General features: G+C 46.8%; 10 protein-coding genes and 2 non-coding genes across 20 annotated transcripts; 6 read left to right on the top strand and 6 right to left on the bottom strand.

Moving 5' to 3' along the window:
* Positions 1-54,338: 54,338 nt before the first annotated feature.
* LOC149358389 (tRNA-uridine aminocarboxypropyltransferase 1) lies at positions 54,339-77,536 on the bottom strand. The gene is made up of 6 exons (XM_089570460.1): positions 77,082-77,536; positions 76,270-76,407; positions 74,562-74,713; positions 61,069-61,115; positions 57,693-57,898; positions 54,339-54,555 (listed from the first exon to the last, which is right to left on the bottom strand). Exons 1-6 carry the CDS (start codon positions 77,343-77,345, stop codon positions 54,535-54,537), a joined length of 828 nt encoding a protein of 275 aa, XP_089426586.1. The 5' UTR covers positions 77,346-77,536; the 3' UTR covers positions 54,339-54,534.
* A 264-nt stretch (positions 77,537-77,800) lies between these two features.
* On the top strand, positions 77,801-95,017 carry CCT1 (chaperonin containing TCP1 subunit 1). Its single transcript, XM_089570458.1, has 12 exons — positions 77,801-77,984; positions 78,673-78,758; positions 78,937-79,065; positions 81,758-81,855; positions 82,916-83,026; positions 84,508-84,689; positions 85,176-85,302; positions 88,793-88,968; positions 92,244-92,367; positions 92,983-93,175; positions 93,671-93,834; positions 94,622-95,017. Exons 1-12 carry the CDS (start codon positions 77,915-77,917, stop codon positions 94,809-94,811), a joined length of 1,650 nt encoding a protein of 549 aa, XP_089426584.1. The 5' UTR covers positions 77,801-77,914; the 3' UTR covers positions 94,812-95,017.
* A 19,842-nt stretch (positions 95,018-114,859) lies between these two features.
* Positions 114,860-119,028, top strand: LOC149358387 (uncharacterized). The gene has a single exon (XM_089568829.1). It carries the CDS (start codon positions 115,140-115,142, stop codon positions 118,521-118,523), a length of 3,384 nt encoding a protein of 1,127 aa, XP_089424955.1. The 5' UTR covers positions 114,860-115,139; the 3' UTR covers positions 118,524-119,028.
* A 2,292-nt stretch (positions 119,029-121,320) lies between these two features.
* LOC149358386 (uncharacterized) lies at positions 121,321-125,165 on the top strand. The gene has a single exon (XM_089568828.1). It carries the CDS (start codon positions 121,321-121,323, stop codon positions 124,912-124,914), a length of 3,594 nt encoding a protein of 1,197 aa, XP_089424954.1. The 3' UTR covers positions 124,915-125,165.
* A 1,270-nt stretch (positions 125,166-126,435) lies between these two features.
* On the bottom strand, positions 126,436-206,507 carry LOC149358383 (uncharacterized). Of its 5 annotated transcripts, none has more exons than XM_089570454.1 (4): positions 206,428-206,507; positions 147,347-147,542; positions 128,507-128,746; positions 126,436-127,023 (listed from the first exon to the last, which is right to left on the bottom strand). In XM_089570454.1, exons 2-4 carry the CDS (start codon positions 147,465-147,467, stop codon positions 126,794-126,796), a joined length of 591 nt encoding a protein of 196 aa, XP_089426580.1. In that variant the 5' UTR covers positions 147,468-147,542; positions 206,428-206,507; the 3' UTR covers positions 126,436-126,793. The 5 variants fall into 5 exon arrangements, with proteins under 5 accessions (XP_089426580.1, XP_089426582.1, XP_089426579.1 ...); XM_089570456.1 differs by lacking the exon at positions 206,428-206,507 and adding an exon at positions 173,238-173,401; XM_089570453.1 differs by lacking the exon at positions 206,428-206,507 and adding an exon at positions 172,630-172,922.
* On the bottom strand, positions 155,323-155,394 carry TRNAE-CUC (transfer RNA glutamic acid (anticodon CUC)). Its single transcript has one exon. It is a non-coding gene; the product is annotated as a tRNA-Glu (tRNA).
* Positions 198,811-198,882, top strand: TRNAA-CGC (transfer RNA alanine (anticodon CGC)). Its single transcript has one exon. It is a non-coding gene; the product is annotated as a tRNA-Ala (tRNA).
* On the top strand, positions 203,189-230,642 carry fwd (phosphatidylinositol 4-kinase beta fwd). Of its 3 annotated transcripts, none has more exons than XM_089570447.1 (16): positions 203,189-203,300; positions 208,424-208,922; positions 212,618-212,759; positions 213,152-213,269; positions 213,900-214,034; positions 214,213-214,298; positions 217,148-217,317; positions 218,414-218,504; positions 219,182-219,324; positions 220,341-220,553; positions 221,767-221,817; positions 223,563-223,721; positions 225,714-225,896; positions 226,262-226,527; positions 227,463-227,595; positions 229,771-230,642. In XM_089570447.1, exons 2-16 carry the CDS (start codon positions 208,437-208,439, stop codon positions 230,077-230,079), a joined length of 2,685 nt encoding a protein of 894 aa, XP_089426573.1. In that variant the 5' UTR covers positions 203,189-203,300; positions 208,424-208,436; the 3' UTR covers positions 230,080-230,642. The 3 variants fall into 3 exon arrangements, with proteins under 3 accessions (XP_089426573.1, XP_089426571.1, XP_089426574.1); XM_089570445.1 differs by lacking the exon at positions 203,189-203,300 and adding an exon at positions 205,101-205,354; XM_089570448.1 differs by lacking the exons at positions 203,189-203,300; positions 221,767-221,817 and adding an exon at positions 205,102-205,354.
* A 3,980-nt stretch (positions 230,643-234,622) lies between these two features.
* Positions 234,623-258,780, bottom strand: LOC149358380 (F-box only protein 9). The gene is made up of 13 exons (XM_089570452.1): positions 258,639-258,780; positions 254,590-254,718; positions 253,016-253,073; positions 252,859-252,939; positions 252,756-252,783; positions 251,961-252,072; positions 251,606-251,707; positions 251,456-251,517; positions 249,979-250,064; positions 249,070-249,186; positions 247,605-247,831; positions 247,233-247,309; positions 234,623-235,035 (listed from the first exon to the last, which is right to left on the bottom strand). The coding sequence occupies exons 1-13, from the start codon at positions 258,639-258,641 to the stop codon at positions 234,927-234,929; spliced, it is 1,191 nt and encodes a 396-aa protein (XP_089426578.1). The 5' UTR covers positions 258,642-258,780; the 3' UTR covers positions 234,623-234,926.
* LOC149358381 (uncharacterized) lies at positions 241,993-244,404 on the bottom strand. Its single transcript, XM_089570449.1, has one exon. It carries the CDS (start codon positions 244,339-244,341, stop codon positions 242,569-242,571), a length of 1,773 nt encoding a protein of 590 aa, XP_089426575.1. The 5' UTR covers positions 244,342-244,404; the 3' UTR covers positions 241,993-242,568.
* Positions 258,781-258,788: 8 nt separating the features above from the next.
* On the top strand, positions 258,789-266,556 carry Nthl1 (Nth-like DNA glycosylase 1). Of its 2 annotated transcripts, none has more exons than XM_089570451.1 (4): positions 258,789-258,854; positions 261,035-261,205; positions 261,956-262,221; positions 265,749-266,556. In XM_089570451.1, the coding sequence occupies exons 1-4, from the start codon at positions 258,810-258,812 to the stop codon at positions 265,894-265,896; spliced, it is 630 nt and encodes a 209-aa protein (XP_089426577.1). In that variant the 5' UTR covers positions 258,789-258,809; the 3' UTR covers positions 265,897-266,556. The 2 variants fall into 2 exon arrangements, with proteins under 2 accessions (XP_089426577.1, XP_089426576.1); XM_089570450.1 differs by having other exon boundaries at positions 258,789-260,197.
* Positions 266,557-269,702: 3,146 nt separating this feature from the next.
* LOC149358378 (ecdysone 20-monooxygenase-like) lies at positions 269,703-283,826 on the bottom strand. 2 transcript variants are annotated; one of them, XM_089570443.1, is made up of 10 exons: positions 283,659-283,826; positions 283,107-283,323; positions 281,773-282,010; positions 278,552-278,745; positions 277,040-277,241; positions 276,799-276,964; positions 276,554-276,693; positions 275,033-275,111; positions 272,604-272,804; positions 269,703-272,170 (listed from the first exon to the last, which is right to left on the bottom strand). In XM_089570443.1, the coding sequence occupies exons 2-10, from the start codon at positions 283,300-283,302 to the stop codon at positions 272,060-272,062; spliced, it is 1,527 nt and encodes a 508-aa protein (XP_089426569.1). In that variant the 5' UTR covers positions 283,303-283,323; positions 283,659-283,826; the 3' UTR covers positions 269,703-272,059. The 2 variants fall into 2 exon arrangements, with proteins under 2 accessions (XP_089426569.1, XP_089426570.1); XM_089570444.1 differs by lacking the exon at positions 283,659-283,826 and having other exon boundaries at positions 283,107-283,642.
* Positions 283,827-286,232: the final 2,406 nt, after the last annotated feature.

Raw genomic sequence — 286,232 nt, 5'->3', positions numbered from 1 at the left:
AAATTGCACGAGCTAGCTTGTGCATATACGAGCTAGCTTGTGCACGAGCTAGCCTATATATCGTCGTAGGCGCTGTGAACCCAACGAGTCTTAGCTATACACTTTTATTCGGGTTCGTCATAGTCTCTAGATTGTAAATTGAGCTTAAGTGGAACAGTTTTAAAATGTTCCACTTAAATAAATGAAGGTGCGTTTCCTCACGTTTTCTCCCGGCTTAAGAAAAGACCCACATACGCAGAGTTTTTGCGCAGTTTTTGAAGATGAACTGAATAAATTAAAGTGTGTTCCAGATGCGAAACCAATTAAGTACAGTATGCAAAACCACGTTTCAGACAAATTTAGACAGATATATGCAGAACGCTGTTCTACAAGCATATATCTAAAACAGCCTTACACCTATATCCTGAAAGTTTATTATCTTGAACTGCATTCTATCAGTCTTCGAGTCACTCGAAGTGGGCTCAGAGCCATCTTCCGCGAATGTGTATTCTGCCGAGCCGCGTCTCTGAGCTAGTCACCGACTAAGCGTCTCGAATTATGAAAGGTACTCCTTCTATTTTAATAGTACTTTTTGGACGGGTACTGTTCCTGTTCGTTCTATATGACCATGGTGTAATGTATGAAGGCCAATAAAACATGGTGCTTGGCTAGTTGGTTAATCATACTTGGTAGGAAGACAGCGCAAAAACTACAACCACGGAGGAGGACAAGACACAAAAGAACGCTTAAGCGTAAAAGAAGCGTTCTTTTGTGTCCTGTCCTCCCCTGTGGTTGTCGTTTTTTGCGCTGCCTTCCTGTCATGTATGAAGGGCTCTGCATGCTGTCAGAACGACATGGGCTCGTCAGGCACTTTTTGAGCTTTCCGATATGCCTCCTAAACCAATATTTTACGAAATTAGCTAAAATGAAGAACGAAGTAGTAGACGATTGCGAAACTGTCAGCAAACCGAGAGCTAAATGCTAGAAGACGGAAAGCAATGTTCTAGCTGTCTGCTAAAACACGGCTGGATTGGAAAAAATTTTTGTGCTTAACGCGGTACACAGCTGCACTGGTTGGAATACTCGGTCAGCAGTAGGATACAGAGAAATTTTTCCAAATGTTTTTGGAAGTCGAATCAGTTGCCTTGTAAAGCGCTGCCTTTCGTCTTTCGTGCTCTTCTGCATTACTCCCCACTTCGTGCTTCTGTATGTTATTGTCCAATGCCAAGGGCAGCCTTGAACCAATTCACAGAGTCCTTTCCGAGAAATGTGCCCGTGAATTAGTAGTCGAGGAAAGGTGCTGAACAGTGAACTAACCAATTTTCGACTTCAATTTCATAAACAAATACACCGTGATAATTTAGTGTTTACGAGCCGATTAGCTGGTGGATTTACAGCCGAGGGAAAGCGCAGGTGTTTTCAGTCTCCAATCCCCTAAGCGCTGAAAGCGAAATACGGATGTCATTTTGGTTCATGTACGATGTTCACTTCATCTGCAGCCCTGTTTTAGACAGTAAGTTTCGATGTTTTTAGCTGATAAAACCAACTGACAAATTTTGGAGCAAAGCTTCTCACATCTCCGTTGTTCTGTGTTGGGATGTTCTCAGATATTTACATTCGGTGCTTTCTACTACATGTTGTTGTTGTTTATTGTATGCAGGCTTCAAAAGTTGCAGTAGTGTATTTCTCGTGACGCGTTGTGGTACCTAAATATTGACTGCTCTATTTGTGAAAAATGAGCTGCCGTTTTTGTTTCAAGTGTATTACATAAATTATAGAAAAAACGCTTGAAACACAAGATTTGTTAGCACTTTTCGCAAAATCATTGGTATTTTTGTTATGATCAAAATATCGAAAATGGGCGTGTCTTCTTCGTACTTCTGTTTTAACAACACAAGATCTTCAATTACTGCACACCCTAAAAAAAAAAAAAGACTTTTCACTACTCGTTCGAACAGCTGAGGGGATATTCTCGGCCTGTTGAATAACTTGCGGTAAAAAAAAAATCATAGTTATTAAGCAGATTAATCGGGCAACCTGATAATCTATCCACCCTTACAGCACACATACCTGATTAATTATAGTGACATGCATTACGGAAGCAAGTCTGCTTAAGATATAAAAAGTGTTTGACAAATGTCTTTTTTTTTTAACTCTGGGCGGCACGCAAACGTTGAAAGGAACAGCCTGGGGCTTTATCAAAACGATTACGTTCATGGCATGAGTTTCTTGACGCGACAAAATTTTCCAGGGTTTCTATGTCAGGTAAAACTTTAGGTAGGAAGTAGTCTTTAGCATTTTAATGGCTGTTAAATATGTTTCAGAAACCGTGTGCGTGTTAATTGGGGACAGTTTGGCTGACCGTTAAAATTTCTTTAATTGTTGGCAGCCCTCTAATGGAATTATTTTACCAGGCATCATGCAAGTTAGAGGTTACAGTCAGTTTGGAACAAATTCCTTCATTAGACGGTCAAGACTAGCTGCAACTGAATACCATTTACACTAAGCCTACCGATCACACAAGTTTGTTAAAAAGTTTCGCTAAATTCCGCGCTGCTCGCTGTGTATTGCTGGGAAATTGGATGTCTTCTAATCTCGAGTGACTTTCTATATATACTGTTGCGAAAGAGCGCTACTAATGAATGGTCATTAATAACAGCGAGCAGAAGGAGGCAGAGGACGGCTTACTCCCCTTTTGCTTCCATATAGGGGTATTTGTGTTTAGGGTGTATCGATAAAGGCCAGCTTTCATGTCCCCAGTGTCTCTGAAAGATTCCCTGAATTCCGCTGTAAAAACTTGGGAGGAAAAATGGGAACGAACAGAACATACCCGATATTAATTACAAAGGTCTAGAGTTCAAAATACCCGGGTTAGTTCAACGTTTCAATTCGTTATAACACATGGAGGTAATATGCTATAAGGTATTGAGAGTAAAACAGTGCTCCTAAAATTCGCAACCCGAAGGCTTTCTAACAACGTAGTTATTTGCAACGTGGGACGTTCGCAGTCACGAACGTTCTAAGTGAGATTTGCTTCCACGGGGGCAGTTGCGTGCGCAGAGCATTTGTGAATAATGGCACACAGTGAGCCATTCTTGTTTACTATTCTTCGTATATTAGAAAAAATATCTACGGATATTTGTGTCGTTGCGCTGATGAACCTGCGCCGCCACCTTTTTCAGACCCTGAGGCAGAATGGTAGGTTGAAGAGTAAGAGTGATAAGGACAGTACTTTCTTGGAGGGTGCTTGCTATTGCGGCGGTTCAGCGCCACGAAAGTCTGATTTCCAGCCTTTTCAGCCTTTAATGTCGCGAAAGAGGTTGTAGGCTCCACGAACTGCGCTCTGGAAAGTCATCTATCTCGCAGCAAGACAAATTCATTCAAAGCCGTTCTCCCGTTCTCGCGAGCATCGTAGCAAGTTCTTACGAGCTTTCGCCCAGAACCCCAAACCCATCGGCCTCGGAGGAAAGCTCAGATTTGCCCCTGAGCATACCTATACTTTCTCTGGCTCTCTCACCTGTATACTTCGTTATGGTGCATCCTCTCTTTGTTGCCTGTATGAAAGCCTGTTCCTTTCTCTCTATCCAGCCCAACATGGAAGTGGCACGTGCAGCGCCCTGCAAGACACGGGTGCTGCCGATGTGGGAAGCGGTCATGTAACGGCCGCTTCAAGTGATCGATTCGTTTCCTCGCCAGCGGGCCTTCTTCGTAAAAGCCTTTTCGGGTCGACGCCGGAGCGGCGGAACACTCTCCGATGTTTGTCGACACTTTTGCCTTCCCTCACACTCTTTCTGACACGTGTGCGTATCACCCGCGGCCGCACGGTCTTTGATCGTGTTTATTCTGCCGCTGTTTTTTTTTTTTTCCCCTTCTTGTGGGTGCTTCTGGGATCGAGATGGTTGGTGCGGCACACAAAAGCGGACTTATACAGGACCCGAGCGGACTCCTGAGGTTCAGGCAAGCAGGAACAGGAAAGCACTAGAAGACTGCTTCTCGCGACCTTTCCTTCGCGGTGGTATACGCTTGCCAGTATCGGGGCTATTCGCAGAATTGCAGCTTTGTACAACGCTCGCTTCCTTTATACAGCGCAGCTGTTAATGGCTCGTTTGCCGGTTGAAGAGGTTGGTGGTGTAGCAGATCACGTGCACACTCACAGAACACGTGAGCTCGGAACGATCACGCAGCTAACATAACGCTTCTGATGGGTTCTCAAAATGATGACGCCTTTACTCGTGTGACCTCTACGGTGCCTCTGAGTGGTTCTCAGAATTCGCTATAAACAGATTAATCCACGAACCTGATCGATCGCGGAGGACATCAGAAACGGCGGATGTTTGCAAAAAGCATGTACTGGTCCGAAACCTTTTTGTAAATGTGACCTCAAGCCGGATCTGCACCTTATAGTTGAGGTCGCACCTTTTTGAAACAGGCGTATATCCATACGACAACTCAGTCGCAGCACGGCGCCCATTCGAGTCCTTTGGACTTTTCTCTTCTTTTTTCTTTTTTCTTCTTTTTCCCTATCTTTTCCTTCTTTCTTTTCAGGAAATGGTCGAGTGGCATGGTTCCTCTGAATCTAAAAAAAGAAAAAAAAAGACAATCAAACCCGAAACAAGCTTTCCTGTCGTCGGATCAGAGCGACAGAAGTGGTCGCCTACGCGCGAGCCCATACACTCTCCTCTCGAACCTGTCCAAGCCTGTGTGTTAGATAAACCTTCTCTGTATTGAAGCTCGCCTTGCTGTTATTTCGATACTTGTCCTTCGTAAACTCAGTTTAGAATTCTTTTTCCAGTGCTCGCTTGCACGCCGAAGCCCTGCGTGACGCTGTCACCTCGAGGAACTGCGCCTGCCAAAGTTCAAATCGAGCGCTTCCTGCATCTGAAAGAGTTTTTTGAACCACTTCCAAGTTCTCTCTCTGCAGTCCAGGCGACGCACATTCGTTTGCCTCAGGCTTCACGTTTTTTTTTCTTCTCTCGTTTACGTCTCCAGTGTGATGTTGCGACGGTGTAATCCTGTTTGCCCTGTCACAGTCCTTTCTGTTGTTTTTTTCGCTGCTTTCGTATTCCCATTTTGCACTGCAAATAAACCCCAAAAAGACCGTTCCTAAAACATATTTTCTTGCGTAGGCGCATTCGAAGAACAAGCGAGTCTCTTTTGCTGCTGGAAGACAGGCGTTAAAGACTTGTACCACGTTAATCCGTTAAGCCTTTCAGACGGAGTTGAATTCGTTAGAAGCAAAATTAATCCGAGATTTTGCGATAATGAAAGCAGGCGTGAGTCAGTAATACGCAAAATACAAATTCCCTCCCCCCTCCTCTCCCAGGACGTGGCAGTGTTTACTTGCGTTTTCAAGACTGTCATCCGTGCTTTCAGACGAAACTTCATGTGTCGCATCGAGCCCAAGAATAAATCATCAGAAGAAGCCTTGTGAGTCGCTGGAAATACTGGCACAACAACAAGATACGTACAATTCCAGTAATGACCAGAAAGCCAGGACGCGCCCAAAAGTTGCCGCGTGAACGAAAACAGCCAAACACATACAAGCAAGCGTGCGCTTTGAAAAGTTCATTCTTGTTTCGTTGGTGACGCCAAACAAAAACTAAAATGAAAATGAAAACCGTGGAGTGACATAGACCGGACAGCAGCTGGCTATGTCGGAAACTCGGTTATCAGTTCCCGTATGAAAGTGACAACACGAAACACAAATATACAAAAATGTACACAAATATACCTGAGCCGTGCATCAGCACTTCCCAGACACGAATATTTTCCATCGCATCTGTGAATCGCTGCTTTGCCAGTTGAGCGGCGTCGGTGGCGGGACGCACAGCTTACTTTCAGATCCCGTGACAGCTCGACAGTGTGGATTATTTGAACTACGAGCACCCTCACTGAAGATGAAGTACATGAAATACAGAATATTTACATCGTGGCAAGTTATAAATCAAAGTTACTAGTGTAAGGCACATAATACACATGGTCCAGCTCTGTGTAAGCGGTCCCAATCCCTAAGTCCCTATCTGGGGACTCTATAGCTCTTCCAGTAATGCCCAGTTCCTTTTCGATCGTTGTCAATCCGACTCCGATCACATCACATATTGCAATAGAAACGGTATTTCCAGTGGAGACGAAGAACATCATTTGTTGTCGACAGCAGCCAGGAACAACAACGTGTGCCCGTAAAGTGACGTCCAGGATACCTTGAAAGAAAATGGCAAAGGGTGTACTGCAAATCAATTTGCTTTTAGAGCTGCTCTTCACTCGTTTGCAATGAACACTATCAAGAACCACATCTTAAGAAAAATTGTTTCAAGAAGCGCGTGACCTACAAAACATCAGAAATAAGAAAGCGGCCGAAAGTGTCCTGATCATCTCATCTCCTCCTGCTTTCTTGTGTGGCAATAAGCTTCCCCAGCAAAACAGTGCGGCAACCACTGACACTGCAAGAATGCGCCGTGCGTGTATAAAATAATATTTACCAGCAGAATTACTTCACATCATGAAGCCTATATAATCAACCCCTCACTTGCATCCCTTGATTGTGAACAAGGCCCCCATGGCGGAGACGAAACGTTTTTTTATTATTATTTTACCAAGATCGTTCGGCGCTCGGTACTTTCCAGCCAGGAACATCCCCGACCAGACGGGTTTCCATCAAACCCTGGATTTCAAGGAATGTTTTTACTTTTTTTTTCAGAACTTTACAAATTGTGAACCTAACACCTATATCGCGCCAATCGAAGGCAGTACACTGGGTCATCAACGCGCAGGAACTGCTTGACGTTTATCGCAACACAGAGATTTAAACAGCTGAAATAAGATCCACGCCCTTCAACACTACGTCTGCTCCAAGGCGTTCAAACAGCTTATGACAACGCTATATGATCGAAGCACTTTAAGGAAAGCAGGGAGCCGAGAGGGCTTTTCACTCGTCGTGCTTCCACACGTTAGGCCTAACATGCCCGGTACTATTTCCAGACACTATACCGGTACGTTAGGCCTAATGTACAAAGCGGAGTGCCTACGCTTCGGTGAGAAAGACCGGAAACTCCTTCGTAAACATGTACACATTAACGTGTCATGCTCTGAGCGAAAATAGAAACAGTGGTAAGTCTATAAGCGACGGGTCGATGAGAACAGAGGGGGAGGAGGGATTAAGTAGGATAAATCACTAAAATGTCCCGCGCAAACGGTTTTTTTTTTGTTTGCCTGTCGCTTTGCTGTCGGCAGGGAAGTGGATGACACTGAAATTTAATGTAAGATTAATTTAGCAACTGCCAAAAAACGCGCACTCACCAACAGAAGCAGAACTGCTGAACCGTGGATTACATAGGGTTGGTTTATTATGAGAACAAGTACAATGTTCATAATTACGCGTCGCTCTTTGTGCAGATTAACAAAAGAATGATGGTGGGAGTGCGTCATTCTGAGAACGATGAGCTCGCAAAACGTGGCAACAAACAGTATAGAAGGTGCTTCATGTAAGACTTTACACAGTTTTTAAAAATAGCCTTTTTGAGTTGGAAGAGCGCTTTTTTGTTGCGAAAGCAACACTACGCGAGTCGCCGAGCCATTTCACGTAGCTGACGAAAGATCATAGTGCGCATGCGCGAGGAGCAGTGACGTCACATGGCGCGCAGCTGGCGCGCAGCCGCCGTCGCTGCGCGGGTGACTCAGAGGTGCCGACGCCGCGCTCGCCAGTTCCGCATGCGCAGTAGCGGCGCATAGCTAGCGTGCCGGGGCCGCCACCGCTGCCGCGCGCTCTCCATCGCCTCTCTCTCTCCTCGTTGTTTCGCAATCCTCCAGGTTTAACCAGAGCTAAACCACTGCCAGTTTTTCGGCATAGCATTGCCAGCGGTCTAGTGCGTCAGAACACAGCGAAGACGTGCTATCTAGCACGCTGGTTAATTTATATTCGATAGTTAACTTTTTAACTATTACTGTTAGGCTCCTTAATTATTGAGAGGCGTGTAGCCGAACGTTAGTAACACCCATGTCATTTTAGAATATCGCAAACGCGGTCACCCTTGCGGCTGTGATCCAACAAATTTTGGCTATTTCGAAGAGTTACGTGAACTGGAGAGGTTGCTTCGCCTGCAAGCTTTCGCGTGTATTCTGGCGTGATGTTGCCAAAATTTGTTGGACCACCGCGCCAAGGGTAAGCGCGTTTTCTAAATTCTGAAGACTGATATGGATATTACGGCGGGTTACACGCCTCTCAGTAATTAAGTAGCCGAACAGAAATGGTTAAAAAGTTAACTATTCATTGTATCCTGCTAGTCAGCAGGTCCGCGCTGTATTCGGATGTACTACACCGCTGACAATGCTGTGCCAGAAAAAGCACTCTTCTATTTCAAAAAGCCTATCTTTAAAAATTATGTGAAGTCTTATTATAAACACGTTGCATATGTAGGCGTTGTGCTTTGTCAGCGCATGCTACCTGGTTGCTGGGGCTTCTTGTGTTGGGGAGATCTTCAGAATACATAGCAGCATTCATGTTCATACATAGCAGCATTCATACATAGCAGCATTCATTTGATCTATGTATTGTTTTTTTTCACTGTCCCACCCCCTCTGTAATGCGAAAGCCCTGAGGGTAAAATAAATGAAATGAAATGAAAATGAAGTGCCACTTATTATCCACGACGTGCATTTTCCCCCAGCTATTTCTTTTCCTTCCGGTTATTGCTTCTGCGCGCGATAAAGGCAGCTGTGATAGCGTTGTGCGTCAATAGAAACAACGTAATTGTTTGGGCCCATCACGTGACCGGATTTGGCTTGTGAAGTAATTCGGCTTTGCTTTTTCGACAATATTTCTCTCCTTTGTGCATAATTACTTGCAAAACGTGATTCTTAAGAATATTATTGATTGCTTGATTGATTGATTGATTGATTGATTGATTGATTGATTGATTGATTGATTGATTGATTGATTGATTGATTGATTGATTGATTGATTGATTGATTGATTGAAACGAGTTTTATCAACCGCCTGTTGTTCCCCCAATGCACCGCTGACCGGGAAAAGCTTGGATTAAACTGAATTGAATGAAATGCTTATTATTTTCAATGGAATACAGGAAATGGGCCTCGGACGAAAAGCTACGAGGGTAGCTTGAGAGGAGCCCGAGGCCCAGTAGGGCAAGTTAAGAAAAGAAAAAAAAAAAGCAAAAGCGGCGGACTCTGTAGCGGTTATGACGAAGATATAATGCCATCTGGTATTGTGCAATGCAGTTCTTTTTATATTTCCTTAACTGAAAAAAAAAACCTTAATTGCCATGACAAACATTGGGACTGCCAAGTCCAGGGAACCTGGAATCTTGGTTCTAGCCGGTAAAATTGCTGATACGTACTTTTAATTCACTACAACTCTTAAGCCAGCCTGCTTCAAAGGCTGTAATGACAATGAACAGTGTATCAGTTGATATATTGCTTTTTTTGGGGGGGGGGGGGGGGGGGGGGGGCTCATATGACCTAAACACTTCGATCGCGTCAAAGCCATCGTTCGGTTGATGAAACCGAAACGGCAACAAGAATAAATTCAAATATATTATTTAGCGGGCGTAGTAGAATACCACGTGGTGAACCATGCATTATAATTTCTAGCGCGTCATTTTTAAGAAGACATGCAACTAAATTTAGGTGTCTATGATCCTTTAATAGCACGTTCCAAAACGCTTCAAGGTGCAACAGCTTCGCGCCAGCTGCCTCAAACATACGTCGTTGCTTTTCAATGGGCGCAAAGGGAACTTCATCTATGTGAGCACAAGCTATATACGCTGAAGTGGAAGAATGTCTCGTGCAAGAGCTGTCGGCATAGCCATAGATCCGTGTATCGACCCCCTTGAACACAATTCTGCACAGGCGCCTATAAAACCAATCGCAAGCCCGAAATCGAAGTGTCGTAATCCTTTATCGGCCTAACGTGGCTGAAAACCGTGTCAAAGGCTCGCACATTTTCAAAATTTCCGCAACAGATTGTACTGTAGCGAGTTTGCTTTGTTCGTCAGAGCGAGTTGCGTGCAATATCCTCCCTTCTTGCGCAAGGCATGTATTTGGAATAAAATTCATTTTCCGGCAACGCACTTATTTTTGCCTCGGTTCATAGTTTGTCCGTTTGTGCCTCCACCGCATAAAAGCTCGCCGGGAACACACGCGCTTTTTTCAAAGTGAACCGCGCGTAGAGCAGCAAAGTTATCGAGTCGCTTCTTTTGCTACACGTTTTTCCCTGATGCAAATATTTGTAGGTAGGCAGGAAGCCATACACAAAAAGCACGTGTTTCCTGTGAACGCAGTGGCATGTACAAATCAATGGGTTGTTGCAATCACCGGCGGAATGTCAGCCATTCGTTGCTTTCCTAGTAGGCTCCGCTGGGCTTTTCCGTTTTCGCCCCTTCTCCACAGAAATCCATTCTGCAAAGTTTTTTTCTCGGCGTGCCTTGCAGAGCGCGTTGCTGACACACGCGAAACGTTTCAAAATAACGATCAATGTGAAAGGCGGATGTACAAAATGCAGGCGCTTTCATGGATAAGTATTTATGAATGATGCTTCAAGCTGGGGTTCATCATCAACGAATATAAAATATGTGGAGTGGAAGAAGTGACGCAAGTATTTCTGGCTCCGCCTTTAAAAAAACCGCAATCTCGAAACATTTTTTGTTTGTTTGTTTTCAAAATAAGCAGGAGTTGTACTGATTTACCTGTAGACCTGCCGCGGGATTTGAGCGGCTATGGTGTTAGGCCAATGAGCCCAAGGTCGCGAGATCGAATGCCTGCCGCGGAGGCCGCATTTCTTTGGAAGCGGAGGGCAATAAAAAACACCCATAATGCTGTGCGATGTCGATGGTCGTTAAAAAACTCCAGATGGTCGAAATTAATGCGCTGCCCTCCACCACAGCGTCTCTGACACCAGCCTACGTAACGCTTTGGGACGTAAAACTACGCATACCATGCCACATACCGTATGATGTGCTTGTACTGCGCGATTTCAGTACACGTTAAAGAACCCCAGATGGCCGAAGCTATCCGGAGCCCTCCACTACGGCGTCCCTCATAGCCTGAGTCGCTTTGGGACGTTACACTCCATAAACCATTCACAACAATAATGAACTCCTAAACCACCTTGATAGCTGCACCCACACCCACATAAAGTTCCCGCTTAAATCAACGAGAAGAACGGCATTAGCTGCGTTAATCTCAGTTGAATGCCGTTTTGGACGTCTCTTCGACAGAGGCTGACCAAGCACTCTCTACGAATCTTTCCCACATTGCTATACTTGTCCATGTCGTCCACTCGTTCTACATGCTTTCAGAAGTTGCGTCGAAAACGATTGTTGCAGGGCAGCTACAGAGGAAGCCGGTAAGAGAAGCCGAAAGCCGGAACCATTGTCCATTTTCGCTTCGCATTTGACTTCGAAGTAGGCCCCTGTAAGCTCTTCCAAGTCCTTGACGCTCGTATCCCGGAGGGGCCATGTACTTGACATAGCACACGCATCTGTTCAAAAGAGGAAAAAAAAACTCGAAGCATTAAATATAGGCTGGAAATACAAAAAGTATCGAACGCGGGTGCCCAGGAGCAACATACTGCTGCGTCATGAATAAATCATGGAAACTCCCATCCGCCATTCAGTGACTTAGTAGAGGGCCTCTTCCCTCATGGGCGGAGTGGTCAGTGCTCGTAGGCGCTCGACGAAGACGCGGATTGCCGCAGTCGACTGCGTAAGTTTTAGTGCCAGAGTGGGTTACTGCGTGGGTGCGTGCGGTATACGTGTGTGTGTGCGCTAACACACACATATAATAGCAAGGCTCTCAGCTTGTTAGTTATTTAGTTCGTCCAGCATTGTTATCAAGACGCCCATCCTTACCTACTTTCCGCTTGCCTCTGTGACCCTATTTTCCATTGACGTAAATTTCCTCAGACCGCTGAGTGCATATACGTATCTTAACTTCTCGGCGAACGCCTTCTGTGGTCGTGACGTTTTAGGAAATCCTCGCGGGGAAGTGCCCTCTGCATGCACGAAGAGCAGCTATTTAAGGCGCCACAGAGCACTCTTAAAACGGGCTCACCAATATGGCGGCCACTGAAGTGCCTCCTAAGGCAGGTGCGTTTAAGTAGCGAGTATAATGAGTCAATACGAAAGCGCAGGATGCTCTGCAGTGCTCGCCCCCTCCATATTCTTCCTGACTGCAGCGGCAGACATTTTGGTAACGCCTTTTGTCCGCCTACCGCTCTGATGTGGACCAAATGCATGGCATACTAATCTAGCAGAATCGATCTTTTCACATCACGTGATTCTAAATGACACCATGATGGACACACAGCATTTTAGCAGTGTTTGTGAGATTCGAAGGTAAGAAAATATTCGTTTTTAGGAAGATCTGAACTCTTGTTGAAGCAGTGGCTCCAGCTCAACGTGATCACTTTTTTTTGGGAACAAAAAAAAAAACTTTGCACTGAATCTTCCTTATGAAGCTGAACTGCCTGAATCTCTGGCAAATAGAAAGCAAAGTTTATATGCCGACTGCTTTAAAAACTGGCAATACTGACGAGAAATATTTGTACTTATTAGGCGGCTGTCAACGATTCTGATTCTGTTTTAGTTAACTATTTCTATAAAATGCATCATATTTGAAAAAAAATTAGAAACAAATTCAGGTTCAAATTACGTGAAACACTCTGTATATAATGTTTCAATGCTTATAGGCTCCGGTGTTGACCGTACATCGGTGAATTAATTTCAAGTAAAAATGGTAGCTAATTTATTACATTTGGACAAGGAGGCTCGCTTTTGATAATATACATTAGATGCCTAATGCTTGCGCTTCACATGCGTCGTATGCATTGATAAACAAAAAAAGCCACAAGTATAACGACAGCAGTAATAGAAGCACCCTAGTACTGAAACATGTGTGAAGTGCAGAAAGTATAGCCGTGCAGGTCTCCTAGTTCAACAGAAAGCCGAGCCGCCGCGCCACCCTCACTGCGCTCAAAAGAATCCCTTGCAAGCACACCCTCTCTTACTCATTTAATAAAATGACACCAGTTAGTCTTGGGCATTAAGTGAGTTCCGAAATATCTAATAAGGCATATCTAGAAGGTTTGCCTCTAGAAAAAGTCGTATTCAAGCATCGTTAATCTACGTTTTCGGTCAAACAAGAGCCAAGCCAAGCACAACGTTCAACCATTCCCGCATTATATAAACGATCGTAGTGCCAATTTTCCCCCTATAGGTATTTGCATGAAGCTCTATGTAAACGGCGCATTCCCCTGTGCGCTGTGTTTTCTAAATGCCCCGTTGGGGCCGCGACCCTCGTAACTACTTGACCAGCACTACACAAGAACTTCTTCCGCTCCCACCGTACCATAATCCTGATGCTTATAAGACACCTGCGGAGCCGTCAAGACTTATCCGAAAGCTTTTAGCCGGGTAATCCGACATAACATTTTCCCGCATTGCACTCTCCTTAAGGAGCCCATTGTATGCATCGGCAAAGCCTTTCCACCCACCATTATGGCCAGCGTTGGAAGCGCGCCTTTCATGAGCGAGTGGTTGGTTCGGCACAAACGTTTTTCTCTTACGATTCGTTTTCCAGCTTTCTTACCTTTGCACCACCAGAGACAAGACGCGCGTTTGCGCGTAAACCGGGGGCGGCTGCGGACACGTGGAGAAACCCCGGACGCAAAGGAAAGACAAATATTGACCGTTCTTCCGTCCGGCACCCCGCAAATGCGGTTCAAGAAAGCACCCCCCCCCCCCCCTTTCTCTCTCTCTCTTCCACAACACCCTCCTTCTCGAGAGCGACTGACGTGCGCCACGGGCGGCCACAGTTCAAGTACACTCCGGAAATCCTGGTACGAGCTCCGAATGCGAGCAGTTCCTCTGGCGAGCCGTCCCTACATCTCCGGTGCAGGATATACCCAACCCAGACTCGAGGGTCACTTGGTTGGGGTAAACACAGCGGCGCGAACTTGATTTCGTTTCAGAGAGATTCGAAACAAGAGTTTCACATTCCGGCCAGCCGGTTTTCTTTGCTTAAAACATTACAAAAAGAAATTTGTTTTTCGGCGCTGCGCACACGAGCGAAGCTTCCTGGTGCGTCGTGCGTTGCTGGACTGATAATAACAAAGACATTGAAAGTTTCTATTTAAAGCGCTACAATCGCAGGTCGAAAATTTCCTGGCACACCTCAACTCAGTCGAACCTCCTATTAAGTTCACAATAGAACGAGAAGTGAACAACACATTGACATTCCTGGACGTCTTCATAAGACGAAAAGGGGCAGAACCCACACCGGCCGCTACCTAAATTTGAATTCCAACCACCCTACTAGCCACAAGGAATCCGTCGTCTCCTCTCTTCTGAGAAGATCATAGTCAATCTGCTCCTCCGAAGCAGAGAAAAAAAGCAGAAGAGGCCATCGTTTTCGCGCGACCTACAGAAGAATGGCTACACACGTGGCTTCATTCAACGCGTTGATCGCCGTCAGGCTCGGAGGACAGGGGAAACAGCCAACAATGAAACAACGAAACGCGCGCGCGTGGTGCTTCCATAGGTGAGGGGAACCAGCGAGGCACTTGCACGCCTTCTGGGAAAATATGGAATCTACGTTGCTCCCAAACCTGTTTCGACAATAAGCCGCTTCTTACCACGACCGAAAGATCGCGTCCCCAGAGAAAAACAACCGGGAGTCGTTTAAAAAATCCGATGCTCCAAGTTCCCGGCTCCAATGTCGGCGGAACAAAAAACCTCCACCAAAGAATAAGGCAACGCAAAAATTACATCCGGCTAATGAATTCGGAATCCAACCCCCTCGCCGAACACTGCGAGCGCGCCGACCATCGAATAGCCTTTGAGGAGGTGAGCGTCTTGGACGTGGAGCCAAACTTGTTCAAGAGGGGACATGTGGAGTCATGGCACATCCGGCTCACAAAGGCGGCTACGAACAGGACTCCAAGAACGCTCCCCTCCGCGTACGTTAGTGGACTGCGCCACGTGCTAACAAAGGGTGAGCGAAGGCAGCACCCCGCTGCTGCTGGCACACTTTAGTCACCCATGAGGAAGGGACCGAGTTGGTCACGAAACGTTGGGCAAAATTAAAATATCGGAAGGCGACAGTTTTTTTCTCTCAACTATCTCAAGAACACAACCAGACGGACTTCCGTCGAAGATGTTTTCATTCCATCTCACTGCATGCGTGGGCTAAAATTGACAAATCACTCTGAAGAAATTAATTCATATCGGTCGCATATTAATTTATTTCTTCAATTACTCTAGTGTCCAGAGCGGGCATAACGTAGGAGGGAGGGGTGGTGGTGGTAAAAAAAATTTATTTAGAGTTAGTTACAACCGTCCATGGTGGGCCCGAAGTCCTCAGTCTAGGACCCCGATGGGTGACGGGATCCGGTTCGCCCGCTCGATCAGTGGTCGCTGGTAGCACGGGTCTGAGCCGGACAGGGCAGCCTCCCAGGAGGAGAATAACCGGCTGTATTATGGTAGAGAGAGGGTGTGGTAGATGGTCCTTGGCGATCACAAAATGAACAAGGGAGGGGAAAACCTCAGGTTGCTTGAGCCAACGTTCCGACAAGAGGACGAAGACAAGTCCTCTTGTCGAAACGTTGGCTCAAGCAACCAAATGAATGCAGTTATCACCCCGTCTCGCCTCTTTCTCTATCGCTATCGATCAGACCCTTCCTGTCCCAACTGCCCCTGTATCTATGCGGACCAGGCCCATTGCCTCTTCTATTGCCCGGCTGCTCAACAGTCGGGTTCCTACCCCCCCCCCCCCCCCCCCCCCCCCCCGTGTTCTTTATCCATCACCACCTGGCTCGACTGGCTTGGCGCTGAAGGGGAGGAAGAACAGCGACTTCTGGTCGCCCAGGCGGTCGACATGCTCGGCCTGTAAATTTTGGCCGAATAAAGGTCTTCTACTACTACTACTATTACCTCCCCAATGAAAAAACAGCTGTATAATAGTCTAGTACATTCACGCCTCCACCACTGATTATCTTTTTGGGGAACACAAAATTAATATCGATTGTTTGATAAGTTTACAAAAGCGCATAATACGCTTAATTGAAAATGCACCTTGTAGAAGCCATTCTACTGCGCATTTCAAGAACAGAGTTTTAAAAATAGAAAACCTTATAAACAAAAAACATCCATTGCTGTCTTCCAAGAAATAAAGATTAATGAAAGTTCCTTTCTTTACGAAAGATTTACTTTAAGAAAGATTACGAATACAATATACGCTACTCAACTCATGACAAGGACAAGGTAAGAAGAAGCTACAGTACAAGAAAGCAATCATTTATTATAGTAGATGTTTTAAATCACAATCTTCCTATCACCTCTATTGTAAATGAACCATCGTCCATAGAAATATTTAAAAATTAATGAACGTGTACTTGTTTTCACTTCAAAAAATACCGCTTTACTTGCCTGTAATATGCTTTTTACCCTCTTATCGCGTTCTACTTTCATTTACTGAGTGATATGCATCGCTTTTTCCCTCTATTTCAGCGCACGTTGATCTATGCACATTTCTTCTGACACTGTGTGCTTTTGTGTTGTGTGTTTTGAGAAAGGGTACTGACACTTGTCAGGCATCCCGTGCCTTTTTGTCAGCCTCTTTCTACCTTGCCTGTCTGAATAAGCATTCATTCATTCATTCATTCATTCATTCATTCATTCATTCATTCATTCATTCATTCATTCATTCATTCATTCATAAATTTTGCGAGAGTGCTTTACTACGACACTGAACCTTTTTCCATGACTGCCTAGCCTGCGATTAACTTGTCCAATATATTTAGGGGCCTTCGTTTTCGGACAAAACACGATGTTATCCGATTATGGTATCTCAAACAGAATTCTTCAAATTCGGGTTAAACCCAACTTCTACCTAAAAATCAGCCTTCTAGAGAACGCAGCTTTCCAGTGCACAAAATTAGATACAGCGCACGGAAATTAGCAGCTATCTTGAGTTTAATCCAGAGCAACTTAAGTTAACTTACAATATGAAACCTCTTCTAATACGAAGAAACACGCGACATTATTGAAGTTACAAAAAACGAAAGCCAGGACGACGCTCCAGCCCGAGCAACTCGAAGGCGTCGACGCCCCTAACTGTTATCAGTGTTAATGCGCGCAGCCTCGTAAACAAAGTTGAACAGCGAGAGGCAATCTTGATTGCTCTAAACCCCGATATTGTTTGCATCACGGAAACGTGGCTGCACGCAGATATCAAGAGCCATAAAATTGCTCCTCCTGGCTACACCATGGTTCGTAAAGATAGAATACCTAGAGGGAGGGGGGGGGAGTGGCTGTGCTTCTGAGGCAAGGCATATGCTATTCACTAATTCCAGACGTTCCATGCGTACAAGCAGTCTGGTGTAAGATTCAACTAAGTTAGAGCTCTGCCTACGTTAGCGCTGTGTACAGACCCCCAAACGCAGAGGCTACCTTTCTTGAGCCGCTTCTCCAGTATATGCTGAGGTGCATGCTCGGAAGCGCTTTAATAATAACGGCAGGTAATTTCAACCTTCCAGACGCAAATTGGAACTCGTTAAGCCCGTCCACGTTAATGAACAATCTTCTAGTAAACTTTTTATTCGCTCTGAATCTAAGACAGGTTGTTTCCAAGGCTACTCGTGTGCAGGGTACTTCAAACTCCATTCTGGATCTTATTTTCTTAAGCGATCATGTTCTGAAGGAAAAGGTTAGCGTGAATATTTTTGATGGTTTATCTGACCATAATATCCTTGCGTGCACACTACCGTTTCCAGGACGGTTTCGCCAGAGTGATTCTACAAAGCGTGTATATGCCTTTAACAAAGCTGACGATGCAGCTATCATGACATACCTTGCACACGAGTACCTCGACTTTCACAACCTACAGAAGGCTCCGCAGACATCGATGAAATATGGCTGCAGTTGAAAAATTATGTAATGTACTGTATGATGTTGTTTGTCCCACTAATTAAAAATATTACAAGAAAGCATAATCCATGTATAACTCGCGAAGTAATTCACCTAAAACGTAGAATTAAAAGGCTGAGAAAATCCAACAAATCAAGCCCGGTCTCGGACTACTGCCAGAACGTTAATTCAATGAACAAATAACTCAAGGAAAAGACAAAAGAAGCAAAGCAGCACTTTTGTAAAACAACTCTGTAACTTTATCAAAGAATCACCCCACAAATTCTGCCGCTATATTAATGACAAAGAAAAGCCTCCAAACCCTTTAACTTCTTACGAAGAAAAAAAAAACAGGCTGTTGCGTTTAACGTGTTTTTCCAATCCGTGTTTACACCAGACAATGGTATCACGCATTCTCTTAGGCAAGAAAAAAGATAGCAATATTGTGTGCTGGATGCCCCAGTCGTAACTGAAGGAGGAGTACTATCACTGTTGCTAAACCTAGATGATAAAAAGTGCAGCGATCCGGACAAAATTCCAAATGTCTTCATGAAACCTTATGCCAAACCCATGAGTAAGTACCTATGCCTTGTGTACAATAAGTCCATATGCGAGCGCTGCCTCCCAGCCGGATGGAAAGTTGCAAAAATAATGCCAGTTCGTAAATCAGGTGATAAGACTTGCCAGTCAAATCACAGGTCTATTTCCCTTACGTGCACTTCCTGCAAAGTTTTAGAACACATTATCCTGAAATCAATAACAGAGTTCGTTGAATCAAATAACATTCTCTATCCCCAACAACATGGCTTCAGGCATGGTCTGTCTACTGTTCAGGCGTGATTGTCTACTTCGCAAAAGCAATTAACGACCAAATGCAAACACCTGTAATCTTCTAAGATTTCTCAAAGGCTTTTGACCGGGTCTGCCGCGCCAAAATGCTACAGAAACTAAGTCATATATTAGGTGGTGGGTCAGTAGTCCAATGGATCGCGAATTATTTAACCGGTCGTCGCCAGTTCGTGCAACTCGGCGACCAGACTTCAGATACTGTCCCGGTCCTTTCCGGTGTACCACAGGGCTCTGTTCTAGCCCCAATTCCATTCCTTCTCTTCATAAACGATACTGCAGACCAGGTAGAAGCGAAACTGAGGTTGTTCGCAGATGATTTCGTACTCTATAGAGAAATAAAAAGCCGAGCAGATCAAATAAGCTAAATAATGGTTTTGGTAAGATAGCAGAATGGTGTTCGAAGTGGCAAATGGCTCTTAACTTAGACAAAACTGTTTCAATGGCTATAACGAAAAGGAAATTCAAACTTAACTTCCCTTACGGCTATAGCACTACACTCAAGGCAGTTACCGAGTACAAATACTTGGGTATCATTATATCAGTAAATCTAGGGCGGACAGGTCACATAGATCACGTAACAAACAAAGCGATGCGTAAGCTCATGTTTCTGAAACGAGCCCTGCGGTATTATGCGAAAGAAGCCAAGCTTTTGGCGTATACTACTATCATACGCCCAATAGTAGAATAAGCAAACGTCGCCTGTTTTCCGTATACGCAAGATAACATAACTACGATTGAGGCTGTCCAGCGAAAAAGTGTGCGCTTTATCTGCAACAGACATAGGCGCGCTGATTCTCCGACTCAGAGGCTGAGACTGGGCTTGATACGCTAGCTAGTCGTGCGACGCTCCACCGCCTGAAGTTTCTGCACATGATTTTGCATAACAAACTTAAAGTTGATTCTGCTGAATACATTACCTTGAACACTCCCAGAGAAACGCGTCACATAATATGAACTCACCATACAAGAATACTTCTGCGCTAATAATACCTTTATGTTCTCTTTTTGTTTTTTTCACGAGCTGTGCGGGAGTGGAACTCCCTTGATGATTCAGTGATTGTACAGCCAACTACTGAGAAATTTTTGGCGCTAGCTGACAAAAGTGTATTGTCAGGGAACAAACTGTGATTTTTGTTTACTTTTTCTAACATTTTGGGGGTTTTTCCATATCAACAGCGCAATCATAGCGCGGGAAACAACACAGGACAAAGACGAGACGGGACAAGCGCGTGTCCCGTCTCGTCTTTGTCCTGTGTTGTTTCCTGCGCTATGATTACACTGTTGCAATGAATTACCAACCTGCCCAAGCCTATTCTGTTTTCCACATATTTGTATTTCCATGTATTTATTTTAAAAAGAGTGTTTGGCAACCGTTTGGGCGATAGGAAAACTTCGACCTTACTTGTACGGCCGACCTCTCGACGTCGTTAAAGACCACCATTCATTGTGTTGGCTGTCCACCCTGAAGGATCGCAATGGGCACCTCGCTCGGTGGGCCTTACGCCTTCAAGAGTATGACATTGGTGTGGTATATCGCTCTGGCCGAAAGCATCACGACACCGACGCTTTGTCACGCTCACCTCTGACCACTGAACCTGCTTGCCCTCCCCGCGTCCACTGCGCTTCCTTGTCGATGGCCAGCATGGCCACCGAGCAGCTCAAGGACCCATGGATCGGTTCTATTTTCAACTTGCTTTCGAACCCTTCCGTCACCTCGGTCCCACGAGCACTGCGCTGTCAAGCTGCCCACTTCAAGATTCGCGATGGGCTCTTGTACCCCCGCAATTATACCTCTGACGGCCGCAAATGGCTCCTTGTGATCCCGGGACACTTGCGTTCCGAAGTGTGCGCCGCCTTTCACAATGAACCAGCAGCCACTCACGCCGGTGCTTTCAAAACTTATAAACGCCTTCGCCTCCGTTGTTACTCGCGCGGTATGTACAGGGTCGTCCACTCTAGCGCGGCCACGCTGCGCCGTGTTCGTACTTAGAGTGGACGACCCTGTACACCTACGTCCGCAAATTCGTCCGTTCTTCCTCAGACTGTCAACGCCGCAAGCCCAGTCACCACCATCCGACCGGCCCCATGCAGCCTCTACCATTCCCATCCAGGCCTTTCGACCGGGTTGGCATTGACCTGTACGGACCGCTTCCCTACACGGCTGCAGGCAACCGCTGGATCGTTGTCGCTGTCGATCATCTGACACGGTACGCCTAAAACCGCTGCCCTTCCCTCTGCCACGGCGCGGGATGTTGAGCCTTTCTCCTGCACCGCTTCATACTTCGCCACGGAGCGCCACGTGAACTTTTGAGCGACCGTGGACGTGTCTTTCTGTCCGAAGTCATTTCATCTCTTCTACAGCAATGCAACGTTACCCATCGCACCACGACGGCTTACCACCCAAAGACTAACGGGCTGACTGAACGCTTTAATCGTACGTTAGGTGACATGCTGTCAATGCACATGGCTGCGGACCATCCCAACTGGGACACCGTGCTACGCTTTCTCACTTACGCATACAACACTGTCATTCAGAGTACTACTGGCTTTTCGCCATTTTTCCTCCTCTACAGGCGTGAACCTTCGTCCCCACTTGACACCATTCTTCCTTACCGGCCCGTTTCCACAACAGTTTCCGCAGCCTCTCGCCACGCTGAAGAGTGCCGGCAGCTCGCTCGGGCGTTCACATCCGCCGACCAGGGGCGCCAGAAATACCGCTTCGACAGCACGCATGACGATGACAGTTTTCCACCCCAATCCCTTGTTTGGCTCCGTGTTTCTCCTGCCCCACCTGGCCTCTCTTCCAAGCTGCTTCCGAAGTACCATGGGCCCTACCGCGTCCTGGAGCGTACTTCCCCGGTTACCTACGTCATCGAGCCTGTGACGCCTTCGCCAGATCGCCGACGACGTGGGCGCGAGACCGTCCATGTGTCTCGCCTGAAGCCACATTACGACCCCTGCGTCTTGACATCTATCGCAGGATGGATCTCCCCGGTGGGCTGACTGTAAAGAAGAAGACGATCAGCGCCCGCAGTGGGAGCGCCAACGCCCAGCGCGAGACGAAAGCGCTGACTGTTCGAGCCATGGACGTGCGATTTTGCTGCTCCGCCTGGTCGTCCTGGTCAAGCACCTTTTGCCATTAAAGGCAGTTATAATTTTTACTTCTCGTGAACATTTGTGAAGTGAAAAGGTGATGATTATTCATGCGTTATCTTCGTATTGCCTTATTCCAATGCCTCTTCCCATTGTCCCCATAATTTTCACTGTCCTTTTTGCATGCTTGAAATAGTGTTTATGCCTGGTGTACTGCTTGTCTGCGTCCAAAACCCACTCCTGTAAAAATTCCTAAAAATTGCAAGTATTAATTAATTAATTATTTAATACTTCTTCTTTGGGACGCCGCTTAATTTGAAGCCCAGTTAAAAAGGCTTGCTGATGAAAAAGGAGGCCGAAACACTAAAGTATACTGACCAACTATCTAACTGGAATCATTGTACCAAGCGCTACTAACCCTAACAGCGTCCTGTTTGAACGCTCTTCTGTGTCTAAAATGATCTCTGTGGTGTTGAGTGAATGTTGTCGCAGTGTGCAAACAAAGGCTTGCAGGTCTTGAATGGACGCAGAGGTTCTCCGCGGGGGATGGTAATGTACGCGACGAAATATTTGTAATTGAGCAGACAAAATAGCGCATTTTCTGTCCAGCACTGAAAAGAGTTCTTATAGCAAATTGTCTTCTAATACAAAAATGACCAGACAGAACCCGAATTGTGGAAAATTTTGATGAATAACCGCATTTGCACGTCAAGCTCAAAAAATAATGTCCAGTTTTTGCCCCTTGACTTCTGAAAAAATTTAAATCTAGAAGCGGAGGGCCTTAGTTTTCTAGACAAATTTTCTATTGCTGGGTCTCACAATGAGGCTGTTCCTATATCGCCTGCTCCTATAGAGGGTGATTTTTTTTACTTTTTCAGGTTCCTATTTTAAACATTGCGAGAAAAAGGTCGATGCGGGCTGTCAGACCGGGTTCTACAGCAACGCGAATATTATGTACCTTAATTAAGCAATTAATTAACTAAAATTAACGAATAAACTTTTTTGTTTTTGATTTCAGAGGCAAAAGTACGTGCTGTTCGGTTAGTTGGTCCATAATAAATTCGAATGGCGCAAGGGAACGCGCTCTTCCCATCTTTCTGTGTTAGTTCCCTTGCGCCATCCGTATTTATTAGGGAACAAGGTTATATTGCAGAAGTGATGGCCTTTAACATCGAGGGTGAGCTGCGTTTATTAAATTTTCTTAATCTGCAAAGTGTTTCGAAATATCAAACGTAAAAATGCGTACTTAAAAGTTTCTTGCGTTGGCTTCTCCTCCTTGCATATTTATAAAATCGCCTCTCTCGAACTTCTTATGCATCAAATGCAGGCGCTGTTGGTGTATATTTAAGGATGTACAAAAAGGTAACTTGATTTAGACGATGGTATCACACGCAGCGATGCCATTTTATAATTAGGCAATGTGGAAAAGCCAACCCAACAAACTTTCAAATGCTTATTTTTGAAGTTCGATATTTCGAACCACATTGCCAATTAAGAAAATTAACAACAGGGCTCACCTTCAATGTTGACGGCCATTAATTTCGCAATATAACCTTGCCTCCTAAAATCAAAAACAAAGTTCATTTGGTAATTTATGTTAATTACCGTCTAATTGTTAATCTATATCATGTACATAGTGCCCGCCTTGCTACACAGTCCAGCTCAGCAGACCACACCAACGAATTTCTCACAATTTTTTTTAAAATAAGGATGTTTAAACGTTAAAAAAAATCTTGTATGTATTCCTTGAGGACCCATGCGGTCCTCAAAGATTACGTAGAGTATGGGCATTGCTCGTCCTGTTCAATAATTTGTACCTGCCTCTTCTACGGTATTACCGTTACGCTGTGCAGCGTGCAATTATATTTGGCCCGTGATGTGCTTCTGATGTCACGGCTCGCGTCGCTCGCAGTGCGCACGAAATGTTCTAAGTACTGTTTTGCAAAACCTTAAAAACTACTGAATGGCCGGGGCATTCTAATCTTCTATTTCGCCAACTCGCATATCACAAAAGCAATAAAAACAAGTGGAAACACGAAGACAGTGCTTCTCTGGAAACCTTGGCTGTGTGGATGCAGCCGCTAAGCAAGCATCAAATTTCACCGGGTGAATAGCTCCTTCAGTGCTGCCTCAGACGGTGATCTGGAGAACGCTGGTCTTCGCTCATGTGTGTAGAACAGATGATTCTTGTTTCAGTCCTCAGGCGCCGCCACCTTTGGTCGGAGGTCATGTTAAGGTAGGTTAGGAGGAAATTAAAGGCGCGCAACGATTTCCTTCTCAGTGGACACTTGACCCGTGCCATCAGAAAAGGGATGAAGTGGTTGAAAAGGGAGTAGACGGCGGGAGGGAGGGGGGATTGCGGCCTTAATGCACAGCTAATGTATAAGCATCACGAAATACTTTAGAGCGCAGTCACACCACACCTCGCAAGCACTTCTCAAGGGCTTTCAGAACGGCCGCGCCGGCCGGCCTAAATGAAGATGCCCTAGAGAGAAGCCCTTGTTCAACTGACCAGCACGACATTCAGGATGACAAATTGACAATGCGCTTAAGCCCTCTTCTTAATCCTTCAGCTTTACCCATGTGTCTTGCAGGGCCGCTATAGGGGATACTCAAAATTCCGCAAGTGCGCTTTCTCGCATAACAATTTAGCCTAAAACAAGAAGGCTGACCATACGTTTCCAGCTGAAATAAAGAAATAAAGAGTAGGTTTTTGTTTGATTCTTCCAAAATACGTTTCTTACATTCTATCCACACCTTTAGTACCTGTCCTGTAGCCAACGTAGTTTCTTTATAGCGAAGTCGGCCATCTTGTTTTTGGCAACACATTTATGTGGAAAAGCGCACTTGCGGAATTTTGAATATCCCCTATTAAGCGTGAAATGTTTTTATCTTCAATTCCCGGCAATTTCAAGGGAGCATAATCGGAAAACAGCGGCGAATCTGAGGCCGGATATGAAGCCGCACATGACACCAATCCTGAGGTTGAAGCCCTCGGAAACGTTCCGAAACATTCCGTTTGAGTATCACTGCTTTTAGGTTCAAGACCAATCTGCCGATGTTTCGAAATTTCATCGCATTTTTAAGATTTAACAATACCAGGGCCGTGCCCCAGAACATGGCATACCGAGACAGCGTTTAATCAACTGGTGAAAAACTAACCACTGCCGCATACGTAGCATGAAATTTATGTGTGGCGAATACGCGCAAAAAAAAAAATAATAATCCGGTGAATTTCTGAACTGTAGCACACGCTGCAGTGGTAAGGAAAACAAACGTAAAATAAAACCCCAATCGGCAGCGAAACACATACGGGCAAGAAACTAAAAGTATCTGCAAGAAACTAAAAGGCAGTAATGTTTCAATACAGAACGATTATTCACGAAACACACTTAGGAAGCGTAAATTACTGTGGGACAGCGCAAAAACAGAAAGGGATGAAGGAAAAAAAGTTACCTTGATAAATGACAAGCTGCGAATCGAAAAAATGCTTTACACCTGGGATGACAGCGATAACAGCAGAGTTCAACTCGCTGATAAAAACAGTTATCAAAGCAGAGACTGACATTCACAACCTCGTGTTAAGGAATTTCGCTTACTTAATATCAATGCACGTAGTATTGTAAATAAATCGGAGGCTTTGGAGGCTATCTTGTTGATTCACAATCCACACGCCGTAGTTATAACTGAGACTTGGCTGAGAGATGATATTGATGATGAAACTGTTTTCCCCCGCTCTTATCAAGTTTTTCGCCGTGATAGAGCAACACGTGGAGGGGGAGTAGCGGTCCTGGTGAATCAAAACACAGAGGCACACTCGTTGCAGCAAATAGCTAACCATGAAAGTGTGACTTTAAAACTGTCGTACGGGGGTAGATCGTTTGTGCTTTTTGCTGTATACAGACCACCTGATTCACCACCTCAATATTTATGTGATCTGGCCGATCACATGTCTAAATTTCGCCGTGATAAAATATACCTTGTCGGTGATTTTAATCTCCCAAATATTGACTGGAATAGTCCCTTCCCAGTACAATCAATGACATAAATGCTTCATACATGTGTGATATTATGCTGACTCATAATTTGCAACAGGGAGTTAAGCACCCAACGCGCATACACGGTAAAGCTGCATCTATTCTCGACCTCGTCTTTCTCAGCCAAGAAACAGAACGTTTTACTGTTTCAGTTGAAACTGGGTTATCTGATCACTGCATGGTGGTTTTTACTTGTCCCATTCAACAAAATGTCGACAGTGAACCTGCAAAAATTATTTCCGTGAAAAACTTCTCCAGAGCTAATGATGAAAGTGTGTTAGACTACTTCAGCTTACACCTTGACATGTTTCGAGGAACTAATGTTGATGAACTCTGGAATAAATTTAAAGAAATCTCTACGTACTGCATTGATAACTACATTCCTAATAGAACAAAGAAAACGTGTAAAAAAACTCCTTGGATCACGCGAGAAATAATACATTTGAAAAGAAAAATCAAACGTCTGAAGCGTGGGGGTGCCTGTCGAAATATAGTTAAAATACATCAGGCTAACTTCACAAGCGCTTTGCGCCAGGCTAAACAAAATTACTTTCAGCATAGCCTGCCAAATTTTCTTCGTGACTCACCACATAAGTTCTGGAAATTTTTATCGAAAAAGAAAAAAGCAATTACGCGCATTTCATGTCAAGGTGTGCAGCTTGCTGATAAATCGCAAATCTCTGAGGCATTCAATAAGTATTTTCAGAGTGTGTTTTCCCATCATAGTTTATTTGTTCAACCCAGTACCATGTCTCCCAACTCGACCCCCGACATTGTTTCTTCATCTGGCGTATTCTCCATGCTACTTAACCTCAAACCTAAAGCGTCCGCTGGACCTGACGGGATACCAATATTTTTTTGCGCCGTTATGCAGAAGCCATCACAGAGTTCCTGGTTGTTATTTTCCGCAAATCATTTGAAACAGGAAACATTCCTTCCGACTGGAGGAAAGCGCGGATTGTGCCCGTGCTGAAAAAGGGTGATCCTGCCTTGATTGCTAATTATCGTCCCATATCAATAACTTCCACATGTTGCAAACTTGCTGAGCATATCATAGCTAACTACATTACTACATTTCTAAACGATAACAAGGTACTTACCTCCCATCAGCACGGGTTTCGAAAAGGCTTTTCCACTGTCACTCAGCTAACTTCTGTCATTCATGCTTTTGCAAGTGTACTAAATAGCGCTGGTCAAATGGATGTTATATTTTTAGACTTCAGCAAAGCCTTTGATGTTATTTCTCATGCCAAACTAATTTACAAACTTGAACTTATTGGTCTCCCTAATTTCATAATTCGTTGGATTTCCTCATACCTTTCTCACCGCACACAATTTGTTTGTATTGATGATTGCTATTCAAACCACCTGCCGTTCACTTCAGGTGTCCCACAGGGAAGCGTCCTCGGACCTCTCCTCTTTTTGATATATATCAATGACATTATTAACGTTATAACTACCCCTGTTCAAATTAGATTATTTGCAGATGACTGCGTTTTATTTCACCAAATTACTTGCTAAGATGATCAAGTTTTACTAAACTCCAATCTTCAGAACATACATACATACATGGTGTAATAAATGGGACATGAAGCTAAATTTAGAGAAAACAGTATACATGACGATAACTAACAAAAAGGCTTCCTTCTCATTTCCTTACAATATTTCATCTCACCTTCTGACCGAAGTCAGCGAGTACAAGTATCTAGGAGTTACAATAACGAAAAACCTTAGCTGGAATAAACATGTATCAAACGTATGCTCCTCAGCCTTTCGTAAACTCTGCTTTCTTAGACATAAACTAAAACTTGCCCCACCTGAACTTAAAAAATTAACCTACTTTTCGATATTAAGACCATCACTAGAATATGCGTGCACCGTCTGGGATCCCTACACTAAACGTAACATCGAGGCCCTTGAAATGATTCAACGCAAAGCCGTCCGTTTTATTTTTTCGAAGTATCGTGTAACTGACTCACCAACGACCCTCATGCGAACTCACGGTATTGAAACATTACAGCTGCGGCGGAAAATTCAAAGACTGAAACTACTTTTCTTACTAAAAAACCATAAACTGTCTATGAATGCTGACCCCTTCCTCAAACCTAACACTACGCGCCAAACACGAAATCATCATACACAATCATTAACCCCTTACAGTGCTAGGATTAACGCCTTTAAATACTCATTTTTTCCACGCACCATTGAGGAGTGGAACAGGTGTCCGCCAGATCTCTTAACCAGAGCTGCTTCTTTTGACTCTATGTTTTCTTCACTGCATTTAATTTGAGAGCCATTTATTTCTACGTTTACTTTTTGTATTTTGCATCTGAGCCTTGTATTTATTGCTGTATTTTGTGTTACAACTTGTATTTAACATTTTTCAATTTTGCTAAACCTGTTCTTTTTTTCATATATTATGTATTCGCCCCTCCTGCTTGGGCCTACTGTAGGCCTGCAGTATGTTCTAAATAAATAAACAAATAAATAAATAAATAACGTCAAATATGTCCACGCATAAATTAATGAACCATTTCACAATGAAATAATACTCAAATATAGAGAAGTACGTTCAGCAAGTTTAACCTTCCATTCCTGAAGAAACAAACACGGCAAGAAATAAGTGCACAACAAAGTTCCAGTGAACAAAAATAAGCAAACCAGAGCGACATTCCAATCGCAATCCTATACCAGTCTATTCCACAAGCCCTTAAAGGAAATAAGTTCTGCACCTGCACCGCAACCCTTTGCGAAATCACGAGAAGCCACCCGAGTCGAATGTCATTTTCTTTCTCTTTTTTTGTGTGTAAGACAATAGTTCGCCAATTAAAAAGTTACTTTAGCAGCCTCTCTTTGCCAGCCTCCTAGTCGTTTCCACTTGCCGCATTATATTACATCTTCCACAGTCCCACATATATCTCGTCTATAAAGCTTACCGCTTTTAATGATCGAAGCTCCGCTGACGTACTGCGTACGACCTTTAACGTTAAGATATCTTGTCAGAGCTGCGCATATAAAGTACGCGAATGCGCATTCGGATGTCGTTCGACCTCGTGACCAGACGATTGGCGACCAACCTGGCGTAAATAAACGCCTTTATTTGTACCAAGCTCGGTGCCAACTGCATGCCACTTTCCACGTATAATAGCGTTCTTGACGCGCTCACCAAAGAGCGCAGAGTGCCGTGGAGGTGGGGGGGGGGGGGGCAATGAGCAACTCAATCTTGCCAGTTCCCAGGGAGGATTGCGCAGGGCGGGGAAGCTTAGTAGGAGGCTTAGTGCGTCAGCGGGTGCGGTGTATGTGCGTGAGGGAGAGAGAGAAAAAAAAGAGAAAGAAAGAAGAAGATGAAAGGCAGGGAGGTTTACCAGAGCATGGCAACCCGTGAACGGAGGATAGAAAAAAATGAGCGAGAAAAGAAGGCGGCCGTGCGGAAGCAAGCCGAGTCCTTGTGTTTACTTTCCTCCATGGTGTGGGCGTCCGTGCATATCCTGAACGGAAGTCCGGCAAAGAGGAAGCCCTGCACCGTTTTTCTTCTCTCCTTCTCATTTTGAGCCGTTGTAAGGGGCGTCTCCGTCTGTGTTTTCACAAAGTTTAGGACTCGAACACATAGCTTCCCGGAAGTAAGAGAGCGACGGCGGAAGGAAGAAATTGCGTCGGTGAAGAAGAATCAGATGCTTCTATATTCCAGGGATTTCATAGGCGAGTGGCCTCTTTGTAACATTGAAGCGAGAAATCTAAGTAGTCTGGCTTTTGGCCTGACGGATGGCAAAACAAAAAAGAAGAGTTTTCCCACCATCGCTACGTAAACTACTGTTTTCTTTGTCTTTCCTGCAGGAAGGGGCCCTGCGCTACACTGACAGTGTAGAGGTTGTTTCACTCCGAAACCAAACCTTGACCACTTGGGAGGTGACAAAGGCGAGACCACTTTTTGAATTATACGAGACACCAGCCTGACTAACAGGGTTTCTTTTTTTAGGGCTCCCCACATAGCCATGTCATTTTTTTTATTATTAAATTCCGCGGAACCTAAATGCAAGCACGGTAGGCTTACAAGTTAGTCAAATCACAAAGAAGCAACAGCGCATAAAGGCACTAATAGCAGTGCTTAGCGAGATCTTACGGGACAGTGGTATATTTATCTGGTTGCAATCTATCATTGTGCGTGGAAGAAGTGAAAACTTATAAGTGTCTGTCTTAGTGAACATAGCAGTTAGAGAACGGATGGTGATATCGAGTTTGTTTGGTGGTCAACTGCTTAACATACACTCTTGAGTACGAGCCTCATTTATTATCTAAAAGAACAGAAAGTAATTCTGAACTAAAGTCAAAAAACGAAATTCACAACTAAAGTTCAAGTCGTTCATTTTTATTCATTTCCATTCAAGTGGGGGGGGGGGGGGGGGGGGGGGGGGCAGGAATCAGTTTCTGCTTGTTGATTTAAGACAAGACTAACCACTTTTCGCTGTATGGTTTCAAATACTTTTATCTGTATTGTTTCGAATTCCTTGTGCTGGAATTAACATACAGGTCCCACACTATGCACCCTTGTTCTAGTGTAGGTCTAATTAACGAAGAGTAGTAAAGGAGCTTAATGCTAGAAGGAACCTTTCTAACTTTAGGTTTTAAGCAGCACAGTTTCGACGAAGCAGTGCAAAGCAAACACATATGCTACGTGTGTCTTCGACACGGCACGAGAAATGCTTGTTCAAATAGTGTTGTAAAAGCGCTACCCGCTGTTCTTATTCCTGTTCGTCATTGTGAGCAGGATCGCAGTTGATGCATGGTATCTTGTTAACGATACCAGAAAACTTAGAGCTAGGCACAGCATCGTTGGCGTACGCGATTCGCGCGTCATTATCTTGTCCGACTTGTCGAGCCAGCAGTAATCCGACCGGGCCTTTCTAGGCTTTCCTCGGGAGTACGGCGCGCACATATATATGTAGAGTACTTCTCTATGCCAAAAGGCCCGCTGTTGTAATGAAATAAAAGTGCGAACCTGCCGTTATGCCAGCCGGTTACGCAAAATCGGCTCGTATACCGCTCGCTGGAAGGACACGAAGCGGCCGGGATCGTAACGAGTGCTGACGCTGCTCAGGACGAGCGCGGGCCCGTAACGAATGCAGCTCACGGCGGCTCCAGCGGTCGACGAATGCGGACGCGAGAGGGCGCTGGCATGGAGCATGTGCTGGAACGGCGACGTCAGGAGCGAACAAATTGCCGCGTAACGGGAGACAAGTGACCGGCGGAACTGTATGAAGGCGCTTCGCGGGGCTTGCGAGCGGAGGCTAAACAAGAGCAGCGGGCAGTGCCCAGTTAAGACGTTTCGCCGCTGAAGGGCCAGTATTGCGTGACGAGACGTGACAAAAATCCGCGCTCACGCGCAAGTCTGGATCCATCACGTAATCGGTATTACGCGAAACGGAATGGCTAGCGGTTACGTCTGGTTAGAGGGATGCGCCTAGTTTTTCTATGTTAGCAGTTACGACTGGCGCTCGTCTGGGTCTACCACGTAATCGGTATTACGCGAAACAGTCGCGACGGAACGGCTAGCGGTTACGTCTCGTTAGAGGGGTGCGCCTATGTTAGCAGTTACGACTGACCGTTCAATGGAGTGAGTAAACTAATCTATTATAGAGTACAGAAACAAGCCTCGCTGTAACTATATTGTAGTAATGTAATTTAATACACTCAATGAGCCTTTTGGGCATCAAAGCAACGCCTTGGGTCTCACGGAAGTGCCCTAGTGAAGCACCTCCGGGTAATTTTGACCACTTGAAGCACTTTAACGGCTTTAACGTGTACCCGTGTATTCTGTGCTCGCGCTAGATTTCGAAAGTTAACTCGAGGAATGATGATGATGATACATTATTGTTGCTGATGATGATAACGATGATGGCGGTGCTGGTGGTGTCCACGACAACCACTATATGAATCATAATTTTAAAAAAAGTATTAACATGGGGCCCTTTTTTAGCATTATTATATCATTTCCCCTCCATTGAAATACGTCCACAACGGCCGGGATAGAAGCCACGAACTGATCAACAGCCGAGCATCACGAACACCGAGTCACTGTGGCTGGTCATTTTGACTAAAAGGATTTGTTTAGAGGCGCGGAGACGCAGCAGAGAAAAAGAAAAGGATGTTGTCATTATGATGAGAATAAATCAGGAGATGCCCAGCAGGCCTGTCTGCATCACTAGACCGGCAGCGACTTATCGACAGTCAGAACAGTAATCGTCTAATAACGAGTATACAGTGGTGTAGACCAGTTTACTATTCTCAGTGGCTCGGGTACTGGTTGAAGCATCTCTACAGCGCCGAGTGATTACCTGATGGTGCTCAAACATTTTTTGGTGTCTATGATTTTGACGCCTTGTCCACAAGACGTTTCTGTCGGTAACTAGGAGTGGGTAAGCCCCCTGAAATTTTATATTCAACGTGGGTGTCCTTCAGCAATGGTTGCACCCACAATACTGAGAGTGCGTCTAGTAAACTGGTGTGTCGAGGGAAGTATACATATTAGCCGCAGCGCTGAAGATTTGTCGTTACTATTACCTTAATCACCAGGTTACATTGTCCACAAATGAACAATCGGTACACCACAATCGCCACGCCCTATAACCATCAAATGCGCCCAATAAAATCGCAGCCATCAAAACGTCAAAAAGAACTCACCAAGATCGGCTGTCAAGAGTCAAAGTTCAGCCAGCTTTCTTCAATGTGCAGCAGTTGTTTTACACGGTCGTGTTGAAAGCTAGTATGTCATTGCCGTGCGGTTTTTTTTTTTTTCTTCTCACGGTCGATTTCCTTTCCGCTAGGAAACAAGATGCCAAAATATAGGAGCATTGAAAACAGCGCAATTGCCGACTCTTCAACCTTTCTTCTTCTCTTATTGCACTGGAATATTTTTTTTTTCCTCTAATGGAGCGAACGACGCATTTTCGTGAACGTACAAGATTTAGAGATTGGAGTAGGCGTGAAAGCGAAGCTAAAGAGAGCAAATTTGGAGAGTGTCGTCGAGCCTCAGAAATAACCACAACAGCACTTCAGAAACCTTCGGTCTGTGTATCAAAAGCTAGTAGAAAAATGAGTGCGTGATATGTGAGCACGAACTTAAACGCCTGACCAAAAAAAAAAGTTTGGAACTTATCTTCAATTTCGGTTTCTAAGATTTGACCATTAGCCACCACTACATGACAAAAAATGCATAGACGAGATCACTAGTGTCATCGACTGCAAGGAAACCTTCGATTAGGAATCAAAAAAGGAAACGACACATGTCCGAAAAAAAGCAAACTTATAACGTGTAATGTAAGTGACAAAGAACGAACACCCGTTGTGTGTATACTGTTATAAAGGGTTTAACGTCCCAAAGCGACTCAAGCTACGAGGGACGCCGTAGTGGGACTCTCCGGATAATTTCTACCACCTAAAATTCTTAAAGTCCCTTGACATCGCACAGCCCACGGGCCTCTAGAATGTCACCTCCATCCAACCGGCGTCTTTCGGGACAACAGCCGAGCAGCGTAACCTCTTAGTCACTGCGGCGGCAATTGTGTGTATACATACTGAAAATAAGAATACGGCAGACGAGATACGTTACAGCATGTTAAGCATAATATTTCTTTTAAAAAAATCTACACAGACGCTCAAGACTGCTAGGAATGAGAAGTCATGTTGTGGACTCACGACGTAGACGTTTGGTTGTGGTTTGCGAACTGAGTTTATTTCAAGCAATGAGTATTTTCGTTTTTTCGAGATATGACACCACCCGGAGCGCTGTAAGACGAACGCTTGTATCACGGTTTTGATGCGAAAGATTGAGAAGGCATAAAATTAAAGGTGTATATGTCGTCGGTTCGAATCCCTTTAGCAAGCTAGCCTCAAACTTTACAAGCACATGCAATCTATGTGCAACGAGAAATATTGTGACACCACCAGGAACGCTGTACGACAAACGGTTGCATCACAATTCTGGTACGAATGCAGGGAAAACTGGCGCAATATGGTTGCCGACCAGTGGCGAGTGTGTGTGTGTGCAGCCGTATGACGCCACCTGATTTTTCTTACCATCGTTGGGATTTTCTGTACCATAGCGAGCACCCGTACACACACGCCGCCGGCTTTTCTCGCAATGGTACTAGTAATGCTTTCGCATTAAAATATAGCACACACCACAGAATGAACAAGCAGCATTAGGTTCTACTCAGAAAACACCGGAATATAACAAAGCATTCACACTTCATGCAACAAAGATAGGTAATCTCCAGAGTCTGTGTTCGCTCTCAATAACATTCCCCTAAAAGAGACATTGAGGACAAGTTGAAGTTAGCCTGAGTCGATAGAGTACCGCGTTCTAATCAGGACGAGACTCTTACCGAAAGCGGTGCTTTGATAAGCTAGAAAAGAACGAAAAACAAAATACAGGTGTCGCAACAATCGGTCGATTCCGCATGTAAATGCACGCGTCAACACGATTTTTAAGCGGATCCCAAGTTCTACGCTACACCGCCATTCATTTAAAGACGGCGTCAACCTTTCCTTTTCGGTAAGGACGTCATAAGTTTGAATCGACTATAATCGGATACAACTTAAGTCTGCGGTGAAGTTCAGTCCACATTCAGGACCGCCGCACAGAATTCCTCCCCAACAAAAAAAGTAGTCTGTTGTTAAAACTTGTTCTGTTACCTAAACAAGAAGATAATCACAAGAACAAAATTATGAGCTCTAGAATTTTTATACCTGGCTTGTTTAATAAATTCAAACATTAAAAAGCTAATTTTCTTTACTGACGTGATTGGCTAGCGGAGTAATACAGGACTTCTCGGACCACCGTGGCCCACTGCTAACAACGGCTGTGTTTTTCATTTAAGTTGTATCCTATTATAGCAGGAAAAATTTTAAACCCAATTGTCTCTGTGATAAATGTGTTTTGCTCCCGTACAAATGTGAACATAGCCGAAAGTGTCGGCGAATACATTTTTACTGACGCCAATATTTGGAAGGAGGTTGTCTCAGTGCTTCTTTAATAATGAACGAACTTTACCAGAGGAAGCAAGTCTTTAAAGAGAGCAGGCACAACGAAAGAATGGCGAGTTGGCATCAGAGTAGAGTCGGGAGAACCGATGACGCAGGCCATTCTATTTTGGTCGCCCACTGCGTTGGTGTCACGGGACGCTGCCGTGAGACGGTGAGTTAGAAGGCGTCGTGGGCTGGCTGGCAGCGACAACACACATGCATGTTCTTGTTTTTATTTTGTTCTGGTATTTGCTCTTCGCCGCCTATGTGGGGCATCCACACATCCCACTAAGTGCGAGCGCAATCAACCTAACGTGTTGTCCATGATTACGAAGCTACACACATCATTGTCTTCTTCCATTAACGGCAGTCTTCTTCCCTTGCACATTGCACCGGTTCTCCTAGTGAACCTTCGCGTAAGATCCTACCTTCTTAAGGGCCGTCCTAAGGGCCGTCCAAACAACAACACTGCTAACGATTGTGGCCATGCACATTGCATGACAGTCCGTCAACGCACCTATTTTCCGAAAACGATTACGCTGTGACAGGGTTCGTATATGCTGACACGCTTCACGTTGATATGCGCCTGGCTCCCCTCTGCAGACCCGAATAGTCTCCTTCCGCCTACAGAGAGCAGGAAACTGGGGGAATTGGCTGAGATTCATCCTTCGCTACAGGCTTCTGTATAGATTATTTACGGCGTCCGCTGCCCACGCCCGGACTCTAAGGCTACCATAACGGCTTCTGAGAGTATCCCGCGGTCTTCGTAGCCTTGTATTAGTACGTCCGTTCTATTTAGGACTTCTCAGCGCTGAACAGAACTATGGTGGACTTCTTGCACACCATGAACTGGTGGGCGAGTTCGTTTGACATATCTAGTGAAGCAGCGCAACGGCACAAGGCCAAGGGAAGAAGAGGACGAACATAGCGCTGAACTGACAACAAAAGTTTATTCCGGATGCAATCAGCATATATATACTTCAGCACCTTCGAAAAAACAACAAAAGAAAGAGAGAGGAGCGGAAGGTTTCATCCCAGTCACTATGCGCATGCAGCTGTATCGCGTGTACATCGGATGTACATGTTAATAATGCGGCCCGCCACATAGGTATTCACTGTCGTGATTGTTCCTGTTTTCCGAAATTCAAAAACAGCCATGTAGTTACCAAACACAAGGATAAACTTACTAGAGAGATTATCGAGGCATCTGAAATCATGAAGCTGGGTGAGAATTGTATCAGCACCCCTTCCGTAGCCATTTCGTTGAAAGAGCACAACTATCTGATGTCAGATGACCGATGTACACGCGATACAGCTGCATGCGCATAGTGACTGGGATGAAACCTTCCGCTCCTCTCTCTTTCTTTTGTTGTTTTTTCGAAGGTGCTGAAGTATATATATGCTGATTGCATCCGGAATAAACTTTTGTTGTCAGTTCAGCGCTGTGTTTGTCCTCTTCTTCCCTTGGCCTTGTGCCGTTGCGCTGCTTCACTAGATATCCTTGCACACACGTGCCACACGAGGATTACGTTTGCATCACTTGCTGCCGAACCGGACGTTCGTTCCCGTCCTTGTGCTCAGTGGCAGCACCAGTCTCAAGCCGTCAGGAGATATTGTCGGCGAGTGGCAATGGCCATGAAGAGTCCATCTTGCGCGCTTGAGTCGCCAAACCACCAGCTTCGCGGATCCCTCTTAGTGGGGACGGTATTCGTACAGCACGCGATGAGTGGCCAGAGTTCAATTTGGCCAACTATTGACAGCCTAGTGGCGCTAAACGAGCCCAGGAAATCTGAACAAGTGCTTCTAGTTTGTGCGGCTGCCACCACGCGCTGCGTGGCGCTACGCATCAAAAATTACAGCCGGGATTTTGAATGTTTTGTACACTTCACTGATTTCCTGTGGCCGTCAGAACACTTAGACGCGAATGTAGGAAGCATTTTATAAGTCAGATTCTGCTCTGCGTCGAAAATTGGAGCTATCAACATTTTCGCGCATCATTTAATGGGAGTTCTCTCGCAACTCATATGAAAATATTCCTATTCTATTATGCGGTGTTCGCGATTGACGGCCGAAAGATGGCGCCAGTTGGTGAGGTCCAGGAAAGCTGGGCATCCAAGCCATGCATTCTGCTGCCAGTCGAAAGCGTTAAGGTTCCTGCAGTGTCCCCATATGTGTGGTGCTCTACATCACGGTGCATTACGTTGTTCCGAAACATGAATCGCAGTACGGTCATCGCCAACGCTTGTTCAGAGCTTATGTACTTTTCGCGGGCTATAAATTAGCACTCGGAATACACTGAAGAGTCTTTTCACGTATGCCTCTATTCCGCGACCGCCTCTTTCCCTACAATGGCTCATTGTCCTAAGCCTTTTTTGGGCTATCCTAGACCTGAGCCGGCCTCTGCTGTCTTAAAGCCAGCCACGCAACCTCCCTTTTGTGCCGCTCCAGAAATTCTTCCACATCCGAGGACACACAGAAGATAGCTGGTGTATAAGTGAGGCCGCGGGGGACTGTCGTCGTCTTCCAGAAAGTCTACCCTGACTTCGTGCCCATTGTAAGAGCACTCTGACAACTAATAACACTATGGCGGGACTAATAAAAGACTAACTAATAACACATTGTTAGGAGTTGCTTGAATATAAGGTTTCCTTTCGTGCAGCCCTGAATAACCTTCCACCAGCGTTCAGTCCTTAACCAGCGTTCAGTCTCACCCCAAGTGCTTCGCCGAGTAAAATATACTGATAGCTTCGCCATGAATAATGCATGCACTTTCTGGTACTGGAATGATAACCCCGCCGCGATGAGCTTGATTTCCGCATAAATGAGGTCAGGTGGAGTGAACCCTTGTCCGTTGAGTAGTCCGCGTTTCTTGTAGCCTTTCTGGGGAATCTGCTAAAATGAATAAGCCGGCGGCAGGTAAAATTAGTGAATAAATCCCACGCGTATACGTAAAGGACGGAACGTTCTCGGCGTTCTTCTGCGTTTGCTCCAAGTAGTCGATGAGAAAACCGAAACCGGATACTTCGAGCCTGTAAGTCACTGCCTCCTTCTTCATTCTATATGAAATAGAGGTTCACGCAGAGGATACCCTAATGAAACGTTCCATACGAGTCGCTCGTATGGAACTATGGGAATATGGAGTCCATATAATGTGGAAGAATACATGGACATCTATACGTTTCTGTATGGAGTCCATAAGCTTTCTATAAAAATTTCATACAACTTCTAAAACGCATGACGTCAAATGGAGTCGGTAAATTTCCATACGCATTTTCCATAAAGTCCATACCGACTCCGTACACTCCATACTGACTCCATATAATCCATGTGGAAATATACGGAATTATGGCTCTCACCTTATGAAAACTTTCAGTAGGGTAGCTTTTCAGAGAACCCCCCCCCCCCCCCCCCGCCCCCCCCGCCGACACAATGATGTCGATGACAGTGCCGTTATTCCGTTTTGTATCACGTCGCCGCCATTTCAGTTAAGCGGAGGGCCATAGTCAAAGTCCACAAGAAGAGCACCAAGGTTGCCAATCGGCAGGAAGGCGGGTGGCCCAACAACTCTGCCTAAAACCTAACATGCCAGGGCTGGAACGCATGAGCCGCCAGTTCACTCGCATCGGCACTTGCGGAGTGTCAAGAGTTTCACTCTCAGGTCTACAGAGGCCTCCGCTGAGAGAGCCATTGGAAAAGCTCGCTTAGTCTTTGATCTCGACCAACACTCGGGAAACTGGATAAAATGAAAAACGAGCAAGTTGCGCAGGTTTCAGCATACTTCAGGAAGCTGTCGGAAGTGCGTCGATGGATCGGGAAGATGTGAAGCTTTCTAAAGTTTTACCTGAGCACTCATCAATCAAGAAGGCGTCAGCCTTAGTAAGAAAGGCTCGAGGATAAAACTATTAGTTGTTCCAGCGGTTCTTTCAAGAGCTCTCTCTCATGCAGCGCTCGCGTTTTCTCTGCTTGAAAAGAAAGTTAAAACACGTATATGTAGGCCACAGTGACGCGTCAGTTCTTCGTCGAGAGCGCTGCTTAAATAAGCAGAAAAGACGGCAACCAACAACACAAGAAAGTTGAAGGACTTTCGCCATGGTGACAAGGAGTCGGCTCTTTAATATTAGCTAGGAAATAAAAATACATTCACGTTCCAGAACAAAGGGCGGGAAGCACTGAAGCGAAGGGAGCAATAACGATGCGAAAAAATCGACTGTGTCTTGAAGCTTACTTCGCTACCTTTCTCTTTATTCTTCCCCTTATGTCACTTTCGAAACCCGAGCTCGGGTTTATACGAGTTCCTTTGAAGCACCGCCGCACGCTACAGTCAAACTCTGCTCTCCCGGGGTTCGGATCTGACTCCAGGGAGCCGTGCAGTGCGTCCATACATATCTACGTGACAGGACATGGAGAGCCGCGAACCTTGTGTAGCGCGCTCTTAATTATTCATTACGTAGAGATATGCGCCACAGAGCGGCGCAGCCAACGAGGCGGCCGGGTGGGCAGATGCTGCCCCCTCGGGAAGCGTTATCAATATATACGTATATGCTCGCGGCTCCGTCGTTCACTCACAAATACTCAAGTGCGCGCGAGGGCGCGACAAAGAATGGAAACGGTTCGAGCTTCTCTCCGGCAAAGAGCCGTTGGCATGGAAACCCTCGACCCGTGGGGAAAATGAGCCGAGAACGTGCGCTGGCCGGGGCAGCGGTGCGCGCGGAGCGTGTGACTGAAGGCGCCTTTGCCGCGTGTTTCTAGGAGTCTCCTACGCTGCGCGCCATAGCTACTAGCGAAACTCATTCATATGCGAAAGACAAATTTCTGTCTCGGTCTTTAGTTCGTGCTGTCTGTCCACTTGCGTAGGCACTCCGCTGCGCTTGAGTTGGAGAGAAAAAAAAAGAGGAGGCGTGTACTTCACTACTTATACACTCGCCGCGGTGCATGAGGAAGCTCGATTAAACTTTCCCCTTCTGCGGGAGCTGTTGTCATTTGCATGTTCAAGTAGAGCACGGAAATGGAGCGTTTCTTGTGCCCCCCGCAAAGAGGTATCCGCTTGCGACACTTGTGTATAGGGAACTCTAGAGACGAGCTTAGACATCCGGGGTCTTCTTCATTTTTTTTCCTCTACTCCATCATATTTTTCCCGTTCATTTAGGGAACGCTTGCGCGATTAAAGTGAACTAGACGCCATTCCAGATTACCCTTTGTAAGCACTTATTTTTTCTTTATCTCCTCCAACCTTTCTTTCTTTCTTTCTTTCTTTCTTTCTTTCTTTCTTTCTTTCTTTCTTTCTTTCTTTCTTTCTTTCTTTCTTTCTTTCTTTCTTTCTTCCTTTCTTTCTTTCTTTCTTTCGTTCTTTCTTTCTTTCTTCATTCCTTCCTTCCTTTCTTTCTTCCTTTCTTTCTTTCCTTCTTCCTTCCTTCCTTCCTTCCTTCCTTCCTTGCTTCCTTTCTTTCTTTCCTTCTTTCTTTCTTCCTTTCTTTCTTTCTCCTCCAAGCATGTTTTCTGACTTTGCTCACATTTTTTTTCGCTTCGTTATGGACGCGTACTCCGTACGAAGTTGACGGTAGCATATTTGTGTACTGTGGTTCTTGCCGAAGTCAGGCAATAAATAAAAAAAAAAAAGACGGTAGCATATATGTCAGAAAACGTAAAGTTAAATGGGTCCACGGAATAGCTTGCGACCTTTGCTATTTCGTTCTTCTTCTCTTCGACCGGCCTCGTAGCCAGTTCTTATTGAGAAAAATGCGCATATGCGGGACGTACTAATAGTGAGACCTGTAAGCTCTAATTGTGCCCCTGCTTTCTTTGTTTTGTTGTTTTTTTTTCTAACGCGATCTCGCACCAACTAGGCCAACTGTTACTTATCGCACAGAGCTAATTCTTTTTCATACATGCAGTGTTCTACATTAACTGACCTCTACTGAGACGCGCAGGTAACTGTGTACCAGTCACTACTTTGAATACGTGCCATCACACCGTGTACTTGAACGATCACAACACCAAAGAATATAAACAAACGCTTTTAATTCGGGTAGCTTCCACCGGGTGTCACATGGCACTGAACATCTCATATTACCGCGGGAACTTCGAATGTTCTAAACAGGTCAGTGTGGGAGCAGGAACCATTTTACAAGTCATATTTCGCAGCGCGTCGGGAGAGTAGGCCATCGCTAAAAATAAGTTCGAGCGTATCTCATTGCACTCTGTACTTTTATAACAATAATAACAAGTGAAAATATTTCCACTGATTAGCCCGCGGTTTTTACTACTGGCGATCAACAGATGGCGTAGATGCGTAGATCGTGTTCCCGTGCACAATCCTTCGCGCAGCGCCCAGTTTAGCCCGTGTAAGATTTCACACCACAGGCCAGGTTCTCGCATGGTTGGCCGTCCCATCCAGCTAGCTTCGGCTCGCGCGACTGGCGCTCGAGTCGGGACGCCGTCGCACCGGCCATTCGCGAGAACCGAAGCCAAATTGTTGGGAAAGCCATCCAGTCGAGAATCCGGCCTTATTTGGTGGTATTTAGTGGACGACCACTGCCGCGCATTCCGCAAATGCCCTGGCCTGCTTGTTGCAGCAAGCGCTCTTCGATTTTTTTTTTTTTTTCATTCGTAATGCGAGGACACAGTTTAGCGAGCTTGGACGGCGCTGAAAACATCATAAGTTTCCAACGCCTGTATGTCACCTGAAGGTTGTGGGATGCCTAATTCACATACGGCATCACAGCTGTTTTCACTCTATTCTCAGTCCTTCAGTCGTGCTTTACCTGCCGGATTATATTATTTTAATGGCGATGGGCAGCTTGGCGAAAGAGCGCCTTGGCGCTGGGTGTTTTTGGCCTACACTAGGCGGGATAAAAGACCCATGTTCCAAATATTCCCCCTAAAGAAAGGGAGCGAGTGCCAGTTCAAGGAAACGTTGGTACTTAGTGGCATACACGTGAGTACCTGGCGGCAACGGCGCATCCAACCCTCACCTACCTCAAGCGAGGTTCATGTTCAAGCCACTTATCGCTGCAGTAGTTAGTCATTTATCTTTTGCAGTGAGGTTTCACCAACTGCCGGCGGCACGACAGGGGAAATCGGCAAAAACAAGAATGCACGTCTGGTTATTAGCGGTTTTTTTTTTTTGCATTTTTTGTGGACACGGCCTCAGGAAAGCAGACCGTAGACAGAGAGCGACAACCCTCCGTTTACAATTCTAACTGCGCTGATTCGTAAAACAACTGATCCTCGTCAACTCTGACTCGAGCGAGAGACTGTTCATCTACAACAGGCACTTACGGATCGGGAAAATACAAGCAGAAAGTTAAGGCTTCATCATGGGCTTAGGTTTGGTTTAGTTTACCAAACCTAAGCAAATGATGGGCTTAGGATTGATGTAATCTAAGACTGATATGGTGGCGAGAAACACGTTTCCAAGGTGCACACTAGAAAGCGAGAAAGTGCATATTATTCTTTACATTGGGCACTTGTATCACATCATTCCAGGTCGACCAACCTTAACAGGTTTCCCTTCAAGGTGGTGGTTTACTACTGATGGCATTCAAAAGAAAGCAGTCGGAAACGACTATCGGTTCTACCCCCCCCCCCCCCCCTCCCCTACCCCAAAAAAAAATCATTTTTTTTCTTTACTGCTCTTTCAGGCAATATACTGGTGCGAAGCTTTCCAATGTCTGTTTATGTTCGAAGACGGTGGCATGTGGTTTGAGCGCTTCCTTTCTGACTCGAGACTTATCTGGAATGATTGCCGTTAGGTAGTTCAAAGTTTTTTTAATCAATTCAATCCGCGCCTTGTCTCCACAGTTCTTCCTTATCTTTAAGTCGGGCGTGATTCCGTTCTTCTACGACCGCCTAGCACGCTTGTTGCTGTCGCTGCCGCCGATTTGCTCAGTTCTTTGTAGGCCCAAGTAGGCCTAATAAATAGCTTCTTATTGAAGCCATTCACTGCCTCCCTAGCTACTTGAGTGCTGTCACCACTGCGTCACATTACAGTTATTGCCCGCGACGCAAGGCGAAAAGAGGCTATTGACTTCCTGACAGACTCCTGATCTGCAAATATCGCGGCTGGCTGACTGCGTCTAGGTCTACAAATATCTCCTGACTGGCAATCTCCTGACCTTCTTACTGAATTTTAGTCTGCACAGACAGTGATCTACAAATAACAGAAAACAAGAAAGTTTTGCAAAACATCTAAGTGTGTGCCGCAGCGCCCCCTTCAAGCAAGAAGTGCGGACGACTTCAGTGCCCCCTGTGAGAGCTTCAGAGAACACACACGGGGGCGCTGACTGCGGGGAGAATACTAACGAGCCAAACTTTTACCGGATCAAGTGTTAAGTAACGCGTCGACAGTGCTTGACACACTTGCGGGCCAAAGAACAAGACGGTATAGGACTTGGAGAAACTCGTGAGGCGACGTTTTGAACAGGCAGTTTGTCTTGCGCGAAGGGGAAGGAGGAGCAATTCGACAACACAAACCCGGCGAACGAATCGGCTAAAGTTTTCAGCATTCCACTCGCGGCAAACACACCCTGAAAGCTCTGTCACTGGGACAGCAGCGTCCGACTACGTTTAGGGCAAACAAATCGATTCCACCCCTCGCATCGGACTCGCTGGGATTAAATCTTTCACTCCGTGTTACTCAAAGCGGGTGAAGAAAAAAAAAACAGGAAAAGACATCTACGCAGCGCGAGCCTGCTGAGATCACACGTTGTACGTGAGGAGAAGACGGGAGGTTTCCGATTCGGAAACGACAAACCAGTTCGCGGTCGCCTTGTCCGAATAGCGGCTGTTTTGAGAAGGTGCGGCGTGAGAGAAAAGGTTGTCAGAAGGAGTGAGTAGTGAATACAACATAAATGAAAAGGAAGTGCTCCCACGCGCGTCACATACAACGCCTCCACGCGAAGGAGGCTGTCACTTATCTCCAAATAGCCTTTCCTACTTCGCAAAAAAAAAAAAAAAAGCCTCCGTGATGTGTGCCGGAGAACTTGTCGTGAATCCACACACACCAACAATGGGAGAGATGAGGCTACGCTCCGACCTCGGGCGGAGCGCGGATGCTGCAACGCGGTGAATTTGATTTCCGTCGACAGAATTCTGGCCGCGTACGCCCTCCTGTCTTCTATGCTGAACCTTCCCAGATCTCGGGTGTACTGAGAGCGAGCTTGTCTCCTAAGCCTATTTAATGGCTGAGGTAAGGGCAATTACATTTTACAGCCAGTTCAGTGGGATCATCGTCGAGAATGACGGCGATAAACAATCACTCGTCGAACTTTTAAGCGCTCCGTTTTTCAAATTGCTTCATTTTAAGCCCTCTATGTTTGTGAACTCAAGTAGAAAGCCACCAGCTGAGTTTCTGTCATCTTTGTGGTCACATGATGACTGATTAACTTTGGGTGTTGCTGAGTACGGTTCCCAAGTGAACAGCGTATACGCCCCTCTTTTGATTCCCATTTAATCCTCTTATTTACATTTAATTTCCCCTAGGTTAACCTACCCTAACGTGACAGCCTAAACCAACAAGCATTGAACGCATTGTGTTACGTTTAATATCAAGTTTGTCCCGAAAGGGGGGGGGGGGGGGTGCTAACGGCGTTCGAATAAGAGCCGATTGGGGAGTCCTTACACCAGCAAGCATTGAGCCGATTGGGAAGTCCTTCGTCCAGTGCACAGCTGCATCGGAAGTTCCGTCGATTTCTAAAACCTAGAAATCGACGAGCTTAAAGGGGTCTAATGTGTGAAACTTGCAGGTAAAGCACGCGAAGTCCTTTCGGGTTAACATTGGAAATGGTGATGTAATCGCCGATCGAAATCGAGACGGTTGTAAAGCTTCTCCGCAGCACACAGTTCCAAGTAAGGAACGCATCATGACGTCATCGAAGGTATCAGTATTTTTCCAACGCATAAACGCTTGCTTTCAAGGAGAAAACCAACACCAACAAAAGCGAAGGCGAAGGCCTCCGAGCGTTGTTTGGCAGCATCCAACTAGGCACGCAAGGGTGTAGATGGCGACAGAGCAAATTTGACATCTTACCTTCCATGACGTCACACCGAGCTTCTCCGCACTCCTATGTTGTTGTGAGGAGAAGCATAAAATTCAATAATATATTACGTCACAATTTTAAGTTCTAGCGCAAAAACACTTGGCATGCTTTACTTGCAGCCTATATACCGGGTATTTCAAAAAACACTTTCAAAATTTTTTTTCGAATAGGCTTTTGGGGGTAAAAATATGGCTTTCGCGGCATAGTGTTACCAGTGTCGGCGGACACCAGAAAACGGATGAGTCGTACAAAATAGTAAGATGGCTAACTAATTTTTAATAATTAACTTTTTATTAGAGTTAGGCGCCCAGTTGCAATCAGACATTTGTAGCCGGTCGTTAGTATAGCCATATCAGTTTTCAGAATTTTGAAAACGCTATTATCCTTGGCGCTATGGCTCGACAAAATTTCGCTGCATCGTACGAAAAATGCATGCGCCATCGAAAGCATGCAGGCAAAGAAACCCCTCCAGTGCACATAACTAGTCGAGAAAGCCAAATTTTCTCGAGCCACAGCGCCAGGGATAATCGCGTTTTCGAAATCTAAAAACTGATATGGCTATTACAGACGACCGGCTACAAATACCTAATTGCAACTAGGCGCCTAATACTAACCGTTAAAAAGTCAGTTATTAAAAATTACTTAACCAGCTTACTATTTAATAGGACTCACCGGTTTTCTGGTGTCCGCCAACATTGGTAATGCTACGCCGCAAAAGCCATATTTTTACCCCAAAAACCTATTTATGAAATTTTTTCAAAGTGTCCTCTGAAACACCCTGTAGATTTGTATCCTTGAATCGCACGAAATTCTCACAAAGTGGCTTACTTGCCCTTTAACTGAGCTTCACTGTAATCCGACGACACAACTGGTGCTCTGCCAAAGGCATAGCGCGGCTTAAAATGAGATCAATCAACTATGGAGAAGTAGACGGCGGGAGCCGGAGTTGACGCGACGCCAGAACCTTCGCGTGGCCTGTTAGAGCTGAGAGGAGTAAGTGGCTACGCCGCACTCGCGCTACAGCTGCAGTATTGCTATTGACGAATACAGATAAAAAAGGAAGTGGCAAGATTCCCCCGAAAGAAGGTCCTCGATCTAATTTCGTCCAGCGATTTTTATGACGTCACGGTTAATCCGTGGTTACTTCCCTGTCAGTTTAGCGCGATAGGCAATTTTCCTCAATAGCATGAAAATCGCTTGACGCCATTGGCGGCAGGGCCTCGCTTGAGGGGCATCTGCAGCTTTGCGCTTGAGTTTGTCCGACTATAGATTTCTACCTGACGAAAGTTCTCTCGCCCGCCGCCGATCTCAACAGTGTGAAAGTAATTGCCGCCGAGGAGACAGAGAGAGGGAAAAATTTATTTCCACCCGGTATTATGCGTCGAGGATGTCCTTGGCCAGAGTCACCAAAGCCAACTAATCTGTCAGCTGGTCCAAGGTTAGCTAAGCCCATCACATTGGGAGAGAAGGGTATGGAAAATGCGGGGACTGAATGGCAACGGAGCAGTAGAAACAGGAATGTTCAAAATTAGCACAGGGTTCGGGATAATTGGCACATGCGGGGGAGTGTCGGATACGGTAGAGATTATTGGTTCATTGATGTTTAACGTTCCAAAGCGACTCAGGCTATGAGGGACGCCGTAGTGAAGGGCTCCGGAAATTTCGACCACCTGGGGTTCTTTAACGTGCACTGACATCGCACAGTAGACGGGCCTCGAGAATTTCGCCTCCATCGAAATTCGGCCGCCGCGGCCGGGATCGAGCCCGCGACTTTCGGGTCAGCAGCCGAGTGCCATAACCGCTGAGCAACCGCGGCGGGGTGGCAGAGATTAGAACGGGCAAGAGTAAGGAGTGTATTTAGGCGTACGCGTCGATCGATGCGTAGCAGCGTAGTGGTGAGAGACTTGTTCGGAACACGAAGTGTACGAAGAGTTTCTCTATTGTTGTCACAGTGAAAATTTATTTATAGTTTTGTAGTAGAGAGTAGCGTCTCATAGGGCGAATAAGGCCAGGGTATCCCAGGCGCCCGGTGTTAAGTCCGCGGGCGAAGCGATGCACCACCTCATCGAACGAGATTGCAGCGTGACCAGCGTGATTCTCTATTTCAGTGAGACAGAGTGGGAAGTACTTTTGGTCAGAGCTTCTCGTAGGATGTCCCGTAATTGTGCAGGAATCCGTCCCTTATGAACTGCGTGTACAGCCTGTATGGAATCGGTGTATATGGTATACCCTGAAGGGTTAGGAGGTGCTATGAAGAGGTTCCGAATACTGGTGATTATCGGCACCCTCTAACAAAAGTCCCTGCCGAGAACAAACACAGTAAGAAAACAAAAAAAATTGCTGAGGCTCAGCTTGGCTAAGCCTGGGAAATGCGAAGCATATTAGTGGCTAGGCTTGGTAATACATGGCTTTCCTTGGTTGAATACTTGGTCATTTTAATACAACCACTAGAAGCCTTCGTCGTGGGGGAAGACGACGGCATGGCTACAGCGGAACGCCGACTAACCCCGAGACGCGCGTTGGGTGAGCGCCTGGATTGCCACGGAAGCCGCGTCTGCCTGCCTGGTGGAACGAGCGTTTCACCTACACCGAGTGTGAACGCGCGTTCGAAATGCGCGGGAATGCGCGGGTGTGACGGCTAGGGGTCCCACGGCGACGGCGCGAGGTGGAGGCCGGCTCTCTCATCCGATGTCACGTGGTGTGACGTCACGGTGTCACGTGGCGTGACGGCTAGGGGTCCAACGGCGACGGCGCGAGGTGGAGGCCGGCTCTCTCATCCGATGTCACGTGGTGTGACGTCACGGTGTCATGTGGGGGTCCCACGGCGACGGCGTGAGTGGTAGCTCTAGCAATATGCTTCGCATAAAAGTCGCAAAGTATCGTCTGTCTTTACTGTACGTATACGGTTAGCACAGCATAGCGAGCCGGTGTTTGCAATAGCTGCTCTGCGCTAATTAAGCAAGTAAGCAAAGCAGAACAGCAGAGGGTGCAGTAAACTGGCTCTCGACGGAAATTTATGCGCTAATCAGCGAAGCTTAGAACTACCTTTTGGATTTGTCGCCAACATCCAAGTCCGATCGAATTTTCGAACACATAGATGTAACTTTCGAAATTAATAGGATCGAACACGATTTATGAATGCATGATGAGGAAGTTAGAGCGCAAAAAAACAAAGACAAAGTGGAGACGTGAACGGGACAAGCGCTTGTCCCGTTCACGTCTCCACTTTGTCTTTGTTTTTTTGCGCTCTAACGTCCTCATCATGAACTACCAACGGGCCCAAATTACTACTCTGCTGAATTATGAATGCATAAGGCTCGATTATTCGCATATTCTTACTAATTAAGGATGTTTAAATGTTTTCGTAACACAAACAATTCATTTATTTTCTTTGTACGTAATGAGTAATTGATGTTCACTGACTACGTCAAAACTTCGTGGTTGACGTGTGAAGCCCATTTTTCTTGATTCCGAGCTGTTCCCTCTTCCACATGGCTCCAGAGGGGAACTACGCGGTATACGAACAGAAATAGAAAGTAAAAACAATTTTCATCGCAATCCTGATTGCGCAATAGGTTTATTATGGTAGAATCCCGTTGCTATTAACCCTAAAAACCTTCACTGTTATTTATTCCCATGCGTGAAACTTGCAAATGATCTATGCGTGAAACCTTCGAGCCTCGAAAATAAATGCCGTCATTCTTGGCCAGCGCTCAATGAAGTCGTCATTTTCAAATATATAGCGTCCTTTATCAGAGTCTGTCTTATTTGCGCAACGCCTAAGGTTGACCGGCAGCCCACGGTAGTCTTAAATGAAAGCCGCAGGGCCCCACTAATTTCCATGCATATGAGGTCGGTTCAACCACAGTTCGTTCTCTTTCGCATTCCTAAATGCGTTTCAGATGTGTGCTTTCTCCGTTTCTGGACACAGAACACTAGGCGGAGGCGACTGAGGAAGCTGTTAAAATACCTCCTTTGCGGATAAAAGTGGTCGCGCTTACGTTTGAAAGGACGGTTGCATTTGCATGAAGGAAGATAAGGCAGCCAGTATATGAAATACAGCGCCACAAAGCGGGGAGACCGGGAAACTAGCAAAACAAAGGTGTGCTGGAATTCACGGTGGATTGTCAGTTCGTCCAGCTTTCTATTACTTTGAAACTTGAGGCAGGTGGCTGAGAAAGTGAGAAATGAATGGGAGTGCGAACAGCATCGTACATGTACAAATATCTGACTCACTTTTTTTCGACTTCAGGGAATGTGGATCAGTGAGGTGTCAAGTTTTCTTTGCAGATGCTCTCGTTGTTTTTTGTTTTTTTCGAGGCTGCAATGAGCTCCACAAGGCATTGAAAATAACAAGCAGTCGTTCACATTATCTGCTCACTTTTGGAAATACAGTCCACCCCGGGAGCTATCAGCTATGACAGGGGAATCCGAGTCGTGGCAGGCTGAGCCTAGAGAGGCCTGTTTCAAGCAGCACTGTGTGCTTCAGCGCTACGAAAAAGGTGCCCCATATGCTTGAAGGAAGCAATTTCTCCCTCATTTTATGCCCCATGCGCAGTCATCGTCATAAGACTACCCACCTCTACCGTGGCCGGAGCGGGAGCTTTGCTCTCGGCACCGAGAGAGGAGGCACGTCCTTCTCGCCCCGTGCTCTTGCTTACGAGGTCTCGCGAGACCAACAGCGACGTGCCCTTTATCCCAGTGCAGCAACCTCGGTAAGCCTCGCCATCACTCCCGTTTCCCCACTAACAACGCCGTAGTGGGCTCCAACTAATGACGAAGACTACATATACCTACAATAACTTAAGGCGAAACCTTTAATGCCTCATCGTCGTCGACAGAAGGTTGTCGACAGAACGTTGTCAGCAGGTGTCACGCTTTTCGTTTGGTCGAAATGGTTATGACGTCAGAGTGCGCGGATTCGCAGTGATTAGGTCACCCGCGGATGCCTGACGCCCCCTTTTGGAGCTGACAACTAATAAAATAGCTGCCGTCCGCTCCGACAGGGGGCGTAAGGCGTCCATGGGTGACCACATTACATACCTCCTTATTGCGAACAGAGCTATGGATACAACCGAACTGATCGAAGCAGAGAGAGAGTCGTGCTAAAGAAGCAGTCAAAGTCGGCAGTCAAAGTGTTTTCGCTTTTCTCTAGTAAATTCATGGAGTCATAGAGCACCATTCAGTGCAGGGAGTCACAATCTCACGGCTGTTATCCACAGCACAGTTAAAAGAAGTATTCACATGGCTGAAGCGGAAGCAGGTATCTATAGGATACATTAGCTAATGGAGAACACCTTGATAGGCGCCGACTGGCTGTTTCCACTGTCATGTGCAGTAACTCTGGAGAGAAATATCCGCCCATGATTTAGAACCCAATCCTGTTAACTACAATTGTATAGATGAAAAATAACACGAATACAACTAAAGCAATGTTCAGCACTCTGGGACATGAGCGAAAGTTTACGATAAGCAGTGAGGTATTGGAAGCTGCCAGCGAGTTCCTGATTGACAAAAAGCGAATGAAACACGGTGCACCAGAAATAGAAAGGTACAGCACAGTGTACGAGAATTCATTCAAGGAAGTACATCCATCTTCGCGAAATAGGGAACGAATACCCGGAACACGAGAAAGAAATGACGTATATACGGGTGAAGTGCACTTGGCAGAGGCTGCCGAGTTATAAACAGTGGCTCACCGATACCCCTTGAAAAGATAGTACATAACAGTTGTGTCCTATTACTACTCATATGCAATATGGCTCGAACCCATAGGCAAACTAAAAGGTTTGAAGCTACATTCATGACCGCGCCGTGAGCTGTCAAAACGACAACGATAGTGATAAAGTCAAGCGACAGGAAGATGCAGCAGCATTTATGAAATTCAAACTAAATTTAATGAAATCCTAGGTGAAAGTCGACTAGAGTCAAGGGGGCGGCATTCGGACGGCGAGGTGAGGTTATGAAGTTCGCGATGATTTGGTGGACGCAGCTGTCACAGGGCAGCTGCAACAGCTGCATTAGGGGAATTTTCTCTTATCCAGAGAATTATATGGATAAAATTTAGTAGAACGGGAATTTTCATAGCTTTCAAGGAATTTTAAGTAGAGATATTTTCCCGTGTTTTCTTATTAGGCGGACGCGCCAGGATGGAGCACGAAAGCTTTGGGAAGGGCTGCAGATCAGAGAAGCCTTTCCGGCCTCCTCCCATAGCTGTGATTTCAAGTAGTTTCCCTATTTTCGTATATATGGCTTAAAGCCTCCGATACATCTGTTCATGGTACACGCTAAAGGTTCGTTATTTTGTTATTTTTATTTAACCTCATCCACAATCTGTTCCTGTCCCGCTCATTCCTTCGACTACGAGCAACGAGGTAGTGTTCCGATGAGCCCGCATCTTTTGAAAAGTAGTGTATACGGTACTTCTAAACTGGAGTATAGAGATACAACGCCATACTCAGCCTTCAAGATCGACGAGACCCCACCTGACACTTAAAGAGCAGGGAAACAACGTAGTGGCCATTGCGCCATTATACGACATTGACGCATGAGTGCGAAGAACTGCAGAAAGTTTACTTTAAAGGTGCGTTCCCCGCGTAAGCACGTGTAGTAAGCTTCCTCAGAGCAGGAAAGTGCGTAGCGGCGGCAAAGCCTCAGGCCGAGACCGTTCTGTTTTCCAGTCGTGACGGGGTGAAAGTTCGAGCTCACCAACCTCCCACCTGTGTTTCCGCAGAAAAGCATGATGAGCACGAAAGGCTCACGCCGCTCAAGTTTGCTTATGTAAAGAAGGTGTAGTTGGGGCAACGTTGCTTGGAGCAATATTATCTTTTGGCTGGTTCAGTTCGGACGCCTCCTTTGAAGCGATGCTCATTCAGGCGTGCGGCTCTCTGGAGGAGTGGCAAAGTGGTCGAAAGCGGTGGCGATGATGGCGTAGCGATAAGGCCGCATACCCTTTGCAGCGGCAGACCGCAATGTCTTCTCAAAATAGCACCACCCCTAGATGCCAGAGTTCACCGGCCAAAGGTAGCTAGTGTGTAGATCTATGAATAAATTGATTGATTGATTGATTGATTGATTGATTGATTGATTGATTGATTGATTGATTGATTGATTGATTGATTGATTGATTGATTGATTGATTGATTGATTGATTGATTGATTGATTGATTGATTGATTGATTGCAAGACCATGCGTTGGTAACAGAAAAGGCCAATAAGTGCGTGAGAGTCCAGCACTCAGCCAGTTCTCAGCGCAATACCCTGTCCAGTCGCAAGAGCTCCGATTTACTAAGTGCATTCCGACGAGACTAGATTTGCATGGCGTGCGCGCAGCCGCATCAACTCTGTGGTGGCGCTGCAGTAGCTTGGCGCGCTTGCTCTGCCTTGAATATTATGAATCGCAAACACTCACCGCAGGAGGAGTCCCATCAAAATAAAGAGTAAACGACCAGTGGCAGAAAATGGAGGCAAATACCGCCAGCGGATCGAAGTCGCGAGGGTTGGTTTCTGTGCATGTAGTAACCATAAAATTATGTAGCTTTTCGACTTCGTTATGTGCGAGGGATATACATGCATATATGGACTTTATTTCGGTTATTTTCACTTATTTATTCAAAGTAACCTCGAAGTCCTCGCGGGAAGGCATTACGTGAGGTCAAGAAGGGGGGGGGGGGGGGGAACATAACACAAAAATGGAATAAAATGCACGTTTTCTGAAATGAGAAGCACTAATAAAATGACAGCAAAAGGTGTATCCAGAGGTTTTTTTTCGTAACAAAGACACCAAAAAGGCGAAAGCTGCCTGGAGGCGTCGCTTAACATTGACGGGCGCATTATAAGAATCACACAGGCATGTGTAGAGCACACACTTCTATTCCCGGCTGCGTACCTGGACTACTAAAAAGAGTATTTAGAGTGATTTTCGTGTTCCCAAAACTGTTGGCGCCACCTGTACGTGACGAAAAGTGCTTCGAACGAAGAACGAAAAAAAAAAAATTGAAGGGACACTTCAGCTCCACCTGAAGGGTATGACGCGATAGCATATGGGTTAACCCCCTTGTATGCAGAATTGGTCCTTCTCTACATTCATAGATCCTCGGGAGCCATCATACCACTCCTGGGGGAAGAGGCGCAGCGGTTAAGTGATGCGCTACTTACATGCCGTGGCAGGTGCTCCCAGCGGTGGGCCTTGTGCGACCCAGGTTGCTCTTCGCCGCAAGGTGAATGCCGAGGTCACGTGACCTTGGTGGCCGCATTCAAAGCCACGTGACCTAGATGGCCCGCCTACCTCCTAGGTTGCTCCTCTGGGGATTTTTCGTCGATTTTTCGTTCACGGTCAACGACGCGGGATTTTCTGCGGCACGAGCTGCTTAATGCTTAAGCTCCTTAAGCACGAGCTCCTTAGAGAAGAGCCACATCGTATACACATCATCCACATCATCACGTCATTAATTCTGCAAACGCGGAAAGGTGTGTGTGTGTGTTGTTCGGTTCCCTCGAGAATACAGTCCTTAGCCCCTCGCAGTTCCCTTCAGGACATTGTATACCCGTGCGGAAAACAGTGAAGTAGAAAGGATTCGCGCCTTTTAAAATTCCTCCAGGGCTCGGATCTGAACTCCAGATGGTGACAGCAGGAGTTGACTATTGACTGTTGTAGGTGACTGTGTTTAGAGGTATGTAGATCAGTCAGGCCTCGGGTATGTGCCTTGCTTGTGGACCTTATGTAGCATCTAAGGCTAACCCCACCAGTAGCTTGCAGCAACCTCGACCTCTCCATATCACATAAATTCTTACAGTCGTCTCTCTGCTGCATATGACGTTTTTTTTTTACATTTATTTACAGTTCCTGCAGCACCGTGAAGGCGTAATTGCACGGAAGATAGATAAATACAAAAGCAGAACATAAATTAATTATTAAGAAGCTGCGTTGAGCAGACGACAGGCCTTACGAAATATGCGAGGATACTTCTGCAGCTGTGCGACTACGAAGCCGTCTCGCGTACAACGCGCTGGACCACAGCCAGTCACGCCTGACTCTGCGGCGCGAGCAAATGCGGCAGCTCCCGTCAGAGGGCTAATTTCGACAATAAGCTCCTCCTGTGGGTTACGTAACCGTCTGGGAACTCAATAATCAATCTGTTCATACTCCTTCAACCCTAAGCTGAACTTAACCTCAGTGAAGGCATCTGGTCAAGCCGGCTACGCTGCCCGCCGAACGCTAGAGCCCTTTCGAGTTAATCAAGTTACACCACGGCTTTTCGCATATACACATTAGTTTCAATTTTTCTGTTCGCTTTGCATCTACCTTGTTCCTTGCGGCAATGGTATTCGCTGACAATGAAAAAAAGTCCGAAGCAGCAGGCACGCTCAAACACTCAACAATGAGGAAACAAGAAACACGAGACTGCAGGCAAAGAGCAGGAAGTTCGGTTTATTGCCACGCTGCCTTCCCCCGGTGGTTCTTTCCCTCACCCACTTATCCGACCCCGCAATCTCATCAACAACTGTGGCTGCTTCTCCGCTACTGCCAGTAAAGGCGTCTTCAACCAAGTTCATCTCACTGCATGTCTTCGCCTCACCGGAGATCACCTGTGCTCGCCTTCACTCCGACACCGCAAAATCCTGGAAAAATATCAGAGAGGCATAAAAATTCAAAACAACTCATAAAAAAGCGACAGCTAGCCTGAAGCCATTTTCCTTACTATAACAACGGCACCGTTAAAACGCAGTGAGCTGCGCCCTTCGGTTCTGTCTGCCCTTCGCTAGGCTCAAGCAAGAGGTCTTTAATCATACCAGTTACAACACACCCCGTAGTCTCAAGGTTTCAAGACATGGTGCAAAACGTGGAAAACTACAAGCTGTCGCATCCCCTGCAGGCGATCGATAAAGCTAAAAGATGCACAACTGACTTAAATATAGCGATGATCCCTGTATTGCTTCTTCCTCGTAAGGGGGCGCAGGCATCAGACAACGCCTCCAGACAGCGGCCACATGACATGGCGAAGTCTTCGAGCGGGAATTTCGCAACTGGTATGACTGAAGAGCTTTCGGTATCCTCTAGAGAATTCTTTTCTCTTTCGGACTGTTGTTTCGTTGTTGTCTTTTTGTATTTCCACTCTAGCCCCGCCCACCTATACCATTGTGTTCATGGAATGAGTTGAGAGGCAAGTGCAGAGCTCCGTCAGCTTCCTGACTCGGCAGCCAATCATCGCAGCGGGCCCCGACATCTCGCCCCTCGTCGTCATGGCGAACGGCTCATCTTCGTACACAGCGTACACACATCGCGGGTTGCTATCTTTTCATACACCTTCCCCCGTTTTCCCAACGGCGGACAGTTTTCGCGGAAAAGGCCTCTTCAGAGACTGCGCCGAGAGGACACTGCCCGCTTCATTATACGCGGCTTTTCAGCGTCTCGGGAAAATTCCGCGTGCCTCCGTCGTTATCGCTTTCGCCGCTTCGCTGTCAGCGCTTTCATTTTTATTTCGTCCTCTCTCTCTCTATCTCCCTTTCCGTTTGTTTTCGTCCTGCGCAAGCGTTAAATGCTGGAAGCCTGCGGCGTAACATTTCTTTAATTCGTTCGTTCGCAATTTCATTCATTTGCCTTTGTCCGTAAATATTTGTTTATTCATCGATCCACTTAATTATTTTCTTATTAATTAATCAAAATGAATGGATATTTGTTTGTTTATAAGGTTTAATATTCCGAAGTGACTCAGGCTATGAGGGACGCCGCAGTGGAAGGCTCCGGATGATTTCGACCCCCTGGGATTCTTAACGTGCACTGACATCGCGCAGTATGCGGGCCTCTGCCAATTCGCCTCCATCAAAATACGACCGCCGCGGCCGGGGTCGAACCTCCGGCTTTCGGGTCAGCAGCCGAGCACCATAACCACTGAGCCACCGCGGCGGCTAGGTCAAGGAAGAGGCAAGAACGCATTCCACACGCACTGTAAGCTTATTGCGCATGTGATATGTGTTCCCCTACCTACATGCTGTCCTTTTTGCGATGTAGATACAAACCATAATAATCAACCAACTAGACGAAAAAGTTTTACTGTGTATCTCAATTTTCGCATCCCTGCCTAACAATCGGCTCCTCTTTATACTTTTGCCCTTCCTCTACTGTTTGCCAGTTCAATGCATAAGGTAGGAATGGGGACTAGTTGCTTGTTCAGCGCTAAACTCGATGCAAGACGAAAAAACACGTGAAGGAAGCATCGCGCTTTTTTGTAATCGTTCCTACGTTGTTTTTTGTTTGTTTGTTTTCGTCTTGTAACCAGCTTAGCGCGATTCCTTCTACTAATTATAGTTGGCTGTAAACAGAAGTTGCGCAGGCAGTGATGTGACGTTTCTTAACACTGCGTTCTGGCCAATTCTTCCCAGCATGAGACTGATGAGAGGCAGTGGTTCGCCGACAGCGGCTGACAGATTGGTGCGCCTCCGATAGTTGTCATCGGGTACAGGAATCCCTAAATTCGGATTTTTGTAGTGTGTGCAGCGAAATTACTAGTACTTACAGGACCTTATTAGAAATTTCTCGGTGAATGTCGAAAAATATAATTTTTAAATATGCAACGAAATGAACCAAGTTCTCCTCTAGACAAACTAACTTTTCGCCTCGCTCGTTCACTCACTAACTCTATCCGTTGCTCACTCACTCAGTCACCAACGACCTCTATCTCTCGCTAACTCCATCACTTACAGCTCGCTCGCTCGCAGCCAGCTAGGAAGTGAGTGAGTGGGCAACGGATAGAAACAGTTAATGAGTGAGCGAGGCGAAAAGTTTGTTCGTCGTGAAAAGGAGTGAGTGAGTGAGTGAGTGAGTGAGTGAGTGAGTGAGTGAGTGAGTGAGTGAGTGAGTGAGTGAGTGAGTGAGTGAGTGAGTGAGTGATGAGTGAGTGAGTGAGTGAATGAGTGAGTGAGTGAGTGATGAGTGAGTGAGTGAGTGAGTGAGAGTGAGCGAGAGTGAGTGAGTGAGTGAGAGTGAGCGAGAGTGAGTGACTGAGTGAGTGAGTGAGTGATGAGTGAGTGAGCGAGAGTGAGCGAGAGTGAGTGAGTGAATGAGTGAGTGAGTGATGAGTGAGTGAGTGAGTGAGTGAGAGTGAGCGAGAGTGAGTGAGTGAGTGAGAGTGAGCGAGAGTGAGTGAGTGAGTGATGAGTGAGTGAGAGTGAGCGAGAGTGAGTGAGTGAGTGAGTGAGTGAGTGATGAGTGAGTGAGTGAGTGATGAGTGAGTGAGTGAGTGAGTGAATGAGTGAGTGAGTGAGTGATGAGTGAGTGAGTGAGTGAGCGAGAGTGAGCGAGAGTGAGTGAGTGAAAGAGAGAGAGTGAGTGAGTGTGAGTGAGTGAGTGAGTGAGTGATTGAGTGAGTGAGTGAGGAAGGAAGGAAGGAAGGAAGGAAGGAAGGAAGGAAGGAAGGAAGGAAGGAAGGAAGGAAGGAAGGAAGGAAGGAAGTGTGAGCGAGTCAGTCTGAGTGCATGAGAGTAACAGTGAGTTATTCAGGGAGGGAGTGTCAGTGAGTTTAAGTGAGCAAGAGTGACCGAGTGAGTGTGAGTGAGGAAGGGAGTGTGAGTGAGGGAGGAAGATAGAGAGGGGGAGTGAGCGAGAGTGTGAGTTACTGAGAGTAAGTGAGAACGAGCGGGCAAGTGCATGAGAGAGCAAGCGAGCTCGTCCTCCGCCCCCGAAAACCCGCCGCAATGCCGGAACACCCAAAAAGACAACACAGAGCTTCCGCGGTGGCGTAGAGCGGCAGAGGACGCACCCCTCTGTAGCGCGACCTGATCTTAGCGTGGAAGAATCGGAAGAAGAAGAGCAGGTCGTCCACGTGTCCCGCGCAGCCCTGCAGCTCGAGCAGCCTGGTGACGGCCATGTGGACGGCCTCGGCAGTGGCCAGCCAGCTGGAAGGCTTGCCCCGCTGGGGACGCCAGAAGGCCGACCGGCCGCCCTCCAGCACAGCGCACGGGAGCCCTGCGAAGAACGCGTCCTTCCGGTCAGCACGCTGCGTGGATAGAGCCGTCTGAAAGGGGCAGTCTCATATGAGCCGCACAATGTTCCGGCGTTTCTGGTCTTCCCGACAGTCTGCCAGCTGTTGCCGAGGCGTGTAGCAGCACAGAACGTCAACCCTGCCAAGGAAGCTTTTTTAATGTTTCTCTTCCTTCGGTCTGATCCAGACTTGTGTATGATCACCCGTTTCAATGGGATTAGGCCCGACCGTAATCATCACATGTCTTCTGAGCTATATGCGATATGTACGACCACATTTGAGCAAGGTTTCGGATCCGTACATCCTTTGTTAAAAGTGAACAGTCCAAGGGTTTTGCTTGTAAGCCATGTAAGAGGTCCTCTCAGCCTCTCACTTTCGAGAGATTTGGAAAGCTGTCGACGCATAATTTATTTCAATTATTTAGGAATGCCACAGTCCTGCGTAGCAAGACACTGCTGGAATGAGTGCATGAAGCAACAGCTTACAGCAGTCAGTGCGAGTAATAAAAAAAACATACATGACTCGGCAACTGACTCACAAATTCAGCATGCGGTATAACACGCCTAATGACCGGTCAGGTGTATTCCATTGTTTTATGCTTTGGGGAAGGAAAGAAGATTTCTAAGAATAATGACACTGTGGAGGAACTAAGTTTTGTGGGATACTCCGCTGCGTGCGTGGAGGAGTATTAATGAACTGAATTGGTGCTTGTATGGCTATCGTGCCGTGGACAATCCTATGCAAAATAATTATGCAACCGCGCATGCAGCTCTCAGCAAGAGGAAGGAGTGATAAAATGCCAGTATGTCAGAGATGAGAACATGCGGCCATAACGCTGGTGAATAAACTGACCGCTTTTTTTAAACAGACAATCTCTCTCTCTCTCTCTCTCTATATATATATATATATATATATATATATATATATATATATATATATATACACACACACACACGGTGGGAGGAGTCGACCAACGCATGGAGTGCCTTTCGCGTGGCGTCTTTGCTTTCGCTTTTATTTGTTTTTTTTTAGATTTCCGTGACAAAATAGATCTAGTCAGAGACTACGTAGCTGCAAATTATGCCTACGGAAATAAAAATACACGTGGACTCTTTGCTTTCGCCGATCACTACGTATCACTCCGCCGATGGCAGAGCGGCAAGCCGCCACGGGACTGGCTGAAAGGTTGGTCGACTCCTCCCACAGTATGCGGGAAATACAAAAAAACTTCCCACAAACTCGGGGTCATAACAGTGACGTCTCGACTCATCGCACGCTGCACTGCGCAGAGGTCGCTGCCAACGACCAGCAAAGCGTAACAGTGACACTTCATGCCGACCTTCCGCGATGCCTCGAACACGGCATACGGTGCTAAAAGGGTACGCAGGCTACGCCTTTGTGCGCCTCTGCAATCTTCCATCGCGCCAGCAGTTCGCGAATCTGGGAGCCTAAGTACTCCAATACATACAGTTGCACTGCCTATAGGCAGGTGCGCCTTCCCTGAAGCTCAAAGACAAACAAGCCCAACGTGCCACGCGCACAAGGTGCCGCAAACACACGCCGCGAACCTCCTTCCTTCCAATTTCTTATCTTTTTTTATAGTTCGAGGTACGCAGCACGACGTCACATACAGACTGCAGCCACAACGCCGCTGCTATACTTGAACCCCGCCGAGGAGCGCCGTAACGCCGCGACTGTCGTTCCTGCGTCCTCCGAAAGGAAAGCAGAGACTCTCTCGTCACCATCGCGGCCAGCCACCACGGCATTCACCGTCACCGCGGAAATCTCGGCACGACCGCGAAGACACAATGGGGCGTGCCGTAACCGATCGGAGAGCGCACGTGTGCTCCTAATAATTGCCTCGCCCGACGATTACGCGGCGACACGCGCCACCGCTGACGAAAAAGGGAGCTGCGATTTGAGGAAGGGAAAGGAGGGTGAAAGGGAAGCGCGTGTGGCTCCCGTCGAGCGCGGCAGCGGCCCCAGCCAGAGACGTCATTACCTCAACCTGTGCTCTGATAGCTTTCGTATGGCGTGTGACATACGGCGATCCGGAGCAAGTTTTCTCGCTGCGCGAAACCGAAGGAAGCGTTTCAGTGGGCGATTCAGATTCAGATCCGGGGTTTTGATTAGACAGCGACGTTGTGGTCCCTAGACTCCCTAGATGTCTTGCTCCTTCGAAGCTTCGGAGAGCTGCTCCGGATCGCCGAGTGGGATACGCCATTACTGGTCGGGAAGTCTGCCAGCAGCGGTGACTCGGTGGTCACGGTCGTTCGTTCGACTGTTATGGGCGCGGGGTCGCGGGATCGAATCCCGACAGCAGAACGGCCACATTTTCACGGAGGCGGAATGCATTAGCTGCACGTCCACGAGCTGTTACGATAACTCAGTGCACGTGAAAGAAGCCCAGGGGGGTCGAAATTAATCCAGAGCGTATCTCCACTACCGCGAGTCTCTGCCTGTTTTCACTCTCTCTCTCTCTATCTCCTTCACCCTTTCCCTGGCGGCGCGGTTCGGGTGTCTGCGCATTTGCATGTTTCATCTTCTTGCAGGAAGCCTCTCCTAATGTTCAGACAAGCCACGGAAGCACTGGCTTCGGTACAGAGGCCGAAGACAGCCATGCTGCCACCTGCCCAATGGCAGGGCCTTTGCACTTGGACAGGTATTGCTGAGCTAACGGTGTTACAAAGGAAGAGTTCTTTTAAAGAAGTTACCTCCCTCATACCCTCCACTAGTATTGACAAGGAATCTGAGACCCACCGCGCCAGAATGTAGGGACGGCACGAACCCCAAGCAGGCAACTCTTTTTTTAGTCTTCTTGGCAGTGGTGGTCTTCTACTTTAGAAGTGCCGGCGCTTCGTTTCACTGTGAGCTGCTTGACGTCAGATACCATCGAGCACACTGGCGGTGCATGGGGATTGCTTGTCTCGGGTCTGTGTCATAAGTTGAGCAACAAAAAAAAAACACTTTTAAAAGGTATTTCTCCCCTTTATATAAAACAATGTGTAAAGCAGGCCGTCAGCCGCTTTCTCCCTCTCCCTCTTCATGTCCCTCTCCACCTGTGCTCGAATCCCCTGAGATCGCCCTCCGATGGAGCCAGACTTTAATTAAGCGCGGACGAACAATCAGAAAGTGTATGAAAAGCCCGCGTTACCTTGCATCTTGGCGTCCAGGTATATCCTCTTGGTCTGCTTCCACGTGCTTCGGGGCAGCGATGAGGGAGACGGTACCCAGCAGAGGTGTGGGGAAGGCGGCGACGAGGAAGAAGACAAAAACAAGCAAACAAAAGATAACTTGAAGGACGCCGCCCGTAGAGCCGCAATGAAGCAAGCAAATTACGACGACGACAAGATAATGCGGCCCGGTTGAATGAGCTTTTCAATTTCCCGGGAAGGCTATAGCCGGCAACATAACACGAGCGACAGAAAAGGCAGGCGTAAGCAAAAGCTGCGGGACGCTCCCGATGACGCAACTGAACGACCTCTATGTAATGCACGTCCTGCGCAAGCACTTGACCAACAAAGCACCACCATTTTGTGGCTTTTTTTATCTCGGTCTTTCGGCGTGTACGCAGGGTGATCTTTTTTTTTTTTTAATCACTGCAGATTTATTTTAAACAAAGAAAAAGGAGGCTGACAACTATGGTGGGCGCAGCCTTCGTTATGGTTCGGCGGACGTAAGATAACAGTCACGGTTAACGGATTACATGACCACTGCAAGAATTGTTAATTTAACGTTTTTAGTTATTCTGTCACTGCCGTCTGAACAGGAGAGGAGAACTCCGTCAAGCGGATAGCCGCTTTTTTTCTCCCCTCCTCCGTCAAATTGTATTTGATTTGGTGGAAATAAAGCATTATTATTATTATTATTATTATTATTAATTAGTGACCCTCCATGTTGGAATGGCAGTCCGCCGCCGCGGTGGCTCAGTGGGTGGCTATGGCGCTCGGCTGCTGACCCAAAAGAAGAGGGCTCGAATCCGACCGCGGCGGTCTCATTTCGATGGAGGCCAAATGCTACAGACCCGTGTACTTTGCGATGTCAGTGCACGTTAAAGGACCCCAGGTGGTCGAAATTATTCGGAGCCCTTCATTACGACGTCCCTCATGGCCCGAGTCGCTTTGGGACGTTAAACTCCGTAAACAATGTAATCGCAGTCTCGAAGTCTGTTTTATTTATTATTCATTTAGAACATACTGCAACCTCGGAAGACCAAGCAAGTTGCAAATCGGTTACAAATCTGATTTGCGCAACTTGCGATAATGCAACCGACCCTCGGTGTCTTCACTGATCAGTTCCCCGCATGCGTTTTGCCACACGATCCCGATACTGGACGCCCGAAGAGTACAGAAGATACAGCCTTTGTCAAAACTACACATGACGTCGGGTTTGTCTCTGTGATATCATGACAGTAAGCACAAAAAACTCGCCAACCGCTAGGCTGCTGCCACAGCGTAGCGCCAGCGCCCACAGAGATAGCTTCGGACACGTGTACAGTGTTAGGCGCTGCCAGCGTTCCGACGCCCGCCCGCCACCCCCCCCCCCCCCCCTTCCGCCCAACAGTCGCAAACATGCCTATGGACAAATGACCAGTTTCCGGCGGTTTTCCCGACCCCGCGGGCCTGCCTAGCGCGTTCGGGTGTTATGAAGAACAGGTTTCGGCAACACGTGTGGACCACCAGCTGGTCGGAGAACATCACATGCTGACCTACCGCAGCCTACACTACTTCGAAGGGCATCCGCCTCTCCCTCAGGCTCGGCACGTGACGGGGGGCGTGTCCATAAGTGCGGAGGTGAGAGATTGTGCACAAAAGTGAACGTGACAGGCCACTCCCTCCTCGGAGAGACCTTCCTCTATCTAGGGACTTTGGGGAATGAGAGCCCTATAAAACTCGGCACCGGGTGTGGCCGAGTCCCGTTCGCTCTTGACGTTGTACAAAATGTGAATAAACCAGTCGTCTTCTTACGCCCATCACACAAGTCCTTCACTGGACGGCACTCCTGTCCTGGTTGGAACGGGCGTTGACTTGACCGAGGTTCCGTCAAGCTGCGACCCCGAAGCCCAGAGCGTCTGCCGTTACCGCGCTTGCAGCGGCCGCCAGGTGCCCGCACCGGACCAAACCTGGCCCGTCGGCGCCGTCTGTGCATGAGCATTGGCGGCTGGCGGCCTCGGTAGGTGGTGACGGTACAGGTTATGTTGAAACTCTTTAACATTGCCACACTACTAACCACTCTACAGCGCCGCCGTCACACGTCCGAAATGTGTTAACTGGCATTTGGCAGCGAGCTATGGAAAGAAAAATGATAGGTGTAACGTTAAGAGATCGGAAGAGGGCGGAGTGGGTATGAGAACCTAGTTGAAATCAAGAGGAAGAAGTGGGCTTGGGCAGGGCATGTAATGCGAAGATAACCGATGGTCCTTAAGGGTAACGGAGTGGATTCCAAGAGAAGGCAAGCGTAGCAGGGGACGGCAGAAAGTTAGGTGGGCGGATGAGATTAAGAAATTTGCGGGAATATGGTGGCCGCGGCTGGCGAAGGACAGGGTTAATTGGAGAGACATGGGAGAGGTCTTTGCCCTGCAGCGGGCGTAGTCAGGCTGATTATGATGATGATGGCATTTGGCAAGCTTGGCGGTTTCGTCTTCTTCCTCCCGAACTCCCTGCTGCTTTGCTCGTCCCAGCGCGTCTCATTAAACCTTCCCTGTCTACGTCAACCTAAAATGAGCCGCCGCGGTGACTCAGTGATGGTACTCGGCTGCTGACCCGAAAGACGCGGGTTCGATCCCGGCCGCGGCGGCCGGATTTCGATGGAGGCGAAATTCTAGAGGCCCGTGTACTGAGCGATGTCAGCGCACGTAAAGAACCCCAGGTGGTCGAAATTTCCGGAACCCTCCACTACGGCGCCCCTCATAGCCTTAGTCGCTTTGGGACGTTAAACCCCATAAACCAAACCAAGCTCGAGTCGCAGTGCCGGGGGTAGCGCACGCGCTTATTATCATATTTTTTTACAACCTCGCGAAGCTTTCCAGTCTATCGTCGGCCGCCTATTTTTAACAGACAAAGCAGTCAGCAACGCGTAAGGGAAGCGCAGCGTTATAAGCCGGCTTCTTGTAATCATTCCTTTCGTCGACAGGAGTTAGATAACGCCGCTTTGTCGGCTTTATAGCTGCCGTTCGCTGCAGTTCCAGAAAAGAACACCCGTAACGACGCGGCATAACCATCCCTGCCGAGAGGCAACCGATCCGTCGCATGGACTGCGACCATCGCGCGAGTATGACCGGGATCTTGCGGCGGGCATGCGAGATTTCACGAGATTTATCACGATATTTTTTAGTCGCCGTGAAACATGACGTGCACATGACGTAACGCAGACTCCGTGATTTCTGACGGCCAGCAGTGCGGCCTGGCAGCAGCCGAAAAGAAAGCTACCGCCGGCAGCACGTTGAAGGCACCGTCGCTTCGTTTACGTTTGCACCGGCGTTTTGCCAGCGTTACGATGGATCCCGTTATCGAAGTCGTCAACGTAGTTCTAGCAAATAGACACCTTTAGCATACCGTGTACCTTGTTACCGCTAGCGGAATACCGGGAGCCAGCCTACTGCCGGAGAGCAGGCACTGATTGGTCCCGATGCTGCAGGCGCGCGCGTAGCTACCGGATACGTGGCGCCATCTGGCGACGTCAAAGAGACTTGCGCATGCATTGGCTGCGCCTCAGTGCTTCGTGGCTTCTAGTGTTTCTAGAACCATTGGTTCTAGCAACACTGTTTTGTCCTATGACGTCATCACGCTTGTACATGCGAGTTTGGCCTGTGGCGGCGATACCTGTATTTTGGTTCTTGCTCTTTTCTACGTTACAAGAGCTTTGTTGTCAGTATGAGTGGCGTTTTTGTAATCAGGAGCTGGTATTCTGTCGATACAAGCCAGCTTCAATTTCTCCTCAGTGCCCCTTTAACTCGGGAACTAAAAACGATAGAAGAAAAGCAATGGTTGCTTCAGATAGAGGAGGAAAAAATGAACCTGCAAGCCGAGTTTAGTGACTGTAGAGTAATCAGTTAATTATAGACAAAAATGTCGAAATCGCGCCGAAATAGCGCAGACATCGATATAGCCACGAGAACGGCGTGACTTCACAGCCACCGGAAGTCATCACGGCATAATGAATATTGTCACAAATGGTCGGAAAAACGTTGGATTTGTGTCAGATTAGATGAAAAAATGTGTAATTAAGCGTAATTAACATGTGCTTGTCCCTGTTTGCGCCGCCTCTGTTTCTGACGCCACCGTTCTCTTCACGCCTTCCCCCATCCTTGCTTCTCGCCGACGCCTCTCTGTTCCCTTCGCCGTCATCGACATTCAACACGGTACTGCCGCCATCCTCGTCTCTAACACCTCCTTCTCTGCCCTCTCCCTGCTCCGTGGCGAGTGCCTTGGTCATTTTGAAACCGCTACCTTGGTCACTTCCTTGGACACCGATGTGACCTCCTCCAGTCCCGACATCGCTGCCCTCACCCCACGTAGCCCTACTCCCGATCACCCACTGCCTTCGGACATTTTCGAACGCTCTATAGGGAACCCAAGCTCAAGTTTGGGAGCGCGACGCCAGCGCCGCAGCGGCGAGCAGCGGAAACTCGGGGCGGCGCCGTAGCAGACGCCCTGCTAGCTTTGTGTGCACGTGCGACGGGAGAGTCGCGCGAGGCGCAATCTTCGCGCTGACAGATGCGGTCTCGGCGAAGCAAAAAGGAGGTAGTACGAAGGCCGTAATGTAAAAACCAAAGCGTATGTACACGGTGATCCACTCTTACCGCGAACACGCGAGTATGCGGCCGCGCTCTTCGGAGAGCCAGTGAGTCTGTCCCTACCATGCACGAAAAAAGTGACAGACGACGCGCAGGCAAGTCGCTCGCTGCTCGATTTTCCAGCCTTGCGACTGGGAGTCGCAAGCCGCTGAACTAATCGGCGAGACAGTGGAGCTTTTGGCAATGACGCCGTCCGCGGACAGTAGAGCTTTCGGCAACGACGTCGCCCGCGGCCACGCCGGGCGACGAGCTGCGCTGCTCCCTCGCTGCCGTAGTCGTCGCTAAGCCTAATCATTTCGCACCGATGCTGTAGCTGAGGGCACTTCGGAACTGGCCAGCGCTGTAATAAAGGTGCTACTCGCGTCACCGTTTTACTATGTTCACCGTCACATAATAAAACAAAGACGTGACCGATTTCCGTGATGCCTTTAACTGCGGAGCCAGGTGACAACAGGCGAGCAGCACTGGGCATCAGCAAAGCGGCTTTGGAAAAGAAATATGCTTGTATCGCAGTTATCGCTTCTACCAGCAGCTCGGTATTGGCCAACGATCCTCAAAAATGATTCATTTTTGACGTTGCTCTACTCCAGGGTTTGGTATGAACGCGAACAAACAATATTAGCGTATTTTTCTGACGGCGGCGGCAGGCAAACAGGTCGGTAGGCCGGCCCTAAAAAGCGCGCCGCTGTCGCTGTCATCACGACGCTTATACGACTGCGGTGCACATCAATACCGTCACGACATCCTCCTGGTCACCGTAGTGCATTGAGAATCGCACCGAGCGCGAGTGCAGGAGACGCAGTCAAAGCAGACGAAATTCTCGAAAGCGCGCAAGCAATGTTATTCCGGAGAGTTTTCGTTTCAAGCAAGAAGGCGACCCGCAGGTCGCACTTGCAAGTGTGAACAATGGTGGTCAAATGTTTAGGGGGTTCCCCCAAGGTGGAGTAGAATGTTGACGAACTGTTGCCTGGTCGCATGTCCTTTCGACTCGCACGTAAGTGGATCGCCCTGCGCATCGCATGCAACAACTGACAACTACGATCAACAAGTGTCTCGCTTTATTTCTCACAGCTGATAGTACTTCGCATATTTCGAGCATATAATTATACCGTGGACTTACCTCTAGTTACATGTCATACAGTACGACGTTAATACTCACTCGAGAAACGCATTTTACAGTCAAATGGGCCTCCTCATCGTCGACCGTCTGCTCCACACAGTAGACGCGACTAATCAGTTTCCCCCTTTAATTAAGTTTGCATTGCAGTACTGCGCGTCAGTCTGAACGATCTTATTGTGGCTCATGCAGGCGACACATCGCGACAGCGCGGGCGCGCGCACGTGCAAGGAAGCGCGCGTGCAAAGAAGCGTGGTGAAAGCAGCGCGAGCAGCGAGCAGCGCCCCAGTTTTTACTTTTCTCCCATAGATGGCGCTGCACATCAGGCGCAGCAGCGCCACCCGGCGATGCTTTGGGAGCCTATTGACCCCGCCCTCGACACAGCTCAACACGCGCAGCTTCTTGCCCTGCTCAACCAGTTTCGCTCCTCGTTTGACCACCAGTCCTCTTCTTTGGGCCGTGCAACCAATGTCGAGCACCACATTGAAACCGGTACCCATGCTCCTCTCCGCCAGCGCCCCTACCGTGTGTCACTTCCCGAGCGTCGCCCGTGAAAGGCTCGTGCTGGAGAACTGCCGCTTGTGTGCCGGTCTCTCGCCTCGCTGGTTCCTAAACGACTTGCGCCCGGGTCTTCGTTGCCGGCGCTTCAACGTGCCAATAAACCACTCTTCAAACACTTAAAATTCCCGAAAGAAGCAAAATTTGGGTATCGATTTAGCCACGGGAACGGTGTGGCGTCACATCCACCAGAAGTCGTCACGGCATAGTGTCCTCGGCTTTCGCCTCTCAACACTTTAGTTGCCAAAGTGTCCTCGCAATTTTTCTCTTTTTCATCCGAAGCTGTTTCCGCAAAGAAAACTCACTTGCAGTGTTCTTTAGCAAAACATTCCACCGCGTGAGAGAGGGAAAAGTTAAAGCAACAGGCAAGAACTTCCTATAAGCCGCACCTAGAACTCCACGACTTTTATCTTTATTTCGTCTTTGAAAAGCGATCCTTTTTTTTCTTTTCTGGGCACGAGATGGCCCTACCATTCTGTCCAAATGTGAAGACCGCTACTTCGTGAAGACCGCTCTACACACTTAAAAAAAAAATGTTTGAAAAAATACCGCACGGTAATATACGGAACGGAACCCGTGAACGCCGCGAACGTCAACTCACGAATAACCTTTACGTGTATAAATATTCCACTGCATGTCGTGAATCGAGTGCTGCAGTCAATGAAGGAAAGATTTAGCGTATACGTGTTGCAGAGTAAGGCATTTCGAGCACTATGACTACTGTTGCGAAATCAAGCAGCCAATCACAAGTAGTAGGGTGGTGTGCACTGGTTTGGCGAAAGCTAAAAATTAGTAAGGAGCTTACATAAAAGAGCGTGCACTGACCTTTTTTTTTTTCCTCAATATTCCGGCTAGAACACAAATGTGTGACCGCCCGCTACAAATGGTTATGCCACAGTATCATCATCATCAACATAACCACCACCGCCACCACCACCTACCCTCCGATGAAGATAAGCTCCAACACTGGGATTGCAACAACTAAATAATTAAAAAGATCATTTTTTTGTTAATCATTCGGTAGCCGTCATCGTTATCTTCTTGTATAACGACTACCCAGCAAAACAGACTCCCGGTGAAAGCATCCATTCACGCACCTTCGAGATCAGCGTCCAACGGGATACACCCCCACGGCCCAGCTAGATCACAGTGACGTACATACGTCATGGAATGCGGCATGCAATGCGTATGCTTAATAATGCGGCGAATGTTTTTGACATACTCATCAATTCTGGACAAAAGCATTTTTGACCGGTAAATCGTTTATGAACACAATTTTTTTCATATAATGTAAGATTTCACTACAACAATCAATATAGCCGCAGATCCCCCAAGGGCGGTCTTGTATTTTTTTTCTATTAACGTTTTTTGCTATCTTCAAGAGCGTTTCCCATTGGTTTTCTATGGTAGTCTTAACTGTTCGATGCGAACGATGGAGACACTTTAAAAGAAAGATTTTGCTACATATAACAAGAATGGACCGTTAACTTTAATATTTTCATACCAGTATCTTGCAATTTTCCAACTTTCAAAATTTCGATTAGAAAATGTTGGACGTGATGTTTTGACGTCATTGGTCTTTGTAGAGAGCGATTATTCTCGCGAGACTGCGTCTAACTTTTAATACGCATCAGCCCTGAGAAGAAGGAGGAACGCATGAAAATTTGTCACTCGCGCATATCTACCACACCGCTACGCGCTAGAAAGCCAGCAGTACAACAGCATTGCTTAAAGTGCACTGATTCGTGCTAACTTGGTTTCAAAAAGAAGTTTGATACTACTATATGTCGTTTGATACTACTTGTTTAACATAGCGGCTTTAGAAGTAATTCAGGTTATAGATGGCTGCACACAGGAACAAATTCAGTGAACAGAGCCAAGAAAAATGCAGTAAACGCTTAAATTCTTGCTCCTGCAGTAGAAAAATTGTCCGGACTACAGTGCGCGTCCATCGCGGAACAGGTTATATCCGGTAAACGACAGCACGACAGCCCAATACCTATACCCGCAAAACAAGCGGGAAGCATTCTAGAAAAAAAAAGCAAGAGTGCGCTTCGAATAGCGAATCGAATGCCTCCACGCTCACTGTTCGCGCTTAAAAAAAATTCCGCGACTTGCTCCGGAGAGTGCCAAAAACAAAACAAAAATGTTGGTGTCACGTTCTCTTTTCGCGCCAAGAAATTTACACGGGAGGGAGGACGCACCCACCAAAACACACAGGAAATGAGTAATACTTTGCGTGGATAACCACCGAACCGATCTAGTTCAAGCCTGCTGCACTGAAATCAAATTCAAATTCAATTTTTTTTTCAGGGGGGGGGGGGGGGGGGAATGGAGCAGTGTATCTGTCTCACGTACCTCGGTGGACATCTGAACCGCGCCGTAAGGGAAGGGATAAAGGAGGGAATGAGAGAAGAAAGGAAGGAAGAGTGACGTAGTGGAGGGCTCCGGAATAATTTCGACCACCTGGGGTTCTTTAACGTGCACTGACATCACACAGCACACGGGCGCCTTTTGCGTTTCGCCTCCATCAAAACGCGGCCGCCGCAGCCGGGTTCGAACCCGGGAACTCCAGCTCAGTAGCCGAGCGCAACTTCAGATTTAGTGAATGTTAGCAGATTTTTAAAGCGAAAGCTTTACTTGCACTTTCGGCCTTTGCCGTGGAGCGGCGGTGCCACCATTGACCTTTAGTTGACCTCTGTGTGACGTCATGTGTGACATCACGCCGAAGAGAAGGGCGACCGACTCGCGCCGTCGCAAGCCGCGGCGGTGCCACCACCGGCGCCTAACTCCTGCGCTCTCCGCTAGGAGTGCAACAGGTGCTTTGTGACGTCACGCCGAAGAGAAGGGCGACCGACTCGCGCCGTCGCAAGCCGCGGCGGTGCCACCACCGGCGCCTAACTCCTGCGCTCTCCGCTAGGAGCGCGATTGTGGCGTTACGCTGAAGAGATTAGGCTCGACTCACGTCGATAGAAAGCAGTAGCTGTGCCAACCACCAGCGGCTTGACATTGCTTCGCGACCTCGCGCCGTCCGTGTGCGACGGCGGTGCACATGAACAGCGGCCTGACTGGACTGGATTGGATTAGAATAGATTACATTGGAGTGGATTGCATTGGATTCGATTGCATTCTACCCGCGGTATTTTAGTGGAGCGGGCGAGGTTACTTTCAACCTCAATCTACTTTCTGTATAACAGATGCATCGCCACAAGTCTAACCACAAGCACCACCACCAGCTACACTACCAGCTGAACCATGGCGTAGGTACGAATATTGCTTTCGAAATTACCGGGCTTAACCAAGCTAAGCCACAGCGAATTTTTTTTAGCTGTTCACGTTCTCGAAAAGATTTTTTATTTGGGTCTTAATGTTCCATAGAGCACTGTCGGCTATCGTTGTCACCTCCTGACTCGAAAGAAACTAATATATATGGAAGTTTTTTTATGACTATAATTAATATTTCGACACGTTTCAAACCCGCTGTCACCACTGAGGTCCGCCGTACTGGCCGTACATACATGCAAAAGTACAGTGAAAGAAAGTTCAGCCAGTCAAGTGGAGTCATGTGTGGACTGGTGTCGCCATCTGCTGGAGAACGAAGGGAATCGCATAGACTAGCTGCAGTCTTCTTCATTCTGTTTTCCGGTAGATGACGGAAGCTAACCGCCATGCCCACTGGCTTACTAATAGCACAAGCGTCGTGGAGAAAACCAAATATCGGATGTTTCGGAGAACGTTTTCAAAAAATCCTAAAAACAGAGAATTTGAAACAGCAACAAAATGTTTCAGGAACGAGGTGCCAGCGGACGTCAGTTACTGCGAAAATCATCAGAATTAAATAGATAATTTACTAAACTTCATAACCAACTTTTTAATGAACGCTGCCTGGTGGGTAGCGCCAACAGGAAGTTCGACGCCACGGACAAGACGATAAGTCACCATAAGCAACGAAGAAAAAGAACTCTGCAGCGCATGGCCATGTGGTGCTTTTTCCCGCACAAAACCGAAACTGCGCGCGTGAGGTGCGCAGGATGCGAACGCAGCGTCCGTTTGATGACGTGTTGCAATGAATACGGCGTCAAATTCGAACTGCCTGCTTCACTCTACCATGGTTTGCACTTTATTTTATTTTTTATTTTATTTGTAACATTCTTTCAGACACAGGCGGTCTAGGATGACAGAGCAAAAGGCAGATGTTCTCTGCCTGACGAGGGCCCTGTCACCCTTACAGTGCATAGAAAAGTACAAAGGATTACAGCATTATACAAGTGCTAATGTAACAACATTAAAATAAATAACATCCAATAAAAAGTTTAGTTGGTTATCAAAACATGTATGCTTAAAGCTTTGAGTTGGACAGTATGTAGGTTCGGGAGGCATTTTTGAAGGTTTTGAGTGCTCTACATTGCTGTGATATGTCAAGAAAAGGTGGGTGTGTATTCATAAAATTAGGGATTAAATACGACATTGTTTGTGTACCATAGCTTATTCTTATGGCGGGTAATCCTTCCTTTGCCTTCCGCCCTCTCAAAAATAATGAACCCTGGAAGCAGAAGAAGCAGAATTCGTCAGTTTCAGCCGGCTTCGGTTTTGTGTACAAAAAAGCGCCGAGCCCTCGCGCTGCAGAACACTTCATTTCGAAAGTTGATATGGCATCGTCTTTTCCGTAGCCCCGTTTACATGAATACGACAGTGGCGCATCTGCCCACTGCACGCGGCAGAGGGTCCAGCTGCCCTATCCTTATTGCAGTCAGTTTTGTTATCCAGCTGATGGGGTATTGTATAGACACCACAGGAAGGACGAGGGGCGCCTCCAAACTTGTTTCCATTCATCGCGGAAGTCGACATGCCTCTCTCGATCTACCCTTGCCTGATGGATTAGCATGACGCTCTCTCCTGGCGCATTTTCACTGTTTACATAAGTGCGATACGCCAGGAAGTTGATACGATGCGCTGCTATCGCAGTAATGTAAACGCGGCTCATGGCTTCGAACTTCTCCTTGGCCCTAACCCTCCTGATTGCACTAAATCAAAGGTTAATTAGTTGTTTTAAATCAGGGACCAAATTCCTGAACGATCACAATCTAAAAACTGTCACAAAACGATCACAAAGCCCCGCTCGTATTGGTCGGCACTGACCGACCAATACCAAGAGGAGCAATAGGAGCGGGACTAATGGATCTGTTTATGACAGGTTTGTGATTTGATCGTTCCGTGATTCGGCCCCAGCTCTCTAATTATGTGCAATTTTATAGTAACTGACACCCGCCGCTGGAAAGATATTCTTTCTATTTCGAACTCCATATTTTAAGGAATTTTTTCGCATCTACCCTGAAACGCCTGGTATATATGTAAGGCCCTTCTTTTCCGGATTTTATTTTTTCCCCATTTCGCGGGGTAAAAATCAGGCGATATTTTCGAGCTCATTCGGGTGAAATTCGGGTGAAAATTGGATTATTCAGAAAAAATTTAGATAGTTCAGGTTTCTTCAGTTCCTTTTTTTTTTTTTTTTAGCAGTAAAAGACAATTTAGTGTAAGCACTAATTTTTGCGCGGGACACAAAATTTACTTTTTTTTTTTGCTCAATACTTCATGAACAACATGGAAATGAGAGGTTGTGCAGAAAAAACTTCACCAAATTAGATTTTCTCTCACCTATTATAATTATTTCATAGCATAAACTCTCATTTTCCTAGGCAGCACTGTGCGTGCATGCAAGACATGCCTGCCTGCCTTGTACACAGCTAAAACAGTCATTAAAGATACCACAGGCTACTTTAAATGGGCGAGAGCCCTGCAGCAAGAAGTCGTTAGCTTGGACAGCACTTGATACATGATGCCGAATAAATGCCTCGTCAGTACCCATGCTCTGGCCTCCTGCTTCTGAAAGTTACTTTTAGAACATACCCTTAAGTAACATCACGAATAACAAGTGTTCAAAGAGGTGCAAGATCACTAGTTGAACAAACACCCCCCCCCCCCCCAGAATGAGCACAGGATATCAGCTAATTTTCGTGCAGTGTCTTCAGCTTTGTCCAGGAAAACATACATTCTCTACGCAATTTCATATATATGTATATCTCAACGAGCTCTTCATTCCATTGCCCTTCTGTGTTCTTAAGAAGGGGAATTTCTGTGCAGAAATCAGATTTGACCCAATTTTTAAGAAATGGGTTCAGCGTGCAAGAACCTGGTATATCGGGTTTTACTTGAAAACAAAGGGCTCTACATATATGTAACAGACAGTAAGACCAAAACTGTTGAATCCAATACTATCTTGGATGCTTTATAGCTTACTAACTGCATATTATGCCCCAAGTTCAGTTATTAATTACATTTAAGTGATTGATTAATTAATTAACAGATCGTATTGAAAACCTGGCCTGCTCTGTAGCACGGCAAACGACAAACTTGTATTTGTGCCATTCTAATAATGCTGACATGTTTGCACACATAAGCTTGAGCCCATTCGTTTATTCTGAAAGTTGTATGTCAGGTTTTCTCTACAGTTCATAACGTGCTTGTCTATTGGTGTAGAATGTTGTAAACAAAAACTCCACATTCACCTGGTGGTAAATAAGACTATGATCTACTTGCACCTCCACCATGTTGACTGGGAAGTAAGTGCATTCAACAATGACATCTGTGGATATGCAATCCCATCTATAGTGTGTTTCACATGGGCCTGGAAGCAAGGACTTGCATGCATTCGGGTATAGCACATCTACTACAGCCACTTTTTCGCACCCCAAAAGAGAGTGATTTAAGCCTGGAGGTCCTTTATGCCTCACCTAGAGCACATGCTTGGAAGTTAAATGTGGCTATAGACTGAAATACAAGAGAAGTGCTCAAACAGGATAGCAACAGTATAGTAGTTCCTAGACATACTCCAAGGCAGCACTCCATTGTAGAGAAGCTATGAAAATTAATACAGAATATTACATCTTGTCATAGTAAAGAACTACAGCCTTGTTGCTGGAAACTACTGCCATCACAAAAGTGACCGCCCCATAAACAACACACACTGACAACTCTCGTGGCCTCAATCAATTTCCGCCATGTGAAAACAAGCATGCTACATATCATGCATGTCAACCTGCTTCAAGAAACATTTTTCTGCTCCTGACGAGAAGAAAATGACATATTAGAGTAAAGAGCATATGGTCCACAAAAATACCTGTCAATAAATATTAATGTCTTCCATGGAATCCTGATGTGTTCCTTGCCACAAATAACGCAAGATGACACAGCACTGGCCAGCGCATTTTGGTTTTCCTCCCAGAGTCTCTCAAGGGGTTGGGCATTTTCTCCAGGAAACAGCAGTAACACCTAGCAAAATAACAATTACATGAAAAGGTAACATATGCCTAACTACAAGCAAGGATTACATAAATTCTCCCCTTTGCAAAAAAGAAATGCCTTCAGTCGGCAATTGTTCTTAAAAACTAGGATTCTCGCTGAAGTTGCCCTTTTTGTTCAGAATAAACTGAAAAAAGTGGGACTGCACACAAACAGCAAGCATAGTGTAGCACTTTCTTTCTGAAACATAATGTATCAAATCATCATGACGAGCTTAGCCGAGTTTACTCAGAGAGATGCAGCTGAGCAGCACTTCACTTGTAGGCTTGTTCCTAAACTAAAACCACAAATGGTGCTTTGATTTTTAGCTTTTCTCTGGTCCAAACATGACCTGGTCAGGAGAAAGCAAGGTTCTACTGACAAAATAATTGCAATTAGCCTCTATCTGAGTGCAGCTGCTGACAGGAAAAGCTGCCAGTTATATCAAAACATCAGTTGTGTGTGGAGGCAGCAAGACCTTATACAGAAAGGATTTCTCAACAAAGATATGAAAAAGCCATGCAGCCATTTTTAACAAATGAGGCCAGGTGAATTAGACATTTTATTTCTGACATTTTTTACCAGTGCTAAAGATGGGAAATAGAAACACAAACTAGACAGAACAAATTTTGGATTTTACAAACCTAAACACAGAAAAGCACTAGGAGGAAAAAATGAGTTTTAGCCAGCATAACTTTTGTTTGAAAACTTATATTTGCTAAACTAGGTCTTTACTAAAGCTTCAGACAGCACTATACATAGATACAGGCACTGGCAGTTCGGGGAACTTTGCAAAACCACTGCAGAACATAGCAGCACATATTGACCTTCGACATCACGTGTAGTGGAGAGATACAGATTAATATTCCAAATGTGCTGCATACACGAAAACAGCAATAACTATGCAAGCACCAGTTCTATCACATTTTCCCTAACAATTCGAATGCCTCATTTGGAGGCCATGCAGGTGCAATGAGTGGCAGATATTTCCCTCACTATCATACTTTCTATCATTTGGTAATTTTTGTAGTAAAATTACTAGATGTCCAGCATTCATCCTGTCCATGCAGAGTTTCCAAGCCCTATCTCTAGCATTAGTAAAATACCTTAACACTCTGTACACCTTTCCTGCATGGCAATTTCACGGCAGTTTTCAAAATGTATTTTTACCAAATTGTTCAAAACAGCTAACTCGCGATAACTCAAATTCACAGAGCACCAAAAATTTTTTCACACTGTACAGAGTCCAAATTAATGTAAACCTTCTTGACAAAGTTAATGTTGATAAGAATGAAGCCCCAGTTCAAAAAGGCAGGCAGTTTGAATTAAGCGAGTTTTAATTATTCAGAGTCCACTGTAGAAGTCCGTAACCTTGGGAGACTCCCCAAGACACATAAGAAAGCAAGACACAAGCTTGTTGAAATTTCTGCATAACTTCAAAGCTGTCAAGCAAAACAGAGTTTCACCTGGCTGAGCAAACACAACACATCTGGAAATTACCAATTGAGCAGACACAAGATATAAACAATAAAAAGAAGAATGCTCACATCAGCAGGGTTGAACGCTGGGATGTCTGGAAATGTGTAAATCCTCACATGTTCGGGGGCAAGGACAGGCAAGTGAGCTGCAGTGCTCTTGCCATCAACTTCACCGGCATGTTTTACAATGGCAATCTGTACAGGTAACTGAAATAGAAAATAAAAGACACATATATTAATAGTTTGGAGTACAAGCTGCTGATCTCCAATCACATAATAAACGTAGAAAGCGGCAATAATACATCAGAGTTCGGGTCAAGTACAGTGAACACATATGTAAAAGTGTGGTTAATGAACGATACGATGTACAGATCAGAAAATATTGTTTGAAAGCTGCTGTGAAATATAGCACAGGGTACGGAATTTACAGTTCCATTCCAGTACACTGGCTCTTGTTCATGTTGCCATAGCTTCTTCGAATAGGCTGTCTGTGGTCCTGACATGGCTGGTACGCTACCCAATTATTCTGAGATCTTTCTTTTTGAGTGAGTACAGCAGGTTTCCCCAGTCACAGAATATACAGTGGTTCCATAGACATAACACGTACGCAATTTGAAACAAAAGATACCACTCCAAGACTAATTGCTTCAGTTTTATATATATTGGGTGGGTTCTGTTGTCCATTCATAAGTTTAAATTGCATTGACATATGTATATATAGTTCGCGCACTCACACTAGGCGAAAAACCTTTGATAGTTATTCTAGAATAGCATTTGAGATCTCGTATAGGGTGACAAAATCCAGTTATATTAGCGCTTCTTCTGAATTTGTAATCTCGTATTGTGTGACAAAATCTAGTTATCTTAACGTTTGTTTTTACCTGCAAACGTGGAAGTTTGTCGCGAATGCTGTCAACTGCGGTAAGGCACGTGTAGCAAAAGTACATGCGCGACCTGTGACACTCGGGGCAGACGCCGCGCTCGTTTATTTCTTCAAGAAACTCTGCCGACGATATCTTCAGATGGATGAACGGGTCTTCATTCCCGCGCTCGAACAGACAGCTTCGTGATATGAGCGGTCGCCACTCCTTAGTGGTGTTTTTCCCTTTAGGGAACTTTGCTTTTGAAAAGTTCGCGCTATCCATTCGACAAACGACAGAAATAGCTATATCTTCGCAATCTGTTTCTTAGAGATTTCTGTGCTATGCGCTAATTCGCGGGTTGTTCCGATTACTTTCGCGAAGTGTCAGAAAGTCGCTGCCAGACATGACCCCACCACAACCATCTCCACATGCTTAACACGCTCTTCTGTCCGTCACCGTGATCACCATAGGGATTTGGATTTAAAAGTGGTTACTAATGGCTGCAACGCTTGCTGTCGACCGTTTGCTTGTGCCAGGTACTTTGCTTTAAACTTTACGCTTTATTTCAACTGCAACATATAAATTTTATGCGAATGTTATTAACAAAAGAATCTTGGGTCATTTTAAGGTTTCTTTGCCTTAAAATTTGATAGTAAGTGGTACGGTACTTTTGCACTGCCGCCTAGCGTCAAACTTGAAAGTTCGAGAAAAGCCTAAAGCAACTAAAGTCAGCTGAAGTCAAGCCTAACGTTGGGTGTGCTGTGGTGTGAGGCAACGTTTTGTGTGAGGCGTCTTTGTACTGAGATTCTCCCGACAGTTAGGATTCTTCCTAACAAAACTGTTAGTTAACAATGTCTATTGGCACAGGGCTTGCGGTGTCAGGGAAGCGGTCGTCCGGTGCATCGGTGCGAACTCAAAATGGTACGCTTTCAGTTTTCTTCAACAGTCAAACTCGTGTGCATGTGCGCTAGTCATCACGTGTGTGGTCGAGAAATTTGTATGAAAACATTTCTTAATGCCTAGTAAACAACGTTTGTGACAAACTATTACAGAACCTATGATGATCTACATGTGGTACGTTCTATTTTAAACTTTGAAATTCTTCCTTAGTGTGCCGAACTTGCCGGTGCGCCCAAACTGCCATATATGGCCGCTTCGTGCCCCTACCTTGTACCCATCGAGAGCACATGTGTCATAAACCGAGGTTTTTGCTTTCCAGCGTCTGATTTGGAGCCGCTTGCGTAGCGTATGCATTTAAATGATGTAAATAAACTTTGTTCTCTTGTTTGCGGTTCGTTTTGGGACACTTTTCTTGTTGGGCCGTTTCAGAACGCTTTGGGAGCAATCGTACCATGCCCCTCATGTCAGAAATCCACTTTTTGCTGCGTGTGGAGAGAGCTTGGACTTAATATTCGGGCATCTATAAATAAAGAGCGCGTTCTGTAAGCGGAACTCGTGAGCAGTCTGCGCCGCTTGTTAAACGAAAGCAATCTTAAATGTTACGAACGCCTGACGGCAATGTGCTTGTTTACCATTGCCTCCATCATAAGTTCTGGGTTTCCGTTTTTCTAGCGTTACCTTGTGACTTTTTTTTTTTTTCTTGCAACAGTGATGGCAGCATGCTCCATTGCAAACATCGTGAAGAGCTCCTTGGGCCCTGTAGGCCTCGATAAGATGCTGGTTGACGACATCGGTGTAAGTCACTCTTTGAAGGTTCTATTGGTTTCAGTACAAATGTCTGGAATCCTTGCCCTAGTCTATATTTCTGAAACGTCGTACTTGCGGTTGATTTGAACTCATTTGTTACATTAGTTCATTTAAAATCTCAGCGTGCATTGGTCCTCTGTCATCGTTCTTTCTTTTTTTAATTCAGGATGTGACCATCACCAATGATGGAGCAACTATACTGAAGCTTCTGGAAGTTGAGCACCCTGCTGCCAAGGTTCTGGTCGAGCTTGCTGACTTGCAGGACCAGGAAGTTGGTGACGGAACTACATCTGTGGTACGGCCACCCTATGAACTTAGGAAATGCTACTCACTTCCTAGGTCGTGCGATGGCTCGTACTTGTGTTCTACAGGCTAGTCAGATTACAGAAAAAATTTGATTGTTGCATTCCAAGGCTAAACTCCAGTAATGAGGCAGACAAACACTATAGGACTACAGGCACCTAATTTTAGTTGCATGTTTTCTTCTTTCAAATGATTCATTAAACATTAGATTACATGGGTCACCGCATAATATTCGACAACGACCACTAAATAACTTATAATTGAATTAGTTATTGATGCTCTTTCGATTTCAGTTTTATGAACTGAAAAATGGCAGTGACGTGTAGTTGGAGTTCAGGTCGCGTGAGGCTATAAAAAATTGCAGTATAATTGCTGATACTTAAATCACTATAACACTTAAACATCTACACGTCACAGCCATCGTTCAATTAATCGATCTGAAACAGCATTAAAAAAATTAAATTATAAATTGCTTAGCGGTCGTAGGTGAATACCATGGAGTGGTCCATGTATACTAGTGTCTAATGCATAGTTTGAAAGAAGAGCACACAAGCAAAAATTTGATGTCTATACTCCTCTAAGTGGAGATTTCCCAATTTAAATTCCACCACTTCCAGTGGTAGCATCGAAGCTAACGAAAAAGCTGAAAAATAAACTGGGGACAGCACAGTGTGCTGTGGAAAGGAAAATGACTAAGGAAAGCTTGAGATACAGGAAAGAAGGATGGATTGGAGAACAAATTCGAGTTGATGGTAGCCTTCCAGAAACCTAGAGGGATATGTGGGCCTTGGTGGGCCATGTAGTGTGGTGAACAGATGGCTGGTGACCTGTTAGGGTGGCAGTGTGGACTCCAAGAGGAAAACCTAGCCACAGGCAGCTGAAAGCCGAGTGGATAGATGGGGTTACAAAGTTTGTTACCATGGCTAGCTCCATGTAGGGATAAAAAGAGGGCAATGGAGGAGTGCTTCCTCTGCACTAGATGCAATCCTGCTGACGCTTATGCTTATTACTACTTGGAGTCACTAACGTGCTCTGGAATTTAAGTAGGTGAGCCTTTTCATATTTGTGTTCACTGAAATGAGGCAGCTATAACTAAGAATTGAACCCTCGGTCTTAAGCATATTGGCAGAATGCCATAGCTTCAGAACTTCTGTTAGTATCTTCGATGTTGCTAAAAGTGCAGTGTGGTGACCCTTGATAACTCAAAATGGGAGTGAAATTTTGTTCAAATAACCTGAGTCCATAGCAATTAAAGATGGAAGAGAGCCTTTTGTATTATGAGTACAAATTAATGCGAGGTAGGCATTTCAAAACTTTGAGCTGTGGTAAAAAAATCTGACTTTTTACCTCCGCAAAACGAATAATTGATAGCTTTAACTTCCCCCGTCTGCTTCCTGCCCTATGAGTGCACCAACTGCACATTGTCAACACCACCCACTTTTGAGCTTACATGTATGGTTGATAAGTGCCACTGTTTGGAGCCCCCGCAGGGGCACCTTGTGTAACGAGGTGTTAGTGCTTGGCGCCACCACGGTCCCTTAGCCCCCATACCGAAGCTGTCATCCGTACCGTGGCGATAGGTTGATAGGTGGAGGGAAGAAACCATGAACGGTGGCGGTCGAGGAAGTGGTCAGTCCTCGGCCGATGGGCTCCTCGTGTGTCTACCAAGCGGGGTGTCCCAGGACCTTCTTCTGTATGTAAGGGTGAATCAGAGGCGACAGAATATTAGGAACCCTTAGTCTGTACATGACGTATGGATAAATCTGCAAAAAATCTGATCGGCCCCCGAAAAGGGGTCGCACTGATGTGAAAAAATTGATGCCACAGAAACCAGAAACATTTCCGAAGTTTTTCATGGTTCACTCAAATACAGATGAACCTGTAGCCAACTTGTCTACAGGCTACATCTATACACTTAATATAACGTCATCTAACCTTGTGTTTGGCGCATGATAGCCACAGTTGCTTATGCGCCATAAAACCCCATATAACTAACTAACTGTTTGGAGCCATTGTAACTTTGTTTCTGAACTGATGCAGGAGGGGTTGGAAACTTTGTTTCCATGCACTGTCGTACATGTCTAGCAAGTAGGTAGCCATTTTATAGCATACCGCTGTCACTGTGGCCAGCAAAATGCCGCATTAATGCATGCAAAAAGCCACAGAACGAAATACCAGCTGCCATTAAGCATCAAGAACTGCAGCTGAGAGTAAAATGAGGAATCTGTGATAAGGAGACAACTTTCTGTGTCTATACAGTGATAATTACAAGCATGAAACGAAGGGCTCCCTACTTGCTCACTTGATTTATGAGCGCATGAGAATTGCTCACCGAAAAGCCACATACACTCGTAACTTCGACTACCCAGTTGCGTAGAGTTGTTCTCTAGCATATCTCGTCACCGCTTTTGTTGATACAACTCACCCTGACAAGCAGGATTCCTGAGAGATGATGAGCACTGACGACGAACAGAATGGCCTGAACTGCAAAGTGGAACTTTAGACAAAGGGGAGAAAATTCTTGCTTACTTCAGTTCTTGCAGTATTGCCAACACTTTCTACTTAAAACTCTGCTTTCTTGGAAAGGGTCATGCTTTCATGAATAGTCAGGACACACAAATGCTCTGTTTGGTTGGATGCTAAATTGTCGCAAATTGTTACTATTCCATGTCTTGCTCCACCAGGTTTTGATTGCTGCAGAGCTGCTGAAGAACGCAGATGAACTTGTCAAGTGCAAAATCCACCCAACGTCCATCATTAGTGGCTATCGTCTGGCTTGCAAGTGAGTAGCTTGGTTGGGCATGTGCGATTTTGGGCAAATTCAAAGATAACCATTGTTTCTCCTCATTTGTGGCTTACCAGCAATGCCTACGTGCCAGTATTTCGGGCGCGCCTATGAAACGTAACTTCTGATAAGGTGCACAGATTTACGAGATCTTGTTATGTTTGACTTGAAGGGAGAGTATTTTATATGTTAAGGGGGGACCCTAGTCTTGAAAAGAAAATTTTATTAATCTAGATATAGTAATGAAATTTTCAGGCCACATGTATTTTTGTGTGCTGATTTTAGATATGTCATTTAATTTCGTGTTAAACAATTCCTTCAGCACTTGAGCAATTTTTATGCAAGTATTTTGGGAAAAGTTTTGAAGAAAATTTGCTGCAGGAAACTCGCTGAAGTGCATGCCATTGGGTTCTCTTGACACCAAGGAATGCAATAAGGGCAAATGTGTCTTCCTGCCTATCGTAGAATTTGAGTTATAGGGTACTGAAGCTGCCACTTCAGAGACGGGAATGCACGCTTTTCTTCTCATTTTTGAAGCGACAACTTCAAAACTCTATAACTCAAGTGCTATGATAGCCAGGATGATAATTTTACCCTTATTGCATTCCTTGGTGTCAAGAGAACCCAATGGCATGCATTTCAGCAAGTTTCCTGCAGCAAATTTTCTGCAAAACTTTCCCAAAATACTTGCAAAAAATTGCACAAGTGCTCAAGGAATTGTTTTACATGAAATTAAATGACATATCTAGAATCAGCGCACAAAAGTACATGTGGCCTGAAAATTTCATAATTGTGACTTCATTAATAAAATTTTTTTTTTCAAGACCAGGGTCCCCCCTTAATAGAGCTGTATGTATCTTGAGCTACTTATAGCTCCATGCATGAAAAAGGACATAAACTATGTGTACTTCCAAATGACTTATTTGGTGTGATACTTAGTTTAGTGTGAATGGTTAGCCAAGATGAGCTGCAGCTTGGATGGGCTGGTAATAGGGTGTGATTTTCAGTGGGGCATGTGCTGTTTGACGAGAGTGCTGTGCCCTGTTTGCTCTACCAGGGAGGCATGCCGGTACATCCAGGAGCACCTCACTACCTCGGTTGAAGAATTGGGCCACGAAAGCGTCGTGAACGCAGCCAAGACTGCCATGTCTTCGAAGCTGATCGGACCGTATCCTTGGCTTCCATGCGCATTGCAGTCGCTCTTTGAGGGGCAGATTTTAGTCCTCTTGGTGTAGTTGTGTATTGTGATTTAGGATTGGGCCCCTTATTTCATGCAATAAGAACTGGATGGCTTCTTATGGGCACGTGCACTGCATTTTTGCATGGTGTTTGTGAGGAAGGTTATTGATGGCCTCACATGTGCTTGCAGTTGTCCCCAATGATTACAAGAGTAGTGGCCTGAACCTCAACCGTGAGGAAAAAAACCATGCTACACCAATGAGGGGACTGTCTGCATGCACCGCACATGAAAAACAGCTATATTTTGTGGGTTTTCTTTCAGTTCTTTCGGTCCAAAAACCGTCGGGTTTAAAATTTAATGCAGTGCATCGAAATGAAGCCAATCAAGCATACTTTTTAATAATATTGTATTGTTTTGTCCTGCTCATTGACGGTAAGAACTTCATTAAAGTGTTTCATGTCGCATTGCAAAATTTTATCTTTTGTACGAAGTTTTTGGAAAAAAATTTGAACAGGAGTTGTAATGATATGCTATCTAAAATGAAAAGAATTTTAAAGAAGTTCTGGAATTTATAAAATGTCTGCCTATCTGGTAGCAAGTACTTCTGGAAGAATCAAAGCTCTAGCTTATACAGTTTTCCGACTAGAAAACAAAAATTTAGACCTTATAATTTGGCATGCCTTTGGGGAAAACAGTTGGGTGATGCAGTGCAGGAGGTATGATCAAATCTTGCCTGAATGATGGGGAATCCCTACAGTTGAAACAAACAACATTGGTAATGTTAATGCCCTTTTGAAAATGGCTGCTGAGTCTAGCAAAGCGGGCCCAAGTAATAAATAACCGAGGCGCAACGCCATTGATGTAATCGGCTGGTTCCTGAGGTCTTTGCTGTCTGAACTAAATTCAGAACCTAGGTCATTCACAAAATCAACTGTAAAGGCAGCTGATTTATGAAATTCTTCACATTTCAAGGCACGTGCCACGCTGGCGGAGGCGGCCATTCTCGGCTTCTATGCTCCACTGTTTTCACAAGTGGTTCAGAAATCGCCCCTACACTGAGAAAAGACTAACTAAAGAGAAAATTAAACTGTAGTATTCTAGCTTCAAGGCAGCCAGTACAGCGTGTTAAAGAATGGCCTGACAGTGTTTGAAATTTTTATTCGCATCCATCGTTAGCGAGCTGATGACAATCATTGGGCGCGGTAGGGGAACAGTTAAAGGCTTGTGTCATCACTAAGGGTTGTCATTCAGAAAAGCAGTGTTATAAGATGAGGACACTAGCATAAGTTGTACAGAGATAAAAATTTTTGGTGCCCATTTTTTCTTGAGGGTTCTGCATTTTTCTTACTGTTTTTAAACTCCTCTAGCTTATTGTCTTGCTAGACGCTTTCTGTCTCCTAATGTTAAGGGTGGCCATCTTGTTTTCCTGTTGTCGCGGGAACCTGGTCATCCTTGACGACAAGACCTAGAGATTCTGACTTCTTTGCAAGCATGGTTGTAGATGCAGCCAATGCCATCAAGGTGTCTGATGGCAAGGGTGGGTTCCGCTACCCGATCAGGGCAGTCAACGTGCTCAAGGCGCATGGACGTAGTGCTCGGGAGAGCATGCTTGTCCACGGGTATGCCCTGAACTGCACCGTCGCATCCCAAGGTACGCACATTGGCATGCCAGTTTTGGTTGTTTGCAACATTCGGGATAGTCTTATAGGTGCACAGTTATTTGTGCGAAAGCATTACTAGGCAATGTCGGCGGCTTTCTGCCATCAAAACACGACGTCATAATCGACAAAGAGGAGCAATTAGAGGCAGCGAGGAGGCATCAATGCTTTCGCATTAGTCCAATGCGGTTTCCGCAGTGCCCACTAACATTTTTTATGGAAAGGAGCAGCCACAGCCTGGTTGTAGGTTACAGTGTGAAAAAATGCAGACAAGCAAGAAAAGAATACCAAGAGCAATCTGTTGTCATTTAACAGTAAAGTCTGACCGACTTACCTTACTTTTCTGTCTTGTTGGCCCTGTGATTGAAGTTTAACACTGGTGTACTGGAATAAACATACTGGACTAGCTGGTTGCCTCCATTGTCGTGAAGAGAGGACCATCATGGTGTGTGTGTGTGCCACTGTTTGCTGGTGTGCAGCCATGACCAAGAAGGTGACCGGTGCCAAGATTGCCTGCCTGGACTTCAACCTGCAGAAGGCCAAGATGCACATGGGGGTCCAGGTGCTGGTCACAGACCCCGAGAAGCTCGAGGCCATCCGCCAAAGGTGGTGCAGTATTTCCTGTGCATGCTTGGTTGAAGCTTGTACACTGCTGAAAAGGCCCGCAAAGCTTAAAACAAAAAATGAAAAATCACTGTTCAGTAAACGCTCATTAATTTGGCCTGCATTAATTTGAAAATGTGGATAATTCAAACTGCCGGAGTGATCCCGCCCAGTGCACGTGTAAGTTGGTGACATCATAAGCTGACTGATTTGGACGCTATGGGTCTCGCATCGGTTAATTCATTTCAGCTTCCGAAGGGAGGCCTTGTTTAGGTATGACTAATGCAGCAAGCGATTGTCTAAAAAGCCCTACTTAAACCTGAATTCCATGGTGCAGTCACTTACGCCTCTGATGTGTGTGTAGCGGCAGGCGTGACATTGCTGTCTCTAAGAACAGTCGCACCGCATCGCCTCAGTTTTGTTTTTCTGAGCTTCATGCCAGCCCACATCAGCCATCTAGCCGAACCCATCTGCATGCCGTTGGGTGCTGATTGGTGCATCTCGCTGATCTGTTTTATCCCTATTTTTTTCTCGCTGCTTCAGTGCCGCTGAGTATTCCGTCGGCGTGGTTCTTCCATCCTTCCATTCAGCTTAAGGGGGGACACTGGTCTTGAAAAGAAAATTTTATTAATTTAGTCATAGTTATGAAATTTTTAGGGCACATGTATTTTTGTGCGCTGATTTTAGATATGTCATTTAATTTCATGTAAAACAATTCCTTGAGCACTTATGCACTTTTTATGCAAGTATTTTGCGGAGAGTTTTGAAGAAAATTTGCTGCAGAAACTTGCTGAAATGTATGCCGTTGGGTTCTCTTGACACCAAGGAATTCAATAAGGGTAAAATTATCATCCTGGCTCTCATAGAACTTGAGTAATAGGGTACTGAAGCTGCCACTTCAGAAACAGGAATACACACTTTCCTTCTCATTTCTGAAGCGACAACTTCAAAACTCTATAACTTAAGTTCTATGATAGGCAGGAAGACAATTTCACCCTTATTGTATTCCTTGGTGTCAAGAGAACCCAATGGCATGCATTTCAGCCAGTTTCCCGCAGCAAATTTTCTCCAAAACTCTCCGCAAAGTACTATCATAAAAAGGGCATAAGTGCTCAAGGAATTGTTTTACATGAAATTAAATGACATATTTAGAATCGGCACACAAAAATACATATTCCCTGAAGATTTCGTAACTATGACTTCATTAATAAAAATTTTTTTTTCAATACCAGTGTCCCCCCTTAAGCTTTGCGCTAAAAATATTCATTTCTGTTTGCATTTCAAAAGTATGCAACCATTGCCCAGTCTTTCACAAAATAAATTTACCATGGTGCAAGTGGTTCTGGTTAGTTTCTTGGGGTCATTTGATAATTTGAAAATTTTTGGTCCCTTGAAGTTCAAATTGACCAGTGTTTACTGTACCGCACGTTGTGCCAGTCACATACATTAACCAAGACGCTCATTGGCCGGGCTGCCCTTCTGTCTTTGAAAAGGCTATTGTCATCACAGTCTTGTTTAATATAATGGTGACCAAAATATTCCACTCGAAGTTCCAAAATTTTATCCGATTTTCACTTCACTGCACACCGTTATACACAGAGCCGGGTCCAATTACTAGGTGCAAATTTTTTTTTTTTCCCCGCTTTTCATTATGGTTTACGATTGCGGACGACTCGCTTTAATTTTTCTTGAGAACCAAGGTGTCCATATTAATGAGGCACAACTTTTGGCCAATTTGTATCTGTTAGTCTATTTGGGAAGATTGCTGCTTGGGTATGTTTTTTTTTTTTTCTTCCTGTAAAGCTGTGCCTGCCGTTGTGTGCATGTCAAAGGTGCGCAGGTTACATTGGACCCTACAATAGGTGGGATTTTTACAGTCATTTGTCGTGCTTGTGGGCGACACCTCAACTCAGCCTCCGTTCAAGAGCCTCATACAAAATTCCGAGCTTTCCTGCATATCATGGTTAGCCAAAACGAGGTGGCAGAGCTTTCGCTAGAATAGTTGTGAAGGCGACAGAATGAGTGCTGTGGGTGTGGGCGCTAAGTATAGAACACATTAAGGAAGGATCAAACAAAAAGGTCATGCACTTTCACTTTGTGGTTTTTCATAGCAGGTTGTCAGTCGTCTCCTTCAAATCCCGTGAGATATGTGGGAAAGGCCACTCGTAGAATTTGGCACAAGGTCCAGTCCAAGCCTATCAGCACCTGAGTTAACTAGCCCACGCTATAAGCTACGGTAAAGAAAGCGGAGAGCACACCTTTGTACTGTTTTCTTGCTAGTTTAACCCTTTGAAGGTTTTTGCCGTATATGTACGGCGGCGGTTTTCTGTCCCGCAAGGTCTTTGCCGTACGGGTACGGTTTCGATCTTCCGTTTGAAATTTTGCGCCAAAAGAACAATGCGTGCTCACTGGGGGGTGCTGCCACCTATTAGGACTTACAAGAAGTGTTTGAATTTTGTGCTGCCATCTTACGGAGATAAGCAGAACTTATGTCTAGCTTTAGCGCGGCGGCACAGACTGCGGCAACACCCCTTTTGTAGTTTTGGTTTCGCCGCGTGATCGCAACGGAGTCGCGCGAAATTTGAGTTTTCTTTTTGTCAGCACTATCTTGCAGGGGCTGCCGAAGTTGATTTCTATCTTTATTGGCGCTGCTCTTAGCTTGCTTATCACCGTTGCTCGCGAGGTATTCTCGCCTTCTGTGGCAACGCGCCTACGCGGTTTCGATTCCGCCGCGGGATCGCAACGGAGTCGCGCGAAACGTGTTTTCTCTTTGTGGGCACTGTTTTGCAGAGGCGGCGAAAGTTGATTTCTATCTTTATTGGTGCTGCTCTTAGCTTGCTTATCACCGTTGCTATTCTATTCTATTGAACATTTTCCAGTTGTGAGTGATGCTGTCACCAAAGTACTGTTCCTAATTTTTTTTTACTATTTATTCTCGATTATATACATTTTGTAGATTCAAGATCCGCAATAAAGTAATTTGACCACCTGGGAAAGTTTTCTTCAAAATAATTCGACCCTCAAAGGGTTAAACTGGACCTTTGGATAATTTGCGCAGAAATTGTAATTTTGCCATATTCGGGTTTATGAAAGTCAGCGCGGTATTTGAGTGCTGCCGTTTATTTGGATATTTTCTAATATTAGAAAATTCTCGAGTATAAATATCTCGAGACATATTTGATTCGTATTCGAAATTTCATATATCCGCACACCCGACATTTTTTTTCTTTACTCACTCGCAAAGTCAACCCTTGTGTTATAAACGTGGTCTCGTAACATTTGTGTAAATATGGTATATGCTGGTGTACTTCAGTCCTGTTTCTTTGCATGGCCACGTTATGCCTGCTTCGTTTTCATTTTCCATCATTTGCACAAGCTTCTAGCAACCTCCTCTTTATCTGCCCGTCTTGTGAGTGTATGCTGACGGGGAGCGAGTGCTACATATCTGCTGAGTGGTATTTTGACGGGGCACTACCGTGACCATGTTTTACAGAGAAATGGACATCACCAAGGAGCGCATCTCCAAGATCTTGGCCGCTGGTGCCAACGTGATCCTGGTCACCGGTGGCATTGATGATCTCTGCCTGAAGTACTTCGTGGAGGCTGGTGCCATGGCCGTGCGCCGTTGCAAGAAGCAGGATCTTCGTCGCATTGCAAAAGCCACTGGAGGTACAGTAGTCGACCGAGTCCAACAGTTCGGACTAGTGCGATATTTCGGACTTCGCAGAGGAACTGTTGCGCACCTCATGGGAACATGTACATTTTCACGACCAATATTTCAGGCATTGTGGGGTCTAAATGTTTGAATTTTTGGACTAAAATAGACGCCAACAATATTGTGGTGATCGTTTCTCAACCGAAAAATCATGATTTCGGCCTAATACAGACGCGAGCGAGCATCGCTGTCGCAACCAACCCGTTCCCCGCCACCATGAAAGGCACCATCTTAGATTTAAACTGGATCGGTTCAAACCGGCTCGGCGGGCGCAATTGGATAGGCTTGGCTATTTGTTCTCCATCATTGCCATTCGAGATAGCCAGATGCTGTCCATTGCCATCGAGATGGCCTACAAAGAGCGCGCGATCGCATTGAAAACGGGACAGTGGGACAGCTGCAGTGACCGCCGGCTTGGACGACACTCCCCGCGGTGCGGGGCAGCAAACGCAGTAGAGGGGGGGAGGGGTGACTGCATTCAGAAGCGCTTGCTTCCGCTCGCGTCTTCCCGTGGGTTACCCATCGGTTACATCTCGGTCTTCGCGAGCGTCATTGCCCTATGCAAATTGACTGTTCCTGCTTTGCGCAGCGAGTGCATTCCTTCGCGGCATGAATGTGGCCGCATCACACTAACTGGTATCATGATGTGATAGGGTGCGGACATGGAGAAAGCATGGCTATGACTCAGATCGTCTAATATTATCGCTTGTAGGCGGAACATGTGGTGCGGCGATTTTCGCGATTTTGAAAGCCGGTTTTTCGCAGAAAAGTTTATTTTTTTAAGAGAGGACACTGGTCCTTGAGACCAAAAAATCGATTTTCAAAAATGGCATTTGGGGAATCTACAGCTATTATTTTCCAACTGTACCAATTTTTTCCTTCGAGAAATCAACATTTTGACCATAATATTAAGTTCAGATCATCATGTGGGCTGAATTTATACAGCAGCAGACAATTGAATGGCACGAAAATTTTGGACATCTGGCTGTCTTAGTATGTCAATATCTAGGACAGATAGAGATGTTATATTGCTTGCTAACGGAAGCTGAAAACACAGTGTGTGCAATAATTGAAGCAGATTTGTTCAATCGCACTTCAAAAATTTATAATTTCGCAAAGTTTATTGCTGCATTACATTCGCACCTTGAGCATTGATATTCCAAGTGCTGTAAAATTACTAATGAGGGCAAAATGGATAAATGGTTTTGATTATTGGACTCTTTACTCACCATACTAAGTAGCCATGGATTAAAAATGATTTTTTATTGAGCAGTTCTTTGCACCGAGGTACTAGTGAATGACTAATTAAAATTAATTATCTGGTGAACCAATAATTAAGGTAATTTTATGTTGAAATCAGTATAAAAAACTGAGCAAGGTGGTCCCCCCCTTAAGTTCACAGATTTTTCAGACTGTTCGGTTATTCAGGCCATTTTTCGGGCCCCGTCGATTCCGAAAAATCGGACGACTGTGGTATGATGTTGAGACACTTTTGCAGGTCACAAGTAGACAATGCTTGATGGTGTGGTGGTAACGGAAGCAAGTTTGCAGCTCTTATCCTGGCTGCTCTCTCTGGCCTAACCCACTCCAGGGGTGTTAGAGTACAGTCAAACATCAATGTATTGAACATGGGTACTTTTGAGTTATTGACTCGCCATATGCCTGAGTAGCGGTTGTTGAAGGGAGGCAGCAGTGAAGAGGGAGGGCACATGAAGTGGTTGCAAGGGCTGTTACAAATCGTTACTCTTTGCTGCCCTCAGTTGCGCTTACCTTCCCTTAAAATCCGCTCTGTTACACTTGGCTTGCACAACCCTGAGTTCCTGGGAATGTTCTTCTGAGTTCCCCGAGCACATAAACCCGTGCATGCCTGAACCCCTGCCTTTCCTTTACAAACTTTGTTTTGGGACTAATGACACTGTAATTGTTCAGTGCAGCCAGTCATCGTTAACTTCCCCAGAATACCCCTTTATTGGGAGCCCCTTTAAGTGGTCAGGCATCTGTTTTTCACCACATCCGCCACTGCGTGCACATCAGATGTGCACGGAACTGTGCAGCATGCAATTCAGGTTTGGTGGGACTGTTTTGACCATCGCCTGCTGTGCCGAGGGCCTCATTTGAATCAACCAGTGCTTGACCCTGAAGGGTCAAAATTAGCGTCCATTGTCATATACTTACACGGCCATTGGTCAGGACTGCATTGGCAGTTAAAACTATGCAGATTTCCGAATTAACAGGTCGAATTGATGAGCTTTGCTGTACAAATGCGGCTTCATATGCAGACGATACAGGCAAGCACGTGATCAGTGCTGGAGAACTCCATTTTGATGGTGCTCTTTGTATTTTTTTCTTTGGCTGGGCACTGAAAGAAAATAGGAGACACTGCGCCAACAAACACATGGCTGTGGCTACCAGTCACAATTACCTCAACTGCTACTGCGTTTTGCACACCACGTGATCGCAGGCCTTGCAGCCGCATTGCCTTCTGCACCTGTCACTGCTCTGGCAGCAAATACTTGCTATGGCATGCAGCGGAACATTGGCTTCGCAAGCCAAGTGCATCTCACCTTGTGCTGGTGGCTTGTTGTTCTCTCTTCGTTGTTTTGCGTCTCTGGTAAATTAGCAGCACGTTGGTTGTCTCTGTGGGTTGATTTGTGTCTGCGAGGTGGGATGTGAGCCAAGTGCTGAGAGTTCGAAGTAACCATTGTGGGTACCTGCATGTTAGGATTATTGGGAGTTTTCTCCCCTTGAAAATGCACAGGGCTGTGTGGGACCCGGGGCGTCAGTTCAAATTAATGCGTTTCCTCTGTATTTAGATACAGGGTGTCCCAGCAAACTTGGACAAAGATTTATAAAAAAAAAACTAAGCGTTCTTCAAAACTGAAATCACATGGTTATTGTTAGGGTTTATTGTTAGGGCCTGAACGTTTCAAGGTATATTTAAAAAGTTAATTTATTTATCTCGAATAATTATTCCAATACGAGGAGCGAAAAAAAATGGTGCTGTGACTTTTGATAAACCCTAACAATATACACGTGATTTCAGTCCTGAAGAACGGTTAGTTTTTTTGTAAATCTTGGTCCAAGTTAGCTGGGACACCCTGTATATTAGCCTCAGTGTTTGTTCATACCTCTCTCCTGGAGCTTCTGAGTTAGGGCTGTTCCACCCTTTCTTTTTTTTCTTTATTGTCTGGCCGCATCTGTTCTGAAATTGTGGGTGTCCTCTTTGCAGCTCAGCTGCTGGTCAGCTTGGCCAACATGGAAGGTGAGGAGTCCTTTGATGCCACCATGCTGGGAGAAGCCGAGGAAGTGGCCCAGGAGAGGATTTGCGATGACGAGCTGATTCTGATCAAGAAGTGAGTGTCGGGTCACTAGCCTTGATTACACTCGGGGACAACTGTTTTCTGCCAATGCAGCAGAGGCTCGGCAGGAAAGTAAGAGAGATGGTCTTTTGGGGGTCGATCCCCTTCCCCATGGCACGTGGACAAAAGCCAGTCTCTCTCTTTCCTGCCTTGCCTCTGCTGCATTGCTAAAAAAGTTGTCCCCGCGCATAGTGGCACTGTTTATAGTGCGTGCAGGGATTCACACCTGCCATAGATTGCTGACATTTTCATTGTCGACTTCTGCGATTAGACTGGGTCTTTTTGTTTCACTTTCTGCACTGTTTGCTTTCTTTTATTTGCAAAAGCTTTGTGTGTCTTGGACAGTGTTAGAGCGTAAAGCGCCTTGAACTACAAATGGGTAATGCCCTTGTCTGCTATGAATGTGTGTTATTCGTTGTCCCTCAATAACTCTGCCACATGATTTTTTAAATTTTTTCCTGGATGTTGCAGTGGTTTGCAGCGAGTGTTCTGGGCTGTTCCAGTGTAGAAACATGCTTACAGCACTGTTTTCTCTTCTTTTTTTGGAGCAGTGGTTGCTTCACTTGTAGATAATGTTTTGGCTTGGTTGTGCTTTCCCTCTGTGGCCAGGCCAAAGGCGCAGACTGCGGCATCCATCATCTTGCGTGGTGCCAACGACTTCTTTGTGGACGAAGTGGAGCGCTCCATCCACGATGCTCTGTGTGTTGTCCGTCGGGTGCTGGAGTCCAAGACAATGGTGCCGGGAGGAGGCGCCGTCGAAGCTGCGCTGTCCATCTATCTCGAGAACTTCGCCACTTCCCTGGTGAGCCGTGGCATTCTGCTCCACGTGTTATTTTAAGCATGAAATCCTTGTGACATCAGTCAACCACACTTGAGGGGTCAAACCTGCTTAGGCCCAGGCCTCTGCATTTGCACCTGTTCCCAGTGATTACAAGAGTAGTGGCCTGAACCTCACTGTGAGGAAAACTCTTCTTGCTACACCAATGAGGGAGCAAGTCGCAGATGCACCCTCTTCAGCTAGAAGGTGCGACAGTGCTTTGTTATTGCAGTGATTTGTATTCGTGGCAGTCACGCTGGAGTAAACAGTGCACTGTTGTACATCGCAGTAAAAAAACTCTCATTTGAGAATGATATGCACGTGGGCCTAGGTCATGGGTGGCAAATTTTGTGGGAAGACAGCAGGTTAGCCCTGGGGATGGTGGGCATGTCTCCCCTCGTTGAGAGGGGAGCACTGTGAGCCCTGTGCGATGTGCGATGTTGATTAATCGCAATGCTGTTGTGTTCTGTCCTCTGGCAGAGTTCTCGTGAGCAGCTGGCCATAGCGGAGTATGCCCGCTCGCTGCTAGTCATCCCCAAGACCCTGGCTGTGAATGCCGCCAAGGATGCCACCGACCTGGTCTCCAAACTCCGGGCGTACCACAACAGCTCTCAGACCAAGCAGGACCACGCACAGCTCAAGTGGTGAGGGGGCTTAGATTGCCGTCTTTCTTTCATTTGTGCCATTTTTTTGGGAGGAATGGAGACTAAAGGGTGGACTATATTGTTTCATAGACACAACTGAGACCTGAAGCTGTGCTATGCAGAGTACAACTCCGCAAGCTTTCGCAGCTCTTATAAGCTTTAAAACTGAACTGAAATTCATTTGTGATGTTAGCCCTGTTCATTTAAACCTAGTGTCAAGGTGCTGCGTTCTGTGTAGAGGGTGAGTTGTCAACACTGCCCACCCACTCTTGCATCACATCCTTCCTTGTGACATGAGCAAGGAAGTTGGGAGGGGGTTGAGGGGGAGACGCATTAATGCTCTCATTGAGAGTGGACACCTCTGAAGATGTTGCGAATGAAGAAATGAGGGAGCTGAAAGACTGGATAGAGAAGTACGTTCGCACAACGAACACATTTTTTTTGCCCCCCAAAATAATGGTGCTGATTTGAGGGGTTCATTTATTGAGCAAAAATTTTCTCAAATTTTAATGACTTATTGTAGCAGCATTCATTGTAGTACGAATGCGTTCATTATGTGAATAAATAAGGTAAACTCAGTGTAGGAAAAGCAAGCAATAGCTGGTGCTTTTAACTTTTTTTTAACTTTCATGTCTGTCACCAGATGGCAGCAGCAGGTGTTTGCAGTGTGACATGCAGGCTTGTTCTGAAATGAAGACAGTAGCATCTTGAGTGGTTTGCTTAATCCTTTCCTTTTTGTATGAAATGTTGAGGTGGGTAGCCAAAGCAAAGCATTCATCTCTTACAGGGTTGGCTTGGACTTGTATGAGGGAACGGTGCGTGACAACCAGAAGGCTGGTGTCCTTGAGCCCACGGTGTCCAAAATCAAGTCCCTCAAGTTTGCCACTGAGGCAGCCATCACCATTCTTCGAATTGATGACCTCATCAAGCTTGAGCCTGCCCCTTCGAGCCGTGACGACGGAGATGAGTGCATGTAAAGGTGCATGATCTTGCACGTCCTTCACCCAGTGCACTTCCAGCGTGCACCATCAGTGGCAAGCTGTAGATACCACCACACGAAGGCTCGGAACATCTTACAGGCATTGCTTGCTTGGCTTGTGATCCAAATAAGTTAAGACACCCTCACTGGCCACTGCTGATCAAGCAGCATGGCCAAAGCGAATAAAAGCTTTTCTTTTCTTTACACAGTCTCCAGTGTGCGTTTCATCTGCGGGACTTGGCAGAAGTGCAGTTCAATCTGTTTAATGCAGGGGCTCTCAAACTCAGCTTCATGTGGGAACATTGGGTTCCTTGGTGTACTTTTTGGGTTTCCTAGGTACCTGAGTACATGCATACCTTAACATCCACCCTTCCCTTGTCCACTTTAATTTAGGGCCAAGTTGAACCTGGGTATAAGGAAATCAATGAAAATTTGCAACTGAGTTTCGTTACGTCTAGTTTCATGTGAAAATTTAAGACTGCAGAACGATGCCCAAAATAAAAATAAATGGGAATTAAAAAGATCAGCAAACATTCACAGTAACTTGTCGTTACTCGAAGCCGTAAATGTGGAGACATATTTCGCGATCACATTGTTAACATGAGTGCGACAGCAGGTGCTACTGTCTCTGCCACGGATAGTACAATGAAAGTATAATGCCGCTGTGCGTGCAGTGAGGAGTCCAAAGCACCCACCTTTTTTCGCGTGCTGATCTCCAGTTTTAGTGCAACTTGTTGTTGCGCTACAAAAGCATAAGCTGTAGTGACTACTGCGTTTGCCACAGAGATGTGCCGGTTGCATGGGAGCATGACATGTTATGTAAAATTACCCATGGCAGTTCGTGTTTTATCATGAAATTCTCGTGTTTCGGCTAATTTTCAAGTAACTCAGCTTTATATGAAGAATCAGTGTGGCAAGTTCGTTATATCAAGGTCGACCACCGCAACGGCTTTGTTACAAGGAGTTTGCAAATACACACGCTTCAGTGGGGGTGGCATAATTGAGAAACTTCATGATATCGAGGAATTCGCTACAAGGAGGTTCGTTGCATCTGGATTTAATCATACTGGAAATGCCTATTCGCAAGTGTAGATGCTGCCACCATCATGTGGCCAAGGGCAGACGTGATCAAGGGGTTGGTGACTGCCGGCAGCAGGAGACAGCGAGCTGAGTGGGTGTCCGTGCGTATGGGGCATGGCCTTTTAAACGACGCCATTTGTGCTTTGATTTGATGGAGAAAAATTATCAAAGTAAGCGGATGTGTAGTGGGGTGCAGTGCGCAAATAGAGCTATCGGCATTTGAAATAGCCTCCACTTGTTTCCCAGTGACCATCATTTGAAGACGGAACGGATAGTAAAGCTCTGGATTGAAAGGCCATGACATGGGAAATGGTCTGCAGCTGCATTCCGTCAGTGATGCGAACAAATGCAAACGTTTCTTGTGCAAACAAATTTTTGTCATAGGTATGCATTGTGAATCGTTGCACACGGTGTACAAATAAACCTATATGAAATGTGTACATGTGGAAATGATCCAGTTCAGTACGTCGGCGCTGTTATATCTTGCTGCGCTCTAAATATGGCCACTGTGGTTGGATTGGACACTGAAGCGATTTTTTTTCCTTGAGACCTATGCCGTAATTTTACTCATTTTTAAATAAAATACACAAGCGACGTTTACAACGCTCTCGCCATATGTCTGGACATTGCTAGAATATAATTTGAAGTCCCAGAGATAAATCTAAACAGGCGTGGGTGCCACCTACGCCTATGCGTAACATGTACAGCTCTCCTTAGTGTGCATACGCATACAGTCAAGCCCACTTATAACAATATTCAAGTGCCATGGAAATACCATTGTTGTATCCAATAATTGTTATAACAGGGTTGTGCTGAAAAAAAGAAAAGGTGACAAACTTCACCGCATTTATTGGCAGTAAATACCTGGAGGGGTTTGATTGTTCTAATGCCTGTAAAAGCTCGTTAATTTGAACTTCAGGGAATTGGAACAATGTTCACCGATGACCAAAGCACCGCCATCACTGCGCCACTGGGAGCTTCGTGCACCTCCACGTCGCAGGAATCAAGCCGTCTTTCCAGAAGATATTCTTATGGGAAATTCAAGAAGCATGCAGAACTAAGGGTGCGGTGACAGCTGACAAGAGAAAAACCGCGCTGGCTGCATGCACGCGCACTGCACCGACTGATTGGGGGTACGCACAATGCGCGTAGCCAATGCAGCAGCTCTCCTGACGCGATGACGCCTGCCTCTTTTGCTTTCGTGGCGTTGCTGCGCCACCTTAGTCCATTGGTCGGGCCCCCACATGAGCGCTTTTGTGTTGTAAGCATGGTTTTGCTGGTGTGGTTGTAGCATTTCCTTCTTTTTTTTTTCTATTATGGTTGACACTCAATTACCAGATTTAATTGTTATAACCAATAATGTGCCTTGACAGCATTGCTATAAGCAGTTTATTTTACTATAGAACACGTGGCAAAGCTGATGGTGCCATGATTGACCATTGTTATATCCAATATATTGTTATAACCTGTATTGTTATAAGTGGGCTTGACTGTATATTGTTCGAACCTGAAATGGCAGAACAGCAATCTGTGTTTTGTACAAACAGTTTACGTTCTCTGTAATAGCTCACAGTCACTTGGAGAGCACTTCATTTTTTCTTCACGCAACTGACAGCATGCGCCTTCGTCCCCTGTGACCACCAGGAAAATAAAGCTCAAAACAGGGCCGCATAACTTGAGAGGGCGGTTGGAAGTATAAATAAATGAGTTTATGCGGCTTCACCTTTACATGGAAAGTTTGCAGGCAAAGGCCTTGTACGGTTACAGACGTAGCCATGCAGCTTTATATGCCACAGCACATCAAGTGCCCAGCATTCAGCACTTCATTACCTTCGATGAGGCACCTAATGCATTTTTCGCATATTCCGGCATGTCCTGATATATCCACAAACGTTAGTACTTGCGTGAACTGCAAAGGGATTAGGCATGGACACCTTGCCTCGAAATACACAACTGAGAAAAAGCATACACGCTTCCAATCATGAACACTTTGCAACCCTTAAGGTAGCCATATTGAATAGCCGGCATGCCGCCTATAAGTTGAGGTACTTGTGAATTCCCGGCTGTTTCACTGTAGAGCCAGTCATTCTTTGGATTGGAGCCATTTTACGCATCTGCATGCTTTTTTTTTCTTTCCACCCGTGCTGGGCAGAAAGGGGCAAATATCATAACACATAGTCTGTCAGCACCTTTTGAAAGCCATTAGGGTTCGCTGTGGCTAAAAAGATAACCTCTGGTTTAATGTATGCCATGTGACAGTTTAATACAAAGAGCAACATGAAACTGTGATTGCGTGTCTGTCATCAGCATGATGGATAATGAACCCCTTTGTTTGCAGCAAGCTGTCTCTGCATTAGTCGTTTTTTTTTGCTTTTTGCAGTGTGATGCCAGTGTTCCTCATTCAGGAATGAAAAAGAATTGCAGTTTGTATGTCAGAGACATACTTTGTACAAATAGTTAAGCCGTTTGGCTCGTGCTCTTCAAAGCTGACTATATAAATTTTCTGCTTTTAATGGCATTGATGTGGCAACATGGGATTTAGTAGCAATGACTTGCCTACATCTGCATGAAGCATAGTACAGAATTGGCACTTTGCTCGCACGCTTAGCATGTTGGCCAAGCTACTTATTAAAGTAGAGGTACAATACTGCAATAAATAGTATTTAAAAGAATGACTAAGATCAGGATTCCTGAAAAAAAAAAATATTCAGGGCTTCAGTCTGCCGAGACTACACTTTCTTCCTTTCCTGTAGCTGCTGTATGGTCCTAAATTGCTCTTTAGGCTGCTTCTCTTATTTCTGTCAGTGTAGGCCACTCCGCAAGTTTGTAATTGGGCTGACTTCTTACTTCATTACAAATTAAAATGCCACCACCGCTTAGCTTTGCAGTGCGAGATAAAAGTGTATTTAGAACAGTTCACTTCGTCAGCTAAGAAATTAATAGCTAGGCGTGTTGGCATTGCGATCATGCCTGCGTTATGACCATCTGCATGGTGTACAAGGTCATGCCTCGGGCTCTTGACAGCCCTGTAATGCCTGTTGGGGAAAGCCTCAATAGTCTAGGAAATGATAACTTTGAAAAAAGGTGTTCACGGGCACCTTGGTACCAGGTTTGAACGTTGCTTGTGTTGAGGGCCTGAACCCATAAGCCCACTAGAATGATTACTGCTATTTTAAGTGAGCGCGCGTCATGGAGGAAGGAAAACTCGGGAGAGGCCCTCGCTATCCGATCTGCATGCCAGAAAGTGTGCCGGAAGTCACGCGTTTTCGCAAGGACTACTTGGAGTCTTTGGCCACCAGTGCAGCCAATAGTAACGCTGGGCGCAGTGGCGTCTTCTGCTACATTGTCAGCTGCGCATGTGCAAGCGCGCTGAAACGGCAGCCAAGTAGTGGTGGGGAGGCGCTGGGGGGAGTTTGCTTCAAAAAATGTGACATAACCGCCTTTCCTGAGTTCTTTTCTTCCTCCTTGGCACGCATTATTCATCGGTACGCCTGACACATGCTGAGAAAAGAGCACGTGGCATCTGCACTGTGTGGTTTCGCTTTCGATCATGTGCGGCCCAAAAGTTCCTTTTGCTGCAGCAGCGTCAGGAATGGCATTTTCAAAATTTAAAAACTGATTTGGGTATTACTGTTATTCCAAGCCTCTCAATAAATAAAGAACCTAACAGCATTAGTTCAGTTGGTATTTCTGGCCACACTGCTCACAATGCTATGCTGAAAAAGAGCGTTCTTCTAACTCAAAAAGACTATTAAAAAGTGCTGACAGTCTAAGGTGAAGCACCCTGTATGCTCCAAGCGAGGTAAGAAGACTGAAACCTGGTAATTGAGCGCTTTACACGAAGCACACAGTCAGGGATGCACCGAAATATGCCATAAAGATGTTGTTTGCCACTGATGGCAGTCCTCTAAACAGTCTTGTGGTGACGAATGAAAGTTTCTGATGAAAAAGTAAAAATCGGTTTTTGAACAAATTTTCTGTGCACAAATATGGCTTGACAAAATCGGAATCGTGCTCGAGTTGAAACCGTACAAAAGGCACTCTTGAGATGGAAGAAAGGACATACACGACTACATTGTGCGAGGATGTGGAGGTCATGACAAGGCACGATGCCTGTCAAGCTGTCGGTGCACTAGCGACTCACATTGTGAGCGAATTCAGGGATTGAGGGAGTAAAAATACGGAGGAGACTCATTTCAGTGGAAGTAATATGGTTATTTCACGAGGTGCACAAAGAGGACACTGTCAGTTCAAGGCGCCTTCAGGACAGACTTCTGACAAAAAAAAAATGTATGTGTGAATAATGGTGACGATGAACTATAAAAGCGCAAAGAGTGTTTTCACCAAAGAGCGACATGGCGCAAGGTGTTTAGGTTTACTCAAGGGGATGAGAGATCTATCTTCCAAGCATGCCGAGCGCCAGGCCAGGGGAAAGCTCGCTTGTACACATTCGATAACTGATGGATACCCGGCTGGTGGCAGGACGGACTTCAAACTCACACTCTGTGCGTTTGAACTTAGTGTAGATGAAGCTAACCTGGTTAACTGTTTCTAGATCATAGTTCTGAATCAAATGCGGATGTCGCAAGATTAATGCCATGTGTCTTCTTTCTTATGTCGTTCTGCATTCTTGAGTAATTCCAAAACTACAAGTGATTAATTTTGTCGGACCTACGTTTTTTTCTTCTAACGAAGTGCACTAAGTGTTTTGACGAAGTCAGTTTGCTTTAATTAAAGATGGAATCCACATGGAAAGATGGCACCAGGGCTCAAATGTGTCAAAGATCTTTTGGCCACATGTTCTTCTGAACAGTATATATAGTCAAGCACCCACAGCACTCCTCAAGCCACCAAGATCCTCAGGTGTCCATAAATACACCACTACAATGCTCAAAAGCAGACCTTTGGCCTGAGCACTCGACCAACCCTGTACATCGCAAAAGGAGTGGATGGGAAAAGCGTGACATTGACGAAGGGGAGGTTGGAGGATTGGTGGCGGAAATCAAGGGAGGCGTGAATTTCGAGGGGAAAAGGATAGACAGATTAGATATTGTATGAGCGAAAGGGAAAAGAAAATTAAATTAACAATGGGGGAAATATAGGCTAGGTGGCGAAAGCTACCGCCCGGTACAAAGGGTAAAGCCATTATCATCCATCCATCCATCCTTGAGACGTTTGAACGAGGATGGAATATTATTCAGAGATCTATCCTGCATCTTTTCCAGACCTATAGCCTGGCCTGTTTTGTGCCTGTTCAGCGCTATCAAAAACTTACAATGTACCGTACTTGCCAAAGATAACCAGGCTCCATGGTTTGGTCCTCAGTCGAATAGTCAGCACCTCTGTCACCCCTCAAGCTCTGAATTTCTGTAGGTAAGAAGTACCCTACAGGAGAACCCTTATCCTCACCTTCCAAGATCTTTTGATCTTCCGGAAAACCATAAGGGCTCTACTACACGAGTGAGAAGCAGACAATGCAAGTTACTTTTGCCAAAGACAGTACATGCAACTGTCACGGCATAGCTAATGACTAAATTACATCTTGAAATAGGCAGAGGCGCACAGTGGTGTTTCCTATGCAACTAGTGCCATTTTAATCAGAATTAAAAATTTTTAATGTCTCTCGAGAGAAATTTTTGTCTGCATTGTGGCTTTTCGATCACCCTGCAAGAGCTTCGAAAGACCGTTAAGTTAGACACAGACTTCGCAGACCTTTGAGAGTGCCGCTCTTTCAGGGTTTAAAAGACAGCTTTGAGAAACCAATATTATTTTCTATATTATGTTATGTATAATATTAACCTGCACAGTCTGCCCAGGTAAAGTGCTTTCCAACATCAGCAGGACTCAAAGGTGCACTGAAGAGGATTCTGAACATGTCTTTTTGCCGCGGGAACTCGATCCACACGTTCCTAGCATTCTTAGAAACAGTGACTTATTGCCCTGTGTGGCCGATTTCCCCAATTAAAACGAATTAACGTCCGGCTCCCGCCTTTTTTTTTTTTTAATTCTGCCTCGTACGGTGGGCGGAGTCGACCAACGCGTGGAGGCTTTGCTTTCGCTTTATTTTGTTTTTTAGGTTTCCATGAATAAATAGTTTCATTCGCAGATAATATAGCCGCAAAATAAGCCCGAAGAAATAAAAATACGCGCGGTCTATTTGCTACTACGGACTACTACGTATTACTCCGCCGATGGCAGAGCGGCAAGCCGCCACGGGACTGGGTGAAAGGCGCTCCACGCGTTGGTCGACTCCGGCCACCGTACGAGGCAGAATTCAAAAAAAAAAAGGCGGGAGCCGGACGTTAATTCGATTTAATTGGGGAAATCGGCCACACAGGGCAGTAAATCGCAGTTTCTAAGAAAGCTCGGAACGTGTAGATCGAGTTCCCGCGGCAGAAAGACAAGTTCAGATTCCTCTTCAGTGCACCTTTAAAGATCGCAGTTTTCTTTCATTTTGATTGCATAATTGATTCAGTCCTCTTGTTAGTCGCGGCACTTCATTGCATGATCCACCATTGAAACGTTGTGAGAAAATACACTTTTTTTAACCACTCAGTCCGACTGAGTCCGGTCTGTGCCTTCAGCATATTCAGAATCGTTTGGTCCCGTTGGTTACAGGCAAAGGTAAAGGTTGTGCTGTTGCCGTACAATTTTTGTTGTTTGCTTCCAGAAATACAGGGTGTTTACCTAAGACTTTACACAATTATTAGAAATTAACTTTTTCAAGTAGAAGAGCGCTTTTTTTCAGCACAGCATTTTCGGCGGCGCACTATTAGAACACAGCTAAGACAGGCTAACTAGCAGTCTGGTTAACTAATATTGAATAGTTATCTTGTTAACTCTTACTATTAGGCCCCTTAATCACTGAGAGGCGTGTAGCCCCACCATATGTCAAATCCATATCAGTTTTTAGAATTTCCAAAACGCGGTTACCCTCGGCGCTGTGGTTCAACAAATTTGGCTACGTCGCGCCAGAACTCGTACATCCGCTTTCGAGAAGCTTGCATGCAAAGCAACCTCTCCAGTCCACGTAACTCGTCGAAATAGCCAAAATTTGTAGGGTAACTGCGTCTTCGAAATTGTAAAAACTGATATGTATATTACTTACGGTGGGCTAGACGCCTCTCCATAGTCAAGGAGCCTAACAGTAATACTTAAAAGTTATCTATTCAGTATTAATCTGAGTTTATCTGAGTTTTGCAGGTTCACCCAGCGCCTCCCCCCCCCCCCCCCCCCCCCCCGTCGCAGCCCCTTCAAAGCCTTTTGTTCATTGCATACCCCCCGGATATAGGTTGTTGCACTATTGCAGCCTAGCGAATGATGATTCACCTCCCTCCCCTTCCTGACACGCATCCCCTCCTACACCACTTTCCTTCCCCACCCCCGGGGCCTTCCTCCTCGGAGCGAAGGCCCTATATAATCCCTGCCGATGATGAACGCTTTGCCCAGACGAAGACAAGTCCCCTTGTCGAAACGTTGGCTCTAGCAAACTGAGGTTTTCCCCTCCCTTGTTCATTTTGTGATCGCCAAGGACCATCTACCGCACCCTCTCTCTACCATGCTATTCAGTATTAGTTAGCAGCCTTCTATAGTTAGCAGTCTCAGCTGTATTCCGTGCTATTACAGAGCTGACAGTGTTGTGCCAAAAAACGCGCTCTTTCAAAAAGCCTATTTTTAGAAAATCTTGTAAAGTCTTAGGTGAAACGCCCTGTATATAACAGCTGCACTGACTGCACGATTTCGTTTTTTTCAAAGGGCGTAGGAGAACGAGTGGCGGCGTGATTTGAGATTACCTTTTTCATTTGTCATTTCTTTCTGTTCGACATTTTCTTTAATACTCTTAATTCCCCTAAAAGGCAAAGAACTAACGGCGAAAGGTGTACTCTCCCCCACACATCAACCTCCAGGTTGGGGGGAGGCCCGCACCTTGTCCCACGTACATTTCTAAATACACGTTGGTCACATGACCACAGTTGAGTGGTCAGCATTCTCGCTGGCCATCCAACGATCAGGAATGACGCCGCAGAGGTTCACGACAAACACTGCGATGACGCGACGGTCAACTACGCCGTCAAGTCTGCTAAGCCTTTCTGGGGCAGCCATCGTTCTGTGAATTGCTCAGTCGCATACGGACCGCTAAAAATGTAGCTGCTGAGAAACGCCAACTGGATCGAGCTTGGATGAATAGATGGAATATAGGAGCGTCCTTTTTGAAACTGTGGCGGTAGTTTTCATCATGCTCGGCTTTTTATTCTTTATTTTTGCTGAACCGTGCTGTAAATTATTATTAAAATTCGCCGTTTTCTTTCAATACGTTTTCCTACATTTCTAACCTTATGTCACTTCTCTGCTTTTGAGCCACCAATCTTCCAATCGCTTTTGCTAACTTCCACCGTAGATTTATCGACATGGCCATTGTTATCTCTAAACCCTGGGGCCTCAGGAAGAGTCACTGTGCCTGCATCGACATTCGGATGGATACCATCACTTATGAGTAGGAGGTGTTCAATTGTTTCTACAGATTTACCGCACACAGCACATGTGTCGTCGTCTTCGTTAAATTTATTTTGTAGCTGCGCGTTCTATGACACCCTGACCTAGCTTCAAAGAGTAGGGCACTGCCTCTTGAGTTATCATAGAACAATTCCTTCCTGATCTGCCTTTTCCAGTATCGATATAGTTCTACACTACGCTTCTTTTCCATTGAATTAATCTAGTTTTTAACTTCAGCGTTTTTAACCTGTCATTTAATGCTCTTTCTTTCTCCGTCCTCGTGTCCGGCATACTGTTAGTTTAGTTCTTTTCCGCCTCTGTGAGTCAACGCTCTTTCTGTATAAGGATTTTAAATACCTTAGCTGCCCACCTGTTATCGTCCAATTTCCTCCGGCGTTCTTCATATAATATTTTACTCTGAGTTTCCCGTGCTTCGAACGATGCCCAGCCCATATCCTCCTGTACAGCCTCGCTTGTAGTTTTGCCGTGGGCACCTATAAATGCTAATCTTCCAACAGCTCTCTGATTTACTTCTAATCTCGACTGAACTTCTGCCCTTAAACACAGAACCGCATTCCCGAAAGTAAGCCCCGGCAGCATTATTCCTTTCCAAATACCTCTCAGTACTTCATATTTGTTGTACCCCCATAATGTTCTATGCATGCTTCATTATCCCGGCATCTCTTCTCCATTTTGCCCTAAAGAGACTGTTCAGGCTTTTCCGTGTATATCGGCCCTTCGTTTACCCATACCCCAAGATATTTGTATTCGGCCACTCTTGGTATTTCATGGCCTTGTATTGTAAACAACTGATCAGTTGTATCGTTGAAAATCATCACACCTGACTTAGTTGCGCTAAAACGGACACCTAGAGCGCCTTGCCCTGGGGCAAAGTCAGCGCCAGGGTCAGCGCCATCGCTGTGCAAGGGACAAAGACGAGGAAGAGGCTTCTTCGGGTCGGAGCCTGGTGCGAGTGGCGAGCCGATGGCTGAGAGTGGCCCGGTGACGGCCGCGCCCTGCCGTTATGGGGCTTGACTGCACCTAGGGCCCGTCGCGTCTTCCGCTAAGGGGCTGGGCCGTGGTGCGGCGGCGACCGGATCTAAGCGGCCGCGCGCACACCACCCGGCCCCACCATGGGCCCCAAGAAGGGCAAGAAGGGCAGCAAGGACAAGGAGGACAAGCCCAAGGGAAAGGGCGGCAAGAAAGGCAAGAAGGACAAAGCGCCTCCCGAGCCCACAGGCAAGAAATCGAACAAGAAAGGCCAAGATGAGCTGCCACCCGAGGCTATGCCGCCGGAGGCAATGCTACTACCACCGCCGCCGCCACCACCACCGCCACCGCCGGCGCCCGAACCACCCGGCAGTGCGGAACAGAAGAAGCAGACGGAGGCGCTTAAGAGCCTCATGGAACGAAAGTTGGACGTGTGGAACAAAATCCTCGTCTCACCCAGGGACGAAGACCGAAAAGAAGGCCTCAAGAATTACAAGACTATGGCCGAAGAAGAGCTGCGCATCATCGCCCGCAACATCTCAAAGACGAAGCTGCAAGAGCTGATCGACCAGAAAGTGAACTACTTCGTGCAGATCGGTGTGTCCGACGCGGAAGACGCAAAGTTGGCCGGCCTGCAGGGATTCAAGCAGATCTCGGAAGAAGAGCGTATTCTGGCCGCTATGGAGGCGCCAGATCTAGCTCGGAGGGTCTTCGCCGACGTCAAAATGGGAGAGCTGCCTCCGGTATCTCTTCAGGGAGCGCCGTCAGCGATGTCGCCGGGATCCTTAACGCCGGAGTCACCCGGTACGTTTTCGCCAGTTGGACAAGCCCCTGGTGCCCAACAATATGGAATGCAGGCCGCCTTCATGCGCGCCATGCACGGCCAACCCGGAATGCAAGGTCAGCCTGGAGCGTTCCCTAGGGAAGGCGTGCGGCGTACGTCGGGATCTGTCACCTCCATCACACGGGACATGGGTGTGCTGAACAGAATGGCGGACGAACTTAACAGGGCCAGCATGATGGCAAAAGCCGGTCAACCACAAGGAGGCATGCGGTCTCCTGGCATGCAATCTCCTGGCATGCAACCTCAGCAGTCCTTCCCACGTCAACAACCGCCTCCCCTGCCCTTGCCACCTCAGGGCCTGCGGCAACAGCTTGCACGAGACCAAAGTCAGTTGATGGATGACGCTTGGGATATGCAGCGCCGCCTGCCCAAGCGCAGACTGCCTACCGCCGGAACGGCAGAGGTGCACAACAAAAGCAGGCTTGTGAGCGAATTTGTCGAAAAGTTGGCCGCAGAGATCGCTTCCAAGCGGATATCGAAGAATGAAGCCAGGAGCCAGCTCAAGGACGTTGTAGAACTCGAGAACGAGCTGGCTGAAACTCTCGTGTCGGCAACGAGTGTCAAACCGGACATGACCGAGGAAAAACTGGCTGCCATTGCGCAGATGTACCAGGATATCTCTCAGACAGTCGTCGCTAACCCAGACATGAATCGCGACGAAGCGCTGAACAAATTGAAAACGGTAGCTGCTATGGAGCACGAGTTGACTCAGGCGCTTGTGTCTGATGAAGAAATTGCAAACAGACCGTTCCGAACCACAACGGCAGAACAAAGCGCTTTCAAGCTACAGCAGTTGAAGCTGAATCTCGCTGACGAGCTTCAGCAAAATATGGCTGTGTCTCAGCCAGATGCTGATAAAATCCAGCAAAGTATCAAGAAGCTCTATGAACTAGAGGTCATGCTCATGGACAAACTTTTCAATGCCAAAAGTGGCAAAGGTCGTGACCGTGGCCGCGACAGGGAACGAGATTTCGACCGCGCCGACATCGACGAGCCTAAACGTGTCTACCTGAAGAAGTCAAAGAAGCCGTCCACGGTCGTCGAAATATCTTTTTCAGACACTGACGACGAAACTGGAGTGACTCCTGTGATACGCCTCGTGGACAGCTCGCCAGCCCTCGGCGGTGGTGGAGAACAGAAGGGTCACTCCTGCCCCGTCCATGGTGATCGTGCGAAGCCTTGCCCCGCGCATGGGCGGAAGGACAAGGAGGACAAAGCAGACAGGGGCGACAGAGGCAAGGTATGCCCCGTTCACTCGGATCCGCGCGGGAAACCGAAGATAACCTGGAGCATGCATCCGCTTGCGCCCGAGAGTGTTGATCTTTCTGATCAAGACATGCAGCTGTTGACTGGCAACGGGAGGCCTCGCCGCGGCAGGCTTGGCAGCAAAGACGAGGGCAAGGGTTTCGGTGACAAGTTCCGCGACTTTCGTCCTAAAACCCAGGACAGGGACTTCAGCGTCTTGGCGAGGACCCGGCCGCCCCCACCCTTCATGGCTCGTCCACCGCTAGCACCAGGGGCCTTTCCTCCACCGCCGCCGCCTGCATATCCTCCGTATCCCGGCCCACAGATGGACCCTCAGTCTATGGCTGCGGCCATGTATCCGCAGTACCCACAGTACCCGCCTTTCACGCATCCTTCTCATCCGCCACACCAGCCGCCGCCAATGTCACCGTACATGTACCCGCCGCCGCCTCAGGAGGACGCGCAGATAGAAGCCGACCTAGATCGGCCCCCTGCAGAGCCACGGATTATTGTCCCTACCAGGTACAAGAATGCGCTTCCCGAAGAACCTGGCGACATTCCGGACGAAGAAATGATGACCGTGCTGGGTGACAATGCATTCTACAGCAAGGAAACGTGGGAAACAAAGCCGTGCATGCCGCCGAATTACATGAATCAGTACCAGGCGTACCCGGTGATGGACGCCCCCGACAGAGAGTACGCTCTTCCGAAGTACAGACCACAGCCCAACGTTGATGTGGGCGTTGACGCCTCCTCAATGTACCCCACAGCCGTCACGGATACCGAGTTCGACCAAGAAAACGGTCGCGTCCTCGGCTTGGAGACAGGAATTCAAATCACAATCCCGTCAAAGCAAGCTAACGTTGCGACAGCAGTGGTTCCCGCTCCTGTGGCCGTTGAAGCACAGCAGGCAGTTGCAACCGTCACTGTGCCTGTTGTAGCCACGCCTGTTGCCGCCGCGCCAATAGTCACTGCGCCTGTTGCCGCAGCGCAGCAAATCCAGGCTACAACGACGACAATTTCTGCAACGGAAACCCCTTCTGTGGCGCCGCCCCCGCGCCGCCGCAGGTCTCGGAGGCCTCCAAGGTCCTCATCAAGGGAGAGATTTCGAAGGCGTCGTCGCTTCAGTGACTTGGATGAAGGCGACGATGACTCGGACTTCGTGCGGCCAAGGCGTCGCACACGGTCTCGGATGCGCTCTCGCTCTCGAACTCGAAGCAGGCCTCCACCGCGTGGTCGCCGGTTTCGTGATGATTTCAATGATGACTCTGACAGACCTGCCCCCAGAAGACGAAGGCAGAGGAGCAGGGTGACTCGACGGAATCGGGCTTCACGCACTGAAACAGCGGCTGAAGAAGTGCCCGGCATTCCTTTCTGGGACTGGATCTGCAAAAGCATCTGCAACCTGCTACCGTTTTCCAGGGATGGTAAAGGCAACAAAGTCAAACGAGGCGCTAACATACAGCGGCTTGTGGATGACGTGATGGCGACATCTCAAGAAGTGGTCCAAGCCAAGAGGAAGTTGCAGAGCAACAATGGCAGTGCGGAGGCGTCAGTGAGAAGCATGGGCGACTTAGAGAGCAAGTTGTGGAAGCTCATTGATCTGGAAGTGGACCTTGTGAATGAGCTAGCCCGCTACCGTTGGTCTGGCGACGTCCAAGATCCAAAAGCAGAGATGAAGCTTAACAGCGCAGAAGAAAAAATTTGGAGAGTCATCGGAGTTCAAACCAGGCTTGCACAAGACTTGGGGGACTGGAGAAAGACGTCTACAAGGTCTTTTCACAACTCTGGTATGGAAGCTCAGCAATGGCGCATGCCTTACGGAGGGGGTCCAGGGCAGTACGGAAATTTCGGCCCTCAAGGAAATTATGGTCCACCTGACAACATGAACCGTCCCGGAAGCTTCGGAAACCCTAGTATGTATCCCGGCCCTAGTAGTCGTGGAAGTATGGGCAATCAAGAAGGTTTTGCTAATCCCGGCACTCAGACGCCTGACAAAGGAGACAGTGAGGAGGCGTCCGAGTCTCCATCACCGTCGCCGTCGCCTCAATCAAAACCAAAGCGAAAAGCTTCGAAGAAATCCAAACGTTCCGGGCGCTCGTCTCGGCGTAAGAAGAAAGGTAAGCGTCAGTCGCCCGGATTACCAAGTCGCAGGTCCTCTAAGAACCGTAGCAAGTCACGCGGGCCATCTTCAAGCACTTCAAATACCAACACTTCGAACTTCACTACGGAGCCGACCTCGACTGAGAACTCGTCATCCAGCAACGCATCGACCAGCGCCGGGAGCGATCAGGACTCCGTGACCATCACGAATACCATCATCATTTCGAGCGAAATTGACGAAGAAGGTGACCCGGGGGCTAAGCCGTCGGCCGTCTCCTGGAAGTCTCCGAGCAAGGAATTCCTCTCTAGCATCGAGCGCTCGCACACTACGCCCGTCGAGTGGGAGACCAAGAAGAAGGGAAAGTACATTTACGTGAGGGCCAAGCCTTCAGGTGGCTCGCCGGTGCGCGAGACCAGACGCAGCGCCTCGTACGGGGGCCAGCGTTCAAGGAGACCGTCCGCTGGGCGCAGGGACAGCTTGGAGAGGTACGACCGGGGAGGTGGCAGAGACTACGCAGAAGACTCCAGGGGTCGCCGCTACTGTGACAAAGGCAGGACGTCACGCGGCAGACGCGGTTCACGCTCGCCTGATCGTTACACGAGAGGCGAGCGCGGGCCGGGATACGACATCACGGTGCACAGAGGACGTCGACGCCCCGACGATGACCCCTTGCTCTCTCTATCGGTGAAGACGTCGGACGGCACGGACAACACGTACAACCGGTGGGGCCCTCGCGGCGGTTACGGCGGCGAAGACCGAGGTGGGACGCCGAGGCGGCGCCGAAGGCGGTTCCGTTCTGTAGGGCCTGAACGCAGCCGCACAAGCTATCAGTCGAGAAGCCAGTGGTCTCTTTGAAGCCCTCAAGAAGGCTATTTCTTGGAACTGCTGCTCTTGTGTGCAAGGTGGACCATTCGCTCCTGGCCCACGTGCTACTTGCTCGTGTGAAGCATTTATTCTGAAAGCAATTTCGAGTCGAAATTAAATATTTATCTAGATGATCTGCAATCATGCGCGTGCGTACTCTGTATTCATAGTGTCAGCTTGCAACACTACCACAGAGTACTGACCAGCGTCAGAGTAGTAGAGTGTCGATCACACTTGCCTGAAGCGCTCGAGCAGTTTGCTGCTGTGCAAATTAAGTGAAATCATAGCTGGGGGTGAGGCGCTGGTGCATGTGCGGTTCACATGTCTATTAGGCTGGTCTCGAGCGCAAGTGTTATCAGTGAAAGTAGAATTCCGCGTTATTTCCGCCGCGCGACACCACTCGAACGCCCTCGACAAGTGTGATCGACTGTACACTAAACGCACAACTTATACAGTCCTTTCTTGAACTGAGGACACGTAAAGCACAGCCCTGGCTGTGACTCAATGTGCTTGTACATCTGAGGATTCGGGGTCACCGCTTAGTATCGCCGTGCGAGGAAGACATCCACGTCGACTATGGAACGCATTTTTTTAATGACCACCTTCATTTTTTTTCCAATGCTTTCTTATTAGAAAATGCAGATCCCTTACGTTTCTTTCATATATAGCAATGAGGGGAGCACATTCGCATATCAAAATGCGTGAGCCTACCGCGTACTGATTACTGTACTACGCCATGCAGAGCGAAGCCCTATAGCTTTCAAGAAGCTTTAGCGCTCGTTTTCAGCGAAAAATCCAGCGTTGTCCCGCCGATGTCCGCTATGAGGCGAAATTACGCGAAACTCCGCTACCGACTGGACCACATAGGTATGCTGACCGCTGGGATCAGCCTACCTGAAAGGGGTGATGTGGATGTGTTGAAGCAATTAGCGCTGGCTTAATTTAAGCTTAGAGATGTGCTGATGATCGAAGTGGACTGAGGGTGTAATAACTGATGAAATATTAATCAGAATAGTTGAGTCGGAGAAAGTAAATTGGCGGGTGTGTTTGAACTTGTAGTTTAGTGAAGCGCTAATTAATAAATGTAGTGAACTAAAGCAGTAATAATTTTTGAATAATTAAGAAAATCAGCGAGAAGTGTGTGCCCATAAAACATCGAGTTTAGTGATGTGCTGATTATTGGAGCGGAAGGTAGAGGCGTGCTGATCAGTGAGATAGTAATTAGAGTAATTAAATGGACTTAACAGTACATTGGTGTCACGCGACTGTGTGGGTGACGTTTCCTTGTAATGCCCTGGAAGGTCCGTGACATCGCGCGTGCAGTATCACGAGAATAAGTTTCGCCGGCGCACCATGCTACCTGCACTGGAAAGTTCCATGACGTCACGCGTGATGCCAGCCAGTTGCGCGGTAGATGTCGTGACGTGTTCGTGGCGTGTAGGTGGTGGTGGTGACAACTTTTTAATCAACTAAAGGAGAGTTTGCAGGCCAAAAATGGCCCCTTACATAGGTGGAGTCCTTAGTCCGGGACCCCGCTGAACGAGGCCGCTGCTCGCGCCCGTTGGACTAGAGCCCTTTGAGACTCCAGCCCCGAGCAGTTGAGCAGGGCTGCTTCCCATGCCTCTCGGGAAGGGGAAGGATTGGGGTGTACGCAGTGGCGGTCCCAGCGTTTGGTTCTAGGGGGGGCGGACTGACTTCCGTGTAAAGAAAAAAAAATAGAAAAAAAAAACGAATTTTTATTTACATTCTATTTGTAGAACAATTTTTGTGCACTTTGTTGTTGAAAAATCAATGGCGAACGATAAGATGTTATACCATAACTCATGCTTTGAAGGCTAACGGTTACGTGAACAATGTTCATATGTAATTCATATCTATTTATGATTTATGTATGAATACTGCTCAGCGGCTCTATGGAATCCTCACCAAGCATACTTAATTAACACCTTAGAAGCCATTCAAAACCGAGCAGCCCGTTTTATATCTTCAAATTACAATAGACACAACAGTATCACCAGGATTAAATCTGCACTTAACATCCAGCCACTACAACTCCGACGAAAAATCGCACGACTCTGCCTCTTTCATAATTTATACTACAATTTTCCTGATCTTCGTGACACATTATCACTAGCTCCCATCAGAACATCGCGCCGCCTGTTTAACCTCCTCAGCATTCAACGTATACATGGATCGACCTTGGCATTTAATAAATCTTTTCTTCCAACTGCAATAGAAAATTGGAACCTGCTACCCGACTACATTGCTAACGAGCGCGACGCTACTGAATTTCGACAGGCATTAATTAATCACTGTACTGAATAAAAGATATTGTCCATTTGTCTCAAACTTCACCCAGTTACACTTATTCTTTTTCTTGTTGTTGTTGTTGCCGCCTAATTCAGCCTTTCGCCCTTCATTATTGACCAACGTTATATTGTGATGTATCGTTTTCCATTTTATTGTATTGCATTATGTTTTGCTGTATTAACGTATTATTCTCAGTTGCATTTGCTTTGCCCCCCCCCCCCCCTTATGTAATGCCTCAACAGAGGCCTTTAAGGGTAAAATAAATTATGATGATGATGACGTAACCATTAACTTATATAATTCATATATATTTCGATTTAGGAAATATTCTAGCGACCTGCGTACTGTGCGATGGCAGTGCACGTTAAAGAACTCCAGCTGATCGAAATTGCCGGAGCCCTTCGTTACGGCATCTCTCATAGTCTTAGTCGCTTTGAGATGTTAAGCCCCTATAAAGCTCAAAAGTATCTTCTGGCGGGCTAGTTGGTCTGAATCGTTCATATTTAAAACTGCGCGAACAAAACAAGGACCGAGCAAGGACACAGTAACACACGCAAGAGCACACAACTGCGCTTGTGTGTGTTACTGTGTTCTTGCTCGGTCCTTGTTTTGTTCGCGCAGTTTTAAATATGAACCCTATAAAGCACACAAACAAACAGATATATTTATCTCACAATATTTCAAATTCAATGATAGTGCCAGTCATGAAGCGCAATAGTAACTGTGAGGTCACGGCAGGACCACGATACCTCGACAGTCACGTACGAATTGAACTCGTATAACTACCAACCTGTTATATAACTAATACTGTTGTAAGAGAGTATTAGCTTGCATGACTTACTATAGCAGTAGGAAACTGGTGTGAAAAATCTCAAATGTCTTTAAATATTGTTAAATGTAAGGTCATATGCGTTTCCATAGACGCTCCAACTTAATACCACATAGCTACTTTATCTGCAGTTCTCGTTTACATGCTACTAAAGCATACAAATATCTTGGATTGCACCTGTCTGACGATCTTCATCATGCCATTAGATTTGTTCATACCGATTATTCATCCTACATAAGTGTAACCGATCTTAAGAACCGATCCAGCTTGACATTATTAAAGCACCGTCGAAAACTAGCCAGTTTAGCCCTTTTTCAACGTTTCTACTATTCATTCTCGTTAAGCTCCATGTTAAGCTTCCCTGTTTTCAGCTCGTCACAAAAACAGACAACAGTTGTCATACCCTTGCCCCAAAACACAAACATATGCGCAGTCTTTCTTCATCCGAATAGTAAAAGATTGGAACGGCCTTCCCAATGCCGCTGTAATAAAAGAAGAAACGCTTGCATTCAAAGATAAGCTTAAATCTTTAGACACATTTTAGGTTTTCGTGTACCTTTCCCCTCTAACGCTGACCTATTGCACTTTGTCTTACTATGCGGTTTTTACTGTTTTGTAATCCGTTATTGAATTCTTACCCACCGTTCAGCGCTTCTTCCTGTTTTTTATTCATGTCTTGTTTTTTTCTTTTGTATTCGAAAGCATTGGAGCGTTGTGCATTTTGATTTTCTGAGCTATTTGCCTGTTTCATTTGTATTTTGAACCTTGTTGTTGGCATTGTACAGAATATGTTCGTTTTTTGTTAATATTTCTGTAAACCCCACCTCTCATGTAATGCCCCTTGTCTGGGGTCATTGAGGTACTAAAATAAATAAATCAATAAATCTGTAGAACGTAGAATTGAGTGAAATAAGGCAGCTAACACGGTGAACGTACACAGTAGGGGACTACTTGGTGCTTAGTTAGTTAGTTTAGTTTAGGGGGTTTAACGTCCCAAAGCGACTGAGAGACGCCGTAGTGGAGGGCTCCGGAAATTTCGACCACCTGGGGTTCTTTAACGTGCACTGACATCGCACAGTACACGGGCCTCGAATTTCTCCTGCATCACAGAAGAAAAAGCTTCACTTTTCGCCCAACGAGAGCCCGAAAACGAACATTCGGGAAAGTGTGCAAAGGCTTTTGGAAGGGGCGACCGCCACTGGGAGTACGGTCACTTCGGTTTGCATCTTCCTCTATGCAAGCCATACGCACGTGCATAGGGCCAGTCTCGTATTCCTCTCTTTCTTCTGTTAGCTTTCGCAGCACCGGCAGCATCGACAACAACAGGAAGCGCCGCTGGCTGCTCTTCCGTCCCCGCTTGGCGAGCCGCCGCCAGCGTGCGGTCCTGCTCGAGGACCCATCGCCGTCCTGGCGTCGACCACGCCCTCAGTCGAAGCCCGGGCGCGCGTACCAAATCTGACCGTGAGCGCAGTTCCTGCCGAATGTCTGGCCTCGCCGTGACCGGGGCCGAACCACAGAGGCGAGCATGAGCTTCGTCCACAGCGCAGCTCCGCCGTAAAAGAGAAGCATGCCGCCCAGGCCTCCGCCCCGGGCCCGGGGTCCACCGCCTCGCGGTGCCTCGCCCCGGGGCCCGCCGCCGCGGGGCGCCAGCCCCGGTCGGGGCACACCGGGTCGGGCGTCACCCGGAAGGGGTGCCGCAACCCCGCCAGCCGGCGAGACTCCCCCAGCACCCCCGCCCCCACCGCCGCCGCCACCGGAGCCGCCCGTGAGCGAGCAGAAGAAGATGTTCCAGGACCTGATGGCCAAGAAGCTGACCGAGTGGGACCACATGATGGATGCGACGAAGCACGACGAGCGAACCCAGAGTTTCGACCTATTCCGCAAGCTAAGCGACGATGAGGTTGACCTCGCCAACCGGACGATCTCCAAGAACAGGCTGAAGGAATTCATCGACCTCAAGATCCAGTACTTCGACCAGCTGGCCACCGACACGAATCAGAAGAACAGGGTAGAGAACTTGAAAAAATTCCAGCAGGTCTGCGAAAGCGAGATGGCACTAGCAAAAGCTGTCGGACCCAAGCACGTGCTGATAGAAGAGCATGAAGCGGAGTCCGCACTTGCAAAGAAAAAGAAGGAAGATGAGATGGAGGAAGAAAAGAAGAAAAAGGAGAAAGCTGAGGAAGAAAAAAAGCCGGCTAAAGAAGCACCAAAGGAGCCTGACACCCAAGCTCAAGGCATGCACGGAATGATGCCTGGTATGATGCCGGGCACTGCGCAGGGAATGATGCCCGGAATGATGTCCGGAATGATGCCCGGAATGATGCCCGGAACGATGCCCGGAACGATGCCTGGAATGATGCCGGGAATGATGCCAGGAATGATGCCAGGCACAAGGCCAGGAATGCCTCGTATGATGCCGGGAATGGGGCCCAGCGGTATGCACCCGGCCATGGCGCAGGAACAAATGCGAGCTATGCTGAGTCGTATGGCGCAACCCGCCATGCCTCAGGCACAGATGAGGGCGATGATGAGCGGGATGACGCCAGGGGAACAAGCGGCATCTATGAACAGGATGTTCACCATGCAACAACGTTACGATGCACCGACGGGTGCGCAAATGATTGGCATGCAGAACACCATGGCTCAAGCGCAATACCCCCAAATGCCTCCCATGGGAACTGAGCAAGATCATCTCACAATGGAGGACTTCGCGGCGCTTTCGATGGCTGACGGCAGCGCACAGTTCAGCAACACAGCTGGACAATTCCCGAGCGCCGGACCTTCCATCCCGTCCAGGCCATCAGCGACGGACTTAAAAGTGGAGAAGGAAGAGAAGACGAAGAGTTCTGAAGCGTCGAAAGCGCCTCCGGTGTCCGACATTGACCAGAAGCTAAAGTTACTCACTCAACTTGAATCGGCTAGGGGTGTTCTGCAGAACCATCCGACTGGTTCGAGCACGAGTATGGCCGAAGAAGTCAGGAATCGGCTGCGCAAGATTAACCGCTTGCAGATGAAAGTCATCGACGAGATACTGGGAAGCAAGGCCGACTTGACCTCAGACATTGTGTCGGACCTTCGGCCTGAGAGACCTGAACGGGAAAAGCTTGATTTCCGAAAAGAGGCCGACGTCGATGTGAAGGAAAGAAGACAGAAGAAAGGCAAATCGTTTAAGGAGCCGAAGAAAATTATAGTGGAGCTACCCGAGTACAGCGAGGCCAACACGCACGTTGTGACCGCTTCGATATCTCGCGTCGACGGTCCGCGCCAGGGGATGTGCACGGGGGCGACCGATCTATGCCCCATTCCGGAAGAGTCGCGTCCCGAAGTCCTTTGGGAGAGGCCAATGTCGGATACGAGGGCGTCTGACATTATGCGCCCCATGGGTCCTCCCGAAGAAGACTACGACTACATGGATTACGGACCGCCAGATATGGGGCGTCCTCATATCCACTACGAGCAGCATTTGGATGTGTACCGTGATAACGTCCCGCACTATCATGAAGACATGATGCAGCAGCCACCACCACCACCTGCTGCTGCTGCACCTGCACCTCCTCAGGACGCCTACTATCCGCAGCCTGCATTTTCCGCGCCGACTTACTCAGTCCTACAGTCACAGTGCTTCACGCAGCCACCCTGCTTGCCTCTGGAGTTCGATATCATCGCTACGGGCAACTTCAGCTTTACTCGCGATGTAAACGACGTGGGCGTCGAGGCGGATGACGCGCTTCTAGATGAGCCGTACGACGACGACGATGATGGCGACGACATGTTGGCACTGCCGCCACCTCCCCGCAGAAAACCCAAGATGGTCTCGCAAACAACCATCATAGTGAATAAACCGGAAAAGGCAGTGAACACCGAAATTGTCCTGCCAGTGGAAGAAGAGGTGCAGGAGCAGCCGCAGGAAGTGCAGGTGCAGCAGGCGCAGCCGCAGGTACAGGTGCAAGCGCAACGAGTTTCCGTCCAGCAAGGAGAATCTCCGACAGTGCAAACGGGTGCAGTACAAATGACAGCGGCGCCGGCACAATCAGCACCGCCGCCACCTCCGGCGCCATTGGCGATGCCGTTGCCGTCGGCTCAGGTTCAGGTGCAATCAGTGGAAGTGAAGCAGAGCTCTTCGAGCGACACCCGGTTCGCCAAAAGCTGTGAGGAGAGCCTGCAGAGGATCGCGGACTCCGTCGACGACATCCTTCATTCACTCAGCTCCCTGTCGTCGGATTACGCCCAGGGAGGAGGACGTCGCCGCGATCGCTACCCTGACGAGTTCGACGACGAGGATGACTACTACGACGATGAGGACGACTTCTCGGACTCTGACGACCCTCCACCTCGCCGTCAGGAAGGACGGTCGAGGCAGTCCAGGAGGCGACGCAGCAGCCCTGGGAACAAACAGGGTGCATCGCTTTGGGGCTGGCTGTGTCAAAGCGTCCGCAGCATGAGGGACAATTCGCCGTCCATGGGGAACCCCAACAGCGGCCAGATCGTCATGGTGGCGAATCGGATCCGGGAGCTCGTGCAGAGGGTCATCCAGGCGTCCAACGAGGTCATCGCTGCTCGCACGGCGATACAGCAGGGTGGGATGCAGGGCCAGATCGCAATGCAAAACGTGTTTTCGGCTGAGAGCAAGCTGTGGGAATTGATAAACCTAGAAAATCAGCTGGCAAATGAGCTGGCCCAGTACCGGATGCTCGACACCACCGCGGATAAGGCATACTTCGACAGCCTCACGCAAGCGGAAGATAAAATCAGGCGTCTCATTCAGGTCGAGACTCAGCTCGCGAACGAAATTGGAGCTTGGCGCCAGCTGTCGCAACAGGTCCCTCAATCGACGAGCTACACGCGCACGACTATGTACAAAGTGCCTAGAAACGCTTACAGCACTTCCACCTCCGCTACTCCTACGGGACTTCTGTCACCCTCTTCAAGTTCCACGGGCTACACGTCGTGAACTGGTCGCAGCTGTGGTTCTCTCACGGTCATTTTCTTCAGTGTGGCAGCACCGCGCGTGATTTCCCACCACGAGAAGGAACTCGGGCCAGTGAATCGCTCCATAGTGAAGAAACTAAATGATAAATCTTGCAATCATGGGTTTCAGTGTCCCTCCGTGTAGGACCGCCTGCCCACGAGCGATTGCAGCGGCACATAATTTCTCATTTTTGTTTCGCCTATCTGGAGGTGACCTAAATTGTGCACCGCATACTGTATACATGAAAGATCAATGACTCTTCTAATGCTGCACTCCTTCCTCGGTAATTTGATGCAGAACTTATGGAGGTCTTCGCGAGTGGCTATAAATTGTTCCTGATCGTAGCACGGTGGCAAAACAATGTTTTCCAGAATGTGCAAATGTTACGTATGCTTGGTCCCACACATATGCAATGACAAGATAGTTTTCTTACTGATGGCGGCAATGGGATGCTTAGCTCTTCTTTACTAAACAGGAACACGAAGGCGCCAAGCTACCATATGCGTTTAGGTTACTTACTGGCTTTTGCTGGCGCCGCCCAGTTATAGGCACCGAAGCCGAACGTCACATGGAGAGTGCGATCCAGAGATGGAGGAAAGCGCGAAAAGAACGCTAGGCGTAATTCGTGAGGGAAGGAGCGCAAGAGCACTGCAGAAGGCGCGTTCAAGGACGCGAGCGTCAGCACGATAATAAAGTCTGCTGCTTATGCTGAGTGAAATCTGCACATGGCGCACCGAGCGAAGCGTGTTTGCTCACTAGAAGTTGAGTTTAAGCGCAGATGTGCCGGAAGGGCCAGCGGCAGTGTCGTGAGAAGCGGACATATGGAAGACTTTGCAACATGAGCACCAAATTCGGCCGCTTGTTGTAAAGCATGCGTGAAGAATCGGGTCGTATAGTTCAGCAAAATATGCTCTCGCACATGGCCTCGCCCGCGATATCTCTTACCGGCCCCAGTGATTCCATGGTCAAGCCCATCGCGACGGTGGACGAGGGGTCATCGAGAAGACCGTCGAGGTATACACGTATACAGGCGTATGCAATCGCACCTAACTATACTTACTCGGTTGTATCGGTCCCTCACGATCCGAGAAACTCGCGTATGCCGCACAATTCAATTCCAATGACTCCTAAACCCCCCAAGCTATACCCATTGTGGGGTTTACTGGCACGGTTCGGGCCCTGCACTCAGGGCCAACGCCACTCCGCTAGCTCGACCACACCTGTGGCCGCGAAGAACAACACCTCCGAGGAATAAGCCCGCAGGCGAGAGCTTTAATTGGGATCTCCCAATGGTTTTCCTCGGTCGCGCGCAGGCAGCAGCGGCAGGCAACAGGCACAGGACACAGGCACAGGAGACAGGCACAGAGCAGTTCGGGTCACCTGGGCCGCCGCTGGTCTCGCGTCCGCTCTCTCTCAGGGCTCGCTGTCAACTCTCCATCAGACTGTGCCCGTGCGCGCGGCCCGCGCGGCCGCCGAAACCGAGAGGGCTGGGTAAGGAGGGCTGCCCACGTGACGACGCGTAGTCGCGGGCGCCTCCCCTCCGCTCCATGTCGGGAGCCGCCAGAGGAAGAGCCGTGGTAGGCCACGAGAGAGAGAAGGGTGCATCCGGCGGGCGAGGGGCAACATGAATCCCCTCACCATGCAAACTTATGCAGCACCTCCAGAGCACTAACTGCCCTCCTTCCTACGGCGACATGGAACGCTGTCTCTTCTCTTGTCCCGTCGCTCTCACCTCCTCCCACTATTCCCATTCTCCTCCCCCGACCGGGTCATAGGTTATGGTTGGCGGACTCCAACCATGACCTACAGTGGTCGGTCTCGCCGTCGATATCCTAGGCGTCTAGATTAAGACAGCCAATGAAAGTGTTTTTCTCATCCTCAGTGCTGGGATCGGGATCCTATTAGTTGTTCTGTCTGCAATTAAATACCTGGTTCGCCCTCATATATCAACCACGACCTCTACACCATAGCACATACCCACGCAGAAGTATCGCTCAGGGCGCCAGTAGAATATAATCGCTATCATGTTGCTGTTGTTGACTCAAAAACGAGGGCACAACCCACGATGGGTCCTCCAGGGTTTTGCCAGGGTTTGCTGCAGATCCAAACAGGAAAAAAACTGATCCAGGTTTATCTCAAGCGGCTCTTAAATATAAATAGAGGAATCTGAGAAAAAAATCAAATTTTGAGAGATCTTGAGAAAATTAGAATGAAAATCGAGGAAACAGAGCGGTGTGAGCCGAATAACTAAATTTAAAAGCAATAATCAGAAACAAAATAATTTTGAGAGCGCTATACCATGTTTTCTGCAATCGACATCACGACGTTTACTTTTTCAGCTCCCATGTCTATGCTCTGCTGAGCGCCTAGAACTCATCGGCTGCACAGGGCATGACTGATATATGCGCTTTGAGAAAAGCTGCCTGCAAAAAGTTCTAGCTTGGCGCCATTACTGCGTAGTTTACGAAAACAACTGTCGCCTAGATATGTGCGGCTACTTGGATGTTTTAGGTCTGTCTACGCAGCCGAGGCTTTTGTCTGGAATGAAGACCGCATGGGTGCTTCGCGGCGGCGCCATGGCAACAGCCATCAGTGGCGAAGAGAAAAAGCACTGTGGGCCGCGCGGCAGAGGGCGCTTGCGACGCCCGCGCAGCGCCTCCGGCCGTTGTGGCCTCAAGCTTGATGGAATAAGGATTCGCGGCGCCTGCTGGCGCCCGTGGCCGGCCGTGTGTTTACGCGGCAGCGCATGGACCGCGGAAGAAGCCGCTGAGCGGCCGCCATGTCCAAGAAGGGGGCGGGCCGCTCGGCGCCGGCCTTGCCACCCGGCAGGGGGGGCCGGGGAGGCGCCCCGGGTCGGGCTAGTCCCGGCCGCGGTGGGGCCTCCCCCGGCCGAGGAGGTCCTGGAGGGCCCCCACCACCGCCGCCCGCCGAGACACCGCTGGTCGAAATCTCACCGCCGACCGAGAAGGACATCGAGCGCAAGAAGCTCCGAGACATCATGGACCGCAAGGTACTCGTGTGGGACCGGATGATGGGCACCGACAAAGAGGATGACCGCAGACTCGGCATGGAGACGTTCAAGCGGCTCAGCGAGGACGAGATCGCGCTCGCCACCAAGAACCTATCCAAGGACAAGCTGAAGGAGTTCATCGACCTCAAGATACACTACTTCGACCAGCTGGCCAACGCGAGAAACCATGATAAGCGCGTCGAGGGACTGAGGCGCTTCAAGAGGGTGGGTGACGACGAGTTCAGCCTGGCCAAGATGATGGGGCCTGGGGACAGCCTCGAGGACATGGCCAAGATCCGCGACGAGCTCGACAAAAAGGAAGAGGCCAAGAAGGCTGAGGAAAAGAAGAAGAAAGATCTGCTCGACAAGATCAAGAAGCAGCAGCAGGACTTCGATCAGCGCCTTCCCAAGGTTAGCGTCAGCATGACCGACCCCACCTTGACGCCCCAGATGCTAGCCAAGCAACAGCTTATGCACCTCGCCGAAATCGAAAAGGCTGCCACAGAGAATGTTGCACAGGTGGCCTACGGCATGCCTCATCCTGACGTACTCGCACAGCAGCAGCATCTATTGGCTGCAGCAGCACAAATGCCTCAGATGATGCCGCCCTATTCGCCGATGTCTCCTTTCCCACCCATGATGCCGCCCATGTCACCCATGTCACCCATGCCACCGATGTCTCCGCCCATGTCGCCAATGCCGCCCATGATGCCCGGTGGATTCTACGGAGCAATGCCGTCCGAGCTTCCCGGTGCGCAGACCCCCCATAGCGCCTTTGGCACTGTTGCAATGGATTTGGACAACAAGATGCGTTTGCTTTCTCAACTCGAGGCAACTCGAACAGCGCTCCAGTCCCAACCCGTGGGCTCACGTTCTAGCATGGCGGATGAGATCAAGGCCAACTTGCGCAAGCTAAACCGCCTCAAGATGAGGCTGATCGACGAGATCCTTGGCGAAGGTGGCATGCCGCCGGGAGGCTTCGGGGAAGTTAGAACATTTGAACACGTGAGGAAGCATCCCGAGGGCGAAAAATCGAAAAAAGACCGTAAGATCATTGTGGAGTTCGTGGGTCCCGGTGGAAAAATATCAGAGCTTGATTTAGGGAAGGAGGTTGAGAAAATTGACAAAAAAGGCGGGGAGAAGAAGAAGACAATCGTTCTGGAGCAAGAATTTACCGGCGCAATGCAGTCGCCGTCTCTAACGAACACCACGACTTGTCCAGTGCACACCTGTCCGGCATACCAACAGTGCCTTGCCTACGGCTGCATGGCGTCAGCACCTGTGGGTTCCGTGTCGCAAACTGTGTGCCCAAACGAACAGCTTACCTACTCTCATCCCCAGCTAAACTACGCTTACCCTCCGCTGGATGTAAAGCCTGAAGTTATTTGGGAGAGGAAAGAGACTAAAACGTACGCCGACAAGTCGACCTTGATGGACCCGCCGGAGGCGTTAAGATACATGGACGCAGCCGTTATGTCCGACGACCAAACTGTTGTGAAGGAGGAGTATAACCACTACACGTGCGAAGAACCGGTGTTCGAGCCCACTCGAAATTCACCAGGGCTTTCTCCGCCCCCTGGATATCAGCTGATGAAACCAAACTACGTGCCCGTAGTGCCTGTATCTATGCTTCAACAAGGACTTTTGGACACTCGCGTCAGACCGCAACATGAAATTGGCATTTCCGCCATACCAATGGAAGACGACCCGGAGTATGCGCCCGCGTTCGGCCACCGCTCGTGCCCACCCGTTATATCAAAGACCACTATCGTCGTCAACAGAGCAGCAGACGAAGCAGCCTCGTCGCTTCCTGCCTCTCCAGCACCCGCTACGACTGTGGCCGTGGCAGCACCTAGCCCCGCGACCGTGGCAGCTAGTCCGGTGGCGATGGCAGCTAGTCCGGTGGCTGTTGCAGCTAGTCCGATGGCTATGGCACCCAGTCCGATACAAGTGGCGCAGAGTCCAGTACAGATGGGAGCAACTGCAATGCACATGGCCGCCAGCCCTATGCCAATGGTCTCAGCTGGTGCACCAACGCCAGTCATGATCCGTCGATCCCGCTCTTCCTCTTCCGGGCGTAGTGACGTTAACAAGAGGGTCCTCCATGCCAGCATGGAACGTCTGGCCAAGTCTATCGATGACATGTACACCACGCTCAGCTCTCCGACGAGAAGCAGGGCGAGGCGGCGGTCGAGGTCGTTCGACGATGACGACGACGATTCTGACGACTACATGACGATGACAACTCCACGGCGTCGGCGCAGGCGGCGTGTCTCCAGACGCAGAATGCCTAGGGACTATCCGGACCAATGGCGGGACGACGACTTTGACGAAGATGACGAAGAAATGGACGAGCCGACATTCAGAACGAGAAGGCGGGGCAGCTGGGGCGGCCGGCACAGGAGGAGCAGGTCGAGGGCATCGGATCAGGATGAGCTGCCTTCGCTCTGGGGCTGGCTCTGCCGGAGCCTCTGCAACCTTACAGAGGGCGCCGACCAGCGAATGCGCAACGAAGCCCGTGACATTCGAGTGCTGCAGATGGGCAACCGGATTCGCACCCTCATCCAGAATGTCATTCGGGTATCCAGAGAAGTCATAGAGGCCCGTAGGGCCATTCAACAAAGCGGCCTCAAAGGGGACGACTACACGAGGAACATCTTCACTGCCGAGAGCAAGCTGTGGGAGCTGATTGACTTGGAGGCACAGTTGGCCAACGAGTTGGCGCTCTATCGGCAGTCCGACCTCGCCACGGACGACCAATACTTTCAGGGCCTAGCCAACGCCGAAGACAAGATACGAAGGCTAATCGGCGTTGAGACCCAGCTGGCGCGCGAAATCGGCAACTGGCGCAAGTCATCTGGCAAGAAGCTCGGCTCGCCTTCCAAGACAACCATATACACGGCGCTGTCGCGGCTGCCGTCCCTGCCGTCCATGCTTGGCCGCTCGTCAGGCACGCGCACGAGCTCGTTCTTCTCGTCGTCACCCAGTGCGACGACGTCGGCGGCAGGCACGACAACGACAGCTTCGACATCGGGCTCGGCGACGCCTTCAGGGACCGCGACGCCAACGAGCGCGGCGTCAGGAGCGGCCGGCAGTGCTACTACGACCGCCAGCTCATCCAGCACCGCCGGCAGCAAAAAGTCTGCAAAGTCTAAGGGCTCGAAAAAGAAAAAGAAGAAGAAGGCGAAATCGAAGAAGAAAAAGAAGTCCAAGGGCAGCTCCAAGAAGAAGAAGAAGAGGAAGAGGCGGTCCAAGAAGTCCAGCAAGAAGAAGAAGAAAAGGCGCAGACGCAAGAGCAAGTCCAAATCCAGCAAGAGCAAAAAGCGCAGGAAGAAACGTAGGCGGAAGAAGAAAAAGAAGTGAGCGAGGTTCGGGGTGTCTCGTGGGTGTTCATCATCGTAACGCGGCTGATTCGATCAAGGACGCGCCGCCAGTCGGCGCCTCTGTGAGCTTGTGCCGTGTAAACTTCTGCCGTGCAATGGAAACGCCTTTGGACACGCTGGCAACCGGTATAATGTGCGCTGTGTCCAGGATGGCGTATCTTCGAGTTGAGCACATGGCATCATCTTTCGAGTCTCGGCGTCCCTTGGCCAGATGTCCCCAAAAGGCGACCTGTCTTCGTTCCCCACGTGCAAGTTCCGGCGCGGTACAAATTGATCAGTTTATAATTAGAATGAAATACAGACGTAGCAGTTGTCACCTTCCCTCTTGAGCTTCTTGATTCTGTTCATCATCGCAAACAATTGGCCTCTATAGTTGCGAGGACTGGGTCCACTCACGGAGGGTCGTAGCAGGCTTGGCGTTAATTGATACCTTCATTGTAGCACGGCAAGTTAGCGAAAACTTGAGCGATGCTGCACCTATATTTGTCGGATGGTTAGTTGATGGTTGGCAAAACCCTCAGGGCTCCAAGGCACGCAGTTTCGAAGATCTCCCGATTAATTTCGACCACCTAGGGCTCTTTAGCGGCAACCGCAATCACGTACTTGGGCGTTTTGGCGTTTCGTCTCAATCCACCGTCCATCTTTTATATCCGTGATTTAAGAACGTGTAGTCGGGGACAAAAGTCTCTGGACCACGTGTTCCTGAAACGAAGCCGATACCTCTATTAACAACAGGCGGCTGGAGACCACACTTTTGGACGTGAAAGAGCAAAATTTTGACTTTCACCTCGACAAGTGTGGTTTCCAGCCGACGGCTAATAGCAAAGGTATCGGCTTCGTTAGAGGAACATGTGGTCTAGAGACTTTTGTTCCCGACTGTACGTACAGTAGATTTTGGCAACATGCCAGTCCTCGAGTCCTTGAGAAAGGCAATGACAATCTGCTAAATGCAGTTTTAACTTTTTAATGAAGGCAGCAGGGGTACCTTACAAGTAAGTTTGCAATTCGAAGCGAATTATGCGGCAATAGTTTTTCAAAGTGAATCTAAAGTTTCTGAATTACAGCCAATGTTTTTAGGTTGTCAGTATGACACGAAATAATGACAGCGCGATACTCGACACGTAGTCCAGGCAGTCAGCTTTACTACGGATGGTGACAAGTGTAGGGGAGCAACAGACTCTCTACGACTAAGTTTTAAAAGTTGGATGAGAAATGATACGTCGTAGGTCCCCGATGGATCAAAGAGCAAGGAATATACACTATATTTTTTAAATATTTTATGAGAATGACATCATCTGAGCGCGACTTTGACTAATTTCTCAAACTTTAAAATAATTAGAAATTATTAGAAGCTTCTGAATGCATAATGCGACACCCGAACGCAACGTGACTGCAGTCACGTTGCAGCAGTTAAAAAAAATGTTCAGACCACTTTCTTGAACCAAGTACGACTTCTCGTACGCGGACAAATATTTGGCGATGGAATACAAAACACCACATCTGCTTGCATGCTCAGCAATTTTATTTATATCCGTGAAGAAAGTATTTCCCAACAATTTCCTGTAGCATCCACTTTCACAACCTGAGCCGTGTCAAGTATATTCCCGGTCTAAAAACGATGTGGTGCGAGTTGTGTTTGTGTGTTCGTACGAAGTAAAAAAACATGCTGCCAGTGATATAAGGCCTAAATGTATACGTTATGCTTTCAATGTCGAATGATGGCCGAAATGTGTTTGCCTATTAACTTTCGCTAAAACGTGCGGGCGCTTGTGTCCCGGCGCCCAGCGGACGTCAGCCACAGACGAGAGCCATCGTGTGTTCCTTCAGCGACGTGCCCATTGCGGCGTCGAGTCGACGCCTTAGGGCGGTCCGCAGGCGTCCTTGTGGTTGGTCAGTGCCGCCCCGTACCACTCCAGCTCTCCGATGAGCTTGGCCATGCGCTCGGAGAAGCCGCTGTCGGTCGCGCTCCCATCTTCCGAGAGCAGGTCCTGGATCTTGGCGTTGAGGCTGATGAAGGGAACCGTAACCATGCCCAGCTCGCCCAGGAAGCTGCGGAGCTGCATTGCGGCGGCGAGCCCGGCTCCGACACCTGCGCACGGAAGAGGCCCGGATGTTGTCTCCAGTACGGTGCACACTCGTTAACAATACATAGCGTTAACGAAGAAATGATTGCAAACATTGAAGGTTAATTAGTGTGACAAATTGAAACTTGAGGCTAAAGAAAAGGTCGGAGGCTTACGAAAAGGCTCAAAATCAAATTGAGGAGAGCGCTGCGAACTGTGGAAAGAAAATTGACGGGCCATCATATGATGTGATTCGACAAATCTGCGGTAGCAGGACCATTGGTATTACAGTTCGCTTTCACGATGACCATCTCCGCATTGCGTCTTTGAATTTGATTTCGCTGACGCCTTTTCCATCCGCTGCTGCTTGGGCTTCTGGAAGATGGAGGCTTCTGGAGGATGGAGATGGGTGAAAGGGGAGGAGGCTCTTGGAGGGTACAGGTGGCGGTGGGGGTAGATCTTCTGCAGGGTTGGGTTCTGTGAACCTGGGTGAACGGGTGGTGAGTCTCTGATACAAAGACATTGACATTTTCGCCTAATAAGGGCTATACTGCTAACGCAGTAAAATAATAGGTGTGTATGTCGACGAGCAATGTGAAGAAGTGTACGTACTCAGTCTGCAATAGAGGAGGAAGTAGACTTGGCGCATTAGGATAACAAAGTATTAGAGAAGTAAACGTAGAAGATGCCGGCAGAAAGTAAGGTGTGCAGATGAGATCAGGCAATTGGCGCTAATTGGAGATCCATGGGAAGTGACTTAGACATGCTGCGGTCGGTGCTGGGGCTGGGGCGAGGATAAAGGCGAATAGCAGCTAGCATCTATCCCCAGCGCAAGGCTTCAGGGGAGATTTACTCCGGCATTGGTCATGTGTGCGGAAGACGGGTGCACTTCTTGGCATGCGACAATTTAGGACGTTCTGTTCGCGCGATTTCTGGACGCTCCCTTCAGGCGTGAACTTTACTGCTTCCGCATCCAGCTGCCGAACAAATTCACCTCGCGCGCTACTGTCTGCCGTTTTCTAAGGTCCAGGGCCGCAATTGACACCTGCAGAGTTCCATGATTGGTCACCAAACGAGCGCTGACTGATCACAACTGCCAGCAGGAAACGTATGGAGACTAATCACGAAACGCAGTGCGTAAAAAAAGTTTCATGATATTTTCTCATGACCAGCTCGATCGGTCAACGGGACTTATGAGTCGCTAGGCAATTTGAACATAGCGCTATCCTCTACGAGGTCAGTTCATGCGGGCATACAGCTACGCCTGCATAGTGCGCTCACACCAGCGCATCAAGGCAATCTGAGCATGCGCACTTGGGGCCTCGCATGAAGCGGGGGCTTCATGGTAACAGCGGCCTTCGTGCCATCGGTTAGAACCGCATGGCCTGACAAAATCGTTGTTGCTACATTAACACGCCCCGAACTTGGTTCGCACAGAAGGGAATACCACAGCAAGGATGTGGAGAGGACGTATGAGGGAGCACGATCGCCACCCATGCATATACGCACCGATGGTGTACGAGACGATGGCGCACGGCTTGTGGCGGTACGAGTCCGGGGGGAACTGGTCCATGGCGCTCCCGAGAGCGGGTGCGATGCATCGGTTGTACTCGGGGCACAGCACCACGTAGCCCTGTGCCGCCTTGACCCGCTCGTGCAGCTGCGTCAGCCACGCGGGAGGCGTCTCGTCCGGACCGTGGAAGTGCAGCGGCTTGCGCACCGCCAGCAGGTTGGGCTCGTCCTCGGGGTCTGCGACAGTTGCAGGAAGACGCCGTGTCGCGCTTGGCTATTGGCAACAACGCCTGAGAGGCGCACGCACGTAGAAACAAATAGTGTGGAAAAGCGCAGCGCTTACTGTAACCAGTGAACCTTTAACTTACAGCAAAGAACATACATATGTGCAGCTAAATGCATTAAAAGGAGCGCTTCTTTCCAGGTACTGTTTTGCTGTCCGAGAGCATCGCGCTTGCGTGACAGCTAGGTAAATACGACCGTCCTTCACTAATATCCGTTGTCATTATTTCAAGTGCCTCATTCTCATTTCCATCCCCTATTTGCCATCCCTCAGTGCAGGGCAGCCAACGGGAACACTCTTCACGCTCTTCTAGCATGGTATATTGGTATATGCATGGTATGGTATGGTATGGTATGGTATGGTATGGTATGGTATGGTATGGTATGGTATGGTATGGTATGGTATGGTATGGTATGGTATGGTACAATATGGTAATGTTATGATATCGCATGGCATTGCATGACATGACATGACATTGCACTGTATGGTATGGTATGGTATGGTATGGTATGGTATGGTATGGTATGGTATGGTATGGTATGGTATGGTATGGTATGGTATGGTATGGTATGGTATGGTATGGTATGTTACGTGGGGATGAACATTCCAAAGCGCCGCTCGTTGGCTATGAAGGACGCCGTAGTGTAGGACTCCTAATTAATTTCGACCACCTCGGGTTTTTCAACGTGCACCGACATCGCATAGCATGCAGGCATTTTGCATATCACCTATATCGAACTGCGCTCGTCGTGGCCGGCGTTCGATCCTGCGACTTTGGGTGCTCACCAGGCGAACTTCATAGCCACTATAAGTCACCACGGCTGGTGGAAACCTTCTTCTTACCCTCCCAGCCTTCCTTCTCTCTCGATCCAGAACCAATCATATTTTACTTATGCGTGGAACATGAGACACGGCGTGCAAGCTTTCCCCGCCACTAGACAGCTCTACTCGGGGCGACTGCAGGGAAAGGCGTGGAGGACGGCACCTCATTGAGTAGCCGCGCTCCTCAACCTTGCTGTTCAGACCGAAGAGGAGTGCGCTGAGAATAAGTCGGACCTCTTTACAGATCTGAGTGCTCCTGCGGTCACCGCGGTCATCGTGGAACGTGAGGAATAAATTCCCCAACATCGTTCAACGCGGCGATATGGGCAGAAAACATACGCTGTATACACATACCGGGACGTGCACAGTGTGTTCATATCGGCACATACGCTGTAATTTTTTTTTTTAAGTGTGGTGGAATTGCAAGATAATTACCAGCGCCGGAATTCCATCACTGCCGGTGGTAATTAACCATATCTAAAAGCGATGTGTGCCTGGGAAAGAAGATATTGCAAGCTTCCATTTGAATGTAAGCTTTTTTCATTTAATGTCATCATCATCATCATCATCAGCCTGACTACGCCCACTGCAGGGCAAAGGCCTCTCCCATGTCTCCCCAATTAGCCTTGTCCCTCGCCAACTGCGGCCACCATATCCCCGCAAACTTGAATGTAAGCTCTTTCAGTTTTATCGTTTAATCACAGAATTGCAGCCCGGTAAACAAAGCTTATCGAACACCGCTCGTACTAAGTGGGAACGCTGCAACTTCCTTTCTAGGGTTGTTTCACGAGGAAACCGCGGCTAAACGCCCCGTCCGTCCGCCCCCGTATTATCAGCGAGCGGCCGGCCTTGTGCCACATCTATACGACAGGCTCGCGCTTCCGCTAAGGAGTCCTTCTCGACGCTTACTTAGCCCTCGATAGAACAACACGCACTCCAGACAAGGTCCCGCGCTATTCTTCGAGTCTTGGAGTGCCACCGATTTCTTCTCTTATACGCCGCTCGCATCTCCACGAATGAGCCCCTAGGTTTCTTTACAGACCGGTAACTGAAAACTTGAAAATCATACTTGCATGGTCTTGTAAAAAGCTGCATAAACCTAACCACAGCGAAATCCATTTCCTCGCGTCTGTTCAAAACGCACATGCGCTCAAGTGTTATGTACATCATTTTTTTTTTTTCAAGCCGGGAGCGGAGGACTATCAAGGAAGTCAACATGCGTATAGGTTGTGGGTTCGGGTCCCACCGGCGGCATATGGTTGTTTTTTCTTCTGCTTTCTGTAAAATTAGCTCCTGTCCGGAATTATTATCCAATTAATTTTCTCCACTAATCCGTACCAAAACGACAAAAAAGGAAATTAAGATTCCTTTATGATTTCCTTGATTCAGTGACTAGTGGCTTCTTTCGCGTGTATATCTTAACGATCCCCTCATCTCTCTATCCTCGTCTGCTCCCTGAGGGCCACGAGGCGCGCCACAGCGGGTTACAAAAAAAAAAAAATGCGTTTTTCGACAGTCCTTAATTATTACCAAAGTTAATTCTACATTGGCATCTTTAGAAACGCGCCGTACTAAAGCACGCGATAAATACTGATACATGGGATATACCTCGCTTTCACGCTAATCATAAACTAAAGCTGCTATCTTATAACGTACACCCTCTGTAAAAAGTACGCGGCCCAAGGGGTTTGCTTGTGAGGCCTGCTGTGTACCTAGTTCTGCATCCTCAGCGACCGTAATCTCTAGAAAGAGGGATGGCTTCACTTCCTCAATCCTCCCAAGCTTTAGACTGCTAGATGTGTGTGCTAGGGAGCCCCGCTAGACAGCTTAGAAGCAAACCATTTGGCTGTATACTTTTGACGGGGCTGTACCTCAAGTTCTAAACACACATGAACATTCTATGGGTAATAGCAAAACATAGCTACTAAAATATTTGGCTGAAATATAATTTTCTGTCTTCGCCCATCAGCTAGCCGTCCTGGCAATATAGCTTGTAGTTGTCAGAGCGACCGCCTGGACAGATGGCGGTCCTGGATTCAGTCCCCGAGCCAGGAAGGATTTTTATTCAAATGTGAAGCTCTCAAATATGTATGGCTTTCCTTTCTAGCAGCAAGACTGCGCTTGGGTAGGTGTTAATGAGTAATTACTGCCTTATTATAAAATAACTCTGTTCATTGCCGCAACCATTGGCCTCAATCTACTGTACGTTTTCCCTAAACGCATTTGTTGACATTGTACTTTTATACTTTTAATTCAAACTTTTGTAATGACCCCTTCCGAGAGCTGACCGTACCATAAATAAACGAACAAACAATGACGCTGATCGCTCATCGCTACGCCACTTCTTCACTTTATTCCTTCCTTTCTGTAACCGTCAGTATGCTGCGCTGGGCGATGGAGGACAGGCGCCGGAAAGCGCAGTTTAGTCACTGCAGTGACTACAGCATACAGTACGTCACACGCGGTATCAGAAGCAGGTCAACGGAAGTTGATTAATTCTTCCTGGGTTAGTGCACTACGAACCAGCTCGGCGCGAACAGGAATGTTTTATCGCGCGCTGATCGGTCGAGAGCCAACCATGAGCGGCCGGCGCATCTGCGGACGCTGAGTAGGTCGTTGATATTTGGCCCTATACAATAAACGCGGTACAGTGATCTGCATCGAGGGCGGGGAACGCTACCCGCGACATAAACAAGCCTATCTCAAGCGAGGCGATCATTTACCGTCGTGTGAACCCCTTCGTCACGTTGTGCTGGGCCGCAATTCCCGCGAAAAATTAAAAAAAAAAACTGCCACCTGGTGATTCCCGATTATACACAGGACAATATTTACATAACTATAGATGCCCCTCCTGTCACGCACTGCATATAGAGCCCCTGGCTGCACACTGTTATCACCTCCACTTCACCTATCAAAAAACCTATCATGGCGTTTTAAGTATCAGACCAACTAGCCTGACAACTCTTGGTAATGTTTACCTCTACTGCACTATTTCTCTGCCATACACAGTATTTAAGAGTAGTTGTACTGGTATTAGTAGTATCTTTAGTTCTAATATTTCATGTACACGTTCACGGCGTTCAAAGCCAAGTGTGACTTCAGGACTAACCCGGCAAAGCCGGGGAGACTACAACCCAGCAAAATAAGTTTATATCGATAGACACTGAGGCATACCACCAATATATGGTGGTGATCATGTATTTTTACGGCGCAAGGACATTTTTGGCCACAAACCGCCATGGCGCAAGGTGTTTTCGCACTGCTCTAGGTGGGGTCAGACACATTTCGTACAGAAGAGCAAGTTGCTGGGCTAGTTGGTACTGTTGCATCTGTGTACGTCCTTCCTTGTTTCTTGTGTCCCGTTTTTTGCGCTGCTCCACCAAGATGCATTTCGTAAGCACTTCACCCCAGTTAAGTCGAGCACCAAGCCAGGGGAAAGCTTGTACCATTTGCATCACCGGTAGGTACCCGGCGGCACTGCAGGGATCGAACCCCGTACCTCCCTCGTGCTCAAACCACAACAGTAATATACAACTCAAGAACGAAGCGGCTTTTCCCTTTCAAAGGACCGCCTTCAAGCCAGTGGTGTCGGCCGATTATCACAAACCTGCTAGCTTGACAATGCAAGGAGTGACAGATGAAAAGGGATAGTCCCTTCCCTCTATGGTCGGGGATAGTCCCTTCATTGTCATACTAGCAGGGTCATGAGAATCGGCCGACGCCATTGGCTGGAAGGGAGGGGGGTCCTCTGACGGGGAAAAGCCCCTTGCTTCTTGAGTTGTATCCGACTACAGGCCAGTACAGCTGCGGTACCAATATATGGATTGGTTTCATTAATAGTTGCGCAGAATAATAACAATATTCTCATGTGCTGAAGCCGAGAGTGCGGCTCTAAAGCGAACCAGAGCAGCGCTTGGGCGTTTCGACAACTCGGGGCTCTGCATAACATTGCGCAGTAGACTCATTACGCGGGAGCTCTTGCATTTTGCCGCCACCGATACGCGGCCGCTGCAGCCGCCCGGTGCTGGTAGCACAGTGTGCGTAATTACCCACTGGTTCCCCGAGACGGGCAAAGCAAGAGGCACAAACGTCGACAGCCGCGTAAACAACGAGAAAGAAAGCGAAACGCCCAGCGAACACGATTTCAGCCCGGCGCGTCCTTCGGTGGTCGTATATGGAAGCAGCGCAGAGGCGTGGACGTGAAAAGAGGACACAAGTAGGGCGCTGACTTACGACTGATTTCACTGAGGCTTTTTCACTGCTTTATACAGGGTGTTTCGCCCTAGACTTCTCGCAATTTTTTAAAAAAGGTTTGTTGAGTTAGAAGAGCGTCTTTTTAGGCATAGCATTGCCAGCGGAGTAGTACATCATAATTAGAGGCCGGATTTTTAGGCACTAGAAAGCAAGTTTTAGGCGCCATAAATAGGCGGCTAAAATTGCATTTTAGGCACCTAACGGAGAAAAATAGGCACTATAAACTTTATCAAAAGTGCACACAGTTCCGAACTTCAGCGCGCAGTATCTGCCGTAAAATAAAACAAAAACACAGCAAGAATGAACACCTTGACAGGAGACTATGTATTTATAAATTGATAGAAACATTGTCAATTCAAAGCATCTCACAAATGAGTTCAGTCTTCGCTCACACAAGAATTGAACTTATTTATTGTAGGCATACACGATGCTTCAACATTAATAAATATGTTGTCATTTGTGTAAACAGTGTTTTATAGTTTGTGGCTTCACGTGTCTGGAGCCACGCGACTATCAAATGGTGCTTGCCATTAGAAGGGCCTGGAAACCATAAATACGACATGCTAGAAAATGTTACACACAGTGCTGTTTGATGCGGAATATGCCGAAAAGAATCATAGTTCTGCATTGGCCTACGTACATCCATGAAGATCCATGGTAAAATAAACATCATCCATTTAGAAGTCACTGTTAAAGCTATGGAAGCAGTAGCAGACAAGCGCCATCTCCAGGTTGATGGACTCAAATTTATGCCTCTGATGCCGGAAGAGTGGCCTTCATGCAAGCATTAAATAAACATTTTTTAAGTCATTCACTTTATGGTTTGAGTGCACGAATGCGTTTTCGTATGCACGCACGACTGCCAGCTGTCTAGTGTGGCCTGCTCCAACAAGATTACCGCCAAATGCCATTTGATGAAGATGGCATGCGGCTGGGGCACAAGGAACGAAAATAAGGCAGGTTACCCAGGTGGAAATTTTAATCAGTTAAACTGTTTCCAGCAGGTTTATGGAACATTTTACAGTTGGTTTCAATTGGAACCAACTGGGAATTATTTGGACGAACCTATAACTTACTCCGTATACTTTCCGAAATGTAGTGCCATCTGGTCAACTACCACTTTAACAGCCAAAGTCATCAACAAGCTGCCACGATAAAATGGAAGAAATTAGGAAAAATGTTGCCACGTGTGTGTTCTACTCAAAACCGAAATGGATTCGAAAGCAAAAAGAATCTGAAAGCAAAACCACAGCGTATTTCAGGCCCCTTTTCTGTAAAATAGGGCATTTTTAGGCACCGACATCGGAAATATAGGCATTTATAGGCACTGACACTCAAAATAGGCATTTATAGGCACTATAAAAAGAGTATTAAACATATTGTCAACACCTAATTCATGCTCATATGTAAAAATGGTGCGCCTACGAAGCGTTGGAAAAAATAGGCATTTGCCTAAAATCCGGTCTCTAATCATAATACAGCTAAAACGTGCCAACTGGCTGGCTGGTTAACTAATATTCAGTATAGTTAACTTTTGAACTATTACTTTTAAGCTCCTTACTTATTAATAAGGTGTGTAGCCCATCGTAAGAAATATCTATATCAGTTTTCACAGTTTCTAAAACGCGGAAACCTCGGCGCTGTGGCCCAACAAATGTTGGCTACATCGCGGCAAAATAAATGTGCTTTCGAGAAGCTTGCAGGCAAAGCAACCTCTCCACTGCACCTAACTCGCCGAAACAGCCAAAATGTGTTGGACGACAGCGCCGAGAGTAACCGCGTTTTCGAAATTCTAAAAACTGGTATGAATACTAAAGACGGTGACATACACGCTTCTCAATAGTTAAGGAGCCTAACTGTAATAGTTAAAAAGCTAACTTTTCCATGTTAGTAAAGAGCCTGCTAGTTAGCACATCTTAGCTGTATTCCTATGTACTATACCGCTGACAACGCAATGCCGAAGAAAACGTTCTTCTAACTGAGAAATCCCATTTTTAAAGATTGTGTAGCGTATAAACTGTGGCAAGCAACCTCATGTAAAGACACGCAAAAATGACAAAGAAATGGTGACATATGAACGATTGTGCGCACTTTTTTTTATCGATCTTTTAGAAAAGTTCCTTCTCGGTCAGTTCCGTCCGGAAAGTGTGCAATAAACACTGTACAGTGAATTCCAACCACAATCGGGTCACCAACGGACAACCCGATGAACTCTTAGAGTTAATAGTTAAACGTTATTTGGCATGGTCACGTTAATTTGCACGAATCGCACATGTGGCGTATAGGATGTACATATGATTGAATCGAGTTACTGGGGTGTACGTGCTCTTCGAAACTACACTGGCTGTGAGAGAACGGCGTTCTACGTACACTCTCAGAAAAAAACCGGCCCAGGGGGGAGTAAAGACAACCTTAGTCCTAAAAAGGGCTCTTTAGTCCCTAAATTTGCACACGACACACTCCTTGCCAAAAATGCGCGCCGTGCGCAAACTCAACGGACTAACTGCCGAGAAAGAGACTAACGGGAGGCGAATCGCAGCACAGCAGCACGCGAAAATTGCGCGAGAAGACTCCGACTGCAATAGTACTCGATTTTTGAAGCGCATGGATGTCGTCTAAGGCCAGTGAGGGCACTGCCGCTGCCTGTGACGAGGCGGATACCGTTTTCCGTGAGAAATAGGCTTCGTGCCACCGAAACGGCTGGCAGCTGTGCAAGTGCATAAACAATTACTACGAACTTCAATACGTGACAAATGTGAGTTGTAAAAGTTAGGGTTGAGCAAGTACACGTAGTTTCATACCGTTGCCGTTGTTTACGAGCTTATGTGATGCTGTGTAAGTATCGGCGACACTTAGCAGTCAATTCCCTGTCACCGCTCTCCGCCGGTAACAAAAAACGAAGTGAACCATCGCCTTCTACCTTTGTTTTCAAGAGGCTCTAATGTGCAGCTGCCAATTGCAAGGAAGAAGACCACCTTATACGCAAAAAAAGAAAGAAAAAGAAAACCACTGTTGTGGTTGTGAAGTACCGGCCGTAATGTATACACAGTTCAGCACTTCTTTTTTGGCCAAAACGTGATTTAGACCGTTGTGCGTGCGCATTAAGCTTACCGCAGGTTTTTTCAAAAGCATATGACACCAAAACCACCACACTGTGATAACAATTTGAGCGGTACAGACAGACCGTGTGTGTGTTTCGCATACAAGGCTTTTATTTTCTACCGTGGACTGTCCTCGGTGGTGGCGTAGTCATATCCGCGCTCGGCTCATAATCCAAAGGTTGTCGGTTCGAATCCTGGTGTTTTCATGTATGTTTATTTCTGTTTCCTTTATCGTTGTTATATGTGTGAAGTTCTGTCGGAAACTATCCCGCTATAAATTACGCTGGAAATCACGCGTCGTTTGCATTTTTTCATTAAATGTCTGCTCCCGGGGACTAACGGTTGCACCCTTTGGAAGGGGTGCAACAGTTACACCCTTTGCAGTTAGTCCCGAAAAGGATGATTACCAGTGGCAGGTCAGTTAGTCCCTAAAAAGACTAACCTCTCGCCCCCTATTCGCCCCTTTTTTCTAAGAGTGTAGAGCCGTCCCAGGTAACTCCGCACACTCTGCGTGAGTTTCCTTAACTTCGACCGAAATCTCTATACCGCTTTTTGTTTCCAGTCGCGCGAGCAAGTGCGGCGGATGCAGCGGCCATCAACCCTGCGATCTTGTGCTCACATGAAGTTGGCAGCGTCTTAAACATAGATTGTGCAGAATTGCAGTCAGGCAGTGTAGCTCAAATACAAAGATCGCACGATCTAGGAAGAGTTCTTTTCTCGGAAAACTTTGCCGGAACGCCTCAACACGTGTTGAGGACCCTACAGATACGAAACTCTTCCGTCTCGTCTTGAAAGGTTGTTTGACGTTGCCTGCTTCCTCTAGCGCGTATGCTTCGATGCGCTGTAAATCATGCGGAGTTCCCCAATCACACCATTTTCGAAGCCCATAAATTCGCCATTGTCTTTAAATACAACCGTTATCCTGCACTACTAACTTTATTTCACCTCTCTCTGCTTCTGAGCCACCAATCTTCCAATCGTCTTTTGCAAACTTCTACCGCATATTCTTTCTCAGGACTATTGTTATCTCTAAACCCTAGGGCCTCAGAGAGAGTGACTGTGCCTGCATCGACATCCGGATGGATACCACCACATTCTATCATAAGATGTTCAATTGTTTCCACAGATTTACCACACACTGCACATGTGTCACCTTCTTGCTGAAATTTCTGTTTGTAGAGTAGGGCACCGCCTCACCCTGATCTAGCTTTAAAGAGTAGGGCATGGCCTCTTCAGTTATCATAGAGCGATTCCTTCCTGATTTACCTTTTCCAGTTTAAACACGGTTATACAGTCTACTTCTTTTCCATTGAATTAATCCAGTTTTTACCATCTGCGTTTTTGCTTGTCGCTTAAAGTTCTTTATTTTTCCGCCCTTATTTCCTGACTGGCTAGTTTCCTAGTGCTTTTCCGCCGCTATGTGTGTATAAGTACTTAAACTCGTGTGTGTCTCCAGCTCTCCGCAATTCGCTTATTTTTTACGACTGTTTCCAATGCTTTTAACACCGTTCCCTTGCTTCTTGGACCAAGTTAATTAATAGCTTTGTTGGAATTTCATCTATCCCTGCGGATGTGCATTTAGGAATATTTGCTTCCGCCTTTTTCCAGTTAAGGCTGGTCAGTTCTAAGCTCCTTACTACTACGATGTCCTGTATTGCTCCCTCACTCAAGGAGATTACCATATCGTCGCTACTAAGTGACTCAGCTATCACTGATGTAATGTATTTCACAGCCTCGTCTCTTAAACATTTCCCTCGGCATCTTGAATCCGTTCCTGTTTTCCTTGATTACTTTTACCCAGAGAGCTTATATGGTTCCGGAATTTCCTTGGCGCACTCCTTTAGTTGCGTCGCGAACTCAGCCATCCAGCGATCTGTGGACTGTTTTATTTTACCCTGGACGAGTACATGTACTGCCAGTTCTGTACACTCGCTCCCGTCTCCTATATCAGCGAGCGTACCATCCCCTTTTACACTGCAGACGCAGTGTACGCACTGCACGCACTAAGGCAAGGACCGTGTAGTGAGATGGGTGCAAAATGTCGCCTGTTTTTAATTTAATTCAAGTACGTCAATGCTTAGAGCAGTGCCACTATAGGGTAAAACAAGTTGGGCTAGTTGGTTTGATATTACTTTTCGTAGCAGCGTGAAGCAACTTGACCACAAGTCAAGGGCGACACTAGAAAACTCTGAAGTTCAACTTTCTTTTTGAAATAGATCGCCGAATCTTTACATATATGCCCGCGAAAAGCGCCCACCGAGAGCCACAGATGTCCGCACGCGGCCGAAGGGGTGAGAAAAACAGTAAAAAAGTTCTGCCGTAGTTCAATACCACAATCAGAGAAATTAAAACCAAGCGCGATTGTATGGGATCTTTTTCTTTTTTTTTTTTCATGATACGCGGTTTACGTGATGTGAACAAAACCGAACTCTTAAGTTCTTCCTCTGTGAGAAATTTGAGAGTGAGCAAGCCAGCTTCACATTGTGAGAAGCTTCAGCGCGGAATGGAATACAAGACCACGTGCACACACACACACACCGGTTCGATGAACTGAAATATCCGTCCTGGCTTCTGGCCGCATCCTTCCACGTGCATTGCATGCATATATCCGCGCTCGCTTTCCGATGAAAACTGTCCAACGGCATTCGTTTCCGCGGCCTGTCAGCTGGGTGCCACTTCCTCTGGCTTCTGATGAGATAGAGGATGCACGTGAGTGCCATGCCTACTGACCCCCGGAAATCCGAATGTCGGATCGACTCCTGTGTCCCGCGTTCAAGCGCCGCTGCTACGGCTCTGATGCCCGTAGCGAAGCAAGTTTGCTTGCTAAAGATTCGCATCCAGTGTATCAGGCAGAAACATTATTGATTGATTGATTGATTGATTGATTGATTGATTGATCGATTGATCGATTGATTGATTGATTGATTGATTGATTGATTGATTGATTGATTGATTGATTGATTGATTGATTGATTGATTGATTGATTGATTGATTGATTGATTGATTGATTGATTGATTGATTGATTGATACTGCTTCGCTCTTTCGGTCCAGAGGAGGGCAAAATGTATGGAAGTCTAAGTCTCTTTCGCTTTTAATTTTTTCCCCAAGACACGCTCATGAGGAGAATAATCACTTTGGCTCATGTATGATTGAATTCTTTTGAAAGTTTGCTTCCACCATTCGCAATTCTCCTGGGCTTACGCTGCATCCGTGTGGCTTATTTTGTGTCACAGAAAAAATGTCCCGCCCTTGACTGGTTTTCTCTGTCGGATCAGAAGGCATTCACGAGCACATGTTTGCAAAAAGAAAAAAATAAGCTACTAAAATGACAACGATACATAACCGGCTGATAGTTCAGGGTATGCTACGTGAGGAGCCTGGCTTGCAGCCCTTACATATGTGGGGGTACAGTTAGTTGTCAGTTTCTAGTAGTTCCAGCAACCATGCACCATCCTTTGGTGTATACACTTGGCTAATATAGTTTATTGGTAAAGTTCGCTTGACACTAAGTTAATGTAAAGTTGGTTTGGTGCAAAGCCTGTCGGCACAAGGTCGGCTGCAATCACATACAGTATATACAACTTCTAACAACTGTATACAGTTGTGTGAGCTTACCGAACTTGCTGGCTCCTCAGACGTGTCACGTACTCCTTCGTTTAATTCGTAACACGACTAAGATGTGTACGTACGCCCGCCTCCATAAGCTTGAAGGAAACCCTACTTTTGCATAAGGTGTGAGGAAAATAAGTTTGTAGCTTTCCTTTCCGTCTTTCTTTTCTTTTTTTTTTTCGTTCTTCTGCTGAGTCGTTCTTCGAGTAAATTGCTACGTGACGTGAACTGAAATCCCGCCTCTGGCTTCAGGCTTTTCAAGTGCGTCTATGTACTACTAAATAGCGAGCCGGTTCCTTGGATCGCAAGCGCCACAAGCATGCTATATGTAATATATGCGATCTGTTTGCTGCACACGTGTGGCGTTCAGTCCTGAAAGCACGACCTCTGCGGCCGTCTGGCAAAGTTATCATTGAGTCAGCGAGTTCCCCTTCCGCTCCGTGTGTGTTTTCGAGGGAAGCTGAGAGGGCAGACACTGTCTGCTTATTATCTTCAGGCCCAGATCTAAACCCCTTTTTTTGAAGGCAACAGGTGCGCGATTAAGATCTCTTAACGCCAAGCGACGAGGAGCCGTGAAGTCTATCACCGACTGCCTTTCTTTGTCTCTCTCTCACACACACACACCAACACAACACCAACACACACGCAGCAACACACACAACACCAACCGGATAAGAAAAAATCGCGAGCAGTTCTTCAAGTGTGCGCTGCTTTGAAATGCACGTTTTGAAGCAGTGATTTTACCACCTCTGAAGCCCAGTATGTCCCACGTTAAAAATCCAAAACGCAGGCGGAAACATGGACATTATTACTTCACGGATAAATCTGTAGCAGTCAAATGAACCGCTCATCAGGGAGGGTAGGATGGATAGCCGTCATAACTCATTCGGCTCCTGATAGGTGGCGCCTCCATTCGCGTTTCTAAATCAGAAACGAGGTATGTCGCGCTTTTCACATTTCAGCCGTTTTACTAACTGGCGTAACTGAACTATATATGACCTGAATGCGAAGCGATGACCTTGCGCTGATACTTCACCGCAGTCATTATAATCGTTTCAAGGCGTACTGAAGCACTAATCACCTGTCACCAAGCAAACAAACCCTGGCGACACAAAACCACTTAGAATGGCGAGGCACCCTCTGACTGACGTGCTCGCGACCGCATTTCACGGCGAGTGACGGCGAGGCGCAGGCGTCCACCCTAACCGACACTACTACAAACTACAAACATTACCACCTCGCAGTGCCTACTGAGCACAAAATGTCTCGTAGATGTCTAGGAACGTCTATAACGGTCATGAATATCTTCGGCTGCAAAAAAACATCCTCAAGACGCTGTTTGATGCATGTCTAGAATATATCTTGCCCAAGACGTCTGGGAGTTAATTCAAGGCATCCTGTTCCAGAAGTAAAGGGCTCCCTCTCAAGAGGTCTTTGACTACATGGCCGCATATGCAGCCGCAGTGCAATCTTTATAATTAAACAGGAGGAAACGATAGTAGTGACGCAGGTGCCAGCGAGAAGAGGGCGTGCTGAGCGCTATCCACCTTCAAGGTTGCTGTCACTGACGGCATCTGCAGCTGTCCTCTTCGAGCGCTATGACCAATGATATTCCATCCGGGGAATTTTCCCTTTTACGGGTAATCTTAGCAGAAAAATCCGCGACAAGGAATTTTCATGGGTTTCGACTTTTGAGGGAACTTAAATTGTCTCGTTTTTTTTTTTTTTTGTGAGGCTTTTCGAAACTGCTGCAGGGAAAAAGGGTCAGAAATGAATGTTTTTCCGTCTAATTAAGAAAATATTCGGTGGCGGCATGGAACATATATTATTGGCCACGACGCTACTGATTTTGAGCATGTCACAGATTTTTAATTCACTATTCTGAAAGAGCCTAACCGAATCGCTTTCTGCCCCCTGCCCCTTGGTCCTTGCGACAAAGCAAACGAATAATTAGCACCGGTAAAACTGCGAGTCAGCGCAAATGTGACCGACTTGAACATGCACGCGCGCACGGTTCATAGACTAGTTTACTATCCTGGAGAAAGTGATTGTTTTTTTTTATTCATCCTCTGGGGGTCGCCTAATAGAGAGGGGAGCTAGCTAGAGAAAGGAAAGACGCGCAGTCATTGCGTAAGAGCTTCCTCTCTCTCACTCGACAGTCGCACGAACGTGTGGCGCATATCTTCCTCCCTAATTCCAAAACAGAACCAGAGTACGACGCATTTTCCCAGTCGCTATAGCCGCAGTAGCCAGGAGAGCAGTATGATGGGCCCACCCCCTGCCTTCTCGTGCGCCGTGTGTATAGCTGTTATACACTCGTCCGGCGGGCCGTTTATGGAGGGGTGCTCACAGCGGCGCGCCGAGAAAGCAAACACCCGTGCCCTCTATATGCCGCGCTCGGCATCACGTTGTGCTTGGCATCACGCGGCTTCGCGATGCAAGCCATGCGTGTCCTGCGCCTGGCAAGCGAAGCGTCTACCCGTACACGGATGTGTCCGCAGTATAATAAGCATATGCACACGCAAAGTGATGCCGCTCCTTGCAACAGGCCTTCTTTTGTCTTGTGAAACTCATATCTCATACAGTCCGTGCAGAGTGAGGCTATACATTTTTGCTTCAGTCTGTCAGTGAGTGAATAGTTAATTCACCTAAGGACTATAAAATAACTACACCACGACACAGGAAATATAAAAATAGAGAACTGCACCCATAGCACTAAGTATAACGGGCTCTATAATTATAAACGCCCGCCTCTAGTGTAAAACACCTGTACACGGGCATTTTGGGTATGTAAAATTAAAATAAAGAAATGTCATATAACGTCCTTAATGCCGCATAGCTGCCAGCACATACTGCCTGATATACTAGTACATGTTTTTCATCACCATGTTCGCACTACATAACCGTCCCCCGTATATGTCCCCCGCAGCACATGTGTACAAGGCCGAAATGGGTAAGCCCTCGATTCACTTAAGCAACGCGGTGGCCATTAAAAGAAACTGCTGACCTGATTTCCTTCAGCGTATTTTGGCTTCCACCAGGCCCTCCCCCTCCTCCATCGTATATTTTGCCTCTTTCTGGCCATTCCGGACGCCTGGTGTTTGACCTTCCAAGTTGTTAATTTATGCAAGCGCCACTGCGTAATACTTTCTCAGACACGAGGGGCCATTTTCGCGGTGAAACCTGCTTTTCTCGAGTTGCGAGCCGGTTTGACCATTTGGTAAGGGCAAGCGTTCTCCTTAACGTGCACAGATTAACTTCTGCACTACACAGCGGTTCCCTCTAAGTATGGGACATGTTACCACGTTACGATGTGCCGTATGTAACATGGTTATGTGTATTTACTCACACTCGGCTGTATGCGTAATGTCTTTGCCAGAAATGACCAATCAACGGGGTTGCCTCTCAACTGTATAATGGAGCCCTTATTACGAAGTCGAGGGTTTGACGAAAACCCGTCTGGTCCAGTGGAGCCCTGAAATGAGGACCCCACCCACAAGCCTCAAGAAACATTCCCCGGACTGTTTCGAACTCTTCGGTTTTCCTCTCCGTTTCGTGTAGTGCTACGGCTAGAACATCTGCCTTTACACTGACCTGAGTTTTCCCTCTGTTCGTCTTTTTAGTCTCGTTGCGCATGCAGCTTTAGATCATCGAGATGCCATCTGCGCTAGCCGCAACGCCTGGACGCACATTGTGGTTACGAAGCCAGCCTCTCAACCCTGTGTACATCGTATAGTCCGCGTGGAAAATACAAGGGCCGCAGCAGTAATATATATATATCGGCATATAAAACAGCGAGCTCTTGCGCAGCACGAGCGCGCGATACGCACTGTTTCTGCGTCTAACGGCGCAGCTAGCCCGGCGGAGAAACGGGGCCGGGTATAATCCATGCAGGCGCAGCGCGCGGCTTTGCTGGCCACTCGAGCGAAAGTCGGCCCACAGTGACTCCGCGCGAACCGATTTGGCAGGGCATGCGCCGAGTCGGTTATATACGCGTTTACTCGAAGCACGCGAATCGAAGGCCGCTCCGAAAATAATTAAATGCTTGGCACTGGTCGTATGCGAACTACGTGCGAACTTTGGATACAAACCAGATCGCGTGCAGCCAATATACTGTCCTGATTGCTTCGGATGCCGGGCCGTGTGCGTTACATGAGTAATTAACAGATGTTAATGTATCGTAGGAATACTCTGAACTGTGACGAGCGCATCAGTGGAGGGCTTCGGATTAATTTCGACCACCATGGCGTTCCTTAGTGCGCAGTATATTGAAGGCTGTCGCGGTCGGAACCATAGAGTTTCTTACTATTACCTAGAGGGAAAGCTGGCGGCGCTGCACTTCAGCCACCATGGACGCTCAAAGCATCATGGGGCGGTGAGCTACTTGTTGCGGCGCAGTCGTAATTTTTTGGGAACACGGAGTGGCACTACTAAGATGTTTCATTCCGAAAACGCTGTTCGTGTGTGCGCAGACGACTTTCGCGCGAACGGTGTGCAAAACCCCATGGCAAAACCCATAGTAGTGAAAACACGACGACACACGACGCCAATAAAAAGGTTTCACTTTTCTGAAATGCCATTAAAAACCTCTTACAGTGTTTAAGCAACAACATTTTTTTAAAGCATATTTACTTTTAAAAGTGCGCCTGTTAATTACGAAATTTTAGTTTTTGTAGTGTTCATTACTTGGCCAATAGGAGAGCTAGCCATCCCTTATTTTGGGCGAACTTTGCACTTAAATGCTTTTCTGCTCGTTTGTTGCAATTTACAGACAGGATATTGAACGTTAGGACATGCTTGATTATCGAATAGCGTTTATTTTTGCATTATTTTTGGGCCAAAAGTTGAAGTTCTGCAGTCGGTAGCTCACCGCCCCATGATGCTTTGAGCGCCCATGGTGGCTGAAGTGGTCTTGAGGGGCCTCCATGCAAACTCCCATAGACGGGCTGCCAGCTTTCCCTCTAAGTAACAGTAAGATACTCTATGGTCGGAACTGAACCCGCGGGCTCGTGCTCTATAGAGTCGAACGTCATATAGTCGTCCAGCCACTACGGCGAGTGCGTGGTGTTGTACTTGGAATGAATTAATTAAAGCAATGTTTTAAACAGGCCTCGGTCCTCGTGTCTTGCACCTCAGCGGTTCAGATATTGTGCATTCAGTACAGCCGGCAGAGCTATATATCGCGTAGAGCTATAACACTTCTGAGCAGCATGCTGCTATAGCAGCTGGTGCTAATTTTCCAGTTTAACTCGGTTTCCTTATATGTTCCCTCAAACGCGTCGAAAGCCCCGAGCCTCAAAACAGTTTTGCTCACTGAGAATGTGTACGCTGCAGACTGCGCTCAAGGACGAAGAATGAGACGAGGGAAGAGGCAACACCGTGGCCTAGAAGAACCACCAGCAGTTGCTCTGGCAGCAGACGACGACTACAGGGGCCGAAACTTGTAACATTTAGTTTCGTTTTCCTCTCCTCTGGTCCTCTCTAATAGCTGCATCCTTTACCGGCGACAAAGGCCGAGGCAAACGACGCCAGTGACAGAGGAACGAAACCAAGGAAAACAAAACGAGACGTTACGAAACGCAATCTCAGGAGCTGCCTTACTATATCGTTTTCCTTTTTTTTTTCATCCAGACCTTCGTTCCTGCACTCAGTTTACGCCATGTTGTCGAAGTATCAGCTAGCTGAGCATTCCAAGCGAAAAACGACTAAAATGGAACTGATTGCAGCATTCACAGACTTGGCGACAAATGATGAGACTGACCTTTCTTGCGTTACGCGAGGATTATTGCGCGACAGAGCCACTCTCTTGTATCGGCTGCGCACCAACTCTGCCTATACGCCGGCATGCATGGTTGCACAAGATCCATCGCTCCACCTCACCTATGTGCGTACACTACGATGTTATGGGTAATGTGAACCATTTCGTTTAGCGTGCCCGCGTTTTTGTGCTGAGCGCGAGACACTCCTGGAAAACCCGCGGAGACTGAACGTTCCCATGGACGACGTCTCACGCATTGTGCACCCCTGAGGGCTCCCGAACTGAGCGGCGATTAGTGCCACGGTCACTTTTGAAGTTTGTAGAGGATACTGGCCTTTTGGAACAGTGGTAGATCTAGACATATTCAAGTAAATCAGTGACCCAGGCGGAGCAACTGCCTAAGGCTAATCCCACCTCCAGCACCACCGTTTGTAGGTAGTCTCTGGACTAACAATTATTTAGAATATGTAATGGCAGTGGCAGCGCAGCTGCTCCCAAACGACTTAACCCCTGTACAAGTTCTTTTTTCCTTCCGAGCTTACACAACTTGCTCTCCACATTTTGCTCCGGTACAGCATTCTACGGCCGTTCGCTCACACGCCAACATTCTTGATTTAGCAGCACTGGCCCGCCCGCGGAGCGACGAAAGAGGTCTGGCAAGCGTCTGCGCGCCTTGGCCGCGTTCACCGGCCTCACAGCGATCTTATCTTGGCGATTTCGTACAAGCAGCGGGGCGCCTCGCGCCAAGCTAGGCGGCCTGGTCCGCGAGAAAAAAGGCGGTGGCACCATTCACAGCGCAGCAGCTTTACCTGACGCAGACGGTGCCCGTTATCGCGACGGGCCGGGGAGGAACACCTCTTATGCAACGGACGCGCCGCTGCCGTAGGCGCGACACTAACCAGCTTGTTTTTGCGAACAGCATTCTTCGGCCGTCGCGTATGGGTGAGACTCGAAGAAGAACAGCGGAAAGAGAACAGGAGAGAAGAGAAGAGTGGGCTGTACTCTCACCGATGACGGTGACCTCGTGTCCCCTTTTCTGGAGCTGCGCCGTGACGTAGCGTTTGAGGCGTTCGGCGAAGCGGCCCGTTCGGCAGCTGCCGACGAACACGACCAGCTTGAGGGGCGCCATGGCGACGTCCACGCGACGGGAGCGGCAGCAGGGCAAGAACGGAGCCACGCTGTCCTGCTGCAACGAGGGGCTGGCCTGCGAGATCCCCGCAGTGCGCATACATAATTGGGAGTGGCTATGGGTGGACAGCACACGCAGCGACGACGACAGCCAAGACGGGAAAGACGCACGTTGCCCTCGCGACAGTGTGCGTTCGCAGTTGGTTTTGATTTTTCTTTGGTTTGAAGTCGCAGTTCACTGAGTTTGCCCTCACACTCAAGAGTTGCCCTCACACAAATGCGTGCTTTCAAATGCATACAAGGGCAGGGCCCTGTTGGGAAGTCTTCTAGTGGTGAAGAAGCGAGTCTTGAGCGTAGGGCAAGGAGTGAACGAGTGTTAATGGTGCATTAGCTATAGCCCTTCCGCTTGATTCATTTCACATACTCCTTCGTTTGATTCATGCCGCTTGATTCATTTCACTATGACACGGCTACACTATGTGTTCAAAAAGTACAGTTTTTACAGTGTCGTCCCTCCAGGAAAGCACCTCAGCGGCATCACTGGTATCTCCAGCGCAAGCTATACCGATATGTACAGGGCCGACCACAATTCCATCACAACGTTAGCTGCTCATATTTTGCCAGAACAGTGCTTTCACTTGGGTACCGGGATTCTTCGCTAGGTAAGTCTATATGCCAATCCACCATGCAATCACGTGTCAAGAGTGACTGTGCTCTGCTTCCACTCAGTTTCATTTGTTTTGCGGCCATAAGCACCGCAGAACCCTGCGTAAAGGCGGAGAGCTCGACTGCTGCAGCTGCAGCCATTCCACGCCCATCGACGTCGAATAACTGATACCAGTGCCGCGCATGGGCGTCTGCCCGAGCCTCTAAGCGGCTGCTCACTTGGCCCAGCGGCGTTGAATCACCTGGGGAGGAACGCGAGGTGGCAGACGAATGGTCCGAAGACGACATGGAAAGCCTTTTCTTGATACTGAGCTCACGTGATTCATGCCGATGGCAATTTCGTCGTCTTTGATTTAGCAACGTCCCGATGCAGCAGTCACGATTTCGGAACACCGAGCATACACTCAAAGTGACTGCGTAAATCACATTCAACTACAAGTTCTCATTTAGATTACTTAGCCAAAGCACCGACTGCATAGAAATCCGCAGTAAAAATGGATAAGCACTGGGGTATCGTTAACCAGCATTACAACAGCCTTCATAGGTTGTCGAATTCCGGAGCCGTCCACTACGGCACCTCTTTCTTCCTTTTTTCTTTCACTCCCTCCTTTATCCCTTCCCTTACGGCCCACTGAGTGGTGAGATAATTACTGCGCCATTTCGAAAACAACCAACAACAAAGAAGAACTTTAAAGCATATTTTAAAAGACAGAAGACAGCTGCGTTACTGGTTTGTTACTGTTAACTTTCAAGGATTTTCATCTTTTTTTTTCAGCATTCAACGTGGGTTGCACCTCATCAAAGCGCATGATGGTTTCAAGCGAAAGGCAAAAAAAAAAACTAAGAATAAAAGGAAGGGAGAAGGAAGAGACGAAAGAAGGAAAGGAAGAAGGGGGAAACGGAGAAATCAGTGAAGGAAGGTTTGGTTTGGTTTGGTTTATGGGGTTTAACGTCCCAAAGCGACTAAGGCTATGAGAGACGCCGTAGTGGAGGGCTCCGGAAATTTCGACCACCAGGGGTTCTTTAACGTGCACTGACATCGCACAGTACACGGGCCTCGAATTTCTCCTCCAAAGAAATTCAACCGCCGCGGCCGGGATCGAACCCGCGTCTTTCGGGCCAGCAGCCGAGCACCATAGCCACTAAGCCACCGCGGCGGCGGCGGCGGCGGCGGCGGCGGCGGAAGGAAGGAAGGAAGGAAGGAAGGAAGGAAGGAAGGAAGGAAGGAAGGAAGGAAGGAAGGAAGGAAGGAAGGAAGGAAGGAAGGAAGGAAGGAAGGAAGGAAGGAAGGAAGGAAGGAAGGAGAAAAAACGAACGAAGAACGGAGGCAAGAAAGAAGGGTGAAATAAAGGAAAGGGGTAGAGGGGATAGAGAGAAGGGAAAGAAAATAAGAGACAATTAAGGAACGAAAAAGGGGGAAAATTAACAAAAAAAAATGCAAGCTAATTGGAGGAAAATATGGAAGACAGAAGGAACGTAAGGCGGAAAAAGGAAATTGGGGACAAGAGTGAGTGAGAGGGGTTGGGAGGGAAAGCAGGTTCGTGGTCTAGTGAGGAGGCTGCTAGTTTCGGGATTAGTGTGGTCGGCGAAACTGGATTCTCGGCTGAACCGCGCGTGCCCAACTTCCTTGGTTTTATAATCCAATGTCCTGTGATCAGCCTTTTTTGGGCCGAAGCTATCGGTATAGTGCTCTAGATACTATCGGAGACATCTTAGCCGAATCGTGGCTTTGACAGCGGCGGCGAGCATTTCGCACGCATAAAACTGACCGCGAGCGGGACAAAAGTGTGGCGCTGGCGACCCTCTTCAATCACTGCTCCGGTCGTGAGGGGCGCGGAGCCGAGCGCACGCGTCATCGATTCGAGGCGGCAGCAACAGCGGAAAACGCCGAGCAACAGTGCAGAAAGCCCGTTCACGCGTGCGACAATATGCGTGCCATATTTACCTCCGGCCTTCTACAACTCCTGCGCTGTCCGGTCTTCGAATCCTGGCGCACTAGGGCGTATGTGTGCTGTCGCTCTCGAGTGTCACACTCTCTACTGAGTATGCTGTTCACTGTTCTGGCTATACTGCGACACGCGCCGTTCGTCGCGCATGTCCGAGCCTCGTTCACTGTTGCCCGCCCACACCGGCCCGCCACAGCCGCTACGGCCACGGGAACCGCATCGAGCGAGCCTGCACAGCCGCGTAGTCGATATGTTCCCAGAAGGCGTGGACATCGCGTGCCGCTTAATGTAAAGCCGCCTACTGTGGGCTGCGTTTGGACCCGAGACCGCTATCGCCCGGTTGTTCCTCGGAGAAGATTCCTCACCCACCTATCGCGACGCAAATTGCCTGTCGTTGTGGTGTTTCGGTAGCTGAGGACCCCGTTCTCACGTGAAACGTTAAATGGAAGCAAATAAAGAATGCGAAAAAGCAAATTAAGAAGGGCAAGGGAGGGCAGGCCCTTTTATGCGGTTTTGTGCCGTGGGACCTCTTGCGGTATGTCGCCGCAGTGGCTCAGTGGTTACATGGTGCTCATTCTGCTGACCCAGAAGGCGTGGGTTCGGTCTCGGCCGCGGCGATCGCATCTCGCTGGAGGCGGAAAGTTAGACGCCCGTGTACTGTCGATATTAGTGCACTTTATAGAACCTCAGGTAGTCGAAATTATTCGGAGCCTTCCATTATGGAGTCCCTCATAGCCTAAGACATACTGGGACGTTCAACGCCGTAAAACCTTAAAAAAAAAACTCTTGCTATATATTTATAGTGCAAATTGTTCTTGTAACTAACTGTCAATAAAGTTGAACATTAAACTTCGCCCGGAAGGAAACCAGGAAGTTTGAGCTTCGTATTTTTGGCACCGCTGGTGGCCGTCTATTAGCAGAGATTTTAAACACAGAGGATACGAATCTTATGTTTGAAAGGAGTACCAGTGTGACTAGAAAACAAACGGCGATAAAAAAGGACGAAAAAATAATCGCTGCCTCTCCTTTCGGCTCTTGTCCGATAGTCTTTCGTGTCTTTTGCCAGCGTTTGCGGATGAAGGAGGATGATTCGCTCAGTATGCAAATGTTAGCTAGAATTCTGCGCAACTCACACAAAACAATAAAGGAGAAAACCGTGCGTGAAACAAGCGTACCGGAGAAACATTTTTACTCATTAGTTCTACTGAGCTGCAACAGAAAATTGCACTTCATTACATACGGCGCTCTTCGCTGCCGCAATTAGATCGCAACGCTGAAACAAAAGCGGCCCTCCAGGATTCACATAAAACGATTGTCGTATGTCGCAATACAAGTGGGAAATGCAGAAAATTCGCGGTGCCCTTCACAATAAGCGGCATCCCCCTCTTTCTAGCGGTGGTTTCGCGGAACCGTTGCTACGCGCTTAATATAAACGCGGTTTAGAGCCCTAAACAGAACCCGCTACTCGAACGAGACACGTGTGTCGGCCTCGGATTTCGCAAGTGCGACTGTCTCCGTGCGCGGAGCTGCCGGTGTCGTAAAGGCTGTACGCACAAGCATCGACGCCGCGGGTTAATGGAGCATCGTGTCATTAAAAGCGCCGGCGTCCGCTTGATAAGGCGGGGCTCCCGCAAACCCGGTCCCAAATAAGAAAAGGCGAAAGAACAAAAAAAGCGGAAATGCGATAATAACAAACGATAAGGAATTGGAAATAATTAGGAGGGGGGAAAACACTCCGTGTAGCGAGGCCATCTTCCCGCGCGTGCGGCTTTGTGTTGGAGTCGCGTCTTGCACGCGATACGCGCAGACAAAACGCGACGCTCCGTCGCACATGCTATACGCTCTAAACAGAAAGGAGTAAAAAGGGAGTAAGCTGTCCTCTAGCGCAGACCATTTTATAAAAGGGAATGCACTAGAGTAGAGCTTACTCCCTTTTTACTCCCATATAGGGCTCTTGATGTTTAGACTGTATATGGGTGTTCGCTAGACGAGGGCTTATTCCCGTTTTACTCCCATATAGGAGTATTGATGTTTAGACTGCATATGGGTGTTCGCTAGACGAGGGCTTACTCCCGTTTTACTCCCATAAAGGAGTATTGATGTTTAGACTGTATATGGGTGTTCGCTAGACGAGGGCTTACTCCCGTTTTACTCCCATAAAGGAGTATTGATGTTTAGACTGTATATGGGTGTTCGCTAGAAGACAGCTTACTCCCTTTTTACTCCCATATAGGAGTATTCATGTTTAGACTGTATAAGGGTGTGCGCTAGAGGACACCTTACTCCCTTTTTACTCCCATATAGGAGTATTCATGTTTAGACTGTATATGGGTGTTCGCTAGACGATAGCTTACTCCCTTTTTACTCCCATATAGGAGTATTCATGTTTAGACTGTATATGGGTGTTCGCTAGAGGAGAGCTTACTCCCTTTTTACTCCCATATAGGAGTATTCATGTTTAGACATTATATGGGTGTCCGAAAGAAGAGGGCTTACTCCCTTTTTACTCCCATATGGGAGTATTGATGTTTATACGTCTGTGACATTGAGAGATCGCCTGTCCCTTCATTCATTGCTTTCCTTTTTTTCTCATTCTCTATGTGCCCGTTGAAAGAGTGGCGTTGTTTGTTACGCTCGTGTGACCGCGCAAAAGATAAGGCTCAATTAAGTGTCCAAAGTGTGGAGTTCCGCTCGTGACAGCCGAGCAAACAAGCGTGCAAGCTGATAATGCCTCAAGCAAACGCTCTCGAGGTTCGATGTATACAAAGGCTCTTTCTTGTATGCGGAGAAAGAAAAAAGAAAAAGTTAGCTACGCCCGTATTGTGAGAGATCAAAGGGAGTGTGCCTAGTAGCTGAGCCGCTGTAATTGCGGTTGGACTGCTCCATGCGTGACCGCTAGCATACAGGGAAGCTTTGTGTCGAACCACACGTCGTATACAGCAGATATCGCGGGACGTCATGCACATAAGGGCACGGATGTGTGTACGCGTAGTCTATATATAACAATGGCTGAAACATAGCATCGATAAACGATTTTTTTCTGGGGCAGAATCGCTCGCGCGGAAATTCGTAGAGTTCGTTGAGCTATAGACAAACACGAACGAGCTAGAAAGAAAGAAAGTGTTGACTGCCTCATTGGCGCGTTTCGACAGGAAAAATTTGAAGGAGGACCTCGTGCTGAGAACTTGGAAAGCTCTCCAGGCAGGTCGGGCGTTCCTATTGATACGTCTAATAGGGAGAGCGGGGTCTCGACTTGCAGCTGTGGCCAGGCGCAACTGCTGATATATATATCATCATCATCATCAGCCTGACTACACCCACTGCAGGGCAAAGGCCTCTCCCATGTCTCTCCAACTAACCCTGTCCTTTGCCAGTTGCGGCCGCCGTATCCCCGCAAACTTCTTCTCATCCGCCCACCTAACTTTCTGCCGCCACCTGCTACGTTTGCCTTCTTTTGGAATCCACTCCGTTACCCTTAAGGACCAGCGGTTATCTTGCCTTCGCATTACATGCCCTGCCCAAGCCCATTTCTTCCTCTTGATTTCAACTAAGATGTCATTAACCCGCGTTTGTTCCCTCACCCACTCCGCCCTCTTCCGATCTCTTAACGTTACACCTATCATTTTCCTTTCCATAGCTCGCTGCGTTGTTCTTAACTTAAGCTGAACCCTCTTTGTACCCGCACTCTTCTCTTCTGTCCGCATCATCGTTCATCACAATCATCTTCATGCCCCTAGCTGGCCAGGAATTGATAGCTTTGGCCGAACTCATTGATTTTCTTTGCAAATAAATCTCCCTCTCTTTCTGTTTTTCTTCAGTACTGTTTCTTTCGGAGTAAAAACGGAGCAGTCTGTCGTCTAGCACGCTTCTTTTTTTTACTAGAACGGTAAACAAAGTTTTAATAAACGATCGTGAGGACAGAGGCCTAAATAACCCATTACACGATGTCAAAATGAGGCCCTCTTTAGAGAAAGTGCAAAATATCGAATACCATCAGCGTCACGTGCTTCTCACAAATCTGGTAATTGTGGGGACTCAGAGCGATGTCACAACAACGCTTATGTGAAGCGCAATTTCCTTCATTATTTTTTATTTTGACGTACGATAAGAAAGTGTTGCCATGATTTTCAGAGCCGGGAAATCTTTATTTCATTGGGGTGCTGCAGATAAAGAAAAACTTACGGCGTGATTCTGACTGCGAAAGGAATGAGCTAAAGCATGCATCCCGTCAGACCTCTCTGCACAGATGAAGTCACCGCGCACAGAATATTTGGGCACGACACAAAATAGTTGACAGTTTCAAAACCATAGAGTCACATCAGTAAAATGTCTCGTAAACTATGCGAGACAATGCACACGTCAACAATCAAAGCCGACTTTAACGCCTTTAATAACACTAGAGATGCGCACGGCAGAAATCGCAGAAATCATTGAAGTTACCTATGATGCTATTATAATGCGCCTGTTGTGTGAGTGTTATATCTCCCCTAAAATGCGCGTTCTGCAACTATTGATGGATATTAGGAATGGAATGGTGGCGGCCACGGTACTTTTATTTTCTTTATAATTATGTTCCAAATTTTATCCAAACTTAAAGGCTCTATCTAAAATTCATTTCTTAAATATAAATTTACACATTTTGAATCCTGAACTTGTATTTCTAATTGTGACGTTTGTTCTTAACGCCTATCGCAAATGGACGCACATTACCATCGTTACTTCTGAACCCAAGTGCCTTGGGGTACTGACTTTGTCTGGTTGTACACTTGGATGGATAATGCCAGCCTCATACTACTACGTACATGCAAGTATTAGACTGTCTACTCCACCTTGGGGGATTCCCCTAAACATTTGACCAACACTGTTCCCACTTCGAGTCATTGATCAATTCGCTCTCGCCCTACCATAAGCTTGCCGTCCCGGTTAGCTCAATTGGTAGAGCGACTGCTCCGGTGAAGCGGTAGTCCTGGGTTCGAACCCCGGACCAGGACGAATTTTTCTTTAACTACGAAGTTTCTGAGAAAGATGTATAGCTTTCCTTTGTAGCCGTATGGCTGCGCTCGGGTGGATGCCAATGAGTAATTACTCCCTTATTACAAATCTACTCCACCTTGGGGGTTACCCTAAACATTTGACCAAGTATTAGAACTCTAGCAAGTATCTGCATGAAGGTCCCTCTGCGAAGTTTTGTATGATAGCAATGCAACACAAATAATGCAATAATAAAAAAAGGAAAAAATCAAGTTCCGACACCGGGAATCGAACCCGGGCCTCCTGGGTGAGAGCCAGGTATCCTAACCACTAGACCATGCCGGAGATGGTAGTGAGAGCAGCGTAATGCATATAAGTACGACCTAGCTGATACATAGACGTTTAATTAACCACTTTATTACATACATACATACATACATACATACATACATACATACACACATACATACACACATACATACACACATACATACATACATACATACATACATACATACATACATACATACATACATACATACATACATACATACATGCATACATGCATACATACATACATACATACATGCATGCATACATACATACATGCATGCATACATGCATACATACATACATACATACATACATACATACATACATACATACATACATACATACATACATACATACATACATACATACATACATACATACATACATACATGCATGCATACATGCATACATGCATACATGCATACATCAAATCAAATCAAATCAAAATTTATTTTCAACATTACAATGTTGATGGCTTCCGTGACAAAAAGCTGTGAGGACAGCTTGACTAGGTCAGGGAACCATTTTGGCAGCAGCGACTTCATATACACTTCAATAATTCAAATACAAATGAAATGTGCAACAGAATACATACATTGTCTTACTGAGTACAATAGTTAAAATGCAAGTGAATATTGTAATGGAATACACGGACTTCATTCATCAACTTAACTACGCCACAAAAGAACAATGTGCCCTACAATAAAACTACGCAACAAACGAATAAAAATTAGTACCATAAAGCGTTTTACCCATGAGATCCCGATGAGAAGGCAAACACACACACACTCACTCTGTATGCCCAATTTCACAATTACCACTCAAAATCATATAACAGTCTTACATGCATACATGCATACATGCATGCATACATGCATGCATACATACATACATACATACATACATACATACATACATACATACATACATACATACATACATACATACATACATACATACATACATACATACATACATACATACATACATACATACATACATACATACATACATACATACATACATACATACATACATACATACATACATACATACATACATACATACATGCATGCATACATTAGACGAGAAAGTCAGCTAGTGCAAGTTAGCTCTGATAAAAAAAAAGTATAGAGAGGCTACTAAGGTAACGATTCAATTGGATTGCAACTCACTTCTTTGAAATTACCGTACTATGCGTCGTGTCAAACTACTCGGCGCCACGTGGTGACGAAGCAGTTATCGCCTGAAAACTGAAACTGGAGCCAGAGGCGCATTTTTAACGCGATAGCGTTGAGGCTTCCGTTGTTGTTGTTGTTGCACTCTGTTGGAGTGGCACATACCCACAGTGGAGGATTGGCCAGGGTTCCTTGCACATTCAAACAGTTGAGAAACATTGACTCATTTAAGGCAGTCGAGGCTGAATGAATTTTGTGCTAAAAACATTTTGTGAATTATAACTAACAAAGGAGTCCCCCTGACGCAAAATACGGCGTCGTCGGCGTCGGCGATGTGAGCGATAAATAGGGAGGCAGAGGGTGGCCCAGGCGACCACCCCTGGAGAAGCAACCTAGGCGGACTACCTAGGTCACGTGACCTTGTGGTTTCATCACGACCCGCCCACCGGATTGTGAGCAAACTATAACCGCCCTAATAGGTAGCAGTTAAATTAAGGATTGCTCGTAAGAGGTTTTTTTATTCATATTGCAGCGAAGAAGCGCACACACACACAGAGAAGGAACACGCAAAAAAAAACACGGACGAACGCTGCTTCGTCCGCACCAATATGTGCGCCAAAACGCACCAATATGTGCAGCGTTCGTCCGTGTGTGTTTTTTTTTTTCGTGTTCCTTCTCTGTGTGTGTGTGCTTCTTCGCTGCAATATGAATCAAGAATGTTACCAACTTGCCCAAAAACGTGTTTTACTCAAGTAAGAGGTTTGTCGGGAAGAACAACTTGGGTCGCGCAAGCCCCTCCAGATGGCAGCACCTGCCGTTGCAGGGCAGTGGCGCATCGCTTCACTACTGCACCACTGCGCCAGGAGTGGCATGAGGACTGCCAGGGATCTATGAATGTAAAGTTCAGAGTGACCAATTCCGCATATACGGGCATTAACTCACTCACGCTATCACGTCATACCCTTAAGGTGGAGCTTAAGTGGCCCCTCCAATTTTCGGACAAGACTTGTAGAGGGCGGTGGGGCGACAGGGGGCGGTAGTCTGCACTGACATCAAAGTAGAACAGGGGTGCCGACCGATTTGATTAACGCCACGAACAAACTGTGGAGAACGTCGATACACCCAGCTATAATTATTCCGCCTATCGTTTGAGATATAAGCTATCGCAGCGTTCCTCGTTGGTTACACAGCTCCTCGTCAAGTGGTCAGATAAAGTACGAATGATATCTCTCTGCCCCTCAAGCGGTCGAAGACTGCTGCAGACGGTTTTACCCCTGTAGATAATCGCCCGAAACTCGTTCCTTTTCTCCGTTTGGCTAGGTTCTACATCCTCTGAATCAAATCAGGTGAGAGCAATAATAATTATGCTTTATCTTGTAAGTTAGGAGTCGTATTGGACTACAAAACATTGAGGCAGGTATCTAGGGAGAAAGCACGGTTGTAGAAAAAGAAGTCCTTGGATCGAAAAAGGCGACTTTTTCTCCATTTGTAACGTCTCGTTATGACGCTACTAGTTACAGAATTTGCCGGAGTAACAAGCGTGGGTTGGGCTTCAGCAATAGGCCCATGTTCACATCCTCGTCTGAACTTCTGCAATATGCGGCGCAAACTTCGTTGGCTGTAACGACCTCTAAGTAAGCATTTGTTGCAGCATGTGGATAATAAAATGCGCCCGCAGCCTAAACGCAGCCAGGCTGTTGGTTCCATGGCAGTCGCGTAACGTATACTATGCTGTGCTAAGTGATCACTGCAAGCTTCCATCGACGCTCCATGTACAGATGAACCTCGTTGTAATGAAGTTAATGGCAACCGGCGATTACTTCGTTATAGCCATAGCTTCGTTATAGCCCGTGTTGGCCGGGATTCCAAGGGGAATCGTCATTCCTTCGTTGTATCCAATATTTCATTATAAGCGATTTCGTTATAGCGTGGTTCGACTGTATATATTAATCCTCGTCAGACCCCGCGTACTATATAATTCGTCTTTTACGGAATTACAAAAAAAAAACGATCACTTCTGCAGACTAAGTGCTATTTGGGAAGTCAGAGAGTACTCACAGTGTTCTCATGTAGAAAGCTTTTCAATAACTGTGCAACAATAGGGGTGCTATGAGCAAAATAGCGCCTATAAATAAAACCTCCTGTCTCGTTTTTGCGGTGTCGCTTCGTACGGATACCAGAGACTAGTAGATGCTGGGCAAATGATATCGCGCATTCGGTTTCTCAAATTTGACGACGTATAGTTTTGTTTGTATTCTCATGATTTTATTTCCATGTGGTTATCCATGTTCCTGATTGGTCTCCAGTGTGCTACTGGCGCAAGCGCGGAGGGAGTGGAATACCGCGAGCTTTCTACACCTGTTAGCAGCAATCCAAAGCACGCATGTTTGAGCTCGTAATAAATATTATCACATTGTGCAACTCGTACGTTGGAGATTTCGCTCTGTTACTCCCTTCATTCCATTTATTCTTCAGTTTTATTTCTCTCGTTTTAACTTGAGTTTACGCGTTTTTTGTTTGTTTTATGGGCTGCAGTATACTCTCCATTCGCGTCCTTTTTGCTAAATTTATTTTTTCATCCCGAAATCCTCTTTACACTAGAGTACATTGAGTTTTGCTAAAAGCTCGCATCTCACGCTGTTTCCTTTAGCCCGTTTTTTTTTCCACATTTTCCTTTATTCGATTACATCTGTCCCTGCTGTGCGTAGAAACTTTAGGCCCCGCCTACTACGCGGCAACTCTCCATGTTTATTAATAAAAGATCTATAAACCAACTATTAATAAAGAAGCAGCAATTCATCAGCCCGTTCCTACGTTCATTTTAGCCACCGCTGTCCTCCGTGCGATTACGACGTTTTGCTGCGTCAGTGAAAACAATTCTTCCCCATTGGCCGGCTTCTTTGAACGAAACGGGAAGTAGGCGTGTTCACAAGCGCACTCTCTAGAAAGAGTTAAAAAAAAGGAAAAATTACGCGATGACATAATTAGATTAGCCGAGCACTGAGAGCGTTAAGTTTCTAGCCCGATGCTTTATCTCCGCACTTTGCGACACACTGCCAATATTAAGAGGAAGAGCTTAGAAAGGGCATCTTTCGTGGGAGAAGTGCACGCTTGCGGAAAGGCACTTAGTTGAGTGTATGTCCGTTCGTAGTGCCTCTAAGTGGCGGTGAAAACACGACCTCCTGAGAGCAGCAAAGCCTGCCCGAATTTGGGACGCGACGAGTTCGCAGTTAAGAGCACTTCGCTGCATTGACTTTCAGATCAGGGAACTTCTTGCGACGAGTGCTATTCGCTAAGTATAAGTGCAACGCAAACAAGCCCGGTATCCTGAATTTTGCGCGGAAAATGACACCGTAAATTACATTAAACATAAAGCATCATTTCATTGAGACCGAGGCTAAGAGGCCGTTTCGTTTCCTTGCAAACAGCAAATACATTTTAATATCCGCTTCAGAAAGTCATTCTAATATCCACGGCGGAATAACTGATTCAAAGCAGCACTCCTTCACAAAAAATTTTTAGACAGTCTATAGACTGTCCATAGACTTTTGTCCATAAAGTCTACAGACTCTCTGTATAGAGCTTCTAGAGAACAGTTTATAGGCAATACAAATGCTATAGGCAGTCTATAGACAATCTACAGATTTATGGCCATACACTTTTAGTAGACTTTTGTCTATAGACTATGGATAGACAAAAATAAATATCTATAGGAAGGCAACGGAGTCTATAAGAAGTCTATATATTGTCTATGGACCATTTTTATAAGGGCTTACTCACGAAAAAAGATTGATTGATTGATTGATTGATTGATTGATTGATTGATTGATTGATTGATTGATTGATTGATTGATTGATTTTTTAGATTCTAAGATAAAAATACTGAGCCCGCATCTGGAGAAGCGCAGTGAAGTATTAAGGCTCAGCTCAGTCCGCTCACCGACAATTCGACGAAAGAACTTTTAAAGCGAAAAGCTTCACTAGGCTAGTCAACACCGGGTCTGGTGTGCGCCGTGATCAAATTTAGCCGCAGCTGCGCATGCGCGAGTTCGCCGCGTGACGTCACTGGAGAGGCGCAGGTGGTCCGCCGGTCGACCTTCGCCGTCGTTCGCGCGCTCTGCGCGTGTTCACCGAGTGTGCATCGGCGCACGCTCGGCTTCCTCGTATTACGCTACTTGCAGCCCCGTGTTTACCACAGTTACTGCGCACGCGGAAGGAGGGCTATATAACGCGCTTGCCTACACCGTTATCGTGGTGCTCCCAATGCATTGTGCGCGAACTGCGACAGCCATGACGTCAAACAAAGCATAACTGCAGCTTTTCGCTTGTATATCCGGGCTTAACCAGAGCTAAGCCACTGCCAATTTTTTCTCCTTTGGGACTAGCAATGTCAAGTAGTTCTTCTCTCTGACGCTTCCTCCCTTAGTTTTCACTTAGCCTTTCTACGTTTTTTCCTCCTCAGAGAGGGGGATCTTCCTCTGTCTGTTCTGTACCGTGGATCACACTTCCGAAAAATTTTCATTCTAGCACTGATTTCTGCGCAAACATTTTAAACTGCAGGGCGCTCTCGCTGGATGTGTACAGACACGCACAGCTGTATGGGAGTCTAGCAGTGACCTCTGGGACATGGTCCTCGCTCGCTGGCGTAGCCAACGAGCTTCTGTATGGGGCGTCCGCCTGCCGCGGCGCCGGCACTTTTGAAGGGCTTGACCGATAGCGTCCCGTATCGGGGAGCTCTGTTTGCCGCAGCGACGCGTGCATCCACTCGGCCAGACCCAGTTAAGAGAGCCGGGTTCAAGGTCGCATCTGTGCGCACATAGCATGGGCCGCAGTGCCTTTGTCTCTCCGGCGAGAGCAGCGTCAGCACGCTGCACACTAACTGTTTGCGACTGCTCAGCCGGGCCTTCGAACTTGTGGAGCTTGGAGAGCGTGTGAACCGCGATATAGTTACTGCGGGTGGAAACAGTGAGATTCTCTTTGAGAATGGAACGCTAAGTAAGCGAATTGGCTCGTTATCGCCCAGCTCAAAGGAAGCCAGAAATCATATATGTCACCCCAATCGCAACCCGCACTCTTGTTGGAGAGTGGAATTCCGCCGGCCTGATTCGAGAAAGGATGCCCACCGTCGCCTGAGCACCGACCGAGAAACGTGCAGTAAGTGGAAAAGTGTTTTTTTTTTTTTTACTGCGGCTTATAAAGAGCGCGATGTTTATTTCAGTAGTGGTGAAGGTTATGCTGGCGACAGTGACGAAGAGAATGTTGTATCAACTGCACGTATAGTTCGGTGCATGGCTTGCATATGGGAAGCGCATAGTTCGGACAGTGGATCGGGCACACAGGGTCAGTGCTTTCAGAGAGGTCGTTGCAACAGTTGAACCTGGGTCGAGGTCATCCGGATAGGGATGTATGTCATTGCAGTGCACTGTTTCTATTTTATCATCACTCATCTTCGGAAGAGTAGCTGGGTACTATGCCGGCATTGAAGCAAGACCACGCTACGCCAATTTCCTATTAAAATTCGTTATACCCATAGCTTCGCTATAGCCCCCGATGGCTGCGGTTGCAAGGGGGAATCGTCATTCATTCGTTATATCCATTACTTCGTTATAAACCGCTTCGCTATAACTTGGCTCGACTGTAGTTCTCTTCGCGGGGTGAACACGCGAAGGCTACTGCAGTCCTTAAGCGATGGTGTCCCTCACTTCCAATCAGCCGACGAGCTCCAAGCTCCCTCGCCTCCCACATCGCTCAAAATATGTGCATTAAGAATTAAGTCTGTAGTGAATTGTCGCGTTTGTGAACTGTATCTTTGTAACAGCTACAAGAGCAGGATTCCTGAGTTGCATAAATCTGAACGGAAACCGAGTCTCAGAAATATTTTCGATCAGCTTCGGCAAGTTTTACTGGCTATATTCAACAGTATTCGACAGTGAGCATCGGTGAATGTTCTACATATACGAAGTTAAACTGAGGCATCCAATAAAAGCTGCCCTCTTCAAGCTTGCGTACTTTCGTGACTGACCGATATGCTTATACAGCAGGTGATAGCGATTGGCCAACGTTCGCAGATGAGATAGCTTTGCGCTCGAGTACGATGACGCTTTCGATACCGTTTCGGTCAAATGACCAGTTCGCTTTGTGACAACTGTGGCTCGATCGAAACTGTGGAGCATAGCCTGCTTGGGTGCCCTGCATGTGCTGACGAGCGCGCGTTCTATGAACATCACGCGAAGAATCTCTCCCAGTGCCTCCAACAATCGACAGTGTTTTAGGTCCCTTAGCCTGCCTTAATCAACAGAGGCATGAAATTAACTTTTTCTTTGCATATTTAAATGACACTCGGCATGTTGACAGGCTCTAATTTCACCTTCCATATTACCCTCATGCTTTCTTCACGCAGCGAACTTTCTTAGCCCATTGTCACCACTTCACCATTTCATACGTTACGCCGTTACTTCTCGATGCACCTTAGTACGCATTTAGTGGCCGCATTTTATCTTCTCCATTTCTATTTATTTTATTTTATCTTGTCCGCACCGCTCTCCTTCCGTCTTTATCTCCCAAATTCCCTTCCCCATGCGGAGCAGCTACCATGCCACCTATTTTTAAACGTCGGCTAAATTCTGTTTTTTTTTTTTTTTTCATTAAGGGGCTCTCTCTTTCTCTCTCTCTACACGTTGGAAACTCATTCGCGCTCAGGATAACGAGGCTCAGGGCCACGGCCAGAGCCGTATGAGTCTTCTGCATTTCCTTCAATCATATCGTCGCCTTATAACTGCGAACACCACACGGAGACCAAAGCGGCCTTCTAGTCAGAGTCTCATCGCCGTCATCAACCAGAATATGTCTTCCTAATCTCGTCTCCCCAACTGCATCTCCGCTGTCCCCTACCAAAGTTTCTAGAAAAACGCACATAGACCCCATTATCCGTGCCCGTAATACCAGATTTTGTCCTGTACAGCACTGCGATACAAAAATGGCGTGTCATATACGTACTACGCCTGCAGCAGCTATCATTAGTTCTCCTTTACGGCAGGAAAGAAATGAATGAAAAGAAATGCCGATTCGTACGATATAAACCTACACAAGGCCGCACGTGTTGACCGCCATGCTTGTCCTTTATCTGTGACGGTGACTCCTGCACGGTAGCCCGTGGGGCAAAAGGAACCGCCGGCTGGTTAGAGGCAGAATGACAAATACTGCGACATAGCGCATGCGTCACTATAGAGGGCAACGGTATTTCTTTTCTTGTTCATTTATTTTCGACACTACGCTCAAGGCTATTACTGCACCGTGCGGTGTTCGATACGTACACCCACGGGCAGAGGTAAGAAATCCCGCCCTTTATCTGGTTTTGAACTTCAATAACGCTCGTGGTGGAAACGCTGTTGACTTTCTTCATTGCTCAGCATCTGATATAGTTTCCCAAATAATGCCTAACCAATGCTGTGCGATGCTAGTACACGTTACAGAACCAAAATGTGGAGTAAATAAATTCGAAGCCCTGCAGTTTATAATTTGCCTAATCAATGGCTTTGTCAATGCAGGGAGAAAACGTGGTTTGAAATGAAAAGAAATGAGACCGGTACTCTCAATTGCTTCCGGGCGCAATAATAACAACTTGTTTTTCACGAAAGTAAAGGCGCAGTAACTGTCTCGCTAAGGGTGGACACCCCAAACCACGATGTAAGGAAGGGAAAACTTTATTTACACTAATGGTTTTTCCTGCGGTTTGGGGGCATCTTCAGAGACGTCTTGGTTCTACCCCCAGGAGCCTTCTCTGTCGAAGTCGTCCGCCTCTAATCAGTGGTCGGTTGCCCTCAGTCCAGGGCTCCGCTGGCCACTGCCGCCCGTTGAGCTCGCTGTACCAGACCTTGTTGGTCTTCGCAGCGGTCGCTGGACAGCAGAGTCTCCCACTGCTCCGCACTCGGGTTTTGTATTTTGGGGACCACGTCTATGTTTTGGCAGGCCCATGTGATGTGGTATAGTGTAGGTTTTTCGTCGCACCAGGGACACTTGTTCGTGTATATCGTAGGGTGCATTTTGTTTAGTATATGTAGGTTTGGGAAAGAGCCTGTTTGTAATTGTCTCCAAGTGACAGCTTCCTCTCTGCTGAGAGATTTGTGCGGTGGGGGATATCGCATTCTTCTGCCTCTATAGTTTTCTAGTATGGCCGAGTATTCCCTGGGTGCTGGCGCGAGTTCCGCGGTCTCGTCGGAAGCTCGGAAAGTAATGTATCCTCGAGCTATCCTGTCGGCCTCTCGGTTCCCTGGCACCCCCGTGTGCCCCGGTACCCACACAATTTTGTGTCGGATCTTGTCGTTTTGTTCTTCCCGGTTTTTAATTCTGTCACTCGCTGCGAGGAGTATACGGAGCGCGTGACGACCTATCCTGCCATTCATGTAATTTCGGCAGGCTGTTTGAGAGTCCGTAAGTATTGTTAGTGACCGCCCGGTTCTATAGCCCTCCGCCACCGCTAGAGCAACGGCTACTTCCTCGGACTCTGCAGCTGTGCAGCCTCGGAGAGACGCGCTGGTCATTTCGCGTAAAGACAAATCGACCACCGCCGCTACAGCGATTTTGGTATCTCCTCCTCTCCAAGACGCGTCTGTATACACGGTCGTGCCTTGAGGAGCGTATGTTTTCTCGATGAATTCGGCCCTCGCTTCTCTTCTGCCTCGATGGAGGTTGGGATCCATGTTTTTTGGAATTGGCGCTACCTTGAGGGTCTTGCGAAGCTCGTCGAAGATCGTTGCCGTCCTCGACATTTCTCGCATCTGCTCGCGGTATCTGAGCCTCTGCAGGAGTGCTCTTCCTGTCGTTGTTTGCAACAGCCTGAGTTTTTGCGACTCAAGCTGCGCCTCTCGTAGCTCCTCAAAGGTGTTGTGTAATCCCAGGGCCATGAGTTTTTCTGTAGACGTTATTCTCGTGCATTGTTGCGCTTACGAAGGAACGGGGACACAATCAGGGACGACACAGAACATATGTGCGCAATCTGATTGTGCGCAATCACATATGTGTCGTCCCTGATTGTGTCCCCGTTCCTTCGTAAGCGCAACAATGCACGAGAATAACAACCACCAACTAGCCCAATTTGAAACTCTCCTTCTGTAGACGTGTTGCGTGGTAGTCGGAGCGCTGTCTTATATGCTTTGCGTAGCAGGGCATCCGCTTGTTGTATTTCATTTTTGTTGAGGCACTGGTAGGGTAGGCTGTACGTGATTCGACTGACTACTAGGCTTCTGACTAGTTTTAGTGTGTCTTCTTCACGCATGCCATGTCGCCTGTTGGTGATGCGGGTGATCATGCGTGCGACTGATCACCCGCATCACCAACAGGCGACATGGCATGCGTGAAGAAGACACACTAAAACTTGAAATATTTCTTACACCGTGCCTCAAACTTAGCCGCGAGGGTAGGAATAAAAAAGAGAATGAACATATAAGGAGTGAAAGAAGGAAGAGAGAAAGAAGCGCCGTAGTGGAGCGCTCCGGATTAATTTCGACCGCCTAGTGTTCTTCAACGTGCGTTCACATGAAACAACACATTGCATTTCGCCCGCGTAGTGCTGTGCGATGCCAGTGCGCGTCAAAGAATCAGCCGCCGCGGTGGCTCAGTGGTTATGGGGCTCGGCTGCTGACCCGAAAGACGCGGGTTCGATTCCGGCCGCGGCGGTTGAATTTCGATGAAGGCGAAATTCTATAGAGGCCCGTGTACTGTGCGATGTCAGTGCACGTTAAAGACCCCCAGGTGGTCGAAATTTCCGGAGTCCTCGGGGTCTCTCATGGCCTGAGTCGCTTTGGGACGTTAAGCCCCCATAAACCAAACCACCAAACCCAGGTGATCAGAAACCGTGTCAGGAGCCACACACATTCCTATACTGGGCTATTTAAGGAAGCAAACTGGTGGCAGCGTCGTCGCTTCGGCGGACGCGGTTGTTGTGACGCGCGTCTGTTCTTTTATTCTTTCCTCTCACATCTTTCAACTCTCCTCTGTCTGCACGTGGAATCGATTGTGGCTCAGCCCGAGCCAATGGGCAGGCCCGTGCACTTTCCCTTTCATCCTTCCTACAGTCGCAACAACAACAACAACAACAACAACAACAGTGGTTGTGATGATGACGCCACTTAATGCTTAGACAATAGACTTCTTCATATTAACTGTCCACTACGGTTGTTTCCTCCTCAGGATGCAGCGCGCACCTGTCGTTTCTAAACACGGGCCAATGTTAAACCGCCATCCCTGTAGGAACGGAAATAAATAAACAGAAAAAGACAGGGAAGCTGTTTTTTCACGTTACGTCACGATGCTTCGAGGATGCGCCGGGCCGGCTGCTTCCGCACGAGCGCAAAGCACGTACGAAACTGCTCAGTCCCGCTTCCGGACACGCACCGGAAGTGTAGTTCCGACGCTCGCGCGCCGAGCACGTTGTTGCTGCAGTTATGTGGGACGCGCGTCTGCGTTTTCCGAGCTTCCGTTTCTCTCTCTTGTGCGTTAACGGCCCACAAGGGCAGCAGCGCTTTCGCCTGAGCGTATACACAGTGATGCGAACGCCACTGCAGGGATTTTCACGCGCACCCCAGCGGGGCTACGTAGACACCAGTTGCGGTGAGTGGAACGGACTTGGATTGTATAACCACGCGGTATACGCTTTATAGTTGGATACAACTCAAAGACGGAACGGCAAATGGCTCTGAAATAGGCCCCTCTAACAATGGTGTCGACCTATTTTCACGACGTCGCGGTCCACAGCCTTGCACGTGCCATCATCCTATCGCACAGGTCCAGCTTTTTTGGACGTCGGTTTTAATTGTGAGGTAACTGTGGAATATAGTAAGGTGGTGTTATGAATATAGCGATGGTAATGGTCGAACCTTCCGATTTGTAGCAAAATCTTGCTTTTGAAGTTCGTTGCTCTCAAACCGAGCAGTTAATAAAAAAATCAGTGGGGTGCGTTTTTTTTTTTTTTTTCAGTGCATACGTAGTAGAAAACTGTCCCATGGACGGATCTGCTGATATATTAATTGTTATCGTGAAATTTTACAATATTCGAAAAATTGCGTTCATAAACAACTTTCCCGTTGAAAAATGCGCTTGTCCAGAATTTCTGGGTATGAATGATTAGCAGGTGCAAGGGAATTGGGCGTGACGTCATGACAATAGGTCGACACCATTGGTTGGAAAGCTTTCTTTGAGAAGCACTTGCCGCTTCGTCCTTGATCTGAGTCCGACCTATAGGTGAATAATTAGTACTCATTTCTCGCCAGTGCGAAGTTGCCAAGGTTGAAAACTCATAAAATATGTGTACATCAGCACTTGCAGTGTCGATCCCAATGACAGAAACCTTGTCAGTTAGAACTCGCTTGATTCGAACTTCTGGTTTATTCGAACCGGCGGCTTTGTCCTCTTCAAGTTTAGATTAATCGCGGACTACCCTAAATTCGAAATGTGAGTAATTTGAAGACATTTTCAGCAGCCTTCAAGTTCGGATTATCTGGTTTATTGTTTAGTTTTTGGGGTTTAACGTCCCGAAGCAACTCAGGCTATGAGAGACGCCGTAGTGAAGGACTCCGGAAATTTCGACCACCTGGGGTTCTTTAACGTGCACTGACATCGCACAGTACACGGGCCTCTAGAATTTCGCCTCCATAGAAATTCAACCGCCGCGGCCGGGGTCGAACCCGCGTCTTTCGGGTCAGCAGTCGAGCACCATAACCACTGAGCCACCACGGCGGTGTAAGTTCGGATTATCGTGTTTTGATTGTGATGAAGTCAATTAGGATAACACACGGCTTTAGCGGTCGTTATGCTGCACTGAAGCGCTTTCTCAAGTCTAAATAGCCACATTTCTCCGGGCGCAAAAAGTGCACACTAGTTTACTGTCCTCATAAAAATGGTCTATAGACAGTCTATAGACTTTTTATAGACTCTATTGTCTTCCTATAGATATTTTCTTTTGTCTATTCATAGTCCAAAGACTGTCTATAGAAAAAATTCTCCAAAATGGTATGGCCGTAAATCTATAGATTGTCTATAGACTGTCTATAGGACTTGTATTGACTGTAGACTATTCTTTAAGATTTCTCTATAGAAAGTCTATAGACTTCATAGAGAGAAGTCTATGGACAGTCTTTAGACTGTCTAAAAAAAATTTTGTAAGGGCGTCGCTAGTTCATATTTTTTCGTACCTTGATATCTTGCTTGTCTGATGTTCTGTTGCCGAAAGCGGTGTGTCTGGTCTGACGAAAGAGAGCTTATCTGTCTATACATGTGCTTATCTGTCTATACATGTCTATACATGTGTCTATACAAGTGAATGTGCCACTGTGTGTGCTTCATGTTTTGGTTCCAGCAAGACATCAGGGACACCTTCAAGTTGAAAACGAAAGAACTGCCTGTGGCACAGATAGGGCACATGATAACTGATGACACAATGGCATCTTCCTAAATTCTTACCATGTCTAAGTACGAGGTCTGTTAGAAAAGTATCCGACTTTATTTTTTTTTTTTGCGAACACCTGATGGATATGAAACAATCGCGCTTGCATCAGGTGACCTTGAACCTTCGTACGCATTCACGAATTTTTTCCCGCCTGCCGATAGCGTCAGTCGCTGGGACGCAGCATTTGAGTGAGGCAGTGCGCAGTGCTCTCGTCGGTTTTTTATTGTAAGGAAAATGGCGGAGTGTCAGGAGCAGCGCAACTGCATCACATTTTGCCATAAACTGGGCGACAGCCAAGTGGAAACCATTCGGAATATTCAGACGGCTTTCGGTGACGATGCTATGAGCAGCACACAGATTAAGCAGTGGTACAATTTATTTAGAGATGGCCGCACATCGGTGGAGACCGAGCCACGCTCTGATCGGCCATCAACATGCCGAAATGACCAGGACATTGCCGAAGTGAACGCTGTGGTGATGCGGGACCGTCGCGTGACTATCCGAGAAATTGAGGAAGAGGTGGACAGGAGCAATTTTTTCGCACATTCCATTATCACCGAAGATTTGGCTATGGAGAGAGTTGCGGCGAAATTCGTGCCGAAGTTGCTCACGGCGGAGCAAAATCAGCTTCGTGTTGAAGTCTCACAGGACATCCTGGATTCCACAAAGAGTGACCCCGACTTCATCAACGTCATAATCACTGGTGACGAGTCTTGGGTGTACGGGCACTACCCGGAAACCAAATCCCAGTCGTCACAGTGGAAGCATTCCACGTCACCAAGACCAAAGAAGGCCCGCCAAGTGCGCAGCAATGGGAAAGTGATGCTGACTGCTTTCTTTGACTCCCTGTGTGTGGCACACCACGAGTACGCACTCCACAGGGTCAAACAATGACCAGAGAGTACTACAGGGATGACCTCCGTCGCCTACGTGATGCTGTGCGGCGCAAGAAACCGGAGTGGAGGTCAACAGGAAATTGGCGCATCCATCACGAAAATGCTTCTGCCCATTCCTCGCACTTGATCCAGACTTTTTTGGCGAAAAACCACACTCCTGTAGTTCTACAGACACCTGACTCTCCTTATATGGCCCCTGCAATTTGTGGCTGTTTCCCAAAATCAAGAGGCCATTGAAAGTTGCGCGATTTCAGACAAGAGAGGACATTATGGCTGCAACGACAGCTGAGCTAAACTCCATTCCGAAAGGGGCCTTTTCGGAATACTTCCCACAATGGCAGCACCGCTGGAAGAAGTGTGTGGAGTCCCAAGTAGACTACTTTGAAGGTGACTAGGTTTGTAGCGCTCCAGTTATGCAAGTTTTTTTCTTCGGCCAAAGGTCGGATACTTTTCTAACAGACCTCGTATAGCTCATTCTAAAGGGTGTTCAAAATTAAGCTTTAATGATTTCTTACAATTAAGCACTCAGCGATGCGTGGTATCCATCTCTGTACTTATGTTATGCGGCCACGGGGATACAAATTGAGATAATCATTGTCCCTGTCAGGCACCTAATTAACTGAAACCTATCAATGAACTTTTTATTTCCACCAGAAAGCGGGCGTCTGTACATTGGAAACTCATAGGCAGTCGTATTCCTGCGCAATTCCATTTTGTAGAATTCTCCTATCACGCGTGTGTTCCGAGATGTTCGCTTCCAAATTTTCAGCTCGATCGGCGTAATTTTGCATGCAGGGCGGTGACGATCGGCGCGAAACTACGCGGTAATTCGCCTGCCAACAGCGTATAGCGACCGATGGACCTGATCACTGTTTTCCTTTCAATTTCGGCTATCGAAATTGAAGAAACGCCCGACGTAACAGCTGCATCACGCTAGGAAGAAGTTTCGCGTAGATCGCCACCGCGTTGCATGCTAGATAAGTGTAGAAATACGACCGCCTCTATGTTTCCAATATAAATATTCACGCTAACCGCAATGGCTGAAAAGTTAATTATTATATTTTGAATAATTAGGAGCCTGACGGTGACAATTATCATCTCACGTTGTGTCCCCTTTGCCGCATAGCTTATGTGCAGAGGCGGATTTCACGCATTACACAGTGCCAGTGCCTAATTTTAAGAAACCGTTAACGGTTTATTTTGAACACCCTTTATATATCGTTGCAGGATAAAAGTTGAGGGGCGATCAATTGGATTAATGCGGAGAAACTTTCTCCGCATCAATCCAATTGATCGCCCCTCAATGCGAGGTCATTGCACTCTACCTCCTCTTCCTTTGTTCTGTCGTTCCGCAGTCTGGAGCTCGAGCTGTACCACTACGACCACTACAACTTTGTAACTTGATAAAGCCTATATTCACTAGAACCCAGTCACTATCACTGAAGTGATATATCCAGTGTGTCATCATTACCGGTGTTTCGTTATAGCGGGCGTTATAGAAAGGGGCAGGCGGGGAGCGGAAACTACCTCTAAACTCCACCTGTCACGGTTGGCAGGTGCAGGCTTCGCACAGACGCCGACGCCAGACAGTTTCCGCCGTCATGGCCCTTCTAGTGCCCTCGCATTAGACAATACAAAAACGATAAACGAAGTTTCCCGACTGTGCGGGCCGAGCGCTATTATTTTTCATTCCTTTTTACTCGCCTACCCTAATTTTTGTACCATCGCAGTGACCAGGGACCAGTAGGCACCGGACTCGGTACCGGGAAGGAACCAATGCGCTTAATAATTGCATGCTGGCACTGCGGAACGTTTCCGCGTCTGCATTCCACCTCGAAATATGAACTTTTTCCCCTTGTATAAGCACCCAGTACTAGCTGACGAATTAGTAAATGGTGTACGAAACGAGAACACACATTCTGACCAAATTTGGACAACATTGGCACGTGCTGGGCTGCTGGATGAAGATGACATGCTCAGATAGCACAGACTCAATTGTATGTTTGCGCGATAGCGCCAAGCTTCCTTCCGTTTCAGCGTCTCCTTGAACAACCTTGAAGAATACTTCTTTGAAAATCTGTGCCGCAGTCGCCTCTTGAGAGGCGCAACGTCAGAAGTCCCGATTACTAAAACGGAAGCACTGAATATTTGTCTTTTCGCACTCCCAGATCTTGCTATCACTGCGGTTCGCATCATATCGCTGTGAGCTTTAACCATCCGAGCGAAAAAGTATTTAACGAGAAAATGGACCATGCACGCCTTTAATTGGAAGAACGTACAGTCGCCGTCAAAAGTAAATGGAAGGCGACTTTGTCAAAAAAAATTTAATTTCTTTAAATCTAAAGCGTAATGGTCCATGTTTGTTGGTGCACAGTGCAATTCGCACAATGACAATTAGCCTGCACATATGTATTCAAGGAATCATGAATTGAGCGGGCAATGATTAAATTTTTTCGTTAATATTGCCTTCCATTTACTTTTGAGGGCACCTGTACGCTAGGAGCGCACTGGTAGGATGCGCACAATCTCGATCATGTCTGGTTAGTTAAAGTCGGACGTCAGGCCTAGACTTTCTAAACCACTGTTCTGAGAGTTAATGAAATTTGAATCAAACCAGCAAGGACAAAAGTCAACAAGTTAACAGGAGCACAAGCAATGACAGCTAATTCGTTCGGCTTCCATGCACGCGGTTCCGCTACTACATCGGAGACCTGCTTCTACTGCCACGTACCTGGAAGCGTGCTCCTTCCGTGAAAACAATAAACCTGCCGCAGAAGAGGCCTCTCAAAGTTGGAAGACGCGCAGTCCGTGCGCTCGTCTTCCTCGAGATAATGCGACCAGCGGAGACGCGAACAAACCGCCGAGAGCGCGCAGACGAAGCGACGCTGACTGACTGAGGGCGGCGAGCGCGAGACGTGCGCTAAGTCAGGCCGCGCTCACGACGTCAATTCGCGCATACGCGGAAATAATGGCGATTTCAGAGCTCTCACGAAAGCCACCTGTCCCGTGCGCACACGTGTGTCGCCACGTAACGACAGGAATGAGGAAACAGGTGGGGGTAGAAGCTAGAATTGGTTAGACCTCGTGACGCGCACAGGCTGTCCCACATCCGGCGGGAACCCCCCACCCGTCCGCTCCCTCCGCACCGTGCTACCATAACCGTGCCACGGAAGAATGGAGCTGGCGTCACGATGCGTGCTTGGGCTCCGCTAAGGGCAGTGAATTAAGAGCATGATTAAGAGGCAATGCAGGCCCCGCTGTTAACGGAATCTTGCGCAAACAGCGCCGATTGCATCCCCAGCGCCACGTGTTGTCACCGTCGTCGCTTTTTATACGCACCCGAAGGTCGCGGGAGAGGGGGGCGCTGATGTCTCTTCCCGCGCTGAAGGTACCGAAGGCGTGGATTCCTTGGCTGCCAAGCCGGGGAACACCGTGGAAGAATCGTCTGCTCGTTGGGAGCGGCCGACTGCCGCGTTCGGGGGCGTTATACGAAGTGACAACTCGCTGGCTGCTCCTTGGCGGTCGCGCGGAACGACGATTACGTTCGAAGGCGTCCCGACTGCCGCCGGCAGTAGCGTTGCGTCGAGTGTTTAGCTGTCCTGACGTCGATGCACTATCAATACTATGTAGAGAGTATACGGGCTACTCGTACTGTGCACTTCGGGACATTACCCCTCCTTATCGATAAGGCTTTCGTTTCTCCTTTTGGAAATCTGGCCTCTCCTGACAACATGGAATGCTCTTAGAGTCTTGGACGTTGTGTATTGTTGGCGATTCGACAAAAACTCGAAGACGCGAGAACGTCAAGGCTTTAACTCGTTCCCTCCTGCGTATGACGATCATATACTATACTTCTCAGCGCTCACACGAAGCTGTCCTTTCCCGTTTTCGTCACAGGTCGCTCACTTTCTGAATTCTTTCTCAAACATGATAAAGCTGTAATGGAGAGAAGACGCGCTTCACGAAATGCGCGCTTCGCAATTATGAAAGCATTTCAAAAGGTCCCATGCAGGAAGTCTTGGAGCGCCTCGATTTCTTATCGTCCAACGAAGAACGTACGGCTGACAATGAATACTGGAAACCTCTCTAAGCAGAGACCACGAAGCAAAATGTCAAGAAGCTCTTATCGCCCCACGGCCGCTTTCTATAAAGAGAGCACTGTTTCTCGGAAGCATGCGCTATCCTTTTGCAGCTGCCCACAACGAGCAGCTTGCGCCTTATCGGGCCGACAGCGGCTCCGCATCTTTCCACTGTGGTGGTTTGCTTTCATTCGCGGGGTCCGGCAAGAGCTGGGACTTTCCGAACAAAACGAACGGCGGACAGGATCGTCGCAGAGACGCCCTTCTCGGAGGCTGGTTTTGAAAGCAGGTGGGCTGTTTCGTTTTCGATAAATGCCCGCCACGATATACGTCCGTGTGGGACTCGCGAAGGTCGCGGCAACCATCTGCCATGCTTGCAACGCTGCAAGAAACTCCGCGCCGCACTGACGCAGAGCGCCCCCGTTTTCTTTATTCGGTACTTCGATTAGTCACGTAAGAGTAACACTAAGAACCATTCACATGCGTCCTCAGAGTTCTTTTTAGCGCACACAAAGACGACACACTAAAGGACGAGGAAGACAGGAAAAGGCGATACTCGCAACTGTTTTACTCAGAAAAAAGCAGACGACTTGTATATATATGTACCCAAAGAACTAAGAACCATTTCCTGGCCGCCGCTGTCTAATGAACACAAAGAACGCGCCAGAACCCAGGTCGCACTGTTACTGTACCGCTCGAATAACGTTCTTCTTACACCAGCGTTATCCGACACCACGTGCCCAGAAAAGATATCACCAGACGCCGGCTGCGCATGCGCTGTGTCCTGTCCCCACTGTGCGTACTCAGGAGGCATCGCTATGCTAAAAGTCTCTATTCATCTCGTGCTTAAAGGGGTGGAGACACCAAATTTATGGTTCGCGCGTTCTTAGTTGCAAACGTTTCTTATGGCTCCAGGAAGCATGATACACACTCAAAGATTCATATATTCACAGTGAATAATTTATTATAGCATTTTTAGGTGAACGATTTTCGGTTTCGGTTTCGGAACGCCGAGTTGTACAGTGACGTCACAGAGGGGGAAGATCAACTGCTTCGCTTGGTCACGTGGGCCCACAAAAGTTGTGACGCACCTACTGCTGCATCGTCTGCTTTCCCACACACGTGCTGACCAGCGCAAATGAAAACAAACAACTGCACGTCTAGTCCCAGCAGCTCGGATTCTGACAGATCTGATTCCAACGAGTGAGGACATCGACTTTTTTTTTGTTCGCACGCTAATATCGCCTTCGCGGGTTCGCGTGAGGATGCGAAACACTTTGCAAAATGCCAGTAAGCATCGCTGCGCCGCTCTACCCAAGATGCGCCCACAACCGGTGTCACACTTCGCTGCCGTGCAGCAGTACCTGAGCGCTGCTTGGGATGGTGTACAAATATCACAAGAAAAGACAAGATCGCCTTGTTATCAGAACTGCCAGCTATACTCGAGCAGCGACAAAGCATGTCTGCTTATGTTGGGAGCTTTCGGCAACGGCACCGCTCGCGGGCGCTCCGGGCGACGAGCTCTGCTGCTGCCTGGCTGCCGTGGTCGTCGCTAGGCCTATAGCCTGTTTAGCAAGCGGCCGGCGCTTCGGAAGTCGCCTGCGCTATAATAAAAGGCCTACTTTTCACAAATAGCTGTAGTGTTAACAGAATCATCTCACAATAAAATAATAGTATGGTCAATCTCCTCGACGCCTTCGGCAGCGGAGCTAGCGGGCGCCAGGCGAGCCGGACCCCGACGTCGCGCCAGCGGCAGCTGCTAGGCGCGGTTGTGAGAAATTTGCTCATATCACAGTTGTTACCTCTACTAGCAGCTCAGTATTGGTCAGCGATCCTCAAAAATGACACTTTTTTCACATTTCTTGTCCAATGGTTTATTATTTACGTCAAGAACACTCTTTAGCTCGCTTTTATGACGTCGGCAGACGGTATCCAGGCTGACCTACCGGCCGGCAGACTCGGCGTACTTCACGTCCGCACAAGAAAATACAAACAGCCATGCCACCAGAAAGGATGCTTTCTAGATTCGAGATACGACAGCATGCATCTGTGCTAAAAGTGGATCTTTCGGCAGCGACACTGCCTGCGGCAACGCCGGCCGACGACCTGCGCTCTGGTCCCAGACTGCCCTAGTCGTCGCTAGGCCTAGCTGCTTTCGATATCGACTCCGCAGCTGAGGGAGCTGAGGGACTGGCCAGCGCTCAGAAACGTGCTCCGCTCGGCACCCCTTTACTGTGAACTCGTCCCATAATAAAAGATATGCTCGATTTCCACGACGTCTTCAGCAACAGAGCTAGCAGACGGCAGGCGAACCGCACCAGGTAGCAGCAGCACAAAACCGGCTATGGGATGAAATTTGCTTGCATCGCAGTCATCACTTCTACCAGGAACTCGGTATTTGCCAACGATCGTCACAAACGATGCATTTTTGATATTCATATATCCCAGGGTTTGCTATGAACGTGAACAAACAATACTATCGCGTTCTTCAGATGCCGGCGTTCGGCACGAAGACTGGCGCAGGCCGCCCGGCTCCAAGGAGTGCGCCCTATGTCATCATGACGCTGCCGCTCTCCGCGCTCGCATTGGCTGCCGCTTCCCGTCGTTGTTGCCGCGAGCGGCCCGCCGTTGACATCTAGCAGGCCGGACGCAGGCAACGAGCTGCAATCGGACGTTGCGACGCTGTTCGCAACGGCGCGCCGCAAACCGAGCGAGTGGCGGTTAGCAGCAAACGCGGCTCGCTGGTGCGTCGACTGCGCTCACGCGGCTGTGCCCCGCTCATCGTACGTCACTGTATTTTGGTATGACGTCACTAAAACTTTATTTTTCTACACCCCTTGTGACGTCATGGTTGATGGCGCTAGCGAATGGGTCTAGGTCGTGAGAGTGAGCATTTAGGTAATCTTTGGAACCGAATTAAAATATTTTTTAAACGTTTGTTGCGTCCAACACCTGGCAGTGACTGCCCTTGCATACATAGGAATCCCATAGCAGGCTTTTTATAGCTTCAAAATTTGGTGTCTCCACCCCTTTAAATGTAATGTAACGGTAGGTTGGGAAGTTTATTAGGGGAAGTAAAAAGAACCGGTTCTTAGCGCAGGTTATACTCTATAATGATCGTTCTTAAAACAGCGCTAGCAAGACAAGGTATACACACGGGCGCTGACTGAAATTTTGTTGCCTAGAGGGCCTCTGCGATGCCAGGATGAGCGCACAGTATGAAGTCTATTTCATTTTTAGTCTTACCATTGAGGATCTTCCACGTCCACTTCCTGCTTTCTCGTTTGCGCGGAAGAAGATATTCATGATCCGTAAATTATTTCTATCTGCGAATTCCACTAATAACTCCCTTCTGCTATTCCTAGACCCTGTGCCATAATCGACTACAGCCTGGTCTCCAGCCTGGTTCTTGCCTACCATCGCATGAAGTCGCATCACAGTGTAATGTGATTTTACTTTGTTCATTGCCGATTCTACGTCTTCATAGAAGCTTTCAACGATCTGGTCACCATGGCTTGATGTAGGAGTGTAGGCCTGCACCACCTTCGGCTTGTGCCTCTTATTAAGCCTAATTACGATAGCTGCCACCCTCTCGTTAATACTATAAAACTCCCCTATGTTGCCAGCTATGTCCTGATTGATGAGGAATCTCACACCTAGTTCTCGTCTGTCCGCTAATCTACGATAGCACAATACGTGCCCTCCCTTTACTATGCGCCTCATCTGTCCTCCTAACATTACTAAGCGCTATGACGTTCCATTTAATACACGCTAGTTCCTCGAACAGCACTGCTAGGCTAGCCTCACTGGATAAGGTTCTAGCATTAAACGTTGCCAGGTTCAGTTTCCAATGGCGGCCTGTCCGGCCCCACAATAAACACGAAAGATGCGAAATTTGCACAAACACAACAAACGATTAGGTGATAAAAGGAAACTATCGTCTTGAAGGTTTCACCTCTTAGCAGAAAGGAACATCGCCTCTTTGTCGGATGATAACGCGGATATGGCGCACTGACACACGCTTCTTTATCTGATATTATGTTGAAAGCTACAATTACCGTCCGTTGTGAGCTCACCTTTGCCGCCACATACGACATGCTTGAAATCTGCCTTACACTTGCGGAATTCTCAGGAGTGGGCTGTTAGATGCTTTTTGATACCATTTATGACCAAGAAGAAAAAACAAAACAGTCGTTTAGGCACCTTCCCGTTTCTCCGATGTAGCAAAGGGCAAATGGCACTTATCAGTCCATTGCGGACAAATCCGCGAGTGCAAGAAATATTTCAAACAGAGTAATGTCATTTGTGGTCACAAGAGAAGTAATTGAAGCACTCAACGCAATATCAAAGAAGTACACTTGTGTCAGTGTGTCATCGGTGCTTTCATCCGACAAAGAAATGGATGTTCCTATCTCCTAAAAGGTGGAACCTTCATGGAAGTAAGTTTTCTTTGATTACCGGATCTCTCTCTCTTTTGTGTGTAATATTCGCACCTTTTCCTGCTTATTGTGTTGCCTGCATACTTGGGTGACCCTCTGTGCAATAAAATGTCAGTTGTAAGTCGTCGCCCGTGTGTGTCTCGGTTCCTGCGTACTTGCCTTGTTCGCACTGTCTCGAGAATGATCTGCCATCAACTCGCTCGTCCAATCCTCTACTCTGGTTATTCCAACGGCCGATAAGAAAGGCCGGACAGGTGAATTCAGAAGACGAAGTTAAGAAAACGAGCCCGCATGTAGGCCAAGACGTAAACGTTTTCTTTGCCGCTTTCCTTCGGCCAGTGTACTTTTTACCTGTCGCTGTGCTTTTGTTCGTTTTTTTGTTAATTTATTCATTTTACTTGTCGAAGGAGTTTTGTTCCCTGGACATTAGGGGTTACACTTCGTAAGAGTGTGTGTGTGTGTGTGTGTGCGTGTTTGCGTGTGCGTGCGTGCGTGTGTGTGTGTGTGTGTGTGTGTGTGCGCGCGCGTGCGTGTGTGTGTGTGTGTGTGTGTGTGTGTGTGTGTGTGTGTGTGTGTGTGTGTGTGTGTGTGTGTGTGTGTGTGTGTGTGTGTGTGTGTGTGTGTGTGTGTGTGTGTGTGTCGCACACACTCACACACTGAGGAGGAGGAGCGTCTAGCGTCCATTTGAATTGACGCGAGTCGCTGACTTGTTCGTTGGTGGCTAGATGGGCCTTGTGTATTCGTGCAGTGGCTGAAGCTTCTCCCCTACAAGGTCCAGTGAACAGCTCGTAGCGCCTAAGGGGCCGAAGCGAAGCCGCTGGCTGTGCCTATGATCGGTGTGAGATCACACTCCGCAAACTCTCTCTCCTTTTTCCCGTCCTCCCTTACCTCTCACCTTCCTACGCTTCCAGACCTCGCGCCTCGGCTTCATTTATTTCTACGCAAAGTCCTTCTCACGCCCACACTTATCTCTCCTTCAGCTCGTTCTGAAAGGCACGCGATCTGGTGCTACGAGTCACCACTTTCGAAACCTCACCTTCTTCCGGATAGGCCATGGAGAGAAACCGATGCTGTAGGAAAGGGAAACGGCCCCACAATTTCTGCTCGCCGCCGGTCGTTCGTCGCCGTTCTTGTCCCGGAAGTCGTTGCTTCGTCGGTCCGCATAGCGCGGCATAGCGCAGCGCGCGGCACGCAGCACAGATTCGCTCTCGGAATCGGCCCGACCTTGTAGCACCCTTCCCCGCCCCATCCTTCCCTCTAGCGGAGCGCTGCCTTTTCCGCCAACCTGAATGGGCATGCTGCTTGTCCCGTGACGATGTACTACACGCTCTGGCTTCGGAAAGTCTGTCGGGCCGCGCACTGTGGCTCACAGAAAGCTTGAAGCGGATGGGTCTGCGATCTACCTCGCACTCGCGTCTTCTTCGAGATCACGCGCGCCACTTCGTTTAATATTTCGAACTATAACAAGACGTAATACCCAGGCGCGACAGCTTTTTGGGCCCGCCTGGTGTAATGAGGGTTTCGCTCAATTATTAGTAAACGCAAGTGATTTCCTTATTCGATGCTTCAGCGAAAATTTTCAGTAACACTTAAAGAAAAGGCTTTTTTCTGTGTAATGATGGTTTTTGCTGCATAATAATGTGAGTTGGGGCGGATGTCAGAAAACAGGTGCATCCTGTTAGCAAGTACGCTGCACGTTTACATAAATAATAAATAATTAATTTTTACCCTATTGCAGTTACGCATCCGATCATAGTCAGCGATATGTAGCAATTAATTAGTACGGTATATCGGTTTTTGCAGTTTTGAATACGCGATTCTCTGCGGATTTTTGGTTTACAGCCAACGACGGCAGCGACGCCTCCTTGACGCTATAGCGTTAAAAGGTCTCGGCAGGCCAGAACAAGGGTTCTTCTCAACAAACACTGTTGAACAGCTAGAGAGGTTCCATGAACGCTCCACTACACGGCTAAGAAACAGACCCCGTTGCCTGGTTACTTTGGCAAAGACGGCACGTGGTTAAAGTCGACAGACGCTGCCCCATAATAGCTGCTCGGAGTAATGCTCATTAAGTTCTCGCCTGCTGGCTAACATAGCTGTTACAGCAAAAAGGGACGAAACGAAGCAGCGATTAAGAGGCACGGATCCTGCTTTTGAAAAACCTGTGGTGGATGAGGGAGAGACGGGGTGTCCACGCATTCTTCAATTGGAGGCGGCACTTAAGCTCCGCCTTTTTTAAAGGGGCACTGCGATGATTTCCTCAGTACCAGTTAATATCATTAAATAGATTCATCATGCTTTCCAGAGAGCAGAGCAAAAAGAATTATTGAAATCGGAGCATGCAAACGAAAGTTATTCCACTCTGAAAATTCGAAATGAAAAGCTCAGACGAAAACGAACTTCACTCGCCCAGTACCGAGATTGGGCAGAACCGCACCTAGCGCACACGCAGCGGAAGCGTGCATGCAGTTGTTGCTTTGTCGGGGCTGTAGACAGCCGCGCATTTTGACGGCGTCTTCCCCCCGTGTACGCGACGCCGTAGTCAGGGCAGGGGTGACTAACAACAAAGGAAGCTCCCCGAATTTTCTTTTTTAGTCGGACTGGAAGGCTGTGGGCAGTAGCCCCCCTCCCCCCCAAACTCGACTCCCGTCTCCTGTCCGGCTTTTCTCTTCACAATTCTGGGCAAGGTGTGTCGACTGGCTTTTTTTTTTTCGCTGCCGCCTTGGTATGGTCACGGCCGGTCTCGACGCGCGCGCTTTCTGGTTTGAGCCAACGTTTTTCGAACAGCGCTGGCCGCCACGAAGGTTTGAAGCGGAATGGAAAGTGTCGCCCCTAGCTGTATTCTTGTTCGTTTTCGTTCGCTTTCCCTGCTTCTTTCCAGTTTTTGTGGCATGCGAAAAGCTTTCAGTACTGAGACATAATATTTTGGATTCATTTCGCAAGTATAATGGAACAATATGCAAACTGGACGCCCAACCAATGAGAAAGGCAGCGCCCTATCTAGATGCCACCTCATTTCCGCTGCCGCAAATGGCCGCCGCGTTGCGACACCATCGGCTCGAAACAAGCATTTCTAGCGGAGATTAAAATATCAAATATTATGATTTCGGTGATCTCATTGCGCGTTCGGGACTCACAATGTCTCTTACTCTGCATACAAAGAATAAAGACCGCATGCTTTATCTACGTCGCAGGACATCTTTAATGCCGATATTATGCACGCCGATGCCAATTTCTTATGCCCATGTAGTGGGTTAATGCCCATATATGCAGAATTGGTCATTCTCTACTTAACGTTCTTGTACGGTGGCGAGTCTTAGCGCAGTGGCGCAGCGGCTAAGCGATAGGCCACTGCACTGACAGGTGGCTGTTTCTGTCACAGCCACCGGTAGGCTTTGTGCGACCCATGTCAATGCTCTTCCCGAGCAACCTCTCGCGCAGCTGGCGCGACGCTCCTCCGAACTTGCTTACCTGAGTGCAGGAAGATATCTGCTGAACATGTTTACCTTCAGGAACGCTTTCATGCCTCATGCAAGAACCGTCCAGATTTGGCGTGCAGGGTGCTTTGTTGTGCGTGGTGCCGGTTGTGGTTGCCGACGTAGTCTCCTTTGTCTCCTACCTCACTCCCTCGTATCCTTTACGCTTCTGTCACTGCAGCCAAGGCTAAGCAGGGAAGGGAAGAAGACGGCACTTCGTCCCAGTGTCGCGGGTTGAGAGTTGTTCTTTGCTCAGACAAGAGGTGCTGATGGGTAAAGGAGAGAAGGGATGCGGGGTCACTGGGCTTCAAGTCCCTGGAGGGGATTTACCTCAGCCCCGCTAAAGCCCCTAGACAAGCTGATTTAGGGGCTTTAGTCTGAGGCAGCCCACTCCCCGCAACATGGGTACCTATTGTTTTAGTGCGAAATCACTCGTACGCCCACCAACACCGACCAAGAATCGTACGTTCACGGTACAAACGTACGATCTTGTGTCATTGCCTAGCAACCTGGTTTACTAAGCGAGCTTAACCGAGATGCAGCGACGCTTTTGCCCCAGCGCAAGTCCATTTATGTTAGAAAATACGAGCGAAAAAGAGAAGAAAAGCCAGAATTCCAAACCTCTAGCGGAATGGCTAAACCACTGACTAATTATAGCGTAGCGCGCCCGGCAGGATCTCTCCCGCTTCCCTCCCCCCCCCCCCCCCTTTCCTTTTTTTTTTTACAATGGACACCGGACGTCTGCCCCAAGCTGCGAGTGGTTGTTCATTTTATGCGTGAAAAGGATTAGCTAGCACATCGCGAGCGTACTTAGAAAGCAGCTGCGTATTCAAACCTACAAGCTATTTTCAACGTTCGGACTCTCCCTCCCATGTACCGAGAACTGGCCCCCGAAAGAACTCGCTGCCCCTAAATCCGTGACGACGGAAAGCTTCCGCAAAGAACTGGACAACGCAAAAATGCGGATCCTACCGCAGTGCCGAACGAGGGGCGGCTCGGCCAAACGCGTACGCCTTCTGCACATGCCACGTGGCTGGGCGGGTAAGGCGAGTCTTGTGGTCAAAGTTCGTGAACGCTAGCTGTAGTTTTCTCGACGCTGTTGATTTGTTCCGTTGTGGAATGCGCTGTTCGCGCACAGAAAAGAAGTGATTTCGCCTGCTTCTTCAACGATGGAAACGCGCAAAAAATGTGCTGCCGGGAAGCGCTGACAGGGTTTGCGGAGTAGGCTTCACTAACTACAGGTGCAGCACTCTTTCCGCGCCCTCAAGTGCCAAGACGCATCTACGCATCAGGTAAGGAGCTCTTACCTAAAACGCAAACATAATTTTAATTCACAACAAACGAGACGTCACGGACTTGAAAAATTAGACAGATCAGGTTACTGCCCGTTGCCTACAAGGTATGGTAATCGCTAACAGAATCAGCTAGGGCAACCTTACACTTCAATCAGCAAGTTTTCGTAAATTCTACTTGACAATAGACAATATTCACACTATGAACAAGGTGGTACAGAAATACGTCGAATATAACCAAACCAGGTGTTTCAGGGAAGACTTTTAGTAATTTCCGAAAATTGCCTTTTTCTGGTAAAAATTGGCTTGCGTCATACCGAAAAAAAAAGTGAATCATCTTAAGTAGTAAGCTAGTTAGTTTGGTTTGGTTTTTTGGGGTTTAACGTCCCAAAGCGACTCGGGCTATGAGGGACGCCGTAGTGAAGGGCTCCGGAAATTTCGACCACCTGGGGTTCTTTAACGTGCACTGACATCGCACAGTACATGGGCCTCTAGAATTTCTCCTCCAAAGAAATTCAACCGCCGCAGCCGGGATCGAACCCGCGTCTTTCGGGTCAGCAGCTGAGCACCATAACCACTGAGCCACCGCGGTGGCTAGTAAGCCAGTTAGCTAATTTTTGATAATTACATTTCAACTATTAGTTAGGCGTCTAGTTGCAGTTGGATATTTGTAGCGAGTCGTTAGTAATGCCCGTATAAGTTTTTATAATTTCTAAAGCGTGATTACCCTTGGCGCAGTGGCGCGATAGAATTTGGCTTTTTCAACTAGTTACGTACACTGGAGAGGTTGCTTTCCCTGCAAGCTTTGAGAAAGTGCGTGCATTTTGGTATACGATGTAGCCAAAAGAGGGAGATGCCCCAGTTATCCTTGGGTGTCAGCCCGAGGGGTAACGGGGCATTCCGACGTGCGTAAGCTGCTTCAGAGCTCGAAAACGCAGTGACGAAGGCACACGAAAAACAAAAGAATCGGTGAGGAAAGTTAGGTAAGCGGAAAGCGGCTGCATAACAAGTGAGTAAGGAAGAACGTGAATGGCAGTCGGAAAGGCATCATTAGCACATAGGCGTCAAGGGAGTGCGGAAAGAAGTGCCGAGGAACTGAGAGAGGAGCAAAGATGATTGCCCGGTACTGCCGGTCAGAGAAAGTGAAACGGGGACGCCTCTTGTGAGCGAACCACGAACACGCCTTGTAGAGAAACCGGAAGAAATCCTCCTCAAAACGAACAACTCTAACATTTCCGTAAGATGACGAGTAGATCTAGCTGGTGCATACTGACCGTGAATAACAGACAAGGGTCCCTTGTCTCTGCGCTGTTATTAAGTCTAACCTTTCCAGGGCCCCTTTGGACATCACAGCCACATAACTTTTCTATTTTACTTGGAAGCATAGCTTTCGGGGTAATTTTCATGAAATAATGCCTTGCAAGTCCAGTAATGTTCCATGCCATAACCGAGAATTTTCCTAATTAGACCCCAAAATCCCCGTTTTTGGCCTTTTCTTGTGCAGCAGTTTGAAAAATCGGGCAGTTTGGAAAACGCGAAAAAATTTCGATCCTTAAATTTCTATAAAAATCTGTAAGATTCCATTCTCACCAAATTGTACTCCTAAAATTCTGTAACAAATGAGAAATTCCCAGAATTGAACATTACTGCATACATCTACGTTTTCCTTTTGCCGCGTCTACACACTTTTGTCCGCCCGTACATCCGTCCGCTAGTAGACCCCAGGCCTGGATATCGATGCATGAAAATAATGTGGATAACAAAAAAGAGAACCCATGTCGTCATAAACGTAGTCTCATTAGGGAATCTTTCATGAAGACGAAGGGGGACAAAGAAGAAGCACGCAATCCCGGTAGAATAATTGATCTTCTATGGGTGCTTCCTTAAAAAAAAGGAGAGGAAAGATTGTCAACAAGGTTCATTACTTCGGAGAAGTAAATGCATTGTTCATGACCGCACATTTTAATGCTTTCTTGCTTTGCTGTGCGTTGTGCCCATTATTTCATACCAGTATATTTTATATGAGCGGCAGCAATAATGATGGCGAGTCTTGTCTTAGCAGGTACGACAGAGCGAGGGGCGGATTAGTAGGAAGGAAGGAAGCAGACCTCCCCAAAGCTAGAGATTTTACGTAGAAAACCAGGCTGAACCCTATTTTTTCGATGAAAGAAAGTCTAACAAATACGTGGTTCAAATGGGACCGCCTCCTGCCCTCCCACAACCGCTCGAACCTAGTGCGACCTATAAATGCGGCCCAGGATAACGATTTTATATCAACTAGTTGACGTATATATCGTCTGACTGATCTTAGAGATAACTCATTCATCAACAATTCCTCGTGATATGATAGCGGTGACACTATCATCCACAAGCTCACTTCGACTAGCATTGACAACCAATCTGTGTTTTTAAGACTTTTACATTCCGAAAAAATTAGAGGGAAAGTAATGGCTGTCTTACAGTGGGAACCTGCTGCCATGTCTTGGCTGAGGAGCGAACGGTGTCCGAGTTTCGCACAATGGTCACGACACGATAAACAAAATTAAGTTTATATGGCTGTACAAGCTTGTATGGTTGCGGAGTTTCCAACGCCTTCAAGACTGCATCGGAGTCGTAGAAATCATAACTTTATCCAGAATAGTGTCAGTGAAAAAAAAAAGGGGGGGGGGGGGGAGGGGACAAGATACTGTGACTGTCTGTTAACTTTTTTATTTTCGCACCCCTTGTGCCTTCTTTGAAAAAGAGGTTCAGGGTGGCATGACTCCTTGTTGACTCTCTTTGGAGTCCAATAATGTTCCGCTTTAGACCTACTTTGGAAAGATCAGCAATATAAAAAAAAAAACGCCAGGATGACATGACTCCCTGTTTACCCTCTTGGGAGGACAATTTGCCCGTCTTGTACCCACTTTTGAAAGGGACGGTTAGAGTAACACTATTTCTCTTTGGGCTCTCTCGGGAGAGAGTAGTTGTGGAGAAAGAACTACGCAACCGGTGCACGAACCAGGCACTGACGGCGAAGAGTCAGAAACGCACACAAACATAGCGTTTGTTGAGTCTGCCTCTTCACCTTCCGCGTCTGGTTCGCGCAGTTCTTAATGAACCAACTAGCCCGATGATGATGATGATGATGATGATGACGAAAACTTTATTTGGAACAAGGGAGTTTTGGACACGTCGGTCCTTGGGCCCCCGCACGGCCCCACTGCACTCAAACGTTCATGTCCCGGAGGCTCATGACGCCGGCAGCCCGGCATGTGGCGACTAGTTCTTCTGAAGAGTAGCTGCTCGTCTTGAGCCTTCTTCAGAAAGGGAATCCCGGCTGTCAGGAGGGCATACTCTCTTTTCTTTACGTTGCTATAGTCGCGCCGCGCTATTAAAGGAAAGCTGGCTGGCGGGACAGGACGTCATTAGCGATCGGCCAACCAAGGACGGAGCGAGCGTCACCACATGCTGCCCTGCGCTGCGCGACATGTGCTGTATGACTGCGTGCACACGCGGCTCCCCTCCTCTGCTTTTCCGCGAAGGCCTTCTTTCCTTGCAGCGGCAGAACGCCGCCGAGGAACCGGTCTCTCTCTAACTGCAAGTGAAGACGGGTTTATACACTGATGGTTTGCACGCATTTTGCGCACTATACGTGAATTTTGTTTCGGTGGGGAAAAAAAGACAACCGTGAAGCTCCTCTGTCCTTCCCCAGTATTACTGCTCACGTATCCTGGTCAGATTTCGCCTTCTTTTCACGTACTGCTGACGTTTCCTTTGCTACCGCGCGAAAAATGGCTTCTGTTGAATTTCTGAATTCTGTTGAAAAGCCATTCACGCGCGCTCTGTATGGGTTGTTTGGATGGAGAAGCAACGAACACATTCTCTGCGACCTGCAACAGAAAAGATGTATAAAAGATGAGGGCGTGAGGGCATGACAACATCCCCAGCTTTCCCTAAGCTTGAAAGTGGATTCATTTCAGTGTAACTTGTGGAGGGGCTGCGAGTCAGCCCAGTCAACTCACCTACTGCGGCGGAGCTAAGGAGTTCAGTCCAGTCGATTCCCCGATCCGACTCCGCGGTGTTTGAACCCAATACCGGTTTTCGGCCTGACAGCTCAACTCAACCCGGCCGTGTCGGGGCTCATGTAAACGCCACTCCTTTCGCGAGATGTTGGCACCGATGGCTTCACAAGGCGGATGCACGATTGTCTGTTTACTGCCTACCTGGCACTGGAATAGAAGGCTACTTCCTTTGCAAAGGAAAATAGTTCTTTGCGTTTTTCCTGTTCTTTTCAAAGAAATTGAAGAAGTAACGATTACAGAAGTTTCGTCGGAGCACTCACTGCGGCGGTTTTTAAAGGTGCACTGAAGAGGAATCTGAACTTGTCTTTTTGCCGCGGGAACTCAATCTACACGTTCCGAACTTTCTTAGAAGCTTCGATTTATTGCCCTGTGTGGCCGATTTCCGTAATTAAATCGAATTAACATCCGGCTCCCGCCTTTTTTTTTTAATTCTCCCGCGTACGGTGAGCGGAGTCGACCAACGTGTGGAGCGCCTTTCACCCAGTCCCGTGGCGGCTTGCCGCTCTGCCATCGGCGGAGTAATACGTAGTAGTCCGTAGTAGCAAATAGCCCACGCGTATTTTTATTTCTGCGGGCTTATTTTGCGGCTATATTATCTGCTAATGAAACTATTTATTCACGGAAACCTAAAAAACAAAATAAAGCGAAAGCAAAGCCTCCACGGAGCTGGCTGAAAGGCACTTCACGCGTTGGTCGACTCCGCCCACCGTACGCGGGAGAATTCAAAAAAAAAAAAAGACGGGAGCCGGACGTTAATTTGATTTAATTAGGGAAATCGGCCACAGAGGGCAATAAGTCGCAGTTTCTAAGAATGCTAGGAACGTGTAGATCGAGTTCCCGCGGCAAAAAGACAAGTTCAGAATCCTCTTCAGTGCACCTTTAAGGGACACTCAGGGCACCTCATTCCAATCATTGGTATCAGTGAAAAAAATTATTGTTTGGCTCTTTATGGCTATGTTGACATTGGTACGACAGCAAAACACGCATTTATAGCCGAGAAAATTGGGTTAAAAAAACTTCCCGCCAGTCCATTCATACTCGTGACGTCCTTACAGAAAAGTACGGGAGTGGCAGTGTTGCGTAGCCTCTGGGATCAGAGCCCCAAAACCGATGTCGACACACGCATTTTAGTTGCGAAATTGGCCGGTGATGGCGACACCGGTATTTCGTTTTGGGGCTTTGATCGTTTATCAAAGCTTTCATGAAGAATTTCCTTTTAGTTGCGAATGTTTGAGACAGGCGTGGAGATACGCACATCCGGACGCTGATTGCGATTACTCCCCTGCTGCAATACCCGCGTGGGTCACCGTTGTTCAAGAGCAGCGTGACTGGCGCGTGCTAAATGCGGCCCATCCGTTTGCAGTACGCCTCAGGTAACTACAGTTTTTGCGGTAACACTGAGTCAACCTTTGCAAGGGTCAATGAAAGAAGAGCAAAATGGAAACAGGTGAAAACATTTCTCGGTGGCGAGCAATTCATCGTTTGTGAAGAAACCACATAGCCGATGCACTGCGCAATATCCCTATATCTCCTTTAATACTTTGGAACCGTTGAACGACAGTGAACAGTTCAGTGCTGAGCTAGGACTGATCATCCAAAAATAACTCGAAGGCTTGCTCTTTTGGTATATGGTCGTATAATTTTATTGGCAGCACACACGCAACGACGGGTACGACGATAGCATTTTTTGTTTGTTTTGTTTTTTCTTGGCGCATTCCGTGCCCCCTACAGCTTCCACCAGATGCCTGACTCACACATTCATCGTTGCTCACAGAGCAGCGCTGTGTATTCCGTCTTCTTTTCGGCGTTGCCCTCCACACATTTCGTGTTTGTTTATACATTCTCCAAGGCGTTGGCTCAGTGCAGGCATACACAACCTAGTTCGCGGCGCGCTTTGCATACACGTCGTGCAAGAACCGCGCCCCCCCGTTGGGCTGCCAAAAAAAGAACCTCGCGCGGGTTTTGTGCGTTTCGCTTTTCTACTGTTCGTTTTCTCCACGTTTTCATCGCCGCAGCATTGCGTTCATTCTCTGCAAACGCCGCGGCGAAATCAGCGAAAGGAAAATGTCGCTTGCTTTTACGTAATCTGTTTTTCGCTTTAAGCTGCTTGACCTTTGTCCGGGACACTTTACGTATAGTCTTTTATTTCTTTCTTCCTACATTACTCTCGTGCGAATGGTATAGTCCTGTCGCTTACACCGAGGGGTGTGGAAAGTTTTTGCTGTCGTTGTTGATGCCTTTTTTTTTAAACTTTAGATTCTTGACGCGGGCTTCCGAAGGCACGGAAAGTAGGCTTCCGCCCCTTCGATTTCGCTTATTTAATTTCTTTTAACTTTTCGTCATAACCGTACGCTTTCGCCACCCTACTGTTTTATTCAGTTTTGTCGAAAAGAAGTTTTCATACAACACTCCATACAGCGGGGTGGGGGCGCTGAAAAGAAGATGGAATGGCATCGAAAGAGAACAGCAGCGATGGTGAAATTTAAAAGCAGGACTCGAAATCCCATTTGTAACCCGCGAACGCTCCTACATTCACTAACTAATTATCTGAGTGGCCGACAGTCTTAATCACCGAGCCTACTATACTTAGTGGCGCAGGCCGAGGTCTTTTTATTCTTATTCTTTTTGAAACCTCACCATGACTTTGTCTTAATCACCGGCCGACGTATACATTGCTAAGAACGAAGATTTTATTTCCAAGTAACCATTTTCTGCACTTGTCTGGGATTCGTTTTACGAAATACAGACAGAATACTGTGTTCATTCAAATAGACTCGTCCTATTTTACATGGAATGCAGCGTGCTGACCTAATGGACACGAACTTCCCTTGGTCGTCCAGCGGATGTTCAGGATGTCTGCAGAACATCCACTGGAGGTTCAGTGCTCATCGGGGATTTTAGACGGTAATTGTCGTGGTCATAATCACGGAACTGTATACATACATGGTCACGCGTGAGACGGCGACGAACGCGAGCCAATACGACTCCTTAAAAACAATATTTTAGTTTATTTTTAATGGATGTTGAGTCGTATACCTGTACAGAACTTGAGATTTTTTCTGGAATAGCTAAATATTCCAGAATGAATCTAAGCAATATTCTTATCATCCTAGATTTAACTTGCTAAATTTTAAGTTTACTCCATAGAGTATTTCTACGAATCATTTTCGAAAATCCCAGGCGCTTTGCGGGGCCAGAATGAAGCGTGGATTTGTTTCTTAAGACTCGATCGTGCAGCACGCACGTGATGAAAACTGAGTTTCCAGTCACGACAGCTCTCCGAACGAAATCTTTCATTTTAGACACAAGCATACACCAACACTATGCGTGCACACACGCATGCGCACATGCACAATGTCCCAGCATGCGTTGAAACTCCTTCGAACGTCCTGCGGACATCCTAAACATACGCAGGACGTTCGAGGGAGTTTTAATGCCCATACGGATGCTGCCCTTATTCGAATGTTATGTTCGCCCCTACGCTATTTGCCGTAGGTGCAAACGTTCAGTGTACAGTTTAGTACAAGGGTAAATGTCGCCCTTCAGTTAAATTGCATCGACTGTTTTTTTTTTCAAGTAAATCGATGACTTTAAGAGACACCGCAGATAACTTTATTCAGGTGTCTCTTAGTAAAAATCGACTGTGTTGCTTCAACATCAACATAGCCTAACTACGACAGCAAAAGATGCATATGCTAGTGAGAAAATTGAATTTAAACATTGATTATTTCTTTTCCTTCTACTCGACTCAAACTCGTGACGTCAAGACTGAAAAAGACTCCGAGATCATCGACTGTAAGCGGATGGTTTCCTGGCCTCCGGAATAACCAAAGGAACCAAAAAATCTGTCTTGTCATAACCGCAGTTTTCTTGGGTCGATGGTGACCTTTCCTAGCTTATAAAAGCTCCGCTTTCAGAGAGAGCGTAGCCTGTTTGTCATTAGAACGCGGTGATCTTCAAGGGAAACTTCAATTTAATCTCAGTGTTCTTTTAACAAGAACTCCGTTTATAGCGTAGACTAAGGGCGCAAATTTCAAGACGAACTCAATGCGCAATTTCCCGTGTAGAGTGGATCCAAGGTTAAGGGTGTTCAGAATGAGAGGAGCTTAATTCTGCACTTGTGCGGCGTGCATGCGCCGGAATCTGCGTCACGTGTCCAAGCGCAGCTACATATTAACGTCGGATTGCAACACCACCTACATGAGGATCTCTACGCAGTTGACAGCCGCGTGTTTATCTGTCCGCTTGCTCGCAGATAATCGACACGCGCCTGGCTGCGTATGCAGCGTTTGCGAAATCACGAGGGGCTCTTTTGGCAGGGTGCGATACACATATATTAAATGCCACGGTTATCTCGAAATGCATGCGTTCGTTACGACACTCTTACGAGTGCATTTTGTTCAGCTTTGTTCAGTTGCCTTCAACTTCGCAGCAATCTGAACAAACCCAGTGACAACACCAAATCCCAGGGATGTCTTTGACAGGTCCTTGTTTTAGATGTCTTGACACGTTATCAGGTGGATATCCCGTTCGGGAGATGTTACGGACATTGCCTTGAATCGCGTCTCATTGTTTGTTTGTTTATGGGGTTTAACGTCCCAAAGCGACTAAGGCTATGAGAGACGCCGTAGTGAAGGGCTCCGGAAATTTCGACCACCTGGGGTTCTTTAACGTGCACTGACATCGCACAGTACACGGGCCTCTAGAATTTCTCCTCCAAAGAAATTCTAGCCGCCGCGGCCGGGATCGAACCCGCGTCTTTTGGGTCAGCAGCCGAGCACCATAGCCACTGAGCCACCGCGGCGGCTCACGTCCCATTACGTTCGCATAATGTTCGCGACAAAGACAGCAGAAAAGACTTAAGTTTTTTCTTATAGAAGATGTCTGCAACGTGTCCGCTAATTTTCATTTCTTGTTTTGTGTCATCATATATTCATAACTGAATGAAATAATATTGTTTAACGTGCACGAGCCACGGGCTCCAAAAGGAGGTCCTAGATTTAGAGTACATAAACTCGTGGAAATTCTTCATTCTGTGGATGTATGCTCAATATGTTGGCGCTCCATGGCTTCCGGTTTGTAGCGTTTCTGTACCCTGATCTGTGTATTGCATACGCTTCTTCAACATGTTCGCCGAGACAGCGTGTGATGCTGTGCAGATTTTATCCCTAAAGTAGTCAGTAGTGGGCCATGCAACCACACCATTGTAATAAGCTGTAGTATTATTCACGTCTAATTCGAAGAAAATTTAAATTGGACTGCGAATATTTTTCAGGTGGGCAGAGCAAGTTTTTCCTCTCGGGCCTGTAAAAATCCGCGTGAAAAGCTAACATTATTTGACCAATATAACCAATATATCATTTTTAAGGTCTATGAAAACCCTCAGGGACTTCCTATGGACCTCCCTTGGTTACAGAAAGTGCGGCCAATAAGATGTGTGAAAAATGCCCGCGGGAGTTTACTGCACTTCCTGGGGATATCCGCATGTTTTTTCAAGATTTCGCAGGGACATCCCTCGGATGTCAGTGTTGTCACTGGGAAGGGGCACATATATCTGAGCGGTCACTTAAACCAGGTAAGGTACAGCGAAATGAAACGTCTTTTTTTTTCTTTTATCGTGGTGTTCTGACTAGATGGGAAATTGTGTGATAGATTCGGTAAGAAGATAATTTCATAGAAACAGGAGACAACTACGCCACCGGTGGAATCTGAACCCATGACCTCCGCATGTCGCGTGCAGTGATCTAGCAACTCAAATACGGTGGCTACTGTCGCACCGTTTACGAGGGGGTACCCAAAAGAAACCGGACTAAATTTTTTGGGCGGCAAAGCTTCTGTGGTACCGCGTTTTGCCACTAGGAGCGCATAGAACGAACATTCCAGAGACAGTAAGCCGAGTGCCGTCGTTGAAGGAGGTCAGACTACTTTAGGCAGAGTTTTAGAGTGACGACTGTTCTGTGTGAATGTCGTTTTTGCAATGGCTGATTTTCGTGAACAGCGTGCACCGGTGAAATTCTGATTTTTGCTCGGAAAAAGTTGAATGGAAACTCTTGAAATATTAAGAAAGACGTACAAGGATGATGCTATGGGGACAACTCAAGTGTTCCTGAATCGAATCCTGAATAAAAACAACAATCATGCCAATGGAAAACTTCAAATTCACCTCGCCTCAAGAAAGCTCGTCAGGTGAAACCAAACCTCAAAACAATGCTGATTTGTTTTTTCGACGTGAGAGGAGTCGTCTATTGAGAATTTGTTCCGCAGGGTCAGACAGTTAGCCAGGCTTTCTACTTGGATGTTTTGAAAAGATTGGGCAACAGTGTGCGGTGGAAGCGGCCAGATTTGTGGCTGTCGGGTGACTGGTTTTTCCATCATGGCAATGCCCCTGCTCACACAGCCCTGTCTCTACGACAATTTTGGACCAAAAATGGCATGACCCCTATTCCTCAACCCTCATACTCTCCCGACCTTGCCCCGTGCTACTTTCTTTGTTTCCTAGAATGAAAAAATAGGTGAATGGAAAGCGTTTAGCTGATGTTGCTGAGGTAAAGAAAAAAACGACGGAGGCACTGCCAAGCATCACAAAAGATGAATTTAAACAATGTTTTGAAAAATGGAATGAAAGATTCAACAAGCGTATCATTGCAAGTGGGGAATACTTTGAAGGATATTGAAGGTCTGTGCTTAAAATGTGAACAAATAAGTTCAAACAAAAATAAGTCCGGTTTCTTTTGGGTACTCCCTCGTACTTTGAGGTGTATTCGTGTTACGTGTAGCCTCACCTTGCGAGTGTTCTCCAGAGGCACCAAGAGCACTTCATCGTTGACAGGTTAGTCTAGCGAGCATGCACTCTAAAGACAAAGGAGTGAAAGGAGTGAGTTGTGCTATAGTGCAATCCCTTTTAAAAGGAAGTGCGCTAAAGGATAGCTTAATCTCTTTTTACTCCTATATAGGTGCATTCGTGTTTAGAGTGTAGTTCTTCGAAGAAAAATGCTCTGCGCGCCTTGTCTACATGGAGAAAGAAAGAAAGACGTTGCCTATGACGTAAGTAGGGCGTGTGCTACATTCTAAAGCTTCCTCTCTCCGTACTCCCGTTTGTGACGTCAAATTCGCACGACACGTGGGCGGAGGACCGAAATCCAGAATGAATCTGCGCTCGGCACCCACCAGAGGTCGTCGCGTGCGCGAGCGTGGGCCACATTCACCCCTTCTGGCGCTCCGAAGGGGTATAAACTACAACGGCCGTCGCGGCCATAATGAATTCATGCGTCGAAAGCCACACATAAGTACACGGGCGAGGAGGTCGGGTATTTTTGTCTCCGAGACAGGGGCGCCAATTACCGGTGGGCGTGAGCTTCCACTGTTCAAGGGGAGACCGCGAAGGTCGCGCGGCGGTGCAGAACAGCGAAGGAGGTGATCAATATTTTCACCGGCCAGTGCGCTGCGACGTCGCCGAGTTGGCTGCAGTGACATGACTGCAGGCGAAGTAAGCGTCCTTTTTTAAATACAGGGTATGTAAAACCGATATGAAAGCTGAAGAGTGCTGATGTTCAGGTTGGGTTATCTGGGGACATATTTTTTAAAGCATACTTCCAAGTAATAGTTGATTAATTGCCTAGAACGCGCTATATGAGGTTTGAATAGAGTTGTATTGAATTAGATTGTGCCGTATAGTAGAAAACCCTTCGAAGTCGAGCTATAGACAAAATAAATCAATAAATTCAAGTTTGATTGGAATTGTATTGGATTTATTGAGCCGTATGGTAAGAAAACCCTTCGAAGCCGAGCTAGAGAGAAAGTAAACAAATTCAAGTTTTAATGGAATTGTATTGAATTTAATTGTGTCGTATAGTAGAATCCCTTAGAAGCCGAGCTATAGAGAAAATAAATTAGTTTTATTTCAGTTGTATTGAAAATAAATAAATAAATAATAAGTAAATTCTAGTTTTAATGGAACTGAATTTAATTGTGTCGTTTAGTATGCAAACGCTATAGAAGCCGAGCTATAGAGAGGTTAAATCGGGAACTAACCGCAGGTAACTTCCGCCTGAGATACAGCTTTTGCCGAGATACAGCAAAAGATACAGCTTTTCTTTCTACAGGAAGCTAGACTGAAACGAAAGAAAAAAAGATTTTTGCACTGGTCCAGGGATTTCTCGTACCTACGAAAGTTTGAGATAGCGGCATAGCCGTATAAGGCTGCTCTGATATGGATGCTATAGCAATGAAACTCCCTGATCTGAATTCCACTCCGTCTTGGGGAATTTCTCCTAAAACCTATCTCTTCAGGTGAATCCCCACAAACTGCTAAGCAAGCGTAGTTATTCGACAATAAATGTGCTGCGACTCGTCTCTGAAAAAGAAAAGCAGAGGAGGAATACCCCCTAAGCCAGTGACTTCAAGGAAAATCCTCCCCATCAAGAGCCATGGTCTAGTCAGCTCGAGGCAGCGTTCGTACGTCGTGTTTTGGATATGGCGAGCCATGCGAACGTGTGTGCACTACCTACTCTTAATTTTGAGTATCGAAGCAGATCGGCTGCCAGAAAAAAAAAATGGTAATAAACAAAACAGGAAAGGACACACTACAGCCGGCATCGACAGTCGCTGGAATTGCTGAGCATCTGTTCGTCTGCGTGAAGAAGACAGAGCAGACGAAAATAGAATAAACTGCCGCGCCGGAGTAGTTCAAGGGTGCACTGAGCACAACTCCACCTAATTTATGTTTTAGTAAAATTCTAATATATGGTTTTTTCTTACTACGTAGATGCTTGCCTGACAGCAAAAGATGTGTTTGCGACCGAGAAAATTACATTTAGAAACTTCCTGCCTCTACGCCGAGAAAGATTCCGTGATCACAGTTTGGAAGTGAATGGAGGTGAAATGTAGCCTCTGAGATGCATAAGAAAACCCTGTATAGACGGACGTAATTTACCTGCGAAATCGGCTGGTGATGACGACATGTGTACTGAATTTTTTGGCAGTTTATAGGTCACAAAAGCTCGGCTTGCAAAGAAAGTAGCGTCTTTGTCGTAACAATGCTGTTACCTATCATACCAGCCTATCATCCAGGTATACAGATCATCGCGCCATCTGAAGAGAGAAAAGGTCACTGCCTGCGTGCAATTTACGTACGGGAGCTGCGCATGCGCAGTGGCAAGCGCGTGGCCGGGTAGGTCCACTGCGCATGCGCGCAGCAGGCGTAACGTCTCCGCTAAAATGTGTCAAATATGCTAAACCTCTCTAATCTTTCATACAACTTGAAGTGCTAGAAGCCATAACGAGTGCAAGCTATTTGTCGTAAGAGCAAGAATCCCCGTTCTCTACTTACAGAGAGCGCATGCATCGTTTAGTGCCGATATTTCTCGCATATTATGGAAAGATCATCGCGACTGGTGTTGCAACTGGCGCTTTTAACATACCGGCGACGTACTACCGGAGACATATACCGGTTTACCGGACTCCTCCTACGCATGCGCAGTGGCACTGTTGGCGTCAGCCACTCTGGTCTACCAGCGACACGTGGGGCGATGCCTATGCACAAGACGAGCGACCGTTTTGCTGCCTTCGTGGCAGCTTCCCACGCGACGCGTCGAGAGCAGGTCGCCTCCTCTCGCCGGATGTTGTCGCAGCGGCAGGAGAGGAGGCCCGCATTGTTGTGTTCGTTCCTCCCCTCACCCCTTCCCGTTCGCATCTAATATCAACCGCTGCGCGCCTCAAGGGCGCACCGCAGCAAAGAAAGTTGGAGGGGGGGGGGGGGGGGCAGTCATTTTTGTCTTTTGTTCTTCGCTGGCCGGCTTTCTGCGGTTGGCCTTGGAGCGCGTTTATGCCTCCCGCAGCGCTTGCCAATGGTGCGCCGTCTTGACACAGGCCGCGTGCAGCGGAGCGAAAAGTTGATTTAATTGCGTGCATTTGTGCCCTCGGCTGCCGTGGGTATGGGGTTACTTATGCGCGGTGTCAAAATTCGCAGCCGTCCCAGAGCGGCGTATGGGCCGAACTCTGTCTCACATACGTCTCGACGCTCTTGAGGCAGGCAGGACTCAAGAGTTCCCCTGTTAGGCTTACTTCCAGAGCGGACTCTGCTGGTGCGTGTAGTAATAAAAACATGACGAAAGCCGACGTGATGTAGTACATGCTTATACCTGTCGCGCGTGTGTGCCGTAAATCATGGTAGCTGCCCTGCGAAGGACAACCTAATACGGCAGGCAGGGGGTAGCACCGACTTAGAAACGCAGGAAATGTTTGGGCTTAACGTTGAGGAAGGCTGCGATCGCGCACACCTTTACGTAAGCGTCGGCATAGATGCGGATGCCTACGCTATAACTTGTAAGCCATGTGGGCCCTTCGTGTTCATTTGTGCTTCTCCGTACAGTTCGCGAGAGAGACTACCTTTATTACGTTCATAACCATATCAATGAATGATGTGCCGTAATAACGCGAATTTAAGCACTCTTGTTCAGAATTAGACGTTCCTGAGTCATATCGAAGGGTATAAAAGAATTGAAGCGGGTAGAAGTTCAGGAGCGCCTCTTTCTCTCTCTCTCTCTCTCTCTCTCTCTCTATATATATATATATATATATATATATATATATATATATATATATATATATATATATATATATATATATATATATATATATATATATATATATATTAAGCCATAATATGTGGTGCTAATATGTGGATTTAATATGGTGCTGATCAATGGAGATTATTAATGTATATTTTATGGCTTAATGATAATTGATTAGAAATGAGAAATAAAAACCGCATGCCGCCAGTGGGAACCGAACCCACGACCTTCATGGTACAACGAGCCCCTCATTTCCCTTATCTTGTCATATATATACATAGTCAATATTAATCGACATTATTCCGCCCACATTTACATCTTACCTGAAATACATTAACCATTTCTTAACTGATATTATTGACCTTGATGTCCCTCACGGTGCAATACTTGTGACTAAAGTCACTGGAACTTTACCAGCGACTTTACTTGTGGCCATGGATGTAGCTTCTCTTTATACTAACATTCCACATGAAGATGGTATTCGCGCGGAACTCCACGCGTACAATGATCTATGTTTCGCCAAGGTGGTCGATATATCCACTCTAGAGATCCTATTGAGGATAATTCTCCAATTAAATAATTTTGAATTGAATGGCGATCATTTTGTACAAGTGAGCGGTACCTCAATGGGGACAAAATAGGCCCGAATTATGCCAATATTTTCATGGGATTACTTGAGGGCGAACTCCTTGGCAGTTGTAGCCTAAAACCCTTTTATTACAAGCGCTACATAAATAACATTTTTTTTTCATCTGGCAGCATGGCGAATCAGAACATCTATCTTTCATAGCAGCATTTAATAATGCACCCTTCAATTTCATTTACGGAGTCATACTCGATGTCAGCCATTAATTTTTTGGACGTAACAGTATCTTTGTATGGTACCAAACTCACAACTAAGCTTTACAGGAAACCGACCGACAGGCATCAATAGCTTCATTTCCAAAGTAACCATACATAAATACCCCCGAAAGCAGAAGGCTTGACAGCCGTCGCCGTAGCTCAGAGGTAGAGCACCGGACGCGCAATTCGGAGGTCGTGGGTTCGGATCCCACCGGCGGCATGTGGTTGTTTTTTCTTCTGCTTTTCTAATCAATTAGCTTTAAGCGGTAACATATTCAGTATTATTCTAAATTGATCAACACCACAAAATAAATAAATTAATTAAAAAAGAATCCCGTGCCCCTTGGTTTCTGTGGCTGTTGGCTTCTGTCATACGTATACGAGGCACTGCAAGACCAGTATCGCATACAGCCAAACACTTCATTTTAAAAAGATCTGTTCATACGATTCCGACTTTGCTGACAATTGTGGAAAACTGCAAAATGCTCCCACGAGACAGATACCCACCGCAAATTATTGACGGCGCAATTAATCGCGCCGATGCAATGGACCGCAAGGAAATCCTTCGGTCAGATAAACACGGGAAACGACAATCAAACACCCCTTTCGTGCTAAAACATGGTGCATCAACGCCCCAATGTTAATGGTATCCTCCAGAAACATCACAATATTCTTATGCAGAGCAGCCACCTGACACGAATATTTACGCAGCCGAATATTTCCGCAGCTTTTTACAAACGCTTTCTGGATGACATATTCATAGTTTGGACAGAAACCGAGGACGAACTCATCCATTTTATCGCCTCATTCAACAAAATCCATCCCAATATCTCTTTCACACACACCTACTCAACCAATGAAATTAACTTCCTGGATGTTCTGGTTCGAATAGAAGGAAGTACATTAATCACTAGTGTATATAAAAAACCTACAGACAGACAACAGTATCTTCATTTCAACAGCTGCCACCCACGCCACTGCAAAACTTCAATACCATACTCACAGGCCATCAGATTCAAACGAATTTGCTCACGATCGGAAGATTTTCACGAAAATGCTAATCGCATGCGAGACATTCTAAACAAACAACATTACCCGTCTTCTATAATCAACGATGCCATTAAAAAGGCAGAAGCAACCAATATTAATCATGTCATTAAGGAATCTCAGCCAACATCACAGCGCTGTAATCTCATACTAACCTTCACAAATAATCTCCCGAACATTAACAACATCCTGAAAAAACACTTTAATATCATAGAACAGAGTGACCGACTTTCAAAAGTTTTCACAACGGTCCCCCAAGTAACATATAGAAGACCAAAAAATCTGCAAAACCATGTTGTCCATTCGACAGTCAATAAACCGAGAGCTGTGGGTTGCACACCATGCGAAAAAAGCCGATGCCAAGTCTGCAAACACATGGAAACCACGGCACTGGCAAAAAGCACCCATTCAAATTTCAAGCATTCTATCCGGGAAGATCTAAACTGCGATTCCAGCAACGTGGTTTACATGCTCGAGTGTGGCGACTGTCGAATGCAATACATAGGCCAAACAGACAATTCCTTCCGATTCAGATTTAATAACCACCGCTCACATACCCAATACCTCTCCAACCTCCCCCTTTCGAAACACCTCCGCGAGAAAGGCCACGAGCTTGACAAACTTAAAGTAACAATACTACAGAGTGGCTTCAAAAACACTCGTGAGCGCGAGCAACGAGAATCATATTTTATTTTTAAATTTAACTCAGTACAAAATGGCATTAATGAAACTTACCGCACCCTCACCTCTCTTCCGAGGTCAGAGGCCTACGAAATTAAACAAAGCAACACTGACCCTGTCGTCTGAGGTCATACCCCTTTCTGCATGCCACATGTGTGCCTTGCCCCCCCCCCCCCCCCCCCCCCCCCCCCCCCCCCCCCTGGGTCTGCTCACTTTGTGGTCTCGCGAATGCCACATTGTATTTTTTTTTCTTTCACAATGTAAGCTTACATTTTTTACATTCCTTGGGATACTTCCCGGCATGGGTGCATTATTCCTGGGTGGGAAGAAAAAGCACTGCTTCAAAGGTTTTCTTTTTCCTCTTTTTTTTTCTTTTCCCTAAGTTTCTCTTTGTTAAGGGTCAGATTTTTATTTTTTTTTCCTGCCCTCGAGTTGCTGCACGGCCACGCACCTGTCGAGCATCTCCGAGTGGGACACGCCTGTCAACAAGCAAGCCTGTTTTGCTTAACAAAGCAGAGGCCGCATCTGGACGTTGTATTTTCTGCCTGTTCCTCACACTCGCCCCCCCCCCCCCCCCCCCCCCCCCCCCCCCTCCTTTTTTTTTTTTTGGTGTGGGTCGCGCTGCCTCTAATAATTTTTATGTGTATTTTTCTGCTATAGACTCAAAAGAAAACATTCGACAGAAGTCTGTCTGGTTGGGAAATTTAATGTTAGGAGAAGGTAAGTGACGCCAACCAAGTAAAATACAGGAAAAACACGACGTTTCGGGACCGGCTCGGCCCCTTCTTCACGGTGTGACTACGGGCGAGCGCAGCTTGGCTTTTTAAGCCCCTGTGTGGAGGACCTGCGGGTCAATGGCCGCAGCCCATGGACGTAGGATGAGGGGAGAGTCCCCAGGGAACGATTAACATTCTCTCGTGTTTGCTGTATGTGCCACGACTCGAGTAGAAGCCTCCTGCGTGGGTTAGCTTCCGTTTCCAATACAATGGTGCTGTCGAAGTCAATTGGGTGGTCACACCCTTCACAGTGTTCGGCCACGGCGCTGCGTTGACGATTCATGTGACGGACGTCCGCTTTGTGTTGGTTCATCCTTTCCGCGAAGTTCTTCGTTTCCCCTATGTACGACGCCGGGCAGACGGAACACGGAATTTTGTACACGACGCCCTGGGCCTTTTCTCTGGGCTGCCGGTTTTTTGGGCGGGGGAGAAGGCGACCGATAGTGCTGGTCGGTTTGTGCGTTGTCAGCACCCCTTCTTTTCCGAGAATGCGACCGAGCGTCTCGCTCACGCCTCTCACGTAGGGGATGCAAACACGTTTCCGCTTCTGGCATGCGTCTGAGGAAATAATAGACCGGATTTTGTTTTGCCTTTCTTGCTTCCTGATAATGCGCCGGATGAATGAGCTTGGGTAGCCGTTCTTTTGGAGGTCAGAAATGACTCGGTTCTTCTCCTTCCTTTTATCTTCACTTGAGGAACATATGGAGTCGGCTCTCTTCAGTAATGACGTCACGACAGATGCTTTGTGCGGGATGGGATGGTTCGAATCGAAATGTAGGTACCGTCCTGTGTGGGTTGGCTTCCTGTGCACCGAGGACTGCAGGCCTTTGTCGTGCCTTGTAAGTAGGACATCCAGAAAAGGCAGGCTGCCCTGCTGTTCATGTTCAACAGTAAATTGTATGGCCGGTTCAACTGAATTTAGATGACTCTGGAGGTTTTCTATCTCTGAGGTTTTCACCACACAAAAGCAGTCGTCTACATAACGGAGGAATAACTTTGGCTTGGGATTCCGTGTTCCGTCTGCCCGGCGTCGTACATAGGGGAAACGAAGAACTTCGCGGAAAGGATGAACCAACACAAAGCGGACGTCCGTCACATGAATCGTCAACGCAGCGCCGTGGCCGAACACTGTGAAGGGTGTGACCACCCAATTGACTTCGACAGCACCATTGTATTGGAAACGGAAGCTAACCCACGCAGGAGGCTTCTACTCGAGTCGTGGCACATACAGCAAACACGAGAGAATGTTAATCGTTCCCTGGGGACTCTCCCCTCATCCTACGTCCATGGGCTGCGGCCATTGACCCGCAGGTCCTCCACACAGGGGCTTAAAAAGCCAAGCTGCGCTCGCCCGTAGTCACACCGTGAAGAAGGGGCCGAGCCGGTCCCGAAACGTCGTGTTTTTCCTGTATTTTACTTGGTTGGCGTCACTTACCTTCTCCTAACATTTTTCTGCTATGTGCTTTGTGTTTCCCACTTACCTGTTCTGTACCCACCCCTATAAAAGGGGATGCATTAACAATGTAAAATCACTCCTGAAGAAGATCGGTCTTCCGATCGAAACGTCGAGTAGAATAAATATGTTTCCTTTAACGAAGCGTATACTTCGCTATATATATATATATATATATATAAGTGAGTGCGATACACTCACTTAACAAGTTGCTTATTTTCACCGAGCATTACGACTACGAGACTAGGCGCTGTTCAGCATTGCAATGCGACGATGTGGAAACAGCGCGGCACTTCTGTGAGAAAAAAAAATAAAGAATACACTGTCTCGATGGCATGCAGCGACTCCTGACGTGCGATCATACGCCGTCTCGTTCCTCACACGTCGAGCTATGAGTGCCCGCTCAATGCAGAGAATGCGCACATTCTTCTTGCGGCCGCGAGTGAGTCACAGTGCGCGACGCCTGTCACATGTGAAACATCGCTGCCTCTCAGCGCCCTGACGCACCCACACGCGCTTATCGCCGCTTGTCGTTCCGGGAGCCGGCTGCGTCTCTGCTGGCGTATTGTCAAGCGGACGACAGATACCGCACCCGTCTAGGGGCGGTGATGCTTGTTGAGGAAGGCGCCTCGTGTGCTTCGACTGAGACGACGTGATTCGCTCGGCTACCCTTTCTTGCCGGTGAGCGGGCACCGCGCCAACATGACATACGTTTTGTTTCAAGTACATGTACGTGTGTTTGTTTCTTTGGACAAGATATACAAGAAAATCAGTGAATTCCCCGCAAGGCTGCCAATCGACACGAATAGTGGTACTGTTTCTCTACGTACAGCTACGTCTTCAGCCTCATCATCATCAGCCTGACTACGCCCACTGCAGGGCAAAGGCCTCTCCCATGTCTCTCCAAATAACCCTGTCCTTTGCCAGTTGCGGCCACCGTATTCCCGCAAACTTCTTAATCTCATCCGCCCACCTAACTTTCTGCCGCCCCCTGCTACGTTTGCCTTCTATTGTAATCCACTCCGTTACCAGCAGTTATCTTGCCTTCGCATTACATGCCCTGCCCAAGCCCGTAACGGCTTGTCATAAGTGTCGGGCTTGCACGACAGGCTGTGACTTTGCCGAAGCCTTTTCGCCTTCTCTTATCTCTCCCTCACCTTTATATCCCCTCATCCCTTTCCCCCAGTGACGGGTAGCGAACTGGTTTCATCTACCGGTTAACCTCCCCGCCTTTACTCCACCTCTTCCTTGTCAGCGCCCCACTCTGCTACCTTGTAACCTTTCGTACAACAATTACGAATACCAATTCATTTTTTTATTGTTTTAAACCTCTCACTTTCCGCTGCGTTTTTGTTTCTAACTGTGAATATACTACTAACTAGCAAAACTGACAGCCCCCTTTCATTTCAACGACGTCAGAGCGGCTTCTGTATGCGCGATTAGTAAATGACAAGTCTTAAATCCCGAGACTCGTGTGTGCGCCTTTGTGCCCAACTATGTGAAGTCACGGGCAGAAAGAGATAGCGATCATATTTTTATAGCAACTAGGATAACGAAGTTTCCGTTAATTTGAAAATCAGTGAAAAGCACCGAATTCACGCTGCTGCCTGACCCTGCTGAGCTGCATAGTTTGTCGCGTGGTTGTTTCGGTGATGTATGCATTATTATTATTTCCATCAAGATACACATGTAGAATGGATCACGGAATTCCCAGGAGGTACGTATGTTTAGAGGCAATGACTTGCTTAAAAAGCCGAACCCTATCCTCCAGAATGACCACCTGTAAATTGCAGAAGCTATTCTGAGCTACAACTAGGCAAATGTAGCTCAATTTTATCCTGAGGTACATCAAGGAAAGAGCCCCACCTGGCTCACCAGATACAGCAGAAAGGCGGGCATGATATTCAACCAGTCATTTGCTCAATCATTATGCGAAGGAGGGAGGAAATATTATGGTGCGCAGGCATGAAATTATGCACGGGCTTCGACTAACCGGAAGCTTAAAATTATAGTGCTACGCTTTTGGTATCGGCCGCAATGGCTGTTTATTTTCCCAGTAGTCGGTGCATCCGTCCATGCAATACTTTTTCACCTACGAAAGGCTCGCATCAAAAGCCCCTCTTTTTCTTTTACTTTCTTGCCTTTCTTTAAGGCTGAGTTACTAGCACAGGCTATGCTCCCTAATTTTCGCTCAATCCCTTGTGTGTGGTATTCTTTACAAATACCGAGTAGCAGTAACAGCAATTATTTTAATTTAGGTGCTGGTGACGCTCACCTTAGATCACTGAACTAATTTCTGCAAACAAGAAGTAAACGAGTCCCGCATGCAAAACGCCGTAGCAGACTCCGAAAGGCGCGCAGTTGTTTCATATAATTTATAAATAAAGCGAGACGAGTGCGCACTCGCCGAAGAGCGTCTGCTGCTGCGGCGGCCGACGCTCTCCTGGTTTCGAGGCTCTCCGCCGCGGCCATCGACGGCAGTGGGAGCGAGAGTAGAGGGCCTGACGTCATGCAATGGCGATTTGATATGCGGTGACGGGCGGGTCACCACTGAAACATGTTGGCCCTTCCCTGCAGTCAACAGTGCAACTCTGACAACTCGGTGCATTGTGCGAAGAATGGGTGCACGTCGGAAATGGGATTATAGTCTACTAGCGTCTGTACGAAGTGTGGATTTTGGCTGCTTGCGTTTGTAATCGGCGTCTGCGTCGTTGGAGTCTGCAACACGGGCAGAGGTAATTATATTCGCTCTCTTAAACGTTTTAATTGGATAGTACTGTCGGGGCTGTTTCCTAAGTGAATTAAGGGCAACAAAGGCGGCCTTAAGTTTCCTCTATGCGTGGTTCTATGCGTCCTAAAGGTTGCTTTCTGCTCGCCGCAGTCATCGTAAAGCTTATGACAGCTGCATTTGCAAACTCAGTGACTCAACCAGTAAGGTGCTCCTGCGAGGAATTTTGTGCGAGACAGCTGCCTGTTCGCCCGAACGGCGGCATTTTAATGGGCGCGGAGGTGAGGTGCCCGCGAAACCAGTTCATTGCGCCAGTAGTGCTTTATCAGCGGGATATCGCTGTCCTCCATTGCACAGATGTCAACTGAACTGTAGGCGCAGCCCAGTGTCGCATTTCCGCTCCCTGCTCGTCGTGATATGAATTGCTGAGGAAGTTCGTTGCGCGAAGAGCAATTCACGTCCTGTTTTGTATATCGCACTTTGTTTTATATCCGATCCCCTACGGGCTTTACTTCTGCATTCTGTGCTATTGGAGCGCTTCACCATAAGCGAGCGGCCTAAGCCTTATTTCCGCGAGTACGGCCGGGTTAAACTCATCCTCGCAGGACCCGCGGTGAGGGGGGATAAAAGTTTGTCTGTCGGCGCTCATTGAAGCGCAACGTTGCAACTGGGCAGACACTGGTCTGTGTATCTTCCTGTATTCTTCCGTATTTGAAGCAGTTTTACATTTGGCTTGCTCCATACAATGTTCAATTAAAATTGGGTCACTGTTTTATGGAGACTGCAGCCTTTTGTGCTACTTTAAATCGCTCTGCAACTGGTCGTGTGTTACGCAGTATTTTGCTCCTAACACCCGCTTGCGATCGCTAGCGCGTGCACAACGGCCGTAGCTGCGCTCGCTACGCCGAAAGAATTCAGCAGAAAAGCAGCAAATCCAATGAGGAAAGCGAATGCCGCATGTCAGCGGGGGTACGGATTGTCGGGGCAGCTGTCGAGGCCAGAAACGCCCTTGAAATCTGTGGCTGGAGGGGCCGGCATCGAGATTCCCCGGTTGTGTTTGTTTTATCGTGCATTACTCACGTCTCCTTGGCTGTTTTTCCTCTTCGCTTCTTGTCCGAGAGAACTGAGGCGGCGGCCTGCCGTACAGACTATGTTTATAACTCCGCCTATCGCCTTGCGTCATAAGTTGTATGAAGGGGAGGGGGGGTAGGCGCAGCGAGCGCGTTGTGTGCGCTAGGTAAATAAATTCACCGACTCAGGAATGCACGGGGTTGCGAATAAATAAACCCGAGCGCAACGGGGAGTAACGAGGACTCGTGTTGTAATGGAACTGCCTCGAGAGGCCAGTGAACTGTGACGTCTGAAGGTTGCGAGTTGGCAACTGAAGTGGCCAAAACGGCGCAGCCGTCACAGGTTTGATATATGTCCTGCGTTCACACAGCCGGTGCTGGAAAAGAGCAAAGGAAAACTTTTGCTGCTGACCAGATAAAGGCAGAAGTGCCGAGTGTGGTTCGTTTCTGATCACTTTGTCTGCGAGCCTCTTGTGGGATCCTGATAACTGTATCTATTTCCTTACCTTCCTGCTGGCATAGCTTGTTCTTCTTCGATTTCTGAGTTTGACCTTCAGTAGCCAAGAAGTTTCACTCCGTTGAAGCTTTGACTTTGAGAACTCTTGCTGCATATCTTTTTGTCTTTGCTATTTCTGTCCGAAGGGGACATATATTGATAGGTCCATACTGTGTAAATAGATATGACGATAAAATCGTTGTCTAGTTTTGTCTCTATCATATCTTTGCGTTTATCTCTTTTAAGAGCGCACCGGTAGCTTTCACTCCTCTTGCAGAGTAGCAGAAATTACATTTCAGTTATATACAGTAACCAAAATGATATAGACCAATTCGTAGTGTGTGGAGCTATAGGTGCATATCCTCCAATTTTCCACCTTGTTTGTGGTTGCAGTTGACTAAGGTGGTGGTGTGCTGTGCATATTAAGTTGCGTATCGGAGTGACAATGCAAAAAGAAAACACTGATGAGTCAAGTACACAGTGAAATGCATCATTTGTTTGTTTGTTTTGCATAGCCATTGTAGTGTGGGTGCATAAGAACTTGTTCACATGTGTTAATGAGAGTGTGCTGAACGTTTCAGAGCTGTCTGCTGCTTTCTTGCAGGCCCTGTTCTTTTTCATGCCATAGTAGCAGAGACCAATGTCCCTTATTGCTGTGGTCACCGATATTACTTTGCAAGAACACTTGAGCACAGATGCAATTTGAAGAAACCTGTAATTTTTCTTCAGAGTTCTGTGTCCTTTGCATCTTACTGCCCCTTATATGAGTTCAGTGTGCATGCTGCATTTACCACTGCCCTTGATGCCCTGCATGAAATGATTTTAGCTAATCCACCTTAATTGCGAGGCTAAACATGTTACCATTTATAGAGAAATACAAGGAAGGTATGCATGCTCAAAGGATTCTGAAAGTCTTTCATTGCCTGCAGTCCCCTTTCATATAGCTTAGTTTGTGACTAACTTTGTCTGTGCATCAGTTTTCATTGGTATAGTCAGATTACTGTTCAGTGGCACTTCAAAAATTGTTTGTATTGAAACGCAAGTAAGAGTATGCATGCTGTAAAAAAAGATTACAACTATCTTTCATTGGTCTGCATTCCCCTTTTGTATAACTTTTGTAATTTACATTGTCTGTGCGACACTTTTCAGTGGTACAGTCAAGTTCCTGTTCAGTAGCAGCTTAAAACTTTTTTATCGCTATTTGTTTGGAGAGCAGTCTTATATTTTTTTGCCATGTAGGACAGCTTGAAACTTTGGAGGAGGGCACGGCAGCTTGCAGTGTACTTTTGTGTCTAGACCTTGCTTCTTTTGTATTGCCGTTGCAAAATAAAAGTTAGACTAGAAACTGTTGTTTATAGACCTGAACTTATCATGGCAAATAGGCACAGGATAGGGTGATGGGAGCGAGACAGGTGACGCTGCCTGTCACAATCACTGTCCTGTCTTTTGCTCTGTTGCCAAGATGACGGTGCATGTCACTCTAGCTCAACTTTTTCCCCGGCTCCCGCAGATGAGTGGAGAGCATGGAGAGTGAGGAAGTGGTCACATGCTGCGCCTCGTGCCCCATTCCTTCGCCCGTCCTGGTGCACACCAAGCCAGCTCTGCCACCGCCACCCAGCGCCATGCCCCATCACGCCCGTCACTCGAGCCTAGACCTGCTGGGTCATGGGGGCCCCCTGCCCGGCATGGCACGCGCAGTCACGCCGCCTTCATCCGCAACTGCCCTCACGCCACGGAAACCCACTCACCAGCAGCACCAGCGAAATCTGAGCCTGGACTCAGCTATGCGTGTGCTGAACCCTTCGGCCGCACACCACAGCGGTGGTGACACGGCTGACCGCCGAAGCCTGGCATCCGATGACAGTGGCATCTTCAACTCTGACGATGGTGATCGGACTTCTCGCGTGATAGTGGAAATGGCTGCTCCGGCTCCTCCGTGCCAGTTGGTGCTGCGGCCGCCGGTGCCAGGAGTGATAGATGAGGTCCACTCGCCTGTGTCTCCCCTTGAGGTGAGCCTTCCGAGGGTCCTCTTCACACAGTTTTACGGGGATTTGAGCACAATTTGGAGGCTGATGATGATGATGAAGGCAAATGGGCCTCAAACCACCTCTCATGAAAACTACTTTTATCCTCTCTCTCATGAAGTTTATTTCTTAGTATACACGAGATGTGCAGTCACGGCTAGAATAATGTGAAGCAAGCTTTTGTATTTTACCTTGCTCGCACGTTACGTGGAGGGGTTTTGAATGTATTTTTATTTGATGCACAAGCACTGCGGTGGCATTTGCCAGCACATGGATTACGTACCCCCTGATTTAAATAAGTAAGGTGTGGTGTGTGACTGAAAGTAACTGTGTGACTCAATAAAGTGTCCAGTAATTTTCACGTTCTCTGAAGTGAAGTGGCTTGGCGAAAACAGGGATATCACTAGGTTCGTCATGTGGAAAAGCTGCTTCGTGTTGTGCGTCCCATCATCCTACTTCTTGCACTATACTCCATCCCATAGTAACTTGCAGCACTACCAAAGGCAGAGACCTCCTCAGCCAATCAGGAGAGTGCATTAAACGTGTTCATCCATGCCTAGTTGTCTGCATGTCGTCTTCTCGCGGCGGTTAGTAAAGAGTGGAAATCGACGCTGTCTACATACTATAAGTGTATGCATTTTTACATATGCTAAAAGCAAGCATTTTGCATGGCATTACACCATTTGTGACATTCGCATTTTTAGTTAAGCATATGCAAACAGATGCAACGATAAGCTCGGCCTAATGGCGCCATCTTGTTAGAACAGAAAGCATTTTTGTCAATAAACTAACGCTCCTCTTTAGGACTGGAAGCGACAGACTCATCACTATAAATAAAAAATAAAGCAAAGTTATTGCTCATATGTTTTGTTTTAGGCGAGATGAGACGAAGCGAAACCCCGTGCCCCATTTATGGATAGTGAAAGTACTGAAAACTGCAGTAACAATGACAAATGCACTTTAAAGCAAGAAGTTCTGCAAGGCGAGAATAAATGGGTGACTCAGATTGTAAATGGTTTTTTTTGATGACACAACTTTTTCACTGCATTGATACCTTGTTCACATAGGAACTCTCTCTTTAGAAAATGGACACAAAATTAAGCGAGCACAAAAGGAATATTACACAAAAGGAGTTAAGCCACTGAAAAATAAATGAACAAAGTCATTCACTTATGGTGTAATCTTCCTAAAAAGAGCACATGGCGAGAAGGAAGGAAAACAAAAGAGCCTCGGCAAATTGACGGCACTTTGGTTTGAGGCATGGGTGGCGCTAATGAACAGGAACAGAACTTGGCAGCACAGGTGCGAAGCGAGGAATGTGCAGATGCATGCAGCAGCAACAATTTAAAATCTAAGCGGCAAGGTAATGGGTTCAAATTTAACTTGGTCTCAGCCTTAATAGGTTGGATGGCTACTGGAATATGTATATCATGTATATCAGAAATTGCCCAATGTTGGTACTGTGAGAATGCAGTATAGTCTCACTCGTGCCTTTCAAGGCATTCAAGAGTGCCTCAAACAAGCTGGCACAGTCGACCGAGGAAATGTTGCTGAACAACAGCTCTATGCCAGTAAAGATGCCTAGTTAGCGCACTGCATAGCGATTCTTGTGAATGCAATGGCAAATATATATAGGGTCGCACACAAATCTAAAATTGTGTTGCATTTACACGCACCAATCTAACGAGCAGTTTCTTAGTCGAGAGATCAGTGCGAAGCCTCTATTATGAATGCCATAGTTCGTAAAGGGCTTTAGATTGCACTGCAAGTTTTGTGAAGACAGTGTCAACCACGATGATGTACGTGAAACTGAGAAGCATGTGTCTAATATCAAGTTCACTGCAAACAGCTATGTACAGAAGATTTTAATTGCAATGTTTTTCTTTTAATATTTTGCTCTGTTTTTAATCTGGATTGATTATGGGAACCATGGTGTCTATATTAACAACGCATGAGTGTAATACCTTTTACCTTAAAATTTTGTTATGTTTTTGAACTATAAAAAAAAGTTGTATAAATAAAAATGTTTGGAGTTTTTTAAAAGTAAATGAAATAGATTTAATATTTTATTTTGAACATGTACAGATCCCTGATAGATATTTGTGGCCATCTAAGCTGAATGTCGTGGCATGTTTAGTCTTCCTTCAGGTGAAGACATGCATTGTGCCCGACACCCTTTCTGCCTGACATCCTTCCACTAAGGAAGGGTGCCAGTTAGGGAGACACAGGGTCTCGCCAATGCTATTCACCGCCTGTTTATAGGTGTTCTGAGGCCTGGATTGGGAACATTTGGGGATAAGAGTTAATGGCAAATATTTAAGTAATCTGCAGTTCACTGATGACATTGCCTTGCTAAGTCACTGAGGAAATCAACTGCAAAACATGATCAATGAGTCAGATAGGCAGAATGGTGGGTCTAAAAATTAACGTGCAGAAAACCAAAGTAATATTCAGCAGTCTCGCAAGGAAACAGTTCACAATTGGTAGTGAGTTGATGGAAGTGGTAAGGGAATACGTTTACTTAGGGCAGGTAGTGATCGCTGATCCGGATCATGAGAGGAAAGTAGCTAGAAGAATAAGAATGGGGTGGAATGCATACGGCAGGTTCTCTCAGATCAGGAATGGCACTTTACCCTTTCTGTCTGTTTTTTCCTAACCGTGTTCGCGCTGCTGAAATCGTATGTATACTTTACCAGTGTTCTTCAAGAGGAAAGGTATACAACAGCTGTATCTTACTGGTACTCACCTACTGGGCAGAAGCGTGGAGGCTAACGGAAAGGGTTCAGCTTAAGTTACGGACAACTTGGTGAGCTATTTAAAAAAAAATGATAGGTCTAACGTTCTGGTCTAGAAACCAGAAGTGGGCAGTGTGGTTGGGGAAACAGATGCGGGTTAATGACATCATAGTCGAAATCAAGAGGAAGAAATGGGCTTGGGCAAGGCATGTAATGTGAAGGCAATATAACCACTGGTTCTTAAGGGTAACGGAGTGGATTCCAAGAGAAGGCAAACTTAGCGGGGGCAGAAAGTTAGGTGGGTGGAGCAGGGGCAGAAAGTAAGGTGGGCGGCTGAGATTAAGAAGTCTGTGGGGATACAGTGGCCGCAGCTGGCAAAGGACAGGGTTAATTGGGGAGACAAGGGAGAGGTTTGCCTTGCAATGGGCGTAGTCAAGCAGATGATGATGGTGGCAGTGAAAACTAAATAGTGCCATTGGCGCTTTCTTGCGTGTTCATTACCATCATTCAGTTCACTAGAATGGTGGCCATCCAATGGCACTCTTGTGAGTTTTCAACGATCGAAGCAGTTATATATTCGTTCTTAACCATGCCAGAACCAGACAAAGAATTCTCTTCCCCTTGTCCGTTGTCTGTTTGGTTTTCTTTTTCTTCTGAAGCATGTACCAATTGGTCCAGATACAGACTCCACTGGCACCCTCGATTTTCATAAGACGGTGCTGCCGATGTGGCCCTGAGCCACGTAAAATACTATGGTCTGAGTGGCTACTCTTGAGCGTGCTGTCAGTAAACATGTGATCCAGGCAGGCCTTGGGAATAGTTGTAGCCTTGCTGGGGTGTTTGTCACTGGTTGCAAGGGTAAAAGGTCTATATTGAAAGTCTTGGTGCGAGCACTTCTCTACCAGTCCTCCAGTGCCATTCTGAGACAAGTTTCCCAACACGCAGGAGACGGCGCAAACACCTGCTGCCGAGCGGCTGGTGCCAAAAGACCTGCTGCTACGGCTGTTTGAATCCACGTTGTTTGATATGCCGCTTGCCATAGACTACCTGTTCCGTTCAAAAGAGCCTGGTGTGCTCGCATATCTGGGTAAGCTTCGCTGCACGTGTTCTTGTCTTGCAGTGAGGGATTTGAATTTGCGATTTTCTCAGCAACTCAGTCACCTTTTCATGCAGAGAGGAAGTATTTGTAGTTGGTGTTTGTAGTGCCCCCTTAAAGAAGTGATTTGAGCTCTAGCTATATGTGCTGCATGCTGTTATATGAAGGCATGTCGCCTTTCCAGGGTGCATTCGTGGTCATAAAGACTAGCTTCCCTTTAATAATGCTTCCTTCTTGCAGTCTTGAACAGAGCTGTTCCGCGATTGTGGCTGCAGGATTAGTTCGAGATGGTGTGCTGTGATGTGTTGCAAATCTACCAAGTGCTGTGCAGCAGCTATCTGTCCTCTGCAATGAATTTTTTTCCCTCTCGCTTTCTTTCGTAGGTAACAGGATGTTCAGCTTCAGTGACGCTGATGTCGATTTCTACCTGCCCCAAATTGTCAGTATGTACGTGCACCACAGCGACATTGCAGACTCCCTGAGACCGTACCTAGTCCAGAGGTAAGGAGGGCCTTGCAGCGTGCTTAGCCTAAAATTGCAGGGGAGAGAGTTGCTAAAGTTTTCGGGACTGACGAATTTTATGAACACCTGGAGGAGAATCATAGGAGAATGTTAGTTTGCACACTGGAAACCAAAGTTCAGGTAGTACTTGGCATGCGGCACAAGTTGTTGATTTCTAGTGGCTCAGCCCTGCTTCAAACAGTTCAGGGCAACTCTTCATTGCCTGGAATCATTAAATGGGAATCACCTTGAAAGCAGCTTGGTTCTCTGAGTGATCTTTACCATTGTATGCTCTTTTTATCTGATATTTTGGTCGTATCCAACTGTTTGGTGCTGGAATCTAATCAAATGTGATTCATTCTGGCCTTCTTAAATCCTTTGCAGTCTGAGCTTCATTTCAAAGTAGGAGCAGGCGCAGCAGCTCAAGATCTTGCATGAACCATCATTGTTTGTTGTTGTGCTACTCGCTATAAAACGTAATTAGCACAAGTGTAATGAAGTATGCCTTGCGTGCTGTGTGTACCCTTCTTCTGTTTCCTTTTATTCGCTCATACTGTGTTAAGGAAAGCAGGCTGTAGAGACCTGCTAGGGAATGTGTTGACTTGCCCGTGTGTCTCATTTTCTCCGCAGGTGCAGCAAAGACACGGACTTCTCGTTGCAGCTTGTCTGGCTGCTCTCTGCCTTTTGCTCAGACCCCAATGCGCCACCTCGGAAACGTTCGCAGGGGGCCCAGCTCAAGCATCTTATACTCTCCGAAGACTTCCGGTGAGGGACCGCGGTCTCTTTCTACTCTCTACGGGGGCACCAGGTTTCAGCATGCTGTGCTCTTCGTTTACAATTGCCATTCTGACCGATTGCTTGCTTGCTTGCTTTTGCTAGCTGATTATGCATACGGCCATGTGCCTCTCCAGTAATGCATCTCCTCCTGCGTTTCTTTTTCAAGGCCACGCGTTACCGTCCAGCAGAATTCTTCGCTTCTAACGGTGTCTTCAAAAAAGACCCACCAGCGCTCATTGTCGGATGCCACTGGTGAGCCTCCGCTTTTGTCTTGTCTGTCCTGCGTGATCCTGTGAAAGAAAGGTTCTTGGAGGCTGGGCACATGAGGCTTCCTAGTATTTGATTTTTTTTTCTTTATTCCTTTTCTTTGTTTCTACCCTGTGAGTATGTGATTGTAGGCTGTAAAATGGCAATGTAGTGGGCTTTCTTTTTCTAAGTGTGAGTATTTTTATCGTAGAAATTGTGCAGCCAGCATAGATAATGTATTTGCAGCAGAGTTATTTACTAAGGCGCGCCTTGTTTGCTGCTAAGAGTGCACCTTCAGGTCCACTAGTTAATGGAAATATCCTTAGTTATTCTTTTTTGGGGAGCTTGTTTGTGCCGCCGCGGTGGCTCAGTGGCTATGGTGCTCGGCTGCTGACCCAAAAGACGCGGGTTCGATCCCGGCCGCGGCGGCTAGAATTTCTTTGGAGGAGAAATTCTAGAGGCCCGTGTACTGTGCGATGTCAGTGCACGTTAAAGAACCCCAGGTGGTCGAAATTTCCGGAGCCCTTCACTACGGCGTCTCCCATAGCCTTAGTCGCTTTGGGACGTTAAACCCCACAAAACCAAACCACAAAACCAAACCGGAGCTTGTTTGTGCAGCAGACTTTAAACCAATCACTCACTTTTTAGAGCTTCCTCATGTGAAAACATTTTGCGACATGTATTGTTTTTGAGATACTTGTCTTTGGAGTTTGCCCTTCAATTTAATAAAAACTAGAACTGAGTGTGGAAAGTGCATCAGGAAAATGGCCAGTGGCCCTGCATTGAATTGTGGTACCCTATGGTGATGTTGGCACCACGATTTGAAAGGATGGCACTTCAGAGTTGAGAGCTGTTATAGTAAGCAGTGTGTTGAAGCTGTCCGTTTAAAACATTGAGTCATATCGTGGGCTTGGGTAGGTAGCCTTGTATTGCTGCATGATAGCTGTGTAGAATCGTATTGTTGTGACCAAGCTGCTTTACAAAAATGAAGTAATGAGGAAATGATAGCACAGTTTGCGGGCAGATAAGTTTAGTGACTACAAAACAAGGCTGCTTGGGTGCATGCGAAATGACTCGTTTTTTACATGGCCACTGGCAACATCACTTTTTGTCATAATGACGCTTTGCTGTCTAATCTACGTACAATGTAGTGGTTGTTCTATTGCTCCTCATGTGTGCAATCTGGTTTTTATCTGTATTGCCTGCTGAGTCCACTAACGGTATTTTGAATTCTGTATAGGGTTCAGAAGTTCAGAGCCTTCATAAATATGGTGGGCATGACAGGCTTCAATATTTCAGTGTAAACAAGTGCTTTAAACGTTGTAGTTAAGAGGCTGGTAGATTTTTAATAATTGGCATGGTAGCTGCATTATTAGGAGCATTAATGCCCTTCTTGCTTTACATAAAAATGCCATTTTGCTGCCCTCATAGCTTTTTTTAAGGCAGGACGAGGGTCTTAAAACTAACTTTTTTTATTTATGGCTAGAATCTCTTGAAATTTTACACACAGATGCATTTTTCTCTTCTGATTCCAAATATGTAATCATAATTGAGCTGGTAGTCTTAAATCTTACGAAGTTTAAAATGTAATTAGGTAATTTCTTACGCGGCTTTAATGAACTTTCTCATTGCATTTTGTTGCTTTTATTTACATGAATTGATAGGCAGAGAGTTCCCATACCTGACGACATTCTTCGTTTTTCTCTAAGGGCATGTCATCCTGACATACTATGTCGAGAGTAAGAGGCCGCAGTATTTTACACTGCAACTCGTTAAGCTAATTGTAAATTGCTATTTATACGTGGCCTAAACAAAAAAGTAAGAATGTCATTGGGTATGGGAATTTGCTGGCTATCAATTCATGTCATTAAAAGCAACAAAATGCAGTGAGAAAGTTCATTAAAGCTGCGTAACAAATTACCTAATTACACTCTAGAATTTAAGATAACTTTTGGTCTATGACCCCCAGCTCAATTATGACTACGTTTTTGAAATCAGAAGAGAAAAACACATCTCTGTGCAAAATTTCATGATATTCTAGCCAAAATAAAAGAAGGCCAAATAAAAAGGTCAGTTTTAAGACCCTCGTCCCCCCTTAATGAACAATTTATGCCTTAAAAAAACTCATATTAAAGGCCTTGTATAAAATCAGTTACTCTTACAACCTTTAGCATTATACTTTAGCTGTTTGTATATGTAAAGGCTTGTTACAAACTGTGGGTGCTTTTAAGAAGTTTGCCACTATAGCTGAAAATAAGATGACTTAAAAAGTGCACATTGGAAACAGTTTTTTCAAAATATCAAAATCATGAGCAGTAGCTGTCTTGTGGTGTACACCTTTTCAAGCTTGAAAATACAGCAGTGTTTGCGTGGAAGCTGGGCATGAAATGTTGGAAGTTGCAGAGGAGTTTTATGCCGAGTGTTGCTTGTGGTGGAATTATTGTGCAGACAACATTGCGCTGGACTAGAATAACTGTAGATCAAGCCTGTTTGTATTCCTCTGTGTAAAACTGTTAGCCTGTACAGATGCTCTTGCCTTGGTGAGAAGTAAAAAAAAAAAGTGAACAGGATATTCTAAGAACCCATTGAAACTTCATTCTAGTCGTGGCTACAACTGTTCGTGGTGCTGACTTGTCCCAAGGGCGCAGCTGCATTAGTTTCCCACACTGGTGCATGCCCTGTCCAAACTGGCACAGTCTCGATAGCCTGAGGTTATGCCCGCTCAGTGAATAAGGTTGGCATTGTGTGTGATCACTGAAGCGCTGGTGACAGTGTTTGGATCAACGAGGGGTGTTATCGGCTGGCACCCAGAGTGCTGAGCTTGGGGCCCTTTCTCTCCCCACCTGCGTGTGTAGGCATGAGTGGGGGAGGAGGTCGGCACATCCCGGAGTCCAGTCGCAAGGCGGCCCTGCTGGGGGACCTGGGCTCGGGGCATGCCTTCGACAACGGCTGCACCTGCCACGACAGCTGCGACGGCATTGTGGGCGACTTGCGTGGACGCACCCGAGTGGAGTGCCACTGCCAGGTCAGTGGAGCGGTGGGAAAGTCCTCGATTCCAGCTTCATCGCATTCTAGGGCTGCTTGCATGCCAGAGTTTCGACGTTTCAACCTGCAGAGCATGCCTGAATGACAGTAGAGCACCCCAGTGTCTTTAAAAAGCATATACTGCGTGTATGGCCACCTAGGTAGATGGACAGGCTATCCGTGTTATCCAGATGATGATTATGAGAGTGCATTGCTGCAACATTTCACACGTGTTTCTGCATATTTTTGTTCCTTTTTCATGGCCTTGTGACACCTGCTTGCTCGGCACTGAGCAGCTCTGTTGCAACAGATGTTAGTTATTGTACTCGTCAAAGCAGTGTCATCGTTTTGTGCATCTCCTGGGTTTTGGCAAAGGTTGTTTGAAGCTGAGCGACATGCAAAAATGATAACACTGTTTTGATGTGTAATGGATTGACTGGTGTTTGTTGGTTGGGTTGCTCTATGTCAGGTGAGTAGGTACACGGGCATTACCACTTTTGTTTTTGGGACTGTGGGGGGAGGGGGGAAGGGAAGGAAGAGGAGAGGAAAGGAAGGAAGGAAGCTGCAAGGAACAGTTTCCTAGGTAGTTCCTGCTGAAATCATGAAGCAAGCCGTACAAAAAACAGCCGGCTGAAATGTTTGTACTGTTTATGTAGCTTTTTTACTGGTCATAAGCGAAAGCGTACCTGGCTGTAAACATTTCAAGTTGCTGTTTTTCAAAGTGATCTACAACTTTCAAATTCACATCTTTTTCCTGAAGCCAAGATTTAAAAGGCTGGCTTAATTAGGCTTAACTAATTGACTAACATTGCATTACAAAAAAAACTTCAGACTAGGCCACACGACTCTCAGCAGCACTCAGTTGGTTTCATCTGCCTAAGGCACCCTGTCATCTTAAAAACTTGTTACAGCTAATATGTCATAGGTGTATAGGTACTTTTTATGTGCAGGGTTCACTGAGATGAACATGCATGCTTTCGGCCAGCAGGAAATGTTTTGTTGCTTGTGACTGTTTAGAGGATGCTCTTACTTTTTTGGTCCTGAAAGAGTAAAGGCCAATACATTTTACTAATTCCTGTTGTTTCTATTGCTTTTAGGCACCACGTCTCACCTCTCAAAACCAGTTTATAAAAGTCCTCATCTCTCTGGGCCTTAGACTACAAGCAGTGCCTACAAAAGAGCTCAAAAGTAGGTTTCTTCATTTTTGTAATTCCTTGTCTATTTTACCACCACTATTTGCGGGGATTGGTGTCGCATAACGTGTTTTCATGGCGTTTCAAGTAATGCAAATCTGGAGCTTCTTTTCTGTGAGAGCTAGAAAAGGAGCTGTACAAACCTTGCGTCAAGGAATGCTAATCAACATTTTTATGAAGTGCAGTTGTCAATAAATAATATCTTCGTACCTCATTCAGCAGTGACATTTTTGTAAATTAGGCAGTTTGTATCATATGTTTTCCTGGACAATGTTTTTTTCCCCGCATCTTCTTTTTAAACATATCAATGAGGTTTTACTGTATTTCAGATCATTTTTATTCCTTTTCAATTGCTCTGCTGTGTTAATGAATTAGTTAACCTTCTTGATTGTTGCAGACATTCTTGTCTGCCCTGCAAAGATTGTGTGATGAGGCTTTATTGGCCAATGTTGTCAACCACCAAGTCGCAACACCTGCAGGTTATTAAAAGCATTTGTTGGGCGAGTTGGTGTTTTTGATGATCCATAACTACAGCGCAAACGACAGGACAGAGATGAAGAAGGGACACCACACAGCAGCGCTGTGTGGTGTCCCTTCTTCATCTCTGTCCTGTCGTTTGCGCTGTAGTTATGCAGGTTATTAGATTGAAATCCTTGGTCTTTCCCATTGCAGCCCAGAGGCTTCAGGCTGAACTGTCCCTGGTGAACCTGAACCTACCTGCGAGAGTGTGGCTTCCGCTGCACTCAGACACATTTCCCCACCTCGTGGTGAGGATACCACCTCAGGCAGCTGTGGTGCTCAACTCAAAGGACAAGGTGAGCAGTTGTTCACATGCACAGGCTTGCATGCACATGCAAGCCTCCTCTAGCTGTAGTGGATATTCGTGTAGGAGCATCTCTGGCTGGACCACAGTAGATTGATAAAGGAGCAGTCAAAATGTTTTGCTGGGTATTGCTAGCTTGGAATCGCTGCATTCGCCACCCAATGCAGCAGTTGTGCTGAGCTCAAAGTGTTTGAAGGAAGTGGCTCTTGGTTCTTGTGGTTAGCTGCTACCTAAAGCCTTTAGCTTGGTCTTTTGCTTCCTCATGTGGGAATGTGCACTTGCGAATGTGTTGTATGGCAGATAATCCACTGCTGCTTGGAAGAAGCCTGTGTCATCCTTGTCCTGTGATATGTACTTCACTTGGCTTAATAATACTAGTAGTAATAGCAGCAGCAGTAACAGTGCTTCATTTAATATACACAGGAACAGCCTTTTATCTTGAGGGCTGAAACGCAGAGCCAAAGAAAAAGAAACAGGGGTCAGGTGGGGCAGAAAAAAAAATTGTTTGAATGAACCATGTGCAAGTCTCGGAAATCTTTCTCCAGGAGGCCGTGCTGAAATGAACATGTAGGCGTAGTAATCATGGAGGCTGGTAAAGTGTAGAGGAAAATAGGGTTCTCGTATTACTGTTGATCTGGGATGTACTATCGAACATGAAGTGGATGGCAAAAAAATTTAATAGGTAAACTTATCTGTAACGGAGAAGCAAGAATACTGTGCATCCATGCTATCGATGCGCTTATAGTGACATGTGGCCCGCCAGCCTACTGGCAGCGTGGCAATACGCTGCTCGTTAGGCATTGCTAGGTCTAGCCTGCTTCACATCAAAGCTGCAGCGGACGGGGTTTCGGAACTAGCTCATATACCATAGAGTAATCTCTCATTCAAATAAAGATCCAAATGGTTTCCGCAGTGGCTTCTGCATTGAAGCACACCAGGCGAGGGCTTGCTGTGCAGTGAGTAAGTGTCCTGCACGTGACCTCCTTCTGTTTCCCACCTGATCGACAGGCACCTTACCTCATCTATGTGGAAGTGGTTGCTGTGGACGACATCCAGACGTCTCCAGTTCCAGCGAAAGTTCTCAACCCCCTGCGGTTGACGCGGTCCGAGGAGAACCTGCCCGATTACTTCGGTGTGCAGCCTGCATCGGTCTTCTCCATGTCTGGCATGGACGATGATGCTGAGTGCTGGACCCAGGAGGACGACGAAATCTCCATGCAGGTGTGTACTTGATGTCTTTCTCAGGGCAATAAAAAAAAAAAGGGATATGATTGGTTGCTGCTTGCATGTGGCTAGTTTTGTTTGGTGGCATTTGCAAGCATCAAAATTTATGCATAATAAGGTGCAAGTTTAGTAAAATCAAATTCTTGCACCACATAATTTCATTCGCTTTATTAAGAGCTTTGTCATTTGCTCCTTTAAGATTTCTGAGAAAATAACTATTCACTGAATGTACTTTACTGATAATACTTATAACAGTTTGCTGCTGGTCACACAACAGCGAATCTTAAAGCTGAGCTCCTAGGAAGTGTGATAGTGAATACTGCCGGGCAAGAAATCTACGCATGCTGTGAACTAAAAACATTTACACTCCATAATTCTCACTTGAAAGTGACTGCCTTTTGGTTGCGCTTGATGTTTTCAGCACCAAACGGAAGTTCAGACGAACCACAGGTTTAAATTAAGCAAGTTGAAATTAACAATAGTCCACTATGCATTTTTGCGCCTTGTTACATATGACATGTATACTCATTAGTTAGCTCACCATTGGCATTTTATTGAGTACTCAAATAAGAACACATTTCAGTCTTCACCTTTGAATCCAGCCTGCTAGTACACACTGAAAGCTTGGGTACATTACTGGGGTGCAATTGGACAGAGGCAGGGAACATGCGATTGTTTTTAATTTTCGGTCCTAATCTCCCAACCTCATAGTTGTGCATGGGAGCATATTGAATCAACTGGCTTCCAGGAAAAAGTGTGTCAAACACTTTAAATGCTTTGTTTAGAAATGGTACATAGGACCACAGCATATTCAGTGACCTTTTGCAATTGGTGGTTTGCTCATGCATACAGATACGAAACTTGTTGAGGAGCTGCTGCACTCTCTGTAGTTTCGAATTTTGGTTTATTTCTTCAGTGCATAGGAGTCACCATTTAAGGAATGCACTGCCAGAGTTCTTTAAAAATCTTTAGCTAAGTTCTTTAGGGCCCCTGACCACCCTTTCGTTGAAATTTACTATACTGCGGTGGTTGTCGGGCATCATCTCTTGAATGTACAGCTACGAAAATTTGTTGAGAAGACTTAAGGCCGTTGCAGCTGTGATGGTTAAGCCTTGGTTCTCTCTCCGTGCCCTCTCCGAGTTTGGTTTCTTTTGTCCATCTGGGTGACAATCCCTCGCTCGTGAAATTTCCCTTTCTCCCCTGCTTTTAGGGGGAGGGGCGCAGTACATCAGATGCCCACATCATGGCCCCGCCTCGCCAGGTACTTTTCTGTTGTTGTTGTTGTTGCTGTTTTCGCTTTCCGCTTCCTGGCATTGTCGAGACAGCGCTACAGCATGGTACATTGGGGCATGTGTGGAACATTATTGCTGGTATTGGAGGGCTGGGGCATGGAAGCGTGCTAGCAGCTTCCTACTGAGGCAGTGGACCTGTGTGCACAGCAGAATGGGAAGAAATGAGCAAGGTGAACAATAAACGAAGGGCAGTGTAGTGCCCAGAGCAGTAGAGACATAAATGAATGGACCATGGCGAGGAACTAAAATTCTAAGAGCAACAAGAGTGAGAGCAACCAGTAGACAATGGCATGTCACCAGTCTTTTGCTTGTTATTCAGAATGATGGGCCAATGAAATGCTGTGCCATCACAGTGAAGCCTTGGATGCCCGCATAGTGGATGCGGAAGTTGACATTTTCAAACGGGAACACACATGGGCTTTGATCTGAACTTCAACTGCCTTTCAGGATGCACGTGGTTCTAGCGTTTTCCAGAAATGATCGCAGTCGCTCGATCTGCTTATTGGGCTTCTTTGAAATGTCCAAATATGGTCAGGGGACCTTTGAGGGACCTGTTTTTAGCTGAACTACAAGCGTCGTGCACTCAGGCGAACAATCGAGGGCTTTTCACACCTGAACCCCTTTCCTGAAGTGCTTTTCTTGCACATCAATCCTAGCAAAGTTTCTATTTTACGGGGCACAAGCTTATGAACTAGCGTCGTGGTGCGATAGCTTCATTTTAAGGGGGGATGAGGGTCTTGAAAACTTGTTTTTTATTTTTCACATAACTTGTTGAAACTTAGCATGCAGGTGTATCATAGAATGCTGATTTCAAATATGCATTTAGATTTCAAATATCGCACCTGGAAGAAAATTTATCGCAAAATAACATTCAAATTAGGTAATTTCTTACGGGCCTTTATAGTAATTTATCAGTTAAAGAATGATTTTTTAAGAATAAGCAGACATTTTCAAAGGCCCAAAGCACATCCTAAAGCTTTCTTTTTTCCTTTAAACATGATATATGAGCAATTAGGCCAAGTGTGGGCTAATTACTGCGACGTCATTTTTTCTTTCCAACTTTGTTGTTTATTTATGATCAACAAAATTAGTTTGCAGACATTCTGTTAGCTTTAGGATGTGCTTTGGGCCTTTGCAAATATCTGCTTATTCTTTAAAAATGTTTATTTAACTGATATATTACTAAAAAGGCCTGTAAGAAATGACCTAATTTGGATATTTTATTTTGCCATATATTTCCTTCCAGCTGAGATATTTGAAATCTAAATGCATATTTGAAATCAGCATTCCATGATACACCCAGGTGCTAAGTTTCAGAAAGATATGTCAACAAATAAAAAAAAAGTTTTCAAGACCCTCATCCCCCCTTAACTTGTGGGCCTCTCTGTGTGAGCTCCCGGATGTACAGGTGTGGCTTTGTGCGCGATAGATAACCACTCGCTGCACAATCAGTGCGCGTTCAAAAGCTTGGCACGCTTGGCAAGTGCTGCCTCTCTATCAGCAAAGCCGCTAGGTTGCCAGTGTCATGGAACTTCAGGAAAGGATATATTTGCTTCGTGAGGAGAAACTGCAATAGATTGTGGAACTTTCTTTTTGTTCTTTGTATTTTGTTAAACAGTTTTCATCAGAACGCCTGGCTTCAGTGTAAGTTGCTTGCGGTTGCATTAGCTGTTCAGCTCATATTCCGAGTGCATGCTTTGTTACTGTGTTGCAGTTCCTGCGAAACCAGAAAGCGCAGGAGCGCGACACACTGTCAGTGTTGTCACTGGACAGTGGGACGAGTGCTGACAGCAAGGAGCCGCTCTTTGTGGTAGCCAGTGACGTTCGCCGTCGGCTGTCGGAAAACTCTCATGTGCCCAAGAACACTGTCAAGGTGAGGCTGCTCCTCTGCTCTTGACATGCAAGGGTGTCAAATTGAGAGTCAGGGGTGTTTGGGAGCCAAAGTTGAAGTTTGGTTTGGTCTTGTTGGTCATACACAGCTGAGTGAGGTGAACTAGAGGAAGAACAAGCTACTGACCGGCCATGCATTGAAGCTTGCAGTGTTCATTCAATACCTGTCCTGTTGGTTGTCTCCCCCCCACCTTTTTTTTTTCTTTTTGCTTGTCTAGTTTGCAATGCATTGCTCTGCTGTGCTTGGTTATCGACCTAGACCGTTGATAACCAGCATGGCCAGTCCTGTGGCAGTGATGCAGAAAAATACCCCTTTCCCCTTCCCCACAAGTCTAGCGGCCAGAGGAATATGATAGCAGTAGTCTTGCAGTTCAGTTTGACATTAGAGAGAGTTAATTTTATTTTTAAAATTTTGAATGAGGTTCTCTGTAGCCTTGACAGTGACTCTGAGCCATATGGCCCAAGTTCATAGTGGACAAGTCCCGTTTTGAAGGTTTCCATCTGCAGTGAACAGTTCAGTTTCATGCAATGAACAGAATCCTTGCACAAGTGAAAGTGGTCCGTTACTCTTATTATTGTGTGCTTTCTGTGCCAGAGTGCACAAAAAAAAAAACTGTCTGTACCATCTTGACAAATTATTGATAATGCTCTGGAGCATTGATAAACTATAGTAGGATACAACTTAAAAAAAAAAAAAGCATTTGGTAACACTGGACCACGGTCCACGGCATTCTGCATTACTGTGCTGGCCAATCAGAACAGTAAACGAAATCAGCTTTTCAATGTCTGGCTATATTAAACAAGCCAGATGTCATAGTTGTAGAGCTTGTAAATATCTTTTTGAGACTAGCTTCTTATTTAGGTAACAAGGAGCATTTTAACAATGGACTACTTTGGACTGTAGTGTTTCTACGATTTTGTGGGGCATTCTATGTTACCGATTTTAACCTGGAGGGAATATATTACACAGAGATGGCTGTGACATTTTAAAAGCCGGTTTACCTTAGCTCCTTGTGGTCTTGGCTCTTAAAAATGGTTAAATTACAGCGACTAATCTTTCTAGTTACTAAATGCTGCTCATGTGAGCAGCTTAGCAAGCAAGCCCGCAGGAACAGGCCATGCATATGCTTCCATTCTCGTGGCTTTAAAGCTACCTATGTATGTTACGTATACATTATGAAATCTGAATGAGGTGTCGTCGCCAGGCCTTCCAAGCACTTTGACATGCTCTGGAGGTGCCCTTGGGGGTCTTTTTTGCTCGTGGTGTCCACCTGGCAGAGTGGCTGGTAAATTTTTGGCATTCTGGAAGCAGCCGTGCTGTGCTGCATGGCCATTGTTCTTGGAACATTTAGCTAACCTCTGAAGTAAATGTATGCTGGTAATATCGCGAGCTTCTGGGCTACGTAGCCTTTTGCTCCGAGCTCGTGACCTGGTTTGCTAGGCAGGATTGCTGTTGTACACTGTTCACGGTCTTGTACAAAGAAAGGCATGATTTCGCTGAGCAGCAAAACATCTTAAGCACTATCTGTAGTCAACTCCTGCAGCTAAGCATTTTCCTCTAACCTTACATTGCTTTTTGGAGCTGTCTTGTTCGGTAGTGTATATGGAAAAAGGAATAAGTAATATTCTGTTGACAGGGTAGAGGAATGGTTATCGTAAAAAAGCACAAGTAAGCCATACACATTTTGTACACTGCTAGGACGGTGCTTCTGGAGCACTTCTGTATCCCAAGTGGGTCTAGCATGGATTCCTTGGATGCAGGCACCTAAGGTTGTGGGCTTCTGGTGCTCCAAACTAGTGCCATTTCTGAGGCTTCTCCTGTTCTATCTTCAGACCTTGGGCACTGCTCTTATTACCTCATTTTTCTACAAGCTGTAGTCCTTTACTACGGCCCTGGAGAAGGCGATACTTTTGCACCAGGGGTATTTGATCGGTTCATCCTTTTCTGGCATTGCCCTCCCCTGCCCCTGAACAGCGTGATCCCGAGGATCCCTCGGCGGCTGCCCTGAAGGAGCCCTGGGAAGAGAAGGTGCAGCGCATCCGTGAGTCCTCCCCCTACAGCCACCTGCCGGGGTGGCAGCTGCGTGCTGCCATCGTCAAGTGCGGCGATGACCTGCGTCAGGAGCTCATGGCCTACCAACTGCTCAAGCTGCTGAAGGTGCGCCATGCTCTCATCTTTTGGCACCGTTGGAGTTTCATGAGGGAGAGAGATAGGCAACAGTAGGATGGAGACGAGGTCTCACTACTCAGCTCCCTGCATCTCTTTTCCTATGTTTGTGGTTTTTGTAATTTTTACCTTGGTTTCTATGTGGACTGCGCACTCTAGCCCAGCGTGATGTTTGTTGTGCTCTGTAAGGTTTGTCTTTGTCAAAAGCAAACTGCACCGAACTGCCTTCCAAGAAGCATTCTCCTTAGCTATGTGAACAAGAGGTGGCTGTGAGCTCATTATGTGTGCTAGGCCTTTGCAAGGCTGTTGTTGCCAATGCGGGGGGGGCTTGATGAGAGTTGTGCTGTGTGCCGCAGACCATCTGGCAGCAGGAGCGGGTGAGCCTGTGGCTGCGACCTTACCGCATCCTGGTGACGTCGGCCGACAGTGGCCTCGTGGAGCCCATCTTGGACACCATGTCCCTGCACCAGGTCAAGAAGCACTCGCAGCTCTCCTTGCTCCAGTACTTTGAGCAACAGTTTGGGCCGCCCACCAGCGAGGCCTTCCTCAGTGCCCAGCGCTGCTTCGTCGAGAGCTGTGCTGCCTACTGTCTCATCTCGTACCTGATCCAGGTCAAAGACAGGTCAGCACACTCTCGTGTTTGTACGAATGCTGTTGCAGCCTGTTTTTCAGACCCCCCCCACATGTGCTAGGACAGCTCTATGTGCCTAATGTGTCGGAGCCGTGTGGGTCATGCTAGGGTGCTTTTTGAACGGCAGCTGTGTGAGGGATTTTTTTTCTGGAGTAAATAGTGTCATGCCATTTCATGCTTATAACTTCTGTGTTTACTTGTTGCACAGAGAAAAGATTGCTGAGATAGGCTTGAGCCTTGAGGAGCGCATGGGCCGTGGAGTGACATATGGCGCCAGCTGCAAAAAAATACTTCCAGTGAAGGGCAACTCCGTAGGCTTTTCGAACATTTTGAGCTGTAAATTGCAGTATATTTCTTGGACCTCCTTCACGTTTTTATAATGAACAGTATTTCAAAATGAGAAAAAACAAGCCAGAAAACAAAGACTGAAACTGGGATTTTACCAATGCATGACATCATGATAGACTAACAAATGATGTCGCAGATACTCTCCGGAAACCTCTCATGTGTGCTTTGAATGGCGAAACAAATGTGAGTGAGTGCTGCAGAATTTTGTGCAAGGGATCAGAAGACTAAGAAGAACCGAAAGTAAAAGTTAGTAGAATGTGTGGACGCTAAAAAAAATTGAGGTTGCGTTTTGTCGCCTCTTGTGCCGGTGTGGCTAAAGTGTGAATCTTGAGTCAAGCTTTGTTTCTGTTCTGTCTCTGTTTTCATTGCTGCTGTGTAGAACTGGTGCCCCTGTCCCGAGTGTTCAAGACTGAGAAAACTCTTGCTTGTTTCAGTGTGGCTTTATTTGGCGTTATTGAATATTTAATAGGTTCCCTTAGATGGAAGTTTCATATGAACTGCCAGTATCTAAGTGTGCTTGAGCCCATTGGCAGAATTGTGCTCATGTCATTACTGGTTTTGCGTGCTGTGTTTTGCAGGCACAATGGGAACATCTTGCTTGATGGTGAGGGCCACATTATCCACATCGACTTTGGCTTCATCCTGTCATCATCGCCGAAGAACCTTGGCTTTGAGAGCTCACCATTCAAGCTGACACAGGAGTTTGTTGACGTAAGGCTGTTTCTTAACCTTGCCTTGCTTGTGTCAGCAGGGTGTGTTGGGTATCTGAGACATTGATTGGATTGGGGTTGCCTTTGGAATGCCTGTTGGAGATGCCGCCTCTTCATTTGAATGCTGCTTTACCGTCGTTTTAGTGCTCATACATAGCTTAGAGAGCACTGAAGTGAGTCAGTAACTTTTGGTACACGTCTGTTTTCAGGAACTTGAAAGAACCGCGGCGTTGAGGTATTGGTCAGTACAGTCGAACCTCGATGTAACGAACCTCAATGTAACGAAATTCGCGATGTAACGCATTTTTTTCATTTCCCAATCACTGCCCCATTGAAAACCATGTATTTTTTTCGCGATTTAACGAAGTAATTTTGCTCCGCACTTTCGATGTAACGAAGTCCTTGCGCATCGCATGCATGTGCCAGGAGCTACCTTGACAATCGAATGAGAGCTAAAAGTTTAGCCGAGACGAAACGCAGTTTGTATTTGCCCTTTTACGCGCCAATTTTGCCGGCAGTGTGCGAGAACGTACCGCCGCACCATCTGTCGTGCGCATACAAAGCCCGCGGCATGGAAGTTTCAAGATGCGCCGCGCCATGACGCCACTGGCGAGCTGTAGACTCTGAACGTGAAAGCGCAAACCGGAATTTTCTTGCAGCGTCCGTTCGTTTTTTTTTTTTTTTTTTTTTTTGCGTGCGATGTCCGCGTAGACAACAACAAAAAAAGTCCAGTGTTGACAAACTCGTGGAGCTAGTGTGGTCGTACCTTTAAAACGGGTGAGCGGCGAAAAAAAAAAAAAAACGTGCCCTGGCAGAGGAGGCGAGTGGCGAAGGGGGTAGAGGGGAGGCGTGGCGTGGGAGGCGCGCGCGGTGCATTCTGGGTGGGCGGCTTCGTCGCGCTCTCGGCGCCATGCTCGGCGCGGCCCGCGCGAAATGCAGCCGGCTGCATTCCGCGCCGGGCGCCGTCAGAGCGCGCCGGTAGCCGCCGAACACGCTGGCGATCAAGCGCCGCTGTTTCGCGGACGTGACGTCGCCGTGCCGCACGCGCACGCGCGCTCGCGCTACGTCGGAGTATAGGGAACATGCGCTGCCCAGGTGGCACTGCAGTTATTCCACTGTTCGTCTAAAAACTGCTGCCGTCAGTCGCTTGGGCCGCTACAAACTCGAGGGCACATTCTGAACGATTAGAAGCCCGCGTTTGGTTGATAGCACTATCTGCCTCGCTTCTGTAGACATAACCCCGATAACTGACACGCACCACGTGTGGCTTCGACAGCGCGCAGAAGCTCACGCCAATAAGCTCAGGAAGGTGGCGTGGAATAGCACCAAGAGCGCCCCCAGAACTGCTTGCTCCTCTCGCTATGCTGTGTGTTAAGGCGCTGCAGTCGACACGGCAAACTTGAGCTGCGGTTCCCTATAACCGCGCCGCGAGCACAATCCCACCGCGCCGGCGTGAGCGATGCGAACATTTTTCTTTATTTTTCTCTGATGCGTCCCCGGCTGCAAATGTTCAATGCTGATGATGATGATGATACCAGTAGCGACATCTTGTGGCGGCTTTCAGTACTAGGCGCTGCGCTCGTTCTTTTGCTATGCGCACACGGAGAAAAATGATGCCGTCGCGGTGTTTGCTATCACTCATTATGCTCCTGATGTAGAAAAAAACATCCGGTGCCCTTGTTAGCGATACTACTACTCGATTTTCTTGTGTATTTCCTCAATAAGTGATTTACAAGTTCCCATCAACAAGCAGTGTGACAGCTGAAACATGGGAACCTCGACGTAACGAAATTCGCGATGTAACGAAATTTTCGGCTGCAAGTAGGACTTCGTTATATCGAGGTTCAACTGTACCAGTTTGTAGGTGTCATGCGTGTCTACATGTGGAAACATAGCCGTCACACTTGAAGGGGACTGATATTTTGTAAAAATTGCATGGAGTTCATATTGAGACTAGGGTTTCAGTGCATATGATATTCGTGGACTAAAGCTCCAATTTGAGTAAGCTTGAGGTCCGAATAGAGCAGGTTGGACCGAGTGAGTTAGGACTAACACGAGTCCTCTGTGTGTGCTTCAAAATATGCACCATTGTTTCACTTGTGGATCATTTGCTGCTAGTTGTTGGGTAATGTTGTAATGTTGCAGGGTGAATGTTGTTATTTTCTTTTCTGCGCAGGTGATGGGTGGCCTGGACTCCAACATGTTCAACTACTTCAAGGTGCTCATTCTGCAGGGGCTGGTGGCGGCCCGCAAGCACCACGAACGCATCATCACCCTCGTTGAGATCTTGCAGTCCAACGCGCGCCTTCCGTGCTTCCAGTGGCATGGAGCGAGCGCAGTGCGTGCGCTTCGCGAGCGCTTCCACATGGGTTGCACCGATGAGAGGCTGCAGATGCTTGTTGACTCGCTCGTTGAGAGCAGCATGCACTCGCTCACCACGCGTCTCTACGACAACTTCCAGTACTTTACAAATGGCATTCTCTAGGCTGGCTTTCCTCGACACTGCTGTTGGCGTCGCCAAGGCAGCTGCCCTTGCCGAGTTCTGCTTGGCGCTGCAGGAGGTGTTGGGTTTCACTGCTTCCTTGCGTGCGCATGCTTGAATGCTTTAAGAGCCTACACTTGCATCCAGCCCACTGTCAAACGCAGCAGCCAACTGGCATGCTTTGTGTAGACACCCAAAATTTTTCTGCAACTCTTGCAACATGAAGTCATCGTTTGTATGATTTCACCATCAAGCTCGTGGGTGCATTCACCCAAGGTGCTGCCATTATCTCAGTAGGCGGAACTTGCGATTCAACTCCTGGCGTGTAGGATGGTGCTGCTTTATCACTTAGAAGGTGTGACCCATGAGGGCAGAATGTGGGCTTTAGGATACATTGGCTTTCTTTCTGATGGAAATGGGGCTATTTTTTCCCATCGTCATCTCTTGAATTCAGTGAAAAGGCTTTATATGGCATCATGCTTTATTTGAAGTTGGCAATCGCTGTCTCGACTGTGTGTTAAGGCTGCAGCTAACAGCATCACTTTCTATTGGCATGCTGATGCTTTTTAGTGGCTTCAAAAAGCCAGAAATTGGGCGTGTCAAGGAGACATAGACGAATGCGTGATTGTCGGTCGCACCAAATCAACTAGCCACTAAAGACTTGCTCTTCTGACCTGCATCTGTTGGAACTCCCTGTACATAGCACATACCACATGGCATGTTTTCATTCTGTGAATCGTCATGATGACAAGAACCGTTTTCCTTGCGGGACTTTCTTGGTGTGGGATTGTGACACCATCAGTGTTCCCTTCATTTTACCCAAGGTGTGGCAGACTCACTGTGACATTCTGCCAGTTTTACTGTGAATTATTCTCTGTACATAGTTTTCTCTGTGGTACACATCATGAAGGCATAGGTAGCCACTGGCTACCAGGAGTTTCACCATTCTGACGACAACATGCTAAATGTTGTTTCGGTCCTTACCCGTCTTGACTTGCACATCTGCCGATACTTCTGTGTGTACAAAGCGCCAGACTAGTTTGTGTTTATACAGTTTGGATGGTTGTAGCAAATACCATTTCGGAATATGCTTCCCTGTAGTGGTTTCTTCGTTTAAAGCGAGTACGTTATGAAAAGTGTCTGTACATATTAGCACTAAGGCACAGTTTACGAGCAGCATCAATGGAACCTCCTAGTTTGCAAAGGCTATGTACTGTTTTACTGCGTTTTATGAACAAACAGGCCTTTTTTTATTTTAACTAAGGTGCATCATTAGAGCAACATTTATTTGTCTTGAGTTTACAACCTTGAGTTCCTTTCAGTGTGCACCCAGCTGGGAGAAATGCTTATGCTAGTGTGTGTGTGTGTCTGAAAAGTGTGTGTATCTGAAAGAAGGAAGCCTGTCAGCCTTATTTACAAGCAGTGGCCAATTTGTGAGACCTAACCTTTGTACAGAACGGTTTTGTGTGTTCTCCGGAGTTAGCCGCAGTGCTTAGGAAAAGGACGGAAAGCGTGCCACATTGGTGTCTGCACTCAAACCACTAGGTGCTGACTAATGCGTACTGCCTTGTAAATACAGCTACCGATTTTAACTACGGTTGCGTTGATTTCTAGTGTGGAGCCATCTTTTAATGACCCATGTGTCTTAAGCGTGGAAACCCCATGGGCCGTCCAGACTCGCTTCTTTGACCTGCGTGTATGCATTTAAACGCGCGAGGCATGTTCTTCCTCAGTTGTGATGGTTGCACTTAACAGACCGTTACCCCCCAACTGTAGCTCACTGTTAACACTGCACACAACTGCAGGGGAGCACTTGTCCGGCGATGCTTGGTGTAGTGACTAGCGTAGCCTGTCAGACCACTACAGGTAGCCTTTCACTTGAAGGATTGCTCAATAGTTGAGAAGCATGCAGCGATCTTGAAGCAAACATGCAGCAGGCCAACGTCTGGTTGGCACTTTTGTCACTGCGCCGTAGGTTTTTGAAGCTGCTGAGCTAATGGCTTATAACAAGTTAATCTAGAGGTTTGAAGTTAACTCTTAGGTTCCCTGGAAAAGCGGGGCTTGGTTTGCAAAGAAGTCATTTCTGCCTGATGGTTTCGGTGCTAGCCGTTGAGTGGTTCCTTACACTATTAAAAAAAAAAGTGTTAGTATCCTTGTAGAGACCGTTTTGTGCTAGTACACATAGAGTAGGTAAAGTGCAGCTTAAAAACATTTTGGACGAGTGCTTGTTAACTCGATGTGTTCTTTTCATGACAGTACGGTATGCCAATTAGTATAAAGCTTCCAAAAACTTACTGCTGCGGTGCTTTCAAGGTCTGACGACTATCAGGCCGCAGTGAGACGGCCCCTGTGCCTGCCGCATAGGACTGTGAAGCCTTGGCTCTCGTCGTTTAAAAACCTTTCCATCTGCATTCCACTGCACCTGCTTTCATTTCTCATCTCATTTTTGTGATTAGGCCGTTTGGCTTAGCGTGCCATACTTAAATCAGAGGTGTAGCGATTTCTTTGCTCGTGTGCACTGCGTTTCTTGTAGCAAGGTGTTGCTTTGTGTTAGCTGTGTACATATTTTTTTTTCAGTGCCTCTTCTCCTTTCCATTTTTTTGGGGGCAGCTCTTTTCTTTTAAGCTCTTTAGCATGGAAAATTCATACTTCATCATTTAGCTTTTCACACCATTCTTTAGCGAGGAAAATTTATTCCCTTCTGTTGTTTTGGTCTGCTACACACACACACACACACACACACACAGTACACACACACACAGCCTTGTTAGCCACTTGCGGGGACTTGGAATGTGCTTGGCTGTCAGTGCTGTAACGTCCACCTTGTCATCAGGTCCAGGGTAACACTACGTGGCATGGTAGCAAGTCCATCAAGACTTGTGTAGTGTGTTGTGCACTGCTATCTATTCATTCCTGTCAATAGACTGGAGGCAGACCGCAAACTGTTGTAAATATTACGAAGGCTATTTTTCCAGGCTTTTCTTTGTACTAACATGTAAATATTGTGCTAGATATTTAGGCTAAGGGTCTGCTTATACGGTGCATTTTTTTTTTTTGTTGTTGTATATGGGGAGGCATTAATCCAGTCATGGCGTGCTTGTTTTTTTTTTTTTTTTTTTTTTGCAAGACAAGCTTCCATTTTTTACTTTCTGCCTGCTTTGGAGGCGCATTGGTATGTGCTGTTGCAAGCCGCCTTTAAGTTTCGGGGACCATAATTTCGAGCCAAGCTGCATGCACGCTGTTGCCCGAAGCTTTAAAACCGGAGGAAGTTTGTTATTCTTTAATTTGGCCATTGACGTTACTTCCCTGAATGCGAAACGAGGCCTAACTTGACTGTTGTAGTATGCTGTAATATAATGACATTTTTTTTTTTCTAATAAAGGTTTCAAATGCTATGTGCTGTTCTTCCCTAACGCGAAGCATAAAGCAGTGCCCAGGGGCCAAATTACGGAATGCTGTGAATTGGTAAGCAGTCTCTAAAAACAGTTTCAAAGCCCAGACTGGGGCACCTCAAAAGGGAGGGTGTGGCAGTGTTTAGCAGTGTATTAGTAACTGCTATACTTTCACACGTGGTGGTTGGCAGCTGCTGTACTACATGTTTCCATGACAACGGTGGACAAGGATGAAAAATGAAGTGAGACTGAAAGTACAAGGTAATGATGTGCCGTGCAGTACCACGCTTTAGATCGATTGCCCACAGGAGCATTGAAGGGCATACCAGTTGTTTTTTATGCAGGGTGTGCCCTCCTCCTGCTTCCAGCATGTAAGTGCCAACAGCATGGATAATGCATGGTCCAAAGCTTCCTGAAAACGGTGCATGTCCTGCAGTGAGCTGCGAGACACAAGGCTGTCCAGTTGTTAAGTTAGTGGAATACTAGTTTAATCTGTGAAGCAGGCTGAGCGAGCAGTTGAGCTCATTACTCTTGTCCACAGTGCGGTACATTAGATGCCAAATTTCAATAAAAAGGCAACTTCTTTTGAGAAGAAGCCAATGCTTTACTAAACTGCATGTGGGTGGGATCGAAGTAAACCTTGCGCAATCTCCTACTTTAGGGAAACTGAAGCCCGAGGCATTGAAGCAGATATCCAAAAAGTATCCACTACTGAAACAGCGTTGCAGTCACTAACTGGTACCCTGCAGAAAAGGTGATGCCAGTCTCCCCAATGCAGACTTATAGGCTCAAGTTCCACATCTGGAAGCTTTAAAGACCTCGAAAATAAATTTTTGTTATAGCTTTCTCGGCACTAACTGAACTGTATATTGCACCAATGTAACTTAAAAATTAAATCCACTGGAAAGTTAAATTTGCTCATGTTTGGCTTTGAACTAGAATAGAAACTCATCTCTATTGTATTCATGAGCCTTTTTATCTTTTGTGTGCACCTTTCCAGCTGGATGTGCATTCAGCTGCCATGTATGGTCAGCAGGAAAACAATGGCAATTATTGCAGCTAAAGCTGAGTAATTCCAAGCAGCACAATATTCAACTGATAATTACCCTCCATTTCTATATAAGCTACTTGTTAACACACTGACAAAAGTCATCCAACATCCCACAAGTAGAATTTTTATTTGCAACCTTTGCACCAAAAATTCCCTCTCTACAGTGAACACATTTATCGCCAAGCATTCACATTTTGCAAAAAAGAACGAAACTCCCGCATCTTTAACAAGACTTGGACAAGCGTACTTTGACAATGATAACATCACAAGGGAAAAGTGGGTGTGCCTTGCAGGAAGGCCAGCGTGGACTATGAGGCATGGCACCTCGCCTACGTGTTGTCCCACAATTTACAGACAGCACTTTTTTTTTCTTCTCTCCTCCCATCTGTGCTGCACTGCAGATGTCATCACAGTGGAGACTCCGACACCAACGTGAAACTCTTGACTCTTGAAAACCAGAGGGGAGGAAAAGCGGTGCTTGTCAGGTCAAATGTTGCCACAGACTCTTGGCCCGGCCTGGATGGAGATGCGGAAACGAAAAGTACAATGCTACAATGAAATCTACTCTCTCCAAAATAAGGCTACGGCTGAGCAAAGCCTAAACTTATCTAACTATATAGACACTCCATTGTCTACATGCATTCCGTGCCATTAAGGTGCCTGGAATACATGAAGTCTGTATGATAGCCTATGAGTCGCACAAAAACCTAGCCTCTGCCACAAGGCACACTGCAAGTAGCCAGCTAGTTTAGCTATGTGATGCCTCGCATATTGCCTGCCATACAAGAGCATAACAATGTATATAATTTCCATTTCTACTCGAACTACGTAAATTGCTAACATACTTCAAGAAACGGTCTTTTCAAACATATTTATGAAGGCATGGTCACAGTCTCGGATGCCATATTCAGGAGGCCTCCTGAAGGATAAATTCACGCAAAAAGCTAACCCGAACGGCAGGACAGCCAAATACTTTTATAATTTTTGTAGCTGAAATCATCAAAATTAGCTAAATTTTGCTATGCTGTAATCAATTTTTTTTTTTTCATTAATATATCTGTTCTTTACATGCCCGTGCATTGCAGGGTTAATCCTTGAGAACTACTTCAATGTGCAACTGGTGTATGAACATGAGAAAGCGCTTCCCTCTGCCCCTCATCTGGGGCTCAACTCTTGTAATGATCTTTGCAATGCAAACAATAAAAAAATACCTAAATTCTGAAATCTACCACGCACAACTAGGCCTCGAGCAACAGTACAAATGGTCTGGGCCACTGGTCCCATCTTGTGGGCCCGTTGAGATATGATGAAAGCAATCATGGAGTCTGAGGGAGAAGGAGTACACAAGTATTGTAACGACAAAGGATGGGCTATGCAACTACTGCGACCATGAATTTTAGTTTCATGCATTGGGTTGCGCACAACAGAAAAATCGAGAAATATGCTCCCTAATCCAAGCACTGTGTTCCCACATAGTAGCAGTTCACTTCAAAACACTTGCTATCGCAATATAAATGCCTGAATAGGTGTGAATGCTGACATTAGACTAGAGTACATAAAAGACAATCCGCACACTCGCATCGTCAAATAGAGAACTTCATTACAAGCCAACAGCTTCGGGAACCTTAAAGGGGCTGCGAAACACTGCCTGGGGGGAATACCGGCTATACTTCAGGTGGGTTCTTTATGTCACACAGATGCTGACTTAAAAAGAATTACAGGAATCGATGCACAGGAACGGGAGTTATTCAGTGAAGAAATTTCAAAATACAAGCATACAAAACGCTGCCCTCAACTCGATTTTGGCGGGGCTTCCCACTCCTATTTCGCTCTCCCAATGACGGCACCTGGCGCAACCAATCAAAACAGCCAGCCAGAGCACGTCGCGGAAGTTTGTACTCCATTGTTGCCTGCTCTCTGTAACTCGTTCTTGCTGAGACTGGCAGCGTTGTTTCCATGCAAGGTGGTGTATTTTTATTTTACTTGCTTTGCAGGGCTTTTATCTAAGACAAACAAGTTGTTTTTGTTGATCTAATATAAAACGCAGACAGGTGACAAAATGTGTCTCTATTTATTCACACAATTTGCAGTATATTTACTGTTTGTCCGATCATCAAGCTCGCGCCAGGTGATGTCATATCCGCTGCTAAAAACCCGCCACTGTGTGACGACACCATCAGAGCCATGAAGTTGTTTTTGGGAGGACATTAAAATATTAAAAAACGGAATATACGCGGTATTACCGACGCTAATAGCACCATTATAACTCACTGTATGCAATCAACAGGCAAAACAGTTAACTAAGATTGTGTTTCTGGGCCCCTTTAAGAATGTCTCCGAAAGCCCCAAAAGGGTCTGTGGATGCCTATTTGAAAACCACTTTTCCAGAACTGTCATGTGCACCTCCCATGAAATATGGTACTGCCCCACAGATGGGTTTCCGTAGTAGCGCAGAAAAAAATGTGCAAACCAAGGAACATTGGAATACAGTTCTGAGCAATTAAACTGTTGATGCAAATACTTATGTGAACTCTTCAAAAATAATAATTCATCAAAGATGAATTAATAATTTGGAATGTTAACATAATAATTGTTCACAGTCAATGCGCAGTCAATTGGCACCCATGACATAATGCTCAAAAAGTGTTTACAACAGGAACGCATCAATAGTGTTCCGATGCAGCTAACAATGTCAATGAAGAGAAGCAGTCATCTCTGTTTTACTGATTTTACCGGTGATCAATATCTGCCTAGGTGGAACCACGAACTGAAACCTAAACACGTTGCCAGATTTGCCTGTCTAGTTGGGTTTCATGACTTATAATAAACCCTGACACGTCTTCAACCAAGACCTTTTTTAATGTAAAACCCAACGTTTTGAAGCCGGCTTGGCTCCTTCTTCAGGGGTGACTGGGGGCAGTAGCTAGCGCCTTTAAAGGGTCAGTCTACTGAATTTTATCGACCCTATTCTCTTTGCGGCAACCGATAGCTCTTTACTCAAATTACCGTTTAGCCAGCTGTGGTGCCAAGGAGTGCGGTAGAACATTTTAAAATAGAATTTATTAATGTGGGAACACATCTGTATGAGATGGTAGTCTCATCTCGCAACCATCTGGATTTCCGCCGCGCGGCGACAAACATGGCGGCGCCCGTCGAAGCCGGACCTCTCGCTTCGGACTGAATTCTCGTTGTTGCTGCCTTTTTCAGTGCGTTCACTGGCCATAAATGGGGCGCCTGTCTTTCGCTTCGTCTCATCTCGCCTATAAGAAAACATATAAGAGATAAATTTGCTTTATTTTAATAATTAGAGTGACGGTTCTGCCGCTCCTAGGCTTAAGTGGAGAGTCGGTTTGTTTACAGCAATGGTTCCCGTCCTGACGACCAGATGGCGCCACTATAGGCTGAGTTTATTTTTGCGTCTCTGCTAGCATACGCTGAACTAAAAGTGGGAATGTGCCTGCGTTTTGCGTACGTGTAACTATAAATATTCATGTGATTTACAGAAAAAGCGAGCGGTACGCCTTCTACAGTTTACCAGAACAAAACGTGCGTTTCTCTGACATTGGGGCATACAAATGATATGTAGTATATTCACTTATGCTTCTACAAAAAAAGACTACCACTTTCTTGAACAAAATGAACGTTTGGGGTCGCCACCATGCTTTTTTACGCGACTTTTAACGCCGAAATAAAATATAAATTCCTGCCTAAACCGGGCGCAGACCCCTCGTTATTGATGTTATAGGGTGCCAACTACCAGAATATGCCATTATTTATACACTCATCTCGGTGAGTAGACTGACCCTTTAACCTCCGTGCATACTCAAAAGACGCTAGCTACTGCCCCCAGTCACCCCTGAAGAACCCAAGCCGGCTTCGAAACGTTGTGTTTTAAGAGGGTTCACCAGTGGCAGTGTCCATAGGAAATACATGGGAACTTTCAGAAGCTATACCGTGTCTAAATATGGCTCGATTTTCATGAGGTTTGTGGCAGCGTTTTCTTCTTGAATGAATAAAGGAAATGTTGCGGGCAGATTTTATTGTTTAAGTTTCACTTTTTTACCAATTAGACGCAAAGTTCCAGAAAAATGGTGCTTTTAGATATGTAGGTCTTTCATGTCATCTCGTGAAAAAACCAAGCCAAAAATCAAAATTTCGTCCGCAACATTTCCTCCCTTTTTCTTTCTTGATTGTTAAGACACGATTTTTATCCATATCGAAGTTAGTGTTAGCCTTTTACAGGCTCTGAAAGTTGTGTATGTATTTTCCGAGGGTATTTGAATTTCGCGCCAAAATTTACTAGCGCGGCGTGGCTCCATCTGGCGACAGAATATTTTGTCGCTACTGCACTCTACCACCAACTTCTTGCTTGTCTGTGTTCGTGCGCATGCGTTTTTCTTAGAACCCGGACGAACTTCATTTCTTTCTTTCCTTTTTTCTTGCTTGGGCTGTATTTCTAAAAGATTCCTGCTTTTCTTTTTTTCTCGAGCTGGTGGTGCTAAAAAGAAGTGAGATGCAAGGCCACACCTACAAGCTGCCCCCCCCCCCCCCCCCCCACACACACACACACAGTAAGGCACTGTTTGCACCAAAACGCAGGTGTGTCGAGTTATCCGGCCAAAAACCGGTTACTGGGTTCATGTAAACGCGCCGTGTCGGGTCAGGAGTCGGGACCAGTCAACTCCGCGCAAAGGGGTAGGTTGACTCAACTCCTCCCTGCCCCGATGTGCTTGTAAACGCTGTCGAGCCGAAAAAACGGAGGGGAAAGGATAAGCGCGAAATTGTTTTTGCTTGCGCCGTCGCATCTCCGAAGCAGCGGTGGCGTGCCTCAATCTTGGATATGTTACCACTGCTCGCTTGCAATGCGAGGCTCGAAGCTTGGTGTCGCTGCAGTTGAACCGGTCTTCACTCGCTAAAATCGAGTTTATGCAAACACGCGACGTCTGGTCCTTCTTTTTACTTTCTTATTACCAAAAATTTCAGGGGGCACTTTGACTGTCTAAAGTGGGTAGAGGCGGAAGCGTTTTCCGCACCACCTTCGCTGTTTCTGTGGCACCGGTGGCGTCACATATAATTGAGTACTAATTACTAAGTGATGACAAATCACTTATTAATGGTTAATTACTGATTAATGCCTGAATACTAATTAACTGCTAATTAATGAGGCCTTTAGGAGTGGAACGCGACAGCGCGTTGTAGCGCTGCCAGGGAGTCCACGGAACACCACCCGTTCAGCGCGATGCCTTGCCCTTTGAACGCAACGCTTTTTGAGGAAAGGAAATGGCGCAGTAATTCTCTGTCATCTCGGTGGACACCTGAACCGCACCGTAGAGGAAGGGAGGAAGTGGGAGTGAAAGAAGATAAAGAGGAGCCGTAATGAAGAAAATGAAAATTGTATTTGAGGAAAGGAAATTACGCAGTAACTGTCTCACAAAATTCAGGGGGGCACTTTTTTGACCTAGTGTGTGGTCACTGATGCCCCTAAGAGTGGAACGCGACAGCGTCTTGCAACGCTGCCAAGGAGTCCATAGAACGCCATCGCCCATTTGGTTCTATGCATCGCTCGTCAGTAAATTGGTTTTTGAGGAAAGGAAATGTATCTGTCTCGCATTTGTCGGTGGGCACCTAAACCTCGCGGGAAGGGAATGGAGGAGGATGAGAGTGAGTGAAGACACCGTATTCACTAGACGCGCCTTTGTTCATTCCAAACCATCGAGCAGGCATGGCGGAGTGGGTAGCATGCTCGTCTCTCACGCCGAAGACCGGGGTTCGATTCCTGAGCTCGACCAATTTCTTAATCGGTTTTATTTATTTATATGGCCTGACTAGTAAGGCTAATTGGGTAATTAAGCAATTAACTAAGCTCAGTCCCACTTACTTGGAGCATCACTATACGATGCCTTCAATTGGTTGCATGGTTACTAGCCAAAGTACAATTGGCCCGGTTTGAAATTCGCGCACTGTGACGTCACGACCGTTGCCACCAATTGAAAAGCGTGACATTTTCTGTCGACAACTGCTGCTTACAACGATGAGACATTAAAGGCTTCCGCCTTAATAATTACAGTGTTGTAGGCGTTACCGAAAAAAAGTAACTAAATACGTTACTCGTTACACTAAAAAAAAGGAACGCGTTACCGTTACCGAAAAAAAGTATCGCATGTTACTTTGCCGTCACTTCATGGCCATAAATTTTAATCAGTGTGTCTTTGCTGTAAGAACTCAAGATAACAGTTTTATAAAGCTCATACCTCATATAATTCCAACTTCACAAAGAAAACATAGCTGAACTGAGCAAATTTACAGTAATTCTGGTGTGCTTCTGCTTACGAAATTACGCGGAAATTGTGTAGCAACAAAGAAATGTAAATGTCATAGTTCCTCAAAAAATATATTTGCGCACATAAAAAATTTTTTTTTTACTTGAACCTTCGTAATTATCGCAAAAATGCGAGTGTTTACGTCAAGGTGTTCAAGGTCAGCTTCGCTCGCTTAGGAGCTCAATAACGAGAAACGTAGCCGGAGTTGCAGATAGAAACAGCTGGTTGACTGCGATCCCCTTTTGTGTGCTGTACCATTGTACTCTTTCCACGGCTCTCTTAGGGCCATCTTGAAGTAAACTGGCGACATTCCTGAGTTTTCTCAGAAGAGGGAACTTCTTCCACAAAGAATGCGAGAGTGTCACCTGGGAACGAGACACTGACTTACAGATTTCTGCAAATGGTTCATTGGTGGCTTGGCATGCGTCCACTCTTTAGAGAGATGTGTGTGTGAGTGGTTTGGGGGCGAAGGCAAGTTTGTGACTGCGTGTTCGTGCTTTTTTTTAGTTGAGTGCGTCGTCAAGGGCAGGTTTTTTTTTGGCATGCATGCGAGCCGCAACAAGGGTCGTCAAGAACACCGGTAGATTTTGTTTATTTGCAATACTATTTTTGGCGTTTTTTTTTTCTGAAAGAGAGGCGGAGAGGGACAATTGAATTAAGAAGTAACCAGTAACATGACACCTCTAATTACCGAAAAATGTTAACGTAAGTACGTTACCCGTAACAATTTCGAAATGGTAACGAGTACGTTACTATGTTACCGAAAAAAGTAACGCGTTGCCGGTAACGCCGTTACTTGTAACGCGTTACTGACAACACTGCCAATAAATAGCCACTAACAACATGCGTTGGTCGAGTTGGGTTGACCTTGCGCAGCCCGACTCAACCTGACGTTATTGGTTCATGTAAACAGGGCTAAGCAAGAACTCGCTTATGCAATGACAAAGTTTGCGTCCGGCCACCATGCATAGCTGCAGGACGCTCTCGGTGCTTTTGCGAGCCACACTTCCCGTCCTCTTCAGTTTTCTCTAACTCTGATTTATTTCTTTGTGGAATTATAAGCAGGGAAGGAGGTATCAAAGCAAGTAAATCTGTTATAATTTAAATATTTTCACGAGGTGGTGAAAATGCCGTGAAAACACAGACGAGCAGATTAACGTGGTACTGAAACAAGCTCTTTATTGGGCTGCCGTAGAATAGGCGTCTCCACCCACACACGGTCACCTGGCTTGTATTGTGCGTGGAGACGGCGGAGATTGCAGCGTTGGGCGTACGTTCGCTCTTGGTCTGTAATGCGTAGCCGGGCAACTCGTAGAGCTTCTGCACGCTGCAAGCAGGCGGCGACGTCAAGTATGTCCTCATTGGTGACGTTTGGCAGCATGGCGTCCAGCGTTGTGGTTACTTTTTGCCGTAAATGAGCCTAAAATGTGTCACATAGTACTGGTCTCAATAAGTGCGCTGTAGTAGACGAACATGACGTACGGAAGGAAGACATCCCAGGCCTTGTGTTCTGCGTCGGCATGCATGCCGAGCTCGTCTGCAATGGTTTTGTTCAAGCGCTGCATGTGGCCGTTCATCTGTGGATGAAACGCGTCATCGTCCGACGGCACCTATACTGTAGCGCAGGATGGCTTGCGTCAGCTGCACAGTGAACGCAGTTCGTGTGTGTCGCGCGGGACACAGTGAAAGAAGGAAAAGCGAAACACACGCTGTAGCCAGAATGGGTGTTCTAGGCGGTTTCTTGGCTATCGTCATTTTCCGACGTTTCCTTCAAAGGTCGCTTGAGCGAGCGAGCCTTTTGTGCTTCGAGAATGTAATCAGGCTCACGAATTGGAAGGCCACGGCTCCTCCTTGGGTCCACGAGCTCAGGCAGCAAGCAGTACATATAAAATTTTTTGAGCCGCGGCAACATCTCGTCCTCCCAAAACGATTGATTCCTGGAAATCGCTTCAGTGCTGATGCCTTTTTTGGTCCACAGCACAAACAAGCACTTTTTACGGCGAGCAATATTCAGCTGTCCTTGCACTTGGTACCAGTAATTACTTTTTGTCTTCAGCTGCAATCTCCCGCTCTTGTTTTCCTCACAGCAGACTATTTTTTTGGCGCGAACTCCTTCTAGTGGAGTAAGGTCCCTCGCTGAGTAAGGACACTTGACTTCAACAAGAACGTCCTCCCCAATGAGTCCGTCCGGGGAAGCGCCAAGAAAGGGGTTCTCCTGGTCAACAAACAGGCCGCACTCCTTCACCACGACGTTGCACTCATTTTCGATTTGCTTGAGTGCTAAGCACTCGTGGTCTTTTCCATACCGAATCGCTTCGGAAGTTATTTCCTTGTACAGGATGTCGCCAACTGTCCGCCCACATCCCGTCGTTGGTTTCATTTTACAAATAGCACCAAACAATGATGCTGTCAATCTCTTTCGCCTTTCTTGTTTCCACAGAGTGCATCTACTCTGCTTCGACGTTGCTCGCTGCAGGTCTTCGATGTTGGTTGCTGATAGCGAAAGCGATTTCAGGAAGGTGTCGGAAGTAGATTGAAAAGCACCGGGCTCCATGTCTGGTAAGCCGTAATCAGCATCGGCACCAGTATGTCGCTCCTTTTCTCTGCGCTTGCAGCGTGAAGTGGTTGGTATCTTCTTTTTCGGTAGCTTTCGCTTTGAATTCCTCCTAGAAACTATCGCCTTCACAAATGATTCTGTGCATCCTCCAAGCTGCCCTCCCGAAATCCTGCGCGCGATTTTTTCGTGGTATGTTCCTCGGCAGTTGAGCGATAAGGAGGCTGCAAAACACCTTGTCTCGTAGGATCTTTTCAAACAATAGTTTATCCTCTTTCCTCCTACAAATTTCGCCACAATGGAGTTGTAATGTTCGGCAGCATTGTTATCGACGTCCATTATTAGGCTCGCCGTGTTTGCAACCACTCTGCTCATGGCAACACAAATTTCTTCAAAGATGCCTTTTTGAACTATTTCAGGAAATATATTTTCTTCTCCCGCTTTGCTTCCGGAACAGAAGTAATCAGCGCAGTTAGCGTGGTCTCCGAACACATGATTTGGGCCGTTCTTTATGTCATGAGCAAGACGGTCTATTTTTTCAGAAAACGATGCCTCTTCAGAGCTTCTAACTTTTATTGCTGTTGCAACTCCATGCCGTAGGCGAACAGCTGCTTGGAGAATAGAGTTCTTTAATTTAGGAGGAATTTTTTCTAGCCGCTTCTTCTGAGCGATCTCTCTTATTTTTGCTGCATAGTTTCGAAGTAGGTGGTTCCTGCACTCAATTTTTTCAACCCGCTGGTTGCCATACGGTGCTGCTGCTACGATAGATCTGTAAGTGCTGGAATCGCCATCAGCAATAAGTTTTGTATATTTGATGCCATGTAGCTCAACGCTTTTCTTGAAGCCTTCCACCACAATAGCTTGCTCCATGCTTGTTGAGCTTCCCTGCCAGTTCTTGTGGCACTGATGCTGTTTCGGGGTGGCACCTTGTGGAGTCCGGCCACACATTGCGCATATCTTGTTTTTCACGCCAAGGTACAGGACCTTTCCAGTTCCGTGACCAACGATAGCAGCCTGAAAGAGTAAGACCAATATTAGTCAAGAAGCTGCCCTACTGGCTGCACTGCTAATCGCTCGAACATATAGGTATTTCAGCTTATCATGCCTGCTCTTCAAGTGCTACTTTAAAACTACCTCTAGGCAGTTTGATGCCTTTCGATCACAACGGTACATAGCCCCGTGTACATGCAGCTAGGTTATGAAAGCGCGGATCTTTTCCATACCTCCCCAATTAGCCGAAAGAACAAGTGGGAAATATTTCAAGTACAAAATGCAGCGCTTTTTACCGCTATGGCAACTAAATAAATTCGTGCACTCACCACGCCTGACGGAGCGTCATATTTGTTCCTGTAGGATCTCTTTGACCACGCACCATCTGCGATGACTGCTATCGTGGGTGTACCGTCACTGTCAATGTCGCCGCATTCTCTTGCCAGCCTTGCCTCCTCTGCGCCCGCTGTTTTCATTTCCTCCCAGGCGGTTTGATTGATAATGTTGCCAACGTCGTCCTCTATTTTCGTGTAAGTGTCCGATGACATTCTTGGGATGTTCATAGACGCAAGCAGTTCGTTAAGGTTTGAGAAGCCACAGCCAATTGACATTATTCCACACACCGCTGATGTGTTTATATCGCCGCAGCCGCTGGAAGCTTGCGCATCAGATGGCGGGTCTGTGTGGATGACATCCTTCCTTCGGCACATCCTGCATACAAGAGTCAACGTGCTTCGTAGACCTTGCTTTCTTTCAGACACACAGTCCATATCCGCCAAAGTGCAGTTGAAGGGAACATGGAGGGCGGTCTTTTGCAAGCTGGTCAACAGGTACTGAAGGCTAACAATGCGCCGCCCTTGAATTCCAGCATTTGCACTGCCGCTCTTTACGGTGGTGATCGCGGGACCTCCATTAGCAATATCTTCGTCGCACGACTCTGTTGTGCTCATCACTGAAGATGACAGGGCACTTCCTGACACCTCGGATTCTTTGATGGGGGCTTCAACGTCTGCCGGCCTTGGGTTGTGCTCGTTGACTTCTGGGGACGCAGAATCTTCAGCAGGGTGGGCAAGGTCGCCACCATAGAGGGGATAGTGTGTTTTGCACGTAGGAGGTTCGTTATCACGAGCTTGCCTCTTTCTGGTGTTCGCAATCAGTGCACCTGCACGTTTACGCTTCCCGTACCTGAAATTCTTTGCTGGCATTTTCTGCTGACTTGTTGCCTGCTGGTATTCAAGCACCTTGAGACAAATCAGGGAACAAAGTATGGCGCACAAAAGTGCCACAAGATGATGGCTACCGTCAGAACAAGCCAAACTCAAGCCTTGTTGGTGCTGAGAAGCGGAAGATGGGTGTCCGGCCCTGGGAACGCTCGTACGAGACTAGGCAAAGTAAGCTGCACGCTGTCACTACAATCGAGGACATCCTTCTGCAGCTAGAAGGCTACGCGGGAAAGGGAAGAAGACCAGCCATGAGCCTTGTGCTTGTAACCAGCCGGAGGGACGACGCTTACAGCAGCATGGTCAGTGCAAGAATGAACCACTGTTTATTGAAGGCACAGCTTTTATAGGCACGAGCAAGAGCGCTGTACCGGAGGGACGACGCTTGCCGGCGTTCTGGGCCAGCCGAGTGGGACGCGCGCCGGCGTTCTGGGCGAGCCGAGCGGGACGCGTGCCGGCGTTCTGGGCAAGCCGAGCGGGACGCGCGCCGGCGTTCTGGGCAAGCCGAGCGGGACGCGCGCCGGCGTTCTGGGCGAGCCGAGCGGGACGCTGTAACCTACTGCGCATTACTGTTGCGCATCGGCGCGATGCAATCACTGATGCGCGGCACTGATACGAACACGACACGTGTCCGTTACAGTGCTAGGAGCTCCTTTCTTTCCTTTTATTTAGAGACTGACTACATAGGTGTTCAACACAATGGAACCTTTTCCGGGTAATGTCCTGCGGATGCACCAAGCCATTTTAACCGACCACACCTGTCTGCTCAGGCGAAACCAGTCACCCCACCTTACCATTGTAAAAGAATTTTCGCAGAAAAGACTGAAGGAAGCTTAGGCGACCCAAACCAGAAACGCTAAATTGGTGGGTTACTGGGAAATGGTCCATTGTATGACCCCCACATCCTTCTGTGCTCAATGGCTTGAGAGGGGGGTCAACTTTTTTGTGCTTCGGTCTCTGGAACCTTGGCCGCATACCTACAGATAGTTCTGGGCTCTACTTTGTGTACGCGGAAGAACGAATACTTTTTTTCGTGTCGCGGTGTAGTTTACACACCTGGAGGGGGAATAGAACTTCCCTCCTTTTTGGGGTACTCAGGTGCTGCCATCTATCGACAGAAAAAGTTCAAATCTGAGTTGCCTTGTAGCTGGTGAGCCCTCTTAAGGCGAAAGCCTTTAATGCCTCATCGTCGTTGACAGAAAGTTGTCAGCAGAGGTGTCCCGCTTTTTAGTCAGACCAGAAAAAAAATCTTTGTGCACGATGGGATTCGAACCACCATCCTTCCATTCCACAGCCGAGCGTGCTAATGGCTATGTTACTTTCTGCCAATGCATAGTTCTCCTTGTCTAGGACGCTGGAGAGTATTTGCAGAAAGGCGTCGAAGCAGACGGATGCCTCTCAAACGCCCTCCAGTGTCTCCAGTATTTAAGATTCACAAACAATTGTGTACTTGATTAACATCTTAACCACACATCAGTGACACAGGCAGCAACACCGCACGAAAGGCTTTCGCCTCACCGCACTTTAGGTCAACAAAGCGCTTCCCTGAATTTTTAGATTAAAAAAGTTTTTGGTTGTGTCAGAGTTTATACTACACTCCTGCTAGCTCGGAAGTAGAGTGCCACAAACCAGTAGCTGTGGATGGCGTAGCTCTTCCACACCAGCTGTGCATTGGCACGACCCCGCACACTTCTCAGCTCCAGCTCCTGCAGGAAAATAAGTCGCCGACAGTGTTGTGAAAGTCAGTTTCTGTCCCAGCGTTTCTTGACAGGAAAATGACTGCACAACAATTGCTTCTAGTGGCAAGCCTAACTGAGCTTGACACTGGGAAATAGAGGGCACAGCAAACGCAAGCTATAGAAAGCACATATGGTGGAAGACCTAGGTGGGGCCAACTAGTCAATTATGGTGAAAAACCGCATGCAAGGTCTCACCAAGGACAAATGTAAGTTGGCCTTTATCAACAGGGTACCACATTCTATGGATCAGGCGGGGACTTGCCAGGTGAAAGACTTGCTCCGGCTGTGGTTCCACGTTGTGCCTGGCTCCCCGCCGGTAGGCCGTGTTCCGCGGCGTCTTCACCGCAGGCTTTTTGAGCACCGCCTTGACCCTAGTGCCCTCGAGCCAGAAGCTTCCACTCAGGACCGAGGTGTAGGCCGGTCGTCGAGACCGCAGTTTACCCAGGGAGACGTACGGGTTGTCGGGTGTGGTCAGCATCAGCACCACTCCTGTACGGTTTCACGAAATCAACAAACCTGTGCAGTAATGAGGCAGCCTGGTCCAGCACATTGAAGCTTGGGCACTGTCTGCCGCTACTTGTTCATTTTCTCGGAGCAGCTATGTCACTGTGCCAAGCATGTCAGCTGCACTGCATGTTCACCTAAGTCATGAAGGAGTACATGATAAAATCATGCAGCGGTTTGACCATAGTTAAAACCTCATTCTCTGCACACTTTCGTACATACACCATGACAGCTGAGTGCATATAGTTCCAATATGCTGACACTGCCTAGGACAGCTGATAAGCAGACAATGCAGTGTTTCATTTTAAACCTGTCAAGGCCCCGTTTCGTAGGCTTACTAAGCAACCTTAATAAACAACACTGCCTCCTGAGGTGATGTTTTGGTTTCTCTTTGTTTTTCAGTGACTAACCAATTACACTGTATTTTTAGAGCGTTTGCAAAGTTGTACTTTTAGAAAAGTTAACCGCCATTGCCTTATGCAGGCAGAGAACTCTGCCAATGCTCCACAAAGGGGAGCTGCCATTAAGAATGCAACTAGATGCATCCAAGCAATGCCTACAGTGCATATCAAGCCATCACTGAATAGCTATATTATAGAATAAAGGCCACTTGCAAGCACTGCGATACACCTCCCTTGTTGCTGGTAAGCGCATTGGAAGCTGACCGAACAAATGAAGGCTAATGTGTAGCCTGCGCACAGTAGGCAAATTAGAATCCCTTCTTACATAGGCTTAACCTCACACGGGGTCCATTGCCGACGTCTGGTAACTAAATGGCCCACTCTGTGTATTTGTTGTAATAGTAGTGATAAGTCAATCTTCGTGTATATGTGTTGTCGCTCCCACTCTGTTCCCCTGAGCACGGACGTAAGTGCGATTAGTGGGCAGCAATGCCACATCCGCTGAGTGCAGGATGCAGTTCAATGGTCATTCCAGTGCTCTGTACTACTCAGGCTGCAGCTGTACATTTCTGAAATGGTGCCGAAACTCTGCTAAAGCCTGCCGCAGCATCGACAAAAGGCATTATATATATGCAATTTTTCGAAGCAGGAAGTCCAGTTTGTCTCCAAAACACAAAAAAAAAGATGCACAAGTGCCACATCCATTTCTACAGCAATTTGGTGACTCATTAGCAAAGCAACAAAGAGAAAAAAAGGAGGACGCGCAAAACAGCAGCACGTGTACAAGAATGGCATGGTTCACGATCAAAAGGATCTCCTCACCATCAGGAAAGAAGCGGAGGTAGCGATAGTACTCCACCAGAAAACAGGGACGATAGGTCGAGTCTTGGAAGGATGACTCGCCATGCCTCACATATGTTGTCCGGTTGATGTAGACACCTGAAGTGTGAGTAACACACAAAGTATGCACCCAATTACAACAAACAAGCAATGATTTTCAGCTACTCATTTCATATTTCCTTGCTGACATTAGGCAATGTAATTCATTTTTTCACATATTAATGCTAAACTATGGGACAAACTGCCAGGCAGAAATGACATCAATGTTCTGAAATGTCCAAAATGAGGGCCACTGTAGAACTGCACACTGCAGTTATATGGGTTCTTTGTTGCACAGGCAGCACTTATACACTACTTTGCACTTTATTCAATCATAGTTACTCACTTTCAATGATCTTTTCCCTTAATATAACATGTACTGCTCAGGTCAAATGTCTTCAGGGCGTAGGGTCCGCTTTTCAAGGTAACGCCTCACTCGACAAGTTGGTTGTTCATTCTTAGCAACAGAAACTGAGTAAGAAAAAGACAGACAAGACACAGTATGGGACAGGTGCTGTATAGGAATACCGAAAAGCACCTGTCCCATGCTCTACCTCGTCCATGTCTACTAACACACAGTTCTCCCTTTGTTAATATTTGTTACTGAAATGTGTAGGGCTCTTGCAGTAGTGCTGATGCTTCACAGTTGCAGAAGAGTAAGAACACTTCTCCTCACCATCTAGATGTCTGGAGCTTCAAAAGTGCTACAAGTTTCCACTTAAAAAAAAAAAAGATGACGTTGGCCATACATACGAACAACAAGGTTTTCACCCAAAGTTTCACATTGGGGGCATTTTAATGTTAAAACTAAAAAGATTCCAATTGGGGACAAAGAGGCAGATGCTCACTGACCATTGTAGCAGATCCGCGGCCTGCAAATGTACATTTCTCTCCAAGAGTCGTACTGGTTCAACTGGCCACAGTCTTCACCCCACGTTCTGCACAACAAAAGGAGCGGCAATCGTGTGATGCTCGCATACATCAACTCTGACCAACTCTAATGCTTCTCCTGTAACCCACTGGCGAGAAATCCAGCTGCATTCCAGTAAATCACAACACTGTGTGAGAGCAGTGCTTCTTCTGCACAGTAATCGCAGTAGCAGTAGTTGGCACAGTGGCTACTGAGGCCATAATGCACCAAACACAAGGTGATGACATAATGTAATGTAGTTAGGCCTTTGCCCTGCAGTGGGCGAAGTCAGGCTGATGATGATGATGAGTTAGTTATGGCTGAAGTGTTAGGATATGAAACTGGGAGTTTAAAAGTAGCAAATAAAATGAAGAGCTGAAGGAGTTTTAGAAAGAATACATCTCTCTACTGACTGTTGTCTAAAATCTTGCATTGAGTTTTATGGTGCATAAGCAGCTAAGGCTATTCTGCGTCAAACACGAGGTTGGATGTATAAGATATAACTTGCGTGTGGAGGATGCCAGGGTCACTTGGAAACTTGGGAAGTTTCTTATATGGAATGAACGGCTCATGGGATGTGCTACAAATCTTGCTCAAGCAATGCCATTTACTGGCACATAGCATGGACACGAAATTAATATGTGAAAAAGTTAAAAGTGCATCTCCACGCTGTTTTTAGAAAGGCAGGTCAACATTCTGCAGGAGAAAGTCATGCATCAGTAACAGCAGCTATAGACAGCTGCGTAACTGACAAAAGCATGACTTACAATAGCTGCACAATGAAAAACCAAAGCCATTCATACAGTGTACATGCCTGAAAACTAACAAAAAGAACAACGATGCACATCCACAACTAGTAGAGCACACAAACATGACAACTAGTGAGGACAAAGTGAAGGACTGACTGTCACAGGAAAAATTTGGTGCCAAGCTTTGCACCTGTCATTCTCACTCTGGACACTATTGACCAATTTCATATCTTACACCCAAACTAATTCTCTTTTTTTTTTATGAATGCTGCAAAAGCGGTCTGAAGTAGCTGTGTTACAGGTTAGTTAATGATTACTAAAATATTTTTTCGAGATATATACAGTGAACTCTTGATTATTTTAACTTATATGGGTGCAAAAATTTTTCAAATTACACTGAATTTGAATTAAATGGACACAATATTGATAGGACCCAAGGCATAATTCAAATAATGCTTATGTTCAAATTAGGCAAGTTCAAATTAACAAGTCCACTGTATCTGCCAACCAATTAATACAAAACTTAATCTGCAAGTTTAAAATCTGTAAAATTGGCAGCAATGCTGAAGATGCTGCATGAAGTAGGGGGAAAATTCAACTATCTAAGCTGCACATTTTGACATTCACCTCCACTAACTGTTTAGAGTAGCCATGTTTTTGCACTGCCCACCTCACACAAGCCATGTGCCAAAGCTCAGGATCCCTTGCACAGAGGTAGAAGCCACGACACACCTGGCAAGAACAGAAAGCGAGTCAAGCATCTAATTAGAGTGACTAATTTGGATATGACAGCAAGATCAACTCATGGCCCACAACATACCTTTGAAACAGACTCAAGAGACAAGATGTCCAAGTCTGAAGAGACCACCCATCGCAGTATAAACATAAAGACTTCTCTGGGAAGGTCAGAGATGTGTGTGGCCTGCAATAATTATTAACCGGTACTGCTGAGTATGAGCAGATGCTTGATATCGCTACATGCAAATACGTTGCTCCACAACTGCCACGAGAAAAAAATTCACTATGCACGCACAATAGTACTAAACTCTCTGTATAAAAAGTCCATCGAGAATTGGGAAATTTTAAGAGAAACAGCTGTGCAATCCGTATATTTTGATGTTGTCGATGGTGACAATTAAAGAAACTGCTGTCACAACTGAAATTAAGATAAATACTTTTTGTTCCCAGGCTACAGAGCAGATGTTGGCCGATGAAGTTTTGATTTTGATGCGCTGATGAAGGGGCATCGGGTCATCATTGTCACATGGTGACTCATTATCTTCACATCTGTAAAAAACAAAAGAAACAAAGTTCGACTTCACAAGCAATGTGCGACACATCCAGGCAGGTGGCATGACCACCACTAATGCCTGTCACCAGCTACAATCCTCACGTACCCAGGCTCTCATAGAGATCAGTTCGAGCGCAGGCATATTAATATTGAAAAAAGTGCTTTGAGGGCTGCATGACATATAGAAGTTTTATACTCCTGCCAATACAGTTGACTCTCAATAATTTTAACCTGAAAGGGGCCCAAAATCTATTCGAATAATGTCAAAACTGAAATATCAGGAACCTTTTTATACACTTCATGCTGGCAGGACCAATGTGTACATTCCAATAAACAACAAGTTCAAAGAACAGAAGGCCGGGTGGGTTAGTTTGGTTCTATTATAAAAGAGTGCTAAAAGACAAGGACCTAAAAACAAAGCAGACACCACCAGCACTGTGATGGCATCTACTGTGTTTGTTATTCCCTTGTTTTATCGTGCTGTTTTATAATGAATAAGTTCGAATCAAGCAGGTCACAATTAACAAAAGTCAACTGCCTTAACATGGGAGAATCAATGTCCTATGTAAACATGCTTCAAATTATTCAGTAGACTAATACTGCAAGTGCCACAACGGATGGTCCAGATGAATTTTTGCACAACTCATGCAATGAATGTTCACAATTCACTCATACTCACTCGGTTTCTGAGCCACTGCTCTCCTCATCTGAAACCATACGCATCATTGTGAGTGTAAGAAAAACATGCACACAAGTCTGCAAACATTTGAAGCAGAACTCACCAACAGACCACACGTTGCTGTTTGCCAAACGAAACTCGATATCGGGCACAATTTGCAAGGCTCTCCTGTAGTGCGAGATGGCTGAAGACAAAAAAAGTAATCATAACAGAGGGCACCCTGAATGAGTGCAGAAGGCATTACAGAAGTGGGTAATTACCATCTTGCATCCGTCCGGACCTCTCAGCTGACACTCCTTTCAGGTAAATCTGCTTCGCCTGCACGGTCACATTGCAATACAAATGCTAATGATTCTACAGCTGAACACAGCAAAACCAGACTTTATGCCCTAACTGGTGTTGTCTCTATTAAACGGACTACTGCTGAATGAGCCAAAACCAGCCTTTCATGTGTTGCAGCACAAATGCCATTTCTGTATTTCCAGCACAAAGTAGACCCACAAAAATAGAAGAAAAATGGCTGATTTCCTTTTGAATTCTCCACTTCACTGGAAGACCGCAAAACACATAGCTGTTTTTATATGCTGCCAAGCACACACTATGATATTATGAGACTGGGTGTAGAATAATACAATCCTCTTACATAATACCACGTTGGTTGCACCAAAACTCATGGTAGACATTGACACAAGGGTACAAAAGAAGCGATAAGAAATATGTCCCTGCACATACATCCAAGAACTCAAGGAAGTGCCACCTATGTAGTATACTCACAAGCACATGGACATCCATGCAGTTGATAAGTGTTCGTTTTTGCATGTGGCAGGGTGCAACCACAAGGATAGCAGTAAACAAACAACCAAACAGTAAGCAATTGGCATTCAGCGCTATAGTCCAGCTTTCTTCTTTACTGCCTGTCCTAATCACATCCACGCACTGCCATATGCAAAGTGAAATTCCTTCACCAGTCTCAAGTGGGCTGTACTAAATGATGCGAATTTAAGTTGCGTGACGGAACAAATCATCGACCTGTCAAACAGCGGTCACCGCTGCGGTAGCCTAGTGATCACTGGACTAGTGAAATTCCTTCACAAATAAACTGTCCAGTTCTTGTGATATGCAATAATAAAGGCACATGGCAAGCATCAACAACAAGGAACTATATGTCACTTATATCGCACATTATATCTTCCTTCGTTGCTTCTGTCCACGATTTCTTCACAATGTGCAGCAGTCACACAAAGCACTTTGCACAGCTGTGTTCTTACTTAACTACTGTGCCTGCTTTGACAGTCAGTAGGGTTTTGCATGTACTATGTTCAGGCATTTTATCTGCATCTCTTTTGCCCAGCTATTCTAATAAAGCACCTGTCTAGAATAAAAATTGGCTGGCAATTTAGCATTGCTAAGCATGAAATATTGAGTGAAAGCATGGTTTTTTGCAGGTGGACACCACCACCACATATCTCGAAACGCGAATGAAGTGTCCGCTGACCCAGGGAGCCAGTTATGTGCCTCTCCTTTTCTCAAAATCAACGGAGAATACAATGCTGTCAATGCCAATGCCAATGAACCCAATGAAAGCCGGTTGTCTGTTGATCCAGAGCCATGTTTCTGCCACAACAACACCAACGCATGTAGTGCATACCTCTCTGTCCCTACCACCATGTAGCTCAAAGCGCGACTGAGGTGTCCACTGAGCCAGGGAGCCAGTTATGCGTCTTTCCTGTCCTATTGTGACACTCTCAGAGACTTCAAGCAAACAATGGGATTTTGCGGGGTAGGAGGCTAATATAGCGCTTCCGCACTAAGAACGGACTTTGGTGACACTCACTTTCTCCACGAGGCGCGGCTCCTTGTCCGAGGAATGGGACGACTCCTCATCATCCTCTTCCGCCGTCCCATCGGCATCATCCACGCCAGTTTGCGAGCCACTGGTCTGCAGTGTCGGCTGCTGATTGTCCTGTGCACGGAATGTGGTGTAAACCATGAGAAATCCCGCAGGCTACGGAGAAATGATGCTTGCATCTGCACTACGTAAGCAGTTTCCTACTGCAGTAGCTATTAAACAGACCCCGAAGTGGTCAGTTTCCATAAAAACTGCAGCCACGACTGTGATGACCAAGAATTTCGCGACAAGCCTGTATGTTAAGAGTCAAGAATAGTGACTAGCACTTCAACATGCAAAAACATGGAGAAACACCGCCAAGCTCACCGCCAACTTCATCACCTTCACAGCCCAGGCAAGCCGCCAACCATAACAAATAATAAGTACACCAAAAGGCAGGCTGCAATGATGCCCTATTGCTTTTGGACATAGTATTAGCGCAGTGAGAAGCGGGAAAAACTGTTGCACCTTGCAGAGATATGCAAGCTCTATAGTTGAGAAAATGCAGCGCCTCACTTCAGCTTCAGTACCTTAGTTTTTACCCAATTCACTTTTTGCCATGATAGTATTTAAACTTGAATAAGGTCTACTGAGAGGGCCTCAAGTCAGCATTAATATTCTGTATTCATAAACAAGTACACATTCTTTGGGATGGGTGAACATTTGCAATTGAAACAATTAACCCAAACTCACCACATAACATGACAGGCTGAATAGCCACTCAAATAAGATCACCCTCAGAGTTCACAGTGCATATGTCAAAGATAATGATGCAATCTTTTATATGAGGTACTGATTCCAGACATTTTACAGTTGTTTCACTGCCTCAATGGTGCACCACTGTTTGCATGCACCATATGCTTCTGAACTTTTTGAGTTTTTTATACCAAATAAATCATGTCTGCTTACACAAACTTCTTGCAGTATGCGCAGCATTTGAATGGTTTGGATGTCAGTGGGAAAAAATGTAAAGTAGCTACTTTTTCATAGTATCCTTCCTGCTCCAAGGCTACCCTCACAAAAATGAAACTTTCTCAATGAGCTACAAATTCAATAGTCCAGTAATCCAACAGGTTAAGGACCATTTAGGATGCTGGACTGCTTTGTAAGGAACAAACTTTGTGCACTGAGACTCCACAAACTGCATAGGCACTTAAATTAGCAGCAAACGCCAATGGTTGTTGGACCTTTTAGCTATTCTCCATGCCTTTGACATTCCAATAAAATGCAGAAATAAAGAAAATTCCTGCTGACCCCATCAGCACTACGTACGCTGCAACAGTAGCTCGTGTGTCATTTTACTCATGCTCACTTGAGTATGCTGGTTCATGCATTGGCCCAAACAGGGAGCTTCTATCACAATGAATTTCAACTGAAACTTTCCCATCATGGTATTTAAAACGATGTCATAGGTGATGTCATGAGTTGCCTTAGAGCTCAGGAAGCACGAAAAACATCAGTTCCTTTAAAAAGGAAATGAGACTGTATGTGCAGTTAAAGAAGTAGGATGGTTTAGTGACTGAATTCATTCAGTGTCTGGAGACAAGCAGGCAATCTGTGAAGTCATCTTAGTGTTCCTTTAACTTGCACAATGGTAACTGACTCACGAGCCTAAAATAATTAAAGCTTTAAAGCTGGCTAACAATAATGTGATTGGGCCTGAAGAACAGGAGTTATTAAGTGGACAGCAACAGCTTCAGTGATGTGCACTTTGAAACAAACTTTTACGATGCTGCATTAAAAGACAACATGTAATAAGCAAACTCTTGTAAAGGCAGATGACCTATAACCTTTGCAGCACACTACCATTATTGGCATCTGTTTGCATTTGCAACTACAGTCGAGCCCACTTATAACAGCCGCAGATATAACGAACGCTCGCTTAGTACGAACGAGGATGGTGCTACCGTCAAAATATATATTGGGGCAATGGCACAGTGTCTCACATAGAACGAACTGTTGTGGCCTCAACACTCGGTTAGAGCGAACGCGAAGCTGTCGGGCCCCGTAAATTAAAGTAAAAAAAGAAAAAGCGCGCGTTGAAAAATGAAAACGAAAAAGCGCGCGCGCGCGTTGACGAAAGAGAAAGTGGCGCCGCCCGCGTCGCTGTGATGCATCCACGTGATTTGTTGCTCCGTTGCCACCCCGCGCTGAGGGCATTGCGCCGTCGATTCTTTCTGTGCGATGGCACTGCGTTGACATCGTTGCCGCATCCGTGCCTTTCCCAGATCGGGGAGTTGAAGGCTGCCTGAACGCGCGAGCCCAAGGGCTTGACTTGCGCCTGGTGCGATGGAGGACTGTACGCCGACCTCTTCAGCTGCTAAAAGGAAAGCTGTCGACATCGCAACGAAGATGGCCATTGTTAATGAACTTGCTCAAGGTGCAAAAAACTGCGAACTGGTCAAAAAGTACGGACTGTCGAAATCGACCATTTCAACCATTGCTAAGGGCAAGGAAAAGGTTCTTGGTGCTACCGTGAATGCCGACCCGACGACTAGAAAGCGCCTTCGGAAGGCGACCTACGCGGACGTTGAGGACGCACTGCTGAAGTGGTTCGCTGACGCCCGGTTCGCATCAGCTTGCTTGCCGCCGTGGAGATGTTGAAAGCGGCGTGGATGGAACTGACCGCGGAGTGCATAGCAAATTGCTTCCGCAAGGCGGGTTTTATGGGCCCAGGCACCGAGGACGCCATAGATGACCCACCGGAAGGCCGGTCGCACGAGGACTTGTGGCAACGCGTCGTTGACACGCAGCTGGCCGGACCTGACTTTGCCTGGGACGATTTCGTTTCTGCTGATGACGACGCCGACATTGCGGAGCCATGCACTGACGAAGCTATTGTGCGTGAAGTGCGAGCCCTTCCTGACTGCCCAGAGACCGACGAGGACGATGACGAGGATGCTGCTCTACCGCCGGTTGCTGTGAACGCTTCAACCGCGATCGGTTACATCGCGTCGCTTAAGGAACTCGTGTGCAGCAGAGGCCTTGGCGATGAACATATTACCGCGCTGGAAAAATTAGAAACGGCAGTGATGCGATGAGCTTTGAAGAAGCAGACATGCATCACGAACTTTTTTTTCAAAAATAAAGTTCACTTTCTTCTCGCTTGCTCTTTTTGCCCGTATTATAGGTGGTCCACTTACTACGAACTTCGGATACAACGAACAAATGCCGCGTGACGATCAAGTTCGTTATAAGTGGGCTCAACTGTACCACCTGAGGCTACACCAAATTAAGTTATGGATGCATATGAGGGCACTCAAAATATAATACACGCATGGTTGACGCAAGTTATTTTCTTTGGTGAATATTTTTAAAACTGTACCACCTCCATGTGTGTACCTATTTGAAAGTAAAAAAAAAAAAAAAAACGTGGTCTCCTGCAGCGGTGAAAGCTGAAACAATGCACTTCGTCAAACACCACATCAGTCAATTAAATACGCAGTCGAAAGCACAAAAGGTTATTTTATATGTGCTCTATAAAGGAAATTCCCAAAGTCTCCTCAGGCTAAATTGGGGAGACTGTGCGAAATACTACGCTAAAGCGCATGCACGCATTTTGATATAGCGCGGTCGTGCAAGATTTACACACAAAACCAGCGCACGCTTAATATAATAAGCGTACATGGTGACAAGTATGCTGTCATAATTTACTTGGCGTTAAGGAAGCTGTGGGACGAAAAGACTTTCGCGCGCTGTCCCACGCGAAATATCGATCAGCAGGCACATGTAAACAAGCACTGAACGGCACCGACTCGTAACACGCAGTGGATCCAGTGGCGGCAAGCAATCAGCCGTGACGTGCGCCTCTTGCACTGCTGTACGCGTCGTTACGTCGGTGTAAATATCTTGTCGACATATCGAAGCGCAGTGGTTCGATAAGTCGAATGTGCGCAAGTTTCTAAGCTCGCCAGAAGGATACGTCGTTCGCCGACAGCACAGCAGCAATGGCAGGGGAAAACACGACGCGTTATGTAGATGCGTGAAATGTTTACCATAATGGGTGAATTTTGGCGTCAATGGTCAAGCGATACACTCTCGATCGGAATTATAACGAAGCACACTACTCCGGTACCGTGCTTCTTTCGGAGCAGCCGCCATGCTTTTGTAAATAACCACCAGAGGTACCCACGCACCCTGAAGACGAAGATAACTCAAGGGAGTGTATGAAGCGCTGCCTAAAAGCTCAAACAAGAGAAAACTTTACTGAGGTTGGAGCATTCTGAAGGGTTGATATATGCACCAGAAAGAGATCATTGAGCGCAGCTGTGACAAATACGACGCTTTGACGTCTTGGTTCGTTTATCGTGCCTCATAGCAAAGGGCCGCAATCCCTTAGTTAAGTTGAGAGGAGATAGTTTTAAATCCCATCGTTGATTGAATGTGACGTAATTACACAGCGATGTTGTCATGATCAAAAGGTATTGTTGATTTGTAGTTCAAGCGCTTAGGTGCTTCAACTACAAATGCGGCTTAGGTGGCTCTAGCTGTCGGTCTACCTCATGGGACTCCAAGACCGCACAAAAGAAAAAAAGAGCGAGAAAAATCTTGGATTATCCTGGTTACAAAACACCTCTAACTTCGCGATAGCTTGCAAATTTTCTTAGCCTTATTTATGGTGTCGTTTCTAAATTGTGGAGTAACTAAAGTGTGGAGTAACTTCTAGCCATATCTCTAGGTCACCATTCTAAGCGCGCTCGTTTAATGGCACGTAACCGCACGTTTCGCGAGTTGTAGAAACGTACGCCGTACCAGCCTGTACTTACCACACGACATCACCTCTTCTCGGCTTGCTGGCACGTTTCTCGGCATCATCGTCCAACCTCTTATTGTTGCTTCCTATCAATTGCTGCTTAAGTCTCGAGCGCTCCTCAGCCCTGTGGTAGCGCATAACGTTGGCACCAGGACGAGATGGTAGTGTGCGGAGTTCGAGTAAATGTTTTGTAAGCTCGTGACAGCACGTCTGGTCTGTACGCCGAAGGACAATTTGGGAGTCGGATTACAGATAGTTGCTTTCCAGTGTTCGACTCAACTTTCGGCAATGATAAAGACACGCTTGCGCTCAGCACGTGTTTTCAAAGGCGATGCCATTGACCCTGAAAGCGCAGCTCCCGACACGAAGAAAACTGCCAAGGCTGCCAGACCTGAACCACCTGCTGAATCCCGGCCTTCTAAACCTAAAGCTATTACTAAGAGAAAAAGTGCATCGAAGCCAACTAGTGCTGAGCAACATAAAGGGCCCGAGCATGTTACGGAGGCAGTAACAGCTGGCGATTACAAAAATTATGCGCCAGAGAAGCCCAGTTCGTCTGAGCCGACCGCAGATTCGCATTCACCAAAAAAGAAACCTACTGCGTCAAGGTCAAGGCCGCTTAAGATTGAATACTCCGAAGGCCCATTGCATGAAACTGGTGACAAGTCCCCTTACTTTACCTGGGTGCCTGAAAACTGGAAGCAGGTCTTGGATAACGTACGCACAATGCGCCAGGAAACCGAGGCTCCTGTCGACACCATGGGTTGCGACAAGTGTCCTGACCACTCTCTTCCCGACAAGGTGCACCAACAATTCTTTTTCTGACGTAGTGCACCCAGCCGCTATTCTAATGGCCTGATGTTGCATTGTTTTCCATGCCAGCTTGATCTGCCAATCGACGGTTGTAATGCCTAGCCACCATTCTGCAGCTTCTTTGGCTTTGTGCATTGTAGCTTAGGCTCAGCTACTGCAAGCTATTTTAAGAATTGATCTGAAGCTGTGAGCAGAATCAGTCGAGCCAGTATTGTAATGTTAAAAAGGCTTCCTGTTCAACCAAGTTTTACTTAACGACATGTTGCAAAACTTGGACATCCAAATGTTTCTGATAGAAATGTAGCATGACTGCATGTCAGAAAGTGTGCTGAGTTAACATTAGATCGGCACCTTGTTTTTTTCAGCGAAGTCACACGCATTAGTCTGTTAAGACGGGAATCATGGTTCCGGCTTTACACACTAAACCCTGCCATCCAAGGCTTAGGCACTGTGCAAAAATGAAAGGACGCTGTGTGACATACTATGTCACCATTTGCTCTGTAGTCATTGCTGATGATACCTAGAGTATATTGAAGTCAGATGTCGGTGGCGCTATGCTTATTGTGTCAAGCTTTTTAGGTTTAGTGCCTTTGACATGCAGCCTAGAGCTGGTCTAAAGGGTGAAAGAGAGAGGGACATTCAGTTTTTTCATAGCGATGCTGTGCCCAAATACATGTTGAAGCATAGATGAATATGCACAGGTTACATGTGCCTGGATATTAGTAGCTTGTTAGAAATATATCTTTGAAGTAAGTAAATGCCTCTGTGGTGCTTTACCTTCAAAAGAAAGGAGCTTTAGTCTGTGTTTGGCTCTTTGTGTTGCAGGTTGTCCGTTATCAGTTGCTGGTCTCACTGATGTTGTCAAGTCAGACGAAAGATGAAGTGACGCATGCCGCAGTGGGGCGTCTTCGTGAATTCGCCCTTACTCCAGAGAGTGTGGCAGCAGCTGACGAAAAACAGATTGAAGAACTCATCTATCCCGTCAGCTTTTACAAGGTGACCACTTTGTCTTGTACAGCCATTCCTGGCACAGTAGAACGTGAAACCAATCAGCAGTGTTTAACTTCTTTAGTGTTGAAACTGTAAAGTAATTTTTTTCCCATTGTATGCTTGTCATGCTTTGCACACAAAGTTCTTTCCGCTTAGTGTCATTTTGGTTGAATTCGGTATTCAAGTTTAGGTTAATTTCCTGTATTTACAACATGGCAGTAGGTACTGAGACGTGCCGCGGCAGATTAGTGGCTGCGGGGTTTGGCAGCTCAGGCCCAGGTCGGGGGATCAAATTCCGACCATGATGGCTAAATTTCGATGCAAGTGAAATGCAAAAATGCCTGTGCGCTTTGCAGTGTCGGCACATGTTAAAGAGCCTCAAGTGGTCGAAACTGAGCCAGAATACCTTATATTGCTGTGTTGACAAGAGCCTTGTTCTTTAAAACGTAAAGGCTGATACTTGACTCTTAGTAGCCAGTTACAAAGTACACATCTACAAAAACAAGACAAGGAAAGCCATTTAACTGAAACTGCAACCAAAACCCTCAATACAATTGCCTGTTTCCTGCTGTCTAACGTTGCTGACTCTAGTATATGCTAAAAAGTAGTCCTAAGTGTTAGTTTTTGCTGACATGCTAGGTAGGTAAATACAGTAGAGAATGATAAACTGAGGAAGATGATACAACTCTGAGAAATGGTGCCACTCAGTAGTTTGATGATGTTTTGCTCATTACATTACTGTGGCTTGCTGTGCAGAACAAGGCTAAACACCTGAAGCGAACAGCTCAAGTGCTGTTGGAACAGTATGACGGGGACATTCCAGACAGTGTCGAGGGCCTGTGTAAGCTGCCTGGAGTAGGGCCCAAAATGGCCTACTTGGCCATGAGTTGTGGCTGGGGCCGCACCGTGGGAATTGGAGTCGACACTCATGTGCACCGCATTGCCAACCGGCTTGGTTGGCTGCCCGCACCCACTAAGACACCGGAGCAGACTCGGAAAGGACTGGAAGCCTGGCTGCCGAGGTGAGTGCTATGAATGTCATCATCATCATCATCAGCCTGACTACACCCACTGCAGGGCAAAGGCCTCTCCCATGTCTCTCCCATTAGCCCTGTTGTTTGCCAGCTGCACCCACTGTGTCCCGCAAACTACTTAATCTCACCTGTCCACCTAGCTTTCTGCCGCCGCCACCTGCCACGCTGTGGATGTTTCCGAACCTAAACCATGTAGCAAGAGTACAAATGAACTTGAGCTTTGTATGAACTTTGTTTAGGCAGTACGCAGTGGTAAAAAACTTTTCATTGATGTGGACTCATGTAAATAACGAGACAGTGTCAAATGATGGAGAGGCGCATTTGATGATGATGATGATTGTAGTTGGGTGCACCTTTCGTAGCGGGCAGTCACCTTTGTTGGGACCTAACGGATAGTATGCAGTGACACTCAGAAAAAAAAAAATGCACTAAACAAATTCCACCTGCAAAGTGGTGCCCTTTGTAGGTTGTGTGTGCTTGCAGTGGAGTACCAAGTGCTTCATAGTATAGTTCCTTGTGTAGTCCCACACGCAGTGCACGCTGCAACTTGCACATTGGGCATGGTGTCGAAACGCTGATGATAGGTTAGCATCCGTAGTGTTTCCTTCACATGCCTCAAAGGGCAGCATGCTGCCAGCGTTGTTGTCATATAGCTGCTGTTCTTTGCAGATAGCTTCCTTGTAAGTGTGGTAAAGATGGAGGGTGGACTTTTCCTGCATAGATGCTAACCACCCGACTCTCTTCTCTTCTTGAACACACGTCTGGATGACCTTGAAGGTGTCGGCAAAGGTGATGTCCAGTGGAGTAGAATAGAAGTTTTGCAGGTCCCTGATGGGAGCAGTGGCACAACAGTCTGTGGGGATAGATTAAAGTGTCTGTGTCTGTGCTTTAAAAAGCATGACAAATGGGGGTTGGTGAATGGTTGCCTTGCTAAGCACCAGATGACGCCTGAATGAAAGTGGCTTGAAGTTGTGTGTGGCACTGCTTCACCATGCCAGTGTGTGGAGTTTCTATTCATGTTTATTCTTGCTGCGCTGGACACACTTTGAAGCACGAGATGGTTTTTAGTGTTCATTCTGTACGCAACTGAGAGGCACTGATCGGAAACCAAAGGAACCTTGTGGAATGGAAAGGAGGTCAGTGGAATTCTGTGGCAACGGCAGTACCTGTATGAGCTGGGCTTTCGGTTTTTTAATTTTTGAAAATTTGGCTGACTTTTTTCTATTTTTATTTCAGAAAGCATGTCATTTTTTTTTCCCTCCATAAAGTCGGTAAAAAAACTCTAATAAGGAAGGGTGTCAGACAGGGAGACACGATCTCGCCAATGCTGTTCACCGCCTGCTATGCGTAGCAAAGGGCAGCAGAAAGTTGAGTGGCCGGATGACATTAAGGAGTTTGGGGGGATACGGTGGCCACAACTGGCAAAGGACAGTGTTAATTGGAGAGACGTGAGAGGGGCCTTCGCCCTGCATTGGGGCGTAGTCAGGCTGATGATGAAATTACTGATTTTTTTTCAGTGATTTAATGTAGCAGTCCTGTGCGGCCAAAAATTACTTGAAGTCTCTCACGTTTTTGTAGTACTTGGAGCTTTGCCTGTAGAAGAAATTATTATTGTCATTAAAAGAGCAGCTCAAATTAAATTAGATAGCCGGCTGGTAGAAATGCAAGTGAAAGTTTACTGCTAAGGACTAGGCTGACATGCTATCGTTGGGTTGCCGCACAGGCTTTAACGTGGAGGGGGGAGGCATCAAGTGGTCTGCACGTTGATTGCAGCAATGAAAATGCTGCTCAGTCTCCTCAAAGTAGCCAGAACATGCTACTCTTTTTTTGTGACACCCATGCACGGCTTCATGCCAGTGTCCTACATGCATTTGATTAACCTACTTAATTGACTAACTGCTCTAAGTAGGTGATGAGATGATAGTGAGAAAACAGCGCTTAGATAAAAGGTGGTGAGGAGGTGCAGTCTGCAGAGATGTGTAACCTAGTGGAGCAATACCTCAGATCGCACAGCTTCACTTCTGATCCAACAATTCCATCGTTGCATTACGTCCCTGGCTTCCCTACATGGTTAATTTTCAGCTTTGACTGAGTGCAACTTCGCTCATCAGCTAGCTAGCTATGGCTTGCATGCCAAGGATACCAATTTTTTTGGGGGGTTGAAACTGAAAACTGAATTCGGCGTACTTTTATTAACCTATTATTAAGCTAAAGCTGGCCATCCAGTTGAGTTGCCAGCAGGGCGTTTTCCTAGGTGGTGTGGGAAGGGGAGGGTAGGGGGAGCACTCACAAGGGGTGTAGGCATGCTCATAGGGAGGGGGTCGGTCGTCTTGTGGTGTTTGGTATGTGGTACAAAGTGGTTGCTGGAGGGTGCATTGAATTTTGTGCATGACATATGGTGATGGCAAGGAGTGGGTTTGGAGTCTCCTCCGGGGAATTGTTTGTGTCCTCTCAAGTGAGCGGTGTGGAGGCAGGTAGTGGCTTGACCTGCACGTTAGTGCAATGTGATAGTGTGGTAGTCAAGAGGTGTATGGTATTGGAGTGCTCCTTGGGTAAGATTTAGATGCAGATTTGTTAGAACATGGTCTGAAAAGGCTTGTCAGTGCCTTTTATGAGCACTTTATGCTTAAAGAGTAGTTAAAGCTGCAGCATTAGGTATTAACTGGCAGATGAAACATGTGCCGAAATGACTGCGCCCATCACTTTTGGACAAGGTCATTCTTTGTATCCGAGGCCTACATGGTCTGTAGTATTAGTTATTGAAGTAGAGAGTGTGACGGAATCCCGTCTGGCCGGGAGTATACATTTCAAAAAACAGACGCCGACCAGTAAAATGAAAATTGAAATTGACGTTTCGGCGTCCAGAATGGGGGCCTTGTTCACCTGTTCACCTTGTTCAGGTGAACAAGGCCCCCATTCTGGGCGCCGAAACGTCAATTTCAATTTTCATTTTACTGGTCCGCGTCTCTGCTTTTTAAAAAGTATTAGTTATTAGACTCATAAACCATTGTACATGCATCGATTGTGAGAATATCATCTGAACACTGCAGCCTCATTGTGCCATGCTGAGCTTCGTTTCCTGTGCACATGTCTGCACAATGGAATGTCATGTGCGGCTTGGCTAATCTTTGCAGCTTGCAATGGGTGCTCAGTTCAGAACCTGTCTGGAGATTTATGGTTGTCAGGAGTGATGCAGTTAAAATTTATGGTCATTGAAAAATGGTATGTAAACAATATGCAAACAACCCAAAAGTGCATATTTAGATTAATTTAATTTTGGAATCAATCACGATGCGCTGAAATGGGAGCCAATTTTGTGCAAACTTTAGTGCGAAACATATTTGCAACGTGCCGCTTGTGTTGTGACAACACAATGGGCAATTCGATATTAACCCACTTGTGTTGATTGCACATTTCTTTAAAGGCGCATGTGTTTGGGGAGATGTTTACTTCGTTTTAATTGCGAGGTTAGCCCGATGTACGGCATAACTCTCTCGTCCGTGCATTTTACGCAGAGACCTCTGGGACGAAGTGAACCACCTTCTGGTCGGCTTTGGCCAGACAGTATGTAAACCAGTGGGCCCCAAGTGTGCCTCGTGTCTAAACTCCGAGCTGTGTCCTTTCGGTAGGAAGCAGGGCAAAGCAAAGAGCTCAAAACAGTGAGCCGCAGGTGTCTACAGCTCCATGTGGCTGTCATCTCCAGTGCTATGCTTACTAGGGTTTGGAGGTACCCATGCTTAAAGGAATCACTGCCTCCTCAACATTTCTACTGGATACCGACCTGGAAGTCTCATCAAAATGCCTGGAGAAGTTTGTGAAAGTTTTCATTACTTGTTTGTGTTCAGTTATAGATTGTTGCGCTTTACATGGTTAATTTTATGAGTTTTTAATGCTGTGTGTACTAGAATGTGCCACATTTTGCATTTATATTTCTAGCTTTAATGCAGTTATTGCTTTTGGTCCACTCTGTCTGCTGTAACTATCAGGCTCTGTACCTCACTTGCAGCTGTAGCCTTACATTACCCATGTAACTCTCAGGGAACAACTTTTTCTTGCTTTTTGGTTTCTGTCAGCTATAACTATCAGGCTGTGTACCTTACTTGCAGCTGCAACCTTACACTATCCATGTTAATCTCAGGGAACATCTTTTTTTAACCTAAAGATTGCTTGTATGCCGTACAGGCAAAATAGCAGCAGATGCAGCATAACTATTGTGAAAGCATTCGGGAAATGCACTGATGTGCCCATTTTTCCAGAGTTTCTATTTGATTGACATGTATTCCGTTACCAAATGGTTGTACTAAAAAAATTTTAAGATCAGTACACTGCTTGCCAACTTTTTGTGTGAATGGTACGGTTCCTTTAGTATATCGTACACTTGGAATGCTGCACACAAAAATCGATGTTTTTGATGCTCAGGGAAAGCTTGTACTGTTGCAGTACAATGAGCAGTGCCTTTTGCCTAAATTGTGTGGCCTCTGCTGTGAGGCAACAAGAAAAATTTGGTCGACTCTTTGCTGCTTCGGGTAGTTCTGTGCAAATGACAGATGCGAGGCAATTGTCAAATGGCCCCTGGTTACCGGTGGCTTTATGTACTGTATTTACATTAGTGCAACAATTGTTTTTCTCCTCATTTCATCGGTTTCAGAACTCATCTCACGTTATACTCGGAAGATACGAATATAATAGGTTTTTTTCTTTCTCACTGGTCCTCAGGGTTGCTACAGAGACCTTCACTGTTAGATCTGCAAGCTGATAGGAAAAGCCAGCTTTTTTTTAATGACCTTTGGTGCGCACAGGTGGCAAAGGAGAGGATGGCTATGGATGTGGAAAGAAGGGGTTGTGGACCATTGAGAAAGAGTTGACTGGAGTAGTAAAGGAAAGAACGACAAATGAGCACAGGACTAGGTAGCACAAAGCACATAGCTGCGGTGGCACGGTGATGACGGTAGCAAACATTGTATGCTTAACTCGTTAGGGGCTTGCCGTGGTCGATGACGTCCTGCTCATTTCCGAAGTGTCGCCTCTCAAATACTAATACCAACATATCTGTTGCTTCAGTAGTTTTACTTGCTGTCTCAGATTTCCTCCGAGCCCTCGGCTATAGTTGGCTTGAACAAACTGCGATCGTATCATAATTATAATGTATATTTTTTTCATCATCACCCACATCATGTTATATACATGTAAATAAGATACTAACTTTATGAGAGAAAGAGAGAGGAATCTTAATTAGTATAGATTTTTGCCTACTGGGCCTCCACCCTCCACGGATGCGTCAAGACACAGCTATACAGGTGATGCCTGCAGCAGGTCGCTCGAGATGTTCACAATTGTTAAACAACAGTGACTGGAAGATTTTACAAGGCACACCATGCACATACTTGTTCACTACAGAGCACAAGCTACTTACAAATTTTCTATAGCCATTGTCAATTGCCTTTACTGTAGCAAGGAGCTCAGACATGGGGGCTAAGTTTGCAGTGGTTTGACTGCAAATCAGCAGTTACCGCAGTTTCATGGCTTTTGGCTTTCGTCTAAGTGAAAATTTTGGAAGCTCTGGTATCACTGCCCTCTGACCCTCTGGGAGGCTGTTTGAAGTAGGCTATGAAAAAATGTGTTGGCTGTGGTTATAGTGAACTACAATTTTACTGTAGCTGTGATGAGCTCAGTGCCATGTGAAAATATGCACGGGGAGAGGTTGATCACTTCATCTCTGAACCTAAAGTGAGAACTGTTAGAATTAATTGGCTTGATATAAAGCAGTGTTAGTTACAAAAGCTTTTATGCACTCCATAGTTTTTAAATGGTGTTTAAGGGGGGACCCTGGTCTTGAAAAAAAATTTTTATTAATCTAGATATAGTAATGAAATTTTCAGGCCACATGTATTTTTGTATGCTGATTTTAGATTTAATTTTGTGTAAAACAATTCGTTGAGCACTTGTGCAATTTTTATGCAAGTCTATTGGAGAGAGCATATAAGAAAATTTGCTGCAGGAAACTCGCTGAAATGCATGCCATTGGGCTCTCTGGACACCAAGGAATGCAATAAGGGTAAAATTATCATCCTGGCTGTCATAAAACTTGAGTTACAGGGTACTAAAGCTGCCACTTCACAAACAGGAGTACACACTTTTCTTCTCATTTCTGAAGCGACAACTTCAAAACTCTATAACTCAAGTTCTATGATAGCCAGGATGATAATTTTACCCTTATTACATTCCTTGGTGTCAAGAGAATCCAATGGCATGCATTTGAGCGAGTTTCCTGCAGCAAATTTTCTGCAAAACTTTTCCCAAAATACTGGCATAAAAATTGCACAAGTGCTCAAGGAATTGTTTTACACGAAATTAAATGACATATGCAGAATCAGTGCACAAAACTACATGTGGCCTGGAAATTTCATAACTGTGACTTCATTAATAAAAATATTTTTTCAAAGACCAGGGTCCCCCCTTAGCTTGCAATGGCATTGTGCAAATGTGAACACGAACCCTTCTGCTTTTGTGTTTCTATCGGTTCCCACTGAACTAAACTCCCAATTTTTTACTTGATAATGAAGGAGCATTCAGGAACAAAGCACGACGAAGGAAGAGTATGTGGTAAGGGTACAGCGGCAGACTTGCTGATCATTGTAGAAAGTTCATGGAGCTTGTAGCTTTGTCTGTGAACAAGGTGTGAATGCAGAATCTGAATGGTCAAGTAACAGTGGGAATCTGAGACAGATGTGAAGGCTGTTCAAGTATGGTTTCCATGAACACAATGCACTGATGTAGTATTTTTAATTTTGTTGGTTAAAATTGTCAAGCTCCTCTGGTGCCTTTCTGCGCTGAAGCACTGAAGGCACTGCGGCAGGTAGATTCCTTCAGTGCAATACCTCCAGCGAATCTACGCCTATTCAATATTCCCCATGTGTGTTTGTTGTAATGACAATTTGCCATATAAACCGGGGTGTGGTTTGCACGGCTCTCTGAAAATATTAGGGCAGTGAAATTCACCAGGTCCTCCTGTGATCTTAGTGGCATTCAAAACTTTGTATGTGTACATACAGGACAGAATTGAGTGCTTGGGTGTCTTGAAAAGCTTTTTGCAGAACCATGCCATTGAGCACGAGCCGTACTCTCGAACGCATACTTGCACCCTCTCTTTAAAAATGCAGACAGTTGTCACAGGAACTCTGGGACGAGTCTTCACATCTGTCTTGGAAATTCATTCGTAGCTTAGCCATTCAGACTGAGGACATAAGTGGAAACCACAGGAAGACGCTTCTTGTGGTGTACTTGGTCAGGCTGCTGATAAGTCACTGGGATTGAATTTGTTTTTTTTCTCACTAAAAGTGACCAGTTACTTTCCTGTTTGCTTATTCACCTCGTACTGCTCTCAATCTGAGAATTTTGCACCAACTCAACAGCCCAGCTAAGCACCACCACCGACGCATTCCTGCGTATTAAGTGGCTCAGACACGATGTTCATTTAAAGCAATTTTTATTTGTAAAATAGTGTGCAAGTTTGTTTATAGCTGTTAAAACCATCTTAAAAAATCTTACTTTGGTAGATGGGGCACTTCTTGGCTGTGTAAGATACAAGTGAGCATCATAAAGCATCTCTCTTACAAGGTGGGCTTATACACAATGACGTAACAAACGTAGTATAAAACTGTGGCACTATTATGCACATTCCATCAGCATTCCATCTTTGTATACATTCAACACAACACCGCACTTAACAGCCATTGTCAAGCAAACCTGGAAGCCTTGGTGCAGTGAGAACAGTATGAGCTCGGAGAGTTTTAAATATCACAACCATGTGTCGCTTGTGCCCATAATGCAGTAAAATAAAAATAAAAAAAAGAGTACAGAAACTTATTCAATGCACCTTGCACAGGAGGTGCATGATGGGACAACCACAAACATTCATTAAAGCTCAAAAACATGCACACAAGCACAAGAACATGACGTTTCAATACAGTGCCAGACTTATTATTAGTGGCCATAAAACGCAAGCTCTGAAATTGTTGCATGTTTTAATCATTTGTTTAAAATCTCTAAAAAACATTTACTTAACACAGTGGTAAAAAAAAAAAAACATTTCCAATGAAATAATGGCTGTATCCCATTTGGTCCTACCTAAAGATGTACAGAAACTCTGCAATTACTTCCGTTCATCAACAGGCTGCGAATTTGAAGGAAAACCTATTAAGGCTAATGAATTCACTATGTGAAAGGAAGCTTCAATCTAGTTTGGTGGCACAGCAGACTAGTACCAATGTAAAATATCTCTGCCTTGCTGATTTTAACTGCTGTCCACCAAGTACTTGATCCAAATCAAATTCTCACACATGCCAGTCCTAGAGATTTTAAACTGTGAAAAATGGAAAGAGCAGCAACAGCTTGAACAGTTTGTTGCATCGCTGAACGTGGTTAGAGCAGAGAGAAAACAGAAAACACTAGACTGTTCAAAAGCCACAGTAATGCAAAATGTTTGTTCTTGTAGAGACTTGAGCGTGTTGTCCATTTCCAGGTTCCTGCCACCGCTTTTGACAGTTACACCTAATTATGACAAAACAAACAAAAATTTGATATATCTTGAAAGCCCCTGTGCAGATCCAAGCATTTAATAATGAAGTAAAGTTTTCCCACCAATAGTAGAAATTTTTCCTGACTTGGCACAGCAGTTGAAAGCTCTGCAGTTTGCACGCCATGTGGCAAATTCTGGAACCTCCAACACAACTGTGCCTGCTAAGCCAATATTGCGAGACAGGCCTTGCCAAGGTCACAAGTTCCTAGCACAGACTGACCCCTGGGACTGGCCCTTTGTTTACTCCCGTGGACTAAAACCTGAAAATTGTGTAGTTAGTAAAGGATTCTGTAGCGTTAGGTTTTTGTGAGCTACAATAGCCAGGCCATGCGTTCAATTTTAGTACATTTTTTACTGGAAAATAAATACTCCCATCTTTCATGCTCTGTGCAACATGGGTGAGGCCCATTTGTGCACAGTCATTTCCAAACTGTTAAAAAGAAAATGTAGAAATGATGCATAAAATTCATTTCGCAATAAATACCATTTACAATGATGCAGTAGTCATGATTAAAAAAGCTCTCTTATGATGTCTATAACGCAGCATTGACTTGCTTTTACCTGAGAATTGAGCCCAATGATCGGCTTCAACAGGTGCGACCAGGCCATTTGCCTGACGCGATACTACGAAAGGAACTTGGTGTGACCTACGGGAGGATGTTTTCGTTTATGAACTGGTACTGAAGTACTTCTACAGTCTATGGACTAGTATTCAGTGACCAAGACTTCATGAAAAAATAATGCTGAAACAAAGTTTGAAACGTCCAAAGTAAAAATCCACCCAGTAAGGTTTCTACCACCGCACCACACTTCTGTCATCAAGTTCGAATGAAAATGAGCATCAGCTGCAACTGTGTTTGATAAGTGTTAACTCTGCAGCAATTCGTACAAATGCAGTTTGCTTGCAAGACATTTGTCTACACGTACAACATAAATATTGGCAGTGTAAAAAGACGGGTGCCAAATGTGGTCACACGTACTCGACACAACCACACGTGGGTTTACAAAAAGTGGTCATCCGCAGAGGTGGTCAGCTTCACAGTTTTGAAATATTCTGGGTGTGTAGCAATAGTGAAACTGACCAGCAGTGAAATAGCTGCTTTTGTGGTTCACCTCAGTGAAGCAGCTGGAAGGCTGCCACACAAGAAGCACTGCAGTGGCGACTGATGAAGAGACCGCGGTTCTCGCCGCAGGCACAACACTTTCACAGAAGTAGTGAGCAGCGCTGCTTGAAGAGGGAACGGGCAATCACTTCCGATCATGGAATCGCAGTCCCACTGGATGACTTGGCACAACCACAAATACATAGGTTGTGTTGATGTATTGTGTGCACGGCTCTATAATGAAGTTCTGGACCATCTGGATGAAACGAGAAGCAGTGTGTTTTTGGCTGCCAAATACAGCTTGTATAAATGATGATTTGAAGGCTAACTGCAATGAACCTTCTAGGTACACAAGAGGACTCTTATAGCACAAAAAATATGTACTCATTGCAACAAAACCTTGCTATTATAGAATAAAGTAAAATCTCCTCACTGATTAGAATTCACTAAAATTGTAATTTCTGGCTTATCTGAACTGACACTTCAGTCTCGTCAAAATCTGCATAGATCGAACTAAATTTTGGACCCTTTTGAGCTTGGATTATTGAAAGTAGACTATTACACATGCTTTGCTTGTATTCTGATCCCTTCTGTTTGAACAAGCATTTCCATTGCCAATTTGAACAGGTGAACCTTGGTGCATGTGGCACTGGGCAAATGTATTCTATCACTGCAAAGATACTACGTACCTTGGCTGCTGTGGTCATGAGCTCTAGCTCTGCAAAGCGTCGGCCCACACACATGCGGCTGCCGAGGCCAAAGGGGAGCATGCTGAAGGGATGGATGAGGCCACGTGCTTCCCCAAGCCAACGCTCAGGTTGGAAACTGTACGGTTGCGGGAAGTACTTCTCCAGGTGACAGGTCACCATTGAATTGGCAAACACCGGAACCTGTTCGCGACATGTAGAGGCATGTTGAAGCACATTGTACTGGACTGGCAGGAGGCTAGCACTTTGGGGAGTGACAATGAAACTGATCGGAGCAATAGATGACTGTATTAACACAACAAGACTGGAAGAGAACAGAGTAGGCTAGGTAACAAATGCAATTTAATGACATCGTGGCTGAAATTAAGAAGAGCAAATGGATGAGGGCACGGCATGGACATGCAAAGGGAAGATAACCAACCATCCTTAAGGCTAATTGAGTGGATTCTAATAAAAGGTAAACGCAGCAGGGAGTCAGGTGGACAGATTAGGAAGCATTTGGGGGATAGGGTTAAGTGTGGGAGAAGCCATTGTTCTGAGCAGTAACGCAACCTTTGCTAAAGTTGGCAGTTCGCTACATACATCACAGAAGCCGATATTGGAGCCAGATGATAGAGTTCACATGACAGTGCAAAACTTTTAAGGAGCAAAGCCGACCCTCTCTATCTGAACAGTATGTCCAAAAGGAAAGGCATGCTTTAGAAGACTTGTTACAATTCTTAAGGCCACATTTGGCCATGCATGCTCATTGCTTCCAACAAAGAATGCTTGGTGCTGCTTGAACCAAGAGTACTGGAGACAGTTCTTGTATGCCCAGTGTATTTTCTGTGGGATGAAGCTTGACCACAAAAAATGGAGTAGTTGTAGTCGCTAATATTAAGTCAGGAATGGAATGCAAGAACTGTGGTTTAAGCTTTATCATTTCATATTATTTCCGCATGTTGTGGCCTTTGTATGCATTTGTTAATAGTGCCTCTCCGCTATCCTTTCTAACTATTCCTCCCACCTTTATTTCACCCGCTCTTCTACCATTTCCCTCTTATATCCACCGGCTGCAGAGTAAATAAAGAGCAAATTTTCATGGCCAGCACCCACCCATCTTTTCTTTTTTATTTTTCAGTAAACCACAACCTCTGCTGAAGCGCATGAGCACGATGGTGTTGCAAGAATACTGAAACGATTTTTTAATTATGGTTTAAATTGCAGGCTGCAGCCAATTTCCTCATCCCTACAACAATATTTTGCTGTTATGCTGTTCAGTTCCACCACATTTGGCTTCCTGTTCTCAGAACTGAAGCTGCTTTATTTGCCTGGAGTGCAGAACATTTCTAGCATTTTATGTTGTCATTAAACATCAACACTGCATATGGATGCATCCAACACACTTGCATATATTTTGATCTATACCTGCTCCAGTATGTAGCACCAACTGGCCTACAATTCAGGTTTCTTGCACTACTCAGAAGCAACTATGAAAGATGTATTTTCCAGACTCCCGAGTAAGGCCCCAAATTTTCTGCAGTGCAAAATCTTACATTCTGTTAACTGAGAACAGTGTCTGAGATATTCCGCAGGAGACGTCAAAGAATGCTTCAGAATGCACCTCGCATCATATTTGGAACCACGTTACGTATATAGAGCGATTTTTTTTCCCCCCGAGCTCCTAAAGGTAGTGAAAGTGACCTTTGCAGCACGCTTGCAAGCCGATAGGGGAAGCCAGCTTTTCAACAATCTTGTAGGTAAAGCGCGTGGCAATGGATGTGGAAAGAAGGCGGCACGGGTTGTGGAGAAAGAGAAGGTATTCAAAAAGTTCAGTGGAGTAGGGAAAGCATAGAAGATTAAGCAGCTCAAAACACAGAGTTGCGACACGGTGGCCAATGCTGCGTGGGAAACGGCGCGTATTAATTTATTGGACGTTTTGCTTCGCTCTACTGTGGCGCATGCACCTGAAGCATTGCCTTTTAAACAACAATGTATTCATTAGTTCTGCATTTGAGCGTGCCATCTGCGTTCCTTCTGGAGGGGTCCGCGGTAATGGCTGGCTCGAACAGTTTGACACTGAGTTGTAATCGTATTATTTGTTTCAAAATTTTGCTTAGAACAACTCCCCCTCGTGCCACTATCCACGCAAATAAGGTAAATTAGTGACTTTGCCATCGTTTTGTCATTCCTACTGATCTTTGCAACAATAATAGTATATAAAAAAGAGAATGTGGCTACTAACACACAATTCCACATAAATGCTTCAATGCGCAATTTATTGCGGAGTCTCAGAAAACTAGGAGCTTTACTCCCGAGTAGTTGGTTTCAACCAAACAAAGCAGTTAAGCAGGTCCACAAATGACCTGCTGTTTCACATATTCGAGGGCAAAATATTTTGAAGCACAAGACAGGAGGAGGGAGAGGCATACCCCTGCAGGCACTTGGTATCCGGAAAGCACCACGTCCTCTGGCAAGATTCTCATCAGACCCGGCACTGTTGGGTTCAGTCTGAAAGTGGCCACAATAGATTCCCTGTAACTGTGAGCATCCGCATGGGACTGAAACTGAATTCGCCATTCGCCAGCAAAAGTTGACGGCATGCTTGTGCTCAAAAACAGGTGACTGGGTTGCATCACTGCGCCATGAAGTGTCCGCTAGTAAGGGATGATCCTTAAAGCACTTTTCTTTAATTTCCCATTGGTAGCATCTGCTTTCCAGGCACATCTTTAAAGCACTGTCCAGTCACCAACAAGTATTCATATTTTTTTTAAATCTTCCTCTAGTAGATTTTCCAACTCTTGGGAGTCATGTTCCCCAACTTCGGAGTCTCGTTCATTTTCCACCTAAGGAGTTGCATCACTGTGCACACGAAATGTTTTGTGGCAGTATCCTTAATATTATACTTTCGTAGACACCTTGTTTTGGCTTTATGGTTTTTCTTTTTCTTGCTTTACACTTGTTTCGCTCATTATTTTGAAAAACCATTTACACGGACTAAGACAGGGATGTCCAGAAATATATTGCAATAGTTAACTAAAAACGTCTAAAAAACCTCTATAAACTTCTATAAATCCCCTTTAATGAGTATTAACAGAGCCAATACAGTAGAACACAGAGTTTGTGACAGTCACAGCAAGTGACACCCCATTAGCCACTGCCAGCAAGCAAGATGAGCAGCCTCTTGTTACAGAGGATGCAGGCTTTCATTCTCAAGCTCTGCGAATGGTGTGTGGTGGTGGGAGATTGAGTGAAATGTCCTACTGATAAGGCGAGTTTCAGTTCAATGCTTTCGCTTTCACAATTTGGAGACAGAGCAAAGACTAGAGCTGCAAGAACACTTTGGCAGTGTCAAACCACTGTGGCACTGCACTATCAGCTGTGAGACACCCAAAAACACAGCATCCAAGTATCACCTGGTAGCTGTGAATAGACAGTAATGCCTTTTCCGCAACAACATTACCCTTTCTTGGTTTGGTTTATTTGGGGTTTAATGTCCATCCCAAAGCTATGAGGGAGGCCGTAGAGAAGTGCTCCGGAAATTTCAACCACCTGGGGTTCTTTAATGTGCACTGACATCGCACAGTACACGGGCCTCTAGAATTTCACTTCCATTGAAATTCGATCGCCGCGGCCGGGATCGAACCCACGTCTTTCGGGTCAGCAGCGCTGTAACCACCGAGCCACCAGGGCGGGGCATTACTCGCTTGTTCTTGCAGGCCGTGACACTTGCAAGGCAAAAAATGAATCCAGGCATTGCAAATACTGACTGCAACTTGGCATCAATGCTGCAAACTTAGATCAGTTACAATAGGGGCCATGTGAAACCTAATGCCAAGTTTTGCTGTTCAAAGAGGCCACAGGGTCAGGTATCCACAGGCATTTATAAGGTCACGGCACAAAATTGCTGAGGCGCAGCTGAAAAAAAAAAAAACAGCCAGAAAAAAACGTACCGAAAGCTTTCTTTGATGCATGCACGAAGGTAGGAACAGCTGCTGATGTCCTTGCTAGACTGGAGCTCAGTATAAAGCTTTTCTTGTACATTTGAATTGCAGGCCAGATGATGGAGAAGGAAGCACAGGGCAATGCTTGTCTGTAAGCACAACATGAAAGAAAAAAAAAACGAAAATTTATGAACACAGCATTTGTGTTAGAAATACTGTGTAGACAAAGTTGCATACCACTGCGCAACACTTACCGTAAAAACACCACCTGCAATGAAGTCCATAATGGTTAGGTGAACGTCCATCTCTGAAAGCCCATCTAAACTCAGCAGAGCTTGGAGGAGACTCTTGCTCTTTGTGCTGCTTGAGAGATCTTTCGACTGTTGTTTTGCATACTGCTGGATGTACCCAAGTGTTATTCTGAAAAAGGAGCCACACTAGTTTCATTGCACGTGTCCCAACGGGTCGATCGTCAAGAAGCGGCAGCAAACGTACTTGTATATGGTGTCTTCAGCCTCTGTGTACTTTCTGTACGTTGGTGTGGATACGTATTTCCACAAGGGAAGTCCATAGTAGAGCTCCTGATAGGCCGAGAATAATTGTCTGGCCGCAGCAATAACTACAGATGCCTGACCTGGCTCTTGTTCCGACGGCTTCAGGCAGCCTAGTCGTGTATCCAGGCACAGCATGAATATGGCTGCAAGCGAAAGCAAACATGCACAGAGAGGAGGCTTGCAGTGGAAACTGTCTGGCTTCAAGCAATACAATCAAGGCAATTAGGCCAACAGATATGTCACCACATCAAAAGTTCCACCCTTTCTTGCCAAGAGCTGAAGGAAAGTAGCTGCAATTGTTTCCAGGGTCGTTCATATAGGTTTTAATAAATGAAATGAACCAAGTTCTAGTAAGAAACATGATGTTATGAAACCTATTCTGTTTCTTCAGCAGGGTGCGACTGCGAGAGAGTAGGAGCTCTGCTTTTAAGCACACACACACACAGTCTTCCTAATTGCTCTGTTGGATCCTACTCCCATGGCTTCAGTTCAGTGACCAAGCGGTCCACCGTGCATGTGCTAAAGCCAAGCTGCAGTTCACCCGCAATTACACCCTGATGAGCAAACCGAGTAGGTTTTGCAACGGTGTGTTCCTTTCTAGAACTTGGTTCGCATTCATTTCCTTCTTTACTATTACGTCCCAACTAGACAGACCTCTGTCGAAAGTTTTCTTTTGAGTCAATATAGCCTTGCTTTATGCGAGGTACCGCCTACCTTGTTGAATCCTGTACCAAAAGTGCTAGACTGCAGTAGCAAAGAAATGACAGTAATGCCTCTATTGTGCCCCACACCATTAAAGCACCATTCCAATGCTGACACGGATCACATGATCACAAAAGAGTGTGCCCACTACTAGGGCCACCTAGGGTCTCATTGGCTAACAAATGAATGTGAATTTCTCAATTGTGACCAAAAGCCTCGCATCCAATAGTGGAGGTGGCCGTCACAAATGCCTATGACTGCAGAAAAGCATTACATATTAAATGTTGTAAACATTCATGCATAAGCAACACCATGCTGATATCTCTGAGGAAATATACTTTCATTTCATACACTGGTGGACAATATGTTATCGTACACAAGAAGGAGTAGTAGCTGAATGACCATCGAATTTGCGACCATCAAATTTACAAGCTCACCATGAACCCTGCAAATTACAAATTTTTAAAAATTGGTGCTCGCAGCCGATTAGGGCAACACTTTATCGCATATTCTTAGCCGTCCTTCCCCGTCCCCAATATAAAGCAGGGAATCTGTGTGAGCCTTCTCACTGGGCATGCCCAAGCGACGCAGTCCAACCTGTTCACTCGTGCACTTTGCCCAACCTCAGTAGATATAGTTTCACAGTCCCCTTAAAGTAATAGAAGAAAGTCTTAAGGCATCACTTCAGAATTTTCCTGCAGCACCTGAGCCAGATGAACCATTCCTGTTGTGTACAGCAGCAGGTACTTACATTCCAGGGCCAGCTTGGACAAGGCGTCCTGTATGCAGCCAATCTCCAGTGTGTCGGGATCTCTGGCCCATCGCACGTAGCTGGCAAAATCGTTGCAGATTTCCTCTTGCCAGGTTGCCAGCTCAGCCATGTTCTTCATCTGGAGCAACACAGGGGCTAGCGCCATGCGCAATGTGTGCCACTCAGCGCCCAGCCTGCAATGGGCACGACGAGAGGCCTTCAAGACTTTGCCCTCTAAAAGTGTTCACGTGCAGGCACAGGCCAGCACCTTGGCTGCCCCTTCTATGTTGGTTACCCAAAAGGTGCTGCAGTTGGTTACGTTTTAACACTAAGCTAAGGCCAACCATATTTATGGTTTATGGGTGTTTAACATCCCAAAGCGACTCAAGCTATGAGGGGCGCCGTAGTGAAGGGCTCCGGAAATTTCGACCACCCGGGGTTCTTTATAACGTGCACTGACATCGCACAGTACATGGGCCTCTAGAATTTCGCCTTTATTGAAATTTGACCGCCGCGGCCAGGATCGAACCTGCGTCTTTCGGGTCAGCAGCCGAGTGCCATAACCACTGAGCCACCGCGGCGGCTAAGGCCAACCATGTAATTTGCCTTTTTACAACTTGTATTACACCGTCAGTTTATTGCCTAACTAGATTACTCAACTATACACGTTTCATGGTAGATGCCAGAACTTAATAATTGTGAACAGTTGGGCGTATTGGTGGGAATCCATCGCGGAAAGTGTTCAGAACAACAAGGACATAACACGAAGTGGAGCGGACACATGCAGTGCCATCTACTTCCTGTTTTGACCATGTTTTCTGCACTTTCTACAACAGCATCACAACTAGTTTAACTTTGCAGAGGTCAAACTTTTTGAAATGTTAAAGGAAATTGTCGCGCCTTTTCACTGCAGCCCGCAGAAAGTCATCCATGCTGTAATGCAGTTAGACTACCTTACTTTGTTGAAAGCTAAAATCTGTTCCTTCTACTTGTTATTTTGAGCTGAGAACACATACCTGAAACAGCTTTGTTTCCACATTAGGAGCCATGAGTGAATTCAGTATAATAGTGCATGAGCTAGCAGCACAGGCAGACAGGACTAGGAACAATGCACAGGTTATTTGTTTAGATTTTCTTTGTCACATACTGAAGAGGGCCTACAGGCAGCTGTCTTGAGGGAAAGTTTGATGTGATGCATGTTCCACCTTGCCTCCCACTGTGACCATACAAAAGGGCAGGGTACAGCATCCTTGCCTGTCTCTTCGGCCTTTGCCCAAGCAAGAGCCATAATCTAAACCCCAGCTGACAACTGATGCCTTGCTAGCTGTGCACAGAAGAAAGCGAAACCCCCCCAAAAAAGAGAAATTAAGCAGTGCAAAGTAAATGGAATATGGAGTAACTGATGAAGGCTAGACAGATTGGCTACTGCTGTACAAGAAAACTCAAGCCTTCAGGCATAAGACAAGACATTCAAAAGATAGAAATGGAACAACCCAACGGGAATTTGAACTCCCTTGGACGCCCACAGGATGTCTGTACGAGTTTAATTTCCACTGGGACATTACGCGCTAAGTCCTTTTAATTACAAATTTTCGCTTTCATATGCCAATGCTTCCCAATACAGGCTATTATGCATGCCAGTGGTTTGTAGGCACTTGTTTAAGAAAAAGAGGCATTCTTCTAGTAAAACAAATCCAACTCCTTTCCATTCCTGCAGCAGGAGCTACTACTGCACCACCATTCCATACCGTGCCTCCAGAAAACTCCTTATACTGGAACCATCCAAGCATTAATATGGAAAGCATGTAATTTTGAGACACACTGTATCTAATTATGCCAGCATCTTTTTTTATTTGTTTTGTTAGTAAATTGTACCATTACTACTGCAGGTACACCTTAGGGTACACTTGAAATAGTTCCAAGCATTATTCTTTTGATACACATAAGTTGTCACCCACCCATTTCTTGCTGCTTTTTGCCTTTGCTGTTAATGGTACGTTAATTCACCAGCAGATGGCTTATTGAGAAAGAGTGCAACTCAGATGAAACCGGAGAGTGGTAAATTGAAAGTCAGCCCGGGATTGTCTGTGCTATTCCCGTTTACAGCCACTTTAGACCACAAGCACGTGACAAATCAAACAGGGCCTTAAAATCAATGTGTCAATTTAATATTACACTTCACTTGGTGCCTCACCACTTAACTCAGGATTGGAGTAGCTAGGGGGCTTGATTTCCCATATGATTGTTTTTTTTTTTACTTTCTTGAAGCTCCTGGCTACAGCTGTGGACAGAAATGCAACCCTTTTGCTAAGGTTAAAGGGACACTGAGGAGAAATTGAAGTTGGCTTGTATCGACAGAATACCAGCTCCTGATTACAAAAACGCCACTCATACTGACAACAAAGCTCTTGTAACGTAGAAAAGAGCAAGAACCAAAATACAGGTATCGCCGCCACAGGCCAAACTCGCAAGTACAAGCGTGATGACGTCATAGGACAAAGCAGTGTTGCTAGAACCAAATTGGTTCTAGCAACTCTAGGACCCGAGAAGCCACAAATCCCTGAGGCGCAGCCAATGCATGCGCAAATCTCCTTGACGTCGCCAGATGGCGCCACGTGCGCGGCAGCTACGCGCTCCTGAAGCATTGGGACCAATCAGCGCCTGTTTTCCGGCGGTAGGCGGGCTCCCGATATTCCGCTAGCGGTAACAAGGTACACGGTAAGCTAAAGGTGTCTATTTGCGAGAACTTCGTTGACGACTTCGAGAACGAGATCCATCGTAACGCTGGCAAAACGTCAGTGCAAACGTAATCGAAGCGACTGTAGCGACGGCCGCAATAGCCGATAGATGCCTTCAACGTGCGGCCGGCGGTAGCTTTCTTTTCGGCTGCTGCTAGGCCGCACTGCTGGCTGCCAGAAATCACGGAGTCTGCGGTATGTCATGCGCACGTCATGTTTCACATCACTTAGTCCTGTGTCGTCACAGGAGAATCCCAAGTTTGAATCAGAGCGGCGGGAAAAACTTTTTCAACTTCAAATCCAAATTTCTTAGAAATAAATGCATCTTTCGCTGCCGGCCAAGTGGCAACAAAGCCATGTCATGCCGAACTATCGGATTTTACTATAAAAAAATATTAATAGTGCTCTCCTCAGTGTCCCTTTAAGGTGAGGTGGCCACATGCCTCTGTGCATGCGTAGTTGCCATGGGAACACTGTACTCACGCATTGGAGAGGCCTACACTGTTGTACTTGTTGGGGTGCTCATTGCGGTACTTGCAGACAAACTCATTGGGCGGGCGGACTGGGCACCGACCCTGGCTGCGGAATATGACTTCAACGTCCTCCGGGTTGAAGGCATGAACCACTGGCTTCTGCCACTGGTACTCTTCTTTCACGAGGTCACCATACCGGTGGTACTTGTCTGTACTGGCATCGTGAAGCTCCCCCAAGCTGTAGCGGCCTGCGCCATGAAAGTTGTCACTTTGTAGTCGCACATCAGTGCAGCAGGGCAGAACGGGAAGTTTGACTCCTGAGCTAGAAGACTTGGATAGCCTTAGTACATGTTGGGAGTCTTACTGTACGACACCTTACCAGAAAACTTAATGACTAGGCTTCACTGCAGTGGACTTCATGCCCATTTGGCAGAAATTTCATTTCACACGATTATTTGCAAAAGCAAAAGATGCATCTCTTCAAGCATGCAGAAAGTCGCGTGGTAGCAATAAAACCGCATGTTGCCACACAAGTGGTGTGCACAGAATAAGTAACTACAAGCTAAACATGACAAGTGCAAGATTTAGCTTTCAGAGAGGCATGTACCAAGAGGCACTGTGAAAAGACTTATTAGGGATTTCATTCTCTAACAGTAAATTTTGCAGCTTCTTTATTACAGGCTTAATTGTCCTGCACCTGCTAAACGCTTGACATTTTCAGCATGCTTACTGCATACCTGTTACTTTTACTTTGCCTAGTAGACACCCAATTTAATGCCCCTTTTGTGTTGTTTAATTGCGCATCTGTTTGTCCTAACCATTTTTTGTTTCATTTCACTGCAAGAATACATTTAGAACAATAGCTGAGAAGTTCCAATAGTATTGCATTTTATTAATTTCATATCAACCCACTTCACGAGATGCCTCATGTAAAAATTAAGATGGGGCCGAAAGCAGGTGGGAAATGAATTTTCCACAGACACCCACACAATTTTGCTGACACTGTGAAACAAGTGCTCTTTTGGGAGACATACTAGGAAGCGCGCATTGCATCCAGTTGCGTGGTGAATTGGCATCTTTTGCGGGTGCCGCAGTTTCTTATGCATACGCCCGGGACAAATGGCGCTTCTTTGTATTCCATGCTTGCATGTAATGGAACGGCACCGCTCGAGGCGCGACATAATGCCCCATTCGTCGCTACTGTTCTAGTCTTGGCAAATGCCCGAACAGCGGCACATACAATGAGCATAATCGTTCATTGTGAAGAGCGAAAAAGGGAAAGATCGCACAAACGGACCACTGAACAACGTGCACAAAGGAACCGCAAAGAAGCGGTGCGCTCACCCCATATCGAGTACTGCCAACTGGTTCCAATAAAAGGCAGCGACGGCCTGGGGCCCGGAATTTGGTCGAAGGGTTTTGGATACGTTGTCCGGCGCACCTCCTTCGCGGCACCGCTGCTGGTGGGCGGCCGCGTGCCGAGCGAGACGGACGTCTCCGAGGCGACGCTCCGCGCTAGCGCCCGAGCACCCCGCTTCATCTCCGGGCTCGGCGATTTCACCTGCGGATCATGCGGGGAGGCAGAAAAGAGAGCCGTGCACCACTGCCCGCCCGAGCAACACGCCGCGGTCGCGTGTCAGCGTCCCCGCGGGCCAAACACGGGGGCCGCGGTCGCTGTTACCAAGGGTGCGCTTCCGGAACGTCCATAGCGGTTTTTGTTTCTCGCGCCTCCGGCAGCGCCCCAGCTAAAACCACCAGGCGCACGTCGGTGCCCTCGGCGCCGCGGCGATGACAGCACGAGTTAGAGCAGGAGAGAACAGGAAAAAGGGAGGAGCGCGCTAGCGGGAGCGTGCGGAACGTGACGGGACTATGATAATGCCGTCTGCTGCTGCTCACCTGAGCGGGGAGCACTTCCTAGTAAACACAGCTGCCGCCGGCGACTGACTGCGCCCCCGAGGCGGCGAAGAGGAGGAGGCGGCGGCGGCGGCCGGGGTGCGCGCACCTCTTACGGGCGGCGAGCCAACTACGCGCGGCTTTTGTGTGAGCGCGCCTTTGGACAGGCCGCGACGGCGGCCCGTCGCCGCGGGCTCTTTTTATCGAAGTCGTATCGGTTGCTCGCCTGTGCTGTCATCGCGTGTGGCGCACCGCCGCCGCCGCCGCAGCTGCTCGAAGCCCTATCATTCGCTCTTCATTCGCGCGCGCGGGTGTGCGTGAGCGCGCGTCTGAGTTCGCGGTATTGAGCCCCGCACGCGCGCGCTGCGTGTTGCGCTGCTCCTGAATCGTTCACATCGACCGACTCAATCTGCGCCGTTTCCTTCGCTTTAGCGCCGCAAGAAGAGGACCGATTGAGCGTCGAGCAGCGGGACTCAGTTCGGTACACATCGTTCAACTGTTCTTTCGAGCCCGGCCGTCTCTTGCCTTTTTTCTTTTCTCGAAGACTTGGAGACAGGGCAATATTTATGTTATATATATACCTATGTGTTTATTCTCGCTGCGCCCAAAGAGACAGCGCGCGCGGTGCCATTTTCCGTGGCGGGCGGCGGTGGTGGCACTGACCTGCCAGCGAGCGTTCAACCGGCGCGTCACGCGGACCCAAGGCAGAGGGCAAAGGTCACTGAACAGCCGACGCTTGATAGGGCGCTTGGGTTTCACTTGGTCGCTGATGTTGGTGTGGCTAGCTCGACTGCGCTTTCGTTGCGTGACGTAGTTATATTATGGGGCGCAGGCCAGTCTTTAAGGTACAGTTACCTGTGCATGATAGTTGCCTGTTTGGTGCCCGGGATTTTACGACTTCCGTGTTGCCGGATTTGCACTTTGTGGTTTGCACTGCTTTAGGATTGGCGCTTAGTGTTATACAGGTCACGGTATGACGCCCAAAGATACACCTGTAGCTAGAAGTATATTCCCTCATGTTTACGTGAATTAAATGGGCGCAAATTCCTTTTACTTGTGGCTGCGTTTTTGTTGTGCCCAGCCTCCTCGATTTTTAACGAACCTGCAGTGCAGAATGCAGCACTGCGCGTAGTCACGTTTTCAGAAGAGGGCTGCTTCAAGTTTTCAGATTTTAAACCAATTATCTTAATTTGAGCCATGTTGAAAACTTGACTTCAGTTGCAGCCTTTTCTCACGATTTAATAACTAGCTGGGCTCCAGCATAAGACCTCGTGTCTGGTTTGAGCGGCATGCACTATAATGTGATGGCTTTCCTCAAGCATCTTTGCGTCATTCTTGTTCCTACTTGCCAGTTGAGTTTGCGGGCCGCCGGGCAGCGGGCCATCTCCATATATCCCCCCGGGCGCCGCCGACTTGGTCCTTATCTTAAGATGTTTTAGGCGGCGTAGCTGTTAAGCAGACAGAGGAAACGCTGGTGTCAAAGGGCTGCCGCCCCAAAAGGTAAAAGCAGCAATGGCAGCGAGGGGTGCCGGAAGGGGACCCGTTCCGCGGACAGTGCGTACGAGTCGCGTACCCTGGCTATTGTCGGGGTTAAGTTCAATGGTTTTTCGACAGCGGCGTCGAACAGTGCGAAAGAAAGCTTCAGGGACACTTGAGGGGGAAGCTTGCGTGGGAGGCAGCTGAGTGCAATTACGAATGGTCGTGAGGCCGGATGGCGGGTAACGAGTGGTGATTACTCTGCGTCTGGCCAGAGGGCTCAGATGCCACCCTGTAGTGTTTGGAGCCACAGCTGATGGAAGTGGTCATCCGGGTAACGAGTTGTGATTACTCTGCCTCTGGCCAGAGGGCCCAGATGCCACCCTGTAGTGTTTGGAGCCACAGCTGATGGAAGTGGTCATCCGGGCGAGTTGTGATTACTCTGCCTCTGGCCAGAGGGCTCAGATGCCACCCTGTAGTGTTTGGAGCCACAGCTGATGGAAGTGGTCATCCGGGTAACGAGTTGTGATTACTCTGCGTCTGGCCAGAGGGCTCAGATGCCACCCTGTAGTGTTTGGAGCCACAGCTGATGGAAGTGGTCATCCGGGTAACGATGCGATTACTCTGCCTCTGGCCAGAGGGCTCAGATGCCACCCTGTAGTGTTTGGAGCCACAGCTGATGGAAGTGGTGCTTGCGTGCTTTTGTTGTTGTCAGAGTGTTTTTACTGTGTGTGGAAAAGCGCAAAAGCGCTATCAGCTTCTTCAAAGGCATGCGGCCCTCGCGAGCAAACCAGCTCGTGGGTACCGGCGTGTCTTTGGTCTGTTGAGTTGCAGAGAAAACGCTCTGATTGGTTATAAAAAGCCCATCTCTCATTGGTCACTAAGTTGGTCCCCAGAATGCTGGGGAAACTTATTTAAGGAGGCGTTTTGGCGCCAAAAGGGGAGACTTGGGCGGGGATTCTTGGTGGAGAGTCGGAATCGCGAGAGACGGACAGGGTCTAGCTTTGCGCTGGCCACGTTCCGAAGGACGAGGAGCCGCTACGCGTAGCGCGAGTTCAGTCGGCCAGGCAGGACAGGGTTTCGTAGGGGCGAGCTCTGGCC

The sequence above is a fragment of the Amblyomma mixtum genome, chromosome 2, assembly GCF_055824585.1.
Source record: "Amblyomma mixtum isolate Tamu chromosome 2, ASM5582458v1, whole genome shotgun sequence".
Classification (NCBI taxonomy): Eukaryota; Metazoa; Arthropoda; class Arachnida; order Ixodida; family Ixodidae; genus Amblyomma; species Amblyomma mixtum.
This window is presented reverse-complemented; position numbering and strand designations above follow the sequence as displayed.

What these genes read in the sequence shown, in the direction of transcription:
- LOC149358389 (XM_089570460.1), bottom strand. Translation starts at nt 77,345, where the DNA reads ATGGATAGCGCGAACTTTTCAAAAGCAAAGTTCCCTAAAGGGAAAAAC. An exon ending in ACAAACTTCCACGTTTGCAG is followed by an intron (nt 76,408 to 77,081) that starts GTAAAAACAAAC and finishes TTTCTATTTCAG; the next exon opens with TTACCTGTACAGATTGCCAT. An exon ending in CCTGGACGCCAAGATGCAAG is followed by an intron (nt 57,899 to 61,068) that starts GTAACGCGGGCT and finishes CGTTCTTCGCAG; the next exon opens with GGCTCCCGTGCGCTGTGCTG.
- CCT1 (XM_089570458.1), top strand. Translation starts at nt 77,915, where the DNA reads ATGTCTATTGGCACAGGGCTTGCGGTGTCAGGGAAGCGGTCGTCCGGT. An exon ending in CATTGCAAAAGCCACTGGAG is followed by an intron (nt 88,969 to 92,243) that starts GTACAGTAGTCG and finishes TCCTCTTTGCAG; the next exon opens with CTCAGCTGCTGGTCAGCTTG. An exon ending in GAGCTGATTCTGATCAAGAA is followed by an intron (nt 92,368 to 92,982) that starts GTGAGTGTCGGG and finishes CTCTGTGGCCAG; the next exon opens with GCCAAAGGCGCAGACTGCGG.
- LOC149358387 (XM_089568829.1), top strand. Translation starts at nt 115,140, where the DNA reads ATGCCGCCCAGGCCTCCGCCCCGGGCCCGGGGTCCACCGCCTCGCGGT.
- LOC149358386 (XM_089568828.1), top strand. Translation starts at nt 121,321, where the DNA reads ATGTCCAAGAAGGGGGCGGGCCGCTCGGCGCCGGCCTTGCCACCCGGC.
- LOC149358383 (XM_089570454.1), bottom strand. Translation starts at nt 147,467, where the DNA reads ATGGCGCCCCTCAAGCTGGTCGTGTTCGTCGGCAGCTGCCGAACGGGC. An exon ending in ACACGAGGTCACCGTCATCG is followed by an intron (nt 128,747 to 147,346) that starts GTGAGAGTACAG and finishes CAACTGTCGCAG; the next exon opens with ACCCCGAGGACGAGCCCAAC. An exon ending in CATCGTCTCGTACACCATCG is followed by an intron (nt 127,024 to 128,506) that starts GTGCGTATATGC and finishes TTCCGTGCGCAG; the next exon opens with GTGTCGGAGCCGGGCTCGCC.
- fwd (XM_089570447.1), top strand. Translation starts at nt 208,437, where the DNA reads ATGGAGAGTGAGGAAGTGGTCACATGCTGCGCCTCGTGCCCCATTCCT. An exon ending in GAGTGGAGTGCCACTGCCAG is followed by an intron (nt 217,318 to 218,413) that starts GTCAGTGGAGCG and finishes TATTGCTTTTAG; the next exon opens with GCACCACGTCTCACCTCTCA. An exon ending in TGCCCAAGAACACTGTCAAG is followed by an intron (nt 223,722 to 225,713) that starts GTGAGGCTGCTC and finishes GCCCCTGAACAG; the next exon opens with CGTGATCCCGAGGATCCCTC.
- LOC149358381 (XM_089570449.1), bottom strand. Translation starts at nt 244,341, where the DNA reads ATGTGTGGCCGGACTCCACAAGGTGCCACCCCGAAACAGCATCAGTGC.
- LOC149358380 (XM_089570452.1), bottom strand. An exon ending in GTCCGGACGGATGCAAGATG is followed by an intron (nt 252,940 to 253,015) that starts GTAATTACCCAC and finishes TTTTGTCTTCAG; the next exon opens with CCATCTCGCACTACAGGAGA. An exon ending in CTGTAGCCTGGGAACAAAAA is followed by an intron (nt 251,708 to 251,960) that starts GTATTTATCTTA and finishes TAATTATTGCAG; the next exon opens with GCCACACACATCTCTGACCT.
- Nthl1 (XM_089570450.1), top strand. Translation starts at nt 259,580, where the DNA reads ATGTTTTGTAAGCTCGTGACAGCACGTCTGGTCTGTACGCCGAAGGAC. An exon ending in ATCCCGTCAGCTTTTACAAG is followed by an intron (nt 261,206 to 261,955) that starts GTGACCACTTTG and finishes CTTGCTGTGCAG; the next exon opens with AACAAGGCTAAACACCTGAA. An exon ending in CTGGAAGCCTGGCTGCCGAG is followed by an intron (nt 262,222 to 265,748) that starts GTGAGTGCTATG and finishes CATTTTACGCAG; the next exon opens with AGACCTCTGGGACGAAGTGA.
- LOC149358378 (XM_089570443.1), bottom strand. Translation starts at nt 283,302, where the DNA reads ATGAAGCGGGGTGCTCGGGCGCTAGCGCGGAGCGTCGCCTCGGAGACG. An exon ending in TTGGCAGTACTCGATATGGG is followed by an intron (nt 282,011 to 283,106) that starts GTGAGCGCACCG and finishes TTCATGGCGCAG; the next exon opens with GCCGCTACAGCTTGGGGGAG. An exon ending in TCATGACCACAGCAGCCAAG is followed by an intron (nt 272,171 to 272,603) that starts GTACGTAGTATC and finishes CGTTTCATCCAG; the next exon opens with ATGGTCCAGAACTTCATTAT.